This window comes from Triturus cristatus, chromosome 1_1 (genome assembly GCF_964204655.1).
Source record: "Triturus cristatus chromosome 1_1, aTriCri1.1, whole genome shotgun sequence".
Lineage (NCBI taxonomy): Eukaryota > Metazoa > Chordata > Amphibia > Caudata > Salamandridae > Triturus > Triturus cristatus.
This window is the reverse complement of record NC_140579.1, coordinates 225,412,189-225,700,546: the sequence shown is the minus strand read 5'-3', so window position 1 is coordinate 225,700,546 and position 288,358 is coordinate 225,412,189. Positions and strand designations below refer to the sequence as shown.

At 45.5% G+C, this 288,358-nt stretch overlaps 1 protein-coding gene across 1 annotated transcript; it reads left to right on the top strand.

Annotated features, from left to right (window-relative positions):
- The first annotated feature begins 122,550 nt into the window (after positions 1-122,550).
- SLC26A9 (solute carrier family 26 member 9) lies at positions 122,551-284,584 on the top strand. Its single transcript, XM_085625264.1, has 20 exons — positions 122,551-122,696; positions 134,170-134,309; positions 134,570-134,680; positions 135,243-135,418; positions 137,725-137,889; positions 149,582-149,734; positions 175,785-175,867; positions 177,212-177,359; positions 188,298-188,411; positions 203,162-203,239; positions 203,655-203,750; positions 223,349-223,455; positions 227,924-227,993; positions 231,892-231,984; positions 237,004-237,117; positions 237,815-238,093; positions 253,691-253,745; positions 262,648-262,793; positions 278,487-278,561; positions 280,265-284,584. The coding sequence occupies exons 1-20, from the start codon at positions 122,572-122,574 to the stop codon at positions 280,310-280,312; spliced, it is 2,376 nt and encodes a 791-aa protein (XP_085481390.1). The 5' UTR covers positions 122,551-122,571; the 3' UTR covers positions 280,313-284,584.
- Positions 284,585-288,358: the final 3,774 nt, after the last annotated feature.

Sequence of the window (288,358 nt, the reverse complement as noted above, 5' to 3'; positions counted from 1 at the left end):
ACATCCACAAGCATCAGACATTATGCATCAGACATCATGCATCAGACATCAGGTGTCAGACATCATGGATCAGACATCCACAAGCATCAGACATCAGGCATCAGACAGCCACAAGCATCAAATATCCACAAGCATCAGACATCAGGAATCAAACATCCACAAGCATCAGACACCCACAAGCATCAGACATCAGGCAACACACATCCACAAGCATCAGGCATCAGACATCAAACATCGGACATCAGACATCAGGCATCAGACTTCCACCAGCATCAAGCATCAGACATCAGGCATCAGACATCCACAAGCATCAGACATCAGGTATCAGACATCATGCATCAGACATCAGGCAACACACATCCACAAGCATCAGGCATCAGGCATCCACAAGCATCAGGCATCAGACATCAGGCATCAGACATCCACAAGCATCAGGCATCACACATCAGGCATCAGACATCCACAAGCATCAGACATCAGGCATCCACAAGCATCAGACATCAGGCATCAAACATCAGGCATCACACATCCACAAGCATCAGGCAACAGACATCAAACATCGGGCATCAGACATCAGGCATCAGACTTCCACAAGCATCAAGCATCAGACATCAGGCATCAGACATCCACAAGCATCAGACATCAGGCAACACACATCCACAAGCATCAGACATCAAACATCAGGCATCAGACATCAGGCACCAGACATCCACAAGCATCAGACATCCACAAGCACCAGACATCAGGCATCAAACATCGATAAGCATCAGACATCATGCATCAGACATCAGGTGTCAGACATCATGCATCTGACATCCACAAGCATCAGACATCAGGCATCAGACAGTGCCAAGCATCAGACACCCACAAGCATCAGACATCAGGAATCAAACATCCACAAGCATCAGACATCCACAAGCATCAGGCAACAGACTTCAAACATCAGGCATCAGACATCAGGCATCAGACTTCCACAAGCATCAAGCATAAGACATCAGGTATCAGACATCCACAAGCATCAGACATCAGGCAACACACATCCACAAGCATCAGGCATCAGACATCAAACATCGGGCATCAGACATCAGGCACCTGACATCCACAAGCATCAGACATCCAAAAGCACAAGACATCAGGCATCAGACATCCGGCATCAGACATTCACAAACATCAGGTATCAGACATCAGGCATCAGACATCCACAAGCATCAGACATCCACAAGCATCAGACATCATGCATCAGACATCATGCATCAGACATCAGGTGTCAGACATCAGACACCAGACATCCACAAGCATCAGACATCCACGAGCATCAGGCATCAGGCATCAGACATCATGCATCAGACATCAGGCATCAGACATTCACAAATATCAGGCATCAGACATCAGGCATCAGACATCCACAAGCATCAGACATCAGGCATTAGACATCAGGCAACACACATCCACAAGCATCAGGCATCAGACATCAAACATCAGACATCATGCATCAGACATCCACAAGCATCAGACATCAGGCATCAGACAGCCACAAGCATCACACACCCACAAGCATCAGACATCAGGAATCAAACATCCACAAGCATCAGGCAACAGACATCAAACATCGGGCATCAGACATCAGGCATCAGACTTCCATAAGCATCAAGCATAAGATATCAGGCATCAGACATCCACAAGCATCAGGCAACACACATCCACAAGCATCAGGCATCAGACATCAAACATCGAGCATCAGACATCAGGCACCAGACATCCACAAGCATCAGACATCCACAAGCACAATACATCAGGCATCAGACATCATGCATCAGACATCCGGCTTCAGACATTCACAAACATCAGGTATCAGACATCAGGCATCAGACATCCACAAACATCAGACATCCACAAGCATCAGACATTATGCATCAGACATCATGCATCAGACATCAGGTGTCAGACATCATGGATCAGACATCCACAAGCATCAGACATCAGGCATCAGACAGCCACAAGCATCAAATATCCACAAGCATCAGACATCAGGAATCAAACATCCACAAGCATCTGACATCCACAAGCATCAGACATCAGGCAACACACATCCACAAGCATCAGGCATCAGACATCAAACATCGGACATCAGACATCAGGCATCAGACTTCCACCAGCATCAAGCATCAGACATCAGGCATCAGACATCCACAAGCATCAGACATCAGGTATCAGACATCATGCATCAGACATCAGGCAACACACATCCACAAGCATCAGGCATCAGGCATCCACAAGCATCAGGCATCAGGCATCAGGCATCAGACATCCACAAGCATCAGGCATCACACATCAGGCATCAGACATCCACAAGCATCAGACATCAGGCATCCACAAGCATCAGACATCAGGCATCAAACATCAGGCATCACACATCCACAAGCATCAGGCAACAGACATCAAACATCGGGCATCAAGCATCAGACTTCCACAAGCATCAAGCATCAGACATCAGGCATCAGACATCCACAAGCATCAGACATCAGGCAACACACATCCACAAGCATCAGACATCAAACATCAGGCATCAGACATCAGGCACCAGACATCCACAAGCATCAGACATCCACAAGCACCAGACATCAGGCATCAAACATCGATAAGCATCAGACATCATGCATCAGACATCAGGTGTCAGACATCAGGTGTCAGACATCATGCATCTGACATCCACAAGCATCAGACATCAGGCATCAGACAGTGCCAAGCATCAGACACCCACAAGCATCAGACATCAGGAATCAAACATCCACAAGCATCAGACATCCACAAGCATCAGGCAACAGACATCAAACATCAGGCATCAGACATCAGGCATCAGACTTCCACAAGCATCAAGCATAAGACATCAGGTATCAGACATCCACAAGCATCAGACATCAGGCAACACACATCCACAAGCATCAGGCATCAGACATCAAACATCGGGCATCAGACATCAGGCACCTGACATCCACAAGCATCAGACATCCAAAAGCACAAGACATCAGGCATCAGACATCCGGCATCAGACATTCACAAACATCAGGTATCAGACATCAGGCATCAGACATCCACAAGCATCAGACATCCACAAGCATCAGACATCATGCATCAGACATCATGCATCAGACATCAGGTGTCAGACATCAGACACCAGACATCCACAAGCATCAGACATCCACGAGCATCAGGCATCAGGCATCAGACATCATGCATCAGACATCAGGCATTAGACATTCACAAATATCAGGCATCAGACATCAGGCATCAGACATCCACAAGCATCAGACATCAGGCATTAGACATCCACAAGCATCAGACATCATGCATCAGACATCATGCATCAGACATCATGCATCAGACATCAGGTGTCAGACATCAGGCATCAGACATCAGACATCAGGCACCAGACATCAGATATCAGACATCAGGCACCAGACATCCACAAGCATCAGACATCCACAAGCATCAGAACTCCACAAGCATCAAACATCAGGCATCAGACATCCACAAGCATCAGACATCAGGTATCAGACATCAGGCATCAGACATCAGGCAACACACATCCACAAGCATCAGACATCAGGAATCAGACATCAGGAATCAGACATCAGGCATCAGACATCAGACATCAGGCACCAGACATCCACAAGCATCAGACATCCACAAGCATCAGGCATCAGACATCATGCATCAGACATCAGACATTCACAAATATCAGGCATCAGCCATCAGGCATCAGACTTCCACAAGCATCAGACATCATGCATCAGTCATCATGCATCAGACATCAGGTGTCAGACATCATGCATCAGACATCCACAAACATCAGACATCAGGCATCAGACAGCCACAAGCATCAGACATCCACAAGCATCAGACATCAGGAATCAAACATCCACAAGCATCAGACATCCATAAGCATCAGACATCATGCCTCAGGCATCAGGCAACGCACATCCACAAGCATCAGGCATCAGACATCAAACATCGGGCATCAGACTTCCACAAGCATCAAGCATCAGACATCAGGCATCAGACATCCACAGGCATCAGACATCAGGTATCAGACATCATGCATCAGACATCAGGCAACACACATCCACAAGCATCAGGCATCAAACATCCACAAGCATCAGACATCAGGCATCAGACATCCACAAGCATCAGACATCAGGAATCAGACATCAGGAATCAGACATCAGGCATCAGACATCAGGCACCAGACATCCACAAGCATCAGACATCCACGAGCATCAGACATCCACAAGCATCAGGCATCAGACATCAAACATCGGGCATCAGATATCAGGCATCAGACTTCCACAAGCATCAGACATCATGCATGAGACATCAGGCAACACACATCCACAAGCATCAGGCATCAGACATCCACAAGCATCAAGCATCAGACATCAGGCATCAGACATCCACAAGCATCAGACATCAGGAATCAGATATCAGAAATCAGACATCAGGCATCAGACATCAGACATCAGGCACCAGACATCCACAAGCATCAGACATCCACAAGCATCAGGCATCAGACATCAGACATCATGCATCAGACATCAGGCATCAGACATTCACAAATATCAGGCATCAGACATCAGACATCCACAAGCATCAGACATCAGGCATCAGACATCCACAAGCATCAGACATCAGACATCATGCATCAGACAACATTCGTCAGACATCAGGTGTCAGACATCATGCATCAGACATCCACAAGCATTATACATCAGGCATCAGACAGCCACAATGATCAGACATCCACAAGCATCAGACATCAGGAATCAAACATCCACAAGCATCAGACATCCACAAGCATCAGACATCATGCATCAGACATCAGGCAACACACATCCACAAGCATCAGGCATCAGACATCAAACATCAGGCATCAGACATCATGCATCAGACATCCACAAGCATCAGACATCAGGCATCAGACAGCCACAAGCATCACACACCCACAAGCATCAGACATCAGGAATCAAACATCCACAAGCATCAAGCATCAGATATCAGGCATCAGACATCCACAAGCATCAGACATCAGGCAACACACATCCACAAGCATCAGGCATCAGACATCAAACATCGGGCATCAGACATCAGGCACCAGACATCCACAAGCATCAGACATCCACAAGCACAAGACATCAGACATCATGCATCAGACATCCGGCATCAGACATTCACAAACATCAGGTATCAGACATCAGGCATCAGACATCCACAAACATCAGACATCCACAAGCATCAGACATCATGCATCAGACATCAGGTGTCAGACATCATGGATCAGACATCCACAAGCATCAGACATCAGGCATCAGACAGCCACAAGCATCAAACTTCCACAAGCATCAGACATCAGGAATCAAACATCCACAAGCATCAGACATCCACAAGCATCAGACATCAGGCAACACACATCCACAAGCATCAGGCATCAGACATCAAACATCAGACATCAGACATCAGGCATCAGACTTCCACCAGCATCAAGCATCAGACATCAGGCATCAGACATCCACAAGCATCAGACATCAGGTATCAGACATCATGCATCAGACATCAGGCAACACACCTACACAAGCATCAGGCATCAGGCATCCACAAGCATCAGGCATCAGACATCAGGTATCAGACATCCACAAGCATCAGGCATCACACATCAGGCATCAGACATCCACAAGCATCAGACATCAGGCATCCACAAGCATCAGACATCAGGCATCAAACATCAGGCATCACACATCCACAAGCATCAGGCAACAGACATCAAACATCGGGCATCAGACATCAGGCATCAGACTTCCATAAGCATTAAGCATCAGACATCAGGCATCAGACATCCACAAGCATCAGACATCAGGCATCAGACATCCACAAGCATCAGACATCAGACATCATGCATCAGACAACATTCGTCAGACATCAGGTGTCAGACATCATGCATCAGACATCCACAAGCATTATACATCAGGCATCAGACAGCCACAATGATCAGACATCCACAAGCATCAGACATCAGGAATCAAACATCCACAAGCATCAGACATCCACAAGCATCAGACATCATGCATCAGACATCAGGCAACACACATCCACAAGCATCAGGCATCAGACATCAAACATCAGGCATCAGACATCATGCATCAGACATCCACAAGCATCAGACATCAGGCATCAGACAGCCACAAGCATCACACACCCACAAGCATCAGACATCAGGAATCAAACATCCACAAGCATCAAGCATCAGATATCAGGCATCAGACATCCACAAGCATCAGACATCAGGCAACACACATCCACAAGCATCAGGCATCAGACATCAAACATCGGGCATCAGACATCAGGCACCAGACATCCACAAGCATCAGACATCCACAAGCACAAGACATCAGACATCATGCATCAGACATCCGGCATCAGACATTCACAAACATCAGGTATCAGACATCAGGCATCAGACATCCACAAACATCAGACATCCACAAGCATCAGACATCATGCATCAGACATCAGGTGTCAGACATCATGGATCAGACATCCACAAGCATCAGACATCAGGCATCAGACAGCCACAAGCATCAAACTTCCACAAGCATCAGACATCAGGAATCAAACATCCACAAGCATCAGACATCCACAAGCATCAGACATCAGGCAACACACATCCACAAGCATCAGGCATCAGACATCAAACATCGGACATCAGACATCAGGCATCAGACTTCCACCAGCATCAAGCATCAGACATCAGGCATCAGACATCCACAAGCATCAGACATCAGGTATCAGACATCATGCATCAGACATCAGGCAACACACATACACAAGCATCAGGCATCAGGCATCCACAAGCATCAGGCATCAGACATCAGGTATCAGACATCCACAAGCATCAGGCATCACACATCAGGCATCAGACATCCACAAGCATCAGACATCAGGCATCCACAAGCATCAGACATCAGGCATCAAACATCAGGCATCACACATCCACAAGCATCAGGCAACAGACATCAAACATCGGGCATCAGACATCAGGCATCAGACTTCCATAAGCATTAAGCATCAGACATCAGGCATCAGACATCCACAAGCATCAGACATCAGGCAACACACATCCACAAGCATCAGACATCAAACATCGGGCATCAGACATCAGGCACCAGACATCCACAAGCATCAGACATCCACAAGCACCAGACAACAGGCATCAGACATTGATAAGCATCAGACATCATGCATCAGACATCAGGTGTCAGACATCATGCATCCGACATCCACAAGCATCAGACATCAGGCATCAGACAGCCACAAGCATCAGACATCCACAAGCATCAGACATCCAGAATCAAACATCCACAAGCATCAGACATCCATAAGCATCAGACATCATGCCTCAGACATCAGGCAACGCACATCCACAAGCATCAGGCATCAGACATCAAACATCGGGCATCAGACTTCCACAAGCATCAAGCATCAGACATCAGGCATCAGACATCCACAAGCATCAGATATCAGGTATCAGACATCATGCATCAGACATCAGGCAACACACATCCACAAGCATCAGGCATCAATCATCCAAATGCATCAGACATCAGGCATCAGACATCCACAAGCATCAGACATCAGGAATCAGACATCAGGAATCAGACATCAGGAATCAGACATCAGGAATCAGACATCAGGCATCAGACACCAGACATCCACAAGCATCAGACATCTACGAGCATCAGACATCCACAAGCATCAGGCATCAGACATCAAACATCGGGCATCAGATATCAGGAATCAGACTTCCACAAGCATCAGACATCAGGCAACACACATCCACAAGCATCAGGCATCAGACATCCACAAGCATCAAGCATCAGACATCAGGCATCAGACATCCACAAGCATCAGACATCAGGAATCAGATATCAGGAATCAGACATCAGGCATCAGACATCAGACATCAGGCACCAGACATCCACAAGCATCAGACATCCACAAGCATCAGGCATCAGACATCAGACATCATGCATCAAACATCAGGCATGAGACATTCACAAATATCAGGCATTAGACATCAGACATCCACAAGCATCAGACATCAGGCATCAGACATCCACAAGCATCAGACATCATGCATCAGACATCATTCGTCAGACATCAGGTGTCAGACATCATGCATCAGACATCCACAAGCATTATACATCAGGCATCAGACAGCCACAAGCATCAGACATCCACAAGCATCAGACATCAGGAATCAAACATCCACAAGCATCAGACATCCACAAGCATCAGACATCATGCATCAGACATCAGGCAACACACATCCACAAGCATCAGGCATCAGACATCAAACATCAGACATCATGCATCAGACATCCACAAGCATCAGACATCAGGCATCAGACAGCCACAAGCATCACACACCCACAAGCATCAGACATCAGGAATCAAACATCCACAAGCATCAGGCAACAGACATCAAACATCGGGCATCAGACATCAGGCATCAGACTTCCATAAGCATCAAGCATAAGATATCAGGCATCAGACATCCACAAGCATCAGACATCAGGCAACACACATCCACAAGCATCAGGCATCAGACATCAAACATCGGGCATCAGACATCAGGCACCAGACATCCACAAGCATCAGACATCCACAAGCACAATACATCAGGCATCAGACATCATGCATCAGACATCCGGCTTCAGACATTCACAAACATCAGGTATCAGACATCAGGCATCAGACATCCACAAACATCAGACATCCACAAGCATCAGACATTATGCATCAGACATCATGCATCAGACATCAGGTGTCAGACATCATGGATCAGACATCCACAAGCATCAGACATCAGGCATCAGACAGCCACAAGCATCAAATATCCACAAGCATCAGACATCAGGAATCAAACATCCACAAGCATCAGACATCCACAAGCATCAGACATCAGGCAACACACATCCACAAGCATCAGGCATCAGACATCAAACATCGGACATCAGACATCAGGCATCAGACTTCCACCAGCATTAAGCATCAGACATCAGGCATCAGACATCCACAAGCATCAGACATCAGGTATCAGACATCATGCATCAGACATCAGGCAACACACATCCACAAGCATCAGGCATCAGGCATCCACAAGCATCAGGCATCAGACATCAGGCATCAGACATCCACAAGCATCAGGCATCACACATCAGGCATCAGACATCCACAAGCATCAGACATCAGGCATCCACAAGCATCAGACATCAGGCATCAAACATCAGGCATCACACATCCACAAGCATCAGGCAACAGACATCAAACATCGGGCATCAGACATCAGGCATCAGACTTCCACAAGCATCAAGCATCAAGCATCAGACATCAGGCATCAGACATCCACAAGCATCAGACATCAGGCAACACACATCCACAAGCATCAGACATCAAACATCGGGCATCAGACATCAGGCACCAGACATCCACAAGCATCAGACATCCACAAGCACCAGACATCAGGCATCAAACATCGATAAGCATCAGACATCATGCATCAGACATCAGGTGTCAGACATCATGCATCCGACATCCACAAGCATCAGACATCAGGCATCAGACAGTGCCAAGCATCAGACACCCACAAGCATCAGACATCAGGAATCAAACATCCACAAGCATCAGACATCCACAAGCATCAGGCAACAGACATCAAACATCAGGCATCAGACATCAGGCATCAGACTTCCACAAGCATCAAGCATAAGACATCAGGTATCAGACATCCACAAGCATCAGACATCAGGCAACACACATCCACAAGCATCAGGCATCAGACATCAAACATCGGGCATCAGACATCAGGCACCTGACATCCACAAGCATCAGACATCCACAAGCACAAGACATCAGGCATCAGACATCCGGCATCAGACATTCACAAACATCAGGTATCAGACATCAGGCATCAGACATCCACAAGCATCAGACATCCACAAGCATCAGACATCATGCATCAGACATCATGCATCAGACATCAGGTGTCAGACATCAGACACCAGACATCCACAAGCATCAGACATCCACGAGCATCAGGCATCAGACATCAGACATCAGACATCATGCATCAGACATCAGGCATCAGACATTCACAAATATCAGGCATCAGACATCAGGCATCAGACATCCACAAGCATCAGACATCAGGCATTAGACATCCACAAGCATCAGACATCATGCATCAGACATCATGCATCAGACATCATGCATCAGACATCAGGTGTCAGACATCAGGCATCAGACATCAGACATCAGGCACCAGACATCAGATATCAGACATCAGGCACCAGACATCCACAAGCATCAGACATCCACAAGCATCAGAACTCCACAAGCATCAAACATCAGGCATCAGACATCCACAAGCATCAGACATCAGGTATCAGACATCAGGCATCAGACATCAGGCAACACACATCCACAAGCATCAGACATCAGGAATCAGACATCAGGAATCAGACATCAGGCATCAGACATCAGACATCAGGCACCAGACATCCACAAGCATCAGACATCCACAAGCATCAGGCATCAGACATCATGCATCAGACATCAGACATTCACAAATATCAGGCATCAGCCATCAGGCATCAGACTTCCACAAGCATCAGACATCATGCATCAGACATCATGCATCAGACATCAGGTGTCAGACATCATGCATCAGACATCCACAAACATCAGACATCAGGCATTAGACAGCCACAAGCATCAGACATCCACAAGCATCAGACATCAGGAATCAAACATCCACAAGCATCAGACATCCATAAGCATCAGACATCATGCCTCAGGCATCAGGCAACGCACATCCACAAGCATCAGGCATCAGACATCAAACATCGGGCATCAGACTTCCACAAGCATCAAGCATCAGACATCAGGCATCAGACATCCACAGGCATCAGACATCAGGTATCAGACATCATGCATCAGACATCAGGCAACACACATCCACAAGCATCAGGCATCAAACATCCACAAGCATCAGACATCAGGCATCAGACATCCACAAGCATCAGACATCAGGAATCAGACATCAGGAATCAGACATCAGGCATCAGACATCAGACATCAGGCACCAGACATCCACAAGCATCAGACATCCACGAGCATCAGACATCCACAAGCATCAGGCATGAAACATCAAACATCGGGCCTTAGATATCAGGCATCAGACTTCCACAAGCATCAGACATCATGCATCAGACATCAGGCAACACACATCCACAAGCATCAGGCATCAGACATCCACAAGCATCAAGCATCAGACATCAGGCATCAGACATCCACAAGCATCAGACATCAGGAATCAGATATCAGAAATCAGACATTAGGCATCAGACATCAGACATCAGGCACCAGACATCCACAAGCATCAGACATCCACAAGCATCAGGCATCAGACATCAGACATCATGCATCAGACATCAGGCATCAGACATTCACAAATATCAGGCATCAGACATCAGACATCCACAAGCATCAGACATCAGGCATCAGACATCCACAAGCATCAGACATCAGACATCATGCATCAGACAACATTCGTCAGACATCAGGTGTCAGACATCATGCATCAGACATCCACAAGCATTATACATCAGGCATCAGACAGCCACAAGGATCAGACATCCACAAGCATCAGACATCAGGAATCAAACATCGACAAGCATCAGACATCCACAAGCATCAGACATCATGCATCAGACATCAGGCAACACACATCCACAAGCATCAGGCATCAGACATCAAGCATCAGGCATCAGACATCATGCATCAGACATCCACAAGCATCAGACATCAGGCATCAGACAGCCACAAGCATCACACACCCACAAGCATCGGACATCAGGAATCAAACATCCACAAGCATCAAGCATCAGATATCAGGCATCAGACATCCACAAGCATCAGACATCAGGCAACACACATCCACAAGCATCAGGCATCAGACATCAAACATCGGGCATCAGACATCAGGCACCAGACATCCACAAGCATCAGACATCCACAAGCACAAGACATCAGGCATCAGACATCATGCATCAGACATCCGGCATCAGACATTCACAAACATCAGGTATCAGACATCAGGCATCAGACATCCACAAACATCAGACATCCACAAGCATCAGACATCATGCATCAGACATCAGGTGTCAGACATCATGGATCAGACATCCACAAGCATCAGACATCAGGCATCAGACAGCCACAAGCATCAAACATCCACAAGCATCAGACATCAGGAATCAAACATCCACAAGCATCAGACATCCACAAGCATCAGACATCAGGCAACACACATCCACAAGCATCAGGCATCAGACATCAAACATCGGACATCAGACATCAGGCATCAGACTTCCACCAGCATCAAGCATCAGACATCAGGCATCAGACATCCACAAGCATCAGACATCAGGTATCAGACATCATGCATCAGACATCAGGCAACACACATCCACAAGCATCAGGCATCAATCATCCATATGCATCAGACATCAGGCATCAGACATCCACAAGCATCAGACATCAGGAATCAGACATCAGGAATCAGACATCAGGAATCAGACATCAGGAATCAGACATCAGGCATCAGACACCAGACATCCACAAGCATCAGACATCTACGAGCATCAGACATCCACAAGCATCAGGCATCAGACATCAAACATCGGGCATCAGATATCAGGAATCAGACTTCCACAAGCATCAGACATCATGCATCAGACATCAGGCAACACACATCCACAAGCATCAGGCATCAGACATCCACAAGCATCAAGCATCAGACATCAGGCATCAGACATCCACAAGCATCAGACATCAGGAATCAGATATCAGGAATCAGACATCAGGCATCAGACATCAGGCACCAGACATCCACAAGCATCAGACATCCACAAGCATCAGGCATCAGACATCAGACATCATGCATCAAACATCAGGCATGAGACATTCACAAATATCAGGCATTAGACATCAGACATCCACAAGCATCAGACATCAGGCATCAGACATCCACAAGCATCAGACATCATGCATCAGACATCATTCGTCAGACATCAGGTGCCAGACATCATGCATCAGACATCCACAAGCATTATACATCAGGCATCAGACAGCCACAAGCATCAGACATCCACAAGCATCAGACATCAGGAATCAAACATCCACAAGCATCAGCCATCCACAAGCATCAGACATCATGCATCAGACATCAGGCAACACACATCCACAAGCATCATGCATCAGACATCAAACATCAGACATCATGCATCAGACATCCACAAGCATCAGACATCAGGCATCAGACAGCCACAAGCATCACACACCCACAAGCATCAGACATCAGGAATCAAACATCCACAAGCATCAGGCAACAGACATCAAACATCGGGCATCAGACATCAGGCATCAGACTTCCATAAGCATCAAGCATAAGATATCAGGCATCAGACATCCACAAGCATCAGACATCAGGCAACACACATCCACAAGCATCAGGCATCAGACATCAAACATCGGGCATCAGACATCAGGCAACACACATCCACAAGCATCAGACATCAGGAATCAGACATCAGGAATCAGACATCAGGCATCAGACATCAGACATCAGGCACCAGACATCCACAAGCATCAGACATCCACAAGCATCAGGCATCAGACATCATGCATCAGACATCAGACATTCACAAATATCAGGCATCAGCCATCAGGCATCAGACTTCCACAAGCATCAGACATCATGCATCAGACATCATGCATCAGACATCAGGTGTCAGACATCATGCATCAGACATCCACAAACATCAGACATCAGGCATCAGACAGCCACAAGCATCAGACATCCACAAGCATCAGACATCAGGAATCAAACATCCACAAGCATCAGACATCCATAAGCATCAGACATCATGCCTCAGGCATCAGGCAACGCACATCCACAAGCATCAGGCATCAGACATCAAACAGCGGGCATCAGACTTCCACAAGCATCAAGCATCAGACATCAGGCATCAGACATCCACAGGCATCAGACATCAGGTATCAGACATCATGCATCAGACATCAGGCAACACACATCCACAAGCATCAGGCATCAAACATCCACAAGCATCAGACATCAGGCATCAGACATCCACAAGCATCAGACATCAGGAATCAGACATCAGGAATCAGACATCAGGCATCAGACATCAGACATCAGGCACCAGACATCCACAAGCATCAGACATCCACGAGCATCAGACATCCACAAGCATCAGGCATGAAACATCAAACATCGGGCATTAGATATCAGGCATCAGACTTCCACAAGCATCAGACATCATGCATCAGACATCAGGCAACACACATCCACAAGCATCAGGCATCAGACATCCACAAGCATCAAGCATCAGACATCAGGCATCAGACATCCACAAGCATCAGACATCAGGAATCAGATATCAGAAATCAGACATTAGGCATCAGACATCAGACATCAGGCACCAGACATCCACAAGCATCAGACATCCACAAGCATCAGGCATCAGACATCAGACATCATGCATCAGACATCAGGCATCAGACATTCACAAATATCAGGCATCAGACATCAGACATCCACAAGCATCAGACATCAGGCATCAGACATCCACAAGCATCAGACATCAGACATCATGCATCAGACAACATTCGTCAGACATCAGGTGTCAGACATCATGCATCAGACATCCACAAGCATTATACATCAGGCATCAGACAGCCACAAGGATCAGACATCCACAAGCATCAGACATCAGGAATCAAACATCGACAAGCATCAGACATCCACAAGCATCAGACATCATGCATCAGACATCAGGCAACACACATCCACAAGCATCAGGCATCAGACATCAAACATCAGGCATCAGACATCATGCATCAGACATCCACAAGCATCAGACATCAGGCATCAGACAGCCACAAGCATCACACACCCACAAGCATCGGACATCAGGAATCAAACATCCACAAGCATCAAGCATCAGATATCAGGCATCAGACATCCACAAGCATCAGACATCAGGCAACACACATCCACAAGCATCAGGCATCAGACATCAAACATCGGGCATCAGACATCAGGCACCAGACATCCACAAGCATCAGACATCCACAAGCACAAGACATCAGGCATCAGACATCATGCATCAGACATCCGGCATCAGACATTCACAAACATCAGGTATCAGACATCAGGCATCAGACATCCACAAACATCAGACATCCACAAGCATCAGACATCATGCATCAGACATCAGGTGTCAGACATCATGGATCAGACATCCACAAGCATCAGACATCAGGCATCAGACAGCCACAAGCATCAAACATCCACAAGCATCAGACATCAGGAATCAAACATCCACAAGCATCAGACATCCACAAGCATCAGACATCAGGCAACACACATCCACAAGCATCAGGCATCAGACATCAAACATCGGACATCAGACATCAGGCATCAGACTTCCACCAGCATCAAGCATCAGACATCAGGCATCAGACATCCACAAGCATCAGACATCAGGTATCAGACATCATGCATCAGACATCAGGCAACACACATCCACAAGCATCAGGCATCAATCATCCATATGCATCAGACATCAGGCATCAGACATCCACAAGCATCAGACATCAGGAATCAGACATCAGGAATCAGACATCAGGAATCAGACATCAGGAATCAGACATCAGGCATCAGACACCAGACATCCACAAGCATCAGACATCTACGAGCATCAGACATCCACAAGCATCAGGCATCAGACATCAAACATCGGGCATCAGATATCAGGAATCAGACTTCCACAAGCATCAGACATCATGCATCAGACATCAGGCAACACACATCCACAAGCATCAGGCATCAGACATCCACAAGCATCAAGCATCAGACATCAGGCATCAGACATCCACAAGCATCAGACATCAGGAATCAGATATCAGGAATCAGACATCAGGCATCAGACATCAGGCACCAGACATCCACAAGCATCAGACATCCACAAGCATCAGGCATCAGACATCAGACATCATGCATCAAACATCAGGCATGAGACATTCACAAATATCAGGCATTAGACATCAGACATCCACAAGCATCAGACATCAGGCATCAGACATCCACAAGCATCAGACATCATGCATCAGACATCATTCGTCAGACATCAGGTGCCAGACATCATGCATCAGACATCCACAAGCATTATACATCAGGCATCAGACAGCCACAAGCATCAGACATCCACAAGCATCAGACATCAGGAATCAAACATCCACAAGCATCAGCCATCCACAAGCATCAGACATCATGCATCAGACATCAGGCAACACACATCCACAAGCATCATGCATCAGACATCAAACATCAGACATCATGCATCAGACATCCACAAGCATCAGACATCAGGCATCAGACAGCCACAAGCATCACACACCCACAAGCATCAGACATCAGGAATCAAACATCCACAAGCATCAGGCAACAGACATCAAACATCGGGCATCAGACATCAGGCATCAGACTTCCATAAGCATCAAGCATAAGATATCAGGCATCAGACATCAGGCAACACACATCCACAAGCATCAGGCATCAGACATCAAACATCGGGCATCAGACATCAGGCACCAGACATCCACAAGCATCAGACATCCACAAGCACAATACATCAGGCATCAGACATCATGCATCAGACATCCGGCTTCAGACATTCACAAACATCAGGTATCAGACATCAGGTATCAGACATCCACAAACATCAGACATCCACAAGCATCAGACATTATGCATCAGACATTATGCATCAGACATCATGCATCAGACATCAGGTGTCAGACATCATGGATCAGACATCCACAAGCATCAGACATCAGGCATCAGACAGCCACAAGCATCAAATATCCACAAGCATCAGACATCAGGAATCAAACATCCACAAGCATCAAACATCCACAAGCATCAGACATCAGGCAACACACATCCACAAGCATCAGGCATCAGACATCAAACATCGGACATCAGACATCAGGCATCAGACTTCCACCAGCATCAAGCATCAGACATCAGGCATCAGACATCCACAAGCATCAGACATCAGGTATCAGACATCATGCATCAGACATCAGGCAACACACATCCACAAGCATCAGGCATCAGGCATCCACAAGCATCAGGCATCAGACATCAGGCATCAGACATCCACAAGCATCAGGCATCACACATCAGGCATCAGACATCCACAAGCATCAGACATCAGGCATCCACAAGCATCAGACATCAGGCATCAAACATCAGGCATCACACATCCACAAGCATCAGGCAACAGACATCAAACATCGGGCATCAGACATCAGGCATCAGACTTCCACAAGCATCAAGCATCAGACATCAGGCATCAGCCATCCACAAGCATCAGACATCAGGCAACACACATCCACAAGCATCAGACATCAAACATCGGGCATCAGACATCAGGCACCAGACATCCACAAGCATCAGACATCCACAAGCACCAGACATCAGGCATCAAACATCGATAAGCATCAGACATCATGCATCAGACATCAGGTGTCAGACATCATGCATCCGACATCCACAAGCATCAGACATCAGGCATCAGACAGTGCCAAGCATCAGACACCCACAAGCATCAGACATCAGGAATCAAACATCCACAAGCATCAGACATCCACAAGCATCAGGCAACAGACTTCAAACATCAGGCATCAGACATCAGGCATCAGACTTCCACAAGCATCAAGCATAAGACATCAGGTATCAGACATCCACAAGCATCAGACATCAGGCAACACACATCCACAAGCATCAGGCATCAGACATCAAACATCGGGCATCAGACATCAGGCACCTGACATCCACAAGCATCAGACATCCACAAGCACAAGACATCAGGCATCAGACATCCGGCATCAGACATTCACAAACATCAGGTATCAGACATCAGGCATCAGACATCCACAAGCATCAGACATCCACAAGCATCAGACATCATGCATCAGACATCATGCATCAGACATCAGGTGTCAGACATCAGACACCAGACATCCACAAGCATCAGACATCCACGAGCATCAGGCATCAGACATCAGACATCAGACATCATGCATCAGACATCAGGCATCAGACATTCACAAATATCAGGCATCAGACATCAGGCATCAGACATCCACAAGCATCAGACATCAGGCATTAGACATCCACAAGCATCAGACATCATGCATCAGACATCATGCATCAGACATCATGCATCAGACATCATGCATCAGACATCAGGTGTCAGACATCAGGCATCAGACATCAGACATCAGACATCAGGCACCAGACATCAGATATCAGACATCAGGCACCAGACATCCACAAGCATCAGACATCCACAAGCATCAGAACTCCACAAGCATCAAACATCAGGCATCAGACATCCACAAGCATCAGACATCAGGTATCAGACATCAGGCATCAGACATCAGGCAACACACATCCACAAGCATCAGACATCAGGAATCAGACATCAGGAATCAGACATCAGGCATCAGACATCAGACATCAGACACCAGACATCCACAAGCATCAGACATCCACAAGCATCAGGCATCAGACATCATGCATCAGACATCAGACATTCACAAATATCAGGCATCAGCCATCAGGCATCAGACTTCCACAAGCATCAGACATCATGCATCAGACATCATGCATCAGACATCAGGTGTCAGACATCATGCATCAGACATCCACAAACATCAGACATCAGGCATCAGACAGCCACAAGCATCAGACATCCACAAGCATCAGACATCAGGAATCAAACATCCACAAGCATCAGACATCCATAAGCATCAGACATCATGCCTCAGGCATCAGGCAACGCACATCCACAAGCATCAGGCATCAGACATCAAACATCGGGCATCAGACTTCCACAAGCATCAAGCATCAGACATCAGGCATCAGACATCCACAGGCATCAGACATCAGGTATCAGACATCATGCATCAGACATCAGGCAACACACATCCACAAGCATCAGGCATCAGACATCAAACATCAGGCATCAGACATCATGCATCAGACATCCACAAGCATCAGACATCAGGCATCAGACAGCCATAAGCATCACACACCCACAAGCATCGGACATCAGGAATCAAACATCCACAAGAATCAAGCATCAGATATCAGGCATCAGACATCCACAAGCATCAGACATCAGGCAACACACATCCACAAGCATCAGGCATCAGACATCAAACATCGGGCATCAGACATCAGGCACCAGACATCCACAAGCATCAGACATCCACAAGCACAAAACATCAGGCATCAGACATCATGCATCAGACATCCGGCATCAGACATTCACAAACATCAGGTATCAGACATCAGGCATCAGACATCCACAAACATCAGACATCCACAAGCATCAGACATCATGCATCAGACATCAGGTGTCAGACATCATGGATCAGACATCCACAAGCATCAGACATCAGGCATCAGACAGCCACAAGCATCAAACATCCACAAGCATCAGACATCAGGAATCAAACATCCACAAGCATCAGACATCCACAAGCATCAGACATCAGGCAACACACATCTACAAGCATCAGGCATCAGACATCAAACATCGGACATCAGACATCAGGCATCAGACTTCCACCAGCATCAAGCATCAGACATCAGGCATCAGACATCCACAAGCATCAGACATCAGGTATCAGACATCATGCATCAGACATCAGGCAACACACATCCACAAGCATCAGGCATCAAGCATCCACAAGCATCAGGCATCAGACATCAGGTATCAGACATCCACAAGCATCAGGCATCACACATCAGGCATCAGACATCCACAAGCATCAGACATCAGGCATCCACAAGCATCAGACATCAGGCATCAAACATCAGGCATCACACATCCACAAGCATCAGGCATCAAACATCGGGCATCAGACATCAGGCATCAGACTTCCATAAGCATTAAGCATCAGACATCAGGCATCAGACATCCACAAGCATCAGACATCAGGCAACACACATCCACAAGCATCAGACATCAAACATCGGGCATCAGACATCAGGCACCAGACATCCACAAGCATCAGACATCCACAAGCACCAGACATCAGGCATCAGACATTGATAAGCATCAGACATCATGCATCAGACATCAGGTGTCAGACATCATGCATCCGACATCCACAAGCATCAGACATCAGGCATCAGACAGCCACAAGCATCAGACATCCACAAGCATCAGACATCCAGAATCAAACATCCACAAGCATCAGACATCCATAAGCATCAGACATCATGCCTCAGACATCAGGCAACGCACATCCACAAGCATCAGGCATCAGACATCAAACATCGGGCATCAGACTTCCACAAGCATCAAGCATCAGACATCAGGCATCAGACATCCACAAGCATCAGACATCAGGTATCAGACATCATGCATCAGACATCAGGCAACACACATCCACAAGCATCAGGCATCAATCATCCAAATGCATCAGACATCAGGCATCAGACATCCACAAGCATCAGACATCAGGAATCAGACATCAGGAATCAGACATCAGGAATCAGACATCAGGCATCAGACATCAGGCATCAGACACCAGACATCCACAAGCATCAGACATCTACGAGCATCAGACATCCACAAGCATCAGGCATCAGACATCAAACATCGGGCATCAGATATCAGGAATCAGACTTCCACAAGCATCAGACATCATACATCAGACATCAGGCAACACACATCCACAAGCATCAGGCATCAGACATCCACAAGCATCAAGCATCAGACATCAGGCATCAGACATCCACAAGCATCAGACATCAGGAATCAGATATCAGGAATCAGACATCAGGTATCAGACATCATGCATCAGACATCAGGCAACACACATCCACAAGCATCAGGCATCAGGCATCCACAAGCATCAGGCATCAGGCATCAGACATCAGGCATCAGACATCCACAAACATCAGGCATCACACATCAGGCATCAGACATCCACAAGCATCAGACATCAGGCATCCACAAGCATCAGACATCAGGCATCAAACATCAGGCATCACACATCCACAAGCATCAGGCAACAGACATCAAACATCGGGCATCAGACATCAGGCATCAGACTTCCATAAGCATTAAGCATCAGACATCCACAAGCATCAGACATCAGGCAACACACATCCACAAGCATCAGACATCAAACATCGGGCATCAGACATCAGGCACCAGACATCCACAAGCATCAGACATCCACAAGCACCAGACATCAGGCATCAGACATTGATAAGCATCAGACATCATGCATCAGACATCAGGTGTCAGACATCATGCATCCGACATCCACAAGCATCAGACATCAGGCATCAGACAGCCACAAGCATCAGACACCCACAAGCATCAGACATCAGGAATCAAACATCCACAAGCATCAGACATCCACAAGCATCAGGCAACAGACATCAAACATCGGGCATCAGACATCAGGCATCAGACTTCCACAAGCATCAAGCATAAGACATCAGGTATCAGACATCCACAAGCATCAGACATCAGGCAACACACATCCACAAGCATCAGGCATCAGACATCAAACATCGGGCATCAGACATCAGGCACCAGACATCCACAAGCATCAGACATCCACAAGCACAAGACATCAGGCATCAGACATCATGCATCAGACATCTGGCTTCAGACATTCACAAACATCAGGTATCAGACATCAGGCATCAGACATCCACAAGCATCAGACATCCACAAGCATCAGACATCATGCATCAGACATCATGCATCAGACATCAGGTGTGAGACATCATGCATCAGACATCCACAAGCATCAGACATCAGGCATCAGACAGCCACAAGCATCAAACATACACAAGCATCAGACATCAGGAATCAAACATCTACAAGCATAAGACATCCACAAGCATCAGACATCATGCATCAGATATCAGACATCAGGCAACACACATCCACAAGCATCAGGCATCAGACATCAAACATCAGGCATCAGACATCAGGCATCAGACTTCCACCAGCATCAAGCATCAGACATCAGGCATCAGACATCCACAAGCATCAGACATCAGGTATCAGACATCATGCATCAGACATCAGGCAACACACATCCACAAGCATCAGACATCAGGCATCAGACATCCACAAGCATCAGGCATCAGACATCAGGCATCAGACATCCACAAGCATCAGACATCAGGCATCCACAAGCATCAGACATCAGGCATCAAACATCAGGCATCAGACATCCACAAACATCAGGCAACAGACATCAAACATCGGGCATCAGACATCAGGCATCAGACTTCCACAAGCATCAAGCATCAGACATCAGGCAACACACATCCACAAGCATCAGACATCAAACATCGGGCATCAGACATCAGGCACCAAACATCCACAAGCATCAGACATCCACAAGCACCAGACATCAGGCATCAGACATCATGCATCAGACATCAGGCATCTGATATCCGGCATCAGACATTCACAAACATCAGGTATCAGACATCAGGCATCAGACATCCAAAAGCATCAGACATCATGCATCAGATATCATGCATCAGACATCAGGTGTCAGACATCATGCATCAGACATCCACAAGCATCAGACATCTGGCATCAGACAGCCACAAGCATCAAACATCCACAAGCATCAGACATCAGGAATCAAACATCCACAAGCATCAGACATCCACAAGCATCAGGCATCATGCATCATACATCAGGCAACACACATCCACAAGCATCAGGCATCAGACATCAAACATCGGGCATCAGACATCAGGCATCAGACTTCCACCAGCATCAAGCATCAGACATCCGGCATCAGACATCCACAAGCATCAGACATCAGGTATCAGACATCATGCATCAGACATCAGGCAACACACATCCAAAAGCATCAGGCATCAGACATCCACAAGCATCAAGCATCAGACATCAGGCATCAGACATCCACAAGCATCAGACATCAGGCATCAGACATCAGGCACCAGACATCCACAAGCATCAGACATCCACAAGCATCAGACATCCACAAGCATCAGACATCAGGCATCAGACATCAGGCATCACACATCCAGCATCAGACATTCACAAATATCAGGCATCAGACATCAGGCATCAGACATCCACAAGCATCAGACATCATGCATCAGACATCATGCATCGGACATCATGCATCGGACATCATGCATCAGACATCAGGTGTCAGACATCATGCATCAGACATCCACAAGCATCAGGCATCAGGCATCAGACAGCCGCACGCATCAGACACCCACAAACATCAGACATCAGGAATCAAACATCCACAAGCATCAGACATCCACAAGCATCAGACATCATGCATCAGACATCAGGCAACACACATCCACAAGCATCAGGCATCAGACATCAAAAATCGGGCATCAGACATCAGGCAACACATATCCACAAGCATCAGGCATCAGATATCCACAAGCATCAAGCATCAGACATCAGGCATCAGACATCCACAAGCATCAGACATCAGGAATCAGACATCAGGAATCAGACATCAGGCATCAGACATCAGGCATCAGGCACCAGACATCCATAAGCATCAGACATCCACAAGCATCTGACATCAGGAATCAGACATCAGGAATCAGACATCAGGCATCAGACATCAGACATCAGGCACCAGACATCCACAAGCATCAGACATCCACAAGCATCACACATCATGCATCAGACATCAGACATTCACACATATCAGGCATCAGACATCAGGCATCAGACTTCCACAAGCATCAGACATCATGCATCAGACATCAAGCATCAGACATCAGGTGTCAGACATCATGCATCAGACATCCACAAGCATCAGACATCAGGCATCAGACAGCCACAAGCATCAGACATCCACAATCATCAGGCATCAGGAATCAAACATCCACAAGCATCAGACATCCACAAGCATCAGACATGCATCAGACATCAGGTAACACACATCCACAAGCATCAGGCATCAGACATCAAACATCGGGCATCAGACATCAGGCATCAGACTTCCACAAGCATCAGACATCAGGCATCAGACATCCACAAGCATCAGACATTAGGTATCAGACATCATGCATCAGACATCAGGCAACACACATCCACAAGCATCAGGCATCAAATATCCACAAGCATCAGACATCAGGCATCAGACATCCACAAGCATCAGACATCAGGAATCAGACATCAGGAATCAGACATGAGGCATCAGACATCAGACATCAGGCACCAGACATCCGCAAGCATCAGACATCCACATGCATCAGACATCCACATGCATCAGACATCATGCATCAGACATCAGGCATCAGACATCAGGCATCAGACATCCAGCATCAGACATTCACAAACATCAGGCATCAGACAGCAGGCATCAGACATCATGCATCAGACAGCAGGTGTCAGACATTATGCATCAGACATCCACAAACATCAGACATCAGGCATCAGACAACCACAAGCATCAGACACCCACAAACATCAGACATCAGGAATCAAACATCCACAAGCATCAGACATCCACAAGCATCAGACATCAGGCAACACACATCCACAAGCATCAGGCATCAGACATCAAATATCGGGCATCAGATATCAGGCATCAGACTTCCACAAGCATCAAGCATCCGACATCAGGCATCAGACATCCACAAGCATCAGACATCAGGCATCAGACATCCACAAGCATCAGACATCATGCATCAGACATCATGCATCAGACATCAGGCAACATACATCCACACGCATCAGGCATCAGACATCAAACATCAGGCATCAGATATCAGACATCAGGCTTCAGACATCCACAAGCATCAGGCATCAGACATCCACAAGCGTCAGGCATCAGGCATCAGGCATCCACAAGCATCAGGCATCAGGCATTAGACATCAAACATCAGGCATCAGATATCAGACATCAGGCATCAGACATCCACAAGCATCAGGCATCAGACAGCCACAAGCATCAGACACCCACAAGCATCAGACATCAGGAATCAAACATCCACAAGCATCAGACATCCACAAGCATCAGGCAACAGACATCAAACATCGGGCATCAGACATCAGGCATCAGACTTCCACAAGCATAAGACATCAGGCATCAGACACCCACAAACATAAGACATCAGGAATCAAACATCCACAAGCATCAGACATCCACAAGCATCAGACATCATGCATCAGACATCAGGCAACACACATCCACAAGCATCAGGCATCAGACATCAAACATCGGGCATCAGATATCAGGCATCAGACTTCCACAAGCATCATGCATCAGACATCAGGCAACACACATCCACAAGCATCAGGCATCAGACATCAAACATCGGGCATCAGATATCAGGCATCAGACTTCCACAAGCATCAAGCATCAGACATCAGGAATCAGAGATCCACAAGCATCACGCATCAGACATCAGACATCATGCATCAGACATCAGGCATCAGACATTCACAAATATCAGGCATCAGACATCAGACATCCACAAGCATCAGACATCAGGCATCAGACATCCACAAGCATCAGGCATCAGACATCAAAAATCGGGCATCAGACATCAGGCATCAGACTTCTACAAGCATCAAGCATCAGACATCAGGCATCAGACATCCACAAGCATCAGACATCAGGTATCAGACATCATGCATCAGACATCAGGCAACACACATCCACAAGAATCAGGCATCAGACATCCACAAGCATCAAGCATCAGACATCAGGCATCAGACATCCACAAGCATCAGACATCAGGCATCAGACATCAGGCACCAGACATCCACAAGCATCAGACATCCACAAGCATCAGACATCAGGCATCAGGCATCAGGCATCACACATCCAGCATCAGACATTCACAAATATCAGGCATCAGACATTAGGCATCAGACATCCACAAGCATCAGACATCATGCATCAGACATCATGCATCGGACATCATGCATCGGACATCATGCATCAGACATCAGGTGTCAGACATCATGCATCAGACATCCACAAGCATCAGGCATCAGGCATCAGACAGCCGCACGCATCAGACACCCACAAACATCAGACATCAGGAATCAAACATCCACAAGCATCAGACATCCACAAGCATCAGACATCATGCATCAGACATCAGGCAACACACATCCACAAGCATCAGGCATCAGACATCAAAAATCGGGCATCAGACATCAGGCAACACACATCCACAAGCATCAGGCATCAGATATCCACAAGCATCAAGCATCAGACATCAGGCAACACACATCCACAAGCATCAGGCATCAGACATCAAACATCGGGCATCAGATATCAGGCATCAGACTTCCACAAGCATCAAGCATCAGACATCAGGAATCAGAGATCCACAAGCATCAGGCATCAGACATCAGACATCATGCATCAGACATCAGGCATCAGACATTCACAAATATCAGGCATCAGACATCAAAAATTGGGCATCAGACATCAGGCATCAGACATCCACAAGCATCAGACATCAGGAATCGAACATCAGGAATCAGACATCAGGCATCAGACATCAGGCACCAGACATCCACAAGCATCAGACATCCACAAGCATCAGACATCAGGAATCAGACATCAGGAATCAGACATCAGTCATCAGACATCAGACATCAGGCACCAGACATCCACAAGCATCAGACATCAACAAGCATCAGACATCATGCATCAGACATCAGACATTCACAAATATCAGGCATCAGACATCAGGCATCAGACTTCCACAAGCATCAGACATCATGCATCAGACATCAAGCATCAGACATCAGGTGTCAGACATCATGCATCAGACATCCACAAGCATCAGGCATCAGGCATCAGACAGCCACAAGCATCAGACATCCACAATCATCAGGCATCAGGAATCAAACATCCACAAGCATCAGACATCCACAAGCATCAGACATGCATCAGACATCAGGCAACACACATCCACAAGCATCAGGCATCAGACATCAAACATCGGGCATCAGACATCAGGCATCAGGCACCAGACATCAGGCACCAGACATCCGCAAGCATCAGACATCCACATGCATCAGACATCCACATGCATCAGACATCATGCATCAGACATCAGGCATCAGACATCAGGCATCAGACATCCAGCATCAGACATTCACAAACATCAGGCATCAGACAGCAGGCATCAGACATCATGCATCAGACAGCAGGTGTCAGACATTATGCATCAGACATCCACAAACATCAGACATCAGGCATCAGACAACCACAAGCATCAGACACCCACAAACATCAGACATCAGGAATCAAACATCCACAAGCATCAGACAGCCACAAGCATCAGACATCAGGCAACACACATCCACAAGCATCAGGCATCAGACATCAAATATCGGGCATCAGATATCAGGCATCAGACTTCCACAAGCATCAAGCATCCGACATCAGGCATCAGACATCCACAAGCATCAGACATCAGGCATCAGACATCCACAAGCATCAGACATCATGCATCAGACATCATGCATCAGACATCAGGCAACATACATCCACACGCATCAGGCATCAGACATCAAACATCAGGCATCAGATATCAGACATCAGGCTTCAGACATCCACAAGCATCAGGCATCAGACATCCACAAGCGTCAGGCATCAGGCATCAGGCATCCACAAGCATCAGGCATCAGGCATTAGACATCAAACATCAGGCATCAGATATCAGACATCAGGCATCAGACATCCACAAGCATCAGGCATCAGACAGCCACAAGCATCAGACACCCACAAGCATCAGACATCAGGAATCAAACATCCACAAGCATCAGACATCCACAAGCATCAGGCAACAGACATCAAACATCGGGCATCAGACATCAGGCATCAGACTTCCACAAGCATAAGACATCAGGCATCAGACACCCACAAACATAAGACATCAGGAATCAAACATCCACAAGCATCAGACATCCACAAGCATCAGACATCATGCATCAGACATCAGGCAACACACATCCACAAGCATCAGGCATCAGACATCAAACATTGGGCATCAGATATCAGGCATCAGACTTCCACAAGCATCATGCATCAGACATCAGGCAACACACATCCACAAGCATCAGACATCAAACATCGGGCATCAGATATCAGGCATCAGACTTCCACAAGCATCAAGCATCAGACATCAGGCATCAGACATCCACAAGCATCAGGCATCAGACAGCCACAAGCATCAGACACCCACAAGCATCAGACATCAGGAATCAAACATCCACAAGCATCAGACATCCACAAGCATCAGACATCATGCATCAGACATCAGGCAAGACACATCCACAAGCATCAGGCATCAGACATCAAAAATCGGGCATCAGACATCAGGCAACACACATCCACAAGCATCAGGCATCAGATATCCACAATCATCAAGCATCAGACATCAGGCATCAGACATCCACAAGCATCAGACATCAGGAATCAGACATCAGGAATCAGACATCAGGCATCAGACATCAGGCATCAGGCACCAGACATCCACAAGCATCAGACATCCACAAGCATCAGACATCAGGAATCAGACATCAGGAATCAGACATCAGGCATCAGACATCAGGCATCAGGCACCAGACATCCACAAGCATCAGACATCCACAAGCATCAGACATCATGCATCAGACATCAGACATTCACAAATATCAGGCATCAGACATCAGGCATCAGACTTCCACAAGCATCAGACATCATGCATCAGACATCAAGCATCAGACATCAGGTGTCAGACATCATGCATCAGACATCCACAAGCATCAGACATCAGGCATCAGACAGCCACAAGCATCAGACATCCACAATCATCAGGCATCAGGAATCAAACATCCACAAGCATCAGACATCCACAAGCATCAGACATGCATCAGACATCAGGCAACACACATCCACAAGCATCAGGCATCAGACATCAAACATCGGGCATCAGACATCAGGCATCAGACTTCCACAAGCATCAAGCATCAGACATCAGGCATCAGACATCCACAAGCATCAGACATCAGGTATCAGACATCATGCATCAGACATCAGGCAACACACATCCACAAGCATCAGGCATCAAATATCCACAAGCATCAGACATCAGGCATCAGACATCCACAAGCATCAGACATCAGGAATCAGACATCAGGAATCAGACATCAGGCATCAGACATCAGGCATCAGGCACCAGACATCCGCAAGCATCAGACATCCACATGCATCAGACATCCACATGCATCAGACATCATGCATCAGACATCAGGCATCAGACATCAGGCATCAGACATCCAGCATCAGACATTCACAAACATCAGGCATCAGACAGCAGGCATCAGACATCATGCATCAGACAGCAGGTGTCAGACATTATGCATCAGACATCCACAAACATCAGACATCAGGCATCAGACAACCACAAGCATCAGACACCCACAAACATCAGACATCAGGAATCAAACATCCACAAGCATCAGACAGCCACAAGCATCAGACATCAGGCAACACACATCCACAAGCATCAGGCATCAGACATCAAATATCGGGCATCAGATATCAGGCATCAGACTTCCACAAGCATCAAGCATCCGACATCAGGCATCAGACATCCACAAGCATCAGACATCAGGCATCAGACATCCACAAGCATCAGACATCATGCATCAGACATCATGCATCAGACATCAGGCAACATACATCCACATGCATCAGGCATCAGACATCAAACATCAGGCATCAGATATCAGACATCAGGCTTCAGACATCCACAAGCATCAGGCATCAGACATCCACAAGCGTCAGGCATCAGGCATCAGGCATCCACAAGCATCAGGCATCAGGCATTAGACATCAAACATCAGGCATCAGATATCAGACATCAGGCATCAGACATCCACAAGCATCAGGCATCAGACAGCCACAAGCATCAGACACCCACAAGCATCAGACATCAGGAATCAAACATCCACAAGCATCAGACATCCACAAGCATCAGGCAACAGACATCAAACATCGGGCATCAGACATCAGGCATCAGACTTCCACAAGCATAAGACATCAGGCATCAGACACCCACAAACATAAGATATCAGGAATCAAACATCCACAAGCATCAGACATCCACAAGCATCAGACATCATGCATCAGACATCAGGCAACACACATCCACAAGCATCAGGCATCAGACATCAAACATCGGGCATCAGATATCAGGCATCAGACTTCCACAAGCATCATGCATCAGACATCAGGCAACACACATCCACAAGCATCAGGCATCAGACATCAAACATCGGGCATCAGATATCAGGCATCAGACTTCCACAAGCATCAAGCATCAGACATCAGGCATCAGACATCCACAAGCATCAGGCATCAGACAGCCACAAGCATCAGACACCCACAAGCATCAGACATCAGGAATCAAACATCCACAAGCATCAGACATCCACAAGCATCAGACATCATGCATCAGACATCAGGCAAGACACATCCACAAGCATCAGGCATCAGACATCAAAAATCGGGCATCAGACATCAGGCAACACACATCCACAAGCATCAGGCATCAGATATCCACAATCATCAAGCATCAGACATCAGGCATCAGACATCCACAAGCATCAGACATCAGGAATCAGACATCAGGAATCAGACATCAGGCATCAGACATCAGGCATCAGGCACCAGACATCCACAAGCATCAGACATCCACAAGCATCAGACATCAGGAATCAGACATCAGGAATCAGACATCAGGCATCAGACATCAGGCATCAAGCACCAGACATCCACAAGCATCAGACATCCACAAGCATCAGACATCATGCATCAGACATCAGACATTCACAAATATCAGGCATCAGACATCAGGCATCAGACTTCCACAAGCATCAGACATCATGCATCAGACATCAAGCATCAGACATCAGGTGTCAGACATCATGCATCAGACATCCACAAGCATCAGACATCAGGCATCAGACAGCCACAAGCATCAGACATCCACAATCATCAGGCATCAGGAATCAAACATCCACAAGCATCAGACATCCACAAGCATCAGACATGCATCAGACATCAGGCAACACACATCCACAAGCATCAGGCATCAGACATCAAACATCGGGCATCAGACATCAGGCATCAGACTTCCACAAGCATCAAGCATCAGACATCAGGCATCAGACATCCACAAGCATCAGACATCAGGTATCAGACATCATGCATCAGACATCAGGCAACACACATCCACAAGCATCAGGCATCAAATATCCACAAGCATCAGACATCAGGCATCAGACATCCACAAGCATCAGACATCAGGAATCAGACATCAGGAATCAGACATCAGGCATCAGACATCAGACATCAGGCACCAGACATCCGCAAGCATCAGACATCCACATGCATCAGACATCCACATGCATCAGACATCATGCATCAGACATCAGGCATCAGACATCAGGCATCAGACATCCAGCATCAGACATTCACAAACATCAGGCATCAGACAGCAGGCATCAGACATCATGCATCAGACAGCAGGTGTCAGACATTATGCATCAGACATCCACAAACATCAGACATCAGGCATCAGACAACCACAAGCATCAGACACCCACAAACATCAGACATCAGGAATCAAACATCCACAAGCATCAGACAGCCACAAGCATCAGACATCAGGCAACACACATCCACAAGCATCAGGCATCAGACATCAAATATCGGGCATCAGATATCAGGCATCAGACTTCCACAAGCATCAAGCATCCGACATCAGGCATCAGACATCCACAAGCATCAGACATCAGGCATCAGACATCCACAAGCATCAGACATCATGCATCAGACATCATGCATCAGACATCAGGCAACATACATCCACATGCATCAGGCATCAGACATCAAACATCAGGCATCAGATATCAGACATCAGGCTTCAGACATCCACAAGCATCAGGCATCAGACATCCACAAGCGTCAGGCATCAGGCATCAGGCATCCACAAGCATCAGGCATCAGGCATTAGACATCAAACATCAGGCATCAGATATCAGACATCAGGCATCAGACATCCACAAGCATCAGGCATCAGACAGCCACAAGCATCAGACACCCACAAGCATCAGACATCAGGAATCAAACATCCACAAGCATCAGACATCCACAAGCATCAGGCAACAGACATCAAACATCGGGCATCAGACATCAGGCATCAGACTTCCACAAGCATAAGACATCAGGCATCAGACACCCACAAACATAAGATATCAGGAATCAAACATCCACAAGCATCAGACATCCACAAGCATCAGACATCATGCATCAGACATCAGGCAACACACATCCACAAGCATCAGGCATCAGACATCAAACATCGGGCATCAGATATCAGGCATCAGACTTCCACAAGCATCATGCATCAGACATCAGGCAACACACATCCACAAGCATCAGGCATCAGACATCAAACATCGGGCATCAGATATCAGGCATCAGACTTCCACAAGCATCAAGCATCAGACATCAGGAATCAGATCCACAAGCATCAGGCATCAGACATCAGACATCATGCATCAGACATCAGGCATCAGACATTCACAAATATCAGGCATCAGACATCAGACATCCACAAGCATCAGACATCAGGCATCAGACATCCACAAGCATCAGACATCAGACATCATGCATCAGACAACATTCGTCAGACATCAGGTGTCAGACATCATGCATCAGACATCCACAAGCATTATGCATCAGGCATCAGACAGCCACAAGCATCAAACATCCACAAGCATCAGACATCAGCAATCAAACATCCACAAGCATCAGACATCCACAAGCATCAGGCATCATGCATCAGACATCATGCATCAGACATCAGGCATCAGACATTCACAAATATCAGGCATCAGACATCAAAAATTGGGCATCAGACATCAGGCATCAGACATCCACAAGCATCAGACATCAGGAATCAGACATCAGGAATCAGACATCAGGCATCAGACATCAGGCACCAGACATCCACAAGCATCAGACATCCACAAGCATCAGACATCAGGAATCAGACATCAGGAATCAGACATCAGTCATCAGACATCAGACATCAGGCACCAGACATCCACAAGCATCAGACATCAACAAGCATCAGACATCATGCATCAGACATCAGACATTCACAAATATCAGGCATCAGACATCAGGCATCAGACTTCCACAAGCATCAGACATCATGCATCAGACATCAAGCATCAGACATCAGGTGTCAGACATCATGCATCAGACATCCACAAGCATCAGGCATCAGGCATCAGACAGCCACAAGCATCAGACATCCACAATCATCAGGCATCAGGAATCAAACATCCACAAGCATCAGACATCCACAAGCATCAGACATGCATCAGACATCAGGCAACACACATCCACAAGCATCAGGCATCAGACATCAAACATCGGGCATCAGACATCAGGCATCAGACTTCCACAAGCATCAAGCATAACACATCAGGCATCAGACATCCACAAGCATCAGACATCAGGTATCAGACATCATGCATCAGACATCAGGCAACACACATCCACAAGCATCAGGCATCAAATATCCACAAGCATCAGACATCAGGCATCAGACATCCACAAGCATCAGACATCAGGAATCAGACATCAGGAATCAGACATCAGGCATCAGACATCAGACATCAGGCACCAGACATCCGCAAGCATCAGACATCCACATGCATCAGACATCCACATGCATCAGACATCATGCATCAGACATCAGGCATCAGACATCAGGCATCAGACATCCGGCATCAGACATTCACAAACATCAGGCATCAGACAGCAGGCATCAGACATCATGCATCAGACAGCAGGTGTCAGACATTATGCATCAGACATCCACAAACATCAGACATCAGGCATCAGACAACCACAAGCATCAGACACCCACAAACATCAGACATCAGGAATCAAACATCCACAAGCATCAGACAGCCACAAGCATCAGACATCAGGCAACACACATCCACAAGCATCAGGCATCAGACATCAAATATCGGGCATCAGATATCAGGCATCAGACTTCCACAAGCATCAAGCATCCGACATCAGGCATCAGACATCCACAAGCATCAGACATCAGGCATCAGACATCCACAAGCATCAGACATCATGCATCAGACATCATGCATCAGACATCAGGCAACATACATCCACACGCATCAGGCATCAGACATCAAACATCAGGCATCAGATATCAGACATCAGGCTTCAGACATCCACAAGCATCAGGCATCAGACATCCACAAGCGTCAGGCATCAGGCATCAGGCATCCACAAGCATCAGGCATCAGGCATTAGACATCAAACATCAGGCATCAGATATCAGACATCAGGCATCAGACATCCACAAGCATCAGGCATCAGACAGCCACAAGCATCAGACACCCACAAGCATCAGACATCAGGAATCAAACATCCACAAGCATCAGACATCCACAAGCATCAGGCAACAGACATCAAACATCGGGCATCAGACATCAGGCATCAGACTTCCACAAGCATAAGACATCAGGCATCAGACACCCACAAACATAAGATATCAGGAATCAAACATCCACAAGCATCAGACATCCACAAGCATCAGACATCATGCATCAGACATCAGGCAACACACATCCACAAGCATCAGGCATCAGACATCAAACATCGGGCATCAGATATCAGGCATCAGACTTCCACAAGCATCATGCATCAGACATCAGGCAACACACATCCACAAGCATCAGGCATCAGACATCAAACATCGGGCATCAGATATCAGGCATCAGACTTCCACAAGCATCAAGCATCAGACATCAGGAATCAGAGATCCACAAGCATCAGGCATCAGACATCAGACATCATGCATCAGACATCAGGCATCAGACATTCACAAATATCAGGCATCAGACATCAGACATCCACAAGCATCAGACATCAGGCATCAGACATCCACAAGCATCAGACATCAGACATCATGCATCAGACAACATTCGTCAGACATCAGGTGTCAGACATCATGCATCAGACATCCACAAGCATTATACATCAGGCATCAGACAGCCACAAGCATCAAACATCCACAAGCATCAGACATCAGGAATCAAACATCCACAAGCATCAGACATCCACAAGCATCAGGCATCATGCATCAGACATCAGGCAACACACATCCACAAGCATCAGGCATCAGACATCAAACATCGGGCATCAGACATCAGGCATCAGACTTCCACCAGCATCAAGCATCAGACATCCGGCATCAGACATCCACAAGCATCAGACATCAGGTATCAGACATCATGCATCAGACATCAGGCAACACACATCCACAAGAATCAGGCATCAGACATCTACAAGCATCAAGCATCAGACATCAGGCATCAGACATCCACAAGCATCAGACATCAGGCATCAGACATCAGGCACCAGACATCCACAAGCATCAGACATCCACAAGCATCAGACATCCACAAGCATCAGACATCAGGCATCAGACATCAGGCATCACACATCTAGCATCAGACATTCACAAATATCAGGCATCAGACATCAGGCATCAGACATCCACAAGCATCAGACATCATGCATCAGACATCATGCATCGGACATCATGCATCGGACATCATGCATCAGACATCAGGTGTCAGACATCATGCATCAGACATCCACAAGCATCAGGCATCAGGCATCAGACAGCCGCACGCATCAGACACCCACAAACATCAGACATCAGGAATCAAACATCCACAAGCATCAGACATCCACAAGCATCAGACATCATGCATCAGACATCAGGCAACACACATCCACAAGCATCAGGCATCAGACATCAAAAATCGGGCATCAGACATCAGGCAACACACATCCACAAGCATCAGGCATCAGATATCCACAAGCATCAAGCATCAGACATCAGGCATCAGACATCCACAAGCATCAGACATCAGGAATCAGACATCAGGAATCAGACATCAGGCATCAGACATCAGGCACCAGACATCCACAAGCATCAGACATCCACAAGCATCAGACATCAGGAATCAGACATCAGGAATCAGACATCAGTCATCAGACATCAGACACCAGACATCCACAAGCATCAGACATCTACAAGCATCAGACATCATGCATCAGACATCAGACATTCACAAATATCAGGCATCAGACATCAGGCATCAGACTTCCACAAGCATCAGACATCATGCATCAGACATCAAGCATCAGACATCAGGTGTCAGACATCATGCATCAGACATCCACAAGCATCAGGCATCAGGCATCAGACAGCCACAAGCATCAGACATCCACAATCATCAGGCATCAGGAATCAAACATCCACAAGCATCAGACATCCACAAGCATCAGACATGCATCAGACATCAGGCAACACACATCCACAAGCATCAGGCATCAGACATCAAACATCGGGCATCAGACATCAGGCATCAGACTTCCACAAGCATCAAGCATCAGACATCAGGCATCAGACATCCACAAGCATCAGACATCAGGTATCAGACATCATGCATCAGACATCAGGCAACACACATCCACAAGCATCAGGCATCAAATATCCACAAGCATCAGACATCAGGCATTAGACATCCACAAGCATCAGACATCAGGAATCAGACATCAGGAATCAGACATCAGGCATCAGACATCAGACATCAGGCACCAGACATCCGCAAGCATCAGACATCCACATGCATCAGACATCCACATGCATCAGACATCATGCATCAGACATCAGGCATCAGACATCAGGCATCAGACATCCAGCATCAGACATTCACAAACATCAGGCATCAGACAGCAGGCATCAGACATCATGCATCAGACAGCAGGTGTCAGACATTATGCATCAGACATCCACAAACATCAGACATCAGGCATCAGACAACCACAAGCATCAGACACCCACAAACATCAGACATCAGGAATCAAACATCCACAAGCATCAGACATCAGGCAACACACATCCACAAGCATCAGGCATCAGACATCAAATATCGGGCATCAGATATCAGGCATCAGACTTCCACAAGCATCAAGCATCCGACATCAGGCATCAGACATCCACAAGCATCAGACATCAGGCATCAGACATCCACAAGCATCAGACATCATGCATCAGACATCATGCATCAGACATCAGGCAACATACATCCACACGCATCAGGCATCAGACATCAAACATCAGGCATCAGATATCAGACATCAGGCTTCAGACATCCACAAGCATCAGGCATCAGACATCCACAAGCGTCAGGCATCAGGCATCAGGCATCCACAAGCATCAGGCATCAGGCATTAGACATCAAACATCAGGCATCAGATATCAGACATCAGGCATCAGACATCCACAAGCATCAGGCATCAGACAGCCACAAGCATCAGACACCCACAAGCATCAGACATCAGGAATCAAACATCCACAAGCATCAGACATCCACAAGCATCAGGCAACAGACATCAAACATCGGGCATCAGACATCAGGCATCAGACTTCCACAAGCATAAGACATCAGGCATCAGACACCCACAAACATAAGACATCAGGAATCAAACATCCACAAGCATCAGACATCCACAAGCATCAGACATCATGCATCAGACATCAGGCAACACACATCCACAAGCATCAGGCATCAGACATCAAACATTGGGCATCAGATATCAGGCATCAGACTTCCACAAGCATCATGCATCAGACATCAGGCAACACACATCCACAAGCATCAGACATCAAACATCGGGCATCAGATATCAGGCATCAGACTTCCACAAGCATCAAGCATCAGACATCAGGCATCAGAGATCCACAAGCATCAGACATCAGGCATCAGACATCAGGTATCAGACATCAGGCATCAGACATCAGGCAACACACATCCACAAGCATCAGGCATCAGACATCCACAAGTATCAAGCATCAGACATCAGGCATCAGACATCCACAAGCATCAGACATCAGGAATCAGACATCAGGAATCAGACATCAGGCATCAGACATCAGACACCAGACATCCACAAGCATCAGACATCCACAAGCATCAGGCATCAGACATCAGACATCATGCATCAGACATCAGGCATCAGACATTCACAAATATCAGGCATCAGACATCAGGCATCAGACATCCACAAGCATCAGACATCAGGCATCAGACATCCACAAGCATCAGACATCATGCATCAGACATCATGCATCAGACATCAGGTGTCAGACATCAGGCATCAGACATCAGACATCAAGCACCAGACATCAGATATCAGACATCAGGCACCAGACATCCACAAGCATCAGACATCCACAAGCATCAGAACTCCACAAGCATCAAACATCAGGCATCAGACATCCACAAGCATCAGACATCAGGTATCAGACATCAGGCATCAGACATCAGGCACCAGACATCCACAAGCATCAGACATCCACAAGCATCAGACATGCATCAGACATCAGGCAACACACATCCACAAGCATCAGGCATCAGACATCAAACATCGGGCATCAGACATCAGGCATCAGACTTCCACAAGCATCAAGCATAACACATCAGGCATCAGACATCCACAAGCATCAGACATCAGGTATCAGACATCATGCATCAGACATCAGGCAACACACATCCACAAGCATCAGGCATCAAATATCCACAAGCATCAGACATCAGGCATCAGACATCCACAAGCATCAGACATCAGGAATCAGACATCAGGAATCAGACATCAGGCATCAGACATCAGACATCAGGCACCAGACATCCGCAAGCATCAGACATCCACATGCATCAGACATCCACATGCATCAGACATCATGCATCAGACATCAGGCATCAGACATCAGGCATCAGACATCCAGCATCAGACATTCACAAACATCAGGCATCAGACAGCAGGCATCAGACATCATGCATCAGACAGCAGGTGTCAGACATTATGCATCAGACATCCACAAACATCAGACATCAGGCATCAGACAACCACAAGCATCAGACACCCACAAACATCAGACATCAGGAATCAAACATCCACAAGCATCAGACAGCCACAAGCATCAGACATCAGGCAACACACATCCACAAGCATCAGGCATCAGACATCAAATATCGGGCATCAGATATCAGGCATCAGACTTCCACAAGCATCAAGCATCCGACATCAGGCATCAGACATCCACAAGCATCAGACATCAGGCATCAGACATCCACAAGCATCAGACATCATGCATCAGACATCATGCATCAGACATCAGGCAACATACATCCACACGCATCAGGCATCAGACATCAAACATCAGGCATCAGATATCAGACATCAGGCTTCAGACATCCACAAGCATCAGGCATCAGACATCCACAAGCGTCAGGCATCAGGCATCAGGCATCCACAAGCATCAGGCATCAGGCATTAGACATCAAACATCAGGCATCAGATATCAGACATCAGGCATCAGACATCCACAAGCATCAGGCATCAGACAGCCACAAGCATCAGACACCCACAAGCATCAGACATCAGGAATCAAACATCCACAAGCATCAGACATCCACAAGCATCAGGCAACAGACATCAAACATCGGGCATCAGACATCAGGCATCAGACTTCCACAAGCATAAGACATCAGGCATCAGACACCCACAAACATAAGATATCAGGAATCAAACATCCACAAGCATCAGACATCCACAAGCATCAGACATCATGCATCAGACATCAGGCAACACACATCCACAAGCATCAGGCATCAGACATCAAACATCGGGCATCAGATATCAGGCATCAGACTTCCACAAGCATCATGCATCAGACATCAGGCAACACACATCCACAAGCATCAGGCATCAGACATCAAACATCGGGCATCAGATATCAGGCATCAGACTTCCACAAGCATCAAGCATCAGACATCAGGAATCAGAGATCCACAAGCATCAGGCATCAGACATCAGACATCATGCATCAGACATCAGGCATCAGACATTCACAAATATCAGGCATCAGACATCAGACATCCACAAGCATCAGACATCAGGCATCAGACATCCACAAGCATCAGACATCAGACATCATGCATCAGACAACATTCGTCAGACATCAGGTGTCAGACATCATGCATCAGACATCCACAAGCATTATACATCAGGCATCAGACAGCCACAAGCATCAAACATCCACAAGCATCAGACATCAGGAATCAAACATCCACAAGCATCAGACATCCACAAGCATCAGGCATCATGCATCAGACATCAGGCAACACACATCCACAAGCATCAGGCATCAGACATCAAACATCGGGCATCAGACATCAGGCATCAGACTTCCACCAGCATCAAGCATCAGACATCCGGCATCAGACATCCACAAGCATCAGACATCAGGTATCAGACATCATGCATCAGACATCAGGCAACACACATCCACAAGAATCAGGCATCAGACATCTACAAGCATCAAGCATCAGACATCAGGCATCAGACATCCACAAGCATCAGACATCAGGCATCAGACATCAGGCACCAGACATCCACAAGCATCAGACATCCACAAGCATCAGACATCCACAAGCATCAGACATCAGGCATCAGACATCAGGCATCACACATCTAGCATCAGACATTCACAAATATCAGGCATCAGACATCAGGCATCAGACATCCACAAGCATCAGACATCATGCATCAGACATCATGCATCGGACATCATGCATCGGACATCATGCATCAGACATCAGGTGTCAGACATCATGCATCAGACATCCACAAGCATCAGGCATCAGGCATCAGACAGCCGCACGCATCAGACACCCACAAACATCAGACATCAGGAATCAAACATCCACAAGCATCAGACATCCACAAGCATCAGACATCATGCATCAGACATCAGGCAACACACATCCACAAGCATCAGGCATCAGACATCAAAAATCGGGCATCAGACATCAGGCAACACACATCCACAAGCATCAGGCATCAGATATCCACAAGCATCAAGCATCAGACATCAGGCATCAGACATCCACAAGCATCAGACATCAGGAATCAGACATCAGGAATCAGACATCAGGCATCAGACATCAGGCACCAGACATCCACAAGCATCAGACATCCACAAGCATCAGACATCAGGAATCAGACATCAGGAATCAGACATCAGTCATCAGACATCAGACACCAGACATCCACAAGCATCAGACATCTACAAGCATCAGACATCATGCATCAGACATCAGACATTCACAAATATCAGGCATCAGACATCAGGCATCAGACTTCCACAAGCATCAGACATCATGCATCAGACATCAAGCATCAGACATCAGGTGTCAGACATCATGCATCAGACATCCACAAGCATCAGGCATCAGGCATCAGACAGCCACAAGCATCAGACATCCACAATCATCAGGCATCAGGAATCAAACATCCACAAGCATCAGACATCCACAAGCATCAGACATGCATCAGACATCAGGCAACACACATCCACAAGCATCAGGCATCAGACATCAAACATCGGGCATCAGACATCAGGCATCAGACTTCCACAAGCATCAAGCATCAGACATCAGGCATCAGACATCCACAAGCATCAGACATCAGGTATCAGACATCATGCATCAGACATCAGGCAACACACATCCACAAGCATCAGGCATCAAATATCCACAAGCATCAGACATCAGGCATTAGACATCCACAAGCATCAGACATCAGGAATCAGACATCAGGAATCAGACATCAGGCATCAGACATCAGACATCAGGCACCAGACATCCGCAAGCATCAGACATCCACATGCATCAGACATCCACATGCATCAGACATCATGCATCAGACATCAGGCATCAGACATCAGGCATCAGACATCCAGCATCAGACATTCACAAACATCAGGCATCAGACAGCAGGCATCAGACATCATGCATCAGACAGCAGGTGTCAGACATTATGCATCAGACATCCACAAACATCAGACATCAGGCATCAGACAACCACAAGCATCAGACACCCACAAACATCAGACATCAGGAATCAAACATCCACAAGCATCAGACATCAGGCAACACACATCCACAAGCATCAGGCATCAGACATCAAATATCGGGCATCAGATATCAGGCATCAGACTTCCACAAGCATCAAGCATCCGACATCAGGCATCAGACATCCACAAGCATCAGACATCAGGCATCAGACATCCACAAGCATCAGACATCATGCATCAGACATCATGCATCAGACATCAGGCAACATACATCCACACGCATCAGGCATCAGACATCAAACATCAGGCATCAGATATCAGACATCAGGCTTCAGACATCCACAAGCATCAGGCATCAGACATCCACAAGCGTCAGGCATCAGGCATCAGGCATCCACAAGCATCAGGCATCAGGCATTAGACATCAAACATCAGGCATCAGATATCAGACATCAGGCATCAGACATCCACAAGCATCAGGCATCAGACAGCCACAAGCATCAGACACCCACAAGCATCAGACATCAGGAATCAAACATCCACAAGCATCAGACATCCACAAGCATCAGGCAACAGACATCAAACATCGGGCATCAGACATCAGGCATCAGACTTCCACAAGCATAAGACATCAGGCATCAGACACCCACAAACATAAGACATCAGGAATCAAACATCCACAAGCATCAGACATCCACAAGCATCAGACATCATGCATCAGACATCAGGCAACACACATCCACAAGCATCAGGCATCAGACATCAAACATTGGGCATCAGATATCAGGCATCAGACTTCCACAAGCATCATGCATCAGACATCAGGCAACACACATCCACAAGCATCAGACATCAAACATCGGGCATCAGATATCAGGCATCAGACTTCCACAAGCATCAAGCATCAGACATCAGGCATCAGAGATCCACAAGCATCAGACATCAGGCATCAGACATCAGACATCAGGCATCAGACATCAGGCAACACACATCCACAAGCATCAGGCATCAGACATCCACAAGTATCAAGCATCAGACATCAGGCATCAGACATCCACAAGCATCAGACATCAGGAATCAGACATCAGGAATCAGACATCAGGCATCAGACATCAGACACCAGACATCCACAAGCATCAGACATCCACAAGCATCAGGCATCAGACATCAGACATCATGCATCAGACATCAGGCATCAGACATTCACAAATATCAGGCATCAGACATCAGGCATCAGACATCCACAAGCATCAGACATCAGGCATCAGACATCCACAAGCATCAGACATCATGCATCAGACATCATGCATCAGACATCAGGTGTCAGACATCAGGCATCAGACATCAGACATCAAGCACCAGACATCAGATATCAGACATCAGGCACCAGACATCCACAAGCATCAGACATCCACAAGCATCAGAACTCCACAAGCATCAAACATCAGGCATCAGACATCCACAAGCATCAGACATCAGGTATCAGACATCAGGCATCAGACATCAGGCACCAGACATCCACAAGCATCAGACATCCACAAGCATCAGACATCAGGAATCAGACATCAGGAATCAGACATCATGCATCAGACATCATGCATCAGACATCATGCATCAGACACTAGGTGTCAGACATCATGCATCAGACATCCACAAGCATCAGACATCAGGCATCAGACAGCCACAAGCATCAGATATCCACAAGCATCAGACATCAGGAATCAAACATCCACAAGCATCAGACATCCATAAGCATCAGACATCATGCCTCAGACATCAGGCAACGCACATCCACAAGCATCAGGCATCAGACATCAAACATCGGGCATCAGACGTCCACAAGCATCAAGCATCAGACATCAGGCATCAGACATCCACAAGCATCAGACATCAGGTATCAGACATCATGCATCAGACATCAGGCAACACACATCCACAAGCATCAGGCATCAAACATCCACAAGCATCAGACATCAGGCATCAGACATCCACAAGCATCAGACATCAGGAATCAGACATCAGGCATCAGACATCAGGCACCAGACATCCACAAGCATCAGACATCCACGAGCATCAGACATCCACAAGCATCAGGCATCAGACATCAAACATCGGGCATCAGATATCAGGCATCAGACTTCCACAAGCATCAGACATCATGCATCAGACATCAGGCAACACACATCCACAAGCATCAGACATCAAACATCGGGCATCAGACATCAGGCACCAGACATCCACAAGCATCAGACATCCACGAGCATCAGACATCCACAAGCATCAGGCATCAGACATCAAACATCGGGCATCAGATATCAGGCATCAGACTTCCACAAGCATCAGGCATCCACAAGCATCAGACATCAGGAATCAGACATCATGCATCAGACATCAGGCAACACACATCCACAAGCATCAGGCATCAGACATCCACAAGCATCAAGCATCAGACATCAGGCATCAGACATCCACAAGCATCAGACATCAGGAATCAGATATCAGGAATCAGACATCAGGCATCAGACATCAGACATCAGGCACCAGACATCCACAAGCATCAGACATCCACAAGCATCAGGCATCAGACATCATGCATCAGACATCAGGCATCAGACATTCACAAATATCAGGCATCAGACATCAGACATCCACAAGCATCAGACATCAGGCATCAGACATCCACAAGCATCAGACATCAGACATCATGCATCATGCATCAGACATCATTCGTCAGACATCAGGTGTCAGACATCATGCATCAGACATCCACAAGCATTATACATCAGGCATCAGACAGCCACAAGCATCAGACATCCACAAGCATCAGACATCAGGAATCAAACATCAACAAGCATCAGACATCCACAAGCATCAGACATCCACAAGCATCAGACATCAGGCAACACACATCCAGAAGCATCAGGCATCAGACATCAAACATCGGGCATCAGACTTCCACAAGCATCAAGCATCAGACATCAGGCATCAGACATCTACAAGCATCAGACATCAGGTATCAGACATCATGCATCAGACATCAGGAATCAAACATCCACAAGCATCAGACATCCACAAGCATCAGACATCAGGCAACACACATCCACAAGCATCAGGCATCAGACATCAAACATCGGGCATCAGGCATTGGACTTCCACAAGCATCAAGCATCAGACATCAGGCATCAGACATCCACAAGCATCAGACATCAGGAATCAGACATCAGGCATCAGACATCAGGCACCAGACATACACAAGCATCAGACATCCACAAGCATCAGACATCCACAAGCATCAGACATCAGGCATCAGACATCATGCATCAGACATCAGGCATCAGACATCCAGCATCAGACATTCACAAACATCAGGCATCAGACATGTTTGTTGTGTTTTGTTATGCTATGCTATGTTTTGTTGTTTTCTATGCCATGTTTTGTTGTGTTTTGTTCTGCTTATTGTGTTTTGCTATGCTATGTTATGCTTTGTTATGCTATGCTATGTTTTGTTATGCTAGGGTGTGTTTTGTTGTGTTCTGTTATGCTATGCTTTATTTTGTTATGCTATGCTATGCTATGTTTTATTATGCTATGCTTTGTTATGCTATGTTGTGTTTTGTTACGCTATGCTATGTTTTATTACGCTATGTTATGTTTTGTTATGCTATGCTATGTTTTGTTATGCTATGTCATGCATTCTTATGCTGTTTTGTTATGCTACGTTTTGTTATGCTATGCTGTGTTTTCTGTTTTGCTATGCTATGCTTGTTGTGTTATGCTAGGCTATGTTATGCTATGTTTTGTTGTGTTTTGTTATGCTTTGCTGTGCTGTGATTTGTTGTGTTTTATTAGGCAATGCTATGTTTTGTTGTGTTTTGCTATGCTATGTTATGCTATGTTTTGTTGTGTTTTGTTATGCTATGTTTTGTTATGCAGTGCTATGCTATCTTTTGTAGTGTTTTGTTATGCTATGTCTTGTTTTGGTATTCTATGTTTTGTTATGCTATGCTTTGTTTTGCTATGCTATGCTGTTTTGTTATGCTCAGCTATGTTTTGTTGTGTTTTGCTATGCTATGTTTTGTTATGCAGTGCTATGTTTCGTTATGCTATGCTATGTCTTGTGTTTTATTATTCTATGTTTTGTTATGCTATGTTTTGTTTTGCTACGTTTGTTATGACATGCTATGTTTGGTTATGCTATGCTTTGTTTTGCTATGCTTTGTTATGCTATGCTTTGTTTTGTTATGCTTTGTTATGCTAAGTGATGTTTTGTTATGCTATGCTATGTTTTCTTATGCGCTGCTGTTTTGTTTTGCTATGCTATGCTTTGTTATGCTATGTTTTGTTGTGTTTTGTTATGCTATTCTATGTGTTGTTTTTATGCTATGCTTTGTTGTGTTTTGTTATGCTATGCTCTGTTTTGTTGTGTTTTGTTATGCTCAGCTATGTTTTGTTGTGTTTTGCTATGCTATGCTTTGCTATGCTATGTTTTGTTATGCTATGTTTTGCTATGCTATGCTGTGTTTTGCTATGCTGTTTTGTTATGCTATGCTATATTTTGCTGTGTTTTGTTATGCTATGCTATGTTTTGTTATGCTATGCTGTGTTGTGTTTTGTTTTGCTATGCTATGCTGTTATGCTATGCTTTCTTTTGTTATGCTATGTTTTGTTATGCTATGCTGTTTTGTAGTGTTTTGTTATGCTAGGCTATGTTATGCTATGTTTAGTTGTGTTTTGTTATGCTATGCTGTGATTTGTTGTGTTTTAGTATGCAATGCTATGTTTTGTTGTGTTTTGCTATGCTATGCTTTGCTATGCTATGTTTTGATATGCTATGCTATGTTTTGTTATGCATTGCTATGTTTTGTTTAGTTATGCTATGTTTTGTAGTGTTTTGTTATGTTATGTCTTGTTTTGTTATTCTATGTTTTGTTATGCTATGTTTTGTTATGATATGCTGTTTTGTTTTGCTATCCTATGCTCAGTTTTGTTATGCTCAGCTATGTTTTGTTGTGTTTTGCTATGCTATGTTTTGTTTAGTTATGCTATGTTTTGTAGTGTTTTGTTATGCTATGTTATGCTGTCTTGCTGTGTTTTGTTATTCTGTTTTGTTATGCTATGTTTTGTTATGCTACGTTTGGTTATGCTATGTTTGGTTATGCTATGCTTTGTTTTATTATGCTTTGTTATGCTATGCTAAGTGATGATTTTTTATGCTATGCTAAGTGATGTTTTGTTATGCTATGCTATGTTTTGTTTTCTTATGCCATGCTATGTTTTGTTTTGCTATGCTATGCTATTCTATGTGTTGTTATGCTATGCTCTGTTTTGTTGTGTTTTGTTATGCTCAGCTGTTTTGTTGTGTTCCGCTATGCTATGTTTCGCTATGGTATGTTTTGTTATGTTTTGTTGTGTTTTGTTATGCTATGCTTTGTTATGCTATGTTTTGTTATGCTATGCTATGTTTTGTTATGCTATGTTTTGTTGTTTAGTAATGCCATGGTTTGTTATGCTATGCTATGTTTTGCCATGTTTTGTTATGCTATGCTATATTTTATTGTGTTTTATTATGCTATGCATGTTTTGTTATGTTTTGCTATGCTATGCTATGTTTCGTTATGCTATATGTTTTGTTATGCTATGTTTTTTTATCCTATGCTATGTTTTGCTTTGCTATGTTTTGTTATGCTATGCTATACTGTTATGTTTTGTTATGCTATGCTTTTTGTTGTGTTTTCCTATGCTATGCTTTGTTTTGTTATGCTATGCTATGTTTTGTTATGCTATGCTGTGTTTTGTTATACTATGTTATGTTTTGTTATGCTATGCTATGTTTGGTTATGCCTTGCTATGTTTTGTTGTATTTTGTTATGCTATGCTATGCTGTTTTGTTATGCTATGCTATGTTGTGCTTTGTTATGCTATGCTGTTTTTTGTTCTGCTCTACTATGTTTTATTATGCTATGCTGTTTTGTTATGCTATGCCATGCTTTGTTATGCTATGCTATGTTTTGTTATGCTAGGTTTTGTTTTGCTATGTTATGCTGTGTTTTGTTGTGTTTTGCAATGCTGTTTTGTTATGCTATGCTATATTTTGCTGTGTTTTGTTATGCCATGCTTTGTTTTGTAATGTTATGTTTTGTTATGCTATGCTGTGCTGTGTTATGCTATGCTTTGTTATGCTATGCTATGTTTTGTTATGCTACGCTGTGTTTTGTTATATTATGTTATGTTTTGTTGTGTTTTTCTATGCTGTTTTGTTATGCCTTGCTATGTTGTGTTTTGTTATGCCTTGCTAAGTTTTGGGTATGTTTTGCTATGCTATGCTTTATTTTGTTATCCTACACTTTGTTTTGTTATGCTATGTTTGTTGTGTTTTGTTATGCTATGATTTGTTTTGTTATGCTGTTTTATTTTGATATGTTATGCATCAGACATCCACAAGCATCAGGCATCAGGCATCCACAAGCATCAGGTATCAGACATCAGGCATCAGACATCCACAAGCATCAGGCATCAGCCATCAGACATCCACAAGCATCAGACATCAGGCATCCACAAGCATCAGACATCAGGCATCAAACATCAGGCATCAGACATCCACAAGCATCAGGCAACAGACATCAAACATCGGGCATCAGATATCAGGCATCAGACTTCCACAAGCATCAAGCATAAGACATCAGGCATCAGACATCCACAAGCATCAGACATCAGGTAACACACATCCACAAGCATCAGGCATCAGACATCAAACATCGGGCATCAGACATCAGGCACCAGACATCCACAAGCATCAGACATCCACAAGCACCAGACATCAGGCATCAGACATCAGACATCCACAAGCAGCAAGCATCAGACATCAGGCATCAGACATCCACAAGCATCAGACATCAGGAATCAGACATCAGGAATCAGACATCAGGCATCAGACATCAGGCACCAGACATCCACAAGCATCAGACATCCACAAGCATCAGACATCCACAAGCATCAGACATCAGGCATCAGACATCAGGCATCAGACATCCAGCATCAGACATTCACAAACATAAGGCATCAGGCATCAGACATCCACAAGCATCAGACATCAGGCATCATACATCCACATGCATCAGACATCAGACATCATGCATCAGACATCAGGTGTCTGACATCATGCATCAGACATCCACAAGCATCAGGCATCAGGCATCAGACAGCCACAAGCATCAGACACCCACAAACATCAGACATCAGGAATCAAACATCCACAAGCATCAGACATCCACAAGCATCAGACATCATGCATCAGACAGCAGGCAACACACATCCACAAGCATCAGGCATCAGACATCACAAATTGGGCATCAGGCATCAGACATCAGGCATCAGACTTCCACAAGCATCAAGCATCATACATCAGGCATCAGACATCCACAAGCATCAGACATCAGGTATCAGACATCAGGCATCAGACATCAGGCAACACACATCCACAAGCATCAGACATCAGGAATCAGACATCAGGAATCAGAAATCAGGCATCAGACATCAGACATCAGGCACCAGACATCCACAAGCATCAGACATCCACAAGCATCAGACATCATGCATCAGACATCAGACATTCACAAATATCAGGCATCGGCCATCAGGCATCAGACTTCCACAAGCATCAGACATCATGCATCAGACATCATGCATCAGACATCAGGTGCCAGACATCATGCATCAGACATCCACAAGCATCAGACATCAGGCATCAGACAGCCACAAGCATCAGACATCCACAAGCATCAGACATCAGGAATCAAACATCCACAAGCATCAGACATCCATAAGCATCAGACATCATGCATCAGACATCAGGCAACGCACAAGCATCAGGCATCAGACATCAAACATCGGGCATCAGACTTCCACAAGCATCAAGCATCAGACATCAGGCATCAGACATCCACAAGCATCAGACATCAGGTATCAGACATCATGCATCAGACATCAGGCAACACACATCCACAAGCATCAGGCATCAAACATCCACAAGCATCAGACATCAGGCATCAGATATCCACAAGCATCAGACATCAGGAATCAGACATCAGACATCAGGCACCAGACATCCACAAGCATCAGACATCCACGAGCATCAGACATCCACAAGCATCAGACATCAGGCATCATGCATCAGACATCAGGCATCAGACATCCAGCATCAGACATTCACAAACATCAGGCATCAGACATCATGCATCAGACGTCAGACATTATGCATCAGACATCCACAAGCATCAGACATCATACAACCACAAGCATCAGACACCCACAAACATCAGACATCATACATCAGGCAACACACATCCACAAGCATCAAGCATCAGACATCAAACATCGGGCATCAGATATCAGGCATCAGACTTCCACAAGCATCATGCATCAGACCTCAGGCAACACACATCCACAAGCATCAGGCATCAGACATCAAACATCGGGCATCAGATATCAGGCATCAGACTTCCACAAGCATCATGCATCAGACATCAGGCAACACACATCCACAAGCATCAGGCATCAGACATAAAATGTCAGGCATCAGATATCAGGCATCAGACTTCCACAAGCATCAAGCATCAGACATCAGGCATCAGACATCCACAAGCATCAGATATCAGGTATCAGAAATCATGCATCAGACATCAGGCAACACACATCCACAAGCATAAGTCATCAGACATCCACAAGCATCAAGCATCAGACATCAGGCATCAGACATCCACAAGCATCAGACATCAGGCATCAGACATCCACAAGCATCAGACATCAGACATCATGCATCAGACATCATGCATCAGACATCAAGTGTCAGACATCATGCATCGACATCCACAAGCATCAGACATCAGGCATCAGACATCTACAAGCATCAGACATCAGGAATCAAACATCCACAAGCATCAGACATCCACAAGCATCAGACATCCACAAGCATCAGACATCAGGCATCAGACACCAGACATCCACAAGCATCAGACATCCACAAGCATCAGACATCAGGCATCAGACATCAGACATCATGCATCAGACATCCGGCATCAGACATTCACAAACATCATGCATCAGACATCAGGCATCAGACATCCACAAGCATCAGGCATCAGGCATCAGACATCCACAAGCAACAGACATCAAACATCAAACATCGGGCATCAGACATCAGGCATCAGACATCAGGCATCAGACATCCACAAGCATCAGACATCAGGAATCAGACATCAGGTATCAGACATCAGGCATAAGATATCAGGCATCAGACATCAGGCACCAGACATCAGCCATCAGGCATAAGACATCATGCATCAGACATCATGCATCAGACATTCACAAGCATCAGACATTAGGCATCAGACATCAGACATCCACACACATCAGACATCCACAAGCATCAGACATCATGCAACAGACATCATGCATCAGACATCAGGCAACATACATCCACACGCATCAGGCATCAGACATCAAACATCAGGCATCAGATATCAGACATCAGGCATCAGACATCCACAAGCATCAGCCATCAGACATCAGGCATCCACAAGCATCAGGCATCAGACATCAGGCATCCACAAGCATCAGACATCCACAAGCATCAGGCATCTGGCATCCACAAGCATCAGGAATCAGGCATCAGACATCCACAAGCATCGGGCATCAGACATCAGGCATCAGACATCCATAAGCATCAGACATCAGGCATCCACAAGCATCAGACATCAAGCATCAAACATCAGGCATCAGACATCCACAAGCATCAGGCAACAGACATCAAACATCGGGAGTCAGACATCAGGCATCAGACTTCCACAAGCATCAAGCATCAGACATCAGGCATCAGACATCCACAAGCATCAGACATCAGGCAACACACATCCACAAGCATCAGGCATCAGACATCAAACATCGGGCATCAGACATCAGGCATCAGACTTCCACAAGCATCAAGCATCAGACATCAGGCATCAGACATCCACAAGCACCAGACATCAGGTATCAGACATCATGCATCAGACATCAGGCAGCACACATCCACAAGCATCAGGCATCAGACATCCACAAGCATCAGACATCAGGTATCAGACATCCACAAGCATCAGACATCAGGAATCAGACATCAGGAATCAGACATCAGGAATCAGACATCAGGAATCAGATATCAGACATCATGCATCAGACATCAGGCACCAGACATCCACAAGCATCAGACATCCACAAGCATCAGACATCAGGCATCAGGCATCAGACATCAGACATCAGGCATCAGACATCATGCATCAGGCATCAGACATCCGGCATCAGACATCCACAAGCATCAGACATCAGGCAGCAGACATCCACAAGCATCAGATATCAGACATCAAACATCGGGCATCAGACATCAGGCATCAGACATCCACAAGCATCAGACATCAGACATCCACAAGCATCAGACATCGCGAATCAGACATCAGGTATCAGACATCAGGCATCAGACATCAGGCATGAGACATCAGGCACCAGACATCAGGCATAAGACATCATGCATCAGACATCATGCATCAGACATCCACAAGCATCAGACATCAGGCATCAGACATCCACACTCATCAGACATCAACAAGCATCAGACATCAGGCATCAGACATCATGCATCAGACATCATGCATCAGACCTCAGGCAACATACATCCACAAGCATCAGGCATCAGACATCAAACATCAGGCATCAGATATCAGACATCAGGCATCAGACATCCACAAGCATCAGGCATCAGGCATCCACAAGCATCAGACATCCACAAGCATCAGGCATCAGGCATCCACAAGCATCAGGCATCAGACATCAGACATCCACAAGCATCAGGCATCAGACATCAGGCATTAGATATCCACAAGCATCAGGCATCAGACATCAGTCATGAGACATCAGGCATCAGACATCCACAAGCATCAGACATCAGTCATCCGGCATCAGACATCCACAAGCATCAGACATCAGGCATCCACAAGCATCAGACATCAGGCATCAAACATCAGGCATCAGACATCCACAAGCATCAGGCAACAGACATCCACAAGCATCAGACATCAGGCATCAGACATCCACAAGCATCAGGCATCATACATCAGACATTAGATATCCACAAGCATCAGGCATCAGTCATGAGACATCAGGCATCAGTCATCCACAAGCATCAGACATCCACAAGCATCAGGCATCAGACATCCACAAGCATCAGACATCAGGCATCAGACATCAGGCATCCACAAGCATCAGGCATCAGAAATCCACAAGCATTAGACATCAGGAATCAGGAATCAGACATCAGGCATCAGACATCAGGCATCAGGCATCAGGCATCCACAAGCATCAGACATCCACAAGTATCAGACATCCACAAGCATCAGACATCAGGCATCAGACATCATGCATCAGACATCATGCATCAGACATCCGGCATCAGACATTCACAAACATCAGGTATCAGACATCAGGCATCAGACATCCACAAGCATCAGACATCAGGCATCAGACATCCACAAGCATCAGACATCATGCATCAGACATCATGCATCAGACATCCACAAGCATCAGACATCAGGCATCAGACAGCCACAACCATCAGACATCCACAAGCATCAGACATCAGGAATAAAACATCCACAAGCATCAGACATCCACAAGCATCAGACATCATGCATCAGACATCAGGCAACACACATCCACAAGCATCAGGCATCAGACATCAGGCATCAGACATCAGGCACCAGACTTCAGGCATAAGACATCATGCATCAGACATCATGCATCAGACATCGACAAGCATCAGACATCAGGCATCAGACATCCACACTCATCAGACACCAACAAGCATCAGACATCAGGCATCAGACATCATGCATCAGACATCATGCATCAGACCTCAGGCAACATACATCCACAAGCATCAGGCATCAGACATCAAACATCAGGCATCAGATATCAGACATCAGGCATCAGACATCCACAAGCATCAGGCATCAGGCATCTACAAGCATCAGACATCCACAAGCATCAGGCATCAGGCATCCACAAGCATCAGGCATCAGACATCCACAAGCATCAGGCATCAGACATCAGGCATTAGATATCCACAAGCATCAGGCATCAGACATCAGTCATGAGACATCAGGCATCAGACATCCACAAGCATCAGACATCAGTCATCCGGCATCAGACATCCACAAGCATCAGACATCAGGCATCCACAAGCATCAGATATCAGCCATCAAACATCAGGCATCAGACATCCACAAGCATCAGGCAACAGACATCCACAAGCATCAGACATCAGGCATCAGACATCCACAAGCATCAGGCATCATACATCAGACATTAGATATCCACAAGCATCAGGCATCAGTCATGAGACATCAGGCATCAGTCATCCACAAGCATCAGACATCCACAAGCATCAGGCATCAGACATCCACAAGCATCAGGCATCAGACATCAGGCATCCACAAGCATCAGGCATCAGAAATCCACAAGCATTAGACATCAGGAATCAGGAATCAGACATCAGACATCAGGCATCAGACATCAGGAATCAGGCATCAGGCATCCACAAGCATCAGACATCCACAAGTATCAGACATCCACAAGCATCAGACATCAGGCATCAGACATCATGCATCAGACATCATGCATCAGACATCCGGCATCAGACATTCACAAACATCAGGTATCAGACATCAGGCATCAGACATCCACAAGCATCAGACATCAGGCATCAGACATCCACAAGCATCAGACATCATGCATCAGACATCATGCATCAGACATCAGACATCATGCATCAGACATCCACAAGCATCAGACATCAGGCATCAGACAGCCACAACCATCAGACATCCACAAGCATCAGACATCAGGAATAAAACATCCACAAGCATCAGACATCCACAAGCATCAGACATCATGCATCAGACATCAGGCAACACACATCCACAAGCATCAGGCATCAGACATCAAACATCGGGCATCAAACATCAGGCATCAGACATCCACAAGCATCAGACATCAGGTATCAGACATCAGGCAACACACGTCCACAAGCATCAGACATCCTAAAGCATCAGACATCAGGCATCAGACATCCACAAGCTTCAGACATCAGGAATCAGACATCAGGAATCAGACATCAGGCATCAGACATCAGGCATCAGACATCAGGCACCAGGCATCCACAAGCATCAGACATCCACAAGCATCAGACATCAGGCATCAGACATCATGCATCAGACATCAGGCATCAGACATCTGGCATCAGAAATTCACAAACATCAGGCATCAGACATCATGCATCAGACATCCACAAGCATCAGACATCAGGTATCAGACATCCATAAGCATCAGATATCATGCATCAGACATCAGGTGTCAGACATCATGCATCTGACATCCACAAGCATCAGACATCAGGCATCAGACAGCCACAAGCATCAGACACCCACAAGCAGCAGACATCAGGAATCAAACATCCACAAGCATCAGACATCCACAAGCATCAGACATCATGCATCAGACTTCAGGCAACACACATCCGCAAGCATCAGGCATCAGACATCAAACATCAGGCATCAGACATCAGGCATCAGACTTCCACAAGCATCAAGCATCAGACATCAGGCATCAGACATCCATAAGCATCAGACATCAGGTATCAGACATCATGCATCAGGCATCAGGCAACACACATCCACAAGCATCAGGCGTCAGACATCCACAAGCATCAGACATCAGGCATCAGACATCCACAAGCATCAGGCATCAGACATCAGGCACCAGACATCCACAAGCATCAGACATCCACAAGCATCAGACATCAGGCATCAGGCATCAGACATCCGGCATCAGACATTCACAAACATCAGGCATCAGACATCCACAAGCATCAGACATCAGGTATCAGACATCATGCATCAGACATCAGGCAACACACATCCACAAGCATCAGGCATCAGACATCCACAAGCATCAAGCATCAGACATCAGGCATCAGACATCCACAAGCATCAGACATCAGAAATCAGACATCAGGCATCAGACATCAGGCATCAGACATCAGGCACCAGACATCCACAAGCATCAGACATCCACAAGCATCAGACATCCACAAGCATCAGACATCAGCTATCAGACATCATGCATCAGACATCAGGCAACACACATCCACAAGCATCAGGCATCAGACATCAGGAATCAGACATCAGGAATCAGACATCAGGAATCAGACATCAGGCATCAGGCATCAGACATCCACAAGCATCAGACATCCACAATCATCAGGCATCAGACAACAGGCATCAGACATCATGCATCAGGCATCAGACATCCGGCATCAGACATTCACAAACATCAGACATCAGGCATCAGACATCCACAGACATCAGGCATCAGACATCCACAGACATCAGGCATCAGACATCCACAAGCATCAGACATCAGACATCATGCATCAGACATCATGCATCAGACATCAGGCGTCAGACATCATGCATCAGACATCCACAAGCATCAGACATCAGGCATCAGACATCCACAAGCATCAGGCATAAGACATCCACAAGCATCAGGCATCAGACATCTGCAAGCATCAGGCATCAGACATCCACAAGCATCAGGCATCAGACATCAGGCACCAGACATCCACAAGCATCAGACATCCACAAGCATCAGACATCAGGCATCAGGCATCAGACATCCGGCATCAGACATTCACAAACATCAGGCATCAGACATCCACAAGCATCAGACATCAGGTATCAGACATCATGCATCAGACATCAGGCAACACACATCCACAAGCATCAGGCATCAGACATCCACAAGCATCAAGCATCAGACATCAGGCATCAGACATCCACAAGCATCAGACATCCACAATCATCAGGCATCAGACAACAGGCATCAGACATCATGCATCAGGCATCAGACATCCGGCATCAGACATTCACAAACATCAGACATCAGGCATCAGACATCCACAGACATCAGGCATCAGACATCCATAGACATCAGGCATCAGACATCCACAAGCATCAGACATCAGACATCATGCATCAGACATCATGCATCAGACATCAGGCGTCAGACATCATGCATCAGACATCCACAAGCATCAGACATCAGGCATCAGACATCCACAAGCATCAGACATCAGGCATAAGACATCCACAAGCATCAGGCATCAGACATCTGCAAGCATCAGGCATCAGACATCAGACAGTGTGCTCAGTTGTAATATGTCCGCTAGAATAATAGCAAAGTAAACAAAGCAAAGTACTAACTTGTGCTACAAAAAGTGTGCTGCTATTAATATAAAGCTTAGCGTGCAGCGCAGTTATGTGCTCATTCCAACCTAAAAACAAAAATGTAAAAAGACCGCGCTCTGTTGGCATTAAATAATGTTCAAGACGTACATCGTAAAGCCCTTCGCTCTGAAAATAAAGAAACCCATTTCGAACATGCAGGCTTTTGTAAGCACATGATAACGTGAATGTTTAAAAAGACGAACAAGACAAGCCCGGCGGAGCGTGGCTCGCGCGCCTGGCGGGGGCGGGGAAGCGCATTCCAGGCGGGTGAGCGGACCCTTTGATGTAGGATGCCAAACGGATTGCATGGCGGCACGATGCACGTGATTGTGCGCGTGCTCGCCATGCAATCCGCTTTTGGGAGCACTTTTGGGAGCCCCTTACTAGAGTCTCGCTGTGCGATCGCTTACGCGATAGCCAGGCAAGACCTAAACAAGCATTGGCATAGCCAATAGGTCTCGCCTTTTGGACCTTATAAGTGTTTAGCCATGCAACAGTTGCATAACTAAATACTTATAAGGTCCCAAAAGCGAGACCTATTGGCTATGCCAAGTGGCCCTGCGGCCGCGAAAGTGAAAGCAATTGCGATCAAACACCAAAGCGGCCGCGAAAGTGAAAGTAAGCTCGGTCAAGCGCGCGCCCGCGCACATGCACTGTAGCTCTAGGCTGGCCTGGTAGCACTTTTTGGAGCCCTCACAAAATGTCTCCCCAGACCAGCGCATGCGCTGGGTCAGGCGAGACCTAAAAAGGGTAGGCAGGCCCCCCTTTTTAGGTCTCGCTGAGCCAAAGGCTCGAAGAGACATTTTATATGTGGGATTTTCGAAGTGCTACCCACAGTCTTTTGGCTGGCCTAAACCTTGAGTGCACGATCACATGCACGTGCACAGCTGCTCCCACTCCCCCCTCCCTTCTCTATAACTTTGGCTCCTTTGTTTTTTATTACACCCTCCCTTCTGTCCCCGCTGTTTTCACACTACCCCCTCCCTTCTAATCAGTTTCCTTTCTGCTCGCTTGATCGCGTCTCTGATCACTTTAACTACTTCAAAAGTTGGAAGACAGTAGATTTAAGGGTAGATTTTCTTGTTAAAGTTATGTCTCCTTCCTAGTTCAGAGCGAACACATCTCGAGTTGAAACACGTGATCTTCATTAAACTACGATCCCACTCCCCACAGGTTTTGACTTATGATGCCCATTAATTTTGGGGGAGCCCCTGTCTTCATTATGTCCGCACAGACAGCAATTAGTTCAGGCAGCGCCGCTCCTCGCCAGGTGCAGCGTTTGAAGTGCGCCGGGCTCTCAGTTAATTGTGCCCTGGACGGCTGTGCGGCGGTGGTCATCCTCCAGGAATCCGCGGAATTCCAGGACAGCGCAACCTTCGCGTCCAGCCGCCGATCTGCAGCCTTAATGGTATTCCGGGTGGTCATTAGACTTATTTATGGTTGTCAAATCACTGAAGTGGAAGATGACATGATTAAAACCGGGAGATAAAAAACACACTACTTCAGCTCACGGAAATCTGCAAGCTTCACATTGTTTTTTTATGGCAATTATAGCAGACGAGTCCTGTGAGCACGTCCGGAAATTGCAAATGAGGCCGCGTCCACTTCCAAAGTGGAAAACCGTGATGAAATATAGAAGGAGAAAGAGTGAGAGAACGAGAACAGCAAATTTAACGTGTCCTGCATGTCTCTCAGGAGCTGTGCTTTCCTGCACAGCATCTTGTTGGAGTGCTGTCTGTGTTTTTATTTTTTATTTTCCCCTTTTGAGTGCAATACTCACGTCAGCTCACCGAAGGCCTCGCTGTTAACAGAGACGCGATAACAACGGATAATAATGTCAGACCGGCCACACACTGCACGAAAGAGGCGAGCGAGCCCCAACCCCTGCAAGGAGGCTTTCCACCTCCTAAGTAATTTTTAAAAAACGATGAAAATTCGACATTTTACAACATATTTCAAATTATAGATTTAAATAGTATACGTTTTAAAACACTGTGAACGATTCTCGAAGTGCTGTCCAGTATAATTAAGGTATGAGTAACAAGAGGCAAAGATCTTCTGGCTGGCACAATGTAGGATCTGTGTAACATTGTAAAGGGCAGCATGAATACAGTTTCCATAGTCCATGTGTTATGTGAGAATAATTTACCAAAAAAGCTCTCACTTCTCTTTTAGCATTACATTTATTTGGTGAATATAGTTAACGTTTAGGAAACGTTTTGTACAGCACTTAGAAAGAGTAAAATAAGCAGTCGTGTTACAGCACCTAATAAAAATAATGCTATTCGTATCATAATTATATGTACATTGACTATTTCCTACTTTGACTTTATAATTTGTCTCAGCACGTTATTCCCAGGTGTCCCCCCATTCTTTCCACATTTTAAGACTAGGATGTATTTGTGACTTCTGAATTGCCGATTCCTCTCTCGAATTAAATTATAACACTCCAGAATCAATAGGTTTAACATTCTGGCTTCCATTACTATATTCTTTAATAAAATGATACTCTGCTTCAGTGAGCCAAATTAAAATGATCCATTACTGCAGACATACATATCTCTGGAAAATAAATTTTCTTCACATTAGCACTTTTTAGGTCTCGCCTGACCCAGCGCATGCGCTGGTCTGGCGAGACTTATTGAGAGGGCTCCAAAAAGTAATACCAGGCCAGCCTAGAGCTGGAGTGCATGTGCGCAGGCGCACGCGCCGCGCTTTACCGCTATTACTTTCACTTTCACGGCCACTTTGATGTTTGATCGTGATCACTTTCACTTTCAAGGCCACACGGCTGCTTTCCATAGCCAATAAGTCTCGCTTTTGGGACCTTATAAGTATTTAGTTATGCAACTGTTGCATGGCTAAACACTTATAAGGTCCCAAATGCGAGACCTATTGGCTATGCCAATGCTTGTGGTTATATGAAGTCCCATCGCCTCGGAAGTACATCGCAGCAAAGGACGGAGGATCATCACCTCAGGAAAGACACCACTGTGGTGAACAGAGGACGGACCCAGGATTAGGCGCTCACCTGAGACATCGAGTTATCAGGCAGCATGGTCCCACCGCCAAGTGGAACCGGTAAGACCTGGTCCTCTTGTCTTGCCGCTCGGTTTTAAGCCTCCTGCTGGCTTGGCCCATGCTGCCGCCGAGCAGCCAGTGAACCAGGAGAGCAAATCGACCCAGGGACACGAGCGGAGCCTGGGCCTCGGAGCGAGGCGCTTTGGCCGTGTGACTGCTGCAGGAAGAGCAGCTGCCGCCAAGTTGCCTGCAGAGGGCATTGAGAGAACAACAACGTAGGTTGTTTTCCCTGCCTGTCGGATCGAGGGCAAGTGCCAATTCTGCAGAGCCCTGGTTTTGATACAGGCTGAGGGAGGAGAGTCAACCAGGAGGCAGGACCGTAGATCACCGAGGAGCAGCGGCCCCGCCCACACAGAGATCGAGGACTTGAAAGTAGGTAATGGTGACGCGTATAAGGGAAACACCAGGTACTGCAAGGAAGTTGTGCCACAACCCAAGAAACAAAGAAAGGAAGTGGGCGTATTTTGGGCCCGAGCTCAAGGGCTACTTGCAGCTGTTGCTTGAGAAGGCTAGGGAATTGATTGCACTCAAAGGAAAAGACTGGATGGATCGTCAAATTGAGGAGAGGCCTGCTAAAGGGAAGCAGAAACCCACAAAGGGCATAGCAGGGAAGACAGCCCAGTAGGAGGGGGCATGTGGCCAGAACAGCAGCCCCCACCAGGCTGGGCAAAGGGGGGCCAGGGAAAACAATGCAATGTGCTCCCGCAGTGCGGAGGCAAGGGCCTGGAAGCCCCAGACCAAGAAGTCAGTTAGGAAGGGGCAGGAACACGGCGCCCACACCGCTGGAAGTGGTCGAGGGCACCGACACAGGATACAGCAGCAGTGAGGAGAGGCCTGTGGCCAGGACGGCGGCCCCCAGGAAGGCACTCAGCATGCCAAGCTCCAATTCAGCGACTGGTCATGGTGAGCAACAAGTGCTGAGTGAAAGGGGCAGGCAGCGTGTAGGGGATCATGGGCAGGCCATGGGCCCTGCAGGGGCACCTGGCACATCGTGAACTAAGACACGCAACTCGGGGTAAAGAACTATACAGCGCAGGGGCTAAGGGCCCCCAGACCCCATGGCCAACAAAACAGAGGGGAGGTCAGAGGAAATTCCAGGGAGATAGATACAGCCACACCCAACATCATGGATGCCTTGGTGGCAATGACCTGGGCTGGGCATGCAATAGGGCGGGTGGCCACAGTTAGGAGCAGGATACACTGGGGAGGGCGGTGGGCCCAGTCACAAAGTAATCCAGAAGGAGGGGCCGGTGGAGCAGGCAGGGTCAGCAATGAAAACCCGAAGGATCCCAGGAGCAGGGAGGACGTCAGAGGGGGGTAGCCAACCCAAAAAATCAAGGTGGCGCAGTGGTGTCTGGGGAGCCCAGTCAGGCAAGCCTGAGCAGGGGAAGGGCAAGGCCCGGCTGGCAAACCCGCCAGTGAATACATACGCCCTTCACCAGGGGACCCGCCCACCACCACCCGGCTAACGGGGCTAGCCAATCTCTTACCACTAGCAGTGAAGGAGCGAATCTGGGGAAAAGAATACATCGATATATTTTCAATACTGGAAGTGTGCCAAGCAGGTTTAGATTGGATAGTGCAAGATAAGAAGGATGAGGACAGGAGAGACAGGCGTAAAACCAGAATAAAAAAATCAATACAGAATTGGCTGCGTGCATTTAGGACCTTGGAATACGTCTTCATAGAAAAATTTCCACAAAGTGCGGCAGCCTTGTTCCTGCACGAACAAAAAGTGCACGAGGAACACCAGAAGTGCCAGGGGGAAGCTTGGTAACGGTATGACGAGGGTTTCAGGGAGAAAATGCCGACCTGGCCAGTGATAGAATGGGAACACCAGGACATAGAAGGCTTTCCAAATCACATGGTGGCAGCCAGGGAGGAGGTAGGTGCGCAGGAGTACAATTTTCGTCCCTCAGCGTTCAAAGGAAAGTACGAGAGTCAAGGACAGTGGCCCAAAGGCAGAGACCAGCCAGAAAGGAAGGCCAGGAAAGGACGTATGGCAACGTGCTGGGAGTACCTCAAGGATGAATGCAAATGGGGGCACGCCTGCACATTTAAGCGCAGCTGTGGGAACTGCAGCGGCAACCACCCCGCTGCACGCTGCAAACAGTCATAAGGGTCAGGAGACAACAGAGAGAAGGGCAACAACAAAAAATAGTGGAGAATGTGAGCAAGCGAGGGGGAAACAGGGGCAGGGAAAGAGGATATCACTGCCCACCCCCATCAACATAAGGAGATTGGTGGCACTGCTGAATAACTACCTAAAAGAAACAGACAGGAAACAATTAGCGGAAGGGTTCACATACCTGTTCCCTATTCCTTACAACGGCCCGGTGGGCCCCACAGCTTAGCCGCAACCTAAAATCCATATGGGATAACCCAGAGGCAGCAAGACAGAAGGTGGGGAAGGAGGTTCAACTGGGAAGGGTGGCTGGCCCCTTTGCCTACCCCTGCTAAAAAATCTTATGGTCTCACCACCAGGGGTGGTACCAAAGAAGGAGGCAGGTAAATACCAGCTCATACACAACCTATCAAACCCGCAAGGGGATTCCATAAACAATTGGTTGGAGCAGGGCAGCTGCTCAGTAACATATGCCTCCCTGGACGATGCAGTTGAGCTGATTAAACAGTTAGGGAAGGGGGCCCTTTTAGCCAAAACAGATATTGAATCGGCTTTCCGCCTACTGCCAGTGCATCCAGACAGCTATCACCTCCTAGTCTTCCAACTGGACAGGGGCTACTATTAGGACAAATGTTTACACATGGGTTGCTCCATATCCTGTGCCTACTTTGAATCATTTAGCTGCTTCCTGGAATGGGTGCTGGGAACATGTCACCCGGAAGCTGGATGGGTCCACTACTTGGACGACTTACTCTTCACAGGTAGGGCAGGAACGGGGGAGTGCGTGAACTTCCTCCGCCACTTTGAATGGGCTGGCAAAGGAACTAGGAGTCCCACTAGCGCCAGTCAAAACAGAGGGCCCGGCCACGAGGCTATCTTTCCTGGGGTTTGGGCTGGACTCAGTGGGGGGAGACATGCAAACTACCACCAGGAAAGGTTACCAAGCTGCGCCAAATCATACAGCAATTACAACAGCGTAAAAAGGCGACACTCGCGGAAATACAGCAGCTGCTGGGGAAACAGAATTTTGCTAACAGAGTAATCCCTGCAGGACAACCCTTTGCCAGGCAACTGGCCTGGTTAACCAAAGGGATGTCGAAAAAACACCACAGGGTGTGCCTTACGCAAGGAGTGAAAGAAGACCTGGGACAATGGGACACTTTCTTGGCCAACTTCAATGGTACCCTCATGTGGCGTGAACCGTGGGCCCACGCAGAACAATTGGCTCTCTACACAGATGTGGCAGGCAGCCATGGCTATGTGGCTATCCTGGGGACATCATGGGCAGCAGTACAGTGGGCAGACAGCTGGCACAACAAGGGGATCACTGGCAACATCACGCTGTTAGAACTCTTCCCTATTGTAGTGGCCTTTACCCTATGGGGACACAAGCAAGCCAATAGGCAAATCACGCTCTGGTCGGTACAGCCACGCAGTGGTCCAAGCGGTCAACTTGGGAACAGCAAAGTACCCGGCGGTGGTAAGGCTATTGCGGCAGCTATCCGGTAGCCAGCTAGGGGTAAACATAACCATTAGGGGTAAGCATAACCATTAGGGCAAGACACATTGCAGGTCTGGATAAACTCAATAGCTGACGCAATTTCTCGTTTTCAGCGGGGCAGGTTCAGGGAGCTTACACTGCACTGCACTGTGACCTGAACATGACACCAGTGCCAGAAGACATGTGGGAACTGGTGGAAATGGTATAATGAAATTGGTGGACAACGCCATTGCCCCCTAAACAGAGAAGAGATATTGTAAGTGCTGGGCAATCTTCAGTAGCATAACAGGCTCGGGCGTCAGTCCGGGTGACGTGACAGCATTTATCTACTGGGCATTCATGAGCAGAAAAAGCAAATCATGGGCACAGACACACCTGAGTGCTGTTGCCTATTACGCCAAGCTAGCTACAGGGGGGATCCTACAGGGACTTTCTTCTGCAGGATAGCAATGAAGGGTTCGGTATGTTACAGCCCACAGCAAGGGACAGGAGGAGGCCAATCGATTTCGAGGTCCTAAAAAAGACACTCGGCTCATTAGCAGACGTATGTACAGGGCAGCACGAGTTGGCATTATTCAGGGCAACATTTATGCTAGCTTTCTTTGGGGTTTACAGGATCAGTGAGCTAGTGGCTCCAGTGAAGGGGGACCTGGGGACTGCCTGCCTTTGCAAGAAAGACCTCCACATGGGGATGGCACACATGGTGGTCCACTTGTGCTGGTCAAAAGCAGACCAGGCAGGCAAAGGTAAACACACAAGAATTGAATGCATTGAGTACAGGACTTACTGTCCGGTGTGCCTCATGTGCCTCATGTGGGAATATATGTTGCAGGGTGGGCCAACTCATGGGCTGTTATTTACGCACAGTGACAGGTCCGGCCTCAGTCATTTTCAGTTCATAGCAGTGATGCGGAGGGACCTGGAGAGGGAGGGTTTCCCACCTGGGGAGTGCAGTTCACACTCAGGTGGATTTCAATGTGGAGCAAATCAAGGCTGTGGGATAATGGGCGTTGAGTGCCTTTAAAAGGTACATGCGCCCCATGGGGCACTGGGATCTGGTTTCTTTTTCGCAAAATATGGTTAGTTCATTGGTAGATAACTCGGGCACAACAGTAGGCGGTGGTGCGTCAAGAATTAAAGGGCATCTGGCTCCGGAACACGGAGGTTACCTGGTAGGGTCAGTCAGTCATGGAATGGGACCAGCTGCTCCCCGCGGTGCAAGGGGCACTGCGAAGGGGCGACTAGCCAGATGTCGTTAGAGGTAATAGTGTGCAATTTATGGAGGGGGCTATCGACCAAGGGGCAGTTGAGAAGTCTAGGCGCAAACTGAACATCACCATGGCCAAGATGTGTAGGGCAAACGGCTGGGGTTTTGTGCAGCACGGATTGATCAACCTTAGGTCTCCGAGCTACCACTTGACCAGGGTAAGCATGGATATGTTCATACTCAACATAGTAGGAGTTCTGGAGTTGAAGGCTTTCACATGAGCAGGAGGATGGGAGGAGCAATGGGGGGAGCTGCCTCCGATCGATAAACCGTCAGCAGAATGGCGGAGGCAACGCAGAGAAATACTTGAAGGGAGAGTAACATAGGTAGAAGAGTTGCTCACACAGTGTCCTTGGGATGCCACATGGCAGGGGCACTGGGGAGCAGGTGAGTGGCCAGTAAGGGTCCAGGGCAAGCCGGACGGCACTTGCAGCTCGGGCCGGACCTAATGGACGCCCACAGAGTGGGTAGCAAGGGAAGCCTAGACCCCAAAACACTGAGGCACTTGCATAAAGGGGGTCCTTGAGCAGGGTAGTGCTGTCATCAAAGAACAGAGTCAGTCATTGCGAGGACAATGTGTGATGTAAAGAACATGGGTTGCAAATGACCAACCAGTAAGTTGCGAGATGAAATAAACTGCAGCCTTTTCTATACACCATAGTCTGTTGTCCCTGGAATGATTTGTGGGGGGGTAAGCGATACAGGATAACAAGGTGCCAAAGAAGGGGGTGAACTCGCCGCCTGGGAGGGGTTGGCACATGCAAACATCTGCAACAGCTAAGTTGGGAAACGGAGAGAGTGGTGTGGGAAAAATTGGTATAAAAAATGTCTAATGTGAAATTAACTAATGACTGATCAAAGTAAAACTGTGAAAAGGACATTGTGGGAGATTTCGCAGTTTGGGCGGTAACCTCAGTGTGCACAAATTGTGCACTGAGGGCCTGATTCAGAGTTTGGATTCCAGACTTTCTGTCCGCCAATGTAATACATTTTTAATATCCCCCAAGAATTTCACAAGCGCAGAGCAGATTTCTACAGCATACAAGCTGTGTCTGCCACTGAAGGAGGCACTGAGGTAAGATCCTCTGGGGCACAAATCACCCAATCTCTGTTACTGCTAATGGAATGTGACATGTGACAGAAAGAATGTTCCTGCTAAGTGGGGATGTGTTGTGAGCGTCCATGCATTTATTCTCTTTAACACCCGGAGATTTTTTTCCCAGCTCCTTCCAACCCTAAACACTGTTCAGTCCCCCGCGGTCACTCCTTTAGATTACGTGGCTGATCTGACATTAGAGAGTTAACTCAATGCTGTGATTAAGTCACCGACAGGGCCACTGGAATTATGCACCAGGGGAGGGTGAAAGTATGCTGCAGGGGTGAGTAAATTATGCGGCAAGGAAAGGCAAATTATGCGGCACTTTTTGGGATAGTATTACTTCATTATTTTGTCATTTTATAGCTTGTTAACACTGTCTTGGCATTAGTTGTACCTCATTAGTACCAGTTTAACACCCAAATATAGCAATAAGCCACAGAAAGGTGACCAGTCAACCTTTGCAAAGGGCCTTCCGATGCATGGTAACACATATCACTGCGCTTTTACTAACTTTTGAATCGTTTGCACTAGAAACAAAATTAATTTTTTTGCTAAACTCTGCAGATTTTACAGCAGATTACAAAATATGTGACAAATGCAGCAAATCTACAGTTATGTCAAAATCGTTGTGGCCGCACAATTGAATAATTCCAGTGGCCCTGTCAACCGGCAAGCTGAATGAGCCTCTCCGCTGTTCACTAATATGGGGAACTTTTAAACAAGCAGTCATGCCACTGGAGATGTCAATTGTGAACATGTCATAATAAACAGAATTTCCATAAGCCTCTTCCCTTAAATTCAACCCTCGGTCTCCATGGGAGACTCTTGGTCTCCAGAATATTCAATAATAATAATGAGCAACATTATAAATACTTCTGCCTATTAGCTGTAGGTAGCACTTAATTTGAACCGGTACGGGCCACCGGTACTTCTTTTTGAGGACCAGCACATATATTTTAGCTATTGAGCGAAAGAGAGGGCAAAACGCACAGATGGACACGATGAAGGAAGAGAAAGACAGCAAAACTGTCACAGAGGAAAAAAGCAAGAACCTGCAGGACTGAGATAAAACTTAAAGTGTACTGTGAGAACTGAACTCAGCTCTTCCCAAGCCAAGCTTCCAATGAATGCCATGGTCGTCAATACGTCTAACAGTACGACTAATAAAACATGAAAGTATTAGAAAAAAGTGATGGATGGAATGCTTGAATTAATCTCAGTCAGTGATAATTACTCTGGCCTCATCCCAGTCCATTGTTCTTTTACATACCATGCCACCTCAGTTTGGACCCAGTCATATGCAAATCAGTCTTGACCCTGCTGTAATGAGAGCAGTCCAGCCCAACTGCAAGGTCAGTTCCTCCATGAACAGACACACAAGCAACCCAGGACTGGTTTCACCCCAGTTAGGACTCGTCAGCCAGGTACAGCTTGGTTCCAATGACACAGTGTGCAGAGCACGCACATCTGGGTCCAGGAAGGACATGGCAGGTACTCAGGCAGTGCCTGTGGACCTGATTTAATTAGGTGACGCTTAAGTTCCATCATTTCTAGCACATAGTATTTATAGAATCCAATGCTGGAGAACAAAGTGACAAACCGGCAACTACAGTTCTCCAGCAGAGTTATGTACATGCAGTCCTTCCTCATGCTCAGGGAGACTTTTAATGCGCTCCTTCTACACTTCTCCTATGAAAATCTGATGGAAATCGCCTGCCTACCCAACTAAAAGAGTTAAACCAGATTCCTTTCACAAAAGGCCACTGTTAAATGTACTCAGCAACAGCTGAAATATGCAATGTGAGTTTACTGTTGGAGCTCCACAGATATCGCTAAATCAACACCTGGAGATAAGGTGATAGTAACTAAACAAAACTCAAGCGTTCCCTTTCTTTCTGCTAGCAACACTTTTTTTTGCATTATGGCTAACTACTGGTAAAAGGTACAGTACAGATCTCTATGGTTACAGTATGTGCTAGGCCCAGAGCATGGAGTATGCATCAATGCTGATGGGATGGTGTATGTTGATGGACTATGCATCAGTGCCCAGGGCGTAGAGTATGTGCAGGCAGCATATGTCATTGTCCAAGTCATGGAGTATCTAGTGTAAAGTGTGTCAGTGTCCTTGGTGTGAAATATCTACCATAAAGTATGTGTCAATTTCCAGGGCATGGAGTATCGAGTATAAAGTATGCTTTAGTGTCCACGGCATGATGCAGGCTTGCTAAGGGCCAGTCCGGTGGCGGTTCGGGAAAAGAAGGAGGGTGAAATCACAGGGTAACACAGATCAGTAGTTTCAGAGCAAGGTGAAAAGAGCAAGAACATTCGGGAGGAGCCAAAACATTCTGGAAAAGCCGGAACATTCTAGAAGGAGCCAGAAGGTTCTGCACACTGCTAGGTCAGTAAGAGGTAGGAAGATTTAAGCACCAGTTTCATTGTTACTGGAAACTCCGGTTGATAGGTTTTGTAGTCCAGTCGAAAAGTTTGGATCGTTTCTGTTCCCTGTACCTTTGATTTCTTCCCTTCATGTCCCTTGGACGGTTACAGCAGCTCAGGTTAACCCTTTCCTCCTCAGATACTGAACTCAGCTTGCTATCTTTCTGGTACTCTTGCTCTAACTTAAAACACTCTAAATCATCCTGGCTTCTAGCGGCTCTACTATTGGAGGTGGACCTCCATATTTGGTTCCTGGTCTGTATCCTGGTCGCTTTCATCCCTTGGTAAACCATTTTTTATTGCTCACATTACAATGTATCCTGTTGTACACCAGTATATTTAGATTGATGGTACCTTGTTTTATAGGATTAAAGGGTTTACCAGTTAGTCTATCGCAGACTAAGCTCCTTGCCCCACCCCTTCCAGCAGCCCATGCCCCCGAAGTCAGTTGGTTGAGACGCTTATATGAGATGCTTATACCGTTTTTCTTATCTGTCTACCTCACTTCCCCCTTTTTCCCTCTGTACAGTCACTTCAGATTCTGCAATTCATTACAGATCTGATTCAACTGAAAGGGGAAGGAGTGGGGTTATCATTGAGTCCCTGGCCTGAATTCCATTGAAATCCTGACAAGTATCTTGTGTAAAGTATGTGTCAGTGTTGTCCAGGGCATGCAGGTTTTAGTAAAAAGTTTGAGTCAGTATCCTTGGCCTGAAGTATCGAGTAAAAAGTATGCGTGAGTAAATGGGCATGGAGTATCTAGTATAAATTTGTTGCCAGTGTCCTTGTAATGGAGCACCTAGTATAAAGTATGTGTCAGTCTCCAGGTAATGCAGTACCTAGTATAAAGTATGTGTCCGAATCCAGGGCATGACGCATCTAGTATAAGGTACGTGTGAGTGTAAAGGCATGGTGTATCTAGTATCAATTATGCCACTGGCAGTGGCATGGAGTATCAAGTATATGGTATGTGTCAGTGTAAAGGTCATGCACTACCTGTATAAAGTATATGTCAATGTCCAAGGCATGGAGTACCTAGCATAACTTATGTGCCTGTGTTAAAGGTATGGCGTGTGTGAGAAGTTGGCCTGGTATATGCTGTCCACTAATTATTGCGAGCACCTTCTACCAGTCCAAACAAACCTTAATGATGATTAGTTTAAAGACAACCTTTATTGAAAACTATCCTAGTGGTAGTTATGGAGAGCAGCCTTCAGGCTAAGTCTCGAAGAAATGTAAAGCAGCTTGGTTTACCAGATAATAACCTCTTGAATGACCAAATGAAAGGAGAACCACACAAGGTATATATATAAAATATATATATTTATTACTAAACACTCTCTACTAACCTCTTTATGAGATTAGAGAACAAGATACTCAATATTAAAGCACTAGAAGAACAGTAAATAGCACAATACACAGTGGGCCCCAGGGGGAGCCCAAACCATATATTAAGAAAGTGGTCTAACAACCACGACTTGACTAGACACAGTGCATAGAGCACGTAGAATCGCTGGGAGCCCAAGGAACCACCGAAGGTAATGACACAGGGGACCCACGGGGGACGCGTCCAGTGTGAGAACACAGCCGCGAGCTCCGTACAATCCTATGGGAAAGTTGCGGTTGGAATTTTAAAGCTTAAGGACACTTAGGAGAGGACTTGGAGAAAACCCTCTCAAACTTAGAAGGTTCTAATGCCAGCACCCATGTGAGCACCAGAGTACTCTTGTTACCTAACCCAGGGAAGCCGGGTGCATAGGTGTCAAATGGTATCGGGAATCTTCGTCGTTTTCAATGGCGTGATGCTGAAAAGTGCTGCTGCCGTGAAGAGGAAAAGTGTCCAGCGTGATCTAAGCTTGGATTGGAGCTGAGAAGAACCTGAAAGTAGAGGGGACAGAGCCTGGGTCACTTGCCAGTGACCAGGGGCACGATAGACGAATGCCCACCGATGTCGGGTGTTTCAGGTGCGAAGAGGTGAAGCTTGACTCTGCAGCCACGGGGACCAGGAGATGTCAACGACAACCAAAGTCTGCAGGCGAGCTGTCCCATGAAGGATGTCGAGCGCTGGGGAGTCAGTGTCCGGATTGGAGACCAACAAGCCTTGGCAACTGTAACCCACATGGTCAGAGAAAAGATGCTTCTGTGTGGACCAACAAGGTCCTGTGGACTCCCCAAGTGATGGAGAGTCAGGGCACATCTGAAGCAATCCGGAAAGCCCACTGAAAGTTAAAGTACCCTTCTCAGGGACCCACAGGTCGACGGACCATGGATCGCGAAGGGACCTCGAGAGGAATCACTAAATACCAGCCCACAGAACACTCGTGGAGTGTAGGCCCGTAATCTTCGGTGGAATCACTGCTTGGGGTCTGGACTACAATCAGCCTAAAGCACAGCCTCAGGGATTGCCAATAAGCATATGCTGCTGCAAATGTGCATGGTGTCCAGGGGTTTGGGTTGCACAGTCCCCACAAGGGCTGCAGGTCTCAGGTTTGCTGAGAGCTCTGGTCGGTCACCGGGAAGCTTTGGAACCCATCTCTTGCGTTGCAAAATCTTCAGAGTCTGTCTGGAGCTGTGTAGAAGTAAACCGGTCAAATACGTCTTTGATGCCTGCCCTGCAGGGGATTAACTCCTTTACTTCAAGGGAGATTCTTCGGTCATCCAACGTAGTGTAGATAGTTGAAGTACTTCGTTTCTGTAGCAGAGTTTTATCCAGGTAAATCTAAAGTCCTGTAGCCAGGGGTTCCTACTTTATACCTAAGGAAGGGGTGGGACAAACTCTGGGGACCCACCTATCGGAGGGTCAGGACAGAGGGGTGGCTACACCCATGTCCTTTGTCCAGTTTCGCACCAGAGCAGGGGCTGATAGCCCCTGCAACCGGTTTGAGCTGGACTATGCACAGGGACACCAAATGTGCACCAAGTGCAGACATCAATGGACTCTCAGAGTGCACTCACCCAGCCTCAATACACTAAAGCCTGTCTGGGAGGTGGTCACACCTCGTTGTGACAGGAAACCTATTGTCCAGCCATCCCCTGCCGGAGTTTCGTCCAGCAGCAGGAGGGCAGACTTGTGTCTGTGACTGGCAGCATCCATTTTGTGATGCCAGGGCTTGCAAAGCAAGTGAACCTATATCTAAGTAAGGGATGCATACATCACCTTACTTAGGCTGCTGTAGCAGACCTGTTGTGTCATTTTGAATGGTCTCCCAGGGGTGGCATAATACATGCTGCAGTTGGTCTCAACTTCCTCAGATCATTGGCCTCCATGGAGGCCTTTCTTTCCATGACTGAGTTGTATCTGGCCCTAAGGGTCAACCTCTGGCTGCCTACAACTGGGGGTTGGGTCCCTTTGGTTGGAACACTGGAGGGACATGGTAGGTTTGGAACCACTTGGTCCCAGGTTTGCCTTTGCCCCGCAGAGTCCATCTGGGGGTGATCCCTATTGAATGTTAAGAGGGATCCCTCAGTGGGTTAAGGAATTTTCACCTGGCTAGGGCTACTAGACTGGGTGCCCCTAATCTGTGGATGAGGGGGTTCCTCTGGACAGTGGGCCCTTGGGGGTCCACTGGCCTCCCTGACCTCTGCAGCCCTGGGCTGATTTAGGTAGGGTAGAGAGGGGCAGAGTACCACCTTGGAAGGGTCCCCTGCCATCAGGGGTGTTGCCAGGACAGGCCTGACCACCTCTGGGGCAGTTCCCCCACTAGGGGTAGGATCAGTTCCCTGAGGAGGCTGACCCTTACCTATAGTCTGGGGGAAGAAAACTTTTCTTCAACCCTTGTGCTCTCTTGTGAAGTAGAGTAGGCCATTCTTTCAGGCTCCATCATTCCAAAACTTCCCTGGGGGTGGGCTGAGGCCCTCAGAACCCCACCAACTCTCTCAGGGAGACCGAGCATTCTCAAATGGGCCTGGTATTCAACTTCAGCCCAGGCTGAAATTTCCAGATCATTACCCAAAAGGCAATCTACAGGCACGTTTGGGGACACTGCCACTTTCTTTGGGCCAGTGACCCCTCCCCAGCTGAGCTTGACTATGGCCATGGGATGATCTGTCCTGATACCATCAATGTTGGTCACTTGGTATTTGAACTCATGTAAAAGCTATTGAGGGGGGACTAGCTTCCCTGTCACCATGGTGACTTTAGCCCCTGTGTCCCTGAATGCCAACACCTTCTGACCATTAATTAGTGGCTCCTGTCTGTACTTGCCCAAGGAATTGGGTCTGACAGTAAAAGTGGCAAATCCCATGCCACCATCACAGACTGAGGAGACCTGTGAGGGGGACCTTTCTAAATTATGGTCCACCTCAGTTCCCCATGAGAACCCACCTAACTTTTTGGGTGCACTACTACCAACTGGGGGATTACTACTTGTAGTACCAGTAGGAGTGGTAGCATTGCTGGGACGAACATTTTCCTTATTGCTGACCTTAGGGCAAATGGGGTCATTTTTCCAGTGGCCAGGTTTCTTACAAACATGACAATAAGGTTTCTTTTCAGGGGAGGAAGGAGTTTGGGGCCCACCCCCAGAAGAGGACTTTTGGGGCCTTGTAGTGGACTTATCTTTTGACTTATCCCCACCTTTCTCTTGGGTCTTGGAAGAATCTTTCTTCTGGTCACCACCCTGATTCTTTGGCTTTACTCTGGTTCTGACCCATTTGTCTGCCTTCTTTCCCAATTCTTGGGGAGTGGTCAGATCAGAGTCCACCAGGTACTGGTGTAAAAGCTGGTTTAGACAATTATTAAGGATCTGCTCCCTCATAATCAAATTGTACAATCCTAAAAAGTCATGCACCTTGCTGCGATGTAACCAACCTTCCATAGCCTTAGTAGCACAATCTACAAAGTCAACCCAGTCTTGAGTCTGTGCCTTTTGGGTGTCTCTGAACTTTAACCTGTATTGGTCAGTGGTTAAGCCAAACCCATCAATCAGAGCACTCTTCAAGACTTTGTAATTATCAGCACCCTCTTCTCTAACAGTGAGGAGCTTGTCTCTACCTTTGTCTGCAAAGGATAGCCACAAGATTGCTGCCCACTGCTCCTGAGGGACCCTCTGTACCTTACAGGCCCTCTCCAGTTCAGTTAACGATTTGTGGATGTCATCCCCACTCTGGTAGGGAGGGGCAATCTTGTTTAGGTTCCTATGGTCATGAGTATGTTCTCTACCTCTAGGGACACTGTTGCTGCCACCATGGGGCTCTAGCCCCAACCTTTTAGAAGCTTTCTGAAGCTCCAGTATTCCCTATCTAAGGCCAATTGCTCTCTCTTGATTCTGAAATTAGCTCTCTCAAAGTCAAGCAGTTGGCACTTCCTCTCATAAGAGGACTCCTTTTTATGAGAAACAGAGATCCATACAGAAGTACCAGAATGATTAGATTCCTGAGAAGGAGATCTGGATCTTCTTGGTAAACTTCCAGGTGGGGTAAAGAGAGGGCCACTGAGGTCTTCTCCCTCACCTTCAGGAAGAATTGGATTGTCCAGGTTAGAACCTTCCTGATCGTCTTGGTCAGGATCAGAGTTTAGGTCCTGGATGTTTTCACTTCCTGGCCTTTCTTCTTCTGCTGCCCCACCCAACCTGCCTGCCTCATCAGACCCTGGGGTCTTTCTGAGGTCATCTAAAAGCAGAGCCTCGATGAGGCGTTGAGTTCTAGGGTTTTTCCCTGTCTTCAATTTCCTAGCAGTACACATACTCCTCAATTCTTGGAATGGGATATGGTCATACTTAGTTGCCAGAGGCCCAGTTGCTTCTGCTCTTGAAGACATACTAGTGTTGTGTGGTGTTGCACCTACCTAACCTAGTGGGAACTACTAAACTCTCTTGAGTTGGAGAAAGGGTGTGCTAGACCCTTGGCTTACCCAACTCTTAAGTTCAGTAGAACTTACTTTATTCTGGTCTTTATTATATGTACCTATGTACCTATAGTGGTTTTCAGTTAGTCACTCAATGAGATTATCTGGTAAAGCAATAGCAAGCTTGAATCCCAACCGCTGCACACCAATGTGAGAAGTTGGCCTGGTATATGCTGTCCTCTAATGAAAGTGGGCTCCTTGTACCTGTCCAAACAACCCTTATTGATGATTAGGTTAAAGACAACCTTTATTGAAAGCTATCCTAGTGGTAGCTATGGAGAGCAGCCTTCAGGCTAAGTCTCGAAGTAATGCAAAGCAGCTTCCTTTACCAGATGAATGACCAAATGAAAGGAGAACCACACAAGGTATATATATAAAATATATGTGTTTATTACTAAACACTCTCTACTAACCTCTTTATGAGATTAGAGAACAAGATACACAATAGCACTAGAACAGCAGTAAATAGCACAATACACAGTGGGCCCCAGGGGGAGACCAATCCATATATTAAGAAAGTGGTATAACAACCACGACTTGACTAGAATCGCTGGGACCCCAAGGAACCACCCAAGGGAGTGACACAGGGGACCCACAGGGGACGCGTGCAGTGTGAGAACACAAACGCAAGCTCCGTACAATCCTTTGGGAAAGTCACAGTTGGAATTTTAAAGCTTAAGGACACTTAGGAGAGGACTTGGAGCAAACCCTTTCAAACTTAGAAGGTTCTAACGCCAGCACCCATGTGAGCACCGGAGTACTCGTGTTACCTAACCCAGGGAAGCCGGGTGCATACGTGTCAAATGGTGTCGGGAATCTTCGTCGTTTTCAATGGCGTGACGCTGCAAAGTGCTGCTGCCGTGAAGAGGAAAAGTGTCCAGTGTGATCCAAGTCTGGATAGGAGCTGAAAAGAATCTGGAAGCAGAGGGGATGCAAACCGGTCAGATGCGTCTTTGGTGCCTGCCTTGCAGGGGAGTAACTCCTTTACTCCAAGGAAGATTCATCGGTCATCCAACGTAGTGTAGATAGTTGAAGTACTTGGTTTCTGTAGCAGAGTTTTGTCCAGGTAAATCTAAAGTCCTGTAGCCAGGGGTTCCTACTTTATACTCAAGGAAGGGATGGGACAAACTCTGGGGACCCACCTATGGGAGGGTCAGGACAGAGGGGGGGCTACACCCATGTCCTTTGTCCAGTTTCACACCAGAGCAGGGGCTGATAGCCCCCGCAACCGGTTTGAGCTGGACTATGCACAGGGATACCAAATGTGCACCCAGTGCAGACATCAATGCACTCTCAGAGTGCACCCACCCAGCCCCAATACACTAAAGCCTGTCTGGGAGGTGGTCACCCCTCCCTGTGATAGGAATCCTATTGTCCAGCCGCCCCCTGCCGGAGTGTCGCCCAGCAGCAGGAGGGCAGACTCGTGTCTGTCGCTGGCAGCATCCATTTTGTGATGCCAGGGCTTGCAAAGCTGGTACCGGGTGTACCGGTGCTGTCATATTTCTCCCTCTAGTAGGGTGGAATCATACCTCTCACACCAGTTACTGGTGTGGAGGTATGATTCCAAGGTGTTTGACACCAAACACGACAGGTTTCCATGCAGCCGTTTTAAAGTTAGCATTTACCGCAAGGTTATAATGCACCTAAGAGTATATGGTTGGCTGCATCACAAACAAGCCCGGAATAGAGGTTCCGAAAGCTGCAGAGGGGCTCTTCTCATGCATGGGCACACTCTCACATAAAACCCAGCACCCTGCCTTTAGGATTGATAAGGCCTGCCATAGGGGTGAGTGATAGGTTTATATGTGCAGTGATATGGACATATATAATGAACCTATATCTAAGTAAGGGGTGCATACACCACCTTACACATGCTGCTGTAGCACACCTGTTGTGTCATTTTGAATGGTCTCCCAGGGGTGGCACAATACATGCCTGAGAGGCCTCTGGGGTACCTATGCCCTGGGTATATAGTATACCATATACTAGGGACTTATAAGGGTACCCCAGAATCCAATCTGAAGTGTACCTAAAGTACACGAACAACCAATTTAAGGAGAAAGCAGATAGACTGGGGTCCTGATTAACAGGATCCTAGTCAAACTAAGTCGAAAACCAGCAAAATACCAAGCAAAAAGAGGGGTAACCATGCAGTCAGATTCCACCTTCCTACAGAGTGTTTAGAATGAATTATGTGTTCATAGTAAGATGTTTCTAGTATAAAGCCTGTCTCAGTGTAAAAACCGTGGAGTTTCTAATATAAAGTATGTGTCAGGGTCCTCGACAGGGAGCATTTACCAGTATTTATTAAAGCATGTTTCAGTGTCAATAGCAGGAGTATCTGGTATAAAGTGTGTGCCATTGCAGGGGTGGCCAGTATAAAGGATGTGTCGGTGTCAAGGCTATGGAAGGGCTAGTATAAGCATGGAGTATCTAGTATCTGTCAGAATCCAAAGTACAGTGTTTCTAGTATAACGCATGTGTAAGTATTCAAGACATGGGGCAGGTAGTATAAAGGATATGCCATGGCATGAAGTTTCTAGTATAAAGTATGTGTAAGTATTCATGACATAAATATTTAGTATAAAGTGTGTGTCATGGCGTGAAGTTACTAGTGTAAAATATATGTGTGCGTTCATGGCATGGAGTATCTAGCATAGACAATTTGTCAAGTGTCTAAGGCATGGGGTATGACTCACGGCTCAAGACGTAGGCTTTATTTACCACATTAAACTATGTATAACCGTGGGTGATTCCATGAACAACAGTAATATTCCCAAATAAACAACCACCACAATGGGAAAGGAGTTGCCCCCAAAACTGTTTTAGAGTGACCACAGGTGAGGGGTTGCTCATTTCCCTGGCCACACCCTCTGGTGTGGGCACAGGAACTCTACACAGGGAAAGAAAGGTTATGCAATATTAGGCTTGGGCATTGAGGGACACTATGAGATTGTTTACAGTTAAGCATACAGGAAGTGCTGCAAACGTTGGTGGGTTCATCCCTAGGAACTTTTACCCCATTGGTTAAAAAGTGGCCAGGAGTTTCCACCATCCACAAGCTGGCACTGGGCATAAATATGGTATCCCCAGCACCCTCCTCAGAACACTGCTGAACCCGAAGACGATTCGGAAGAGAAATGCTATGCTGTCTGACGTCCTGAGAAGACTGGACTTGCTTCCCTTCTACCCAGAACCCCAGAAGTGACTCCAAGGGTCACAAGGATGGCCTCCTGTCTGCACCACTGGGCCACATTAAGCTTCAAGAGGCCCTTTTCCTGCAGTCCCAGCTGATCAGTCACAACATAACCTGACATGGACCCTGCTGCTGGCCTATGTTGGAGGGAGTCATGACCCCCACCCTCCCAGGGCTGTCGCAAAAGTCTTAGACCCTTCGCTGGTGTCAAAGTGTACTCCTCCTGCCTAACTCTAAAACCTAGGACAAAAACTGTTTTCCAACTTTTACCTGGAGAACCGTTGTCAAACCAGGAATAACCAGCCAAGCCGATCTGATGAAGGTCAGCTGGGCCTGAGTTCAGCCACTGCTTTCTTCTCCACAGAAGCAAATAGTTTCCAGAAGAACCTCTCGACGCCAGAATCCGCCAACACTGAGTCCTCTTTGGCTACAGACTGTAGCCTTGCCCCACTGAGGAATCCGAATTCTGGTGCCGCCACGGAAGTGGAACCGATCTTGAGGACTTCTTGGGAGAGCAACATGAATTCTCCCAGCTCTGACCTTTTCCCATCTTCATTGATAGCTTCACCGAGACCTCATCCTCCAGCGACCCGTCATCGATGAGCTCCTCTTCAGCTACATCCTGCTGCTTGGCACTACTGAAGACTTTCCAATTCCATAAAAGTTTCTATGTGTGAAAGTAACTTTCACACACCTGGTCCCTGTATCCAACACGTACTTCATTGTGGTTGACCTTAACTTTCACCCTCGTACCATTCAAACCCAAACAGATGACCATAGTTGGTACCTAGCACTTTTTGGAACAATTTGTTTATCCAAACTTTAAAAATTCATATCTCTGTTTCCTTTTATGTGATTTTTGTCATTTTGGTCTCATTTTATTTATGGCAATTTGCTCTACTTTCTACATTGGCCTGTCTACTCTGTGCCATACCTACAAAGGGATTGAGCTCAGGTTAATTTCGTGATTTTAGTGATTCACCCTGACAAGGATTGTGGTTAATATTTGAGGTGGGTGCTTACTCCACCACCCCCAGATAAAGCCTCCAGTTTCTTACTATTATGTTATATATGATGTTATATGTGATATTTTATATGACGTGATGATTTATGTGATATTGTGTGTCAAGTGTGATGTTTTGTGCGATAAGAGATGGACGTATGGCGGAACTCCACATGATTTCCCACGCATGCCTTTACTCTGCAGTCCATACCCCGACTGCGACGTTACCACCTGTTCCTTTACCACACAAGTCTTTACAACGAGTTGCCTTGGGGGGGTGCTGGACTTTGGAATAGTATAGATTACTATTCCAACTCCAGTCAGTGTATTAGTAGGGAAGGTGTTCGACTTAAATCCAACACAGGTCCAACAACACGCCCCTGAAAGCAAGTCGCTGTAACCACTTGCGTGGTAAAGGGACACGTGATTAACATTACAGTCGGGGTAGTGACTGCAGAGTAAAGGCAGGTCGTGGTTCGTGGGATGTCTGATATGTGATGTTGTATGTAAAGTTGTATGTGATAGGTGATGTTTTGTGTGATATGTTATGTTTTGCCGGATAAGTTATTTTATGGTATGTAATGTTACTTTATGTTATGTTTTGTTATGTTATGTTGGTAGTGTTTACGTATTACACAGTTTGCTATTAGTGTGGCGTTGTGCCTCTATCAGTTTTAGAGTTTCACTTCCCAACATCCATTAGCTTTCCCTCATTAAAGGAGGGCTCAGCCACCCTTTGATCATCTGTTTGGTTGTTGCGTTCTACTCTTCATTTCGGAAGGGTAGCAATATCTAATTTATTGAATTGTGGGTGTATAAGGATACATTATTTAACAACCAAGAAACTCCTTGTGATTAACTGATATCCAAGAAACCCATGCCTACTCTTTGGTACATTGCATTAATGATTGGGGAGGGTGGAGATCATACATTTAAACTTTATATGACTGTATGGACAAAGTAAAATAGAAAGTGCCACATATGCCTCATCAAAGTGGTCATTTTGAATGCTGTGATAATTCAGATTCAGGCATAAAAAGAAGTTTGAACTTGAATAATGACTACAAGATGTGAGCAAATTGAGCATCTGCAATTATTTCCCTGATATTTTCTAGTTAATGCTTGAAGAAATTTGTGCTGGGGGAGTTTTGCAGCTTGCAAAGTGGAAAATGTGTGTTATCTCTGAGTAATCCCCAATCAACCTGTGGAACTCGTAATAGTTAGCAGTCTCAGCCGGCATGACTCGCGTGGGGCGGGGGGAATCGCGTGGGTGGTCGCACAGGTTCGCAGGGGATGGAGGCGGGACGGCTGGGTTTAATGTAAATTTAAAAAAAACTTACCTTCCCAGGTCCCGCGCCGCCTCAGCTTCTGGCCTGCTCCGCAGTTTTCCAGCTGCTCTCCTGAACAGGAAGGAGCCACAGCAGCCTCCCTCCACTTCCCTAATCTAATCACAAAGCTGCAATGGCAGTGTTGTGATTGGTGGGGACGGTGCCCAGCCGCGCGCCTATTGGGAAACCAAACAGTCAGGGCCCACAGCATTGGGCAAGTCACTCCTCTCCGATCCGCCCACCCACCTGCCCCTAACCAGGCATACCCTTCTTCTTGCCCGCAGTGCGAGAAGCAGAAACATAAAATGGTATTTAAAATACCATTTTATGTTTCTGCCACTCGCACTGCGAGAAAGCAATGGGGCAACACTCTTCCGCCCTGATGGAGCAACCGCCCCTGATTTTTAGGTAATAATGCACCCAGGTAACATCACACCCTTTGTATTAGTATTTACTGAGTGCAGAATTACTAGAATTCAGGGACATAGATTTACTTTCAGTTCAGTTGTCATATTTGAGTTGGGGAAAAAATCTGTGGAACTCTGCTCCGCTCCGCCACCCACCTCCACCCCGCCTTTTCAAAAATTAATAAAACTTTATTAAAAACCCCAAAAATAAACACTTACCTGTACTGCCGGCATCCCCGGGCTGCGCTCTTCCTCGCTGTCTCCTACTTGGGTCAATCATTCATTCATTCATTCATTCATTTCAACTTTATTTCGACTAATTAGTCATTAAAGCACATTAAAAAAACGACAAAAATAAATAAAGTGCAGTAGAACGATAACAGTAAAACACAAACATAAGATTTCACTTCTCCAACCTAACAGAATAAAAATAATCTAGAACTGATGGATTATAAAGAGGACCATCATCATAATAGATCAAAAACTGGAAACATCAAAGTTCAAGTTAAGGACACACATTTAGTCTTCTTTTCCTCCAGAATGAAGCAAGAAATGAAGAAACTGCAAATACTATTTGCCTAGATAGAGCTGATTTAAGGACCCTATAAGCTTCCCTACAGTGTATGAACCCTAGGTTCCTACATATAGGTACAATCCAATATTTCCTGCTCTTTTTATAAGCGGGGCAAAAAAATAGTATGTGTATATCTGACTCAGATTCTGCATCACAGCTGGGACAATTTTCCGGAGTAGAATGAGACCACTTGGCTGTAAATGCTCTTACAGGGAGTGTGTAAAACTTCAATAATGGGGGTGGGATGCACACCATTTCTTTCCTTCTTCTCAAATTTAATCCTTGTTCTCCTGATGTTGCGTGCAGACTGGTAAGGTGCCAGCCCATAAGACACCGTGCAAGAACAGTTACATGGGAAGGGGCCTAACTTAAGCCCCAAACCAGACGCACTGCTGCATAGCGCCACTTTGGCATTCATTACTCTTATTCTTTTTCCAATATATACGTTGTAATCCAACTCCTTCTAAACCATTCAACTAGATATTATGTGATCCTCCACACGTGGAATCTTTGCAATTTTCCAAGCTTCTGATGTCCAAAATGTGCCCATCCGGACCTCTTTAAGTGAACACGACTGAGGCAATGGTTCATAAAAAGCAGTGTTTTATTCAGAAAATACCCAATGCATTTCGGGCTTCAAGCGCCCTTCGTTGGGGGTCACTATAAATAACAATGAAACAGCAATCAGTTTTGGTTTTTTGTTTAAACATATTACACAAAATTGGTATATAATTTGTCAAAATTACACCATGCATGACATGTAGCTAATATATCCCTTCATTAAAACATAACGTGAATAATACTGTGAATAATCACCCTCCTTCCACCGAACAGACCTATATTACCCTTGACGTTGCCTATTATTGCCCTCCCCCTATCGCCATACCATGCTCTCCTCTCCCCTATTAATCACCATCTTATCTCTATTCCAACAACGTCCTTCCCACAAATAGTTAAACAAAACAGATGTCACATTAACCCTCGCTCACAACAATGTACTCGCCTGGCCTGTTTATAGCATTCCTAACACCTTTTAGTACAATCGCCAACCGAGTGCTGTTCCTACTCCCTCCTCCCTCTGTTCTATCTAAGTTCAAAACTGTTCAATTGTGAACTCTGTTTCGCCCACCCGTAAAAGCCACAGAAGTACCTACTAATGTGCAACAAAGACTTCCCATAGTTATGTTCGCTCGAACATAGTGCCATATCGCCACTGTATAAACAATTTCCTGTTGAAATGAGGTCTGAACTCACTTAGGGCCTCTTCAAAATAATATTGATCTTTGATTGTTAAAAAGATTTGGGTTAGAGTGGAGGATTAGGATTTCGAAATGATGTCTAAAAATTTGAACTCATGATAAATATTGGTGAGTTTTTTACGGGAAATAGTAAAACAAGCTGTCACTGGGGCTGTCCAAAGGTCCAAAAGTCCGAGTTCACCAAGTTGCCTCCTTACATACTGAAGCCAGGGGAATTTACCTACACTCGGAAGACTCATTATTTCCTCTAATTCGTTCCTGTAAACCTCCAACTCAGGCGTTGTCCATATCCTCCTCCAAAAGATCAAAGGTTTCAGACCAAGGGCTTCATCTATAGGTCGCAGGCCCATGTCGAGTCTTAGTGGGAGTAAGGGAGTACTTTGGGGAAGAGCTAGCAAGTGCCTTATAAACTTAGATTCAGCACGTAGAACTTCAGTGGAACATTTCGATCCCCAGAGTTCTGCACCGTAGAGTATCCGACCACGAGCCTGAAGTTTATAAATTTCAATAGGTGGCGCTAACGGTTTTGCAGAAGAAGAGTTATAAAACTTCATAATCCCACCGATCGACTGAGCTAATTTTAAATGGGCCTTAATTTGGTGCGAGGCCCAGGTCAGTCCTTCATTTAAAGTAAGGCCCAGATAATCAAAAGTATGGACTCTCTCCAGGGTAGTCCCAGCTATGGATGGGTTTGGGCGCGTTTTAGGTGGGGGGTTAAAGATCATGAATTTAGTTTCCAGAGTGTTCATTTCCAAACCGTGATCCAAACAAAAAAGCTCAAACCCATCCAGTACCCTCTGTAAGCCTAAAGGGAATTTAGAAAGCAATAGAGTATCATCAGCGAACATTATCGCCGGTATCCTATTGCGATCTAACTTGGGGTCATCGCTGTTTATAACCTTGTCTAGGTACGTGAAGACTCCATTTACGTAGAGACAAAAGAGGGTAGGGGCCAGGACACAGCCTTGCCTGACTCCCTTCTCTACAGCAAATCTTGGAGTAAGTGATCCATACTTCCCGTACCTTACTTGTGCAAAATTCCCCATGTGTAGGCGAGTTATGATGTTCAACAAGGGTGCGGGAACTCCCAGGTTAGCTAGGACAGTCCATAATTTTGTTCTGGGGACCAAGTCAAAGGCCGCGCGAAGGTCAACAAACACGGTATAGAGTGAACCAGCCTCAACATGAACGGTCTTCCAGTGTATAAGCATCAGCCGGAAAATTTGATCTATCGTAGAGACCTTTTTCCTAAACCCAGCTTGATAGGGGCTAAGGATGGAGTGCTCCTCCATCCAATCTTTTAGTCGATTTAGAATCAAGCGGGCAAAGATTTTTTGGGAAACGTCGATAAGACTGATCGGCCTGTAATTACCGGGGAGTAGGGGGGAGCCTTTTTTGAAAATTGGAACTATCTCTGCTCCAAACCAGGTGTTAGGAATTGCCATACCCTTTAAAATGGCATTAAATAGTACAGTTAAGTATGGAGCCCATATTAGCGGCTCATTTTTGAATAGGTCACCTGGTAGTTTGTCTAAACCCGGGGCTTTCCCAATAGGAAGGGTATTTAAAATATCTGCAACTTCATGAGCCCCAAATTCATCTACCAATTGGTGTGCAACAAGCAGCTCCGAGTTGACCTCTTCCCTCGAACCATCAAGAGGGGGGGCAGTTTCGCATGCATAGAGAGCTGAGAAATGGGCCTCCCAGACACTAGCCGCTATGTTAGGAACGACTGCTGAAGTGGGAGCTGGCGAACCCATGTTGACAATTTGCCAAAACATACGCGGGTCGTTATTTTTGAGTGCCTGTGTTAGTTTGTCCCAATTATTGGCATCCCACTCTGCTTTCGCTTGGGCAATTAATGATTTGTATTCCCAGCGTTTCTGTTTTATTAGTGTTTTATTATTGGAGGATTTAACTGCTCTCAAGAGTTGTGTTTTAGCTTCCCTACAAAGTGCATTATACCACTTTGGTACGGTATGGCTCTTCCTTTCCTTGAGAATTATGGGATTAAACACACTAGCCAGTATAGTGTTTAACTCAAGATTCAATTCCTCAAATTTCTTAAATGTACCCTTGGTAGGATTTCGCAGCGGTAAATGTCCTACTGCTTCCAATAACGGGATTGTCTTAAGGTACAGATCAGGAATTGCACCTGGCGAGTTAGCCAATTTGTCCCACCTCACCCTTCTTCTGTTACTTGATAGAAGAAGGCCTGCATCAGAGCTCCTCATATCATTTTCACTATCCGGAGTTATACAAACTCCCTGGAGAAAAAAACCATAGCAATAATGGATTATGGTCACTGTCAGCCCTAGGCTGGACCATAAAATCAAGTACTTTATCCCAGGAGCGGGTCTCCACAAATATATAATCCAGGTTGGACTCTTGGCCAAGTTTGTTAAAAGTGCATTTGGCGGGAGCATCAGATTTAGTGCGCCCGTTACAAGCCCTAATCGAAAATTGTAGAGTTAAGGCCGTAATCTGGACTACCAAGGGAGACCAAGCCCTGGGAGAATTGCCCAAAGGTGATGGTATTTTCCAATAGTCATCCTCCTCCTGGATGTCGCCATCTATCATACCAGGCAGAGGCTCAAAGTGGCAATTAAAGTCACCACCTATTACCATGGTAGAGCACCGAGAAAAGGTGTTAAGGAATGACGAGAGCTGTGCAATAGTTATCGACTCCGCGGTCGGGTTCACTGGTCTTGAATAAACATTAACCAGGGTGAGGCGGACGTCATTCGGCCAGGCGAGGATCACACAGTGGATATCTGGGGATTCTGCGTTCACCTCAGTCGCCTTACAGCCTAGGTGGGTACAGACCCACATAGTCAATCCCCCTGATGGTCTGCCCCGGCCCTGCCACTGAGCTGGAATTGAGAAAGAGGCAAAACCGGTGCGCAAGTGGGGAACCCTTGCCCACGTTTCTTGAAAAAGGCAGATGTCCATGGTATCTATAAAGTTGCCCCGATCAGGGCAACCTAATTTGTTAGCCAGGCCAGCTATATTCCAGGATAGTATTTTCAATTTGGCGAGTGAAGATGGTGCATCTGGAATTTCTGTTAGAGTATCCCCATTACTTTTATGGTTAGTAATACCTGGGCCAATCATATTTTCCCCGGTATAATAAACTGGGAGGGGATTCACATTGAGGAAATTATGTGACAAAATTTGAGATGCCTCCACCACTGGCGACTTGTTAGTCGGTATTAATGGAATTAAATGCGAATTAGTACTTGGGGGCATTAGTGGTGTAGATTTAACTATTCCCGGTCCGAGTACACATTGGGTAGATGGCTTAATATAGTTTGTTTTGATGCGCAAAGTTCCATCGCAATCCCCTAACGGATCAGTCTGGGAGACCATTGTAGTTAAAATGGGGTTTAGTCAATCGTTCTCACTTAAACACCTAAACCGGTTGTAGTCCCTAAGGTATAATGAAGAACCCAGAAGGTCATGACTAGTCGTATGCCCAACAGGAAAGCCTCTACGTCCCACCCGTGTCCACCCTAGTTCATGATTTTGTTCTAAATTTCTACTAGGGGGGATAGAAAAAAGCTAGTGGGAGGGTCTTGATGGTAGACTCTACCCCCATATGGGAAGAATTTAAGATAGAAAAAACTGCCCCCGTGTCCCTCATGTTTATAATCACACAATCCCCGTTGAGACCCTTCCCAGTGCACCCTTCGGACCATGAGAATTTCACCCGAAAATTTTGGGGGAAGTGGTCTGTGTGTTGAAAGCCAACTTACCACTTTATTCTTAAGTGAGGCGAAGGGTTCGTTTGTTCCCTCGGTTAATTTAGGAACTCCCGCCAGGACGACAACCAAAGGAGCTGCCTCTGGTGGGAGGTTTAAGGTCTGGTATTCTCCCAAGGTGGAAGCTCCTATGGTAGTGGCCCTGGACGGTTCTTTCTCTGCCCTAGACGCTAGGTTTTCACTTACCCCGGGAAGGGGAGGAAAAGAAGAACTACTATTGGGGGCAATAGGATCCTGGTAAGGCTGTAGAGGATCTTCCGGAACGTGTGGAGATAATTGAGGGGTAGGGATATTTTGTCTCTCATTTGTGGCGGTATTGTCCAGCCCCCTACCTGCTAGTGGTGGAATAGGACGGGGGTCAGACTGCAACTCAAGGACCTTTTCCAAATTTACTAGTCTAGCTTCTATTTGGTCCATTTTGACAGAGAGGGGTTTCAGTAGAGATTTTAGGAGGGCCTCAAGAACTTGATTTTGGGGATCAGTCATTGTACCCATATTTCCAGTGATAGCTACGGGAGGGGGATGTTGCACAGGAGATGCCTGAACAAGATGAGAAGTCAATGCAGGTACTGGCTCATTTACTTCAACTGGAGTCAAATTTAAATTTGCAAAATTCCTAGAAAAGGTAACTCGATTAGAAGAAGGGGCAGATAACTTGTGCGTCTTGTTTGTCTTCGATGGTGGGCCCCTTTTCTTCTTCTGGACTACCCCCTCCCCAACAGCTCTAGGGCGCTTGCGGCCAACGTCAGAAAATTGGCTTGATGGAGCGATGGAGCTAGAGCCTTTAGGGGAAAGTGACAAAACGCTATTATTTCCAGGGGGGCACTCACTAGCTGGAGGGGAGTTAGCCTCAGAGATGGCGAAAGGGGAAGCATGCTTACGGGGCATTAGTTCTTTATCAGGCGTTTTAGCATTCGCTATATGACCCAGAGACGATCTTTTGGCATTTTCAATGCCTGCTGATAAACGCCTCTCCAAAACAGTTATCTCGTTCGAGAGTAAGGAGTTCGCTCTAATTAGGAAGGAATCTAGCGTACCTGAAATAGATGCACTAGACGAAAGACATTTACTGCGAGTTTCCCTAGCTGACATTCTAGCAGTAAACCACAGTGCATACAGATACAAGGTGCTTCCGTAGGAGTCACAGACAACTCAATGTCTTCCAGCAAATGAACGAGGAGTGGCCCGGTCCGGTCTTAGCCGGTCTGTAACGGGCTAGAACGGGCCCGCCCTTGGCCCGGGCTTCGCCCACGCTACGCCCCGCTCGCGTCCCGCTTACGCGTAAGTAAGCCCACAGATATAATAACCGGGGGAGGGACTGGGAAGAGGCACCAGCTGCCGTGAATGATCCAGGAGACGCAGGGTCCGCTGGTCCTCGCAGTCCCGCGAGTGGATTAGGAGCCAAAATGGACACTCTCCCTCAGTCTCCCCTCAGTGAAGTCCTCCGGTCAGTTCAGGACACTGGGAGCACAATCTTGACAATGTTCAGCCTCCGAGCGGCACCCCGGTCAATCATCTTGCAAAAACTGCGTATGCGTGCACGCACGAGAACTGTGCATGCGTGCGCGCGCGAGAACTGTGCATGCGTGCGCGCGAGAGAACTGCGCATGCGTGCGCTTGCGCGCAAGCCAATTTTTCACAAGCTGATCGACCCAAGTAGGAGACGGCAAGGAAGAGGAGGAGGGCTGCCCGGGGACGCCAGCAGTACAGGTAAGTGTTTATTTTTGGGGTTTTAATAAAGTATTATACATTTTTTAATAGGTGGGGTGGAGGCGGGGGCAGGCCACCTCCGCTCCGCTGCGGAGTAAAAATTTGCCCTATACGACGCGTTATACGCGGAACGCGGAGTATGCACATCTCCGCACACTCCGCTGGCGGAGCGGAGTTGTGGCCCGGGGTTACTTACGTCATATCATGTGTCAAATATGTATGAACATTGAACCTAAAAGAAGGTGCAATCCCTTTAAACTTCACTGATAACATAAGGCCTGCTTCTTAAAATGTCCTTCTTCAGTTTCGGAATGTGTGACGGTAAAAGCTTTACGCCTGTACTGCAGTTTTCACCCCTCCTGCAAAAGCGGGCAGCTGCAGTTAGTGCTGCTCCTGTGGTCTCATAAGATGTCGTTACATTTTGGAGGGAACTATAAATCATAAGGGTGACTGGGCTAGAGAGAAGTGGGTGAGACTGAAGAGAGTGATTGAGAAGACGAGTGGAGCTGCGGTGGATCTAGCACATATTTTAGTATTACTTAAAAATGTGGCTACTTAGATTAAGAAAGGTACTAAGATATTTTGAGGCATGGCTGTTTTGTGGTACTCTGCACATGTCTTGTACTCAACTCAGTCTAACTTTCTTTTTAATATACATTCGTCATGAGTCTGTATCCACCACTTCTCAATTTTTCGGGTGAAAGTGGGTGGGCCTGATACTCTCTACCCACAATCCTTGTTCCTTGCAACTCTTCTTTCAGTCTTCTGTGCTTGGCCGTGTTCTATCCATCCTTGAAACTACACCTGGGATTAGAAACTGACTTATTAACTCCCCTAATGTTGTCTCTACCGTAGTATGGGGTTATTACAGGTGCTCAGGCCTCTGATTCGCACGACACTACCACAGTGTTGCTTGTCTACTCTTTTCCAGATCCACCGGCTGTTTACTTTTCATCCATTGGTTCTACTCCTTGGGCATCTTTTTCTCCCATCTGTGTGTGGTAGATGGTGAGGCACTGTCACACTTCTTTACATGTCTATTCTCTCCCTCTGAGTACACATTTTGAACAGTTTAAATGGATCTCTAATTGTCCTTTAAAGCAGCAGCTTTTGTAACCTGCAACTAATTTATGCTAAACACATTGTGTACCAGATCTTATTGCCATCGGACCTCCAGGACACCCGCTGCCTGCCCCATCTCCTGTGCGGCAGCCATCTTACCTCGGTCCTTGCCACCAACAGCCACCCCAGGCATTGCCCATGATCAGATATGGTGTTGCTCCATGCAGCACTGCAGCTGTAAGGGGCAGCCTTATCTGCTTAAGCCAGCCGAAATCAGAAGATTCCAATGCAGTGCATTCTCTCGCCTCTCTTCTGGAAAGGCTCTCACCCAATAAGGGGTATTTAGCGTGAATCTGAATCTGTCTTTGTCTCTTTAACTCAGGGGATTACAATTTCCAATAAAAAGAGAGCGCGTGGGAGGTATGCTGTGGTCGGGCTCCAAAACAAGACCCTCAACCACGGTTCATATCATATTCATCCTTGGTTATGACTGGATACCCTTCAAGCAGGTTGCATGCACATGAACCAGGCTTCGGTATGAACTGGAGCAAAAACAGAATCGCTGTCACCCAGGGGAAGAGCTCCCTTTCTGTGTGGCTCTCTTCTTCTCGTGCTGGCCAACTGAGCACTTTAAAGTTGAATAGGAGACCTATTTTAACCCAAATGATGCTCATTGTGGGGCTTGATTAGTGTGGATGTCATGGGGTGTATCAAGCTAGTTGTGGGATCTATATCTCTCTCTCTCTCTTAATGATACAAGCCTAAATCCTAGAAAATTGGGAGCTATGTATGGGGTGTTCAATATGTATGATTAATAATCATTCATCCTTGCGAAAGAGGACATATCTATAACCTGGAAGATAAACATCCCACTCTGTAGGGAAGACTCTATGCTGGGAATGAAACAATTTCATCTACAAATGAACGTGTTATTGTCAATAGGAGGCCCATTTGAAATTGATGGGCTCTTGGAAAATCAGTCAGCCGTGTAGACATGGCCAGTGCAGGTAAGGGTCCTACCTGACATTAGTAGAGTAAAAAGATTAGTACCACGAAACCCTCTGATGCTCTGAAGTATGTCTTTTAAAATCCTATGCTTGCTCTATCATATGTTGCTGGTAGTACTGTTTTATAAAAACAGTATATTTTATAATATCTAAAATAAAAATATAACATTACACACTAACTGCAAGCAGTGGTAAAGCCAGTAGGTCTTGCCTTTGGAATCTGTAGGCTTTGCCAATGGTTTTAGCACTGGTGTACAGCACCCAAAAAAAGAGAAAAGAAATCCTATGACCGGGTTAGCTGCATCATTTTGAAGGCGCAGGTACCATGCATACAGGTGTCTATAAAATGACACAATTGTTTTTTTGGTATTTTGTTTACAGGTCCGTGTTGGTTTGTTAAACAATAGGAAAAAAGTAGTGCAGGTGGGGGAGGAGCAACACGGAAGGTGTGTGGAATCACAGGGGTGGGGCATGGGGAAGCAACATTAGAGCAAGAGAAGTGGTGGAACCATCACAGGGGCGCGGGTGGGAGGATGGAACATGGAGGGCGCAGGGAGGGACACAAATGAAGATAGGAGTGGGGAAGCAAAAAGACGACAGTGAGCACAACATGGAGATGGGGGTGAGAAACACACAGGCAAGAAAGCAACACAGTTTAGAAGTACGCAAGGGAAAGCACATCACAGAGGGGGCTGAGGAGATTTACATAATCAGAGAAAGAGTGAAACAAGTGCTATGGAAGGGGATGAACACAAATGAGACACCTAGATACACACGCACTCTCATGTAAATCTTAAACAAAATAAAAAAGTAACACATGAAAAGTGAGCAGTGAAGGACACAAGTAACGTATCCATGCTCCAGGGGAGGGACAAACACACAAAGAGAAAGTATGGGTCTTTGAAGCTATTCTTCAAACTGATCAGGGCTAGACTCGGTCCGGTTGTCGTCACCCAACCATCCTATTTGGTTTGATTAGATATTTGACATACCCCATTACATCCTGAATATCCGATATACTTTACAATGAAGAGTATCTTTAATGAAAGTAAACTAATCAGCATTGTCATGTGCTCCATGAACAGCGCAGAAGTAGTTCCTCAAACACTAATTGTATGCACAGTCTACATTTTCCTATTAGATTTGGCTGGAGTATCTTCAGCGCTGTTGGTTGCCGGAAAACATCATGTTGAATAGCACTTTCAAGAGATAATGTGGTGGCATTCCTCAGTTTGACCAATCAGCACAGATGCTAACCTAGAAAGGAAAGGAAAATGCAAGACAATGCAGAGAAGGCAGAAGCAACCTTAACATTAAACGACTTGAGCAGAGGCAGCAACAGGTTTTTCTCAAGCAAATCACTCACTCCAGGTTAAGCCTAGCGAAATTTGTTTTGGGAAAAGTAATGTGTATGAGCGAACTGGAAACGCTGTTTACCCACTATGTTGGTGTGAATGTGGCTTTTTTCCACTGCTACGTTTTTCCCGGGATGTTTTTACAGTGGTATAAAACAACCTGTACTGTTTCAAAGTACCAGCTTTGGGATTGTCTTCGGTTGCGTGGCGACGGAGGTCCTATGTCAGTGTCGAGACCGTTAGTATATTTGCTTTCTTACTAGCCAAACAGGCCGCACTTCACATGGGACACTTCGAGTGCGCTTTGTTTTTGTGAATAGAGTTTAGGAAGTGTGCTAGAAGCAACACAAACGCTGCGATTTCCTACTTGAGCAAGATCTGAGACTTTTCATGAAAGAAACATGAAAGCTTTTTTTCCTATCCGATCAGCCACAATTAAAGTGTTTACACACTGCGAGCTCTTGGCAGGGAGCTGGGTAATCGGAGGTGGGCGGGTTTCACGGTTTACTTTTTAGGTCTCGGCCTGACGTAAGCAGCGCATGCGCTGCTCTCGTCATACGAGGGTTCGATACGATTCCAGAAGCCTCGTACCAGCTACGCCTTCAGCTTTCATTCGTGCGCGTCGTTTGGCGTCACGAATTACGCCAAAGGCAGTGCAATGATTGCACTGAAGGCATGTCAATCCCTCCTTGTTGCCACCCTTTCTCCTTTTATGCACGCCCACCGGGTTTGGATCTTTTGCCCGCGGCGTTACACTATTGCCTTTAATTACTGGGGAAGCACTATTTGTTTCCCCTTCCGTCTGTCTCTCTCAAAGACACAGACTTTACTCTTCTCCGCGCGAACAGTCGAGAAATTATTTTGTCCTACATTTTCTCAGCCTCCCTTGTCATCATAGCTTTATTTTTATTTTTTTCTTACTTCTTCTCGCTGTGTTCTGGGAAAAGAGGTTAAATAGGAAGCTGGTGGGCTCCGCTGATGCGTTTTGGCAGATGGCAGTTTATTGTCCCGGCCGCCGAGCAGCTGCACATTCCCCTGCTCTCCACTCCATTCCACGCAATTATAAATAAGACGGGTTTCCTCGCGCCGCATAATCAGCTGTGCACATGGCCCTCACGCCATGCTTGCTAAGTGCTCTTTGGGAAGATAATATCTGTCAGAAAGTGGGAGCATGTATTTAACAGTGAATCCTCCTCATGCCCCTGCTTGGACATTGCATGCCATATTAATCAGGCGTTTTAGCTCATAAGCCTTCCCTAAGAAGAACTAAATCTCAGCCTCTGTAAACAATTACTTTCCAGGCAGTTTATTATCCCAGCCGCTGAGCAGCCTTTATCTCTGCGTGGCTATTGCCCATCCCCTATTCGCCCCTCTCCCGTACCCAGCAGCGGTCCTCTCTCGCTCCTCTTTCATCTCTACAATGACCCTGCCCACTTTTGCTCTTCTGTCTCATTTGCAGGGGCAACAGGGCTCTTCCACATGGCCCATCTCATCTCTACATCTGTACTCTCATGTAGCCCCCCCGCTAAAAATGGGCTCTGCCCCCTTCTTTGCACTTTGTACTCTGCCGTAGCCTCTCCCTCTGTTCCCGCGCGATTGTGGGAACACATGAAGGAAGTGTAATGTTCGATAGGTTACAGGGCAGTGGGGTTCGTGTCATAAGACGTTTTAGTCGAAACAATAACAGGGGGTTGAACTAAACCTAACCCCACTTAAGGGGAATTCAGTGTTGGGCCCTTCCTACACACCCTGAGGATCGTGTCCTTTGAGCCCCTCCATTTGGTGCTCACTGTGGTGACATCACCAGGAAGCAGTGATGTCTGAAAAATAATAAGTGAAAGGTCCATCTGGTTCCTCCAAGCGAGCTAAAACTACTGCTCCCAAAATGCATAGGTTCGGGTGTCAAATGAAAGTTCAGGATTGAAGAAGACATAAGAGTCTGCCGACATAGAGTGGAAGGAATTTTAACCAGGTCAATTAACCAGATAGGTGGATGGGGGACAACCTATATGTAGCCTTTAACGTGGTAAACAAATCAGGAAGGGTTTAGAGCTGTAATAGCATTATGGGCCCTACTTACGGGCTGGTGTATTGTGAGTCTTCAACCAAGATCTACGCCAGAGCCACTGGAATTATGTGGCAATGGAAGACCGAAGTATGCAGCTAGATTGATAGAATTATAGGATAAGAAGAAAAATGCTAATTATGAGGCATAACTGGACACTCTGAAGCAGTATTATATTGTTGTTTTATCATTTCAACAGCTCTGGGTCCTGTTTGGGCAAAGTTTAACACACTAGCTCCAGTTTACCACGTGCAATTAGTGACCCACAACTGGAAGGTATCCCATTTTCTTCAGTGACTTTTGGTATGCTTCAGCTAGAAACTTTGTGATTTTTGTGTGAAATCTGCTGTTTATGCAGCAGATGCAGCTGGAAAACGCGGCATCAACAGAGGCACTTAATTCCTCTTTTTTTGCCTCCATGACTTGTAGTTATGATTTTGCTTTAAAAAACAACAAAAATGTAACTAATAATAACTTCTTTTTATTTGATGGAGCCACATGTGTCTTTTCCAAATACCTGTCAATACCATGTGTTTTTGCTACCCAATTTAAGAGAGCCTAGTTACTCTCACATCACCGCACGTTTCAGCGACGAACGTTCAACTCACTGAACCAACATTCCGGCTTAAAAAAAAAAAAGAGTACAATTATACAGTGAACACAACAACTGGGCCTACTACTCACACGTGTGATGGGCAATTTGAGAGCTATGAAAAGCTAAAACTGAATTATTTTTTCCACATTTACTGTGGGTGGTATACTTCTTCCTAACTCAGGACTGTATTTAAGAAGGCTCTTCTGCTCTTCAGCAGTTAAAACTGTTAAAAAGCTTCCTGCAGCAGCCACTGAACCCTTTGAGCTAGTTTAAATCCACCCCAAGTACAGTTGCTTCGCTGTGACGTGTTTCTGACTGCAGTTCCTTTTGACCTACTCCATGAGTTCAACTCAACCCCCCCTCCCCCCACTCGGGAAACTCCTTTTTCTGGTATTGTGGAAACTTCTGCAATTGGCCTATTTAATATCGGGTTGACCTGGTGTTTTGCAACTAGCTGATGTGAAGTACTACAGGGGACTGAAAATAACGTGTTTTATAAAGTGTTTTCTGCCACGGCCTTCCGGCTTCACAGCGCAGTGATTCGTGTTACAGTTAGCGCTCTAGCGTTTCCGCTAGAGCGCTGCCGAAGGCGCGCAGGTTGCGCTCACATCAAGGACGTGAGCGCGGGCATATAAATAATAAATGGGCGGACGAACGGCAGTTCGCGCCCAACTAGTAAACTGTGTGTGTGGTCCCTTATTACACTGGAAACTAAGGAACATATTGCAGCTCCAATACCGGCAGCACAGCCATTTCCATGAGTCCAATCAATTAAGTACTAATATTCTTCTTATTCTTAAACTCTTCCATTAATCTTATACTTTTTACTCCGTTATTTCGAATAATCTTCAATTCATTATACTCATTGCATTTGCATGGAGGTTTGCTCATTCAAACACAGGAGGCCAGATGGTATCCAAATGCCACGATTTTTATTGAAAAAACCCAATGCATTTCGGGATTAAATCCCTTCTTCAGGGGTATCTACAATACAAAACATTAATGAAAATTAACATCATTGTAGGACTTCAACTTCCCTTTCAAAAACACACCTCTTATACTCTTTATAAAAGATGTCAATAATACATGCTGCATTCATCACCCCACTCGTTTAAGCCACACCCAATGTTATGGAAGAAGCGTAAAAACACACCAGTTATTCCCTCCCAAATACGACATGAGACTTTAGCCTGCCTGCTGAATCCTTCCCAACTCATGACCTACACCTTCCTTTCGCTGCCCCTCCTTCCGTTTAACTGGCCTGTTGACCTGCTTAAACAGAAGATATTAAAGCTGCCCCAAACAATGCTGCCTTGCTCCGCTTACCGTGGCAAACAAAGTGATCCATGAAGGACAGAAAACTGCATAACTGCTCTCGCTGCCAACTTAATTCAACAGCAGCGTGTTCCACATCATTAGATTTTAAAACCGTGCACGAAGCACCTCTTTTCTCCTTGCAGCAAAGAACACACTTGCTTCCCGGCTGGTTTTTATACTCTCTATAGCACAGCATTAGCTACAGGTGCTCAAACTAATTGCTAACATCACGAAGGTTCCCAGCTGATCCACATCGCACCTATCACCATTGGATACCTCCCACTTACTCCAGCAACTACATTACCCACAACCCAGCACGATACTTCCATGACGTAAATCGCTTGTGTCCCATATTTACAGTGCTAAACCTGAAACATAAAAACAAACATCACATCGGCATAGAAATGACATTCACATACGAACTGTCAACCTCAGACAAATGGAGGAAACTTGTTGTAAAAGAAAGATTGAAGTCCATCGGGGTAGTTCGAAACTGCTTAGTTGTCATTGACTAAACGTGACAAAGAAACCCTCCTGTGTCTATGGTCTCTGTTTCAATCCGTTGTTTTTAAATCGAAGAATCTTCCACTTAATTATGATTCTCAAAATTCTTTCGTGGGTGCAAACTCGCAAGAGGACGGTAATTTAGTACAACAAAACAACAAGTAGCGAGATGCACACCATAATTTGTATCCGTGAAAATTCATCTAAAGTTCAGCAATTATATCCAGTGTAGGCGTGCAATGCCAGGAAGACGCTCCGTCCAAATGCGCCGCATATGAACAGGAAACTAAGGAACATATTGCAGCTCCAATACCGGCAGCACAGCCATTTCCATGAGTCCAATCAATTAAGTACTAATATTCTTCTTATTCTTAAACTCTTCCATTAATCTTATACTTTTTACTCCGTTATTTCGAATAATCTTCAATTCATTATACTCATTGCATTTGCATGGAGGATTGCTCATTCAAACACAGGAGGCCAGATGGTATCCAAATGCCACGATTTTTATTGAAAAAACCCAATGCATTTCGGGATTAAATCCCTTCTTCAGGGGTATCTACAATACAAAACATTAATGAAAATTAACATCATTGTAGGACTTCAACTTCCCTTTCAAAAACACACCTCTTATACTCTTTATAAAAGATGTCCCTTACATGGGCGTCCGCAGAAATTTTTCCAGGGGGGGGCGAACCTGGCAAATGAAGGGGCGTGGCTAATGTTAATGGGGGCGGGGCTAAAATGGCAGACAATCCGGATCGGGTAATGTTCAGGCCAACCTGAGCAAAACAAGCATTGGCATAGCCAATAGGTCTCGCCTTTGGGACCTTATGACTGACTCACTGACTGAAGAACTTATATAGCGCACTTCTGCCAAGGCGTCTTGGCGCTGGGTAAGTATGATGCCGGCAGTATAAGTATTTAGTTCTGCAGCAGGTCCCAAAGGCGAGACCAATTGGCTATGCCAATGCTTGTTGTTATATCTGGGCATGTTGAGAGGCTAGGGGACTGGGTCTCGATGTCAGGTTGGGAGCACAGCAATGGCCTACTCAATTTGAATGTGTAGATAATACAACCGGAGGGGTGAAATGAAAGGTTCACTACCAGGAATAACAGGAAAGTAGAAAGTTAGGCTGGTTAGAAAGGTAAGGAGGGGTAGAGGCAGGCATGGTGGTGAGGAGAAAAACAGATGCATGCTAGGAGAGCGCTGTGAGGGAGTGAGGCGAAATGGGAAGAGGCACTGAAGGTGGGTCGGGTAAAGACCGTAGTGAGGCAAACAGAAGGGTAGCGAGGGGTGAAGGGTAGACAAAGAAGTGAGGTGTAGAAGAAAAAGATTCAGGAGCAGAGACAGGTAAATCAAAGCTGTAGAGGGGAGAATAACGCAGTCGTAGAACCAGAGAGGGCCAGGTAGAGAGAGGGAGAGGTGTGTCAGAGACAGGTAGAGACAGCTGAGGAAGAGGGAATAATAACGACTGAGGTAGACAGGCGAGGTAGAGGGGTGCGTTGATATAATGGAAGTGCAGAGATGTGTCACAGATGTTACTGAAGAGGAAAAGAAGTAGAGATATTGAGAAAGAAGTAAGGCACAAAAAGAAGTAAGGGGTGAACAGAGGTAGAACGAGTGGAAGGGGGGAGAACACGTAGAAGATGAATGGCAGGGTAAAATTAGCGATCAGGCAGTGAGTGTGAGGAGTGGGATACAGAGGCATATGTGGCAGTGAGCGCGAAGTGCGGGGTACAGAGGGATATGTTGTGGCAGTTAGCGCAAGGTGTGGGGTACAGAGGGATATGTCGTGGCAGTTGGCGCGAGGTGTGGGGTACAGAGGGATATAAGGCAGAGAGCATGGGCAGGGCCGACTTTAGCGCTCGTGGGGCCCAGTGCGATAATGCTTTTTGGCACCCCCAATGACCACCTCCACTACAGGTTCTTCATAACCATCCTTTCACAGCGCCCCTCAAGCCTCCGTAATCATTCAGTCTCAGGTGCATTTAATTCATTTTATAGCGCCGCTCCTATCAGTGTAAGGTGTCACAACACTTTACATCACACAGATTACATACAGACAATCAATCATAGGTGTGTAAATCAGTGCATAGGAAATGTTACATAAGAGAGAGGCCAAGAAGGTGTAGGAGTCACATGTCATCCGTACAGGTAGGCAGGATAGTTTAAGAGTGCTTGGTTAGGAGAATCAGAAACCTAGAATTTAAAACCTAGCACCATGGATGGGGGGGTTCTCTTTATTAATAAGAATTGATTTCTACCCAAATTAACCCATTTTGCCACATTAGGATAATGAAAAACTGGGGGGAAATCATAACGCTCTAGCCCAGTTTGCATGCATCTTTGCTAACAGTTACTTGCTCACTGTTCCACATTAGGATTTTAACTCATAAAGAGTTATCAACAATATGGTCTCTCTGACAAAAGTGTGACCCACTGACCTATTTACATTACATTATACGCACTTTGTGAGCTGCACGTTCTTTGCAGCAAGCATAGTAACCCTCTGCGCTACCTTAGGATGAGTAGAAACTTCCACTACACAAAACTTTGATCTCTCCCTCTCTCTAAGGAAGTGCATTAATCACTGCAGTCATTTAGACATTTTTATAGGTGGCTGAAAGTTTCTAGGAGTCCAGGAAAGAAGCAGGTGCTTTTAAAATCATCATATTAGGGCCCCCTACACGAAGTCAGCAGCCGGTGCGGTGGCACCGGTCGCACCGCCCTAGAGCCGGCCCTGAGCACAGGGAGTGGGGTACAGGGGGATATGAGGCAGTGAGCGTGGGGAGTGGGGTGCAGGGGGATATGAGGTAGTGAAACACAGGGTCGGGACGTCCTGCCAGACATGATAGGGTGCATACTGGCAGATAGATATGTTATTGACACGAGTCTGTGTACCTTTTAGTGGGATCTGAAATCCGGGCTATGCTGCAACCTCAGTTTTTGACTTGGGAGAATAATGCATTCACCCCCCCCCCCCCCCCCCCCCCCTGCGAACTTCATTCAGAAGACCCCTTGCTCTCAGGCTACAGAGTGTTCAGGGCCGGCTTTAGCGCTGGTGGCGCCCTGTGCGACAGAGTTTGTTGGCGCTCCCCACAGACTCCCACACTACTACCTTTTAACAGTACAGTACCCCCTCAAGTCTCCATAATCACTCTCTCTCAGATGTATTTAATAGTGCCACCTGTACCAGTTTAGGGTGTCAGAGCACTTTACATCGCAAACACTACTCAGATGCAATCAATCATAGGTGTGTAAATCAGTGTATAGGAAATGTTACATAATACAGAGGACTACAAGGTGTAGGAGTTGCATGTCATCCATACTGGTAGGCAGTATACTTTAAGAGTGCTTGGTCCGGAGAAGCACAGACTCAGAAAGTAAATCAGAACCCGATGGTTGGAGGTTACATTTCATAATGATGATTTTTTTTTACCGAAAGGATCTCTCTGACAAAAGCACTGACCTATTTAAACTATATGCATTTTGTGATCTGCATGGTACACATTCTTTGCAGCACACACATTAACCCTCTGTGATACATAAAATGAGTTAAAACTTCCACTTGACAAAACTCCTTTTCTCTCCAGGAAGAACATTAATCACCAAGTTATCTTGACATTTTTATTTTTGTATGACAATTTCGGAGGCCGGCAATGCAGCAGGTGCTTTTAAAACCATAAAATACTTCCAAATAGGCGCCCCCTCGAAGAGTCAGCACCCAGTGCGGTGGCACCGGTTGCACCGCCCTAAAGCCGGCCCTGAGAGTGTTAAAAGGAGGTCTTTGTGTCCAGACCTAACCGCTCGTGCTTGTGGCGCGCAGCTCAAACCGGCCATTGTCATTCTGTTTGTGGCAATCAGCCGCAGACAGAATGACAATGGGCGGGAGGGGCTGCGAGGAGGCGTGCAAGGAGCCCCATCAGGGAGTTGAGGCCTCTGGCAGGGAACACCTCTGCTCCCTGCAGGGCCCGTAATCCCGGACAAAAGGCGTCCGTGAAAGCATAAGTGGCCACAGGGGGGGCAAGTAGGAGCAGTCCAGGGGGGGGCAAGCGCCCCTCCTTGCCCCCCCCTGCGGACGCCCATGGTCCCTTATTACACTGCCAGCGCGCGAGGCCTCCCCTGGGCTCCCCAGGCTACGCGAGTGCTAATCCAGGGCACTACCCCTCCTAGACAGAGGTCAGGGGTTAAAACACAACACTGGCGACGAGGGGTGACCTCTGAACCCCCTGAAACTCCTGCTGCTAGGCAGAACAGCGACAGAGGTCTCGCCTGACGGCGCAGCGCGCTGCACCTGCCCACGTGCAACGACCGACCCACCAAGTGAGTGAACGACGACTCCTGGTCACATACCAGGGATTTTGACGCCACGACGGGTGATGATGAGACGCCCGGCCCTGCAGGGACACTGCCCCATCACCCCGCGTTCGGCGTGTTACCTCCATTTAGCGAAGTCGCAGACCCCACGACCGCCGCGCCGAGGTGGCAGACATGGCTGGGGAGGCTGGAAAACTACTTCATTGGGTCCAGGGAGACGGATGGAACGGTGAAACGCTCTCTACTACTCCACTACGCGGGGGAAGAGATCTACCTCCTGTTCAAGCACCTGCCTGACACGGGTCCCCCGACGGACTACGCAGCAGCGGTTGCGGCCTTGAACGCACAATTTGACCCCCAGGTCAACCCTGATTACGAACACTTCAAGCTTCGCCAAGCGAAACAGCGCGAGGGGGAGTCGGTTGACGCGTTCCACGCAAGGCTGAGGGTCCTTGCGGACACGCACCTGGTCGGCGACCGGGCCAAAGAGGAAATCAGAGCGCAGCTGATCTTGGGGATCAGTAGTAAGACGCTACGAGGCATGATACTTCGCAAACCGAACATCACGATGAACAACATCCTCGTCCTGGCCCGGACTCACGACCTGCCAGCAGCACGTGCAGAGGAAATGGATCTAGCCCTAGTGAAAGGAGCGGCCAGCAAGGTGGAGGTCAAACTGGAGAAAGCGGACGCAGTCCGGAAGAAAGAACGACCACCTAAGCCCCACGACCGGCTGGCCCCCGATCCAGCCAGGTCATGTGGATACTGCGGATACGACGAACACCCCCTCAAGGCGTGCCCAGCCCGTGGGAAAACGTGCACCAACTGTGGCATCGACAACCACTTCGCGTCCGTCTGCCACAGGAAGATGCAACGGAGCAGCCGCAAGCGGAACAAGCTGATGAGGAAGCTAGTACGGCAACTATCACACACATCCTTGTCGTCGCAGCCACGGCCCAAGATAGAACCAGTGAGGGAGTACCCAGAATCAGACACTGAGTCCGACGATGAGGGAGAAACGTACCTCGTATCGTTTACAAGAGCCCTCAAAAGCACCCGGCGACCTCAGCCGCGCTGCGACATATTGATTGCCGGATCGGAGGTGAACGGTGTGATAGATACCGGAGCGTCAGTGACAGTTATGGGGGTGCAACAATACAATCGCCTCAGACCACGGCCGGAGCTCTGCCCGTCGAAGGCCAAGATCTTCGCTTACGGAAGCGACACGCCGCTTCCGCTGAAGGGCAAGATGAGGGTCGCACTGCAGTCAGAGAAGGCGGAAATTGTCATCGACATTCATGTCATCAACCAGGAAGTAGACACACTTCTCAGCGGCCTCGCGGCCGAAGATCTAGGACTGATCTCATTCTCAGAGTGGTCCAGGACCGACAAGTCGACGACTTGCTGGGAGAATTTCAGGGCCTATTCTCAGGCCTAGGAAAGATCAAGAGGCCACCAGTACGACTTCATATAGGCACCGCTGTGCAACCAACAGCCCTCCGGCACAGACGCATCCCGTTTCACCTACGCCCATTAGTAGAGGAGGAACTCCGACGGCTGGAGGAACAAGGCGTTATAGAAAAGGTTACGGGGCCCACACCCTGGGTGTCACCAATGGTCATAGCCGAGAAACCACGACAACCTGGGAAGATCCGGCTATGCATTGACATGCGCCTCCCGAACAAGGCCATCACAAGGGAGAGGCACATCACGCCGACCATGGATGACATTGTCTCCGACCTGAACGGTGCCCTATGGTTCTCGAAACTGGACTTAAATGCGGGGTACCACCAACTCACCCTAGCCAAGGAGAGCCGGTACATTACCACCTTCAGCATGCATTTGGGACTACGGCGATACAAGCGCCTTAATTTCGGGATTTCGACGGCGGCCGAAATCTTTCAGAACACAATTAGAGACATCCTGGTCGGACTACCTGGTGTCCTGAACGTGAGTGATGACATCCTCATCTACTCCAAGACAGTCGAGGAGAACTACCGACACGTCCGGGCCACCCTCACGCACCTCCAAGAGCACGGAGTCACCCTACACCGGGAGTAGTGCCAGCTGTTCCAGCAGAAGATCGAGTTCTTCGGCTACGTTTTTACCAAGGAGGGCATCCAAGTAGACCCTCGAAAGTCGCTAGCCATCAAAACAGCCGCGGCCCCCGCGTCAGTGGCGGAGGTACGCAGCTTCCTAGGGATGGCCACATACTGCGGAAGGTTCGTCCCAAATCTGGCCACCCTAGCTGAGCCCCTGAGACGCCTCACCAAGACAGACATGGCGTGGCAGTGGACGGACGCCGAAGAGCGAGACTTCGAAGCGATCAAAGAAGCGCTTCTAGACCAGACAACACTGGTCTACTTTGACCCGACCAAGAAAACCGAAATCCTAGTGGATGCCAGCCCCGTAGGGCTAGGGGCAGTCCTAACACAAGAACAGGAACCCGGACAGTGGGCAACTCTGGCGTACGCTAGCAAGGCCCTCACCGACACGGAGAAGCGATACTCCCAGATCGAGCGGGAAGCACTGGCGATCCGGTGGGGCTGCCGCCATTTCCATCTTTATGTGTGCGGGCACCCATTCACGGTGGTGACGGACCATCAGCCGCTGGTGCCGTTGTTCCGGGGAACAACTCAACAACCGCCCCCACGCATAGAGCGGTGGGCCATCGGTCTGCAACAATATCACATGAATGTAGTGTACCGGCCAGGGGCCAAAAACCCGGCAGATTTCCTGTCCCGCCACCCAGACACTGAGGACGACGCCGAGGAACACCTCGATATGGTGGCGGCATTGACGGGCCCCAGGGCCATTACGCTTGGAGAACTCCGAGAAGTAGCCGACCAAGACCCCGTGATATTCAAGGTCAAGAATACCATCCTCGAGGGAAACTGGCAATCGTTTCTACAAACGGCGAACTCGTGGGCCAGTGGAGACCGAGAGGATCTTCAACACATGTGGAGGGTACGACACGAGCTGAGCGTGATCAGAGGGGGACTCCTTCTAAGAGGTTCCCGAATCGTCATTCCAGGAGCACTCCGGACAAGAGCGACCCAGTTAGCACACAAAGGGCACCAAGGTACAGAGAAGATGAAGGCCCGGATGAGGGAGAAAGTCTGGTTCCCGGGTATGGACGACTATGTCACCGACACCGTCCGCAGCTGCCAGTCATGCCAGCTAACAGGGGAAGCCCAACCACCGGTGCCCATCATAACTGAAGAGCACGGGCACGCCCCCTGGGAGAAGATCAGCGTGGACTTCGGGAGCCTACCCGATGGGCGAGTCACCCTCGTCATCATGGACAGCTATTCGAAGTACCCCATTGCAGAAGCCCTACCGTCCACCGCGTTTGTCCATGTGAAACCTGCCCTGGAGAAGGTATTTGGGATGTTCGGGTACCCCGAGGAACTGCGGAGTGACAATGGACCCCCGTTCCAAGGGCACGAGTTCGAAGAACTCTTGAAGACACACGGCGTCAGACACAGGCGCATCACCCCGCAATGGCCCCAAGCCAACGGGGAGGTGGAGCGTTTTATGTGCACCATCAATAAGGTACTACGCATCGCTGTATCCGAACAACTAGACCCAGAGCAAGAACTACAGCGATTCCGAGGGGAATACCGCAGTACTCCCCACTGCTCCACCCGACAAGCCCCCTGGGCGTTGATGTTCCAAGGAGCTCGCAGGGATGGGCTACCACTAGCCCCAGGCTGGGTAGCACCACCCTTCAGCGAGGAAGAAGCGTTCCGAAGGCGCCAAAGGCGAAACGACAGAGTCAGTGAGGCTCGGAGGGCCATAACTCGAGAAGTTCAGCAGGTGACACAGTGGTCCTCAAAGAGCGCCGGCCAGGAGGAAAGTTTAAAACTCGATATGAAAAAGGATACTGGAGAGTGGTCGACCGCCGAGGGACCATGGTGACAGCGCGTCGAGGGAGAGACATGGTCACCCGGAACATATTGTGGTTCAAGGTGGTGAGGAGGCCCGCAGATAACCCCGAGACAGCAGATCTGGACGTGGACCACGACGTGGGAGACGACTTAGGGGACACATCCCGCTCCGACCCACGGAGCAACACAGACTCTGAGCCAGGTGGCGCCAATGGCACCGGAGGCGGACCAAGGCGAGAAGTACCACCGGAAACCTCGGCCCCAGGCGCCCGAAGGGCCACCAGGTATGAGCTGAGGGAGAACCCCAGGCCCAGTAGTCGGCTGAGAGACTTTGCGTGCCAAGTAAGTGACGCAGCGAAGTAATAAAAGAACTGTTGTCAAGGACTGAGTTGAGAAGGGATGTTACAGTTAGCGCTCTAGCGTTTCCGCTAGAGCGCTGCCGAAGGCGCGCAGGTTGCGCTCACGTCGAGGACGTGAGCGCGGGCATATAAATAATAAATGGGCGGACGAACGGCAGTTCGCGCCCATCTAGTAAACTGTGTGTGTGGTCCCTTATTACGCTGCCAGCGCGCGAGGCCTCCCCTGGGCTCCCCAGGCTACGCGAGTGCTAATCCAGGGCACTACCCCTCCTAGACAGAGGTCAGGGGTTAAAACACAACAATTCGCAGGCGCTATTGAACTACACCACAGCGATGCACATTTTATCGACTTTGGAAGGATGAGTGTCTTTGTTGCCCTGCTCCGGTTTCACACATGCGGGCTGCACAAGGATATCAGCAACAGATGGGCTATTTCATTGCTTTAAAGTTAGCTTTCTAAGCCCAAAAGTCTGTTTTGTAGGGAATACCCGCCCCTACTGCGGCTTTCTTCTACCTTAATGATGCTTCTGTTGAGGGGAGTGTGTGTGAGGCGAATGGTGGAGTCAAGAGTCTCGAAGTCAAGTCAGGCCTGCTCAGACACATGCACTTCATGTCACTCTGTTTGTAAAAACAGGATCCATAAGGGACCAGAGGATAACGTCCTGGGGATACAAGCATGGAAAGAAAAAATATGTTCAGTTTATTCTAGCTGCAGGAATCTCATTTCAAACCGAGCGTTTACGAGTATGAATGACGCCATTTACAGCAGAACTCCTTCCAAATTGTTCCCGCATCTTGACTTTGCCTTAAGGGGGGAGGAAATGCCTCTGCAAACACATGTAAATGAAGATCGCCTGGAAGTACAGTGTGTATTTGCTGCATTTCCATGCTGTCTTCATTTACTCAGTGCATTAATGCTGTATGTGGGTATTAAACTGGTACTTATAAAGGGAAATATGCCAGAACAGTGTTAACAAGTGTAGCAAGCATTGAAAATGCAATAGATATCGCCTTAGATTAAGTTAAAGCCATTTGCTTTGCTAATGGTATTGTATAGCAAAGCAAATGGTTTTAACTTAATAAAAGGTGAGACCTATTGCATTTTCAATGCTTGTTTTTTAATATGTTACCGGTGTGTTTCCGGTGTGGTATATCTAAGCACCAGGGGTTGCGCGGATCTCCTTAGCAGGCCACTTGTACTGTTTGCTGAGGGATTAATTAATCCAGTTCCTTCCAGCTGTGTCACGTTACGGTGCGTCGAGCAGTCTCCTCCGTTGTCTGTCAAGTGTCCCCGTCAGGCAGGCAAACTACTATTCCAGCCCAGGGCGCCCGCCACACGCCGCCTGCATTTGTTTGGAGCATACCACTTGAATGATAGGAGTGCTTTGATTTGTTGTTGGCAGCGCTGACACCTCTCATCATATACACAGGAAGTGCCAAGGCCTCCTCACGCCCTTCTTTCTCTTCTGGTTGAGCTGCAGAACTTGGCCTTAATGAGGGTCTTATTTAGAAGCCCATTGCGCCCACGGTGCATCACTATTTTTGACTCACTAGCAACGCAATGGGCTTGCCCATGTGTACAAGGCCACGTAAAGTCAGACTGCATGACTTTTCATGGCCTTGTAAATATGGGCCCCTTTCACGCATTATACTGTGTGAAAGGGGCGTTTCATGGGTGTTACTGTAGGTGTTCCCATGCAACATCCATGGAACTGAACACATTCCCAGATTTACAACATTTTGTAAAAATGGGCAAGCAGCCTGCAGCACGCATAGAAAGAGGAAAATGCCAGTAATGATTGTTTTGTGCAGGAAGGTGTCAACCCTGCAGCACAGGCTCCCTTGCAAACTGACGTAAGGGTGCACCGGCACTGAGGAAACCACAGGGATGCGTCATATTGTTTTAATACGACGCATCCCTATGCTCTGAAAATGAAACAGCATGGCTCAGCTAAATTGCTTGTGGTGCCGCACTGCGTCATTTTCTCGTAGATGAGGCCCAAAGCTTGTTAGCAATTGTACATCAGGCTTTATGGATTATGCGTTGCAGCCACATGCCATTTGAGGTGTGATGTGTTACGTGGTGTGGTGTGATATGATGTGATAATAAAACCAGTTGCTTGGCATCACTAAAATAGAAGGTCAGCAAAAAGTAGCCTAACTACTGTGACCACTAGTATGAGCTAAGTGTAGAGGGGGTGACTTCCCTGAAAAGCAAAACCGTTGCGCTTGAGTGAATATGAAGAGAGAGAGGATTTCATTTCCAAAGAAGGGATACTGCAGACTAGTGCTACCTTAAGTGGGTTTTGGAGATGTGACAGCAGCAAAAGATTCTTGCAGGAAATTATTGCATACATTTGTGTTGCAAAAAACACGGGCCCAACCTCAAACTCAAGCGTAGGGGCTTCACTTCCAGATGTATGGACACTTGAAGGCTTCAAAGGGACTACAAAGCTTGGGATCTATAACCACAGGCGCACAGATTCAGTGGCAGCTCATCTAATGGGTGCTGAGCATGCTGAAAATGGTGAGGAAGGTGGCTAAGCAGATCCAAGTGAGTACCGATCACGCAGGCAGAAGATTAGGGTAGTGGTAAGCTAGGCAACGTTCACTATGCCTGGTTTGGGAAGTTTATTTTAAAAGTTCGCCAAAGTTATAAAGTTAAAATAATTTACGTGAACAAATCACCAAAAACAAGTTTTTTGCGGGAGAAAAAAAAACATGCAAGCCTTCTTCATGCAGCAACATTTTCACACCCAAAAACATTTTGCAAGGAAACTCTTTGAAAAAAAAAAATTTGTAGGCAACTTTGTCCCCAGAAAAAGGTGTGCTTAATCCACAGCCCTTGCAAATTCACCTAGTTAGTACTTCACACAACTCTGCTGGCAGAATGAAACTGTTGGACTGCACTTGCGAACTTGATCTATCGGCTTTGTCAATGTTTATTGAGTCATGTTGCACGACTCAAAGTAAAAAAAAGAAAGTGCTATGATACGGTCACCGGTGGCAGCGTCATAGAGCTCTTTTTTTCCTTTCAGCCATGTGCTGCTGTGCAACATGTCTTAACAAATCCAATAGTCTTGCATAGGCAGACCTGTTGGCTTTGCCAATGATTGTTTCAAAACGTATGCCACCTTCTTCGGAAGGGATGCAGAGAGGTTAATGTACATGGGTACTAACAAGTATCTTTAAACCTGCATTGGGTTGAATCAAAGTTATTATAGGGTAGCCCCCCTCTGACTACCTTTGTTCTTACTCTCCATTTTATGTGACTTCTACGTTAAATGGGTGCACAACAGCCACAGACCCTCAGCATTACACATTTTCAGAATCTTAGCATTTGATCCCCTAGTAGTCTATTGTTTCTGAGATGATGTATTCGGTAAAAGAAGTGGAGATTTAAAGGGTGTGTTTGTTAATATCCATAATAGGCAGGTAGATGGCTGCAGACGATCGTACCTGGAATATGAGATTTGTAAGCAAGGTCGGGTAGTTTTATTAATTATTATTTTTCGAGGTATAATATTTGTGTTCTAATTGTTTCCATCCTCTGGGTGCAAGGGCAGTGTTCAGGACAGGCTGCCCAGATCTACTGATACTTGTCTAGGACTTTTAGGATGCTGTAGAAAGGCACAAGAATGTGATTATAATTATCTGGCAGAATTACAAGGGTCAAGAACATAGAATACAGGTAAAGCAGTTCCCAGTTGACCTCACAGGAAGTTTGAAAAAGACTCTGATAAGCAGCTGCTGATTGAGAAAAAGACAGCAAAGGTGATTTGAGTTTAAATTGCTGACTTCTCTACTGTGGCTTGATCTTGTTATACTCTTGAATGTTAAACTCATTTCAGAATATATTCAGTAGCTAAACAGCACATGCTTATGTTACTTTTCTAAAGAAGCTGAACGCAATGCATTTATTTTAAAAGGCAGTTGTGACGTACACTATTACATGTTCAAAAATGAAATACATTTACTTGTAGCCTAATCTTCACGAGCTTTGACCTAAACTCAAAAATATATGAAAAAAGGGGGTTCCCAAAATGCAATCTCTTTAATGCAGTTTCCCTTTGGAACTTTAGAAACCGCTAAAGCCCAAACCACTAAACAGAATTACACCGATTTATGCAGAAAGCTAGATCTTTACCCAGAAATCATGCGTTTTGTGATTTGGTGTACATCTCTTCAGTAGTTTTAGAGAAATTAGGGTTCAAACTTATAGATATCTGGATGGTTGGGTGCGTGTCCCACGGGCACACACAATTTAAAACAATGGAGCAATCTGATTGGTTCAGAGGGTCTTTTTTCCCAGTGCCTGTCATGCTTTCATACTTTCACTTCGATTGGCTGGCCAAAACATGAAGAGAAATGTTGCGACCATCATCACAGGACCTGGGGACTCTATTACTGTGTCTTGAAAATGAAAGAAAAGTATAAAGTAGCAGCGTAGGGGGTATCCTGACCCCGTGGACCTTGTGAGGCAGTCCATTGGAGCCAAATAGAAATTAAACACATTTTGGCCAGGCCTCAATCCGCAGGACTCTTAAGGTAGCCAGCATGACCACCTTACTCCTGCAAGAATGCATGGGCGTATGGGGGCCTACACTGGTTCCTGCAAGAGTCCCATATGATCAGAAAAGCATTTAAAAAACAAAGAGGGGTGGCGTAAGTGTCTGTGGTGGGTTGGCGATGTACGGGCAGGTGACTCTGTGGCTAATTCACGCCGTCCATGGTCAAAGGCTATGCAGGCTGGGGGCAGGGGGGAGGTTGCACCTCTGGATAGTTGGGTGCAGGACCTTGCCTCGTCCCATTCCCTCCTGCGGGCAACCAACCCCCTTCACTAACTGCCTATGACATCACATATTACATCACTCATAACATATTCCATTACATTGTTGATAACATCTGAAATGACACCATTGACGACAACACAGTGTGGATGGTGAGGGAGTGAGTTATAGTTACTTCTGTTAATTTCAGAGTTTTTTTAGCTTAAAATGTTAAGTTAAAACTGAAATTTTACCTTACTATAATACTACCTTAACCTTTGGCTTTTTCAGTATATATATATACAATGTGGTCTCATGGCTTTCCGCTGTGCGCATGGGGTGCAGAGCCTGGCCTCCATCCATTTCCTGCACTTACCAACTGCAGCCAACCTACTCCTGTGGTGCATGGGACTTTGGCTGTGCAAAACTCGATTTGGGTGAAAGTATGGCTTGCCGCCAAGCCCTCTGCCATCAGTGTAACCCTGCTGTGCACGGCTCCCTGTGCCATGTTTGCTATCCACAATTAACCCCAACTGCACCTGGCCTCCAGCCTTGTACTGCAGTGAGTGGGTGTGCTGCCTTTTCAATGGCCAGGCCCTGCACCCCCTCCCTGCCTGTACCCTACCCCCATAGTGCACAGCCCTCAGGAATATATGCATGGACTAGGTTTTTGTTTGTGGTAAGATGGTCAGACAGCCGTTAAAATATTTGCCTTTGTCTTTGTTTTCTTTCATCATCATGAAACTCCTTAGTTAGAAGTGATTAGAAAGTTATGAAAGTCTTTTATTCTAGAGTCAACCACAAAATGGCAGTCAATTACAGCACCTAAAATGGCAACTTGCATGACTCTCGAACCTTTTGTAACTCAAGAGTCATATCGTGATTTGGCTGTTTTTTCTTGTGTGGGTTTTGAGTTTTCCATGCCTGTGAAGGATACCCTTAGATTTCCCTGGTTCAGGTACCTCGGATGGTTCTCCTTCCACTCCATTGCTGTGCAATTGTTTTTCCAGAGTGCAAAACTCTTGAGTCACATCCAACTCAAAAGTTTGAAGATGACTGAAAAGAAACATTTTACATTTTCAGAGCCCTTATCCAGCAAATCACTTTTTAAAATCAAAAATCAAAATATGATTAAATACGAAGTCTTGACTCTCATCTTAATCCTTTAAGCCCATTCGCCAATACATTTGCATGCTAATATCTCAAAAGTTACTAAACTGATTTATATCAAGCCAAGAAAAGCACACTTTCCGATTATAGTTCTACTTTCATGACAAGTTTGGTGTAAATCCGTTCTGTGGTTAGGGCTGTAGGTGTGAACAAAGTTCTGATGGAAGCTCAAATGGGAAATCACTTCATTTTTGACCCACCACCCCTTTAACTTTTTTTCCCTATATGCACTTGCACGACAGTTGGCATGCTGGCCGTAGTTGACTAACCTTGTGATTATCCAAGTTTCATCCAAATCCATCCACACAGTTACAAGCAAGTGGTAAATCTAAAAATGCCTTTTCAATGGAAATTGCGTCTGAACCGTAAGTACACAGAGTAGTTACATAGAGAAAGGGAGGGGGGAAGAGGGACAGAGGATACATATAGGATAACTGCGTAATGTGGTCTTATTTTGCCATCAAGGGCAAAGGCACATGTATTTCTGGCCCTATACTGCTTGGGTATCTATAAAATAAACAAGATCAATAATTGCACAGTTAAAAATGTAATGTTTTGATGTTTTTGAGGGGCATGGCCTGCAGCATGGCCGAGTAGCTGTGTTTCTCGGCGGCTTCGGCAGCCTGATAAAAATCCTGTACTTAATCCTGGCCTAGGACACCCATCGAAAGCTTTAAGGGAACTGAATAGCTCCCTGCATTCATTACCCCAGCAAAGAGACCTGCAAGAGCTGACGGCAGGTGACATAGAGCCCTTAGAGCCTGATGCAGAAAAAAACAGCGAGACCCGTGGACGCAAGATGGCGGCGATCTGCCTGGAAACACTCGGAAGCCAGAGGTGGAGAGGAGCGAAGGTCAGACAAGATTTCCCCCCTCCCCCTTTGCCTATGAACGTAGAGGCTGAACGGGAGAGAGATGCGGAGGACGAGAGAGGGACCTGCCTCCAGAGCCACAAGAGTGACGGGGATGGTGGACGGAACAGAGGTGGAGAGGATAATGAAATACCCCGAGAGAGGAGGCCACTGAGGGACAAGAGACGAAGGGCTGAGCTGTGGAAACGCTGCTCTCCCGTGCGGCGGAGACAGAAAAAAAGACCACGGCGAAGCTCTTCACAGGGCGAGAGAGTTGAGCGCTGGATGATGGGAGGTGCCGGGGCCTGGAGGCAGAGGTTTGATCCTCGGCAAGCCGCAGAGGAGGGGAACGCCTGCTAGACCGCATTCGGGGATCATTTCCCCCTTCTCTCCTGACTCTCCTCCTCCCCACCTCGCCCATCAGAAGAAACCAGGGAAAGGGCTAAGGCAGCTGGGGACGGATGGAGGTGGTGAGGCGGTGGACCGAGGGGCCCGACGGGCCTAGCTGCCGTGACCCTGGGGGGAGAACTAGAAATCCCGGCGTTGGTGAAGACCAGAAGATAGGCAATCTGCTGCAGGCCGGTGCGAGGCATTGGAGGACTGAGACATAACACACGGATGATATGGTGCATGATACAGTGACAGAGACGCAGTGATTGGGATTCAGAGAGGCCCGGGAGGGAGAGCAACGAGTACAAAGGACCTGGAGTGCTCCTCCTGCTGAAAGCTATAACAGGTTTGGGGACAGCTACCCATCCCCCCGCAGTAGCCAGTAGAAGCCCACCCACCTTGAGAACACCAGAAACCAGACTTACCTCCCTCGCCAGGCCTGGAGTGATGAAGTAGGGCCTGTACGTGCTGAAGAAGCTACCAGTGTCTGATCTATGTGCGTTGTCATGAATAAACCGACGTGGTGTCTTTTCCCCACAGCCCGGAAGAACTCATCATAAATGCTGAGGGGGTTTCTCCCTCCCCACTCCGGACCTCCTCCCCTCCTCAGTGGGAGAATAGCAACCTGAACCTTGCCAAGAATACTCAAACATACTTGCTATAGAGACAGACATGACACGAGACAAAGACTCGAAGTCAACGAGGCACGGCAAGCTGGATAAATATACTAAAGTGGTCCATCAACCGCAGGGAGCGGAGGGCGAGGTTGCAGCCACGCCAGACAACGCAGCCATATTGCAGGCCATACATGCCTCAAGAGAAGCTCTGGAGGGGAAAATGGCGGAGGTATGTACAGAGGTGTCCCTGTTGCGTCAGGACCTGTGTAAAGTCTCAGAAAGAGTAACTCAAGCGGAAGCATGCAGATCCGAAGTGGAAGACATCTTGCACACCATGAGAAAGGAAGTCACGGGGATGGCTGCATCATTGAAAGAAGTCGCCTGCAGAGTGGATGATGCAGAAAACAGGGCCAAAAGAAATAACTTACGGTTTGTCGGATTCCCAGAGGGATCGGAAGGAAAAGACGCAGGACATTTTCTCATGACATGGCTCAAAGACTCCCAAACACACAATTCTCAACCTGCTTCATAATTGAGAGAGCACATAGGATGCCGAGCTTCCTGCCACCCCCGGGAGCCCCACCGAGACCACTGATTGCACGTTTCCTTAACTTTCAGGATCGAGACCTTATTCTGTGAGAAATACGGCAAACGGGTGATATTAAATACACGAATGCGCAGATAATGGTGTTTCCAGATTACTTCCGGGAAGTACAGAAACAGCGCAGAACCTTTAATTTGGTCAAGGCCAAATTAAGGAGTCTCTAGATGCAATACATGCTGTTATTTCCGGCAAAGCCCAAGGTTATATTCCAGGGTGCATCACACTTCTTCCATACTCCAGAGGAGGCATGGACCTGGCTGGAGGAGTGGCCACCAGCAAGGTAAAGTCAGGAACCAACAGAAACCCTGATTTCAGGTCACCCAAAAACACGGGCTCAGGGACACGGAGGGAGAAGAAGCCACGCAGACTGACTACTTCACGCAGGACGTACCCTAAAACATCATCTTGAGTCAGAAGACTCGTACACAGAAAGACCCAGATATCTGACTCAGATGGAGAACAGACACGAGATAAAGTCAGTCAACAGCACGACAGGTCTCGAGACCAGACCACCTCTGGCCCGTTTTACCAAGAGTACTCCTCAGATCCAGATAGCAAACACCCAATTCTGAAGAAAATCCACCAACTTGAAGATAACGGTCAGCAAACCGCCACCCCAGAAACCCAACAGCAGCAACCATCTAAAAGTGGTGAAGAAGGCTGAAATACTGGGGCTGGGCCAAGAGACAGTAAGACACTAGCTAAGTACACGTAGATATTCTACGTTACGCCCAAAAAGGCACAAACTCTGATTCAAACTTACGAGTTTTGTTTAGACTTTGAATAGGGGCTGAGGGAGGGGGGAGGCGACAGACCTCTCAAAGTTCGCCTGATCTACAGTTGTCATGTTGACCAGTTGGGGAATGGCCAGGGTGGAGGGAGAGTGTAGGGAGGGAGCGGGGGAAGTACAACTGCAGAGAGGTCTGCGAGTAGAGTTTGGGTTTGTTTTATTAAGGTATACAAAATGCACAGACCTATATGCACAGCTTACAGAGGACAAAAAAATAAAAAATCAGACACCAGAAGAGGCACAACATAAAATTCGGGAGGGGCTTAGATACAAGCAAAGGGCGAGGGAACTTATTCGATATTGACGTGGAATGTCAATGGATTAGGCAATAAAATCAGAGAGGGCTAGTCAGTAAATATATTTAACGACTCAAGCCAGACATTGTCTTCCTGCAAGGAAGACAATGTCTGCAAGGCTCCCACTACTCCTTTCTGTGGAGGGGTACTTACTCTACATTGGTGCATTCGGGATTCTGATCTGGATCGAGGGGAGTAGTCATATTAATTAAAACGTCGCCCCCCTTCAATACATTCAGAAAGTGGACAGACCCTAATGGAACGTTCGTGACGGTGCAAGGAACGTGGGGCCGGAGGGAACTTACATTGATCAATGTGTATGCTCCCCCAAGACTGCAGCAACACACACTAGACAACATAGCACGGATACTCATAGACTCGGGCCCCTGCACACATATCACTGGTGGTGATTTTAACAACGTGATAAATCCACAATTAGACCGTACACAGGCGAGAGTTGATACACGTTCCCCCACGCACCTCGAACGGTTTCAGAACACACCGGGCCTGACTGAACTTTGGAGATGCCAACATCCGACAGACCGTACGTACTGATACTTCTCGGGCGCCCACAGGGTCTACTCCAGACTAGATTACCTATTCTCCCCTTCGGGAGAAGTGGAGGGGATAGAGAAGGTGGAATATCTGGCAAGGGGCATATCGGACCACTCACCTTTATGGTTGACGATGGGGGGGGGGGAGGGGTGGGGAGCCATGGGGAGTAGAGGTTACAAGCTTGGGCCCTACATGATAAAAAAAGTTGCCCATGAGATCCAAATAAATTCGGAATTATATTTCCGAGAAAACAAAGGCACAGTGTCCTCGGTGGTGACTCTATGGGAGGCCCATAAAACGGTGATAGGAGATAGAGCACAAAATATTATAGCCCATAAAAAAAAGAAACAGTCTCAGGAAATAGTGACTCAGGAACAGAGACTCCTAGAACTAGAAAAACATATAGGTACAAATTTAGACCACCACACTGTGCGGCAGATAGGGGTAACCCAGAGAGAATATAAAAGCCTAATCACCCAGGAAGCAAAAGCCCAACTTTTGGCCACACAACACCGGCTATATGAGACAGGAGACAGAGCGGGAAAGCTATTGGCCTGGCTGGAGTACGAGAGAGAGAGCGCCGAGGTGGGTGACCTCTATACAAGAACAAGACGGGATACACACCACATCCCCACGTATAGCAAACGCTTTTGCCCGTTCTTATACAGAGCCAGACCAAGGCCAGATGCTACCCAAATAGACTCTTATTTACAAACAGTAGAAACCCCCACCTTAACCGGAGAAGATAGGGTTTTTGGAGGGAGACTTGACCATAGAGGAAGCAAGGGATGCAATTAGCAGGCAAATACCAGGGAAGATCCCAAGCCCGAAAGGGCTCCCCGCATAATTTTTTAAGCACAACGCCAACCTATTGACTCCGCTCCTCCTAAACATGTTCCAGACATCCCTAGGAGAAAAAACACTCCCGCTAGACCTGCGAAGGGCCACAGTGGTGGTGATCCATAAACCAGGTAAACCCCCAATAAAATGTGGGTCCTATAGACCCATATCCTTACTGAATGTGGAAACAAAGACACTTGCCACTATGTTAGCGAAACGCCTCATGACAGTAATAGCACCCCTCATTCACTGGGACCAATCCGGCTTTATGCCACAACATGCCACAAGACTTAATATTTGCTGACTAGCTAATTGGACAGATACTGTAAAGAATAGATCCACAACACACGTGTTGCTCTTATTAGATGAGGAGAAGGCCTTCAACATAGTGCATTGGCCATTGCTGAGGCAAACCCTGTTGAAGTTCGGATTTGGCCTGACTTTTATAGCCTGGGTGGAACTACTCTACACTAACACAGTGGTCAGCGTTAATGGAATAACATCGGAGACCTTCCAGGTCCAGAGAGGCACCCGGCAGGGCTGACCCCTGTTCCCGCTGCTATTTGCACTGGTCCTGGAACCGTTGGCCTGCATAATTAGAAAGCACTCAGAAATCACTGGTTTTAAAGATAGCGAGGGCACCATTTCAGACGAGTGTATATCGCTCTATGCAGATGACATCCTCCTATATATTACGAACCCAGACAGGACACTCCCGATAGTGCTAAACACCTTTCAGGAATATGGTCAACACGCGGGATACAGTTTAAACTGGGACAAGTCCAGTTTGTACTCAGTAGGAGAACCTATAGACAAGAGACGGATCCTGGGAAGTTTTCAGTTGGCTCAAGAGGGATTTAGGTACCTGGGTCTGTATATTACCACCAGTGACATGACCAATCTCAATCAGAATATTAGGAGGGTGCTTGCAGAATTTTACAGGGATTTCGAGAGGTGATGGCGACTCCCGCTAATGATAATGGGAAGAGCTGCAGTACACAAAATGATTACACTTCAGAATTTGTTATATGCGCTTCAAAACACATATAGCAGAATACCTGAAGACATATTTAACACGATAAATGCAGATTTGCGCATGTTACTGTGGGACGGAAGACACCCGAGAGTCTCATTGCAAACACTGCAACGAAATCAGGACAACGGTGAACTCGCTCTGCCAAATATACGAGCATACTACAAGGCCGCCCATCTTATAGTGGTTAATGAATGGAGGCACGCGGTGGGAAACCATCCCACCTACACCCTTGAACAATTACAGTTTAGAAACCATACATATCTCCATTACATACATGGAGGCAAGGGCGTCCGTCAACTTCTGCCAGCCATTCAAAGAGCAATTGAGGCCTGGAAAGGGGTGGAAAGACAGATGGGATGGGACAAATGGATTACAAGAGAGACCCCCCTCTGGGAGGGTGCAAGACTGCCAGAGAATGGTAAACTCCAAGAGCTTAGAAAGTGGGACTTAATTGGGATCACTAAAATAGGTGACATCATGGTGGGAGGTACTCTAGCTCCCTTTGAAAAGCTAAAAAACACATATCAAATGTGTGACACCCAGAGGTACTCCTATCTCAGGCTACAACATGCATGGAAGGCAGAGGAAATAGATGCTGCGGATGTACGAGAATTTGCCCCTCTAGAAGGTAGACTGCTACAGGAAGAGCTCTCTCTTAAAGCTATCTCTTAGACCTATAAAACATTAATGAACAATATGCCAGATAAACTGGGGCCGCTCAGGGCCAAATGGGAAGCTACCACCGATCCACTGGAAGATATTGACTGGGAGGCCGCTCAGATGCACCCGAGAGAAGTACCGATCAGACAGCGATTACGCCTAATACAATTTAAGATCCTCCATAGAGTTTACTTTGATAGAGTACGTCTCCATAACATGGGTAGAGCACAGACACTTCAGTGCCTGCGGTGCAAAACAGACCAGGGTACATACATGCACACGTTTTGGGAGTGTAGGAAAATCCAAAGGTACTGGAGCCACATAATAGGGGAGCTAAATAAAGTGTTAGGGGCGCAGCTAGAAGTGGAGCTGAAATATGCCCTACTGGGCATTCCCACCAAAATAGACCTGCCACGCCACAAACTCCTTCTATGCAACTTAGGGCTCGTAGTGGCCAAGAGAAATATTGCTTGTCAATGGGGAGACCCAAACCTGCCCCCACTTACTGAGTGGAGGACCCATAGGGATCTCTACATGATAGCTGAAAAAGTGACTTACCAGACGAGAGGATGCCCCCGAAAGTTTCGCAAGATCTGGACTCCTTGGATAAAATTCTATGGGCTAAGTGTAGAGGGGGTAGACGACAGAAACGCCATAATGAGGCAAAGCCCGAGAATCGAGGAGAGATGAGGAGGGCCACCTCTTTCCCACTCTCTTTCCCCCATCCTCCTAGTCCTCATGTGTCGCTGTGCTCTTTGTACTTTTCCCAGGTTTGAGTTGTTAATGCTGACTGTAAATGCAGGTAACCCGGAGAGACACAAGCTCATTGCAGCCGAGCTGGTGTTAATACTGTATAGTACCATGCTACCTTCAGTACTGCAACGCCTGATTTGTATCTATGCATTGCTGATTCTTGATTATCCATGTATTGCATATAATTATGTTAATAAAAACAGGTTAAAAAAATGTAATGTTTTATAAAACACAATATTTGCTTTGTCAAAAAGAAATATCTTATTTGGGGAAAAGGGGGACTTGTGAAGATATTCCTCTGCTTGGTCCAGTTACCAACGGGGCTGACTGGAATTAAAATGTTAAAGCTTTATTTTCCTTTTCTGAAGAGAATGTTGATTAGATAGTGGATAGCAATTAAGCTGGATTGAGTGATTTGTGGTGGTCATCATGGTAATGAAACCTGTATTTTATAGAGACCCAAGACATAATTTCAATATTTTCTCAGGTAATATTTACATATTAAATTGTTATATTTGGAGCTGACTAGTTATTTACACTATTATAATGATATTATAATGATGCCTTTGATTAAATGTTGCGTTAACTTATTTCATTTTGTTCAATTATTTAATAAGGTCAACTAATATAAGAGTATGGCATTAGATATTTATAGAGAGTAGTAATGATTATAGATACTCAATGCCATAGTATTTATATTAGCATTTACTAAGGTCATTACATATTTATATTCATTTATTTATGCATTATTTACTTATTTATTTGACAGTTTTGTATAGCAAGGACAAGATCTGAGTTTCAGACAGTGTTTTAAACAGGAGTGCTATCTGAACGGACCTTTCGGATTTCCTACATTTACATTAGAGCACTTACAAAAGATCATCCAAGAACAGCAGCAGTTACAACATAGAGCAGTAACAAAATATCACACAAGAACAGTAACAAGTACAGAGTAGATCCTTAAGGAGTGTCTGCATAGAATACTTATAAAAGCTATTTAGGTTATCAATAATTTACCTGATGTGTGTGATAGCTGTGTGTGGATGTGGCATTAGAATAACAGTTGTTTCAGTCACTTTTAAATGTTTCATAAGATAGAACTATCCTCATGTTCACCAAAAATGAATTGCAAATTTTGCATCTATCCCGAAAGAAGGACTGCTTCAGTGTTGTTGATTTCTCCATAACTAACGTTTTCAGTCAAGGGTGTCAGGCGGCAGCCTTCTCAGGTGGTCCAGACCAACTGAGCGTCACCGCTTCTGATTGAAGTAGTTCAGCGTGGATCCATGTATTGCTCTATGGGTGAAGTATGCAAGTTTAAGAATATTCTTTGCTTCTGCTGGAAGGCAATTGAAATATATCATGATTGAGGAGACATGGTCCAATATTTTTCAACATGTATCAAGGGTTTGAAAGAAGTAAGGGGAACTTTGGAAATTTCCACTACTAGGGAATTCTCATAGTCAATCGACAGATCTATAGTTCAATATAAAAAAGTGAAAGGGTTGCCCATTTAACCCCACGTCAGCTGGACAACTAATATTAGAAACAAAAAAAATGTATACAGTAGGGATAAATTCAACCTAAAGTACTTATGCCACACTGAAATAATTAATTTCCATCACAAATTTGATTTTATCAATCATAGGTTTCTTAGGTCAATTTATTACATAAAGTCCATCTGTACATCTGTCTACATTACAGAATATAACAGATTTGTAGGTCTCAGGAAAGAAAATAAAGAAAGGGCAATTACAAATGTTATATATATGAAAACACGACAAACGTCTTTCCATATATTACAAAGACCTGCAAACAACAGGCTAGCTCATCGTCCAGTTGTTTCTTGTTGCTTCCTTATTATTAGGGACATAATGAGGCCGATTACGATGTCATGTGGAAAGCCTCCGACTGACATTCGGATTCTCCTAAACCGTGTCGGTACCCATCTGCCCGACTCAGTCGGAAACAATTCCAACCGACCGATTACGATGCTCGCGATCAGAAGGGAAACCGTTTGGTCATTCCGAATCGGTTCCAGCCTGTGTTGTCGGTGAGAACGCAGGCTCCCATTAAAGTCACTGGGAGTCCTTCCGAACGGTGTTCGGAAGCATCGTAATATACCGTGTGGAACCGCCAGTCATGAGTCGGTCGCAACCGAATCCGACAAGGAGCCGGGCGGAGAGTTTCCGCTCAACATCGTAATCGGCTCCAATGTCTTTATATAATTAGTCCAACTTTCAATCCACTAGGAGATAGTCACTGTTGGCCTAACTAACTTGTCTTTAAATCAGATTCTGATAATAACTCTTTGATACCTCAGAGCAGTCGAATTTGGAATTGTGCTTTTAGATTATTAATATATTGGTGTAAGTTCAGGTGCGATCCAGTGTGAAGTCCAGGTATTTAGCAGAGTCCACATGGTTTGGGTTGCCATAAAGTATTGTCCTCCTTTGATATAATTTTGTGTTGGTGTGTGACCGCAGGAAGGTGGGATGAGCAGAAACCTTGTCTTTATTTGGTTTAGCTTCAAGTGGTTGTAACTTGTCCAGGAAGAACCTTGTTTAGAACACTAGGTACTACTACATATGTTGGGGATGAGATTTTCAAATAGCGTTGCATGTCATCAGCACAGAAATAATTCATGATATTTGATTATTTTAGAATGGACACAATGGGCTCCTTGTATATATTATATAGAACCAGCTACAGCACTGAGTTTGGGGTACATTTTGCTGCTGTTGCAGCTGTGTAGGAGATAGAGTTGGCTATTTCACTTCATTGATCTTGGTTTTCAAAGAATGATGTGAACCAGCTAATGCCATTTAGTCCTACACATTCTTTGAGTATTCTTAGGAGTGAAGGATGATTCAACATGTCCAAGGCAGCTGATAAATCCAGGAGGGCGAGGAGGTATGGTCATGGTTCTTCTTTGCCAGAATGTGAAGGGCATCACTGGCTATTTTGAAGGCGTGTTTTCAGTGCTGCATGAGGATATTCCTACTTATTTCCCAAGAATTACAACTCTTAGAAGCAAATTGGCAAGGTGGAGGCACCTGGTTAGCGATAGTGAAATAAACAATATAGATCACTGTTGTATTATAAGTGTGTAAAAAAATTTTTACATCATACTATGGACTAACAATATGTTCATAAGAATTCAATTTGACTAAGATCTGGAAACCAAGAAAGTGAAGTCACCGCTACTGTTGCTTGCCTTACAGTGCTCCATAATTGAACAAAGGGAAAGGTCCATGGATGAATTAAAGAGATAAGTGATGTCCTTTGAAAGGCTGCATGTCACCGCACAGAAGTCACACCTTGCTAGTTAGTGAGCATACAGCACCAGAAAATAGGAAGAAGGTGAACAGCACTTGACATGAACATTTAGTGGAAATGTTTGCGTAGATGATACCCTGGCCTGTTTTTCTAAAATGTATTCATGTTCTGATCTGTAGCACTCCTTATTGGATATGTACTACCCAACCATGACTGTATTTATTTGTCACAAATAATGATACATCAGTCTGCCTCAGTAAGAAAGCACAAACGCACAGATGCCAAGGTGACACTGGCAACCAGTGAGCCATTTCAAAGCCACATTAAAATCTAGCAGTGTCCAAAGGTTCCATTTTATGTGTGAAAAGACTTCACAGATCAAATAAGTTTGGGACCCATGTTTGAAGAAGATACACGGGCTCTAGGCTATAAAAATCAACAAGTTTAAAGATAGTCTGGTATCTGTGAAAATCAGATATGTGTTGTTTGTCACTATACTGAGATCGAAAATAGTGACCTCCATTAATATTGCATCCACTATATCGCCTACCACTACATCACAAAGTACATTTATAAATACTGTTCTTAAATCCACCTGTACTTACCCTGGGAAGTAAGTATATTTGGAGATAGTAAGAGTATTGATATACGTACCGGGCAATGTAGTGTTAGATAGATGTAGCGGATGCAATGTTATTGTTATGAGATATATCACATGCAAAATAGTCACCCCCACCTTGGCAGGTAAGGGAAAGACCTTTGAATGAGAGGCATAACACAAAATGACAAGGACACCTTACATAATGTTGCAAGTGCCCCCCAGCAAACCCTACAAAGCTCACAGATATTAATAGGACTTGGGTTGAATGGGGGTCCCCACACAGGCCTTTGCTACCTCCGTGTTTGAAGGAAGTTATCTTTCTGGTAGATAACTCCACCCCGTACTGTGAGTATTTCATCCTCTGTGGAATCCATACTGGTCCCTGTAGGCCAGCAGGCCTTAAAGACATTTCTTAGTTTTCTGACTATTTTGGGGATGTCTTACTTTACTTTTCTTGTATTGTGCTATGCCTGTTGTTTTGCTACTCTTGCATGTTCGTGTTAATTCCTCAATGACAAAGAACATTTATTAGAAGACCAGCAATGTCTAACAAAATTGATTTTTTGCGTTGATTTCTGAAGTCACAGGTGAAGAGAAGATGAAACAGACCAGACCACGGTATATCATAAACCGCGCAGCATACTCCCTGGGGCTCTTTGATGAAGAATATGAGAAGAAATCTCGCAGCTACCCTATTGGAGGCAAAGCTAAGAAACTCTTTAGGTAACCAAATCATTTTTTTACAGTGACAAATGCACATAACTTGTTAGATCTCCATGGTTCTCAGAGATTACATTAATTAGAGCCACAATAAGGAGATTACGTACACTGTAGAAGCTTGGGCTCAATACTCAAGTCATTGCCAACGTGTGACTTGAGATAGAGAGTCTCATCTTGTCTACCTATGAATTATCTGACCAAGTTGCTGGGCTAACCATTACAAAGGATCTAAGCCTTGCTTGTTTTCTGAGCAGACTCAATTATACATTTTGGGATCATTTAGAGCCTTCTGTGTGTCCCGCCAGGTGAGTGGAGGCTATGGCCTGTGCTTTCCCAGCTGAGGACTGCCCTCCCTGCATATTGGTCTCCTATCTGGTGGAAATCTCTAAATTGTTCAATGCAATAGCCACCGCGGTGGTTGCATTGAAATCTGTGACATTTACCAAACAAGCACTGTGTTTGTAGAACCCATCCAGGAAAGCTTTTTGCTTACCTGAAACAACCCCAGACATGGATGTTTGATGCAAAAAAAAAAAAAAAAGAGTTGCCCTTAGACAGGGAGATTTCTCCCTGCGCATGGGAGCCAATGAGTTACCCAGTGGCAGAAGGGATGCCATGTAAAAGGTTTCTACATTTGGAGCTGGCTGAGGCTCCGTCAATTGAAACACAGCAGTTTTCTCACCTTTAAATGGGGTGGGAGAACTTCAAGTTTGGCGGGAGCATGACTGCCAAATTCTAAACGCCCCCCCTGGTGTGGACAATAAACAACCACTTTATTACCAATGCAATGCAACTAACTCTTCTCTTATTTTTGGACTTCATTTAGAGGAGAATTACACAGTGATGCACAATGTTTCTAATCAAATTGTTTTGCACTTCATCCTAACTGAGAAGTAAATTCCAATGTGGATGCAAACTCATCTTTGCACCCAAACTGAGATTACAATACATCCACTAATTATATACCCAAAGGTTTGTCCCTGCATGATTTACAACAGGAAAAGCTGGGTGCAAATTACATTAAAACCAACTGAAAAACATAAAAAATACAATCTATGAAAAACCATGTAATCTGGATTTTCACAAGATTACACTTTCATATTTTTTTATTGGCCCATACCTAGAATTATGCTACGACTAGGCTGCATCCAACATACTGTGTCATACAGATAGAAGGGGTTCTACTGCAGCGTAAATAACAGTTAAGTTAGAGCCTTACAAAAGTTGTCTAATCCAGGCCTACTGACTACTCAAGCACAAATTAGGAACTGTTTCAGGGCAGCAAATTCCTCTATGCCAAAGGCATCCAATTCTACCTGAAGTGCCAAGTTATGTATAGATTAAGGAGAGTATAAAAGTAAGTATTAAAGGTGTATTAAACTAAAACCCACTTGCCACAGATTTAATTATATGGCTGCCAGCGAGTACTCACAGAACTATTTGATGAAGCGTTGCATAGAATCTGCTTTGCTTATTGCTAATTGTGCGGATCTTGCTCTAAACTCCTGAAAGTTAATTCCCTGGTACTTGAAGTTGCCTGTGTTTCGGATCCCCATGCATAGTACCATATCCCATGTTTAATGTTTTTTTTTAAACTTGTAAAATAAGAAGAGTATACAGATTAAACTCTTTTATCATCATTACCAACCAGTCGTCCATGTACAGGTCAAAAAACACCAGTGCATCCCAGTACAGGGACATTAGCTCCCTTGTGACACAAGGAGATTAACGCAAAAAGAACACATGATGGACGGAATGCTGAACAAATTGAACATTCACCCCCAGTCACAGGTCTGGGTTCAATCCATACGTTTTTATGCTCACCACTCACCCAGTTTGGACCCAGCCATATTCAAAAAGCAGTATTGACCCTGCTCCCCATGGGACACTCTAGCCCGAACTGCCAGTGGACCGGAAACGAGCATCCTGTGTTTCGGGATCTGGGGGTATCACCCCTCATCAGCCAGCCTTGTTTGAATCCAATGGCACAGTGAACATGGGACCCACGTCTGGGCATACCCTTCCCACTTAGGGTGACAAATGCCAAAATAACAGATGAGGGATAGAATGCTGAACAAATCAAACATTCACCCCCAGTCACAGATCTGGGTTTAATCCATCATTTCATTGCCTACCACGGCACCCCAGTTTGGAGCTAGTCATATCCTGGTCAGGCTAGGCCCTGCTCCCCATGGAAACAGTCCAGCCTGAACTGCCAGACCAGGTCCTCCCTAAACCCAAAACGAGCATCCTGGGACCGGTTTCACCCCTCATCAGCCAGACTATCTTGATTCCAGCGGCACAATGAACCCAGGCCCCACATCTGGGCATACCCTTCCCGCTTAGGGCGGCAAAAGTAAAAAGAACCATGCCACTGGAGTCAAACTAGCTTGGCTGATGAGGGGTGATACCCCGAAACTGGTCCCAGGATGATTGTTTCCTGTCTAGGGGGATCTGGCCTGTGAGTTCGGACTGAATTGTTCCCATTGGGAGCAGGGTCAAGACTGATTGGCATATGGCTGGGTCAAACTGGTATTGCATGGTGAGCAAAATAACGATGGATTTAGGCCCAGATCTCTGTACTGGGGGTAAATGTTTTACATTGTTCAGCATTCCATTTACAAGTTGATAAACTTTATTTATAATAGTATGAAATAATATGGGGCCAGCAGAAAGGCAGAGTTTACTCCCTTGATGACGTAAAAAGCCTAAGGCGGCTCTTTCTTGCTCCTGTCCTACCTTGGGGTTGACTTCAACAACACAGCAGACTCAAGGGCCAGATCCAGTCCAGCCTATTTCAGAGAGGAATAGAGGTCCTTATTATAAGAAAGTGCTGCAATGCGGCACCACAAGCCCTTTGGCTACGTCATGCTGAGGCACTTTCAAAGCACAGGGATGGTTCATATTTACAACAATATGACGCATCCCTTTTCGTTCCCCTGCGCTGGCGCGCAAATGGCTGCCATGCACCACGCAGGAACCCTTGCGTCATAGTGCACGTGTTCCTGCATTGCGGGGAGATTGTTTTCGTGCAGGAGGGATAGCTTCCTGCACATAAACAATCTTAAATGCAGCACACATAGAATTTGAAAAACGTCATTTTTTCAAATGATTGTTTATGTGCAGGAAGGGACACCAACAATCACAAGAGGTGATTCTCTTGTTCTTTGTGTGCTGCAGTATGCAGCATGTATAGAAGGAGGAAAAAACAAGGGGAAATGTAAACATTTCTACTCGTTGCGCCTCGCTGTGCCTCCCCTGGGGTGGCGTATCATTCTGACACATTTCCAGGTTTAGGAATTCTCGTAAACCTGGAAATGTGTTAGAATACATGGGTGTTGCGTGGGAACACCCACAGAAACACCCGTGCCACGCCCCTTGCATGCAAAGTGTTGCGCGAGAAGGGGCTATTACAAGGACACAAAAAACCACGCAGGGTGGCTATACGTGTCCTTGTAAATATGGGGCAGCAGGTTGCGCCCTCCTGCTCAGACCTACAGACAATTGAGTTTGTTTTGCGCCGCCGGTGCGTCACATAAAGTGACGCACCGGTGGCACAAGGGGCTTGTGAATAAGCCCCTTAATTTATTGCAATCTACTTTGTCATAAGAGGATTTCCTGTCCAAAAACGCAAAGTAAGGTTGTCCTTGGCGAGGTTGAAATACTTCACAATGACTGCACACAGATTGATGCCCTTTTCTATTGTACTGAAAGCTGCTTTATAAGGCAAGTTCTATGCAAAGGCACAGGAACGAAGAGTTGATTTCCAGTGCTCAAGGCTAAATAGCATATTTCTAATAGAGCTCTTCCCTTTCCCCTAATAACAAGCATTGGCAAATCCAATAGATCTTACCTGTAACACGCCGAGCTATTGGCTCAGCCAGTGCTTGTTTACTTGATAGTGAAAAAGTCCTTCAAGTAAAAAGTGAAAGGATACAATTCAAACAGTTAGAACACTCTGAGGCTTAAATGCTTGCGAGACAAACACGGTAGCTGCTGCTACCGGATAGGAGTGGTGCGGTGGGGGTGGGGGGAGGGTATGACGTAGAAAATAAAGAAGAAAAATAGAATTACCTGGGTCTGTTAGCTGCCGTCTCCTTCTCCGTCCTCCATTCTCTTCTTCCTGTCTCCGCCTGCAACAGGAAGCACCCAGGCTCCTAGGCTCACCATAGCCAATCACAACGCTGCAATGCAGTGCTGTGAATGGTCTGAGTGCCGTGGATCGGCGCTCAGGCGGGGAATGGGAGGCTTTGCATGTTCCTCACCAGGCTGATTGAAGCAAGCCTGGTGGGGAAGATGCTAAGTGCGGCCAAGCAGTCATGCGCACTTAAGGAGTGTAAATCACTCCTTTCCCTGATTTTGCCAGCCCCTCCCTGCCCCGAGAGCCACTGACTCAATAGGAAAAATAGAAATGATAATAACTATGCTTTATTATCATTTTATTTTTCCTTCTGAGCAGTGGGGCGACGTTCCTCTGCCTTAGCGGAGGAGCCGCCACTGGACAAACACAAAAATAGGGAAGAAATCCTTTGAATCAAGAGTAGAGACCTGAGAAAGAAAACAAAGCCATCCAATAATTTCATTAATGAAATGCCATATTCACTAATATACTTACAATTTAGTGAGGTCTCGTAGTAACAATGCAATGAAGCAATTTTACCTTGTGTTATGGGAGCATTGGCTCTGTTTAGGCCATACAGGTGCTCCCCTACTAGAGGATATAGATGGCACCACCAACATGTTGTCCTGCAGTGTTCTTTATACATGTATAAGAAATAAAATTGTGTGGTAGCACAAAAAACACAAACCTTGCCTAGGGCACTAAAGTACCTTGAGCCTTGCTACCTTAAGGCCCACCAGGGCAGTTGTAAGGAAAGCACGCTCTTCAAGTCAGGCTGTGATCTGCATCAAAAACATTTACAACAAAAGCCTTTTCGCACATCTCCCGTGGCCGTGCTTTCTGACAGGTTGCACACTCATACTTGGAGGGCATCGCCGGCTCGTCAGGAGGATATAGGGGGCGAACAGGGTTTGTGACTGCCATCTTCCTCTGGCGTGAGAGGGGTTGGGGATTGGGGAGCTAAGGGAAGGGGCAGGCTTCGGGAGACCCTAACATTTGGGATCCAGAGGTCGAGGAGCGATGATCCGCTTGTGCTTGATGCAGGGATTGGAAAGCCACCTGGCTGCACCTTTATCTGCAGTCCCGGACCTTACCAGTCTTCTCGTGCAGGGTTTACTGGCTAGAGATTTGGTGACAATAAAACTTTGACGTTTCCGATCCCAGAATTACTAAGGATTTGATAATTCCCATTCTGGCAGAGTGGAGATACTTCTCCTCCTGACTCCTAATCAGAGCATGATGATTCAATCTGATCGTCTGCTTACAGATGAGAGCTCATACTTTCAGAATGCACATTCAAGTCACACATGGAGATGATGAATATTAGAATTTGGGTTTCTGGTTGACAGAGGTATGCATCCTGTCCAAGCAGGAACCACAATCTTAGTCAGGGTAAGTCACAACACACCCTAAATTGTCCTGTGCTCACCCTCTGGTAGCTTGGCATAAAGCAGTCAGGCTTAACTTAAGAGGCAATGTGCAAAGTATTTGTGCAACGCTTCAAACAGGAACACAGTGAAAATACCACAAAATGACAACACACCAGGTTAGAAAAATAGAGAAGAATTTTGTAAATAAAACAATCTCAAAATGACAAAAATCCAACACTTAGAAGCCGAGATACGAATTTTCAAAGAATAAATGTAAAATAGCGCTTAGAAGCAATAGGCGCATACATGGGATATCTGGAGGCACTGGACCAGGGCAAAGTCAAAACTTCATGCGATGGAGCACAGGCCATTACTGGGACCCATTTTGGCCCTCTGAACCAAAGGACCATGAGCAGGTATTCGCCATGGTCGACGAAGATGCGAGCAGCAGCTGAAGCAATGCATCTGTGTCGAGCCATGCAGTGGACAAGATGCAGTGATTTTCTCCACACAATTGCAGCGATTGCTTCGATTTCAAGTGCGAGGCACTCGTTCCAAATGTGATGCGTTGCTGCTGCTCCCCCAGTAGATAATGTGTTGAATCCGAATGTGATGCACCGGGTCCACTCCACACAACGACGAGGATGCGCTAGTTCTGACTCACACAAAGGCGGAGATGCGCTGGCTCCAATGAGGATGCCTGGGTTCTGGTTGTAGCATCACTGTATACCCACTTCCAAGGACCCAGGGCTGGGTTGGCACCACTTGGCAGGGCAATACTTGCAGCAAGCAAAGTCCAGGTGCTGTAGCAGGATGAGTTGAAGTCTTTAATGTTCGTGAAACTTAGAACAGGAGGCAATCAAGCCCTGAGAATCACACTGGGTTCAGGTGATGCAGGTCCAATCTTTCTCACCCAGACAAGAAAGCCGCAGGCAGCAGGGCAGCTCAGCAAGGCAAGAGCACAGCAAGGCAAGGGTCCAGCAAAGCAGCAGTCCAGCAGAGTGACAGTCTTTTCAGCAGCAAAGCAGTTCTTCTTCCTGGCAGAGTGGCCACAGGTCCAGAAGTGTACTAAAGTCATGGAATCAGGTGTCCAGTTTTTCACTACCAAGACACTGAAAAGTACATGTCCTGCCTTTTAAATACACTGTGCCCTGCCCTGTGGGTTAGACAGGGCCTACCTTAGGTGTGACTTATATGTATAAAAATTGAAGGTTTAGGCCAGGCAAGCGGTTAAGATTGCCACAACGAAGTGGCAGTGTAAACTGCACATACAGGCTCTGCAATAGCAGGCCTGAGCCATGGTTAGAGGGCTACTCAATTGGATGGCACAATGAGTGTAACAGGCACATTAGTAGCATTTAATTTACAGGCCCTGGCCACATGTAGTGCACTTTGCTAGGGACTTATAAGTACATTAAATAGGCCAACTCTGTATGAGCCAATGTTATTATGTTTAGAGTAGAGAGCACATGCACTTTAGCACTGGTTAGCAGTGGTACAGTACTCTGAGCCCTAAATCCAACAAAAACGAGGTCTAAAAAAGAGGAGGAAGGCAAAATGTTTGGGGTGACAATTCAGAGAGGGTCATTTTCCAACAATGAACATATACAGAACACATGAGGAGAGCTTGTTTGAAGCCTAAGGGTGGGTTCCTAACACCATCTCGCGCTGCTCCCATCAAAACAGAAGTGGATTGTAGGAATTTCGGTGCACAAGCAAGGTTTATTTATCTGGAACGCTCCACTTCCACACATAGACATCAATTCAGCAAAATGCTAGGTGTAGCAGTAGTGACATCACATACCTTCCCTCTGACCCAATGACATCACAGGAAGTGACAACATATGATTTGACAGTGAATTCTCCCAAGAAGTGATTTTGCATTACTTTGATCCTGATGACATCACAACAACTGATAATGCTGATATTAAGGGACTCTTCTGTGCACAATTATATAATGACACAAGTTACTAACATAGATAAATGTCCATTTATATGCCACCTACATGGTAAGTAGGGTACTAACATGATAGGAACTTTACAGATTTCTATTTTTTAGTTGTATGATGCAATATGTTTTTGTTGGAATAGGAAAATATAATGCCACTAAAACACAAAATATCACTGGCAGGGCAAAATATTTAAACCTCAAACTCATGTTTAATAGCTTCCCTAGTTTATATCTTAAGCACTAAATGTATTGGAAAATTACAAAAAGACACAAATAGATTTAAAAAACATTATTGGCTTTGTCCACCTGAGTTTTTTTATGTAGACCAATGTGAATAAAGGTATTGACACCCTCGGAAGTCTTTAATTGCCTTATTGGACATTTTGACAGTGTTTGGGAGATACTCCGAATTCCGAATTAACTGGGCTAAATCTCATTTGTACCCCCTTTGTGGGGGAATACCTGCCTTGCCCTCCAACTGCCCAATCCAAATCAGTACATCGGGGTTTAAATACTTAGGGATATTCGTATCCTTGAATCCTACACTCTGATATCTCCTTCCCCCTCTCCATCGTCTGCAGCGAGACATCGCCAGTTGGAGAACTCTCCCATTGTCCCACCTCGGGAGGGCTGCTCTTTTCAAAATGATGTCCCTCCCTCGCTTCCTCTACGCCCTAAAAAATTCGTTAGACGCAGTCCCCCTCGCATATATTAGGGAAATTGAATGACTTCAGAGGGACCTACTGTGGAACGGACCGCCGCACATAGCTCTCAGTAAATTGACCCTAAAAAAGGTATGACGGAGGTATTGCCCTCCCTGACATCAGGAAATATTATTGGGCCTCCCACTTGGCCGCCATCAACCATGGCACCTATGGAACCCCTGACGACCCTGGACAACGAATGGACAGATGGCTACTCCCGGGTGGGAACTACAATAGAACACTATATTCCAAACAAGCTCGACCTGCACTAACTGGCCCCACCGGGCACTTGATAGCCGTCTGGCACACCGCCACCAGATCTCTGGGATCGGAGGGTAAATTCACATTGGTCACCCCCTTATGGGAGTCCGAGAAGCTGGGACACCTATGGCAGACAAAGGGATTTGATAAGTGGGATATATTAGGCATCTCCTGCGTCCAGGACATGTGGGAAAAGGGCGACATAAAAACGTTCGCCTCCCTACAAGAGCAGCATGACCTGGCCGATTCAGAATACTTTCGCTACAGACAAATACGACATGCCCTGCATTCAGCCTTCCCCACTGGTTCCTCTCCCCCCCTCACCCCCCCTGAGTCCTCCCCACTGGAAAGTAGGATATTGGATGGACACCTCCCTGAGAAGTCCATCTCTTTGATTTACAATAAATTAATACATTACATGAAAGACCCCCTCACACAGCTCTGACAAAAGTGGATGACGGACGGTATTGAACTGGACGACGAGGACTGGCAGGAGGCCGTGTCATCTCCCAGAGTGGTGGCTATCCCTGCAAGACTGCGACTGGTCCAACTTAAAATCCTGCATAGAGTATACATGACGGGGCCTAGACTAGTACTGATGGGAAGTGCGCCCACGGGAGACTGTCGTAGGCGATGTGGCCAGCTGGGTACTTTCCTACATATCATCTGGGAATGCTCACTTGTCCAGTCCTACTGGAGGGAGATTCATGAAGTGTTGGGGACGGTCTTGGGAATCCCCCTGCTCCCAGAGGCGCGTAGATGTTTGCTCAACATATGGGAGCCCACTGACCTGAACGCACACCAAACACAATGGTCCACACTTGGTTTTATGGTAGCTAAAAGGAACATAGCTCAGGCTTGGGGGGCAGCAGCCCCTCCAACGCTGAAAGACTGGAAGATCAACATGGACTGGTGCATGTTCCGTGAAAAGACTGTTTATGTGGCTCGAGGCTGCCCCGGGAAGTGGTCCCGGATTTGGGGACCTTGGAATCACTATAGAGGTAACATTTGCACCCCACCATTGCAACTAGCCCTTGAGGACATGCATTCTCCTTGATTATTTGCCCCTTACTGTACATGGTGCTTTGTCGTGATCAACTTTGTATGTGCCTGCTGAATTATATACATTACTGTAATGTATCCTATTTTTTATTTGAAGTCGATGACCGTTAATAAAAAGAATTTAAAAAATAAAAAAAAGGTATTGACATAAATTGTTACTTTGCATTGTTAATGCATTTTGATTACCATCACTTGTTTATCAAACACATCATTTTCTATATATTTACAATAATAAAAATCTGTGACTTCTTATTTAAATATGTGTATTTTTAATTTCATTTTACAATTTCACTCAGCAAAGTATACATTGCACTGCTATATACTTATTTGTGTTTCACAGCCAGAGCTGCAGAAAGTAAGCAATACACTTCACAGAACTGTTTACCTTCTGCTTTGCTCTTGCCATATTGCCTTTGCCACCTCTGAGGCCATGGGTCGCAAAGAACAAGCCAGGGGTCGCAGCTGTGACCCCCTAAATGGCGTCTATGCTTCCACATCTGCCATTCAGTTTGACCCTAGATGAACCTGGAAACCGCTGAAGACCCATCTCTTCCTCCAAGAGTTCGCCTCTGGCTGATCTTTCTCCCTGTGCTGTCTTCCCCTCTCCCCCATGATGTGCGTGACATTCTGCAGCTCCCTTCCCTCGGTCCATTGAATTATAAAAACTGCATAAATAACATAAAAAATATCAAATCAAATAAAGTCACGCAGTTGGTGAAAATCTGTCTAGCCAGAGGAAAAAGAGAGTTGGGTTGTGGACAGGCTATTAATTCCACACATTGATCAAACATCTTTGGGGGTTAAGCAAAACTGCTGTAGGTGACCAGCCTTTTGTAAGCCACATGTTGAGTAAAGAGTACTGAGAAGTTTCCACCTTTCGGTCTCAACAAAGGGAAGATGGTCTCTTTTGGAAGGACTCAGTTCATTCATGCCAACCTTGTTTGTCATGTAGATAGGAAAAGTGTTCTCTGGACTGGCATTTACTACACAATAAACAACAGCTGTGGACACTTCTATCACACCAGTGGGAGATTTATTAAGAAAGGTCTTTCTACCTAAAGCAAAAAGGTCACTGAAATGGGAATCAGACTTTTCTTTGATTACGATTGGGTATGGTCATCATGGTAATGAAAATACTTATGGTAATAAACAGCATGCGACTCTTATCTTCAGGACAGTTTTAGTGGGTACTTCTTGCAATAAAAGTGTGCTCTTTTATTCTGGGGACCCAAACTATATTATAAAACCTAACTGAATTGCAATTTCAATGTTTTTCTAAGCTGACATTTTGGGACCTCTGGGAGCACCTCTTTTCAAACATAAAACAAGCTTGTCGAATATTGTTCATTACACACTAATTACGTATGCTTCTCTCGGGTAGGCGTTTTAAGTTTCAACACAGCAGGCCTTCTAAAGAGAGGCACAATGTTTGGAATTTTTCTAAACCCAATCTTCTAGAGGTAATTGGTTCATGAATAGTAAAGCAAAACAAATAATTACAAAGAATGGTTCGTTATCCCCACCTCCTTTTCAATTACAGTAAACATGCAAAATGTGTGTTCTTATGCTATAGAGGCCGGAATTTTCTTAGTCCATCGTTTACAGATATTAACACTATCCGTACAAAATTATCTCAATGCCTGAATACACTAATAACAGGTACCTGTTGACTTTTGAAAAGCGTTGGAAAGCGTGTTGTATTTTATGTTCAAATCTTTAGTAATTATGTGGGGAGATGGTACGTCATGTTTTACACCATTGGGTACAGATATGTATCTATGTGAATAAGGTTTAATCGGGAGCCCTGCTGTGAGGGTTTACGGGAATAAGCAGGTTATCAGTACATACACAAAGGTATACTTCTTGCCATCACTTTCCCTAGACCTCCACTCACTACAAAGCTAACAGGGACACAGAGGGAGGCCTCATCACTGTACTCCTGATGCAAGATCTGCTATTCTCCTGCCAAAGGCCTGTTGCTCAAGTGACTTTTACTTTTTATTTGTAGCTGTTCGGCCTCTAAGCTAAAAGGGTTTATCTTCTCCATATTCCCTATCCTCACCTGGCTGCCAAAATACAAGATCAAGGAATATGCCCTCCCTGACGTGCTTGGCGGACTCAGCGCGGGCACCATCCAGGTGCCACAAGGTGAGACACCTGTGGGAGTGAGCGCCATGCTTTGGGCATTTCATGAGAGGGCTGGTGGGGGTGCAGCCTGTATTACTGTGTTGTGCGAGAGCAGACAACTGTTCTCTTTTTCTGGATCTTATGTCATTGCTGTTTGCAGATGTTGGGCACCCTTGAAGTATTAGCCGTCATAAAATGAATGTTGCTCGTTGAGTTAGTCCTGAAGTCTAAGTGAGATCAGTGGATGGAAAAGGGACACTGACCATGCTTCTCTTTTACAGGGATGGCCTTTGCTTTACTCGCCAACCTCCCCCCGGTGAACGGGCTCTATTCCTCTTTCTTTCCCCTCGTCGTATACTTCTTCATGGGGGGCATTCCCCAGATGGTGCCAGGTGAGATCCTAGGATTAAAAACTTACACTTGGTTCGAGGTTATCTTTTCTTCCTAAATTCCGCATGCCAGTTTTACTGCTGAAACTCCTTCTTTAAGGCTACCAGCCAAACGTACAGTTTTTGAGATACACATATCCTTGTACCAAAGGCTGACATGAAAAACAAAGATTTTGATTAAAAGTTAAATAAAGATATTTTGAAGATAAAATGATGGGGGTTTAAATAAAAATCCTAAAGAAAATAATGTAATGGATAAATAATACATTGAGTAGAGATACATTTGATTCACTATGTAGAAAGTAATAAAGCATACACAGGGTACAATGGATTTAAAGTATTTAAAAATGTGAGCACTATTTTACGGCATTAGTTGTAGATGAAATTCACACTTCCCTGGAGAGATATTTGGGCTTCCATGCAGGAGTCCTTGCAAAAGATAATTTACTTTCCCGTCCACCATTATCTAACAATCCTCAGGGGACCCCTTTAGCCAGAATGGATTTCTATGGATCTATATGTTATTACTGAGGAAGCTTCTAACCCACCAACTTTCTGTTCCAAGGTACATTTGCTGTGATCAGTATTATTGTCGGCACTGTGTGCCTCGACTTAGCGCCGGAATCTGATTTTCAGACATTCAACTCAACAGTGAATGCAACAATTACAGACACAGCAGCCATGAACACAGCAAGGCTCAAGATCTCCGCCACACTGGCCTGCTTGACGGCGATCATACAAGTAAGGTCCTCACCCATGTTCTGCAATCCCAAGAGAACTGTGAATTCAAGGTGCAATGGTAGAGGAGGTCATCCTGTCTAGCTCAGTATCCCGCATGACCCTTCGTGGAGGGAACTGTATCAAATACTTAGCTTCAAGAAGATGTCCAAGATCAGCTGGGAGGTTTCAACAGTGCAAGAAATCAGGCGTTTTCACTCATTGCCAACCTCCAGGAAACCTTCAATGTGCCTCTTCATGCTTTCAGTCCATAGTCCTGTGATTTCCCACAGGACTCTTCATCCCATTAAGTCCACCTGCCCTGCTTAGTTTGCTAATAGATTTCTCGAAATTCTTGCAAGAGCCCTTGGAGTCTCAGGTTTCCATCGCTTGAAACTCCGAAGTATTTTATTGGCTGCATAATATTTATGCAGAAGACTGTTTTCTAAAAAGGATGTGTTGGAGTCCCTCCTCAGTCTGTTCTTGCATGAGATCAATGCCCTGACCTGTTTTCTAATTCAAAGGTCGTGTTGTATCACGTCATATTGTACTATGTTATGTCATATTGTGTCATATAACGTTATGTCATGACGTTACATTACATTCTGACATGTCATCTTCTGTAAAGTTATGTTACAATAACCCATTCAGCCCCTGCTGCCTCTGTCTCACTGATGACTTTCGTCTGCGACAGACATTGTGCTGCTGGAAGAATCCAGCCCTCCTGTCCCCACATCAGCTCGACAAAGACAGAGAGACTGAGCATACTGCACACTCTGTGCCACCCCATATGTGAAATAGTACCTCTTTATTCAAGACCTAATACGTTCATTCAGAGGGTGAGGTTAAGGAAACTTCATTCTTTCATTTTAAACAAATATAGTTAGGGATAGTTTAAGCCGCACAGATAAGCAGTACACATAAAAGTTTCAAAATACCATTTAAAGATTGTTTATGTGCAGGAAGGGGCACCTCCCTACACTTTCCTGCAAATAAGCAATCTTCTCCTCAACTCAGACACCCTTGAACTATGTGCATGGGTGCCTGTGTTGACACTAGGCAGCTAAGTTTAGCGCCAGCGCAGGGGGAAACGCAGGGCTGCACCATATTGCTGTAAATATGGTGCAGCCATGCGTTTCAGAAATGGTGGAGTGTGGCGTTAAGCCAAGGAGGCTAACGCCACGCTCTGCCACATCTCTAGTAAATGTGACCCCCAGCGTCATTTTCGTCAAGGCTACAGGTTGGCAAGCTAGATTCTTATCTACTTAGTTAAACATTTGTGAATCTCACCCAGACACCCAGAACACTAAGCTATAGAGATGAGGTTGGAGCTGGGTAGCATCTGACATGTTGTGGGAAAGGACAGCTGCTTGGGAAGACTAACAACTACTCTTTGTGGGGAAAACCACTACCTTGGACCTACAATTAAAAGTGCACAGAAAGTGTACCCCGTTACCTAAGGTACAAAATAAAGCACCCAACATTCAGTTAGCATTTGGGGGCAGCAGAGTGAGGTCATGAGTTCCAGTTATCACAGACAGAACGGCTCTCTACAGGCTCACCAGAGTGATGGTAGTCTCACCTCCTAATGGTGAGGTGCATTTAAATTGCATCCCATTTTCAGCAGATCCTGATTCTCAGCTGGGGAGAAATAGATCTCATTGCCTGTGGAGCACTAGCAATTGGACTTCCAAGCAGGCCTGGGCGTAGTTCGCGAAGTTTTGCTATGCGTAACTCAGCGAAGTTACCCAAAAAAAACTCCGCGAAGTTCAGCGAGTGGCGGAGTGCAGTACGAACTGGAGTTTGTGCTGGTATTCCTGCAGCTTGGGTAGAAATTCTACCCAAGTGGCAGCTCGCAAACTTACCATTTGAAGATGAGTTTTCTGCACTCAACGAGCTCCGCGGAGTGCAGAAAACTCCACAAACTCCCTGAACGGAGCGAAGTTCACCGCCCATGCCTGCTTGCAATACAGTTTTCTGTGAACCGTAAAACGCATGAGGTTAGGCAGAATGCTGAAATCAGGAAGACAGTGACAAGAATGTAGTGGACAAGAGACTTCCAACATTAGAGGGACCACCGAGCTTCTTAGTAATTTGTGGACAAAAAGATGGCCTACCAGTATTATCTAGGAAAACAAAAAAGCAAGACAGCACTTGCATGAGCAAACACAGAGTCCCCGGCAACTTCCTAACCAATAGGAAGCGCAATAATCCAGAAGCACGGGGGTGCCTGACGAAGCTAGCAGTAGTAAAATGTTGTTATTGTTTCATCTCTAGTTTCTTTCTATACTTTTTTTTTCCCCAAGTTCATTTTGTGCCCTCCATTTCAGATCTCTCTGGCTTTTGTGCAGTTTGGCTTTGTTGCCATTTACTTGTCCGAGTCCTTTATACGTGGCTTTATGACAGCAGCAGGGTTGCAGATTCTCATCTCCGTGCTGAAGTACATCTTTGGTGTGACCATCCCGCCATACAGCGGCCCCTTGGCTATTGTTTATGTGAGTATAATGCAATAAGACTAATGTCATCACATAGAAATCATGGAAACCTGTATCAGCACTGCTAGAACTTCCTGACTGTTGACATTATGGGCTATAATGGGCTCAAGTGTAGTAAGAATTGTCTTTGAATAGCAAGGATTTGTTTTACTATAAAGAAAGAACGCAGGAAATTGAGTGAGGTCCTGGAATATTTACAAATTGTTTTTAAACGCACAGGCAGAGTTTACATTGGGAAATAGATGTTTTGTCCTCATAAGGCTATCAGCCATGGCGCACTCACAATGCCCTGCACTCGGCGTCCAGATCCCCACCTCTGTGATGTTGGGCTGTGATATACAGTTTGATATCACTGTTGTTGGCAGAAATGTACCTTGAGTTCAAAGTACCAGAGCTAGCGGAATGTTCAGCAACCCATAACAAAACCTGTACACAGTGTAAGTGCGGTACTACCTGCCTAAAGAAGAGAAGTACTACATGATACTACACACTGATGATGAAGATCCCATGATGGTGAAGGAAATACTACTAAACTGTAACACTAGTTATCCCATTATAGCCGGACTCGACCTGTTGTTGAATAAAGGCTGGTATCCTTCACTGAGCTCTGAATAGAGTAATCAGTATTTGCCAATGCGCCATCTATCTGCTTAATTAATTAACTAAACGATTTTATTGTTCGGTCACTTAAAACTATTACAATAATAAATACACATTACATCTAAAAGGCAAAACATAAAAAACAGATGGATAATATGTCAAAAGCAGCAACGAATCTCGATATATACTGTGATTGCCTCATAATCTAAAAACATTCTGATGTATCAGTTTTTATCAAACTTCTTTTAGCAAAACCTGACTGTATGCAAGAATAAAGTGCGCCAATGTTCACCTTAAATTGATGATGATTAACTCTAATCCTAGACTGGAGTTTGTGATATACAAGATGCATTAATATTCACCCTCAAACTGTGAATATATAAATCCAATACAAAACTCTTCATAATTTGTTAATTTAATTATCAAAGCTATGTTTTAAAAGTGGGTTATTATTCTAGGAAAGTATTTTAGGGGTTAAGAATGTGATAAAGATACTTCTGCTGGAGAATTATTATTAAGTTAGTAAGTTTTCTTTATTTTTTTAATTATGAGAGACATTTCCCAATTTTTTAGAAGAGCGGAGATGTGCAGAATGTCGATAACCAAAACAATATTAAAAGTTGTTCTGATAATGGTTGTCACCCCTAAATCTGCAGACTAGCATACTCTGAGGCACACCCGATGTAGTCATGCATAGGTAAAAGTCCTACTGTGGCGATTCTTAACCTGGGGTATGCAGACCCCCTGCGGATTGTGATGCCTAATCAAGGGGTTCTTAACTGTTTAGACATTTTTTCAATATATATATAAGAGCATTAATAAAGTACATAAACATATAAAATCGAAATTAAAAAATGTGAAACCCTCTGTAAATTCGTGGTCTCAACTGAAGCACTGATATGGGCCAATAAAAAGTGAACATGTGTTAGGAACAAGAAAAGCAAAGTGATAGGCTAGAGTCTACAATATTGCTTTGTCTGAAACTCTATCCGTTCTAACTTTCCAGGCAAGAAGTCGGCCGCATTTTTCCCCATAGGAGAAATTCTGAAGCTTACTTGAATCCCACCTATCTTTTAAGATTTTATCTAGACTTGCCTAGTATTCTGCCCGGAGACCATCTAATTCACTTTGGATAAGGAGTATATTATTTTGAGGATCTACGGAGGCCTGCTGAAGCTGCTCTTCTTTTTGTTTGATCTTAACAATGCTCTCTTTTTCAATCCGCCTTCTAGCCTTATTTCTCCTGATCATCCATACACTTATGGTCCCTCTAATATACGCCTTAAATGCTTCCCATATGGTCTGATCGTTTGCTGTTCCAGAGTTGAACCTGAAATATTCCTCTATTCCCGATTTTAAGTTACCTATGACCTCCTCTTGCGATAGTATGGACCTATCTAATGTCCACCTTCTCTGCTGATTTTCTTTCTTCAGGTGTATGGTCAATTCCACCATGGTGTGATCGGAGAGTATAGCTGGAATATATGCTATGGAATCCACATCAGGATAGAGGACTTGGTCCAACAGGAAGTAATCTATCCTCGAGTGGTGCCTATACTTACGGCTATAGAAGGAAAAATCCCTCCTATTACCGTTTTTTACCCTCCAGATGTCTATTAGGTTGAAATCTTTAATAATGTTTTTTAGCTCTATTAACGACTTGCGGGGAGGGGTATATTTAACCCTAGATGTACGATCAAGATTCTCATTCAAAACCAGATTAAAGTCTCCTCCCAACACAACTGGTATTGTCAAGGCAGAGAGACTGGTTTTTAAACATGACAGAGCTCCGGGTGTATCCTGATTGGGCCCATAATATACTGCACATGCTAATGGAGAGCTTTCAACTAGTAGAGATGCAACTAACCATCTCCCTGAATGGTCCGTCTCAAATTTTTCAACTCTAATCCCCTTATTAGATCGAATTATAATTACCACTCCCCTTGTGTTTCCTATCTGTTTGGAACAGCAAAGCTCTTGAATCCACCTATGCTTACCAAACGCTGCCTCACATTCGTGTGCCTCCAGGTAGGTCTCTTCCAGTAGACAAATATGGGCCTCTGATTTATTAAAAAATTCACAGACTCTAGCCATTTTCCTATTATCTCTCAATCCATTGACATTCCAGCTAATAATTTTAATTCTATTGGACATACTATTCATCTGGGGCTTTTTTTTTCTTTCTAAGCTTCTCCTAAGGTGGACCATTTTTCCTTCTGAGTCTATTCTCGCCCCAATTTCAGTCCCTACTTTCATTTCCAACATTATATGAGGAACAAATTTTTCTTTTTTACTCCCTCTACTCCCTCTCCCCCCTGCATCCCCCCTCCCCCCTTGAGGAACCCCCCCCTTGAGATCTTTGGCGATCTTATCGCCTGTCGGGAGTCACTGAACCCACCCGGGATAGAGCCTCCCATGGATAGTAAAATCGTGATAGAGTGCCGTTTTCCTTTACTCTTTATTCTTTTCCCCCTTTTTTTCTCTTTTCACTCGATTCTCTCTTTTACACTACACCCATCTCTTTTTTCTTTTTTTTTTTTCCCCCTTCTTCTTTCTCCTTCCTTCCCTCTCCCCTTCCCTCCTTTTGGCAAATATTATAGTGGGACCTCGAAATTCGAATAGATCGAATAGGTCAAAATAAAAAATAAAAATAAAAGAAAAAAAAAAGCAAAGGAGAAGAAAGGATGGAGAAGAGGAAGCAATCACATCTCTTACTGCTCTCACTCCTCCTCTTCCTCTTCCCCCCTCATTCCATTTCTTATCCTCTTTTCTTTTCCTTTTTTATAAGTGTGGAGTTTTCCTGAAATCAGACAAAAATGTGTCTACTTCCTGCGGAGATGTAAAATTATATATTTTGTTACACCAGACGACCCGTAAGGCTGCTGGGAACTTCATTGGTACCTGAGCCCCCATACTTCTCAGATCTGGCATTCTAGAGCCTAGCTCCCACTGCCTCTGTGCCGTTGCCCGGCCCACATCTGAGCGGATATGGTACTTAGTAGTATCTATCTGTAGGGTTTTATTGGTTAACGCTCGGCCTAATATCAGCTCCTTAACTGCATATGTTTGAAAGTTGACCAGGATTTTCCTTGGGGCTTTCCTATTGGGATGCTGCCTAAAAGGATCCCTATGCGCCCTCTGGATTTCCTTTTCGAGGTCAATCTCGGGTTTGTCTCTTAATATTCCATCTCTAAGGAGCTTGCAGATCAGAGTCTTAACATCGCCATTTTCCGCCCCTTCAGGTACATTCAGGAATTTAAGGTTGTTTCTTCTGGCATGTAACTCTAATCTCTCAATATCCATTTGCAGCAGTCTATTCTGAGCCTTTAAATCAACTATATCTTTAGAATGGTCTTGAGTAACTTGAGATAAGGTAGCGACCTCAGTCTCTAGCACCTTTGTTCGATTACTGATATCGTCCAGCTTCTGCTCCAGACTTGTACACTTCTCATTTATCTCCTTCTGATTAGACTCTGAAATTTCAAATTTAGACAATATATCTCCTTGGAGAGATTGGAAAAGTTGCGAAAGCTGGCTTCCTCCGCCATCCGAACCCCCTGAGCAGCACCTCTCAGTATCCACCATATCTGTCTCAATGACTTCATTTTGTGTGCTTGATAATATCAAACAGGCTGATTTTAGGGGGGTTTGAGGTTCAGAGATGTTTTCCGCAGGAGAGGTTGTTTGGACTGTCACATCAGGTTCAGACATTAAGGGAGAAAATCTGTTCTCAATCCGTATTTGGGGATGCACTATATCAGGATTTATCTGATTATCGGCCTCTTTGCTAGAGGTGCTGGATGCGTTAGAAGCATCCAAGGTGCTGGAAGATATAACATGCGGGGTTACTTTATTCTTGGAAGTAGCTACCTGCTCCATAATATTAAAAAAAGATTTTAAGGAGGGAGTTGACTTAAATAAGGGAACACGACCTTCAACAGCTTGACGTTTTTTTTCCTCTCCCGTCTTGCTAACCTTTTCCCTCTTTTTTTCTCTGCCGTGGTGTAATCGGAATTACTATGTTGGCCTCACTAACAAAGGCAGGCTGCAGCTCACTTTCTATCTGTGAGCGTAACTGATATCTGTTTTTTTGTGCAACTGAGATAGATTTGGTCAATCTATCAGGTAGTTCGGTGGTCGATGGGCCGGCCCAATTTTCTGGTACCCCCCCTCTTGCTCCCCCCTCCGCTCCTGCTTGGATCTCCTTCAGCCTTTGGTCCCTCTCACCACAGACCAAGCCTTCACCACAGGGTACATTTGATCCCTCTTCTGGCAGAGTGTCCATGCCTACATGGGTCGACAGCATAGACAGAGAGCATTCCACAGGGGTCTCAGAATCAGAAAACCCGCAGCTCTCCCAACCTTTAAGTACAGCGATGCACCGCAGGCAAAAAGAGTTCGGTGGCCCACAAGTCACATATGCCCCTTCAACCTCTCCAGTCACTGACCGTATAGCACTGCTGCTTCGAAGTGGCCGAAAATCGATCCTGGCAACAGCTGCTCTGATCCGCCGCCACAAACCTGCCCGGTGTCCGCCGCCGGCTTCCCTCGCACAGCGCGGTCCGACGCTCGTCTCTGCAAACTTCCGCCCCCATCCACAGCCGAGTCTCCTGGGTCCTACTGCCTGCCACTCAGGAACACACCAGGAACACGGGTCCGGAGGAGACAAACAGGGGAGTTTAGTGCCAGCAATACAAGCAAAAAAATCATATTATCATTTCTCGTACCTTCAAACTAAAAAACGGCATCTTGGGGTTAATCGTCCATGTTTTTTTTTCCTCCCGATGGCCCGGAGCTCCCGCGACCAGCGTTAGCCAGCCGCCATGTTCCTCGTGCAGCCCTTTTCTCAGATTAGACGTTATCAAGTTAGAACGGATAGAGTTCGAAACCAGATTGGGTGTATTCTGCTTCAAGATACAGGAGTCATCACGCATGATGACGTCCTTATTCGAGAGGAGGCCAGATCGTTTATGCAAAACTTATATAAAGAAGATATATGTCCTTCTGCCTGGAATATAGAAGATTGGTTAAACCAGATAGAGATCCCTCGGTTAACGGAAACAGATTGCATCTTCTTGGCTTCGAGTATCAGGGAAGAGGAAGTCTCTGCCCAGATTAAAAAAATGGCCAGGGGTAAGGCAGCTGGCCCAGACGGGCTCCCAATTGAATTATATCAGATAGAGTCTGGGGAAGTTGTCACTGCCTTGACGGTTTTGTTCAATAAAATATACTTATCGGGCGATATTATTCCGGATACTTGGTCTGAAGCCACAGTCACTCTGATCCTGAAGCCTAATAAAGATTCCCTGAAAATTGAGTCTTACAGACCAATCTCGTTGTTGAACACCGACTATAAAATCTTTGCAGGGGTCTTAGCAGCAAGGTTGGCTAAAGTCATTAAAACAATTGTGCATCAGGATCAGAGAGGTTTTATTCCAGACAGACAGTTAAATGAGTTAACCTTTCAAGCTATTGCAGCAGTAGATGTTGCAGAGGCTAAGAAGCTCCCGCTGACCCTTACGGCCATAGACGCCGCTAAGGCTTTCGATCAAGTAAACTGGTCCTATTTATGGTCGGCTTTGTCTAGGTTTGGACTTCCTTTTAATTTTATCTCAGCTGTTCGGTCTCTATATAAGAGCCCTCGAGCAAAAGTCTTGGTAAACGGAGTGCTCTCAGACTTGTTCATAATCTCTCGCGGAACTAGACAGGGGTGTCCTTTATCACCTCTGTTATTTAATCTATATATCGAACCTTTTGTCTGTCAGCTTAGGGCTGATTCTGTGATCCATCCTTTTAGAATTGCAGACCTAGAATTAAAATTTGCTTTATACGCTGATGATCTCCTTATGTTTACCTCCAATCCAGCTGAGGCTATCCCAAGATTGTTTGAGCAAGCAGAATTGTTCGGAGCAATCTCGGGGTATAAAGTAAATAAGGAAAAAACTGAGACTATGCACTGGAACCAAGTAGGAGGGGCAGTTGGAGCTAAGACACACATGAGGTATTTGGGTATAATTTTGGCCCAAAATATTTCGGAAATAGCTCAAATAAATCTGATGAGAGTCTATAAGGACGTTTGTGGTCTATTGCAGCGATGGTCTGGCCTCTCCCTGAGTATTTTTGGCAGAGTAAATCTAATTAAAATGATTATTCTGCCGAAGATTACTTTTCTGTATGGCTCTATTCCAATGACATTTCCAGCATCAGACATTGCCAAAATACAGGGGAAAATAGGCTCCTTTATCTGGAACGCTAAGACATCAAGGATCTCCTGGAAAAAACTAAGGAGAAGCCTCAAAACGGGAGGGTTGACTCTACCGGACTTACTTGTTTACTGTCACTCATTCCACTTTAAAAACTTCAGAATGTTAGCTGGAAAGACAGACGCCTCCTCTCTGGGTTTATTGTTTCAAGCCCTATTATATGGTATACCTCAGGGGCAAGAATACTTTTTATTCAAATATGGCGATCCAAGGTTTTTTAAGAGTTTCAGACTAAAGATTCTGGATACTGCTCTTAGGAACTGGATGTACGTTAGAAAGATTCTAAAAATCCCATATTATGCACCTCAGGCCCCGATTTGGGATTCCCCAGGTACACCAGACGGCCTGAATGATCAACTATCTCGTCCTCTTAAAGTGGCAGGCTTATTTTACTGGCAGGATCTGCAGAAAGACTCGCAGCTTCTGAATTGGGAGTCCCTATCCCGCCTGACAGGTGGAACCTTATCAAGGTATAAGTATTATCAGCTGTCAGGATGGTGGGCAACTAAATCCTGGGAATCTGATTCATTGAACCCTAAGTTTGATTATGTATCAAGAAGTGGTAGATGGAAGCAAGAGTTATCTTTTTGGTACTGGGCCATCCTAGAGGTGGAAACTATAACAGAATCCGAACTTTATAAACTTTGGGGCAATGGTATTGTAGGAAGGTGGATATCTGACTATGGTTACCCCCAACTTTTTGCCTAGTGTCTAGCTGGTTTTTCGACTTAGTTGGCCTGTGATCCTGCCATTCAGGGTCTCAGGTTGTCTGCTCTCTCTTTAAAATGGACTCCATGTACCCTAGGTACATTCCCAATTGGTAAGGATCACCTTATTGGACCCTGTACTGTGTACCCTAGGTACCCAGGGCATAGGTGTACCCTAGGCCTCCCAGGGGCTGCAGCATGTATTATGCCACCCCTGGGCTGGCCTTCCAATCAGACACAACTGGCTGATCACTCAGCTGGGGCAAGGTTGTGTAATCACCCCTTGCTTAGATATAGTATGCCTATATCTACCCTTATATATAGACACATGTGTACCTATCAGTCACTCCTATGGCAGGCCTTAACAATCCTGGAGGCAGAGTGCTTGGTAACATGTGAGATGGTGCTCTAGCATGAGCTGAGCCTGTCTGCAGCTTTCGGAATCATGTCCTTATAGCTGTTCTATGATATAGCCTACCATATACTCTTAAAGTGCCTTATAATCTTAAACGGTCATGGTAACTATGGTTGGGCTTTATCAAAACATGTCGTGTAAGGTGTCTAACACTTTGGAATAATACCCCCATACCATTTCTGGTGATGAGGATATTATTCCTCCCTTCTAGAGGGAGAGACATGTTAAAATCCTACTTTGCTGTTTAACTCTAACCAAAGCCTCAGCATCACAAAATGGAGGCTGCTGCCACAGACACGAGTCTGACCTTCTGTTGCTGGGAGTGATCCCGGCAAGGGAGGCTTGGACAATAGGTTTCCTGCTTGGGGAGGTGCTAGCGCCTCCCCCGACAGACTTTAGTGTATTGGGGCAGGGAGGGCTGAAAGGAATGAGACATGCCTGGGGCACACAAGGTGTCCCATGCATAGTCCATTTCAAACCGGTGCTGGGGCACACCAGCCCCAGTCCTGGCGCGAAACTGGACAAAGGGAAGGGGGTGTAACCACCCCGCTCCCAGGTCCCACCCATATGGCGTGACCTAGCAGGTAACCCAGCCCCCCAGATTAGTATAAGAGTGGTAGCTGGGCCCCAGGAGATTAGATTATCCCGAACCTGCAACTTGAACAGAAACTCTGGACCTTCGACATTCGATGAAAGAAGAAGACTGAAGAATCTCCCTTGTGGCCAAGGAGTGGCTACCCTGTGCAAACAGGCACCATCAAGAGACTACCCTTTGCTTTGCTAAAGTTCTACGAGGGACCGACTGCAGAGCCCAACCACAGCCTTGACTTCCAGACTTCTCCGACCCTGATCCACATCCACAGCCGAGCTGAGATCCGTGGAGGCGACGAGAGACGTGGGACCGGCTACCTGGGAAAAGTGGCTAGTATCTTCCAGCGCAGCTTCTGAGGCACCCTCGAAGTTGTGCACCGGGGATTTAGAAGCCCCAACCCCAAGCACCATCTGCACCGAAGATCAGCCCCCCACACTCCACGAGTCCTGCGTGGGGCCCTTCTGCATTTTCCTGCTTGCCGCGTCTGTCCGGCTGCTTGCCCGTTGGCTAGTGGCCTTTGTGACGACGCATCCAGAAATCTTCACCACTGGTTTGGCTCCTCCAGACTGGCTCCCGCTTCCTTGCAAAAGAGAAGCACCCCAGACCTTCCTGGTCTGCACCAGAAGCAAGTCCTCCGTTCTTCGTGGGTTCCGCTTGCCAAGGCTTGGTGAGACCTAGTCCAACTTTGACGCCGCCGACAGCAAGAGCCTTCGTGGGACAGCTCGCCTCCTGGTCCTGGTCGTCCTCGACGTTCCCTGGTCCTCGTGGCTGCAGCGACAAGCTTCACCTTCACCTGCAATCTTCACGACATCGCCTGGTTCCTTCCTGGTTCCACGTGGTCACTGGCTAGTGACCTTGACTCTGTGCCTTCTGCTTGCAGGTCTCCTCTCTTCTTGATCTCAGCCTTGGGATCCATCGGACACTCTTCACTGACTGCCTGTCAGCATCCATAGAAGTCCACGACGAAACCCGACGCAAGTTCACACCTATGCACCCGCAGCCTGTGGGCTAGGTAACTTGGGTACTTCGGTGCTCACAAGGGTAGTGACTATCCTAGGGTCTAGTTTCCGAGTCTCGACTCTCTAGCTGCTTCAGAAGTGTCCTTAAACTGTTAATTGCTAACAACTACTAATCTATCGACTTTTACGCATTACGCGTGAGTGTTTCCACTCTGCACCTGAATCCCGTGGGCCTCCCACTTCCTAACTGTTGCTAGTGTAGTGTAGCCCCAGCGATTCCCTAGGCCTAGGCCTATCCTATTTCCGTGACAGTGGTCCTTATACCATTTACTTAGTATATGGTTTGCGTGGCCCCTAGGGCCTAACTGTATTACTTACCTGTGTGACTTAATGTATGCTTAAATAAGACTGTTTTGTACTTACCTCTAATCTCATAAAGAGTGCTGAGGGTTTGACTAGAATAAATACACTTTATTTTATATATATATCTGTTGTGGTGTCCTTTCATTTGGTATTCAAGGGATTATATATGGTATCACAGCTGGCTTCACATGCCATTCAGAGTTTAGCCTACTGCTCTTGTCCATGCTACTACTAGGATAGCTGGTCTATAAGGTTGACTTTACAACCAATCACCATAAGGGTATTTGGACTGATATAAGGTGTACACTAGAACTAGTGACATCATACATCAGGCCAACTTCTCACAGTTATAAACTCAGATTCTAATCTCATGGAATTATGGGGGGATTCTTTTACAATGCTACATGCAGTGGTTAAATCAGCTCCACTTAAAAGAAACCATCTATATACCGCATATAGAGTCTATATATCCCCCAAAAAACTAACAAAGATAACAGGTTTATGTCATCATTGCCCAAGATGTAAACTGCCTGCAGCTGATGATTGCCATATGTTTATAGATTGTCCTGAGATAGTAAACTACTGGGCCACGGTGCGAGATTTTTTAGTCGAGGTATTACATAAACATATCGAAGTCACCCCAGAAATGATTATGTTCGGACTGCATACAGACTATCATCTTAATGATTCGACATCCAAATTTATTTTTTATGTGATTATCCTGGCAAGACGAGAGATATGTAGAGCCTGGAAAAACATAAATGCTCCAATCTTTATAGAGTGCCTGAAACATATAATATATATTAGTGAATCCGATATGGCATGTGACAGGAACAGTTACGGAAAAATCTGGGCAGCCCTTGTTGCATGGCGGAATAGATAAAGAATATTCCAATGATTTCACCTGGGCACTGTTCATTTGGTCCCTCCAAAATAGCGCTGGGTTATCTGATAGCGCGAAAAGGAGTGGACATTGAAAACAGTGGTTGCTTGAGGGTCTGAGCCGTTCTCTCTCAGCACCGGTCTCCAATATCAGGGCTGGGTTACGTTGATTGGTGGGGAGAGGTTGTGGCCTCCCATCAGGAATGCCCATCTTGGTATATGAGGAATGAAAAAAAAATTAAATAAAAAAACAATATTGCTTTGTCTTTTTAGAAATAAAACTAATTTTTGAAACGCTCCAACCTTTCCAACGTAATTCAAAAATTCGATTTTTGCATTTTTCTGTTTGGGAATTAAATATTTTATAATGTGTGCATTTGTTTGATGTAGACTTGCTTATGTATGCTTGTGTACTTGCAGTTCAAGTCATATAAACTTTAGGCAGGGATCCCCGGCTTCCAACAGTGAATGGGAGTCCACAGAGGTCAAAAGGTCAAGAACCTCTGTCGTACTGTTCATAAAAAAAACAAGCAGGAAAAGCCTGTTTGCTGCCTTAATGAGCCTAGTTTATTGTATTATGTGATAAAAATAACAGACATTTATCATCATCTACAGAGAAGTGCTGTACATTGATCTCTCTGCGATCACAAAAAAGAGCACCGGTAAAGCAGGGAGTCAGATTCAGATCCCTAGGTCAGATCTTTAACCACAGATCAGTCAAAGCATCTGACTAGAACACAATATATCCCTGCTTGAATATTGATTTGTACAATCATGGTAAAGTGTTAGAATAATTGCCTTCAGAACATCATAGTGTTTATTTTATTGTATAATGCCTCCTTTTTTACCATGTTTTTCAGATGAATACTAGTAAGAGGAGCAAAATAAAAATCATTTTTTTTTGTATCTAGACATTTATAGATATCTGTAAGAATCTCCCCCATACCAATGTGGCATCTCTGATCTTTGCCATAGTCAGTATGGTCATCCTGATTGTCGTGAAAGAGCTGAATTTGAGATACATGCACAAGATACGCTTTCCCATCCCAATGGAGATCATTGTGGTAAGTCAGGAATCAGCAACTATGGTGTAGTATCTACTTCTGTCTTCTTCTACCCTGTTTTGTTCTGTCCCTATTAATGCTGTCTGGCAACGCCATTTGAATAGCAGTATCAATAACTATGGGCATATTAGCTTGGATGTCAGCCACAAAGATACAAAATTGGTTAATGTTATTCGATAAATTCATATCTTTTTCTCTTCTGAAGAGGATATACTTTAGTTTGTCTGTTGCCCAAATGTTTTACCTGTCTAGTAATTGTAGGATATTTCCTCAGACAGCTCAACCAGCCTCTACAAACAAGAGGACATCCTTTGCTTCAACAGAGCAACAAAACATAGGATTTTCTTCTGGATCGACCTCTTTTACATTTCATGGCTTTCTGCATTTTTTGAACCACAGTCTCAGAATAAGATACTAGTGTAGAACCCTGGCTATCCTATGTTGAAGGGCCTTTGAGACTGGTTCTTTGTGTGTAAGTGTTGGATTTTACAGACTTGACTTTCTATCATCAAAAATTCTTTATTTCGGCCGGTTTGGCCATAAAAGAGTACAGAGTAAAACAGAAAAGGGAAGAAGGGGGAAGGGAAGGCAAGTAGCATCTAAAATGTATTTGTATACACATGGCAATATTTTCGTACAGGCAAAAATACCCTCTCATCTGTAAAATATTTAAAAATGCATCAGATTCCAAACACTCATTTCAAAAACATTAGGGCTAGCAGTCGATATCGATTAATTTACGCCTCTTGCACCACATAGCTAGCAAAAATTTAGAAAGTGCAAAAACAATAGGGCTCGATGTACTGGTTTTAAAAATTCTAAAAGCATTCAAGCAATGTTTAAAACCCAAATTTCTGCACAGTGGCAACAACCAATATTTTCTTGGTTTGGTATATGCTGGGCAAAAGAAGAGAACATGAAGCTCATCTTCTAAATTGCCGCTGCAGCCCGGGCAAGACTTATTAGAGGAGGCCGTCCACTTGCTTGTGACGGCCTTGCGGGGTAAAGTGCCATGTCGCCATTGGATTAAAAATGTACGCGCTGAAATCGGGAAGACAACATCCATGAAGTCCTTAAAATATTAAAAAAGTTTGAATTCTAAAAAAGAGTTAGTGAGGGGACCTGCATTAGGGGCTGTAATTAAAAGTTCCAGCTTTTGCCCTTTGTAGGAAGATTTTAGTAAACATCTTTCGTGATATCCGGCCACATGCCCTATCTGGATCTTCCCACATAGACTGTAGTCCTAGACTTAGAAGTTCACGCTTAATGAAGGGGATTTTGCTTACACAATTAAAACTAAGGATCTGTTTAAGTTCGTCCCTATAGTTTGAAAGATCTGGAGTGGTCCATAGTCTATGCCAGAACCTTAGGGGTTTTACTGCTAGCTCGTTTGCAATAGGCGTCAGTCCCAGATCTAACCTCAACGGTGTTAATGGAATACCCTGAGGAAGCGATAGTAATCGCCTTGCAAATTTAGACTCAACTTTAGTGATTTCAGGGGCAGCACAGTGACCCCAAAGTTCACCCCCATAGAGAGCAGCTGCCCTTGCTTACGTCTTATAGACCTCCAGGGCAGGACTCACTGGTCTAAAGCTTGATGAGTCAGAAACCCTTAAGATAGCACCCGACAGCATGTGGGATTTGGCTTTTTGCGGACCCCATGACAAATTTTTATGAATTGTAACACCCAGGTACTGGAAGGTCGTAACCCTTTCCAGACATACATCGCCCAGTGATGGATTTGCGCGAGTATACACTGGCGGGTTAAAGATCATGAATTTTGTCTTGTCAGCGTTGATCTCAAGGCCTCTAATCCGACAGAAGTCCCCAAAGCCATTCAATATCCTCTCAATCCCCATGGGAGATTTGGAGAGTAGGAGGGTGTCGTCCGCAAACATGATCGCCGGCACCCTCCTACCAGCCAGTCTTGGTGCGTCATTATCAGGGACACTGTCCAGATGAGAGATTACCCCATTGACATAAAGGCAGAACAGGGTCGGTGCTAAGACACAACCCTGTCTCACCCCCCTGCCAACGGGGAACCTTGGTGATAGCGTCCCATTCTTGCCACAGCGAACCTGGGCAAAGTTCCCCTCATGCAATCTTATGAGTAGCACTAAAGTCTGGTGCGGGAGACCCAGATCCTGAAGGACAGCCCACAGTTTACCCCTAGGAACTAGGTCAAACGCGGACCGGTCCACGAAGACCATATAGAGGCTGCCACCCTCTACCTTTACCGTCTTCCAGTACAAAAGGGTCAGTCGGAAGATTTGGTCCATAGTGGACGTATTCCTTCTGAATCCCGCCTGGAAGGGGCTCAGTACGTCATGATCCTCCATCCACGTCAACAAATGGTCCAGGACCAATCTTGCAAATATTTTTTGTTGAACGTCAATTAAGCTGATTGGCCTGTAGTTGACTGGGAGCAGAGGTGACCCCTTCTTAAATATCGGAACTATCTCTGCCCCCAGCCAAGTACTGGGAATTTCCATGCCCCTCGAGATAGCGTTAAATACGACAAGGAGATAGGGGCCCCGGACCTCAGGTTGATGTCTAAAAAGATCCCCCGGTAATTTATCCAGTCCCGGGGCCTTTCCCACTGGTAGTCTGCCTAATACACTTATTACCTCCCCCAGGGTAAACTCCAGGGGCTCCTGCTTGTCTACTGGGACTCGTGAGTCGGGCAAACTACACAATGCGGCTTCCCCCCCATATAAGCCTTTAAAATGGGCCTCCCATGCTGATGCCGCAATATTCGGTTCTATGGCAGACTTTAGGTCACCCGAGCCATGGTTAACAAGTGACCAAAATCTGCGCACATCTTTTGTGTCCAGGGATAGCTTTAGGTTCATCCACCTTTCCGTGTCCCATTCTTTTCTTGCATGCCCCATGACCTCCTTATACTGCAATCTGCAATTTCGAATCGCCATTTTGCTATGCCCTGCCTTAATTGCTATAACAAGATTGCTCTTTGCTCTCCTACATGCTGAATTATACCAGGAAGAGACAGGTTGTCTGGGCCTTCTCGTGGGTGCCTGGGGGTAGAAAACTTCAGCCAGGCTATTGGCCAAATCTGAATGGATTACACTAAGTTCTCCATTGAAGTCACTGGGAACATCTTGGGAGCTTAGAGTTTCGACCTCCAGGAGTCGTAATAGAACTATGTTGTAGACTTTAGCTAAGTTCTCTTCCGAACCTATTATTCTCCCCCACTTTACCCTCCGCCTGTTACTTGATAAGATCAGACCCAAACCCTCATCGTCCCCTCCTACATTAAGTGAGTCTGTTTCTTGTTGCCCTGGATTCACCAACTCCAGGCGTAACGCGTTATGGTCACTATCAGCCCTCTCAACTACCCTAAAAATCAATGAGCATCGACCACATCCGGGTTTCCACCATGATGTAATCGATTCGGAACTCTTGTCCTTCTTGTTATAGGTGCATACTGACGGGCTATCGGACGCTGAACGGCCATTACAAGCCCTAAGGGAATTATTTAATACAAGGGCTGTGATCTGAGTAGCCAATGGGGACCACACCTTAGGGCGTGGGGACTGACATTGGGGGATCGCCCAGTAGTCATCCTCTCCCATAAGCGCGCCTTCGCTACTTCCAAAAAAAGGTTCATATTGGCAATTCACATCACCTGCCACCAAAAGCCTAGAATCCCCTGGCAATAGACTCAAGAATTGGGATAGATCATCGATTGTGGGTGACTCAAGCCCTATCCGAACTGGCCGCGAGTAAACATTCACAACCGCCAATCCATACCCATTGGGCCATTTTAGCACTAAACACTGCACATCCTCTGAATGAGTGGGCATATTTTCCACCACGCAAACCAAATGAAGAGCAACCCATATAGCCAATCCTCCAGAAGGTCTTCCTTTCCCTCCCCACCTTGCGGGTACATGATAAGTGGCAAATCCCACTCTTGAGTGTTCCTCCCTGGCCCAAGTCTCCTGGAACAAACATAAATCCATCTGGTCTACCAGGGCACCCCACTCTGGGCAATGTAGCTTGTTTGTTATACTCGCCACGTTCCAAGACAGTATTTTAATTGAGGTCTGTGCCGTGGCTGCTTTGGTAACTGCAACACTTCCTAGTGTCTCACCTACACTCTGTGTCCCACAATCAGGTTGAGCTTGGTGCTGTAGCACCACACTTTGAGTCACAAGCCCCTCTACCGTTTTAGGAACCCGGGTCTGGATAATTGGAAACGCACTTTCTGAACCACCCTCAAATTCCTCTGCACTTTCAGTAATCTTTTAGGGACCATGGACTGGGAATTGCCCACCCTTAGCTCCCTATCCACATGAAGTCAGTCCACCATTTCAAGGGAACTAAACCTATTATGGGTCACAGGGTAGTTTTGGGTGATTAGGTCTCTGTGATCGCCCCTGTTTACCCTTAGACCCCGCTTTTGAATCGCCAGTGACCAATCCGATGCGCAAACTGGCATTGCAGGACGAGGGTAAAAGAAGGACAGGGGATAGGGTTTGATCCTTGTGCCTACACTATTGTTAGTCCAATTGCAAAAATGTTCTACTGTGCGTGGGTCCCTGAAATTAACCAGAACACAATCGCCTGGGATGGTTTTTCTACTGCGTCCCACCCAAGCTATCCTGCGTACCATCAGTACTTCACTTTTAACATTATGCGGTAGGGGCCGATTGTGATTGAGCCACTGGGTCACTTTATTTTTTAAAGACATAAATGATTCCTGGCCTGGGTTGCTAATTTCCGGAGTGCCTGTCAAAACCACCACATACGGACTGGTTTCAGGTGGTAAATCAATTCTTGTCGCAACCTGAGGTGTAAAATTAGGTAGAGACTCTCCCTCCTCTGGTGCTATCGCGTCTAAAGTGTGCGTGCTCAGATTGACTGCCAATACTGCCCCTGCACCAGCTCCTGCAGCCGCAGCTGACTTATTTGCAGCTGTGATAGAAGGCGCGGCAGTAGGAGAATGAACAAGACTCGCAACCCCAGTAGGCACAGAACTGATTTGGGCTGTATCCGCCATCTGCATTTTTCCTTTCTTTTTACCCCATTCCCAAGCCATAGCCTGTTGTAGCTGGGAGAGCTGGGTTTCCATGCGAGCTAATCTCTGATCTAACGGATCAAACGCTATCTTTAGTAAGGACCCCAGACTCTCTATAAGGATATCGTACTCGCCCTTGGCCCCACCCATGCACTGAACCTCCGGGGTCATGGGTCCTTTTGCAGCTGGAGGCGACAGGGATAAGTCAGTGTCCGCGCCAATCAAGTTATTCAAGGTAGGACCTCCCTTGTGTTTTAAAGATGTGACACTGCTAGTCCGGCCCTTCGCTGTTCTGGCCTTCCTGTGACAATCCACTTTAGTGGCAGCCCGCTTCCTTTTGCATTTTGCCGCTCCTTGATTCCCCCTCGATGGATTTGCCGGTGATTTCACAGGCGAGGTAGGGAAAGGTGAAACCTCTGGTACCACAGTTGTCACAGTTGCCTCTGGAATTGGGGAGCCTATAGTTGCAAAGATGTGACCGTCGTCCTGAGGAGCATGTACCAGGGTTGGGACGCAGGTAGTATTAATATGATTGTCATGCACAGGCGTCCGAGCATTGGCAAGGTGGCCCAAGGAAGATCGTTTAGCCATTGCAAGGTCCTGAGACACTCTGCGCTCCATAAGGATAATACCCTGGTCAATCACTGAGTTTGCTCTAACGATAAAATTGTCTAAAGTACCAGTAACCAACCCTCTGCTGGCCATTGTATTGCTCCTTGTCTCTCGGGCAGCCATATTAATGACATCCCCAGCAGTACTTACTGTGGCAGATGTAATACAGTCCTAGAGCCACAGGCGAAAGAGGAATGGCCCAGCCCGGCCTCTCCGGCCCCGGACGGCCACAGACGGACCCCGCCCTAGCCCTGGGCTGTTCCCGTGCACTCCTGCAACGGAAGTGCTAGTGGAGTGAGTAGCGTCAATAGGGGAGGCGTTGCTCTATCCCAGGAGCAGGTGTGTGCAGCAAAAAGGATTCCTGGGACTTCGAGTCCTCAATTGAGTAATGCGACCCTTTGTCTTTCGTGCAGTAGACCCCCCTTGATCTCCACTGACCTCCGTGTCAGGCAGTCACCTCGACTCGTCCTCGCTGGGCTCCTTGCAAGCGTAGCGGGCACACGCTCAGACACGCTCAGACACCAAGCCCACGAGGAGCCGCCCCAGACAGCAGGCGGGGACCCGGAACCCGGCACCCCCCACCCACAACCCGAACTGCGGCGAACTGCGGCGGCAACCGCAGCGACACTCCTCCACGCAGCGACACTCCTCCACGCAGGCACCTGCCTGTTCTTCTTGGCAACGGCGTGCCTGTCTGTATGTTACAGGGACTTCTTGCAGAAGTGTAACTTTCGGGGTACAGGGGCTCCTTGGTGCCCAGATGCGTAGGTCTATTTCTTGGGGTGTAGTTAGTGCTCACAGCTGCGGGTCAGGCACTCACAGAGCTCCTGTCTGCTCCACGGAGCCTAACAGAAGGATAGGCGCTGCATTCCACCAAATCGGATTCAGGGGGGTCCGATCACCTCTACTTCCTCACTGTAGAGTAGCCCTGGTCAGCCCCCCGGAGCTTGTCAGTCCAGTGGTATCACTGCTCCGAGGGTGTCCACCCACGCACGTCACCCGGTGGGCCTCGCCTTGGCCGCTGCTATTTTGCGGTCTGGCAGCGCCGCCCTCTCTGAGTCTCCTTTATGCTCCTGGTGCAACTTAATAAGGATGCATTAGAATGCGTTTTGTAATGGGAACAAGACAGTGATCCAGCAGCAAACTCCTTATTTAATTACCCCTATTTTCTCTGTCAACTGTCCGTTTGCCCGCACACCTCCCTATCTGCAAATCCAGCGTATACTGGCTGCAACGACTCGCCGGCCGGTGTTAAGCCAAGAATCGTCAAGAATCGTCGATCTTCCAACGGGCGGCGCCCGGTTCCTCCGGCTGGGTCTGCCGACAACTGCATTCACCTGAAACACTTCCGGGTGCAGGGGGTCACCAGTACGAATTCCTTCCGGAAAAATATCGATAGCTTGACTTTGTCTCTTGTACGCCCATCAGTGGAGGTGGAGCAATGGTGATAAAACATCTTCTCCCCTGAGGGTGCTGGATATAATCATTGCTAGATTATCTGCAAACAGCATGACCATGTATTAAGGATGCTTGGTAAAAGTGATTTGTAATTATCAACCTTGGATGTAATAAAGTATTCTGGTATCAACGTGGTTTTTGTGAAATTAATATTGAGAGAATCTCAGAAGATATTTAGAAAATAAAGTTCCTTTGCAGATCTGTTACTAATGTGAAATCCAATTCGACTTTTCCGAGAGTGGGCAGAACAAGCCAGATGTGGCCAGAGAGACTAACAAGAGTGTTCTTAGTAGTAATGGAGCGAAAACCATTCTACACACTTCGCCTTCAAAACGAAAGTAACCACCTAAAATGAACATGGCAAGAGCTGGTTGATTTCTTTCCAGACCTTCTAACATCATACATGATTAAACCACATGCATACGTATCAGGGAGCGAAGGCAGGAACGGGTAAACCAGGAGGCAATGCTAAGAACAATAAAAAAACAAGCATTTGCAATGCAATAGGTCTCGCATTTGCGAGAGTTTGAGCTATTGGCATTGTAAATGATATTGTTTTTTACTTATGTTTTTTGTTTGGAGTGGAGTGGATGTATGTTGTTTGTAGTGGAATTATGTGGTTTGGATTGGAATTGCTAGTTGTGAAAGAGTGTGGGGTTGAATTGTGTGGTGTGTAGTGTATTTATGTGTTATGGTGAATAGATAGGGGTGAGAGCTGTATAAAATAGATAGAGGAATAGGTAGTTTGTGTATGAAGTGGCGAATGAAGACTAGATAGAGTAGTAGAAAGAGTGTGTTAGAGAGAATGAATGGGAGAGAAGGTTATAGACACATAAAGAGGCTGTGTTTGTGTACACACCAAAAGAAGTGGAGGAGAGTGTGTGTTTGTGGTGTGGATTTTTTGAAAAGTTACGGTACAGAAACTGCTATAAGACCTGAAGTGAACCAATATGAGAAATGTTGGTTGAGGGTATGCTTGTGCAATGGAATTATGTGGATAGTAATTATGTGGTATTAACTGGAGTGGACTGATGTGGTATTGTGCGTTGTGAAGTGTCATGTATTGAGTGGAATTATGTGAGGTGGTATTGAATTATGTGGCATGATGTGGAATTCTGTGGTGTGGATTACATGTATGCGGTGTGTAGTGGAATTATGTGTTGTGGAGTGAAATTGTGTGCTGTGGAATTGAATTGTGTGGAGTTGAATTGTGTTGCATGAAATTGTGTGGGACTGAGTTGAGTAGAATTATGTGGCACGTGTGGAGTGTGTTTATGTGGAGTGTTGCTGTGTGCCATGGAGTAGATTTATGTGTGGTGTGATTGTTTGCTATGGAATGGAGTGTAATTCTGTTGTGTTGTATGGAATTGTGTGGCATTAAATTGTGTGGTGTGGCATTGTGTGGATGGAACTGTGTGGCATGGTGTAGAATTATGTGGAGTGTAAATATGGTGCGTGTTGCTGAGTTGAATTTTGTTGAGTGTAGTTATGTGTTTTGGAGCCAAGTGGATATATGTGGAGTGTAATTATGTATTAATGTCTAATGAGCAGTGTAAATATGTATGTGCCTTGGCTCCTTGAGGACAAATGGGTTCTGCATCACCACCTTGCGCAGCAGCATATTGCTGTGTTGTGTTAAAAAGCACACATTTTCTTTTTTTGGGTGGAGCCGGGGTGCAGTATCCCTCTACTGCTGCGCACACACACACACACAGAAAGTGCAGCGGTCAATTAGTATATCATTAACAATGACGCTACACAACACAAAGTAAAGTAGGTTTTGTTGCTTTAAATAACATCAGCTTAGTAACGTGGTGTAGAATGTTTGTACAAAATAAAGTGTTCAACATTTTGGACACGAGTACATCATATGTATTTTTATAGCATTTATGTCTAATACTGCAAGGCAGATGGCGATACATGAGGTGTCTCAATGTAACCCTTGAGAGGCAGATCGATAAATATATTTGTGGTACCATTAATCCATATACCTATTTGTAGGCAAAGGCATATTCCCAAATTGAAATTATTAAATATTCCCATATAGTACTGTGGAAATGTGGATTTTCCTGGTCAGTTATGTCCCCTATCTTGGACCCCAACGATTCTATATGCATGTTACAAGTACATGTATGTTCCCTCCAGTTCCAGTTTCCAAGACGCAAACATATGTGCGTCCACCATCAACATGTTCTCTGTCAGATCCGCCATCAATGGGCTGGATATTCGAGTATGAAGTATGAAAGGCCACCGACTTTATATGGCTAAGTTACTCTATTTTTACAGTTCAGGCAGAATAGGCCCGATTCTGTCCTCAAAGCCTTTCCCTGCTCTCTGTCTCTGACAGCTTCAGCTTGAGCTCGCATCTGTATCCATGAACTTTGTCCTACTCCCTGTGCGGCTAACGGTGCCTGCCTCGGCCAGTTTTGCCTGCCTGCCAAGAAACCGTATTTCACCTTCGAATTATCTACTTTGCTCCTCAGCCGATGCATTCCTGTCTAGTAGTTTAAGTAAACATTCTTCCAGCTACCGAGCAAAAGGGCCTGGCCTCGCTGTCTTCATGCAAGTAATTCATAGCCCTGTTACCATGGAAAGTTTCTGCCCCTTGCATCTCATATAGACACTTAGACGCTTGTACATGCACGCACAGTCAGTATAGAATAGATTCTGTCCGAGAGTCCTTCCTTGTGGATAACATAGTTCTCTAAACATAGGATGTTAGATATGATTTGGGATTAGGTTGACTTGACCCCCCAGACTTTTCGTCTCCACATGTAGAGCTAAATGTCAAGTCCCCTTCACCCCCTAGTTGCACGTCAATTACACGTCATGCTGCTGCGCGCGCATCTATGTTGAGTATTATCTTATAGATCCACCTATGTGTGATAATCAGAGCCAATCATGTTTCTTCTTGCTCATTATTACGCCTAGTTTCGATTACGTATTTACTATGTCATTTCTCTTATCAATTGTTACACCCTCTACATTCGTTTCATTGTAATGTATGACCTATAAAAGTTACTTCTTGTCAATAAAGTATTGTACTTCACTTCCTGAACCCTCGTGGTGACGGAACCTGAAGGCCGCCACTCGAGTCGGCCATTTTGGAATAAAGCTCATTCAGAAAACCTCTTATACCACGGATTCTGCCTCTTATTATTCTGAGCTATTTTACTTTATTTTAGATTCCGTATGAAATTCAGTCTAGGTAAAAGAATATTTACCACATAATGGCGCCCGAACAGGGACACTTTCTCATCTCACGCGCCGGCGGTGCGTTGCAGGCCCGGTCTCCTGCCACAGCTGGACGGACCATAACGCGTACCAACAGGATTTCCTGTAGCTCCCTCCGGTCAAGCGGGGGCGACTGAGGCTGCGATCAACCCAGACGAGGCGGTGAGAAGTGCGAAGTATCCCGACCAGAGCCTAGTTGAGAGAGCAAGATCCGAGGTATACAGAGGCCCACCAGGTTTTCGAAGTCCCGATGTCCAGAGGGTCCGCTGTCCGCAGTCATCGAGTCCCGTCCATTCTCTGAGGCCTTCCGTTTCAAGGAGCTACTCGGTGAGTACCATCGCCGGGGAGGCGTGTTGACGCGCACATAGGTTGTGCCGGTCAAGACGGATTTGGGTACACAAATCCGGTCTGCACTGTTTAGCAGTGTATATGTACTGTTTAAGCAGTATATCAAGTATTCCGAAGTATCTAGTTATTGTCAAGAATTCTGCTTGGTGATTAGTTATGCAGACTGTCATCATTGTTGGTCATTTTTAAAGGTTAAAATGTTTAATGTTTAATGTTTAAAGTGTTTAAATGTCTTGCATATTGTGGTATGAATGATTGTTCATTGTTCACTGTTCATTATTGTGTTTTTTTCGTATTAAGTGGGTTCAAGAGTAAGTATCAGATCAGTTGTCAATATGCCGCTCTTCTCGAAGTTAAGACAGATTACTACTAGAAAAGGGGTGCTTGAAGAAGCAGTTCCTATTCCTCCTAGGGACACTCCAGGGCATTTTATGTATCACAAGCATGGCTTAGATGCCATATTATTTCTTGATTTATGGGTAGATTATACCAAGGGATTGCCAGAAAGTCAAAGGTGGCCCGCAGCGGGAACCTGGGATGCAGAGTGCATCATGAAAGTGGAGGAAGAGTTATGGAAAAGAAAGGTCAGACAGTCACAGAAAGACGCTGTTGAGTTATGGCGTAAAGAATCTCATAGACGTACAGAAAAAGCACGTAGACAAGAAGAGAGGAGTAAAGAAAGTTCAAAGGAAGTTCAAGAAAATCTATTAATTGAGGAGGGTATCCGAATGAAATCAGAACAAGTAGATAGACAAAGAAATGCTCTTATGAATGGTATGTATCCCCTTCTAGCCGAAGGACTACCTAAGGCTGTTCCAGAAATGCCAAAAGACTTGCCACCCCCATTATTTCCAATTAAGGTACATCCTAAAGGGCATCCCAGAACCGCAGAAGATGTTTTTCTTTCCTCATATCTAGACGACGCAGCTCCCGAGTATGCCAACCCCGCACCACATAGACCGTCTGGCGGAGGGGTTCAACGTCAGGATCAGGTATCTGTTCCTGTGCAAGTCCCGACACAAGCTCCGGCAAGCACATCTGTTTCCGCATCTGTTTCCGCAATCGATTCTACAGTGGTATCGACACCTATAGTTGCTGTGTCACGTTCGACGAATCCATTCACACCCGACGCCCCAGATGGGGCCACGGGAGGTGCTAGCAATACTTTTACGCCACCTAGAATAAATAAACTTGTTTTTCAAGAGTCAGCGCATTCACGTACACCCAAATTCGTAAGTGAACGTACGCTTAAGGAGCTCCTTATAGATTGTAGATATGACCCGGTGGTCGGTAAAGAGGACGAAATGGTCCTGGCATCATTACGTATCAGACGAGCCGCAGAGTATTTAGCGAGGTTACCAGGAATGACTGCGCATCTAGATAAAATATATCATTTTGTTCAAACAGGGCGAGATCCAGAATGTATTAACAGAGCTATGGAATTCCAGAAAGTAGAGATACAGGGGGAACTGTTACGTTTCCTCATAAACTGTATGATCAGAAATCAAGACCGACCAGGGGTAGACCCGAATGTAATGCTTATTCTTACAAGATGGAGCCAGAATATATCAGAAGGGAGACACGATAAGCAAAACTGTATAATAGCCATGTGCCGAAAAATCCGTAAAGAAATAGAACGTATTCACGAAGAAAGATTGGAAACAGACGAGTTGGAGCAAGATGAAGTGTCCGAATCAGGGAATTCCGCAAGACAGTCAGAGACCATAGCCTACGTAGGCAGAGGAAGATCCTGTAATAATACTAGATGTTTTTCTGATCCCATACACTCTGTATGTCCAAATAATAGCAGAACGTATCCGACGCCTGTAATAAATCTGAAGTCTCCTGAACATTTGTTTCAAGCCGCAGATAAAATACTACGAGAACGAAGGGGTTACCACCTCCTCGATTCCATGGATGAGAAAGAATTAGCCAGATCAGCCGTTCACTGGATTGACAGTCCTGAAAAATACGGTGATGAGACCGTAGCACACACGTTTTTTAACCTCAGTGCAGATGAACAACGTTTAGCTGGAATCTATATGATTCAGCAACTCCTTATATTATATAAGAGCCAACATGCTGACCCTGGTCCTTTACCTAATATATTAACGGAACTACTCGCGAACAGATGGAGAGGTTCTAGTAACAAGTTAATTAAAGAAATACTAGTGTCACGTAAACAGTATGTCCTTTTTGTAAGTCCGGATTCATTCTCGCTGTCCCGCAAAGAAAGAATGCCGTATTATATGGATAGACAAAATCCCTTACGAGAAGTGCACCCAATAAAAGGCGAAGACAATCAGTTTCACCGTGTATTTGTATACACACCCATAACAAAAATTGAATTGTTAGAAATGAAGAAAGTAGTACCCAGTCATGACAAAGACCCAGCGGGTTTCCACCGAGAAATTAAGGACATGTTACTGATGGGAGAGTATACCTATCCTGATATTATGACGATATTAAAGGTGCTCTTGCCTGCTGGCATTTATGAAAAACTGAAAGAAAAAGAGTGGGAAGTGGGCGACCAAAAGATAGATTGGACAGCATTAGAAACGGAAGAAAAGGCCCGAACTGCAGGTTCAGGGCTCGGGGATAAAGTTAAAGCATTACCAGGTTTACTAGTACAAGTACTGCCACGTTTATTAACTACGAAAAAGGAAGATTGGGGTGCAATCTCAGCCTGTAAACAAAAGCATGATGAAGACACAAGTGATTATTATGCCCGATTTGAAAAATGTTTTGGAATAAATAGTGGTATAAAAACAAGTAGCGAGTCGTATCCACATTTATTTGTGACAAAATTAGTAGAAAATGCATTCCCTCCAGTAAAGAATAGAATATTGAAATTCGAGAGTACCTGGCAAAGTAACACTCCGTCACAAATGCTACAAATGTTACAGTATCATCACAATAGAATTAGAGATGAACAAGAGCACGAACAAAGACGTATGAAAGATACAAAAATGAAAATGCTAGTGTCTCAGACAGTACCAGCGGAAGGACATAAAAAGGGTATGATACATTCCGATTCAGCAGGACCGGTAAAAGGGACATGCAATTATTGCAAAAAGCCAGGTCATTACGTACACGATTGTCCAGTTTTAAAACATAATATCGCCATAGGTAAAACACAAGAAAGACAACGGCCACTCAGACAGGATCAGAATGAACAAGGAGCTATGCAGCACGCCCAGGCCATGCCAGCCGCACAACAGCCAATACAGTTTGTGCCAGCTGCACCACCGTTGCCTGCTACTGCCACACAAACCACAACACGACAAATGTATCAGACCGCACAGTATGAATACCCTGAGTATCAGCGTTATGCATGAGCCAGCCTAGAGAGGGAAGTTGACTTACCCCTTATCGAGATTCCTGTAGATCAAGAAGGACCTTATGTACATAGTGAATTGTTAGGTCAAGATAGAAAATTCTTACTCGATACAGGGGCAAGTCGAACAACTATAAAACGTAGTGAAGTTCCAGGGGCACCCCTCTCAGGCTCTCAGAATATCTCCCTTGGTTTTTCAGGAAAACCTATTGTTAATGAAGTATCACAGCCTCTTCCACTTACGATAGGACCTTTGACACGAACTACAGATTTATTGCTTACTAAATCATGCCCAGAAAATCTGTTAGGAATTAAAACTCTGAAAGCCCTAGGAGCCATAATATGTTGTTCTCCGGAAGGAGTAAGGTTGTTTTTACGCGATTTTAAAGGTCACTATGTGTCTAGAGACATGGATCCCCGACTACAGACTTTACCTACACATCTATGGGCACAAGGCCCTACTGATGTTGGTTGCATGAATATTACACCATATCGAGTCACACTCAAGGCAGGAGTGGTACTACCACGAATGCGACAATACAAGTTACCGCAAGATGCTGTAGTGGCTTTGCTGAAAATCATTGATGAGCTAATTGCCCAAGGAGTAGTTGTAGAAACAAACTCCAATGTATGTAATTCACCGATAATTCCGATTCTTAAACGAACTGATCCTACTGCTCCGCCAGTATACCGATTGGTTATTGATTTGCGTGAACTAAACAAGTGCATTGTGCCACAATTTCCTGTGGTCCCCGATATATCATCATTATTGACAGCAATTGATTCCGAAGCAACATTCTTTACTGTAATTGATCTCAAGAATGCCTTTTTCAGCGTCCCCATAGATCCGGAAAGCCAATATTTGTTCGGATTCAGTTTAAATGGGCGCAGTTTTAAATTCTCACGCGCTCCCCAAGGATTCACAGAAAGTCCCAGCATCTACAGCCAAGCACTGAAACGAGAACTTGACAGTATCCACATGCCAGTCAATACTGCACTACTTCAATATGTCGATGATCTACTGATCACCGCGAGAAGCGAATCAGAATGTGAAAAGGCTTCTCTGACAGTTTTACATTTTCTAGCCGACAAGGGGCACAAGGTGTCTCCTTCTAAGCTGCAATTCTGTGTCCAGCGAGTTATTTATCTTGGTCACTCGCTGTCCAAGGAGGGAAGGCAGCTTACACCAGATCGCATCCAGTTAATTGCTAACATGTCAATACCCCAGACACAAAAGGAGGTGCGGGCTTTCATAGGCCTCACTTCATATTGTAGGCAGTGGATCCCTCAATATGCATTCCTAGCAAAACCACTCATTCAGTTAACCACACAGGAGGCAGCCACATCGACTGTTCTCCCTTGGACTCAGGAACATACACAAGCTTTTGAAAACTTAAAGAAAGCTTTATGTCAAGCACCTGTTTTAGCAACACCATGTTATAGCAAACATTTTACACTCTTTGTTACAGAACGCGAAGGTACTGCCTTGTCAGTACTCACTCAGGAACAAGCAGGATCACGCAAGCCATGCGCTTATTTTTCCAGTACATTAGATCCCGTAGCTCAGGCTTTGCCTGCGTGCCTGAAATCAGTGGCAGCAACAGCTTTAGCAATCAGACAGAGCGATGCCATAGTGTTAGGACATCCATTGACAGTACAAGTACCACATGCAGTAGAGGTTCTTGTGAACCGAACGCAAACACAACACTTGACCATAGCAAGACTTACCGGTTATGAACTGACATTGTTTCAGCCACACATAGAGATCCGACGTTGTAATACATTGAATCCTGCTACACTGTTACCTGTAATTGGAACAGACCCACTAGCTCATGATTGTGTTGAGATTATTGAAATAAAGACGAAACCTAGACAAGACTTGACAGACGTTCCATTGTTAGATCCAGACCTGACGTTGTATGTAGACGGATCGTGCATGAGAACAAGTACAGGAGATTTAGTGGCCGCGTATGCAGTCACAACAGACACTGAAGTTATTGAGACAAACTGTATAGATACTTTGTCAGCCCAAGCAGCAGAACTTATTGCTCTAACACAAGCCTGTATTCAAGTCACAAATAAGAAAGTTAATGTATACACTGACTCACGTTATGCATTCGGAGTTGTACACGACTTCGGCGTGCTGTGGCGAGAGAGAGGTTATTTAACTTCCCATGGTGCCCACATTCAGCACGGTCCCCTCATTCATGCCTTGTTAGATGCAATACATCTACCCACTGCTATATCGATTATGAAATGTAAAGCACACACGAAGGTTACTGATATCATTTCTCAAGGCAATGATTTAGCTGACAGAACAGCTAAACAGACTGCTCAGACTCGCACATTCGACATGACAAAGCCAATAGTTCAGACACCAACACAGTGTATGACAATTAAGGATCCCGCACTTGACGTAATTGACATACAGACACATGCTACTGCAGAAGAATTAAAGAAATGGACTGAACTAGGAGGGATCCAGACAGATCAAGGATGGATGACGAAGGAGAAATCTGTATGGTTTCTTCCTGACTCTATGGTCCAAGCCATTATAGCTACAATTCACAGTCCGGCGCATTTAGGGGAGAAAGCTATGCTAGATAGCATTCAACACATTTGGTTCAATAAACATTTACGAGCAGCAGCTAAACAAAAAGTCCGTACCTGTATGATATGTTGTCAGTTCAACCCAGGAAAAAGTGTTCCCGTAGAACAGGGTGGATTTCAGACTCCTGATCATCCTTTTGAAGTACTCCAAATGGATTATATCCAGATGGAACGATGTCGAGGATTTAAATATGTTCTTGTAGTTGTCTGCGCTCTCTCCCGATGGACTGAGGCGTACCCAGTATCAGATTACACGGCCCCGACTACTGCCAAACAGTTAGTTCGAGAATTCTTCCCACGGTACGGTTTACCACGTGTTATATATTCAGATAACGGCCAGCCTTTCTCATCCGAATTAATGAAACATGTCTCACTTTTGTTGGGATATCAGTGGAAATTCCACTGTGTCCGACACCCCGAGGCAGCAGGTCTCGTGGAACGACATAATCAAATTTTGAAAATCAGATTGTCTAAAATATGTAAGGAGAAAGGTGTTGACTGGATAGTAGCCTTACCAGTTGCACTGTTTTACATAAGAATGGTAGCACACTCTCGAACAGGGCTATCCCCGTATGAGGTGATCTTCGGAAGACCACCAAATATGTGGGGGACGCCTATACCACGTAAAATAACTGATGTTAATTGTGATATGCTAACAGATTACTTGGCTTCCTTGATGTCTGCACTACAATCTTGTCGTTCACAGGTGGCTGCAGCCTTTCCTGACAACACTGAGGTGAAACCCCATGACGTTGTTCCGGGTGATCTGGTGTTTGTGAGGAATTTCGACCGCAAGACCCAGTTGGAGCCCAGGTGGAAGGCACCCAAGCTAGTCCTGTTGACCACAAGAACAGCCGTGAAAGTTGAGGGCCGCAAGGGCTGGATACATTCCAGCCACATCAAGAAATTTCATGGACTATCCTCGGATATAGACACTGTGCCCTGCACTCCCTCACAGACTGATTCAAAACTTCCCTTTGTTGAACAGAATGACTCTCAGAACTATAAATTAAAGCTTAGGCCCAAACAGTCGAGCAATTTGATTGTTTAAGTCCTCTCCAAGGTGAAGCGGTTGAATTGTCTCTGACATGTATCCCTTGGACCTGAGTAGAGAAAATACCCGAGAAATGCTGAAACGACAGGCGTATTGTAAATCACTGCGTAGCTACTGTATGAGGACATTATTAATTCTGTTTTTATTGAGTCTTTTAATAATAATTACGAGTGTGATTTTGCACATATATCATCCTATTTCTAGACATGTTTATAATGTTGCTGCTGAACATTCTTTTAGTGACCTACCACCACATGAATTATCTTATAGACTTGCGCTGCGCAATAACACTTTCATTAGTATGTTGCATCATTCCCATCAGACTAGTAATGCCACCAATTGTTGGGTGTGTGGCCGACTCCCTCCCTATCAGAATAACAAAGGAGTTCTGCCTTTCTTTCCACATCCGTTCACACATAATGGCTCCTGTGGAGCATGGTTTAGCTTACTAAATTCCATAGACCCAGACACAGCAGTTTATCAACAACATTGGATATGGGGAAATCTGAATCTAGTTTTATTCAACGTCTGTCACCCTAATAAGGAGGGTCACCCCAGTAGAACAGGAACTGATCTAGAAAATGAAGTGTATAAATTAGGTAATTTTACACCTAATCTTATGATTCTGAATGTCAAATCCGAAGTTGAAATAATTCTGCCCACTATGTCAGTATTTCCAGTTCAGGGTGAATTATGTGTAAGAAAAGTTGGTTCCATATATATGGGCCATAGCCAATGCGTTACTACAGTAGAATATAGTGATCGAGGTAAATCTTCATTTAGAGCTTCTCGCCATTCTTACTTTATATGTGGTCAGACGGCATATATGCGTCTGCCTCTAGATTGGGATGGTACCTGTTACATAGCATTCCTTTTGCCACCTGTTTTCCTAGCTCCTCCTGATTATTATCGAAATGTTCATTTAGTACACAATAGAAAGCGAAGAGATCTCCCAGTTGTCGATTATACTGAGACGGCATGGGACAAGTATGTAGATTTCAATAAAGGTATCTTTCCCTATATAGGTACAATATCAAATAGTAAGCTGATACGTAGACTAACCAAGACTCTTGAAGCTGTAGTAAACGAGACTATAGCCGCCCTAGGCAATCTGACAGAGGAACAATCAGCGATGAGAATTGTTGTTCTTCAGAATCGTCTTGTTCTTGACGTCATCCTGGCCGATAGGGGCGGAGCTTGCAGGGTCATCGGATCCAGCTGCTGCATATTCATACCAGAAAATTCGCCATCTGTATATAAAGCTATAACACGCCTTCATAAGATTGTGAGCCAGATACACGAGAATCCAGGCACTTGGACGTGGTCCGGGTGGTTTTGGAGTGTGATATCAGCCTGGGGATGGAGAGTTCTATCCTTCCTAGGAATTGGCCTTCTTATGCTCTTCAGTTGCTGTTTATGCCTGCAATGTGGACCAGCGATTTGTGGTCTGTGTGCCACATCGTGCATTCCATATCAAGGTTCTCGTTCAAAATGCCGGAAGAAGAAGGAAGAAGAAATGATGCTCCATGAGCAAATCGATGGAATAATGAAGATTGATATCTCTTGAAGGGCAAGTAGGGGACAAGGAGGGAATGTGGAAATGTGGATTTTCCTGGTCAGTTATGTCCCCTATCTTGGACCCCAACGATTCTATATGCATGTTACAAGTACATGTATGTTCCCTCCAGTTCCAGTTTCCAAGACGCAAACATATGTGCGTCCACCATCAACATGTTCTCTGTCAGATCCGCCATCAATGGGCTGGATATTCGAGTATGAAGTATGAAAGGCCACCGACTTTATATGGCTAAGTTACTCTATTTTTACAGTTCAGGCAGAATAGGCCCGATTCTGTCCTCAAAGCCTTTCCCTGCTCTCTGTCTCTGACAGCTTCAGCTTGAGCTCGCATCTGTATCCATGAACTTTGTCCTACTCCCTGTGCGGCTAACGGTGCCTGCCTCGGCCAGTTTTGCCTGCCTGCCAAGAAACCGTATTTCACCTTCGAATTATCTACTTTGCTCCTCAGCCGATGCATTCCTGTCTAGTAGTTTAAGTAAACATTCTTCCAGCTACCGAGCAAAAGGGCCTGGCCTCGCTGTCTTCATGCAAGTAATTCATAGCCCTGTTACCATGGAAAGTTTCTGCCCCTTGCATCTCATATAGACACTTAGACGCTTGTACATGCACGCACAGTCAGTATAGAATAGATTCTGTCCGAGAGTCCTTCCTTGTGGATAACATAGTTCTCTAAACATAGGATGTTAGATATGATTTGGGATTAGGTTGACTTGACCCCCCAGACTTTTCGTCTCCACATGTAGAGCTAAATGTCAAGTCCCCTTCACCCCCTAGTTGCACGTCAATTACACGTCATGCTGCTGCGCGCGCATCTATGTTGAGTATTATCTTATAGATCCACCTATGTGTGATAATCAGAGCCAATCATGTTTCTTCTTGCTCATTATTACGCCTAGTTTCGATTACGTATTTACTATGTCATTTCTCTTATCAATTGTTACACCCTCTACATTCGTTTCATTGTAATGTATGACCTATAAAAGTTACTTCTTGTCAATAAAGTATTGTACTTCACTTCCTGAACCCTCGTGGTGACGGAACCTGAAGGCCGCCACTCGAGTCGGCCATTTTGGAATAAAGCTCATTCAGAAAACCTCTTATACCACGGATTCTGCCTCTTATTATTCTGAGCTATTTTACTTTATTTTAGATTCCGTATGAAATTCAGTCTAGGTAAAAGAATATTTACCACAGTACAGCTAGCCAATGAAAGCCATGAGGGCTAGAAATAAGTAGCATGTAAGTAGTTGATGGGTTTGGGAAAGGATCAATTTTAAAAAACGGCAGGTATGGTGCATGGACAGCCAGCTATTAGAAAGGTGCAATATCGATGACGGTAGGGCTGGTGCCCGAGCGGTCACGTCTGGCCTCTGGCATTGAAAGGCAAATTGCACGGGGGAAGAGTTAGGCTCATTGCACCGTCCCTTTGAAATGCGGGTGCCTGCCAAGCGTCAGTCCGAGCTACTGAACGGCATTTGAGGGGGGAGTCAATCTTGTAACTGGCGTATGGCAGTAAAAGACAGCTGGGGCCTGGGGGAGAGCCTGTGTGAGCAGGCAGTGCAGAGAAGAGCAAGCAGAGCTACGACCAGGGCCATCAAGGTGAGAGAAGATCATCAGTAAAGCCACGATCAGAGAATACAATGCGCCATCCATGCATGAGGCGCCTGTACACTGTAAGCCTACTAGGGACCTATTGAATTGCAAATGCTAACGGCTGTCCTGCAGTTCCCCCGGGGCACAAGCAGGCATCCACTTCTGTGTGGACAGCTGATCTCAGCAAAAAGACAGAAGTGGATGCCTGCTTGTGCCCCGGGGGACTGACATAAAAAAAAACACTCGAATGTCGCGTCTTGAAGAACCCTGAAGCTGTAAGCACGTACGCTGGTTCCGCTACGGACTTGGAGTAACAAGCAGTCTTGCACAACAGTTCTACGTTTGAAAGCTTGGCTGAATTGAATGCACTACAGTGAAAATTAACTTGCTGAGAGGAAAACATTGTTTCAGGTAATGTAAAATGGGAAACTGCAAATTTCATGAATGCGCGTGCGTCATCGCGATCGCTCTGAAAGCGAAAGTGATCGCGATCGCGATGACACACGAGTTTTCAAAGTGCTGCTGGCGGCCGGCTGCGCGCGTGCACGATCGCGTGAACGCAAGTGTTAGGCCAGCCAGCAGCACTTTGAAATGCCCACATACAAAATGTCTCTTCGAGCCAGCGCATGCGCTGGGCTCAGCGAGACCTAACGAGGAACATACAAAGCTATTCATAAGAGGAAATTGTGGTCATAGACCTGTAGAGGAAAAGAGATGGTTGTATTCAGAGACATGGATAAGGACAGGAAAGAAGCAAAAGTACCATGGAACAAGGTCTGATCAGATTAAGCACTTTAGTTGTATATCACATAGGGAAAACTTGGAAGCTTAGGAAAATGTTGTTGGAATGATCAAGAATAAGCACTTGGGCAAGTAATGCCCTGTTTGTGCAAAGAAACATGAGCTAGACTTCAGAAAAAGGAACTCCAGGATGTACCCAATATGCCGTAGGACACGTAATGCTTTGCTGCTTCTTGGAAGTGTCACAGGATCAAGGTTACAGACAAGGCTAACGAACACAAGGAAGACAACCCAACAAAAAAGAAAGAAATACAAAATAACAAAGTAGAAATATATTGCTTAAAGAAGGTGGGACTGTGAGGCAAGGAATACACAAATTAAAACAGAATGCTTCACAAGGCATCCACAGGAAGTGAGGCAGGAACAATGCAAAACCAGTGGTAGGAATCAAGATTCTTCTCAATGTCTCAAAGACATGATCACTAATGCAGGCAACTGGAGAAGAAAGCAGGAGCTCCCGCTAAATATAGTTGACAGCACCAATTTTGAAGAATGAAAGAAACCAGTCTTAAAGAACAAGTTATTTTCCTTCAATATCTCTCTTTATGGTGGATATTCTATGTAACCCCAGATTCCTTACGACTCTGCAAAACTCAAAAGCAGTGCTCCTGAGTGCGGGTATGTGGTACTGTGACACCGCTCGTTGACGCCTTTCCTCTACCAAAGTGACAAATGGAGCCGCACATAAGTGAAGTGCCACCCATGTGCTGATATCCGTTTGTTTCATGGTTCATTTGCACCTTCTGACGAGGAGCCCATCAACAAATTGGAAGAACCAGTGTGCAGATTCCTAAACTGGGACCTTTTTAGTAGACCATTCCTAGAATGGGGAGGTTGGGGGGTAGTGAGTAGTCTGCGGTTAGATAGAGTATCCACCAGGGAGAGCATTACCAAAGGTAAGTAACTTATTCTTCTGATGGATACTTCTAACCACAGATTCCTCACCTTGTGAATAGATACCAAAGCAGTATACCCCAAGGTGGTGTGTCTTTAGAATAGCTCAGACTAAAAAGTCCTGCAGGACAAATGGGCAAAATATCCATTGCAACAGACGTGACTGTCAAGGTAGTTGTGCTTCATGAACGTGTGCACTGAAGCTCACATAGCTGCCTGACAGATTTTCAGGACTGGCACTCTGCATGCAAAGCAGTTGTACCAGCCTTGGCCCTGGTGGAATGAGCCCTCAGACCTTCTGGAGGCTGCTTCTTAGCTAATGTACAGCAGATCTTAATGCAGACGGCTCTCTACTGAGAGATGATCTGTTTCTGCACAGTCTTGCACTTCTTTGCCATAGAGAATTCCATAAAGGGCTTATTATCCACCCGATGTTCCTTGGTGCAATTGATGTAAAAGCTGAGCGCTCTCTTGGAATCCAAACGATGATGTCTCCCTTCCTCTTTTAAGGGATGAGTTTGGAAGAGTCCGACATGAAAAGGCATTACCACCTACGTTAGGAATGAAGCTCCGAGTCCTTAACACCAGTTTTTCTTGAAAGAAGCTGTATAGGGAGGTTGAACTGAGAGGGCCTAAAGCCCACTCACCCGATGTGTGGATATTATCACAACCAGAGTAACTGGTTTTAAAGTGAGAAGGTGCAATAAACAAGCTTGCATTGGTTCAAAAGGAGTACACATGAGAAAAGTGAGGATCATATTTAAGTCCCAGTGGCATAACAAAGGACTTAGTTGGAAAAATATGCTGCAAACCTTTAATTAAGCGCATCACAACAGGTGATTTAAACACGTGTGCTGGTTTGACAAACGTAAAAAGGCTGAAAGGGTCAAAAATAACCTTTAACAGTGCTCACAGCAGTCTGGCACCTGGTGATATTCACAAGGTCAGGTATTTGCGGTTAGAAGTATCCATCAGAATCCCCCCTTCCAGTTCACACCAACACAGAACAGAAGTGAGCTAGCTGCAGCATAGTGCAAGTGAGAGTTGCTATTCTCCCTCCTCTAGCTATCTGCCTGATGGAGTACATGGAGAAACCAGGAAGTGACAAGCAGACAGAGGTAAACTCTGATGTGGAATGTGGAATTGGTCTGGTTTCAGACAGAACAGGACGGGGAAGAATGAAAAGGCACAGGGGCATGCTTGAGGTGATAACACAAATATCTAGTTGCTGTTGGAAGATGTTAAAAAAGGAAATGTTTCAGATATGTTGGTTATTCATCATTTGTTCACTAGATGATATGCTTGTTTCATCCTGGGTAGGTGGGGTTTAGGTGACTGATAAGTAAGAAGTCAAAACAGGTACCCACACAACGGGATACAGTATTTGAAGCCTTTGTTTGAGCATGCATGACGAGATGGGGGCAAGATGGAAGCAGATGGTCAGTCTGAAGAGTCATTCACTAGTTTGTAAATAAGGACTACAGTGTTATTGTAAGGGTTTAGATGCTCCTAAAACTCCTTCTCCTGCCTTGGCCTGCTCAGGAACAGTGTCCGACAACCAATGTTATATGCATTGTGAGCACAAAACACCCATTTTAAGTCACACACATAGTGCAATTCCTTTTCTTCAAAACACACCACCTTCTAACAATAAATTTAGATTTCCTCTTCTCTCTTTTTTACTTCCCTACATTCCGTTTTTCATGCAACAAAGTATTGGAGCACTGTACAGGGGCTAATTCAACCATCCAGTCAATGAGTGATGTGAGAGGTTGCAGGTTTGTGGATTGTTAGCGAATTGCGATAAAGTGTTTTTTAGAGAGATGCTCCTTCAACTTTGCCCCAAATTGGAACAGTGTATGGGCGGTCCTGATGGATAGGTGGATGTTGTTCCAGATACTGGGTGCATAAATGGAAATGGACTGCTGCCTTGCGTTTTTTCCTTTGTATACATCATAGACTCCAATAAGATGTGTCCTGGCTACAGGTGTGAAATGAGCCAACAGATGGTGAGCAAGATAAGAAGGGGTGCTGGTCATGATTGCTTCAAAAATGATGCAGCTGGTTTTGAAGATGGTGCAGGCTGGCCAGAGGAGGCAATAGCGCTCGATCACGATAGTGGTGATAATATCTCCTCAGGCCCTGGATGTGATGTATTGCAGAGTGAAGGATTTCCTTATGAGAGTTAGTGGTTGTCAGTGTGGAGTCTGGAACGCCATGGGAGAGTACAAGAGTTTGAACAGCAGTTCGGAAGTCATTTTCTGGAAGAAACGATTTCTTTAGAAGCAATAGCTGGTACCAGACTGACATTTGTTTTTGCAGTGTATTCCTTGACGTTGAGACTGATATCGAGGCTGTATCCAAGAGAGTTGGCATTCAGTAACAGGTGGGGTTTGACGCAGCCAAGGTTCATATCAATGAGGTAGGTTGGTGATATTTCTTGCTTGTTGTTTATGGCAAATAAAAGGAATTCTCTCTTGGTTGAGTTGAACTTCAGGTAGGCGCTGGACATCCTTGGTTTGGATGATATGCTAGCAATGTTTAAGGTGCTGGGTGTCTGAAGCACAGGAGACTAAAGTTGTGTATCGCCAGCATATTGCTGAATCTTGATGCTGTTATCTGTGAGTAGAGCCCCAATGGGCTCTATGTAGAGGTTAAGGATGACAGAAGCCGGAGGCCTTCACCTGCAATAAGGATCTTTTTAGAGCTGGACAGTGGCGGCCGCCACATACACAAAGTGGAGGGCAGGGGCGTGGGACGAAGCACAGGAGGAAGCGCTGGTGGGGCACAGGGAGGCTGGGTGGAACATAATAGGAATAAGAATAATAAAGCATCTTTAAAAAGTTAAACTTACCTGCTGCCGGCCGCCTCCCACATCGTGCTTTGGTGCTGGGACTTTCTTGTCCAAGCAGACACTGTAGGCTAGTCACAAACTCCCTGTCCAATCCCTCGCTGCAGAGCAGTGTGGGGATTGGCCTGAGCAGGCTAGAAAGACGCCATGCTCAGACCAGGAAGTCTGTGGGCTTTCTCCAACTCAGCTGTTCAATACAGCCGGGTTGGAGAAACCTAAGTGCGCATGTGAGTTTTGGTTGACCTGAGACTGCCAGCCAAACACACATGAGCACTTAGGGAGTGCACTAGCTCTCCTCCCCTCTGCCATGCCTCTGCCCCGCCCCTCCCTGCACATGCTGGCTGAGCCAGTGGCTTAAAAACAAAACAATACTGAAATATGGTTTATTTTTTTGCTGCTGGCTCTGAGCTAGTGAGGTGAAGCTCCTCCGCCATTTCGGAGGAGCCGCCGCTGGCGCTGGAGGTGTCCATATAAACAAACTTATCAGTCCTGTATTTAATGGCATGCTAATTTCACACTGTATCATTCTATACTTCTTTTTATTGTTCACACCAATGTTGTTGTCACCCAACACAAATTTATTTTTCCATTTTAATTTTTTTATTTCTAGAATCTTCATATTCTCTTTGTGTTTTTCAGGTTATTGTTTCCACTGCAATTTCCGGAAGTCTAGGCCTGCCTAAAAAATATGATATTAATATTGTTGGTGAAATTCCCCTTGGGTAAGTAGTCAATCAGTAAGGGTTTAGCAAGTTACTGATCAAGCCCACATCTAACAACTGTTGCTGACTTCAAGAGCTTAGACATGTACATTTAAGTTGTATATGGCTTCTTTAAGTGTTGAAGTCACGCAAACCATTAAGGGACAGTGTCATCCAGCTCAAAACATTATGAAACCCAACAAAATAGGTTTCAAACCTTCTCGGACTATGATTTTATTTGTTGCAGCTGGAGCAGTGACATTTGAATCGGTAGCCCCAGAAACAAGTTTTGGTCATTGATCCATACTGCCACTGAGGCCACCATAACGCATCAAAAGGTTGTCAATTTTTGTGCACTTGAAAGATAGATCACATCTCTTCATTGTATCCAGTGAATTTCATAAGGGAGGTGCAAGCAACCGCTCCACTTTTATTTGCAAAATTGGAAGAGATCTTTAATTGTTCACAAGGCCTTTCAATACAAAGTTATAAAAGATCCCTTCAATGATCCTAGTTCATCATTGATGGCCCAAGATGCATTTCGAATTACATTTTTAGGCGGACCCACATTGACCCAATCTGAGGATGAAGAAGCAGATATTGAGACTAATGCGTTGCTATTGGTAGTTGAAACAGTTCTGGCTTCAGTGCTTAATTTATGCTAGTGGTGTAGTTTGTGAGCACTTGTGCTCGTTTTTGCCAAGCAGCACTTATTTGTCACCATCAGACTTTGACCAAGAGATAGAAAGGCAGAAAAGGGAGAAATAAGGAGAACAATGGTAAAACAGTGACAAATGGAGAAAGAAAGGCTCAAAAATTTGATTGTGAGCTTCAAACAGGACATGCAGGACAGTAGAAGAAAGAGGCAGGAGGCTCAATCAAGACCAAAGCCTGGGCACCTACCCTTTTAAATTATTTATTTATTTCGAATTCTACATGTTATAAGCAGGGCCGAACTGAAAACACCAATCAGCCGTGGCAGTTTTATCGGACCACCCGCATGGGATGGGGGAAGGCGGAAGCCGGTGGCCGAAGGTGCAAGTGTGAAGCACTGTTACTTAACTAAAGAGGGCCCCAGCACTGCTGATTTTGTTACTGGGGGCCGATATTGCAGCACAGCTGCCAAAATGGCCACCTCCACTCCAAAACCAGCCCCCACCCTTCCAGCCTTCCAGGAAAATGCCCGATGCCCGCAATGGTTAGTCCGGCCCTGGTTACAGGCTCACCATGCACCTAATCTAGTATGTTGAAGATGGTAAATGTTGGTTGCCATGTTAATATCCTACAAAGATGCAATCTACTGGTGTCTTTTGAGGCTTCTGCTGCCGACGATACCACTTGTAATTTTTTGATTCTTTGTTGCAGCTTCCCAACGCCTGTGATTCCAGAGGTTAGCAGGTGGGGACACATGGTTGGCACAGCATTCTCTCTTGCTGTTGTTGGCTACGTGATAAACCTAGCCATGGGCCGAACCCTAGGAGCTAAACATGGCTATGACGTGGATCCAAATCAGGTAAAAAAAACATATCAGTTGCTGCTCTTTTAAACCATTTATACAACCACTATTTGGGTCCCCCGGGAAAGTAACCTTTCTGTCTAGTTCACTTTGGTGGATTTTTGCATCTTAACTTTTAATTCAATATTGTTACCTAACACAGGGCTAGAATTTTGGAAAACATCCTATAATTCAAAGCTGTTCCAAACAGGGGCACCCAAAATATTTCTTGCTTAGGGCACAAAAATCCTCAAGATGACACTGGGGGGAAGCCACTTAAGCCAAACTCCATAACAAGTCATTCATTTTACATTGTGCCAATCTCCCAGTGCTGGACATCCAAGCTACCTGCCATCTTTTAAACCTAGAAAGCAAGAAACAAGTTTTTAAAAGGTGAAAGCCCAATTAGCATATACAACTTAGTCACCCCATAATAGAAAAGGGCGATCCCACAGAGAAGTGTGAAATGAACATTTAGAAGTGAGTGTATCTTTTATTAGTCCCAGAGCATCTTTTCCATATACTAATGGGAATCAAGCCTACAAATAAATCTAAGTGTTAACATTTCCAAACAAAGTAGGGCTTAGTTAGTACATGTATGAAGAAACATTCAATAATGTTCTTCTAATAGTGAAAGATGGTTTGCAGTTGGAGCCATCTGTGTGCCTTCTGTTCCCCCAACAGCTGTTAATCACTATAATAAACACATTTGAGGAGTCTTTAGTAAGTCCTATAAGCTCATACAACATCAGCCCATACAACCTCGCTCCTATATCTACGTGTATGGATGAAGCTCCTCTCTATATAGAGTGCTTGAGCACTGTGAACTGAGGACTTACACAGCAGCAGTAAAATTGACACGCTAGTCCTAAAAAGCACCGTAAGCAGAGAAGTCAGAATTTGAAGGTGCCCCTGTGTTCCATTACCTTCAATCCCTTGCTCAACCATCAAACAACACTGGAGCAGGAGTACAGATCAGTGCATCCTTTCAGTTTATATAATCACAGAGTGCAGTATAACAAGCCTCTGGTGGCTTTTGAATTGCCGAATCAGATGGCAGCTGAGATGGATGGACCTGTGCAGGGAGTGTAGTGAAAAAGGAAAATAGCGGCAGGAGGTTTTAGCATCCATTATGCACCTTGAGATTGTGTTTCTAACATGATGCGATCTGAAGCATCCCTGAGTTATGTCTCACACCATATCACCTTGTCATCTGCAGAATACGGATTAAGAGTTTCAATGGATGATCTCCTTCGGATCATGGCCAATCGTATTCCTACTGACCAAAAAGACATGAAAGACGTATCGATAAAACTCATCAACGTGCATCACTGGGTCTTAGTTAAGGACAGGATTGTGATTCAACATTTGGAGAGTGACAGAATGAGCATAATCCCTTCCTCTCTTCACTAAAAAGAAACATATTGCTACCTGCTGCACACATTCATTGTCATCCTAGGATACCACCATTCTATGATCAGCCTGCTTAAGGGTACTGCAGAACCTGATAGATCACAAACAAGTTAGGAGTCCTCTTTGAGCAATGCTCATCGCAAGTAGCCTGTCTAGCACTCTACTGTCCAAAGCTGGGCAAAGCCCCAGGAATAGATAAAATCTCAATTCAGATTTCCAAAACTAGTTTTTACTAATAAACAATGTGATGAAAAGCAGCCAAGTCCGGCGCCCACCCCTACACATATGAAGGGTTCGCTCACTTGAAAATTACAGGTGATTGTGAAGTTAAAACGGGGCTAAAGAAAAGGTGTGTCTTGGTCCGGACACGGATTCTCTGATGGCTCACATTTCGGCGCCAAAAGCCATCACCCTTCTTTTTGCTGAAAATACAGCTTTATTTCGAGAAACCTTCTTGTAGGATTCTCAGATTTGTGTAAGGGCTATTATCTTTTGTTTATACTTTGCCCACATAAAACCATATGCGGAGTCATCTACCTGGCAGGGTAGCTGTGTGGAATAGCAACTAATTTCGATTATTTATTAGTTGGCCTCAGTGACAATGCCATGTCAGACGCACAAATAAACAAAAAAGTTACTTTATTCGTTCTGAATAAGTCCATAAAAGTACATAAAACATTAATACATACATCAATTAATTAAAAGAAGATATACATTATATCCCGATCCATTAATGGGACTAAATTGTCTTAACAATTATCAATTTACTGCACTAAAAACCTAAAAAGAACCTAAAGTACATATAAAAAAGATAAATTAGTCGTTAAAATCTAAATTCTATATTACCTAAGATAAATCCACAATTGGAAGCCCCGCAAGAAAGTTATACAAACAATATGTTTGAACCACCGTAATTAAGCCTGACTGTTAGTGCCTCGGATAACCATATTACACATACTTTTAACAAATAAATATTCACATAAAACATTTAAGAAATATGATTATAATCAGGAGAGTGAAGCTTGATAAAATGCATTGTATGAGAGATCAACTTCTCCCAAGGGTGCATAAAACGCTCAAAAAGGATTACACCAATCGTCAAACGACTTTCTCAGCCTCAAGGATGAAGCAAGAAAGCAAGCAACAGCATAAGTTGAATGTACATCCGGAAGTAACTATAAATACATTAAAGCGGACTTAACCTGAACAAAGTGCAAAGGTTTTAACAGGGGAAATAGAAACATTTTTCGAGGGATCTCATAAAATCCACAGTAAAAAACTAAATGCAGGAGATCCTGCGGAGAAAAATTATCACAGGGACCTAGTTTTGTACTCCACACACTCGGTTTAGGGAATGTCAACATCATGTGGAACTGGTTAAACCTAAATCTAGTAAGCACAAATCGATGATGGACATTAAAAGTACTCAGCAGCAAACGTTCAGTGGTGGGACTTGTTACAATCAGTCCATGGCCACAAACCACGGGTTTCTCCAACTCAATAGCCTCCATCTGAATTGCCCTCCACAATAAAATATTGTCCCGAGTCCAGGCAATATCGACTTTTGAGATAGAAGAAGGCAGTTCAAACAGGGCAGGCCTACCTAATTTGACAAAAGAATCACGTATATACGTCAGCCATTTAACTGACCTCCACCATCAACCTCCAGGCAGTCATTGACTATCTCTCTGCCTATGTGGTTTTCTGGTCGCACCAAGATATTGATCCACCTATTCAAAGGGTGGAGGGCAATGAGGTCCGACAAATTGGGAAGCCCTAATTCCTCATGTACCATGAAAGCAGAAGTAGAAGCAGGAACCACAAATAAACGCCTAAAAAAGCCATGTTCAACCACTTGAAGCTCCCTTAGATTTATATAGCCCCATACATCACTTCCAAAGGTTGTTACTGAGACATATTTGGCCTGATATATCTTAATCAAGGCACTCAGTGATTTCTTGCCAATTCTGGTGGAAAAAGAAGAGAGTGCTGCAATAGTTCTTGACAGAACTAATCTCTTGGATTTTATCAAGGAAGTCCACATAGACCAATCATCAAAAAACACCCCTAGATAGGTATAAGTCTGAACCTTAGACAGTCTATTGCCCTGAACATGAATGATCTCAGCTTCGTATTTTTGGGTCCCAGCACCATTACCTGTGATTTGCTGTAGTTAGTAGAGAGATCTTAACTATTCATATATAACATGAAACCGTCAAGCAATAGCAGTTCTTGCCAGCAAAATAGTATCATTTGCATATAGCAATGCAGGGATCTGGTAAGAACCTATTCAAGGGCAATTCACCTGCTTATCAAGTAACCTGTTCCCCAAGTCATTCATACACAAAGAGGCCATTATGCACCCTTGTCTAACCCCACTCCTAAAGTGAAAAGAGATTGTACATGACTCCATATTGTATCGGACCAACGCCCACATGTCCTTGTGCAATTCTCTTAAGAAAATAAACAATGGCTCTATCCAACCCATATCCACAAAATCTGCCACAGTTTAGATCTATTCATCTTATCAAAGGCAGAAGTTAGGTCTATGTATGTAATAAACAATGATCCTGGTTTTGCCACAGCGTACTTGTTTTTTTTTTTTCTTGTTTTTTTTTTCTTGCCTCTTAAAGTAAGAGAAAACACCAGTCCACTTGCACCAGTAAAATGGAGAATATCTTGCCCTTTTGTACAATTATGCTGGAAGGAGGGGGAGGAGGAGACGCCTGCTTCACAATAGTTTCCACCCTGGATTAAGAAGAAAAGCCATCCTCCTTCCATTACTCCTTCGTTATCTCTCCTCTGTCACCCCCATATGCCGAAGCACCGATTGAGCAGCTAGGAAGAAAGAGAGAGAACACCCAAGCCAGCCGTACCGGCAGATAGGCATAATCATTGGATAAAAACATTCGTTTGTTGTTCCCACCACTCAAAAACAGGAGTCCAAAATTTATGTTTTTTAAACACCTTCATATCTAGGCTGGCCACATATTTAACTGAAGTTAGCCAATCGAAAAACCTGGGGGGGGGGGGGGGGGGGGGGGGACAGAAACCCAGTTCTTACATATTTCTCTGCGTGCTAGTAGCATGGAATGAAAAAACAACCTTGACTTACCCCCTGAGGCTCCATCCAGAGCAGTTTCACAGCCAAATATAATCGACAGAACGCTTACCTTGATGTCAAAGCCGATCATAGTAGATAGAGCCTTACTCACGTCAGTCCAGAATCTCTGAATCTCTGGACAGTCCACAAACATATGCACGTCGTCTCCTTTCAGGCTTCCACACTTTGGGCAGGCAACAACACCTCCTCTCCCAAATTTTGACAGCCTCTGTGGCGACCAATAAGCTCTGTGGATGGAGAAGATATGATTTCTCCTTAGGTGTGCGGGTTTCACAACTTTAAAAAGCATAGACATAGATACTTGCCACTTTTTCTCCAACGAAGATTCCTGCAAGCATCCTCCCCAAAGCTCCGTGGGTAATGTAAAGACACCATCCTCCATCTCAACCAGCAGCCAATAAATCATCGACACTTCTTTTTTAGTAATTGACTCGTCCAAAAGTCTGTCCTCAAGTTCATTGGTGTTTCCTATCCCCGTGCTTACATCTTGGAACCAGCTCTGTATTTGTATATATTTAAATCTAGAAACTTGTTGGTTCGACAAAAGGTTGCACATTTCCCAGCTTATCAGTTGCGAATCCAGTATAATATGATTCCAGCTTGTTAAGCCTGCCTCTCTCAACCGCCTCGCCAAAGCATCTTTTGTCCATACCAGTGAGCCTGGTGAGTCCCAGATAGGAGCCCTAGAACTGTAATATGGGATCTTTAGAGTTCTTCTGACCCTATACCAGGTCTCAGCCAGGCCTCTAAGGATCTTCAACCTAACCTTCTTGAAGTACTTAGGGTCTGCATACTTGAACATAAACCCTTGGCTGCCTCCTAGCTCTTGTCTTGACATAGCTCCCAGCAATCTCCCTATTTCTGATTGTGTAGGTGTATTTAATAACATTATCCCATTTTTTAATAAGAAAGCCCAGGAATAAAAAAGCAGGACCGGCAAAGTTAGGCCCCCTTTCTCTATCCTCCTTCTTAATTTCTTCCCGGCTATTCTTGGGCCTTTACTTGCCCATATAAAACTGCGTACTTGTTGATCAGCATGTAGAAATGTAAACACTGATCATAAGTACCCAGGCCCGGTCTGAAACCATACTGCAAATTTGATAGAACAGACCCATCCTTGGCCCATGACATGGCCCTTTCTAAATTCACCATGCCCATTACTTTGACGTCCAAGTCTATCAAAGAAAAGGGGCTACAACAGCAGGGAATGTCTCTAAAACTCTTTTTATATACAGGGACAATAGTGTACTGGGACCATGAATGCAGTAAACCAGTATGTACAACCATATTAAATAGTCAAGTTAAAATCGGTGCCCACAAACTAGGCGACATCTTAAACAGATCGGCAGGGATCCAATCAAGGCCAGGGTCCTTGTGGACTGTCATGCATTCTATTGCTAACACTTTCTCCTCCACATCAAATGGTAGGTTACCCTGTTGTGTTACTGAAATTGAGGTCTCATATGGGGAAGCGCTATCCTCAGAACCCTAAATACATTCAAAGTGCTCAATCCATTTTTCAGGGGAGATAGGGGAGGAAATGGCATGAGCTCCATTACCGCTGAATAGAGGGCAATTAACTAACTCCTAAAATTCACTACTGTCAGCCTTAGTTGAGGCCTCCATCAAATCAGACCAAGCATCATCTCCGATCTCCCTTTTCCTCTTCTTTATCACCTTTATGTATAAAACACGTCTAGAAGGTATTAAAAACTGGTCTTTAGGCTGGGCTTTGAGTGCAGACAATACCAATTTATAGGCATCAGAACAATCTTTGCTGAACCACCTAGGTTTGGTACTGAGCAAATCTTTGGGAGGAAGAGACAATTTAGCTTTAGCATCCGCCTTGATCTCATAATAAGCACTCAATAAACATCATCATCAAACTAGTCACCCAAGCACCGATCAAATTCCTTGCCCTTTGCAACCACAAGACCCTTCAGGAAGTCCTCAGCGATAATTTTGGACCACTTTATTCTTCTACCCTAGTCGATCACTCTATCGTCCAGCTGAGTTATGGTGCTTTGTATGGAGGCTCGTACAAACAGATTAATAATGCAGACGAAAATGCAATAGTGGTCACTAAAACCGTAAACACTTATATCAAAGGGGCCTAACAGATTCCACAGAGATGCACATACAAAAATGAAATCTAGTGTGGAATTCCCACCACGGCCAACTAAAGTGGGAGGGAGAAACTACCATCTGGGTTTCAAAATGCGTTGGGCATGACACATTCCAAATCGTACTCCGCCAGAGTATTATTCAAACATCCTCCTGCATGACTATGCTCAATGTGTAAAACATCTTCACTGTACATTTGGTCACAAAGAGTATATGTTAAAATCTCCCACTAAAATAAAACCAGCTCTTGCGACACCTTGGGAATCCATGTCCGATAAATGAGCTTTAAGGACAAAAAGCATGTTGCAGAAATTGGGACCATTGATTGAATTATAAAAATTCGACACCACGCAACCACCAATCACTGGTGCAGAAAACGAATGGCTTGGACCTTAGAGGAAGTAGTGGCCAAATTCTCAGACCTGCAATCTAGGGAAAGAGAGACCAGGGTTAACAAGCCACCTTTAGGACATCCCTTTAAAGGGGCCACGGCAGGATTAAAGAAACATTTATAACCATCTAAAAAGAAAGATCTCTCGCTCTCCTATGTCTCCTGGAAACGATGGCAAAAGTTTTGAGTTATACCAACCAATCCGGGCAAAATCTTTTGCTGTTTACTCCTGCCACATTACAAGAGGCCAATCTGGGGACAATAGCAGTAGTACTATGATTCAATAATGTTAGGTACCATGCAATGCCAGCAGGATTAAATTCCTCGATCACACCAAAGGCAGCCAACCCAGGGGGATTTATATTTGAAATATTATTGATAGTATTATGCCCTGTTGTCCTCATAAGACTACGAACCTCATGTGTCATTGTACTAGGAAAACCATCCTTCGGTAGCCCCCCATCAAACAGAGGCAGTTTTGTTTCACCCAAGGTGAGTATATCACACCGATCCACATCCCAAAATGTCCTAACTGGCATATCGCACAAACTTTCCCTTGTATTAAAACAACCTCCATTAACATCTTACATCAAAGGATGTGTCTTCCCAAATTCAGAAACACCATGAATCCCAGACAACAAAGCCCCAGAAAGACCCCGAATATGAGGACTTAGTTAGTGTTCTGCAAAACCTTGTCCCTTGGCGTTCTGCGCTTAAACTGGACTTATTTTGGGGGCAGGAGAGTCAATCCTTGAACCTATTTGATGTTTTTTAAAAACATTTGTTAACCTCAGGCAATCTCATATTCCTATTATAATAACGTTTGATACTCCCACTGGATCAAGATGGAGCTGGGACAAAGGTCGGTCGATAGCAATAGCCCAAGAGCAGGGCTTGGATGGTAGATGAACAAGCCATCAAACTGTCAAGATTCCGAACTGTGGGGACAACACCCAGGCAATCAAAATTGATGACAACACAATCCCCATCATGTGTTTTGAGAGAGGGTCCCACCCGGTAGACCCTTCTAACCATATTTAACACACCGCCTTCATAACCCCTGGGTGATAAGCTGCGCTTTACAAATTCTGAGTGATTAATTGATTGAACTAACCTATTTGCCAGTTTGTAGCCTTCACTTCCCAGGAGGGACAGCCAATGGCTCACTCTGTTCCTTAAAGTGTTATAATATTCTCTAGATTTCTGTTTTAAAGCAGGGACCCAGGTAAGTACCACAACTAAGGTGCTAAGACAAGTGGGAGGTTTAAAGAAACATACGGAGGAAGTGGGCCCTCTTTGCTTTTTAGAGCACCCACCCCTCCCGACCTGTACCTGACAACATTTGCGAGGGATGTACTGGCTCTCTTGATTGGGACAACCATGATATTTCTGCACTGGTGGGGTGGCAGTGAGGGCGTGCACAGTCAAATAATTGTTTTTTTCCCTTGCATGATTATCAGTAGACTTGACACCACTTGGAGTTCCAGACAAGATTACATGGGTTGTTGATCTATTGCTTACGTTAAGCCCATCCTTGGGTGTGACAATTAAACATTCCACCCCACCCATGCTACTTTTGCCCAAAACATCCACAATCTCAGTAAGATGATCATACAGTGGATGGAGTTTGAGATCAAGTAGCTCGCTCAATGGCCCACTCATGTTGTTCTAAATAGACCTATCAGGGCTCAAGGGGCTAACAGCCCCAGGATGCTGGTTTGTACATGCGACACGAGATTCAGTAGTTTCCACCTTTAATTTAGAAGCCCCCTTTTCTAGCCGCTGGACCAGATTCAGGTGAGGGTAAGTTCTGGATGACACTGGTTTGTACACTCTTTCTACTTGGTCTATCATCTTTACACAACCACCTCACTCCCCACAATAGCCCTAGTTTGAACAGGGTTAACATCGACAAGACTGCCACGTCGATGACCCACTGAGGTAGGTGAAAGTGGGAGAGAGGGTGGTGGGACTAGGCGGGCCACATCTTGAGCTGTGAGAGAAACTCTTTTTTCCACCAACTGAATCGTTTTGAAGATGACATCAACCGCCCATACCAGGAAACTATCAATGGTAGTGCGAGTATGAATTTGAAGGGGCTTGAGACCACTGGTAAAGCTTTCCCCTTACCCACTGTCTTGATAAAGTCTGGGTAAAACTGCTATAGGGGAGAGTCATCATAATAATCACGAACACACTACCTTTATGCAACACGATTATACCAGGGTTGAACAGCGTCGTTGAGGGCAACAGGAACCAAGAGGGGTGGCCCAGACTCTTCCAGATGATGATGGGCGAAGACAGTCCTGGTCTTGTCCCGGTCTTGGCCCAGGCACTTCCTGCATGCATCCCGCGCTTCGGGAGGACAGGCTGGCTAAGAGCGCGAAGATGTTCAGGCCCCATTTCCTCTACACAAGTTGCAGCGCCTCTGGGCGCTTTGAGTTATGCAGTGGTGGTTTAAGGAATGCCAAACAGGGTCTCAGCCCCCTACTCTGCTGTCACAATATTAACAGGAGTTGAATTAAAAAAAAGCTGCCAATTGCTATCACACAGAATGAGCTTACAGAAAAGATTTAGGTGATTATTCAAAGATTGGTGGTCTGCCCACTGTCCCAACAGGGTGGCGAGGATACAACCTTCGCCTCCTTGGCAGATAACTTCCTCCCTATTTAGAGAATTCACTTGCCTAGTTGAGATCTCTCCACCTTCAAATGAACCAACACCATGGCAGCTCCTTTGAAAGAACTAAGTTTGCTGAGGGGTCATGATGTTCCACGCTGCTGCTCAGCAAGTTTTTTGGTTTTTCAAAAATAAAATCCCCAAGCATGTCTGGTAAATGCTGAATAACCCACTATATCTCATTTATGGTGGCAGAACAATCTTACAAACTATCAGTAGAGACTTACAGGCCAAGGTGTAACCCTCAGCCCTTTATGGCGCAGAATTGTGGAACTAAGTTGACAATGTCATTTTTGGAAACTTGGTCTTGAGATGGCTGAGATGTGTAAGGTGCCCCCTATGTCTCTCCGATTCATCCCTGGCTGTGTAGATGAAGCCCACAAAGGGTGTGTTTTCCAAAGAAGGGACATCTGGAAAAAATAACTACGTTTAAACGTCCCAGCGGCACATTATCACACTTATTTTCTGTGTTTAAACATTCAAGGAACTTCAAAATTAATTTAGGTCACACTGAACACTTACAAGCCCAGAACTTGTTTCTGAATTTCTGATTTAGTACCTAGCAAAGGCTTTACAGTTAAGTGGGCAAAAATAATTGATTCCATATGCGTATATTTTACAATATTATCGAGGAAGCATAAATGCATTTTGCTTTCTTTTGTGCTGCTAAAACTTCTTTTTGAAAACTCGGGGTTTTATTTTTCATACAGGGGTTAAAATTGAAACGACTGAAAGCTGTAATTTTAGCATGCAATATTTGACCTATGCTCCCTTAATTGCTGCTATATTTATGTTTTGCCATTTTCTTTGGAACAAGTAAAGGAAATTTGCAAACTTAGACACTTTTTAGCAAACTTTTTAAACAGAGGTGTAATATTGTATCTCTAAAACAAGACCCTGCCTGCCTTTTCACTCCAAAAATCATGCTTCAGCTTCTAATTTGCAAAACGAATTTCTTAAAAAGGATGGTATTAGTATGTTTCGATAATGGCTATATCAATTGATTGCGACATTTCGGAGTTATTATTCCCACCTGCCAATATTTGTTATCCTCGGCACTCATGTGAGTGGTCTACACTTTTCATATTTTCTTTGCAATGCTGAGTCTTGTGATTACTATTTCGTCAATGCCTATTAGACCACCAGCCTCCAGTCTTTTGTCTTGAACTCCACCTCTCCTTGGGCCTTCTCTGTTTCTGATCATCAATCTCCCTCTTCCCTGTAGGAGATGCTGGCCCTTGGCTGTGGCAACTTCTTTGGATCCTTCTTTTTGATCCATGTGATCTCATGTGCCTTATCTGTCACGCTAGCCGTGGATGGTGCAGGAGGGAAATCTCAGGTAAGCAATCGCAGGGCACCTAATTGGTACACCAATTGTCAATTAAATAAGCATTTGTATTGCGTTCAACGTGGCTAAATCTGAGTCCTTATAATCAATTTCATTCTCACCAGCTTTTATAGGGTAGAGGTAGAGACATTCTCCATTGAAAATGTCAAGGCAACTAAAGAGGGACTGTGCATAACTCAAATGAAACAGAAGAGGCCGGGGTGTAGGATTGAGAAAGGATTAATTGCTATTTCTAAGGGCTCTACTTTGGGAGTACATGAGACACAATCAAAATGTGTGAGCTCTGTGTTGTGGGGATTTATGAAACTACGCTGAAGTGTAAAGGCCAGCGTTGGAGTAGATGAATCACCATTAACGTTTAAGATGCCAGTGGAGTGTGAGTGATCGTGTCTCAGCTAAAATGGATGAGATCTGTACAGTGAGAATGAGAAAGTCTCTTCTGAAGTGGATATCATGTATGGTGAAGGAGTGAGTATAATTCACATAAGTACAGGATACTTGAGAAGGTCAAAAGGAGCAAGACTAAGGACATCATGTCTCAATTGCTAGGAGATTGGGAAGCTTCCTTTCTTGTATAAGAGGCCCTTAAGGTTGGAACAAGTATGATTCAATGTATTCCATTCTATGATCTTTGTGATGCACAGCGTAGAAGCATAGCTAGTCATCACACTTTTTGAATGGGTCTGGCAGTGTAGAGAAAAACACTTTTCTTTACCCAGTCATGCCTCACTAACACTCACCAACATTAAGCACTCCAGAATGTTTCTTTATTTGATGACATCTGCTTGTGTTTTGTGATCTATTTTGAGATCATTCACTGGATGGCCCCTCTAAGGGATGTGTCTTTTTTTGTCTGTGAGGAATGAATATCTGCTCTGAATCTGCTTTATTAACAAAGCAGTGCTAACCTTTTTGGGGAGCTAGATCATCATCATAGCACCAACACACTTCGGTAGCTCCGGGCAATATTCTAATAAAGTCATCTTTTGAGAGCTTCAAAATGGCTATATGTTAAGATGGAAAAGTCCCCTGAATGGTATATGGTTGTGTCCCTGCCCTGAGTGTCCAGCTGCATGTGAATCTAGTATCCTGACTTTTATTTTAACCTTGGTAGCATGGTAACCTAGTATGTGCATAGAGGCTTAGGCCTGTCCCTGACAATGTGAAGTCCAGGTCCTGCCCTGCGACCTGGGGGGCTGCCCAAGCGTGCCCTCCTATTAAGCAGAGGAATACTGTGCCTGGCCTGGGTGTAGCACATCAAATGGTGGTGTTCATGTACCATATATTTGATTTACAGTGGAAGAGATGTTTTATCTGTGTCAGTGAAATTGTGGCTTACTGGGCCCTCTGGTGCAAAGTTCCACTACTATATGAAAAGCAGAACCTTGTGCTGACATCCTGTGTGTATGTCAGGTGTGCGTGTGCATGTACAATGAGCCTTTGATGCATGTGTGTGAGTAAGTCAGAGAACTGAAGCCATTGGGATCTATTTTGGATGCCTCACACAAGATGGAGAATGAGGACAGCTTTCCCCAGACATTCCTGTGGCTGGAGGATGAAGAGCTAGACAGTGAAGTGATTGGGGGCCACCTTTAAACATTCATTGAGGACCTTGTTAACAGAGGGTTGCTTATTATTTCTCCAGGAACACTGCAATTTGGTAAATGGTATGGGTGAAAAGTTTGGATGTAGTTGCTGTTATTCAAGTTTGGGAGGTTTCTATGCCAGACATGTCCTTTTGTCTGTCCCCGATTACTGCCTCACAAATGCTGACAACAGCTATGTGCAGAAACCTCACTATTTATTGGGCCCATGTGATGTTATGTTATGTTATATGTTATGTTATAAAGGGTTTTATAGCGCGCTCAATTACTCAAGAGTGTCCTGGCGCGAGCAGTTATCAGAAAACCTAAGAGGGAGGGATGCATGGGTCAGCTAATTAAATAGAAAAGTCTTAAGTCGTTTCTTGAAAGGTCCAAGCTCCTGAATACTCCGAATTTCTAAGGGAAGAGAATTCCAGGCTAGCGCAGTTTTGACAGAGATGGACTGACCTCCCAGCCGAGACCTTTGAAAGCGGGGGGTGGTCATCCAGTGTTGGGTGGCTGAACGTAATGCTCTGTTAGGGACATAAAAGCTGAACCGCCTCCTTATGTATAGAGGGCCCATACCATGCAGAGCTCTGTGAGCCACCGTAAGAACTTTAAATTGCACTCTTTGGGCCACTGGAAGCCAGTGCAAGTCACGCAGATGCTGTCTCACGCTAGATCTTCTAGAGATGTTAAATAGAAATCTGGTTGTGGCGTTTTGAATCGTTTGTAGTTTACTCAGCAAATAGCCGGGGATGCCACAATAGAGGGCATTGGCATAGTCCAGGCGGGAGAGAATAAGTGCCCGAGCGACCGTTTCCTTGGCATGGCTAGGAAGAAGGGTAAAAAAACCTTCTAAGAGATTTAAGCGTGCCAAAGCAGACACCTGTGAGTTTCTTAACCTGCACCGCAAAGCGAAGGTCATCACCGAACCATATTCCTAGGTTCTTGGCAGGCGCACCCACTGATTTAGGGTGAGAGAAGTCATGCGGCCACATATTTTCATGGAAGGCAGGTGGAAAAGAGCCATATAGCAGCATCTCTGACTTATCCTCATTGCACTTCAGTTGGGCACGTGCCAGCCGCCGAAACACAGAGGAAAGGCAGTTCTGCGCTCGAGAAGTCGACAGGCCGCCATCTTTCCAGGTAAATAGGAGCTGGGTGTCATCGGCGTAGGCAATTATTTTTGCCCCCAGCTCCTCTGCCAAGTAAATAAGGGGTGTCAGATAGATGTTAAAGAGTAATGGGCTCAAGGTAGATCCTTGAGGAACTCCCGTAGACACTTTCCTAGCAATTGACGAAAAAGGAGGAGACCAGACCTGCTGGGAGCGATCTTCCAAAAAAGATTTCAACCAATCCAGGACAGAGCCTGCGATGCCGATGTTAGCCAGGCAAGTGAGTAGAAGATGGTGGGGTACCCTATCGAAGGCAGCAGAGAGATCCAGTGAAACCAGAGCCACCCTGCCGCCTGAGTCCTGGCACTCCCTGATTGATTCTGCCATTTCCACTAGAGCCGTCTCAGTACTATAACATTTCCTGAATCCGGATTGAGCCGGATGAAGGGCGCACCGGAGTTTTCAACAAAAGCATCCAGCTGACGGAAGACGACTTTTTCACAGGGCTGGAAGAAGAGAGATGGGATGATAGTTAGCCGCTTGTAGCGGATCCAGTGAGGGCTTCTTTAGGAGTGGCAGTAGTTTAGCCTGCTTCCAGTGCAGAGGAACCCGCACCGTGCACAGAGACAGATTAATAATTGATGTCACTGTGATGGGTGCTGCTGCTTGGAGACAGCCCCAGTACTGCCTCCTTTGAGAAGAATTAATGTATACAAAAGCTGTGTGGGGAGATCAGCCTTGAAAGAAGAACTAACCCAAACTGGTTCTGAAATTTGAGACAGTGGATCCACATCCCCTGTCTGGAAAATGTGTATAAAAGTAGCTGAGGGTCTGCCTAGTGCCAAGAAGCCTAGTTCCCTGTTGAGAGATAGACGGAGTGTGTCTGGCACTGCAGGAAAACAGACTTCCCAGGAGTAAAAGTCCATCATGTTCCCAGCATGAGTAACAGTCAAAGACAGCGCACTGCAATGAAAAGCAAAACTAAGTGCAACACTTAATGAGAGTGGGTCTCCCGGTCTCTTTTCATGGTTAATTCTAAGAACTGCTCCAGAGGTACCACCAAATTGAGTGTCACACTGTCCGCTAAGAGCAGTTATGGGATGTGAGCTGCAAGATGCAAACTGGTGCTGCTGCTGGCACCGTCAGACGGAAAACACTTCACAGCTGAGTGGAGCCTAGTCAGTCTTGGAGGCTACCTCTATGTGTCACCTGAGAGGCCACAACTGCTCGAAAAAGCAATTTCTTGACCCCCAGACCTTCTGTACTGTGATTGTCCAACAATGCTGGTGTGTCAAAACTCAGTGGAACCAGATGGCCTGTAAGGCCATGTTAGACCTGGCATCTTTGGCGTGGTTACCCCTGACTTTTTGCCTCTACCTCCCGTATTTTTGATGCTATGCTGGATTTCGATTTTGCTGGTTTAGATGCTTTGGGCACTTTGCCACTGCTGATCAGTGTCAAAGTGCAAGTGCTCCCTTGGTAAATTGTTGTATTGATTGGTTATCCATGATTGGTATATTTGTTTCACCTGTTAGCCCCTAGTAAAGTGCACTGTGTGTGCCAGGGCTGGTGATTCAAATGCTACTAGTGGGCTGCAGCACTGATTGTGCCACCCACAGGAGTAGCGCTAAAATGATGTCTTAGGCCTGCTTGCAGTGCCTATGTGCAGTCCAGGACTGCCATGTCGACCTGGCCAGTGCACCCACTGACCAGGCCTTATCCTTCCCTTTCTGTACATGTCAGGCATCCCTATGGTGGCCCTAGGTACCCCCCTGGGCTGGGTGCAGTGTATCTGAAAGGTAGGGCATGTACTGAGGTGTGTAACATGCCCTGGTAGTGAATTACAGCCATTTTCGTTTTTCACTGCTGAGAGGCTATCTTGCCCATAGGATAGAATGGGGAAGGCTGTTTACATGCCTATCTTCCCATAGGGGCAAGATAGAAAATCCAAGTTTGGTATCTCTGTGTTCAGAATTTAATTATACATCTTTTTAGCAAGATGGTTTTTAAATTCACTGTGTGAGAATAGCACTTTTTAGAAAGTAGCTATTCTCCTGTTTAACCTTCCTGTGTGCCTGTGTGCTGGTTGGCTGACTGGTGTCAGGTGATGTGCTAGGTGGCTCCAGGAGCCTGGATGAGTCAGCAGCAGGGTGAATAGGGAGATCTGCTTTAGATGGGTGGGAGGAGTAGTCCCTGGGTCTGAATAGGGCTGCCCCTGACAAACACAAAGCTGGCTCCACCCCCTGCTGGCCAGGCTGAGGACTCTGCCTCTGCTGGCACAAAGAAGGCTCCACCTCCTGCTGAGCGTCTAACGACCCTGCCCCTCACTCTGAAAGGAACCAGGTGCTCCAGAGCAGAGCACACCCAGGAACCGGTTTGAGCAGGGGAATCCCCCCACTGAAACACAAGAGACAAAGACTTGGAGGGGTATAAGAAGAGGACCCCAGACACCTAAAACTTTAGATCACTTTGGAACTAAGAAGAAACCTCTGCCAAGGAGAAAGCTGGAAGAAACTGAAGAGGAGAAGACTGCCTGCTTGCTGTTTTGCTTTGCTGCCAAGGAGAGGGGAAGGACTTTGCTGTGTCCCCTTCTTTTGATTCTGATCTCCAAGGGCCTGAGAAGAGCTGGCTCCCTGTTAAGAAGTCCCAGGAACAAAAGGACTTCACCACCAGCTCCCCTGGAACTCTGCTGAGAGAGTTCTGACCTGCCTTGGAGTGCTTGCCCAGTCTTGGGGCTTCAGGAGGTCGTTTTGCTGTGTTGAGGGAGCTGGGAAGCAGAAGCGTGAACAAGAGTGACTGGTACCCAACGCATCATCCGATTGCGTGTCGCAAGACGAGAGTGCGTGGAAGATTTCATCGCGGCACCATCGCAACACGCAGGGTCTCCGCATCGCCGAGTGCGTCGAGCATCGTCCCGAAGCGTGAAGCTTCCTGCCATTGCGAGGGTTGTCGCAGAACCAGTTTGCGGGCCGCACCACTGCCGGTGCGTGAAAAGTCTCCAATCGCTGCGTGCGTCGACGCAGAGTCCCGTTCCGTGGCGCATCGAGAGTTGCGGCGCCGGAAGGCAACGCTGCGCCACGCATCGCACCACATCGAAGAGTGTCGCATCGAACCTGTGCGTGAAGCTTCCCCCTAAGAAACCTACGCAACGAAAGCCAAAGGTATCGCATCCTCCCCCTACAGATCGGAGCCGGCGCATCCACCTCTGCTGCGTGAAGCAGGGCTGCTGCAAAGCCTCCCCAGGATCTCAGGAGCATCGCATCGCCTTTGCCATCTTCCTTGTTATAGCTTTTGGGAACCTTATCGCAACTACAGGTACTGTTGGGCACGAAAGTGTCGCATTTTGGGCATTGAGAGCCGCATTGTGCAGGACACTGACTTTGACATCCTGGAGTACTTTCTGCAAACTCTTGAACTATCCTTAAAGTAACCTTTTTGAATTATATGTTGGTTTGTCTGTAATATTTGGTCTTGTGAAGTTTTTAGTAAAGATTCCTTATTTTTCTAAAACTGGTGTGGAGTAAATCTGTGGTGTTTTCACTGTGTTACTGTGAGTGTTGGTACAAATACTTTACACATTGCCTTTGATAGCCTAGACTGCTCAGGCCAAGCTACCTAGAGGGTGAGCAGGGGTTATCTTAACAGTGTATCCCCCTTTCCCTGACTAGAAGCAAGGGTCCCTACTTGGACAGTGGTACCTACCCTGCCAACTAGAGACCCCCAGATCTAACATTGGTGGTCAGCGGTGAGGATTGAACTTGTATTTGTACTTGACCCACAGTAATTGGTGTACATCACTAGTTTAAGTGCAGACCAATAGACAACCACATACTATATTTTTTTGATTCTATTTTTGAGTAACTCTTCAAGAGCATCATGTCTCAGGTGGCAACAAGCGAGAAGGCAGAATTGGAGTTTTCCATTGCGGATTTATATTCATACAAAGTTGAAGATCTCAAGCAATTCTGCAAAGACCGTGGTTGCTCTTTTAAAAGCGGAGCTAGAAAAGATGTGCTACAAAGAGTCCTGAAGGCCTGGTGGGAGGCCCAAGAGGAAAGTGATGCAAATGAAGAGGATGGTTTTGTTCCCCAAGATCTGCCTGTGAGCAGACCAGTCTCAAGGGCTAGCAGCTCCCATTCCAGTAGGGGGCTCACTCCAGAGGAGCTGGAGGAGAATCAAAGGGTGAGAAACCATGAAATGGAAATGATGAAAATGAAAATGAAGCAATTGGAAGTAGAGAAGGACAAGGCGGCGGAGGAGAGCAAGAATGCCCGTGCCTTGGAAGAGAAGAAATTGCTTCTGGCTCATGAAGTGAGCATGAGAGAACTGGACATCAAGGCCAAGCAGGTGGAGTCCGGTTCAAATGGTGGCAGCGCACAGCCAGTGCAGGGGGGTAAAGTATATATCCCCAAAGATTTAGTACAGAATTACAATAGGAGTGAGGATATCTATGCCTGGTTCACATCGTATGAAATTGCATTGAGGATGAATGGGGTGCCTGAACAGCATTGGGGGGCGGGCCTGTGGAAACATTTTGAGGCTTCTGGGAGGAGTGCTCTAGAGCCCTTAGAATTAGCAGGTGCCATGACCTATCCCAATATGAAGGAGGCCCTATGTCTCAGGTATGGACTTACTCCAGAGCAGTATAGACTGCAGTTTAGAAATTCCAAGAAGAAAGAGTCTGAGACTTGGATGGAGTGTGTGAATCTGTACTCGCGGGCACTGGAAGGTTGGATGAAGGGCAGCAAGGTAACTGATTATAAGGGGTTGTTACATTTAATTAGTTGGGAGCACTTGAGTAGTCTATGTGTTCCAGAGCTGCGCCAGCATCTTTTAGATAGCAAGTTGACGGACCCCATTGAGCTTGCTAAGGAGGCGGACCGCTGGACCAGTACCAGGGTCCACAGAGGAATTGTGGGTACCATTGCCAAAGGTGGGCAGGGTCCCCAGCAGAAGAGTGGGGGGGACAAGGGTAACCAAAAGGAGTTCTCACAAGGGCCCCAAAATAGTTCCCAGGGTAACCAGTCCCAGCCCCCCAAGTCCAAACCCAAACCAACCTGGCCCCCTAAGGGCAGGTCGGATAACAAGGGTCCCATTAAGTGTTATCACTGTCAGGAATTGGGTCACAAGTCTCCTGTGTGTCCCAAGAAATCCCAGGCACCCACTGGTGCTCCAACACCGGGTATAGCTAGTGTAGCTTTTGGGGGGGATTTAATTTCTAGTGATTTGGAGGGTTTAGCAGTTATGTCCCTTGTCTCTTTAGGAGACACAGAGATGGTCCAGGAAACCCCTGTCCCTGATAACACTAAGAAGTACAGGCAGTGGGTGACCATCAATGGGAGGAGGGTGGAGGCTCTCAGGGACACTGGAGCCAGTGTGACTACGGTCAGGTGTCAGTGGGTCCCTGAGGAGCTGATCATTCCAGACGTACTTCACCCAGTAGTGTCAGCTGACAACTCTGTGCGCCTTTGCAAGGTAGCACATGTTCCCTTTGAGTGGGGGGGGGTCTCAGGTCCTCTCAAAGTTGTTGTGAGTCCATCCATGCCAGTAGACTGTCTGCTAGGTAATGACCTGGAGAGTTCCCCGTGGAAGGAGGTGGAACGCCAGGCTCATTTGGAGATGTTGGGTTTGCCTGAGTGGGTCTGTGTGACCACCCGGTCCATGGCAGCCAGACAGGGTTGTGAAGCAGACCTGGAGCCTGAAACAGTGGCCCAGGTCCCTGCCAGAAAGAGGAAGGGCAAGGGGCGTGGTGCGTCCACCCCCGCTGTTCCCACGGTCCAGGAAGGAGCAGAACCTACGGGGGATGCCCTGGAGCCTACAGGGGAACAGGTCGCTGAGCTGGGAGACATACCTGAGCTGACCCATTGGCAGCAAGAGGGTGGTCCCTCCAGAGAGGAGTTCTGCCGTGCGCAGAAGACATGCCCTACTCTTGAAGGTCTGCGGCACCAGGCTGCAGACCAGGCAGCAGGTGCTGATCCGAAGAACTTTTTTCTCTACTGGGAGAATGACTTGTTGTACAGCGAGCCTAGGTTTGCTGAGCCCAGTGGATCACGTACCCTGGTGGTACCCGCAGGGTTCAGAGACTTCCTACTGGGTCTGGCTCACGACGTGCCGCTTGCAGGACATCTCGGGCAGGACAAGACCCGACAAAGGCTTGACACCCACTTTTACTGGCCCGGGATGAAGACGGACGTCGCTTCCTTTTGTAAATCATGCCAGACTTGCCAGGCAAGTGGCAAGGCTGGAGGAAAATGCAAAGGCCCTCTCCAGCCTTTTCCGGTAGTGAGCACCCCTTTCGAGCGGGTGGGAATAGATATTGTGGGGCCACTGGACCCCAGGACCGCCTTAGGCAACAGGTTCATCCTGGTCCTGGTGGATCATGCCACCCGGTACCCGGAGGCTATCCCTCTCAGGACAACCACAGCCCCGGTGGTGGGCCGTGCGTTGATGGGGATCTTTTCCCGTGTGGGTTTCCCCAAAGAGGTGGTATCTGACCGGGGTACCAACTTCATCTCCAGGTATATGAAGTCTCTGTGGGAGGAGTGTGGGGTAACTTATAAGTTCACCACTCCTTACCACCCTCAAGGAAATGGGTTGGTTGAAAGGTTCAACCGGACCCTGAAAGGCATGATCATGGGGCTGACAGAGCCCATGAGACGGAAGTGGGACGTCTTTTTGCCATGCCTATTATTTGCCTACAGGGAGGTACCACAAAAGTCTCTAGGGTTCAGTCCCTTTGAGCTTTTGTACGGACACCCTGTTAGAGGACCTCTCAGTCTGGTGAAGGAGGGTTGGGAGAAATCCCCGGGGAAAACCCCTCAGGATGTGTTCAGCTATGTGCTGGCCATCCGCAACCAGACACAGCGCTTCCGGGCCCTCGCTCAGGCGAACCTGGAAGCCAGCCAGGATGAGATGAAGAGGTGGTATGACCAGCATACCACTCTGATGGAATTTCAACCTGGGCAGATGGTGTGGGTGATGGCGCCAGTGGAGCCTTGCGCGCTCCAGGACTAGTGGACTGGGCCATATGAGGTGGTGGGGCGCAAGAGTGAGATGACCTACCTGGTCAACTTGCGATCTCCAAGGAACCCCATGAGGGTCCTACACGTGAACCGCCTCAAACCCCATTTTGAGAGGTCTGAAATAACAATGCTACTGGCTACAGATGCAGGGATGGAGGAGGATAGCGATCCTCTTCCTGACCTCCTGGCAGCTAAGGAGCAAGATGGGTCAGTGGATGGAGTGGTCCTCTTGCCCACCCTGACCCCAGAACAGCAGAGGGACTGTCGCCATGTGTTGGGTCAGTTTGCATCTCTGTTCTCCCTGACCCCCGGTATCACCAACTGGTGTGTCCATGACGTGGACACGGGAGATAGCATGCCTGTGAAACAGAAGTTTTACCGGGTGGCTGACAAGGTCAGGGCCAGCATCAAGAAGGAGGTTTCTAAGATGTTGGAGCTAGGGGTGATTGAGCCCTCCAGCAGCCCCTGGGCTAGCCCAGTGGTACTTGTACCGAAAGCTGCTGCGCCAGGTGCCACTCCAGAACTTAGGTTTTGTGTGGACTACCGTGGGCTCAATGCTGTCACGAAGACTGACGCACACCCCATCCCCAGAGCTGATGAGCTCGTGGATCGGTTGGGAGCTGCCAACTAACTCAGTACGTTTGATTTAACTTCTGGGTACTGGCAGATTGCCTTAACTGATGGGGCCAAGGAGAGGTCTGCGTTTTCAACGCCAGAGGGGCACTTCCAGTTCCGTGTCATGCCCTTTGGGTTGAAGAACGCCCCTGCCACATTCCAGAGACTGGTCAACCAGGTACTGTCCGGGCTGGAGCAATTCAGCGCCGCATATCTGGATGACATCGCTGTGTTCAGCTCCACTTGGGAAGAACACTTGCAACACCTCTGCGCAGTGTTGAAGGCTCTGCATAGTGCAGGCCTCACTATCAAGGCCAGTAAGTGCCAGATAGGGCAGGGTTCGGTGGTGTATTTGGGACACCAGGTAGGAAGCGGCCAGGTGGCGCCCCTACAAGCCAAGATAGATACCATCCGGGCTTGGGAACCCCCCAAAACCCAGACAGCGGTGAGAGCCTTCTTAGGACTCACCGGGTACTATCGCCGTTTTGTCAAGGGGTATGGCACCATTGTGGCTCCCTTGACAGAACTAACTTCCAAGAAGTTACCGAAGAAAGTGATTTGGACCAGTGCCTGCCAAGAAGCTTTTGATGCCCTGAAGGAGGCCATGTGTACAGCACCTGTACTCAAGGCGCCTGACTTCTCCAAGGAGTTCATAGTGCAGACAGACGCTTCTGAGCATGGAGTGGGAGCGGTGCTCTCACAACTAAATGATGAGGACTTGGACCAACCTGTAGCTTTCCTTAGTAGGAGGCTACTTCCCAGGGAACAGAGGTGGAGTGCGATTGAAAGGGAAGCTTTTGCTGTGGTCTGGGCGCTGAAGAAGCTGAGGCCTTACTTGTTTGGGACTCACTTCCGGGTTCAGACGGACCACAGGCCCCTCAGATGGTTGATGCAGATGAGGGGTGAGAATCCTAAGCTGTTGAGGTGGTCCATTTCCCTACAGGGGATGGACTTTACGGTGGAACACCGCCCCGGTACAGAACACGCCAACGCTGATGGTCTGTCCAGGTTTTTCCGCCTTAGCGATGAGAACTCCCAAGAGGGTGGGTAGTTCTCCCCACTTTCAGCTGGAGGGGACACGTGTTAGACCTGGCATCTTTGGCGTGGTTACCCCTGACTTTTTGCCTCTACCTCCTGTATTTTTGATGCTATGCTGGATTTCGATTTTGCTGGTTTAGATGCTTTGGGCACTTTGCCACTGCTGATCAGTGTCAAAGTGCAAGTGCTCCCTTGGTAAATTGTTGTATTGATTGGTTATCCATGATTGGTATATTTGTTTCACCTGTTAGCCCCTAGTAAAGTGCACTGTGTGTGCCAGGGCTGGTGATTCAAATGCTACTAGTGGGCTGCAGCACTGATTGTGCCACCCACAGGAGTAGCGCTAAAATGATGTCTTAGGCCTGCTTGCAGTGCCTATGTGCAGTCCAGGACTGCCATGTCGACCTGGCCAGTGCACCCACTGACCAGGCCTTATCCTTCCCTTTCTGTACATGTCAGGCATCCCTATGGTGGCCCTAGGTACCCCCCTGGGCTGGGTGCAGTGTATCTGAAAGGTAGGGCATGTACTGAGGTGTGTAACATGCCCTGGTAGTGAATTACAGCCATTTTCGTTTTTCACTGCTGAGAGGCTATCTTGCCCATAGGATAGAATGGGGAAGGCTGTTTACATCCCTATCTTCCCATAGGGGCAAGATAGAAAATCCAAGTTTGGTATCTCTGTGTTCAGAATTTAATTATACATCTTTTTAGCAAGATGGTTTTTAAATTCACTGTGTGAGAATAGCACTTTTTAGAAAGTAGCTATTCTCCTGTTTAACCTTCCTGTGTGCCTGTGTGCTGGTTGGCTGACTGGTGTCAGGTGATGTGCTAGGTGGCTCCAGGAGCCTGGATGAGTCAGCAGCAGGGTGAATAGGGAGATCTGCTTTAGATGGGTGGGAGGAGTAGTCCCTGGGTCTGAATAGGGCTGCCCCTGACAAACACAAAGCTGGCTCCACCCCCTGCTGGCCAGGCTGAGGACTCTGCCTCTGCTGGCACAAAGAAGGCTCCACCTCCTGCTGAGCGTCTAACGACCCTGCCCCTCACTCTGAAAGGAACCAGGTGCTCCAGAGCAGAGCACACCCAGGAACCGGTTTGAGCAGGGGAATCCCCCCACTGAAACACAAGAGACAAAGACTTGGAGGGGTATAAGAAGAGGACCCCAGACACCTAAAACTTTAGATCACTTTGGAACTAAGAAGAAACCTCTGCCAAGGAGAAAGCTGGAAGAAACTGAAGAGGAGAAGACTGCCTGCTTGCTGTTTTGCTTTGCTGCCAAGGAGAGGGGAAGGACTTTGCTGTGTCCCCTTCTTTTGATTCTGATCTCCAAGGGCCTGAGAAGAGCTGGCTCCCTGTTAAGAAGTCCCAGGAACAAAAGGACTTCACCACCAGCTCCCCTGGAACTCTGCTGAGAGAGTTCTGACCTGCCTTGGAGTGCTTGCCCAGTCTTGGGGCTTCAGGAGGTCGTTTTGCTGTGTTGAGGGAGCTGGGAAGCAGAAGCGTGAACAAGAGTGACTGGTACCCAACGCATCATCCGATTGCGTGTCGCAAGACGAGAGTGCGTGGAAGATTTCATCGCGGCACCATCGCAACACGCAGGGTCTCCGCATCGCCGAGTGCGTCGAGCATCGTCCCGAAGCGTGAAGCTTCCTGCCATTGCGAGGGTTGTCGCAGAACCAGTTTGCGGGCCGCACCACTGCCGGTGCGTGAAAAGTCTCCAATCGCTGCGTGCGTCGACGCAGAGTCCCGTTCCGTGGCGCATCGAGAGTTGCGGCGCCGGAAGGCAACGCTGCGCCACGCATCGCACCACATCGAAGAGTGTCGCATCGAACCTGTGCGTGAAGCTTCCCCCTAAGAAACCTACGCAACGAAAGCCAAAGGTATCGCATCCTCCCCCTACAGATCGGAGCCGGCGCATCCACCTCTGCTGCGTGAAGCAGGGCTGCTGCAAAGCCTCCCCAGGATCTCAGGAGCATCGCATCGCCTTTGCCATCTTCCTTGTTATAGCTTTTGGGAACCTTATCGCAACTACAGGTACTGTTGGGCACGAAAGTGTCGCAATTTGGGCATTGAGAGCCGCATTGTGCAGGACACTGACTTTGACATCCTGGAGTACTTTCTGCAAACTCTTGAACTATCCTTAAAGTAACCTTTTTGAATTATATGTTGGTTTGTCTGTAATATTTGGTCTTGTGAAGTTTTTAGTAAAGATTCCTTATTTTTCTAAAACTGGTGTGGAGTAAATCTGTGGTGTTTTCACTGTGTTACTGTGAGTGTTGGTACAAATACTTTACACATTGCCTTTGATAGCCTAGACTGCTCAGGCCAAGCTACCTAGAGGGTGAGCAGGGGTTATCTTAACAGTGTATCCCCCTTTCCCTGACTAGAAGCAAGGGTCCCTACTTGGACAGTGGTACCTACCCTGCCAACTAGAGACCCCCAGATCTAACAGGCCACAACTACTAGAAAAGGTGACCGCTGGATCTGCTGCGAGGCAATCATCCATTAACATGACCCTCATATCAAACAACCTGCACGATTAACATGCAGATACAGCGAGGAATCAACCGCAATCAGGGCAAAGAACTGAGTTGTGTTCCAAAGAAGTCAGAGATGGGGTTGAGACTTTATGCCCAACATAACCCAGGGGTAAGAACTATTGAGTGAATTGTGCATCTCATCTCTGCCTAATTCCTGCTTCTTCTGACACAGAATATGGGGGAGCTGTAATTACTACGGCCACCCAGGTTGGAAGAGAGTATTGAAGCCGGAAGGTGTAGCACATGGAGAAGGCCACCAGCAATAAAAACCTGTATTGGCTACCCTAATTGTAATGTGTAATATTTCGTTTTGCAGTCATTAAACTACTTGCATTTACATATAGACAAGCACTGGCCTGAACATTACATTATTGTGTCTGTTGGTTGATTGTGGAATTCGGATCTGTTGGCCCACACACTAGCTCTATGAGAAGCGTTGGACTGTTCACCCTTGTTACTCTGAGAGTCAAGAGTGGAAAGGGTTGTAATTCGATCATTATGCAGAGTCATAGTGAGATGGACTCCAGGGTACCAGTAGCAACCCCCAAATTTGAGGCTCAGTAGCCCCTGTCTCCTCTGTGGACCCCCGAACGGGATCTGACACTACACCTCCAGCTTCACATGGCAACCATTTTATGGATAATCCATAGTGCATACTTTGATTAGGAGTAATTTTCATATTTTACATGTGTCCATGTGTCCTTTTTTATGATACAGAACATGACCATATCCCAGTTGAGATGGGCTGTGATGTAAGTTGTAATCTAATGCTTGTCTGTACACAGTATCTCAATCTGTCTCTGAACCATCAGTGTCTGTGTGTTTCAGATCTCTAGTTTCTTGGTAATGATGGTTGTGATGATCACGATGCTGACGTTAGGAACTTACCTGCATCCTTTGCCCAAGGTAAGGAGATAATATGATAGAACTGTTTGGAAAAAAGGGGGATGGGCTTTTACATACTATACAGAAGGGAAACATCATTTACAACGCATGTGATACATCGCATGCCATTACAACGCAAGTCGTTACAACGACTTGCTGTAGGGGGAAGAAAGTGTTGGATTTGTTGGATTTTCAATCCAACACCTTCCCTACTGTTGCACACACTGGAGTTGGAATAGTAAATTATACTATTACAAACTCCAGCACCCCCATTTACAACAAGTTGTTGTAATGACTTGCGTTGTAATGGCATGCGTAGAAAACGCATGCGTTGCAACGAGTGCTATTCACATTGAATTGTCAGAATTTTCATGTCTACTGAATATATCTCCTGGCTACACATCAAGCTTCTTTTCATTGTGTGTGTTTTTGATAGTCTGTGTTGGGAGCCCTGATTGCTGTGAACTTGAAAAACTCCCTCAAGCAGCTGGCAGACCCATTCTATCTGTGGAAGAAAAGCCGAATGGACTGCGTGAGTATCTCCTTGTGTCATCTGCGGATGACTCCGGTGAAAAGAGTGGAGAACATTATTGAAAGGGTGAGGGGGTGTTGGAGAGTAAGGGGCAGGCGTACTTCTAACTCTATGAAAGGACGTAGGAGATCTAGAGCCAGCCCTGCATTAACATCCATCATTTCCAAGGGAACATGAATCAGATGATCCTAAAATGCGCCTTGTAAGCATTATTAGTTACAGGTCACCTGGACCCACTGGCACCTGCACTTACCTGCTCCCACTGGCACCTCACTGAATGCTACCCATGGAACTGGAAGAGAAGCACAAAGGAAATCAAAAGTTGGGTCCACTATCAAGATTTTGAAATTAACCGGTAGAAGTGCATGCAAAACCCTTTAATTTAGTGAGTCTCTTGGGAAAAGAATTGTCTTTCAATCTAAAGAAAGAATTGCACATGGCAAAATGATGTCTATTTGCAACAAAAACAAGGAAGCATAATTGCGAGTCAGCAAGAAATAGCATCCATTTTTACCACTGCTTTGAGAAGCAATGGGGCCAGTTCACAAACGCAGTAAGGAATTCGTAGAGGCAGGGAGACACCGCCAAGAACAGTGGGACAGGGAGACAGACACGAGAGAAGGGCAGTGTGGCAAGGAGAGGGCTAGATGGACATTGTGACAAGGGGCAGGTGATACTGACACGGGCCAGAGGTGCACCAACATGGGAAAATGGGAGCCAGAGACATGTCAACAGGAAGACCCACTGTCTGGAAAGGGAGGCATGGGGACAGGAAGTCACAGGGAGAGGAACGGGGAGACACATATACTGGGACAGTAAGACACTACATCAGAGAACACCGGAACAGATGAACACTGGAACAAGAAAATACTAGAATATGGAGTCTGTGGGACAGTGAGACACAGACATGCAAAGACACAGGGACATGCACACATAAGGTCCGGGGAGCACAAACGCGGTGACATGGAGATGGATACAGGGAGACACAGGTACAAGGGGACATGGAAACAATCAAAGGAACTGGAAAACAGAGACAGTGGCACTGTGAAAGGGAGACAAAGAAGCAGAGGCACTTGAGGCTGGGATACACAGAGATACCGGCAGTGATACAGGGAGATAGAGACACAGTGGCAGAGTACACAGAAACTCGGACAGGGCTACACAGACATTGTGACAGGGCTACACAGACACTGGGAGATACTGTAAAAGGAGAGGGCCGGGGAGACCATGACAGGGAAGCACTAGATCGGGAAGAAACAGGCAATAGGACAGAGATATAAAAACCGTGCAATAGGGAAAGGCGCCCCATCAGCCAGGGTAACATAAAGTTTGGAACAAGAAAACATGGATATTGGGGATGGTGATGCAAAGACAGGGGACATAGAAGCACAGACGTGGAAAAAGGGGAAGTAAAGAAAATATTGGGATAGGGAAGCACCTACACTGTGACGTCGGCACAAAGAATATGGAACAGAGAAACACTGACAGGAATGGAGACTTACATACACTGGAGAGGGTAACAACAATCCTCAAATTAGAATTTGATCTGAACAGGTGGGTACCCTCCAGACAGTATTACAAGGCTATGCAATGAAGTGTTCTATTCAAATACACAGAAACATAACAGAACATGGACCTCAAGCACAAATTACTTTCAATTCACAAAGCCAGTGCAGATAACTTTGTAAAGGCAATTCACAATGCACAAAAGTGCATTGCGATTCCTCATATGCATTATGAATCACAAGGCACGCTTGCAAACCCTTGCGAGTCACAAGAGAAAGAGGGCAGCCAAGGGGTGTTTCTAATCCCTTGCAGTTCACAATGGTAGGCACAAATACTTGGTAACCATGTTTGTGGTCAAAGAGCAAATGGTTAGTGCTTGCCTTACCTCGTTACCAAAACAAAGTGGAAGCTGTCAAAATTTGATATTTTCACTCCGCTCCTCCATGCTGTAGAAATTGAGAGGTGTAGAGTGTGGTCTGAAGGACCACTGCATGCACTCCCAGATGTCTAAATAACAGCGCTACTGACATTGTGTGATCCCTGTCCCTTCAAGGGGACAAGAATAGTGAATGTGAATGGTGCGATGGAGATCAGATATGCCTTTCAGGCTTCCATCACAGCCTTTGCCATTTTTTACAAGTAATAACAATTCAATGTATTCCTCTTTAATATTTATCGTCTCATGCAACAATGTCTCAATGGGTGTTAATAGAAGGGCACGATTTAAGAATAAATAAATTTTTCAAGAAACAACATGTAGTCCCAAATTTTTGGTAAATGCGATTATATTTTCAAAAGAGGCACATAAATATGCTTCAAGGATTATAATGCAGCATCAGCCAGGCAGCCTTTAGAATTGTGTACTAAGTGCAAGGTGAACACATTCTCCTTGTGAAAAAATATTTAACGGCACAAGTGAAACATGTGAGAGTAAACCTAAAAACATCGTATTGGAATTACTTTGGAAGTTATTATACATGAATCATTGGAATACAATATTGTTTATACGAGATCATGTCATAATTAGATATTCAAAATTTGCTGGTACATTTCGGCAGTGTTTCGACCTTCATGACTAGAGGTCATCATCAGGACAATATTGACACAAAGGATGATTGCTGCCTAAGGGAAAAGCGGAGAGAAGGTTTAATCCTGGAACAGAATGAAGTTGGACCAAAGTGTAATAGCGTATGGGCCGTGTTGTAGGTACCTGAGAAGAGTCCATGGCACCTAAAGGGAGGAATAAGGGAAGAGAGGCTAGTATTAGCCACAAATAGCATTACTCAGTCAGAGTAGCCCTAGATAGTTATTTAAGGAACCGCTAATACACTCACAGAGAGAAAATCCCACTGGTGTGTGTACATGCGTTTGACCTGGGAGAGCACTACTGGTCACCTGGAAGGTAAGAATGAATCCACAATAGATGGTATGGTTAGAAAGAATCACAGCACTCTATGTCAGTGAAGGGTTAATTGAAGGAATCACATATGGTATGGTAGCCAAAACGGATTTGTCAGATAGAGAGGACTAGAATTCCTTGCGGTCAGTACACTGTATACTGTGTGTGTCAATGCAATAGTGCACTGTCAAGCAAACCACTCACCGGCATTGTGAGTATGTCCCGGGGAGTTGAGGAAGGATTGGGCCTACTTATAATTGTAAGCCACTGTGAGGCATACAAATTTGCCTTGTAGAAGTTGCCAGTTGTAATCACGAATCAACCTAAATAAAAAAATCAGTAATTAATGCTCATGGCACAAGGCACTGGCTGCTCACGAACTGGAAAGGTATCAAGGCTGGCAAAGACCTGAATATCAACAAGCGGTGTGCTTGTTTCTGCGGAGGGTTACAAACTAATCAGGTACGGCGTGTCGCGGGGAAAAAGCCAATTTAAAGCAGAGTGCAGTCCATGGTAACAAAACTAGATTACTGGCTCTGAGTGAGACAGTTGTGCTCATGGTGCCCTGGGGGGGACTGATTGTGAGCCGGGACAGCTCAGGAGGCTTGGGATACTAGACCCAAAGTCACACGCATACCCACTGACTTAATTATGGAACTCTTACAGATAGCTCTGCTACATAACTACTTCCTATACAAAGATACCTTCTATCTTCAGAAGAAGGGCGTTTCGATGGGCGCTTGCTTTACCCCTTATTTTGCAATTTTGTGTGTCAAAAATCTGGAGAAAAAACAATACTCTCAAATGACAACCCGTTCCATAACCAGATCACATTCTGGCGTTGCTATATAGCCGACATCCTGCTCATTTGAAATGGCAAAGAAGACTCCCTCAGGCTTTTGTCAACTGGCCAAGTACTACCCAATCCCATCTCAAATTTGCCTTTAAAGCAAAACGCAATGACCTCCCCTCCTTGGACCTCTCACTACAAGTCCAGGAAAGTAAAATAGGTGCTTCCCTACTTTGAAAAAATACACATTGTTACTGTACACCAGCAACCATCCCAGGGGCCTAAGAGATGGGTTTCCCTATGGTCAATTCCTGTGCATCTGCAGGAATTGCAAATGGAAAAAGGGAGGCAGCAGTACTTAAAGAAAAGTTGGTTTCACAAGGCTATCTGAGATCCTTGGTGTCCAGCTTACTCAAACGTGCTTGGTACTGCCCAAGAGAAAACCTCCTTACGCCGAAGACAAGAACTTTGAACAAGCAGATACCTTTTGTGTCCACTTTTTGCCTGGCCAACAATAAGATCAGCAAAATAATGAAGAAGAGTTGGAGTATTTTACACACCCAGCCCATTTTTTCTGAACCTCCAATCTTTTCCTATATTAGAGGGAGTAACCTAGGTGACCATTTATCCCATGCCATTACGTTGACACCTAAATCCAAAATCAACCAGTCCATCACCACAGCATGGGGACTATCCCAGGTGATTGGCCATTTTAAGTACCAAAATTGCACGGTGTGTGCGCAAACTCTAAACACAAAAAACTTTGGAAGTGGTACCAACACCTATCCTTTGAGACAATTTAGCAATTGTCGCTCAACCAATCTAATCTATGTCATTCAGTGCCCCTGCAACCTGACATACATCGGGCAGACAACCCAGATGGTCAATGCCCACATCATACAGCATTAAAGCAGAATCAAGCGCAAAGTGGAAAACACCCAGTTGGTTTCCCATTTCAAAGACCTTTATTCACACTGAGAATGATTTTACATCCATCAACCTTCTCTTTCTGTATGCGGTGGCGATCTTTTGCAACTACTCTTAAGATGTGAGTGTCGCTGCTTTTCTCATTGCAATTCCATTCAGAATGGTCTAAACACTCTGGACAAATGGAATAGCATGGTCTCCACTTGAACTCCTCTAGTTCCCTGATGCATCACGATGAATACATTGGGTTCCCTTTTAGTCAGGACCTACATCCCTGCACAGTCCTAACCACACTCTGCCTGCACATACTGTCTTCTCCCCTTTAAAAAATATGAAAAGTATACATTCCATCTGTCAATGAAATGTTTTCATTTCTGTAATTACATTTTGCTTCCTACTGTCTAAATGTTTTCATCTCTGTAATTGCAAATTGCTTTCTGCTTTCTTTCTTTTTGTATATACCAAATCATTATTTTAACATGCACATGATGTGCTAATTTCACAATGTTACGATAATCATGAATTGTAAATGTACAACAAATCACCAATTACACATTTATAAAGTGTAGTAAACCACCCATGTCTTGAGGCGCTGGAACTCTTTACTGCTGCCTGGAGGTTTGATCATTCAAGCATCCAGGTCTTTAGTTCTCTTCTGAATTGCTGGAGCAACAGTGCGGTTCTGAAGTGCAGGGGGAGGTTGTTCCATACCTTGGTTGCCAGGTGCGAGAGGGAGTTAAGGAGGCTAACACAGCACTCCACCACTTCCTTGTAAATAGGCCCCTATGTGTCTAGGGCGTGTGTGTGTTCTGCCAAGAATCCCCGTACTGGATGATCCAACCCCCGTTACCTGAAGGGAAAAAATGTTGGTCCCCATCATGTTCATGAGCTGGATACCCCTCATTGAGTTATAAGCGGGCTGCTGGGCTGAAGCATCAGCATGTAGAGACCTCGCCAATGACAGCAAATCGCTCCTCTGCCAACACCCAGAAATGGATATTTATTTTTAAATAAAGGCATCCTTGCCTTGGGCCAAAATGATCTTGATCAGGCTGCCATTGTTTGTTTGTTATAGATAGCTATGTCGCCATATGTACAAAAACAACAAATCTGCACAACGTATGTATAAGCCTTGTGCATGGCGTTAAGGTAGCATAATAGTGTTCTTGCCAAGTTGATTCTGTAAGCAAGTATAATTCCACAAAACTAATCCAGACTGTCACGGATGCAAACGTGTGTCAGAAGGCATCATGTAAAAGTGAAGGCAAATTTAGGAAAGACCCGTGTATATGTAAATTGGCTGTGCTTCCCTCCCGGCCTAACTAGAAAATTTGACAGCTTTAAATTGGCTTTTTCCCCGTCAGCGCGCCGTACCTGATTCGTTTGGGACCCACCGCAGCACCGTGCATGCCGCTTGTTGATTTCCAGGTCAGTGCCCGCATTGATAACTTCCAAGTTCTTGAGCAGCCAGCGCCTGGTGCTATGAGCATTAATTACTCATTTTATAATTTAGATTGATTTGTGATTACAAACGGTGACTTCCATGAGGCTAAATTGCTTGCCTTACACCGGCTTACAATAATAAGCGGCCCAATTGTTCCTCCACTCTTGGGGACATACAGCACCGGTGAGTGGTTTGCTTGACAGTGCACTATTACAGGGACACATACAGTACACTGTGTACAGAAAGGCAGGAATTCTGCTGTTCTCTCTCTGAAGAATCAGTTTTAGCTACCATACGCGATTCCTTCACTAAATCCTTTGCTGACAGGGAGTGCTGTGATTCTTTCCACCCAAGCCATCTATAGTTGATTCATTCTTACCTTCCTGGTGACCAGCAAATCTTTCCCAGGTCAAACGCATCCCACCAGTTGGATTTTCTTTACGTGAGTGTATTAGAGGTTCCTTAAAAAATTATCAAGGGCTTCTCTGACTGAGTAATGGTAGTTGTGGCTAACACTAGCCCCTCTTCTCTTATTCCTCCTTTAGGTGCCCTGGATTCTTTTTGGGTATTTACAACATGGCCCTTACGCTATTACGTATGGTCCAGTTTCATTCTGTACAAGGGTGAAACCTTCTCTCCACTTTTCCCTTAGGCAGCAATCATCCTTTGTGTCAATTTTGTCCAGATGATGACTAATAGTCATGAAGGTTAAAACACCATTGACATGCACCAGCAAATTGTAGATCTCGGATTATGACATGATCTCAGAATAAACAATATTGTATTCAAATGATTCATGCATAATAACTTTCAAAGTATTTCCAATACACTGTTCTACGTTTTCTCTCACACGTTTCACTTTTGCCATTTAAATATGTTTTCACGAGCACAATCACCTTGTACTTACTACACAATTCTATAAGCATGGCTGATGCTGCATTATAATCCTTGAGGCATACTTCTGTACCTCTTTTGAAAATATAACCGCTATTACCAAAAAGTTGGGACTGCATGTTGTTTCTTGTTTAAGTGATTTATTCTTAAATTGTACCCTTCTGTTGATACCCATTAAGACATTGCTGCATGATACTATATTTACTCAGGTCTCAACTGTGTCTATGGGTTTATACTATGGTTTGTAATAGCATTACTATTTATCATCAGGGGCGTTGTGAACCATTGTTTTGCAACTGGGCAGGCAAAATCTTATCATTAACCCTGGAATACAGTTCAAAAGAAGAGCAAGCAGGGTCAAGGAAAAACGGCAGCTGGGTATATACTATAGAACAGGGAAAGAAAGCAGGAATATCGGAAGAAAGGGTGAAAAGAAGGAAGTATGAATTAATTAGTAGGTGGATGAATGTGTGTGTGGATAAATGAGTGGGTGAAAGGATGGCAAAGTAAATGGATGGGTGGATGGATGGGTGAGTGAATGGATAGGTGGATGGGCAGATGAAAGAATGGCAATGTAAAGGGATGGTTAATTATTGAAACAAAATCTGGAATTGGAACTGAAAGTGGGACAGCTCGAGAAAGAGCGAGAGCATATAGCTCTGTGAATACATGTATAGGGGAGAAACCTAACAAGGGTAGACAAAAGATATTAAGACAACCATCATCGAAGCCAAGGCAGCTGATTTCACGGATAATACTATTTCCACTGATAGTAGTCCCGGGTATGTCCGATCTCATGAATTCAGGGAAAGGAAAAGACCAATCCGGCAAATGACATATTGGCTAAGGAATCTACCCAAGAAAAAGCTATACTAGACACACAGGTCCCCTCGAATCTACAACCCCCCCAAGACACAAGTCATGCGCCACAACTCATATATACTCAAAAACTTACTCAGTCTGAGGACACGGAGACACAAGAAAGCTTGGAGAAGCAGTGGGAAAAGTCGGCGAAAGTAGAGAGGACAGAGAGCCAGGGAATTATTAAAGGTGCGAGAAACCTACTATGCCCACAGATGGCGAGAGACTCACAAAGACGACCAGAAACTAGGGGATCTAGGACAAAGGAAAACAATGAGGGGAAACATGATGGCAACGTAAAAGCTAAAAAGCAAGACATAAAAATCAAAAACGGTGATGCAGAAAAGAATGCAAATAACGATCAGGGGAAAAGAAAAGGGAAGGAGAAAGCGCTCGGAAATAAAACAGAAGATGTGGAAAACCTGGCGCTACTAGTGAAAAAGGCAAAAAGGCTGCAAACTATTAAAAACTTGAAGGCTGCGGCCAAATCATCTGGTCAATCAATAGATTCACAGCCCAGGATAGACAATCTATTTAGCCCTCGCATCAAGGATGGGTTATGTATTGGCTCGAATAATGAGAAATCACAGCAATCAAAGCCTCATCAAGACAAGCAAGAAGGTACCTATGACGATACAGACTCGACAGCGTACATGGAACAGGGAGCTGTAGGGGATAAATTCACTATGGGTCCCAGTCAAAATTCAAAAATGGACACATGCCCTGATACTGATGGATATGGAGCTATCACAAGTAAATTGGATCAAAGCGAGAGTCGCCTTAAACGCAAGGCAGATATGGAGAACCACGCTCATGCTTTTTCAGAGATGCAAATACAACCTTTGGGGGAAACCCCCCAATCAGCAAACGACGTAAGCTCCGAAGAATCAGACTCGGATTTATATGAAACAGGTGTCTCCATTTCTATTGAGTCAAGCGACGAGAGTGAAGTAAGCGAAGATCCTGAATCCGAAAGACCAATTCCGGAGGCATTGGTCTTTATGGATCTAAAAAGTATGAATGAATCAGGACAAGACTTTACACCGCATAAAAAGAATGAAAAGAAAAGAACTAGAAACAAGAGGCAGTCTAAACTAATTTACGAGGAAACAACAGATCCAGGAAGCAATACGGAGCAAACCTCAAGTTGAGTTAAATCGACTCGCAAGAGCTCCCACTTAAAATCAAAAACTGAATCTGTATGGAGGCAGAACATCATGGTCGAACCTGAAGAAGAAGGAGGGCAAATGCGTAAGAACTATGATGACGGAATGGGACCACCTATAGAGCCCTCGTTGAGGGAAGTCCTCAACTCAATCAAGATCTTTCACAAAGATGTTAAAAAAGATAGTCATCGGAACCATGTGGCTTTTCAAAAACTTGAGGGGGCTATTAATAAAGTGGGGAATACTTGTCTGGAGATTTCTGATAGAATGAGTTGTGCTGAAGCACGTACAGAACATTTAGAAATTGATGTGGGCAAGCTTAAATCCCAGGTAAAGGAACAAGATGATAGATTAAAAGACTTAATGGCCAAGGTTGAAGACCGAGAAAACCGAGCCAGGAGAAACAATCTACGCTTTCTAGGGATTCCCGAGGGTGTAGAAGGAAGTGATTCAAGGGGCTTCGTGGCCAACCTTCTTAAGTCTGTCTTTCCGGAACTCAGCTCTTGGGATATGGATAGAGAAATTCAACGGGCCCATAGATTTCCTCTCACTTTATCAAAACGCTCGAACAATCCGCCTCAATATCCGAGGGCCATGCTAGTAAATTTCGGGAATTTTACATTACGTGAAGCTATATACAATCTGGCTAGACCTACTAGTAAAAGAGAATATAAGGGTTTTATGTTTTTTGTTAGACCAGATTTTGCACATGCAACTGTCGAACGCAGATGGCGAATGAGACAACTTTTTACCCCCTTTGAACAAATCGGAGCTTCAGTCTTTTTGCAAAATCCAGCACGTTTAAAAATTACCTTCAGGGGATCAACCCGAAGTTTCTCAAGTGAAATCCAGGCGGAGGCGTACCTAAGGGAAATATCGGAGAGAGTGAAACAAAATAAGGACAAATAAGGGGGACTTAATTGCCAGAAAAAAAAAAGAACTCTAAGACTCTCCACGTAGATCTTGTTAATGTTTGGGGTCACACCTGGGAAAAGGGTTGAGGATGGGATATGAACAACTTGGGAATCAAATATGATATTAATATTTGGTATATTTGGATTGTTCTTTAATATGTAATGCAATGGATGAACGGATCAACAATCATATACCGTTTTCCAGTCGATATGTCCAGGGTTTATATAACCAGGCAACGGGGCAAGCGTAGGCGCACTGATTATACTGACGCCCATACCTGGGTACTCCAGGACCCAGGAAGCCTCATCGGGTGGTAAGGGGGGGGTGGAGGGGCAGGCAAGCAGGTGGTAGGGAGGGAAGGGAGGGAAGGGCAGGGATGGGGGGAAGACCAAGGGAAGACAATCAATGAAGAAAGTACCTTTAGTATTTCAAAAGAAGTAAACATGTTAGTAGGACTTAAAGAAATAATCATGGGCAAGGGAGGAAGAGTATGGTGGATAAACACAACAATGATTGTTTTTACACGAGGTAAGATCTATAACATAGATGGCTAGATTACGAATCGCATCCTTTAATATTTGTGGACTCAACGATGTAAAAAAGAGACAAACCGTAACAGAAGGTCTCCATGCTATGGAAACCAATATAGTTTGTTTACAAGAGAACCCATATAGAAAGAGGCCAACAACATCTGTTGAAATCTCTGGGGTTTCAACTAATAGTTGCATCCACTCAGGGCACTCGCACGAAGGGAGTGGCCACTCTTGCTAAAGGTGGGGGCTTACAATTTAGTCGATCACTTGCAGACAAGCTTGGGAGATGGGCCATTACTGAGTGCCGATACAATAATGGGCAGAATACGGTGACCTTATGTACAATTTATGGGAATCTGGGGGATGACCCTGATACCCTTCTAAATATTTCTAATGAATTAGTGCATTGGCCTTTGCCTCTTATTGTGTGTGGTGACCTAAACCTTCACCTACCTGGAGATTTAACTATCAAGGGAGAAAACCTAAAGTCTTTAGAGCATTTCAAGACTTGTGTGAACGACATGGCCTGCTGGATGGATGGCAGTTGGGGCACCCCGGGGACCAAGGATTTACTTTTTTTTCCTATCCCCATTCTCGACATGCCCGTCTAGACTATATCCTTCTATCGAAATCCATTAGGGATAGCTGTACTATAAGAAAGCTCCCAAGGGTATTATCCGATCACAACCCTCTAGAACTGAATATTACATGCAGCAGCACTATACGTACTAGAAACCTTTGGACATTTGAAAGAGCCTTCTTAAGAAATGTGGAGTATCGTATTCATATGAGAGAGTGGCTGCCATCTTTCTTAGAAATAAATATGGGCAGTGCTCCTGTTGAGGTAGTTTGGGATGCAATGAAGGCTGGCATCAGAGGGGAGACATTGCAATTTTCTGTACGCACTAACAGGAAAGGTAAAGAACAACTAGCCTCTTTATATCAGATTTTGAATAAAGCTGAAACAGATTTGATTATAGCTTTGCAAACAGGTCAGGGTACTGAAGGACTAACGCAAGTTGCAATCGCGAGAAATAAGATTTCTGAGATCTTTATGGAAAAAGCGATCACTAAAGCTATGACTTATAAAGAAAAAACTTATGAACTCAGCGAGAAAGTAGGGCACCAGTTGGCTGTTCGTACAAGGGAGGAGACGACGGGAAATATGATAAAAGCTATAAATGACAGGAATGGTGAATTGAGACTAGAAGAACACGATATTAGAACTGCCTTTCAAATGTTTTATCAGGAACTATACGAGGAACCGTTAGGCGGGCAAGAGGATGCGAGAGAATATTTGGATAAAGAGCTGGTTGAGCCCCTAGGACAAGAAGATAAGGATTCATTGGACTCTCCCGTTAGTTGGGAAGAAATATTATTATCCATGAGATCTCTGACCGCTGGTAAAGCAGCCGGCGCAGATGGAATCCCTACAGAGTTTTTTCTTGAATTTGCAGAACAAATGAAAACAATTATGCTACAACTTTTTAAGTCCATACTTCAGGGAGGAAACCCACCACCGTCTTGGTCACTAGCAAAAATTATGATCTTCCTGAAGAAAAACAAAAATCCGCTGGAAATGGGCTCGTATCGCCCAATAACCTTGATTAATGGAGACTCAAAAATTTACTCCAAACTCCTTGCAGGGCGATTAGCACCTGTAATTCATAAAATTGTTTCAGTCCGACAACACGGATTTATTCCCGGCAGATCAACAAGTGACCATATACAAAGAGTTATCTCTTTATTTGACTATTCAGAAACTACAGGAGACCCTATGGCCCTTATCCTTCTGGATGCAGAAAAGGCGTTCGATAGGGTCTCCTGGAAATTTCTATGGGCGGCAATGTCAGACCGGGGACTAACGAATGGATTTATTAAAGCTATCCAAGGACTATATGTCAATCCTAAAGCTAATGTCGTGATAAACGGGAGTATGTCCGAGAATTTCATGACCACGAGGGGAACTAGACAGGGGTGTCCCTGCTCGCCTCTTTTATTTGCGATATACATTGACCAATTTATACGCAAACTCGATAGCCATCCTTGCGTACCATCTATTATGATCAACAATTATGAAACTAAAGTCTTAGCTTACGCAGACGATAAAGCTTTAGTTACCACCAACCCCAAGGAGGCAATCAAGATGGTTGAGGAGGAAGCAGCACGATTCGGTAAAACTTCTGGTTATAAACTGAATGCGGGGAAAACTCAAATAGTTATAAATGACAAAGTGGTGATGGAGGACGATAGAGTTGTGGAACACGCTACTTATCTAGGTGTCAATAGAAGCGCCAAGGTAGACAAAATTGTACAGATAAACCTTGATCAACTAATAGGGTGCACCAGAAAAGACTTAATTAGACTGGATAATCTACACTTAACTATTGGTGGCAGGTGCAATCTGATTAAAATGCTGATCCTACCTAAATTCTTATACCTTTTCAGAACAATTTGTCTTGAGTTTTCCCCGTATTACTTTAAAAACATCGAATCTCTGTTATCTAGATTTATTTGGGGGTTCCAGAAACCGCGAAGGGCACTAAAATGGATTATGCTACCAACTGAAAGAGGAGGGTTAGCGCTGCCCAACTTTAGGATCTACTATTGGGCAACAGTGACCAAATACTGTACACACTTGTTGGATATCGAGCAGAGTAATTGTGCGATCCCGACCCCACAGGAAATGGTTTTAGGGGATAGAAGCAAAGGGTGCTTATGGCGACATATTAATGACAACTTTTTCAAGAAAACTAAACTTAAGACCATTTCGGGAATTTGGAAAGTTTGGAGCAATATCCGTAAACTCCTAGGGTTGGGACGCTTCCATGCTATACTCCAATTAGTGGCAACTCTGATCTCTCTGAGATCTTTCATGATGGTTATATGTCCAGGTGGGTTAGGGCAGGAATTACCCAACTTGGTTGCTTCTATATCGAAAACCGACTGAAAAGCTTCTCAGAGCTACGTAATGACTATAATGTTAGCAACAGGGACTTTTTCAAGTACTTACAGGTTAGGGATTACCTGTTAAAGAAAATGGGGGGGCGCTGTAAGTTCCAAAATATCGTAGTAATAGATAAACTATGTTCGGAAACCACCCTTAGAATCGGGGAAATAAATAAGGATCTCATTAGTACCCTCCCGGATGATCTAGATAAACATATTACTAGATGGCAGATCAACCTATCCGTACAGCAAACAACACCTGAGCGAGCATTAGAGTACGCACAAATTCTGCTTATGTCAATAAAACTACAAGCTCAATTCTACAAAACATTTTTTGCCCTTTATTACACACCGTATAAACTGGGCAAATGGGCCAGCGGCTCGGGAACTGCTTGTCCTCGTTGTTCATTGGCGGCTGCTAATGATATACACATGTTTGCCACGTGCTCTTCACTCAGTAACCTTAGGATAGAAGTATCTAATTTCATTTCAGATTTATTTCAGGCAGAAATTACTATTTCTAGCGAAGAAATGATTTTAGGAGTGGCTGCAATTGAGCGCCCAATACACCAACAGGGGCTGATTTTCGTAGCTATGGCAACTCTTAGACTGTGTTTAGCCACCGCATGGCTTGATCCTCAACCGCCATCTTTCGCACAATGGAGGGCTAGAATACTTGCCATTTGTAGCGTGGAGGTGGCCATATATAAGAACAAGAGATCTAAGAAAAAACAAAGAGGGATGACGATTTGGGAACCACTGTTACTCTGGATAGAAGAGCATAGTCAAGGATAAATAATATATTTAAGGGAATAACTCGTAGGAGAAAGTGGATGTATGAATCCCTTTCTCTTTTTCCTTCTTTTCTTTTATTATCTTTCTTCTTTTTTTTGGCTATTAAATATACACGCTATGAGACATGAATTCTTCAATGTTTATACTAAAGGGGGCTCAACAGAAAGTGTTTCTTGACCTTGGTCTCCTAGGGGGGAGGGGGGATGTGTATTGTATTAAATTGTCAAAACGTGAATAAAAACTATTAAAAAAAAAAAAAAAAGTAAAGGGATGGGTGGATGGATGAGTGAGTACATTGATAGGTGGATGTTCAAGTGAAAGGATGACAGAGCAAAGGGATGAATGGATGAGTGAATGGATAGGTGGATGGAGGGGGAAAGGATGGCAGAGTAATGGGATGGATTGAGAGGTGGAGGGACAGATGAAAGGGATGAATGAATGTGTGGATGAAAAGATGAGTGGATGGATAGATGGATGGATGGATGGCAAGGTGAATGGATGGATGGCAGAGGGAATGGATGAATTGGAAAATGAATGAATGGTTGATTGGATACCAGAATGTATAGACTGATGAATGGCAGGATGGAGTGATTTATGGATGGTTGGCAAAGTAGATGGATGATGGTTGTATGGATGGACAAGTGGATGGCAGAGTGGATTGATGGATGGCAATGTAGATTATTTCATGGCAGAGTGGATGAATGCACCGTTGGATAGCAGAGTGGATGGATTGCTGGATGAATGGCAGAGTGGATAGATGGTAGAATGGATGGATGGAAGAGTTGATGAATGGATGGATAGCAGAGTGGATGGATGATAGATGGATGGCAGAGTGGATGGTTGGATGGCAAAGTGGATAGATGGATGGATGGATGGCTGGCAGGCAGAGTGGATGAATTGATGAATAAACGGCAGGATGGATGGCTGGCAGAATGGATGGGTGAATGGGTAGATGGATGGGTGGGTGGATGGATGGACAGATGGATGGACGGATGGATGGATGGATGGACGGATGGAAGAGGGGATAGATGGATGGCAGAATGGATGTATGGATGTCAAAGTGAATTGATGTATGGCAGAGTGGATGGATTGCTGGATGAATGGCATAGCGAATGGATGATAGAATGGATGGATGGCAGAGTGGCTGGATGATGTATGGATGGTAGAGTAGATGGATGGATGGCAGAGTGGATGGATGGATAGCAGATGGATGGGTGGATGGCAGAGAGGATGGATGGAAGGTAGAGTGGATTGATGGATGATGGAGTGGATGACTGGATGGATGGCAGAGTTGATGGATTGATGGGCGCCAGTGGATGGATGGTAGACTGGATGAATGACAGAGTAGATGAATGGATGGATGACAGAGTGGATGGATGAGGGCAGAGTGGATGGATGAATAGGAGTGTGGGGATTGATGGCAAAGTGGATGATTGATGGGTGGCAGAGTGGATGGATCGATGGGTGGCAAGAGTAGATGGATGGCACAGTGTATAAATGAGTGGATGATGGATTGAATTTTGGATGGAAGAATGATGGATGCTAGACTGTAAAGGTGAAGTGTTGGTATCAGTAGGTGGATGGAAGGTTGAAAGAATGAATAGATAGATGCATGGCTGTAAGAGACAAGGAAGCTGTTCTAGGGAGGGTTCAACACACTTACTTTGCTTGCTTGGAGGGATCAGCACTTTTGTTCAAATTGGGTGCTACTTTAATTTTCTGGCTTGTTCATCAGGTGGGTGGATTAAGACTTCTCGTGAAACAATCTTTGCTGTGTGAGGGTTATGAACCTTCCTTGCAGCACAAATGGAGACCCTGGTGGCAAAACAGGGCAAAAACTGTGCTAAGACCGGCCCCTTAATGGAGTCACGTGCTGGTAGCAGACTCAGACATAGGGGTTTCCAAAAGAAACCAACCTGTGTTGATTTCAGTTTCCTTCGTCTCCCAGTGTCATCTTCTTACAACTTGACCGGAGAGTTTTGTGATGTAACAAACATTTGTATACTGCAAAGGGAGAGAGACATGCAGTGGGGGTTACTAGGGCACAGAACACACGTGCAGGATACATTGGGTATCTTCATGCCTTAAATGGTTCTCCAGGCCTTTAAGTGTGCTGGTTCCTGCTGGGTCTAAGACCCGACAGTAACTAAAACAGACTTTGAAATGGGTCCCATTCAGGCTGTACGTTGAAGTGCTTAATTGTACTGCAGTCTGTTTGACTTCTTATTAATAACTGTAAATACCTTAAGTATTGCATCTCAGTGATGCAATTCCTGTTTAAGTTCTTTTTTTTGTCTTGCATTCTATTTTTTTAAGATGTTATGTTTCTGTAGTTTTTTTTGTAACAAAAAATGCTGTGTAGTGCATATTTTGAGCCGCGCAACCTCCAGATGTCGGAGTGAATTCAGATTGTAGGAAGCGTTTTATGATGGGGAACGATTGAGAGCTCTGTAGTTGAGGCTGAAGGCAGTGCGAGTTCCTCACAATGCCTGTCAGTGGCTCTTAGAGGAGTGTAAGCTACATGCACATACAATCCTGGGCCTCTCTGTAAAGTGCACAGAGCGATATCTGTCTATGTGCCAGTGGTAATTGTGGGAAAGAGTGACCTAGACAGATAGAGGATTTAGAAAAGAAGAAGGGCGAAAAAAGGGCATAAGTGTCTAACAGAGAGTCTGTAGAAGAAAGTGGTAAAAAAAGAGAGCGCGAGTGTCTGCGACACCTGAAGGCCACTATCCCTTTCACAGACCTTGGTAATGTTTAAGTTGTTATTTATTTATCTCATACAGCTAACAAACAGTCACAAAGCCAATAGGGCTGGCTTGTTTTAGCCATATGTGTTTGTTGTGTGACAGGCCTGGGTGCAATTACAAAAAACTTAACAGAGAGGCACCAAAATACTGGTCAGCGTGCTCGCTGTGTGATGCACAGGATTTGAGTTTACATGTTTTATGCCATGCCCCTAGTTACAGCATTAGAGATTTTGGTGAGCCCTGTGAGTATTATTGAAAGGCCAAATTTCCTATTTTTAATTAGCTAACTAATCATGGTATCCCGTTTCCAAAGACTCCAATTTTAACTGACAAGGGATCTGATGCAGAGAATTATGAAATTGTTTGCCCAGAACCACATAACTGAAATAAGGAAGATGGAGCTAAAGCTTAGTATTCCTTGTTGTTCCACAGTTTATGACTCAATTACAAATCCATATCTCATTGTTTTTACACAACTAAATCCTTGTTTTGCCCACAGTAATGCAACGAGGGAAATTCATTAGTCCAGTCATTTGGGATCATGTGTGTAACAACAGAAACAGAAAGAGGAGTGTAAGAAATTGGATTATTAATTGAAGTGGGTGACTATCCACCTCAAGGAATAAGCATGACCCTTGCAAAGGTGAACCCTCAGCATCACTAAATTAACCTGAGGTCAATCCCCTGATAGCTATGGCACAAAGCAGACAGACTTAATTTAGGCAATTTTAAAGTATATATATAAAGTATTAAACAGTAATAAAGTCGGAATGCAAAACAATAAAATCTCAAACCAAGTGCGAATGACTCCTGGGCATGCCCTAACCAATGGGATAAACATTCCCGGGCCAGTCTTACCTACTTTGACCATTTCCAAGATGGCAGAAGTCTTCGGCCACATTAATCTTGGTCTCTGAAGACTGGGGTGTGTATGGGGAGTGCATTATGGTAATCCGAGTGTTCTCCCATGTGTAACACTGAAATCCAGTTTGGGGCTATCACTCTACCCCCAATAGATCAGTGTTTTGCAGCAACCAGGCTGTACACAGGCAGTAGATACACAACAATTGTGTTGGCACTCTGCTTCCTGCCCGCTGGCGTGTGCAACAAGTGTTATACATAAAACCCTAGCAAATCTGTCAAGCAGGATTTAACACTCCAACATCATTTGACACTATAATGTCAAAAAAGGCCACGTGTGATTGAAGCCTGCCTGGCTTTGGAACAAAGGAAGGCTCCTACTCAGGTGTCAACTAAAATTTGCTTGCGCAGGGGAGGCCTTTTTGAAGTGTGCTTCAAGTGTAATATTTAAAATCCATGCAGACTTGTCAAGCAGGGTTTTAAACTATAATGTCAAAAAAGATGCTCACATCCCCACCCTGCCCCATATTTTGTCAGGTTCAGAACGGTCATCTCTGCCCATTCAGGTCAGCCTATTGTCTTCTCATTTCCCACCCATTCCCAAATGCAAATGAACTTCCAGTGGTTTAGGCAGGGAAAATGGTACTTTCTAAAAGTACCCTTTCCTTAATATTTATCAAACATCTAACTTCACTGAATTGGATTTTTAATAATTTAAAAAAATTGTTGTTTGAATATGTAGGTATTTCCTAACCCGAAATTATCATTATTAAATGAAATAGTGTAACCACCATGTTTTCCTATAGAACAGCCAGCCTTGCTTAAGTGAACATAACTTTTGGGGGGCTTTTTAACTGTAAGGACATTTTTAACATTTAATCCCGCATGTCCCACTTTTAAATACCATGCATCCTGCTTTATGGGCAATAAGGCCTACACAGGGGTGAATAATAAATATTTAAAAGGAAGGTTTTGACCAGTCAAAAGGTGTTATTTTGACAGGTTGAATTTGCAGTTTAAAACAGTAAGAGACAGGCTACAAATGGTAGGCCTGCAGTCATGTTTCACTGTCTCTATAGTTGGTGGCTTAATGGATGCTCCAGTCCACTAGTGACGTTTATCTTACAGGCCCTCCATACACATTGTGGGCACCTGCATGTACATTAAACATACCAATCAGGGGTATGCCAATTTCACCATGTTAAAAGCGGAGCTTAGACACGTTATCACTGGTTGGCAGGTGCACAGAGTCCTAGAGCCGTCAAAAATATAGGATCCAGCAAAAGATGCACAATATAGGTTGGCCCTCCAGAATGGGCAAATTTCCTACAAAAGGGTGTTTGCAACACACAGCAATAAAAGTTTTGATTCTGTTGGATGAATGAGGTAATATCTTGGCATGTCTTTTGAGCACACAGAAAAGCGAATAGCAGCATCTTCTTTAATTTGGCAGGCAAACTTTACAAATTGGGTGGCAGCTTGAACTATGTCATTAAAATATTTAAAAGTTAAACAACTATCACACCTATTCTAGTATCATGCAGGTATGATTTTGTTGCTAAATGATCAATTGTGAAACCAGAAGACCTAAATTTAAAATTACAGATTTTGCACTTTACACAAATGATGTGATTCTGGATAAATTGCTTTGCCTCCCTAGAGCTCAGTGCCTATATATGCCAAAATTAGAATAGTTTGGAATGCTTAAAAAAACAGAAACATCCACAATTAAACACTGTACATAAAGAAGAGGTTTATGGGTATGTCTTCCAAATTTAACACTTATACAGTTGTTCTCTTCTCCTTAGTGTGTCTGGGTGGTGAGCTTCCTCTCCACCTTTTTCCTGGGTCTTCCCTATGGAGTGGCTGTTGGTGTTGGATTCTCAATCCTGGTTGTCATCTTCAACACACAGTTGTAAGTATTTAATATCCACCAAGTTCCAGTCATCCACCCAGTCGAAATCCATGTGTCATCTCCGACTTATATCCTCATAATTGAGCCCGGGACACACATATACACTTATAAAGATTGAGTTAGGCCACTTAGGCTAGACCTGGGCTCAGCCCATGTCCTCTTAGGCAGGTTTACTTTATAGCATAACACCCATTGTCTTAAAGTTTATTTGGCGACCCTACAAAGCAGCCTGCCGTTTGCAACCAGCAAGAGGAAAATATGTTTGGAGTGTGTGCTTTAAACTAGCAGTGCATGAATGTAATTTTCTTTACACTGGCATAATCGCACATAATTTTCGCAATTTCACATTACGCTTATTACGCAAATTTACCGAAATTAACCCACTATGCCTGGCCCCTTAATTAAAGACCATTCACACAAAATCCTATTGAGGAATCTCAGGAACAATACGCACGACCAGAACGCATCTGCTGTTGTTTGCAGCACTTGTGATTTTTTCCCTTTTACTTTTCTCTCAAAATGCATTATTGCAGGAACGCAGTTTGCACTAAAAAAAATAGTGCAAATGCAAAATTTGCATTTTGTGTCATTTTGCGTAATATTTCAAATTTTTATGCAAAGAATATCAAACAATTTTCACTCACCCATAGGATAATCCCTTTGGCCAACTTTTGTAAAGGTGACAAATGTGCAACTTCACAAAATGGAGGAGTTGCTTGTGGGTGCAGCAGTTTAAAAAACTTTGATGGAGAATTTTCCAGCAAAAACAATTTTGCAGAAGCATTTTCCTGCAAAAGAATTTGCTCTTCTGTAGTTTTTTCGACACAACTTACACTTTGTGGGATTTTCAACCCACTTGGTTTTTATAAAATCTTGCCCACTTTGCGAGCTTGGAAAAGTTTTTGTTCCTTTATTCCCCAAAGCTTTTGAAGTCCAACATCGCATGCCCCTACTTTAAAATGTATCCTACCCACTTACTTTTTCAGTCACTGATTGAAATGATTTAGGGTGTGCCCGGGTGTTGCAGGTTTCTATGTTGGTGTGCCACGTTCCTCAAGTTGTGTCACTCGAGCACTACTAGAGAGAGCTATCCTTCTACTTCAACGTTTTCGAATATAGTGTTTCATAGCATCCTTTAATGCCACTTTCCACGTCACATATGTCCATATGCATGACATTGGAGGGTTTAAGAACTTGTAGACATGGGTTCGCACAACAGTGACTAAAATTCGCTGAAACTCTGTATGACGTATACCAGAAATTAAATCATCTGTTGTCATTGATAATACTGTGATTGCGGTCAGCCTCAAAAGGTACTGATATTGTCAACCTCGGAGGGATGAAATTCTGAGTCAAAATCAGGGTTCTAACGCGGTTTTCATGTTAGGCACACATTTGGTGAGAACATTTATAAAATCCACAAACTAGATAAGACAGGTGTGTCTACATGTCCCAAGAACATACATACATATGCAAATGAACTCTAACATGTTGAGTTTAACACTCAGAGCGTCTAGCTGAATCTAGTTGTAATTACAGATGTGTGAACTTCATTTGGAAAATGTACAAATATTACCACCAGGCAGGGGCTTGATTATCGGCTATAACAGCACTAAAAAGTAAGAATCAAAAGGCTGGAGATACTGTTAGCGGACTACTCTTTTAAACCCACATCAGTGTGGTTGTGCTGCTTTATTTTCTGTCACACTGACTCTCGAGCAGAATGAGGCATTGGTAGCTAAAACTGATCTTCATTCAATAGTCCTGATCATTATTTCAGATAAAAAAGGTCCCTGAATCCAAGGATGCCCTTCTGATGTTGGCTGGTGTTGATAAAAGTGACCACAAACGTCTACCCGTCAGAATTATGCACTTGTTGCTAGTTGAGTGAAATACCATTGCGCTAAATTATTTACCACAAGAAAAAAATCATGTGCATTGCAAAGAAAGATAAAGAGCTACAATTATTAAAGGAGTTCCCCCATTCCATAGGCAAGAACCTCTAATGAGAACTAAGGGTCTGATTTCCTATTGTTCGAGATATTATGATTTAAAGTATGGCAGACAGGTTACTCCATCTGAAACTTGACGGATATCCCGTTCACCGTATTACAGGTGCATTATATCCAATAGCATTTTTAATACGCTGAAAGGGTTATCCATTGCGGTTCTCACAGAGTAACTTGTCCTTTGAACTCTAAATTAGGCCCTACAGTCTGTAGGCAACAGACTCAGCTGATTGGCTACCCTGCAATATGGACCATCTTCCACACACGCAGAAGATTTGTCTGTCGTTTATCAATACAGCTATAAAATTGCCATTTGGGGATTGCAGATTGTGGGATATTACTCATGAAAATTAGGGTATGTGAGCAGACAGAAGTAAAGGAGGCTAAAGGATCATATCAAAATCTTGATATAATTAATTAATTAGATATGGACATGCTCATTACATAATGCACAATTCTGTGTGTTCTACCTTTGCCAATGATAGCCATGCAGCAGGTGCATTAGGCTCATCCTCCACAACTGATTACTTTGGTTGTGTTAACAGCCCATAGGAACTTTTTCAGGAATGCCAGATACATCAGAAGTTGCTGGGCTCAAAATGTAACAACGAAAGCCCTTTACCACCAGTTTCCGGGTGCGTTTTCTTACTGTTGAACCTAAAACTCTGCACCAAGTACCCGCTTTAGGACTCGACCCTCATGATAGCATCGCAGAGTGATCCAAGGCTTGCTCAATGAGGAAGTGTGGGGTAGAAACTCAGAACTCAATCAGACACTTAATAACTCATTGTCTGCCTAGTGCTTTTACATAAGGGAAAACATTTACTTGGCTTCTACACACAATGCAATATCATGCACAAAAGTCAGGGGGCAAAAATATAGGGCCTAATTCAGAAAAGTAAGCTGAGAAGAAAGTATAACTTTACGACTTTTGGTATTCGCAGAGGGCATTTACTACTCGTAAATGTCCTTTGTGAATACCAAAAGTTGAACTTTATGACTTTTGGTATTCACAAAGTGCATTTACGAGTAGTAAATGCTCTTTGTGAATACCAAAAGTCGTAAAGTTAGATGTTCGCCTCATTTTACCTTTGTTAATCGGGCCCATAGTATATTGTTAATAAAGTAGCCATTGCTCTGTGGAGGAACCAGCTAATGTTTTTGGGCGCTGTTCCTAGCAATAAGGTGATGTGAAATACTGTAAATGCCAGCAAGAGTTCATTGCCCGTCTTAGGAACACTGCTGAGTACTTCTGCTTGCCTCCAAATTGTCATGTGTGTTAAGGCCTAAGAAAATTGAACATCAACAGAAATGTGCCCAAAGGAACTCAAGGTGGAGGCACATGCTTGACAGAACTATGCAAAGGACATTTTCTCCACCCTACAATTCTGTGTACCCCTACCTCCTCTCTTCTTTCTATGTCACAGCTCTCTTTTTTTGCCTCATTGCTCACTTTCATGTCCCTTCCTCCCCATTTATTGTCCAGCCCTCTTTCCTTCTCTACCAGATACCTCCATATTTATTGCGTTCTTGTCTCCACATTTTATCTCCACTCCTTTTCTAGGGTCCTATGTCAGTTTCTTGGTTGCACTATCCCTTCCATGTCTCATCCACTTTCTTTTTTGTCTGGTCACTCTCCTCCTTGTCTCCTCACTATTTCTGTCATCCATTTTACTTCTCAGCCCTACCTGACTGTGTGTTGTAATGAAGGGCCCCATGTCTACTTCTAACTCTTCCACTCCCCTAGCAACCATTGTGGAGCTGCAGGACCCGTGTGTGACACTTCGAAAAGGCTCTGCACCCCTCCCAAAAAGGAAGTAGGAGGGAAGACCATGAAAGGAAGGAAAAGAGGGTGCAAGTATTAATGTAAATCTAAAACAGACCCAGATTGGTCAGTCTGTTCTAAAATATCTACTCGGGTCAAAGCTCAATACCCAGGAACCTGCTCTAATTGCACAATAGCTGGTTGGCCCTCTATTCCAAGTCTGTGACTCTATTAAGGCTATTACACGGGTTGGGCCAAAGTTGTGTACCTACAATAATTGTACAGGTTGGTGTTTTTCTGTACATTCATGTGCATTAGACACAACCTCATGTTTTGAAATTAGAATGCAACTACCCCCTTTCAGCTATAAAGAGGAACTAAAACTGTTCCAGGAGGCAACATCTATATAAGTGTTTTAGCCTCACTTAGCTCCTTAAGCAGACGATGAAAGAGAAAACACGTTTCGCCAAGAGAGCTAAGAAAAGCATTATTAAGTGATATGGCAGGTGATATATGGGTTTCTATTGGTGTTTGGACTGTTTGTCTTAAACTGCATTCAATGCACTTCTTGATGCACTGCGTTAAAATTACGGAATGCGGAAAGCGTCAGCCGTAGGTTTATTATTGTTAACCATCGGGACTGTGTGTATCGAGTCTTCTAAATCAGTTTTTCCTCTTCTTTCTCTTTCCCAAGTCGGAATGGCTCTGCCCTAGGACAGATAGCTTCAACAGACATCTACAAAAATCCCAAAGTCTATAACAAGGTGAGTCTGTCTCCTACATGTTTTGTTCGGTGCTTTACTCTTCTCTCTCTCACTGTCCCCAAGTTATACACTTGTGCGTTATTATGTTGAGTTGATAACCGGACGGCATGGCCTTGAAGTGTCATGCAGGTAGGGTAGAGTTAGTCACTATTACAGGGGTGATGTGATAAACTAGTGCAAAGACTTAGGTACTGTCCCTTTCTTAGCACATCAAACTAGCCACTTGTCTGCTTCTTTTCCCTATGTTGATGGATCTGCAACTGAGCACATCCATTAGACCCCCAACCCCTGTGTACCTGCCCCACGATGGTTGTACCCGCGCTGTTTTACTTGCCGCTAGAGCGGACCATATTTTATCGTTTGTCTGTGCTTTTCCATGAAATGTGTGCTATTGAACTAGGCCCCGGAGTATGCTATATCTAAATGAGCATGAGGTCCCTCTATACATATTTTCTCTTGGGTGCATAACTGCACAGTGGATCTTGGGCATGTAATTTCTCGGCGAATCCTGGTTTAAAAAAGATTAGATTTAGGGGTGGGTGGTAACAGGACACGGGTCAGAAATAGCCTAATGTCCCGTCAGGCCAGCTCTCAGGTCCTACCACCTTTTCCAGAGCTGGAGAAAGCAGTGCGTTTCAGACAGCAGAACTATTCGCAGGCTGCATGTTAGACCTGGCACCATTGGCGTGAGTCTCCCTTCCATTTTTCGCTGTGTCTCCTCTGTTTTTGCTGGTTATAGATGCTCTGGGCGCTGTGCCACTGCCATTCAGTGCCACAGTACGAATGCTCCCTTTGTAAAGATGACATTGGTACATCCATGATTGGCTTATTTGGTTTACCTGTTAGTCCCTAGTAGCGTGGACTGTGTGTGCCCAGGGCTGGTAAACCGAATGCTGCTGGTGGGCCTGCAGCACTGGTTTGTGCCACCCACAGAAGCAGCTTGTAAAGTGTGTCTCAGACCTGCCACTGCAGCGTCTGTGTGCAGTCCAGAACTGCCATCTTGGCTGTGAAGTGCACCCACTTCCCAGCCCCTGAACCTTCCCTTGGCATCCTGTAAGCCACCCTTATGATAAAGTGCATTGTATGTGTAAGGTAGGACATGCTCTGATGTGTGTAGCATGTCCTAGTAGTGAATTACACCCAATTTCGTTTTTCACTACTGTAAGGCTACCTGTTCTCCATAGGCCAGAATGGGAGGTCTGGGCTATTACATCCTATAGTCCTAACTGACCCACAGAACATGGTAGAAAAACGAATTTAGTATGTCTGAGCTCAGAATATTAAAATACATCTTTTAGTGAAGGTTATTTTTATATTCTGTGTTTGAAACTACCACTTTTAGAGTATAGGTACTTTCTTGCCTAAGCCTTCCAGTGTGCTCTGCTATTATGTGTATTGGCTGTCTGGTTTTGGAGGGACAGGGCAGGCTGAGTCAGACCTGGGTTGAATAGAGAGATCTGCCTTGGAGTGAGGGGAGGGGTAGCTCCTGCACTTGAATAGGGCTGTGCCTGGCAAGGTGAATGCTGGCTCCACCTCCCACTGTGCGTCTGAAGGCAGACCCCCTCTTTTTGAAAGGAAGGATGCAGCCTGGTAAACAAAGTGCTCCAGGGCTGGGCAGAACTGGTTCTGGCTGGGTTCAGAGACATGTGACTCCTAAGAACAAAGACTTTGGGGGTATAAATATTTGTGCCCCAACCCCTACAATTTGTATTGCTCCTGGACAACAAGAAGAACCTCTGTCCGTGTGACTACAGGAATCTTCAGGAGAAGGACTGTCCTTGTGCTTGTGTGCTGTTTCTTGGAGTGGCCTGCAGTGGTTACTACTGGACTTGGAAGAAGAGGAAAAGGACTTTGAAGGAAGTTTTATTTTGTGGCTACAGCAATCACCCAAGGGCTAGAAGAGAGCTAGCCTCCTGCAGGAGTCTCAGGCACACCAGGCTCCACCACCAGCCTCCTGTGTCCTCCCAGCAAGGATTCATATCTGCAGGTGAGGCTCCTGTGAGTTCCAGGGCCTCTAGTTCTACTGCTGAGAAAAGAGTGCTGAAAATCGTCGCTAACCCCCGTTAGCGGGCCGCTGCACCTGGTGAGCGTGAGAAAATTCGGCGCTCTGCTGCCGCCGAGCGCTCGCTAACCCCGAAGATTATCGCATCACCCATCAGCGGGCCTGAAAACGCCCGCTATCCCGAAGATTATCGCATCACCCATCAGCGGGCCTGAAAACGCCCGCTATCCCGAAGATTATCGCATCACCCGTCAGCGGGCCTGAAAACGCCCGCTATCCCGAAGATCGTCGCAGAGCCTGTCTGCGGGTCTGAAAACGCTCGCTAACCCAAGTTATTGAATCGCCTATCAGCGGGTCTGAAAGCGCTCGCTAACCCAAGGATTGTCGCATTACCTGTTAGCGTGCCCCAAAGTGCTCGCTAACCCCAAATCATTGCATCAAGCTCATCGCAGCGCGGACGCCGAGCGTTCGCCATTTTCCCTGCATCGCATCAGGATCGTCTCTCCCTCGCGGAGCGCCATTTTCTTTCATCGCAGCAAGATCGCACACGCAACAGGCTCGGTGCATCATCCTCCCTTAGCGGCAAGGATTTCATCGCATCACCGGCTTAGCGTGAAGAAGTTTGTCGCTTTATCCTGCCTGCAACCCAGCGCATCATCCTCCCTGGCGGTAAGGATTCAACGCATCGCTGGTTAGCGTGAGGAAATTTATCGCTACAACCCCTTAGCGACATTTTTGTTGCTTTGCTACAGAATCCAGATACCTTGTGAGTAAAAGGGTCGCAGAGACCACTGCATTGAACTGAACATCATTTTGTGCACCTTGAACTATTTTTGCAGTATTTTTAAAGTAACCCTATTTTTCTGGTATTGTGGATTTTTTACTGTTATTGGTCTTGTGATTAAGTCTATATAAATACACCTATTTTTTTTAACTACTTGAGTGGTGTCCCTTTATAGTGTTCTTCACTGTGTTACTGTGTATGGTCATAAATGCTTCACACACTGCCTCTGAGATAGGCCTAGCTGCTCGTGCTACGTTACCACAGGGTTGAGCAGGGGTTATCAAAGGGTGTAGGCTGCTTACTCTGACTTAAGAAGAAGGGTCCCTACTTGGACAGTGGCCAGCCATTGCCAACTAGAGACCCCCATTTCTAACACTGCACCAACAAACGTACCCTCCTGCAGAACATCTCTCTGCTGAGCGGGAACCGGAAGGCTCGCCTTCTCATGCCATATCAGCTGTGTTGTTTCCTGTCAGCAACTGCCATGCAGACAGCAAGGGCATTTTTATGTTTGTTTTCCAACAATAAAGTCTCACTTTTGAGCTTTATCTTTGGAAGCGAAAAGAAAATGCCAACTGGCCTGCAGTGTCGCCATGGCACGGCGCTGTTTGTTTTCACGGAAGCTGTCAGAGAAAACTTTTAGATATGGCGGGTCGATACTGCGGAGTCTGGGGAAGAAGTAGCTTCTCCAACTTTAGGTGAGGCCCTAATGCCTCTCGCCCCTACTTCTGCTTTCTTTGAGTGGAAGTTGAGGAAACTGCACCACCTGCTGTGCGATGTAGAGTTCCCTTAATGAAAGGGGTCCTGTTTTTTGCACCTCCTCATATGTTGGACTGCATTACTTTTTGCAGACCTGGGTTTGGCAACTCTCTACTAAAATGGTAAATTTTCACCAACCATGTCCCGTTACCACCTACTTTTCTTTTTTATAGTTCTTTCTACAGCTCCCATACAAGATAAAAGTCCTCTGGGGTCTTACTGTGTTTGTGGAGCTACAACATCCCAGCGTGCATCTTCCCCCGATTCCAACCGTGCCCCACCCCTGCCCCGCGTCGTACCTGCTTGCTTGATAATCCTCTGTGCATGACGATGACCTCTGACCTCTCTTACAGGTGAAGCCGGTCGAGGGGATTAAGATTGTGACGTACTGCTCCCCGCTCTACTTTGCCAATTCGGAGATTTTCCGTCAGAAAGTCATTAAAAAGGTAAAAAGCTGCAGTTTGTCTCCTGTCTGAGCGGCGCGGTGGTAACCCCTCAATCGTTCCCCATGAAAGGATGGCTTTATAGCCCAGGGAGAATCGCATTACAATAAAAAGAGGATTTGACGGAGGGCATATTAAAAACGTTCATCTGAAACCTGGCCATTTTGTGAACTAGATAACTTAATAACAATCCGAACATGTTGCTGCCTAAGTTGCATGCTAGAACTGAAATATAGAGTTACAGTGGAACATGATGTCGGTGCCAAGTTGTTGGACTTTAAGAATCCAGTCTAAACCAGGGAAAGGCACCAATGTCTCAACATCAAAGTCTAATGACAGACGTTCAAGCAGAAGCCGGGTCTTCCTATGCCCAGTCTAGAAGACATACCTGAACCCACAGCAGAAATAATGGCCTTTCCAACGAAAAACGCAATTTTTTGTGCACATTCCGCTATAATGTGCCCGAGATTGCAGTACACAGCAGTATGTAATGCGAAATTCCATATTCTTCAGTATAGCACACCACTTACAAATGGCCTTCCTTTTCACCAGTGCATACATTACCTGTGCAAGCCTTTTATCCTAACCGGAGATGTAGTGCAGTCTACCAAAACAGGCGTCCACGCATATTAAATATTGTGAAGAAAGCAAAAGTCCTTCTCTTCTAGCACTGTGGCTCTCACTTGAGCATGCTCACGTATTACCACAGTGTATGATAATGCATATGGTCTACCAATGTAGGCATCTCTTTTGCATATAAGCTGTACTCCGATTATAACAAGACGCCCTCTCTTCTCCTTGCGTAGACATCATTTGAGCATTCCCATAAACCCTTAGACACTATGAGATGGTTTCAGGGGCGTATGAGATTCAGGGAGAGGGGTATGAGGGGTGAATCTCAAATTTCAAGTGTGAATCTCACATGTCCCTACTAAACAAGCATTTACAATGCAATGGTCTCTGCATTGTTAAAGTTAGAGCTATTGGCATTGCTCATGACATTATTTTTGTTTATGTTTTTGTTTTTAAAACATTTAAAGAAACAGCATTGTTATTTACAATGTCAATAGCTTAATCTCTCTCAAATACGAGACCTATTGCATTTGCACCCACACACAGAGCCACCCACACAGAGCTATTCACATAGCAACCCACACACAAATAGAGCCACCCACACAGAGCCACCTACACAGTTACCCACACACAGACAGAGCCACCCACGCATAGAGCCACGTACAAAAAAAGCCACCCACACAGAGGCACACACATACACACATAGAGCCTCCCCCACACACCCACAGAGCCACCCACAGAGCCGCAATGTGTGGGGCAAGCTGCAGGGGCCTCCTAAGGAGGGCCCTGGCACTTATATGTTTTTTACTTCCATATATATATTTTTTTCATAAATTAAGCACTGTAGTAACCACGAACTGTTCTGAGCATCAGTATGACGGTTCTTCTTAAATTCCTGAGTCCGGCCACAGATAAAAGGATCGTGACTTCAAAGGGAAGTGCTCAGAGTTCAACCCCGCAGCTAGGAAGAGTGGACAGCAACTGGTAATTAGCTGGATACTTTCTCAGACATTTGTTTGCACAGTCATGCCACGTGCTATTTATTGTGCCCTTGGGTCTTATCCTAAATACAGTTTACATCTATTTATGAACTGCCTGTTTCAGCCATGAAGTCTTCTATGTCTCTTTTTGCATGCTGTCAATACAGCTGGGTATTTCGTTATATAACTGTTTGCATTTACCATATCACCCCCCATTTCCGGCGTAAATCCGTTTATGAATTGTACCACCTATGGAGTTTCTATGCCTTTTTATTCATTGTATTAGTTTTAATTACAGTTGCACTACGCTGTTCTCGCGTTGATGAATTGGATTGTTTAAATAATGTATGATTAAACTTGAAGCCTAATTCAATACATTAATGTGATGTGGGAGACGGGCAAAACATAAGAACACCAAAATGTGTAAACGAATAGGTAGACAGGAAACCTGGTACCTCAGTTGACAGACACAATGCCACCGCTCTTGTGAGATATCAGTCTTCACTTGCCGAACAACAACTGTGAGTAAAGACGTGACCCCAGTGCTCTCATCGACGGCACTTAGAAAGTTTCTATTATCCTCCGAGGATTGGTGATAGCAAGAAGGTTGGAATGGGTCGCGACTCTGCAGTATCCCGGACGAGGCCTGTTAGTACATGTCTCAGCGCAGCAGCGTTAGCTGTATAGATCAGGTGCAGGTAAGCTGCCCACTTACTCTCCCCCATGTCCACGACACCGGCTACAGCCTCACTATGCTTACCTGAAAGTGGTCAGAGAAAGGCTGTAACCGCGCTCCGCCGCCATCTTCTCATCAGTAGTGAATGTGAAACACCAGAGAACCCAGCTCCTACCGCGTGGAAATAGATAGAGGACAACAAGGAAGTATCAACTCGAGAAGAAGCAGCCTCCATATTGGAAAAGCATTTACGTTCATGCCCGTTACTAAATCCTCAGCATGTCCGTTTTGATTTTTCAATAATATTAATAAGAATCTTCGAATTACTATATTATACTACTTTATTAATTAAAAAAACAAAACATACATTTGGGTTATAGTTTCCAACCCCACTACATGCATATATTCCCTCGAAGACAAATACAAAGACATGGCTCACCTCATCGACTCCTGTGGGTTGGCCTCGTAGCACACAGCACAGACATGTTTTGGCAACACGACCTCAGGGGCTGGAGAGCCTGATACGCCATCACCGCCTTTCTCCGAGGTCAAGCAGAAATGCCTCGGAGAAACGCAGTGTCGTTTTCGGAATCGGGGGCGTGTTTTTCTTTCTCTCCTCTTGCCATTGGCTGGAATGTTAACATTCCAGAGGAGAGAAAGAATCGAAAAAACACGCCCCGAATCCGAAAAGGACGGGGCTTGTTTGGAGAGACAAACCTCTTCTCCAATGGCTGACCAGCATTTAAGAGGCCAGCCAATGGAGAAGAGGTAAAAAAAAGGGGCGGGTTAAAGCCCCACTCCGAAACATTAAATCTCGGAGCGAGACTGCGCAAGCGCAGCCTTCGAGCCGAGACCTAAAAAGCAGTGGGCTGCAGGGTGAAGGGTGAGATGACCAAGGTCCGGGATAGACTGCTTTAATGAGGAAAAAGGTCAATAGTGATTTGCATTAGGTGGGCCTCTGTCCAGAGTGGCAGAGTGGGTGAAAAACTGTGGATTGGAATGTTATCCCAAGCAATTGCCACTGGGGAGACTATTTACAAACATTCACTCCATCACCTTTTGAGTGTTTGATTGCGAATAGGAAGCCTGGAAACCTGAGACTGGTGCAGTTTTCACAGCCTACTATTGCCAAGGCTTGTAAATTCCTAAAAGTAGTGAATTTGCACCAATTCCAGGAGTACTTCAATGGGTGTAGATTTACTACTTTCTGATAAACCAGTCACTATACATGTTAAAGTTTACGATCCAAGAAAATAAACAAGCTCTTTGTAAAATGAGAATCACGAGACAAAATGAAGCGGAAAAGCAGATCTGACTCAGGGCCCCCTGATCTCAATACTGAGCCAAGAATGCACTTTTTTTCTTCTTTTTCTTTCACAGTGTTTTATCTAGCGCGAACTTGACCCGAATCAGGTATCAGAGAGCACCAGTTGCATTACATGACGTCACATTCATTTTTGTTAGGCACGGGGAGATTAAGTGATTTGCCCAGAATCACAAGATGTTCAGCGTCATAGCTGAGAACGTTGTGACACTTGGGGAGTGTCATGCTCCAAACACCTCCTTGAAGCTACACCACAGTCCTTCCCACGGGGGCCTGATAGTTTCCCTGCTAATTCATTACTATGGTCAAGTAAAACACAACAGCCTGAAGTCCCTGCCCTGGGATCGCTTTTTTTAAAATGTATTTTCACTGCACACATACTTCTTTGTCTCTACTGTGAGAAGCTTTGATGGTTGAGTTGTCAAATTAGTACATGTAGGCAGGGATCCATGTTTCCAGTCGTCGCCTTTTAGAAATCATTTGATCAAGTGACTGGCTGTCCCATGTACTAAACCAGAGTCGCAAATAGAGTTGGGCCTGCCAGCAAATTAATAGGGCAAGGTGAGGCGGAACTGAGACAAGAGTTTGGTGTGGCTCTAAGAGTCCTTGCACAAGCCAAGCCATCAAAACATTTGGCATTGATATTGTGCAATAAAAAAAATGTAAAAATATGACACAATTTCTTCGAAATTTAAACAAGTGTATATTTTTAGTATATGGAAGCATTTCACATTAGAACATCGGATTATATCTCTGCGTAGACAGGCATTTATTGAAAGTGATAGTTTTTAAGAAACATTATTGGCTCAACCCCCAACGACAACACCATTAGTGAACTAAGTGGCAAGTTAGTAGTCATGTAAACCCTGAACAAGGGCTAGATTCTTATTATAGATGGGGCAACATTATAGTCTATTAAATCAAACATAAGAGGTGTTTTCACAGTGCACATCCCGAACTCAAGTATTTAAAAGTGCGCTCATATGTGATAATAAAGAAAGGAGACTGTGAAATATGTTAGCCTAGGATGACACAGTTTGGACAAGCAGGGAAGCTGCTATTGATTCCAGGTTATCTGGCTTCATATTTAAAAATTCAACCACCAGATGTAAATCTGTCTCTCTTCTCTCCTGTTTTACATCAAAGGTCACCGTTTTGTCTTTTATTTTTGGCTCACAATGAGAAAACTGGTACAGACAGAGCATACCTGACACAGGGCTCCCAGACCCAACTACAAAGCCAATAATGCATTTAATTTTTAGGCGGTGTGTAACACCCCTACAACACCACCACGAAGCTATGTCCCTGAATGATTTATATTCTTCCAGTAATGACTTCACATGGGCATGCTTATCTGGCACCAGGGCAAGCCACCGACTTAAAATTCTAAAGGCAGCTGACAGATTGCTGCGGTTGGTTGCTGAAGGGCATTTTCCTTGCTAGAAAGGCAGTCTGTCTTCTCTTCCCAGACAGGAGTGGATCCTGGAAAAGTGTATTTAGCCAAGAAGAAGTATCTGAAGAGCCAGGAAAACGACATTCCTCCACCACCAAAGCAGCGAGGCTCACTCTTCATGATGGCTAAGGTGAGATATGGGACCTAATTTCACCATCTGTTACTGAGTTACTAGTGCTTATATTCTGGCTGTCAAGACACCTACCTGCTCCTGGCAATAGGTAAACTCTACTTAGTCACCATCTAGCACAAAGTAACACTGCACATGTACCCATCTGGCACAGAGTACACATTGCACTTGTAATTTGTCCTGTCATAGAGTAACAGTACCATTGACACATTTGTTATCTCAAATCCAACACCAGGTAATATTGGGCTTATTAGAGGATGTCACCCTCAGAAGTTCAAGGCCCTGGACTTTCCATAGGAGTTGCCGTTAGGCCAAAAAGAATTGTTATCTGTCAAGAATTTGGTCAATATTAACTAGAAGGTGTGCTGTACAGTAGCCTTGTTTTGGATGTATCAAAATGTGTGCATGGTTTTTGCATAGGACAGCGTAGATTACTAAGGCAAGGGTTAGAACGCACTGACCACATTTTGATGAATCCCAACATCAGAGTGTTTCATAGTAAGGAATAGCTGCAGTGTTAGGGAGCGTGTGGGATCCCTCAGCAGAACTCGCGTGAAGCATATGGGTTTGGAGAGGCGTTTATTGTGTATGGAAATGGAGTGCAGGTTGTGGGCGGTACATGAAGTGCCTACTAGAAAAGTATGCAGATATACATTGCCCTTTCCTGAACATCAGTCACTACTCTCCCTCCTGGCAGACTATCTCCCTACAGGAGCTGCAGCAGGACTTTGAGAGGCCAACACCGACTGACTCGAACAACAATGCGACGGCAGCCAATGGACCTAATGTGTGTTACGTCAACTTCAACCAGGCAGCAGGGGTACACGCACCAGGCAGCAGCCCGTATGATTCTTCTGCTGGCACCAGAGTAGACCCCATCTTCGATGCCCCACCCCACATCAACTTCCACACTGTCATTGTTGACATGAGTGGTGTGTGCTTTGCTGATCTGATGGGCGTCAAAGTCCTAGGAAAGGTAATAATTGTTTTATCACATTGCTATAATGCAAACCTCTGATACGGAATAATAACTTGTTTTGATAAAGAGAGTGCTACTGCAGATCTACTGTTTCACAGTGTAATAGGTGGATGTTCCTATCTTTAAGACCTAAGGTGTGAACTTGTGATTCCAGCTCACCATCTTCTGTGGGTGAGACTGCAATAGTAAGGGTTTGGTGCCCAAAGACAGCCATTAAGGAAAGGCGTGGAGTACAAGTGACTCGGGGGTAATTTGTACAGTGCATTTGAAGTGGGAATTAAATAATTGAATAATTATTGTCAATAAAACCCAACTTGGGGTTAAGAGGTACTAGAGTGGGAAATCAAGCGTAGAGGGATCGGGAAGAGCGTCTTTAGTAAAACAAGCTCAAACAAAACCTGTCATTTGCACTATACTATCTGCATGAACACATAGTATGTGCCAATAACAATATAATAACTCAAAGAAATAGGTTAAGGAATATGCACCTATACATAGTGCAACTAGAGGTCCCAAATGTAAAGCCAATGGTCTCTTTGTCATCTTTACCCCAGGAGTGCGCATCTATCCTCAGAACAGGGACTGAGGGTTGAAAACAGTGCTGTTCATGGAGGGTGAGCTCGAGTATGATAAAGGCAGTAGGCTGGGCTGTGGAGTATGGGTATGGGACTTTGAATCAGCAGAATGCTCATAGGAAGGCACGCTGGTTGCCGAGAGGTAAGGCAGCCACGTCTCAACTTTTGACGAACTTATGGCATTGGGCTAGGAGTTGATGGTGTTGTCGGTGTACGGCTGGGCTCTGGATGGTGTCATGGAGCCACACTGTAAGCAGAGGCAATGCAACCAGGACAAACTGGGATGATAGTCTCTCATAAAGGATTACAGCTCTAGGCAACTGTTGTGCAAAGTTTTTATGCTCTGATATCCTGCTCTCTGCCAGGTCCAACATAAGCAAGAGGAGTGGAGTATCTCACAGTCTGGGTGGCACGTCCCCATCATGTGCTTTTCTCAAGAAACTCCAAAGCACAGATAGGGGAAAATCTTCTTTAAATCCCTCACAGACAAGACTGTAGAGGAGACTGGAGGTGGGGGAGCATGCTTTGGTGTACCAGGCTGGGTGTGGAGAGAGGTCCAGAATCAGCTTTAATATTCAGTCAGTATTTTGCTTTAGAGAAACATAGGATCTAATTGCAGGCAGATAAAATATTCTACATTAAATATTAGAACACAGGTTAAAAATCAGAATACCTAGCTAATTATTGGACCAGGGACTAACCCCAGAAGCTTTTATAGCTCATACATGCTACAAATCTCTTGGACATTAGGCTGATTAACTGCAGAAAGACTCAGGTTAGTTTGGAAGCGTCCACGTTGAAATGTGAGTTAAATGACCAGAGGCCCAGAAACCAGCCCCAGAAATGTTTATAGCTCATACTCATCAGGAGCTAGGATTCCCATTTACACTGAACGGAGAAATTTCAGAGGGACTCAGATCAGTTGGAAACGTTCAGGTTGTATTGTGAGTGGACCGGCTAAAGTTGCCAGAATTAAGGGCACCCGGTTATAAACTTTGCAACTGATATTTCTGGTTCTCTGAGTTAACAGCAGGAATGGCGGCTAAAATATCACTGAGGTTATGAAGAACACACACACCTTTCTAGCCCACAACTCACCACACAGCCAAACCGACAAGATCCCACTCTTGTAGATATGGTTTTCCTAAGATGCTTCCAGGGGATGCTTAAGGTGGTCCATGGTCACCGGTGTCTGAATGGGGGAACAGTTGAGCCTAAGCTACTTTAGTCCAGTTGCACAAGGTAAAGTGTGAACCAAGGCTTACTAATGTGCCAATCCATATGAGGTGTTACTTTAGCGGTGAGGGACTGCATCTTGTAAATCACTGATAGTGAGCAAGATTTTCCAAAGGTGGAGGTACTAAAAGTTAAGGGGGGTTACAAACAGTGGACACTCTAGAGTCCAGTGGCTAAATTCCTGGCCTAAGGAGATGTTGACCAGAGCTTCAATGGGTTTGTGGTGGATTCACCTCCATCGCTGAGTATTCCGACCGTTCCAACATGGCGGCCGATAATACCCTGACTGGAAGTGGGGTATGCGGTCTAGCCATTCAGAAAGCCAAAGAGGTGAAGCGGAGAGAGGGGCTTTTATGCCGGAGATGAAGGGAAGATTGCGGGCAGAAGCAGGGAAGAGAAACGGAGGACAACGGGACGCCGAGGATGAGACCACCATCCCGTGTGAAGGAGCCAGTAACCTGCTGTCGTCCAGAAGCCTACGCCAGGAAGAAGAGGACCACGCTGAGACCAACAGCTTGAGGAGCAACGCCCATGAGTCTGGTACTTTAGCAAGGGAAGCGGAGCCCGTGACACCCCTCCCCGTGACCCAGTAGGGTCATGGGTACAGGCAAGTGCCAGGATTCTTTTCTTTTAGGGGTTGATGGGCGGGAATGCGGGGCACCTCACCGTGAGCACCTTGACCCTCCCACTTAGATACGAGCACGAGAGCAGCACTGGTGACGGTGGCACTTTCCTTTCTCCCCCCATACCGCGAGGACAGCGGTTTCTGATGCTTTTGTTCTCTTTCCTTTTTGCTCGTACCACTCGAGGAAGAGAAGAACCGAGCCTCACCAAGAGGGAGCCGGACCTGGGGGATTCAGGACCCGAGGAGCCCTATCACTGGCTCATGCTTGAGCCTTTTCCTTTTTAGGTCTCGTGACGTAAGCAGTGCATGCGCTGCTCTCATCTTATTAGGTCTCGTGACTTAAGCAGCGCATGCGCTGCTCTCGTCTTACGAGGCTTCTTGGACGTAAGCAGCGCATGCGCTGCTCTTGTCTTACGAGGCTTCTTGGCATCGATACGATCCCAGAAGTCGTCTCGCGGTTCCGCCTCCAATTTTCAATGGTACGGTTTGTTTTGCGTCATCCTGCCTGCAAAACGCATTGGTGCACTTCGTTTTGCGTCATCCTGCATGCAAAACGCAGGAACACCATTGAAAAGGAGGCTTCTTAGTCCCTCCTTGTAGCCGCCTTGTCTCCTTTTAGCCCCTCCCACCAGGATTGGATGTCGCACTCGCGGCATCACACACTCGCCTTAATTAGCTGGAACGCACTATGTTTTCCACACAACGCCGCCAGCTTGTTGGTGAAGGGCAGTTAAACCGATCATCCCAAGTAATATGCTCCATGTCGGCATGCTTTCTCTTACTTCGTAATTATACAAAATAGGCAGGTGAGTTCTATAAGTTCCTGGAGCAATAATGAATTTGTTTATAAAATGCTCCGCATTAACTTTACATAGGAGCAGAGCTGAGTGCCATGCTCTGCACGGCGCACTGTAACTCCTTCCCTTTTGATGCTCTACGTAGTCGTGTTACTTGGTAGTACATATAGACAGTTTTTGCTCTGATTGGCAGTGCAATGTTCGGGTTTCTTTCACCATTCTCGGAGAGGGTGCTGCTTCACAAAGGACTGTGGCTGCGCGGTGGGGGAGGGAGGAGAGTGTCGCGTGGCTCCCTCCGTGACTGTATTCCGTGAGTTAGAAGTGGCGTGGTGGAGGAGGGCAGCGGGCGGCGCAAGGCTCCCCCTCAGCTGCTCTTTGCCTCGGGCCGTGCCGTGTAAAGAAGGGATGAAGGAATTAATTTGCACTGTTTGCCAATGCAATTTTCCGCGTCCATTTTGTGACACTTTTCAAGATTTTGAGTATGTTTACGGAGTGTACTGTGCACTGGAATCGCCCTGCTCAGTCTGTGAAGCGTGTTGCGTTTGATGTTTCGAAGGCTGTGCATCAGCGTGGGGAGAACTCCTGCGCCCGTGGGATTTATGAAATATGCATTATGGACTTTCGACCGTGTAGGAAGCACCTAGGTGCGCTGGTACCAAGATGTCTGGCTCATTGTGCGCACTAAAGTCATAACCCGCAAGAAAGTGTTCATGCGCTTTTTCCAGGCACTGTTGCGAGTTTTGGAATTGGGTCACAATGCACCGTCCAGTGGGGTGACAGCAAAAACCTGCTGCCTTCCTTCTTACGAACCGAACTGTACAAACAGAAGAGCACTGTTTGTGTGAACATGCGCAAGCTTTCCAAGTGAGAGCAGTGATATTAACAAGCATTGGCATAGCCAATAGGTCTCGCCTTTGGGACCTTATAAGTGTTTAGACATGCAGCAGTTGCATAACTAAATACTTATAAGGTCCCAAAAGCGAGACCTATTGGCTATGCAAAGCGGCCGTACAGCCGCGAAAGTGATCGCGATCACGATCAAACATCAAAACGTGCGGCAGCAAAAGTGAAAGTAATTGCGGTAAAGCGCGTGGCACGCGCCCGCGCTCATGCACTGTAGCTCTAGGCTGGCCTGGTAGCACTTTTTGGAGCCCTCAATAAGTCTCGCCAGACCAGCGCATGCGCTGGGTCAGACGAGACCTAAAAAGCATCATACTTTGATGCACAAAGGTATTCCTGGCCTCGGAGTGCCTCACATTGCTGTTTAATTGAGTAAACGAGTCTCAGATGGAGGGTGACTCTCTGATAGTGCCCTGGGTGGTGTGTGAGAGACGCCTGCATATCTTTGGCACGTTTAAGTGGAGAGCCTCGTTGGATTGTAGCTGCCTTTGGGGGTCTGTGAAGCATCTGTGCCCATGTGCGTCCCCGGCTGCACTCCTGGCTTCACAGAAGCCTACAACACATCCTCTCTGCCGTTCTTATTTCAGTGAAGTATTTTAGTTGAAGTGCCTGTTTGGAAGGAGCACACGTACAGCCTTTATTGGAGGTCCTGCCTGGGAAGTAAATGGCCTGTGTAAGTCTCCTCTGTATGTAGCACTCACTTACCTGAGAATGTACAATTACGGAAGCTCTTTACGTTACAGGAGTGTTGGGAAGAGATAAGATCGTGTACACAACGTATGAATTCACATCTTTGAATTACACAATTGCATTTCACATGTTTATATTTTAGGCATGAAGAAGAGGTTACCTGATTTGCTAACAGTTGAACCATTTCACTTGGGTGCAGAGGCCAGGATTCTAACCCTGGTCCCTACGTTCCAAAGTCTCTAGTTTCACTGCTAGACAATATATCCTCCTCCTCTGAAGCTAGTCAATGTGATATGGTACTTTGGTAAACATCACCGCGTAGCGTGCTGAGTGCTAAATAATGAGTCTGCTTGCAGGATACAGCATTCAGAACTCTGTGGGACCTTAATGCTCCTCCTGGGCAAGACAAGAATAGAGGCGGAAGCCATTGAGACACGAGCAGACAGCTGTAACACATCCATCTCTAGTCATGAGCAAGGAGTACCCAAAGTCTGTTGTGTATGGGAAACAGTAGGGCTGCCTGCAGACATCTAAACCTGCTCGTAGCAAAGACCTTTCTGTATTACATAGCAAAACCCCAAACCGCACCAGTGGGCTGTCAGGGACCAGGGTCCCCACTAAGGTGACCGTGCTACTGCGCATTGGGTTTGCTGTTAAAACTAGAAACAAGGTCATTATTTTTCCCTCCTATGTTTTGGGAAAGACTAGATAGTGCCCCAAACCCAGACATTATAACACTTTCAGTGAGGTGTAGTTTTGTTCGTCTGTTTGCAAAGATATCCTATACGAGGAGAGGGGGTGGGGGAATGAAAAGTGGTTAAATTATCATATTTCGGTGCTGTGCAGTGAAATTAAGTAACTTGCCTAAATATTGCTGCCATGGGATTTTATTGTATTTCTAATGGTAGAATCGCATTAGACCAGGCCTATACCTTGTTGCGGAAGCTGAATGCCACGGAACAGCAAATAGGTGCAGAAGTGTTTTCTTCTCGGTCTGTGCGGTTTTACAGTCGTGGTTTTTGCTCATTGCATGTTAAACTTTTATCTTTGACATCAATTTAGTTTTGTTTATTAAATCTGATAACCGGCATTCTCCTGCATTGCAAAAGCGGCCCTGCGACAAATGAAATGCTACATGCCTTGCTTTGCCTAAAGCAGAATAGGTCCTGTAGATTTTTCAAACCACGTGTAAGATAAATTGGCATGTATGCAATGGAACTGTGCTTCCAGTCTTGCTGTTGAAGACCAGCGTTATTGAGAAATGCAAAATAACGCTGGGTCGTATCATGAAAAACTATATGTAGAGGTTTTAGGTTACATTCCTTTTATATTGTTGGTTAGCTTTCGTTCCACAGGAAATGTTTGCAGTATGTATGTAGGAAGAGATACATTTAACATTTTTTAGAAGATTAGCGAGAAAAAGATGTTTTATTTATCGAAGCTATTGTAAAGTTTTTAAGCGCTTTTCCTTTTTTCAGCATATAGCTTGTTTTCTGTAAACCTTGCAAACCGAAAAGAAAAATACTTAAATGTTAAAGAAAAAAGTGAAGTAAATCATTAATGAGATTTAAAAAACTAAGCTATTGATTGTATGCCTAGTGCTCTATACCATTTTTACATAAACCTTAATATCGAAGTTTCTACTGTTTTTAACCTTTATAAGTAACTGTCTCTGATCAAGCAATTAACTGTACTCAACCTTAGGATAAAAAACAACAAGCATTGGCATAGCCAATAGGTCTCACCTTTGGGACCTTTTAAGTGTTTAGCCATGCAACAGTTGTTGCACCAAGAATATTGTGCTGCATAACTAAATACTTAGAAGGTCCTAAAAGCAAGACCTATTGGCTATGCCAACGCTTGTTTATAAATAGGTACAAGGACTGCAGACTGCCATGATTGGGGGACATTATTACTGGCTATGGAAGCATTAAATATCTTAGTAAGTGCCGTAGCCTACAGGTGCTGATCTTCTTAGAAGATTTATGTAGGCATCAGATTCGGACCAGGGGCTTTACATTTTTTCATACTGCCAATACTCTTTCCACTTCTGGTACTAAGATACCCATCAAGGGATACATTGAGCACTGTTTCTTAAACAATATAGATTCAAAGCTACTTTAATCAGAGTTGTCGCATCTATAAAGTTCACTAAAGTAGTTAACCCACTCCCTCGGGCCTATATGGCATTCTTGCTTATTTGTCTTTACCCTCTCTATCCTTGAAACAAACTCCCAAAATCCCTTGGTACTCTTTGTTCAGCCAACAGAGTATTTTGTGCTGCTTGCTTATTAACAAATATTTATATTCTCCCTTATAGACTTGAAAAAGCCCTTCACTGGCCTCATCGTGATGACGTAACTCAAGAGCCTGCAAGACCTTAAGTTTCATGGTATAGCACTAGCTATTGTACTAGCTGAGGCAGTTGTGGGCACTCAAAGTTTTATTTGCGCAGAAGTTTCAATTTGTGGACCATTAAATCATATGTATACACTATACAAGAACTGGCATCATCTGAGGCATTAAGAATACTTGGCTATAATAGCATTACATAGGGGGGATTTCCTTAAGATGTTTCCCTCTATCCTATCGTATACACTTTAAATAATTATGGGGGAGAATCTCAGGCCTGTACTCCTGTCTATGTTCTTGCTCATATTATGCCCACATTCCAGTTCATTGCGAATAGTGATCTTTGTTATCATTAAGAGGGAATCCTGGTTAATCATACCAACCACATTTCGCCATTCTAGATTAACTAAAATATAATTTTTACCATTACTATAGCCCGTGATTGCTGGACTGTCGGAAAGGGTGCATCCAATCAGAAAACGCAACGGATAATTTGAAAAAAATAATTTTGTTAAGTGCTCCCCTTTCTAGGATACTTTCCCTAGTTGAATATCCGAATAGGGAACACTTCGCCAATAATCATCAGCCAGTACTGCTTCGTTAAGAATTTCATCAGTCGGTTGAGGGTTAAAATCCCCACAAATAAGTACCGCATGTGTACCCAACTTGGCTCTCTCTTTCTCTTATGCTTTCTACATATTCAACAAAATCTCCCCAAAATCGCTGGGACTTCAGGTGGCCAACCAGAGGGAATATATACATTTAGAATATCGACAAAAACGTCTTTAGCAGGCATTATTAGCCTCATATGCAGTACATCAGGCTTAAGAGAATTCCTTCCCAGATGCTCTACCTCACAATTTCAATCAATCAATCAATTCATCAGTAGATCTGTAAGAGCTGGCAGGGTCCAGTTCAATTTAACTTAGATGACACCCAAGCTGCGAGCCCCAAACTGGTCGCCCTCTATCCAACTACTTAGCTGGTTCCACGTACTCCAAAAACCCACTAACAGGATTTTCTGACAAAGACCAGGTTTCCTGAAAACAACATACTGCATATTTGTTGATGAATTCTAGCCAATACCTGTACTCCACTCTACTAGCCAAACCTGCCACGTTCCATGACAAAATGTCTACATAATCATCTTTCAGACATTGTTGTCCTACCACCATAGTCTTCTGGAATACGTCCTTTGTACTATTTGATTGAAATGGAACCACATAACTTCTATCAGACTGATCAGTGTTATTCTTGCCCTTACTTGCCAGAGCTGAAGCGAGCCAGGACCAGTCCTGGCTTCCGTCCTTGTCAGCAACTCTTCCTGTAGTTAGTAGTTTTATTAACCTCTTCGATGCCGATGACGGAACGGTTCCGTCATGCACGCCGGTTGGGCTGTGCTTATGACGGAACCGTTCCGTCATGGCCCCGCCCGCGCTCAGATCTTTCAGCACTGCGCAGGAATCCGCGCAGCGCTGAAGAGGTTAACAGTGCATAATAGTTTGCTGTAATACATAAATTAACTCCTGTTAAGTAGGTTGGCAGATCCTCTCTTTATTTCCTGAGATGCTACTACCCTCAGTTCCAGTATTGCATAAAGAAGAGTCAGCAGCCTGAACCTGTTTAAGGGGGTTGTAGCACTAACATCGGGGAACAGATCAACGAATTTATGATAGCGTGTTAAAACGCTCATTTCTCTTAAGTCCACTTTCTTGGCATTAGACTCTGCATTCACTCCAGAAGGCTCAGTATTTGTAATTAAAGGCCCAGGTTTTACTTGCATCATAGAAAAGGGGGCGGCAAATGGATTTAATAAGCACCATTTCCCAGCCATCCCTGCTGATATAGCTGTATAATGTTCCAAGTTAACTGCATCTTCTGCAGACCTCGCATTCATAACCTTAATTTTGGCCGGAGGCTCTCTAGGTGGCATCTTACTTTTCACCCTTTTGTAGAGCCAATTCTTACTCTGTGTTCTTTTCCCAATTTTTCTTCAACTTTAAGTCTTTCCCATATCTTTTTCACTGTTTTGCTTAACAGTGTCTCTGTTCTTCACTGCTCACCGCAATAACCAAGTATAAAATTAAATCTCATGTGGTGGTGGTGGTGGGGGGGGGGGGGGGGGGGAGGAGAGATATTGGAAAGGCAAATTAACTTCAGTCACTTCTACGGTGTACTACTAATTGCTTCTTTTTACTAGAAAAGTATATTATGACAACCCCCGGATTTCTGTAATATTATCGTCTGAAAACCTCCCCTTACTGCAACATGCTTAGTTGCATTACCTACATCTCGTCCTATTATTCATTCCTCTTTGATCTTTACATTACACTAAAACTTGGTACTCTGGAAGACAACTGTTTTGGAAACTAAACATGAATACCCATGCCAATCAGCAGCATCTCCCTGGACTCCTGTCATTCAAATTACGATAGCCTAATTAGTAATCTAATCAAACTGTGTCTAGAAACCAAAGTGATAACTGCACCACCTTCTCATACACCAAATGTTGTCTTACTGTTTTACGGAAATCAACAACCAGCTGCAACAAATCCTTATTTTAAACTCTGCAATATGCATTTCCTGAAAGGGAAATGTAGAAACTGTTAATCTCAAAGAGAATGGTTATCTCACCAGATACCTAACAGTCGCATAAGCTATAAAAACCAGTCTCAAAGACAGCGCAGCAGTTGTGCAGCCCAGATGTGCAAACTGGAACCGCTGTTCCCTTAGAAACACATTATGCACATGGCCTGCAGTAGTGTTGTCAGAAAGCACCTCTAAAGCACAGAGAAGCAGTGCTTGTATTATATTTGAAAATCCATGGCATCGGGGCAACACCTTTAGAAATGCGCTGCATCGAAACAGACGCTTTATAAATGTCAAACACAGCACATATTGTAGGCGAGGCTGTCAGCTAATAAGGTGGGCTTAGCAGGTGGGGCATGATAGCATCACTGTAAACAACAGGACAAAACCAATATGGACAGTGATGCTGTCAGATGAGAATTGGGGCAAATGCTCTACACTCCTGTCCTGGACTTGATTTCGCACAGGGACCATGCAGATCCTTTTACCGTACGTCTCGGACATGATCTCTCCGAGCCAGTTCAACACAACGGATTCTCTCTTCACCCAGACCAATTCGGCCGCAGGGAGTGAAGGCAATCCAACATGGCGGTCCCGGCCTTCCCACCGCAGCTTCCTGCGCATATACGTCAGCGCGCTGCGGAGTAATGCAGGACACGACTTCCAGAAAACTATCTAGTGTGTTTGGGGGAGGGTAAAAGAGAAAGAAAGAGAGAGAGAGCGCTTTCAAGGATTGTTACTGACATGTTCTCCGTATTATTTCTACTTCCCAAGGCTCACGCTTTGAGTTTACGAGATATGGGGCAGTCCAACATGGCCACCGCACTATCGCAATCACAATTGCATTCCAAATGATTTATGGCTCGCTCTGTAAGCAAACGAGCATCCACATCGCAACAGAACAAGTTCACCTACTGTAAATTGATTAACGGGTTGTAAACTATTTTCGTCTTTACCAGTTATACTCTATTTGACAGAAAATTGATAAGTTTAACCAGTCATTAGTTCGCATCCTGCACAGCTGAAATTGGATAGCACTTCAAAATGATCAAACTCTTTACAGTATCTTCAAGTTTTATGTTTCCTTCGTTAGGGAAAGCTTTAAATCATGAATGTGCACAGTGACAGTCGCGTCTCTTGTGCGATGTGACGCATGTCTTCAGGGTTAAAGTTCCAACAAAGAACTAGAATACTCTCATAACAAGCGCTCGTCATGACATTTTCGTTTGGCTTTTTCTGCCGTCCCACTTTGACGGCCTCGCCTGCTGAAAGGTTTCTTATCTTTATGGGGCCATGTGTTTGGCCCCATAAAGATAAGAAACCTTTTACTTCAGAAGGAAAGCAGACGAGGCCGTCCAAGTGGGACGGCAGAAAAAGCCAAACGAAAACGTCACAACCAGCTCTTTTCCAATGGCTGGCCACCGTTTAGCATAAACGGTGACACCAGCCAATGGAAAAGAGGGGCGGGGCTTAATGCCCTTTACACAAAATACCCCAAATCATTAAATCTCGCCAGTGAGACTGCGCAGCCTACGCCAGGCGAGACCTAAAAAAGGATCCGTGCAGGCAAAAGAAAGCATCAGAAGCAAGTCGTTTTTAACTCACGGAGCCATCTTGTCCACATATTGTTTCATATTACCACAGCTAGCACACTTTCTTCTTCCTAATGCGTATAATTACAGTTTTGTTGGTGCTATATTTATGGGCTTGTGCAGTGCATTCACGTATAATCGAGAGTATGTGCATACGATGGACACATCCATGTAAAGGTAGTTTGACAGAAACAAACAAATAGGTATCTATATATGTGTGGTTAAAACCTTCCCAAATTCTCATTTGTGCTTCACTTTGCAAACTACCCACCAGATGATAAATCTGCCACTCCCCATGGTTTAGTGTGGTACAAAACGGAGGGAGGGGGTGGCGGAGCAAGGATTCTGTAGTATTTTGAGGTAGCAAATAGATATGTTGTCATTTATTCCTAAAGCAAATCCACGTATTTTTAAGACACATTAATTTTGTTACGTTGCAGAGATGTAGAGCTAGCGATATATAGATAAATCCAGTGATTTTCGGAAGGATGAGAACTAATTTGTATCCTTCCAGGGCCTGAAAATAGTTTGGATTTTCTGAAGCAAAAGGTCACTTCCCATTTGAGTTCCCTGATGGTAAAAAATGCTGAGATTCCATCACCAAAGGATTTTAGGTCTCATTTCACAAGAGGTGTTACTGTGACATTGGCATATTTGGGAGGTCTACATGCACTGGGAATTTGCAATTCTCCTACTTCGTCTTTAGTCAATTCATTCACGCACTTTTTTTAAATATAATTTTTTTATTGGCGTTTGAAATAAACAAGAACACAACATATTACATTAATATATATGTCACATTAAACCACCCCTGCCACTCTCCCACTGTGCTGTTCCTCAACAAGCGTATAGGACAAAGCATTTGAATATTCACTGTAATCATCAAAGGGAGCCGACGAGAACCCAGGCACATGCTTGACGAATCACCGGCGCAGAGCTGTCCAAATATCTCTTTCCTAGTTTGAACTCCTACCTTTACCCACACATTCCCAGTCTGAGAACCCCTCTTCCTTGCAGCCTCTATGCTCGATCCACACTTGTTCCTCATGGGGGCCTAGCATCCAGAGGCTCCAGTAGCTCAGCAAGCATTGCTGCCCAACCCTGTAAATTGTCCGACTAATTTATAGTGTCTCCAGGATTTCCACATGTGGCTCTTCTGCCACCACCCACTCAGCCATATCACTCATCCAATCATTCACCCCCAGAGGGCTAGGGGACATCCAACGAATAGCCACCCTACGCTTGGCGAGCACCAACTCTAACAAGCATTAAAAATGCAATAGGTCTCGCCTTTCATTAAGTTAAAGCCATTTGCTTTGCTATACAATACCATTAGCAAAGCAAATCGCTTTAACTTAATCAAAGGCGAGACCTATTGCATTTGCAATGCTTGTTTGTTGTTGTTGTGACTGAATCATACATGGACATTACAGGGACTGGTCTGAGGAAAAGACACACCCTGAAAAGATTAAGGGCACTCTCTGGACTTATAAAGATAAACAATAAAAAAAAAAACATTACCCTCATACGCCTTTACTGGATTCAGACATTTATTTCGGTATTAGGGGGGGCGAAGGTACCATCCCAAGTAGGTGTGACCAGCACAGGGTTATATCTCAGGAACCAGAACAGGTGGAAAGTTGATTCTGGAGGTTCTGGATTCTGGGCAACCCCCTCCAGCCAGAGTGATGGGGGAGGGGGTCAAAGCCCAGCTTCAGCAGAAGTCAATGTTTGGCAGATGAGGTAAGTATAGGCATCCCACTGATTTGGGAAGGGTCAGGGATAAAGCACACTTCACCTTCTCGATGCTTGAAGGTGAGGGAGCAGCTCCCCAAACCAGATGCCATCTGACATTTGCTGAGCTGCTAGGTGGCACTAACGTGTGGCTGCAAGTCACCTTTTCTGCGGATCAAGTCATTCTTCCTGGCAGGTGCAGTCCAGTTTCATGTTTTTGGCAGAAACAGCAGGAATCATCAAGGGGCTTTCACAGGGCTCTAATATTTAGGCCCAGTTTGGAAGGGGAAAGGAAAAAACAGCGGTTCCATTCCTGGCTCCTTTAAAGTATTGCAGAGATGCTAGTACACAGGACCTCATCAGTGTCAAATCAAATCTTTGAACAAGCTACTGGCTTGAGGGTGGCACTAAATATTCTCCCCTGGTGAACAAATCTGGTCAATCAGGGAGGTGGCACATTTTGGAAGTCATGGAGCCACGCAGACATAGTGCAAGAGGTAAAGGGGGTAGCATGCACCAGTGCATGGGACTATTGTTTGCTCTCCTAATGTCCACGGCTATCATTCACGAAGGCAAAATTATCACATGTGGAGAGGTTTCGCTGTGTTAATGGTGCCAACTGATCAGGGTCAATTTGTGACCAACTTAACTAATAGCTAAGCAGTGACATACTTCCTTGTGAAGCCAAAGGGCAGTGGTACAATTATTGGCCCCTTTTACTTACCTTTCTCGAAGAATCGCCATTTTGAAATTGTCTACTGCAAAGAAATCCAAAAATACGAAATGGAAAATAGGAAAGTTGAGATGCAGGGAATGTGCAAGGTAGACCGTAAAAGCAAGACACTGTTAAGATCTAGGAATTTGTTAGAAAGTTAGGAAACCAAAGCAGAGATGAAGAAAAAGCAACACTACTAGGAAGCCAAAGTGGTATAATCATAAGGCAAGTAGTGAAGAAACATCCCCTAAAGAAGAAAGCCGCAGAAGCCCCGTCCCTCGATGGCATGTATCCAGCCCCAGCCATTGTTGGAAAGAAGGGCGAGACATAGCAGAAAGGCGGACTGCAAGCACATAAAACATACTGACCTGCAGTTATTTTCTGCAATGCTATCTCTGGGAGAAAGTGAAGAGTCACAGGGAACAGCACCACCGCTCCAGTAAGGTAGGCAATGTTCAGGGAGCATGGCGTGCACCCGAAGAGCGATAGGTGCATTTGCTTCCTCGGGGGTAATAGCCAATGATCATAATGGATCTGAATTTTCTATCTTGTTGTCTAATACATACTTCATTTGAACTCATAGCTTCCTGTGACATGAAAGTGTTTCTGTGGAAACGACTTTTTGATATCATAGACAGCCGTCAGATTTATGAGGTGCAAACGCTCAGCCCTCATGAGCCTCAGAACCACGAACCCTCTTTTTAGACACAAACCGATAATTTGAATCAATCCTCTCTTTCTAACCTAACATAATTTCTTTGAAATTAGACGTTTATGCCATCAAACCTCCACAGCCTAAAAGGTGCTTCATAACAAATATTAGACCCAAGAGTCAGTTCTGTCGGGACAGAACAGAGATCCGTGCTTCTCTGGGCACCTGCTCATCAGATACATTGGCTTGATGCAAGTGATGCCCACTCCAAAACCACATTACAACATGAATCACCTCTTAAATCTTGCAATGCTTCTCGTTAAATATAATATATTTCCATCAAATTTCCATACGTATTCCACAAGATGGAATGACATGTTTTTCTTTGCTTTATGCATTTTGCAACATCTATGCCCTGGTTGCTTCTTCACTAGTGATGAGCAATTTAGGGAAATTGACATAAGAAATAGATTACTTCAGCAATTGCCATCTAAATTTGCCTTTCACCACCTCCTTGGTTTCACTATCTTTCTGGAGTTGGAGAATGTATCCAATGGATAGGAATAGCAGAGAATGGCAGAAGAAGTCATAGGAATAAGAGAAAACAAACCCCTGTGTCGCCTCCATTAGTCTGCCATCAGTCCAACCAATCACAACCATTGTATTACACTGTAACTAGTGAGGGTGTGCACCAGCCAAAGGAAGGGGAGGCAGAGGAGCACATTATACACTACAGCCCCTACAAATCTTTGGTTGTGCCTCTTTTGAGCCACAGTTACTGATCCCACCACTACTTAGTGGGATGGCAACAACCAGGTTGAAAATAGTAGAGAAGAGACAGACTTAGGAATAATATAGACAACACAAAGATAATTTGGTATGATTCTTCCAAGATCCTTTATTGACAGTGGAGAACATTTACGCATGGGAATGTGTAGGAGATAACTGAGGCTAGAGGGCTATTGTTACTAGTAATCGAATTCCTTTCTAACAGAACATCTGTACATACATAAATAACGGTGTAATGCGGAACATTGTGTGGAAGATGCAGAGACAAGTCTAAAATATCAACAAGCCAAAATGTCTATGCAGTAATGTTTGCACACACTTATGTGATTTCTGTCTCTTTCCTGATAGCTTGGTTCCAGTTATCAAAAGATTGGTGTTAATTTCTTCCTCGCTAATGTGCAAGGTAAGCGTAAACAGTGCTTAATTATTTGTGAAATATACATAATGAATCACAGGGCATTTAAGGGACTGGCTTGGCTGGCCAGATAGACACTTGCATTGTATCATTGGCCACTGAGTACTTCTTCATTGACAAAGATGTCAGGCACCATCTGACAAGACTAGTGCGCCTGTTGCCTCCATCAGACGACGTATGGTTGGTTGGAATTTTAATAGGATCCTCGTTAGACTAATGCATCAAACCCTCTGGAGCCAGGTGTCTCTTAACATGGCTCTCCTCTCTTGGAAGATTTATTTTCAGTTGCTAAAAGATCTTCAAACTACATTGGAAAACTATTCCCTATGCATCTCCGAATTGTTCAACATGATTTATTTGGACAGTTTAGACATAAGGACTCATTTCATCTTCGTGTCCAGGTTTTGGACTAAATACCACCTATAAAAGGTTTAACTTCCTGCCTTTTTTCTGCACCCACATGGGCTTACCTTGAGCTGAGCTGGGTTCTGCATTAAGAAGACCAACTGTTTGTTACTTTGGGAAGCAAGCCGAGCTGTGGCTGTGGCCACTATTGATACATACACTGCCATACTCTGCATCTGACACTCTGTGTTTATTGTCCGAGCACTCTTCGCCAGAGTCAGAAACATATTTATTGTAGTTTTGTGAAATTCATCACATGCATTCTATGGACATTATGCTTTTGAAGCTTCATTCAAAACAATGTGCAATTTTGGGCAGCAGCTTCTGCTGAACTATTTCCCCTGGGTCCAAACTCTTCGTTGTTGTCCTCTCCTCCTTCTTTTATTCTCTTTGTTGTGAAGCCTACCCACAGTTTTACAATGATGGTGAGACATGACACAGAAGTGAGGTAAAATAACCATTTAAGTTGAGGCCACTGCTCCTGGGGGCATATTCTCAAGGATCTATCACTGAGTTAACGGCACTTTATCGCAGCCAAAGTCGCGATAAATTTATCGCCCCATTCACAAGCTGGTGTTACCAGCCCATACCACCAGTTTACCTGTGATGGCATCCGCAGAAAACATCGCCACATACGACCCCGCCAACTATCGCTAATGAGATGCAGAGTACGCGTTACTGAGCAAAAATCTGTGACAACACCACACCTCAACATTCTCCAAGACCAGCCACATCGGCGATAAGACCACAAAACAGGCGATAAGGCATGTTAGCATCAGGAAATTAACACCTGCCGACAACCCGCACCATCAAAGGGAGCCCAGCCCAGAGCCACACATGAAGAACAACAGATGCCATGGCGCCACTGATCATGTATCCCGGAGCCCCAATAGGGCAACAATACCCACCGCCACCACCCCCAGCCCCCCCCGCCCAGGACCACCACAGAGGCAGCGCAGACAAAGACAGCGGACCTTCTGGAAATGCACCAGCATCACAGACCCAACACCAGACAATGTCAATGCCCACTACAGGCTCAAAAGGACAACCATCCTCCACATCCGGACCATCATTGCCCACAGGCTGATGGTACCAACACAGCAGACAACCAACATCCCACCTCAGACAAAGCTGCTGGCTGTGCTGCACCTGTTGGCCTCTGGTACCTCTCAACCAACATCCGCCAGAGTCAGAGGAGTCTCACAGCCAGCCTCATCCAAGTTCCTCACACCTGCCCTGGATGCCATCATCAGCTTGATACCCCAGTACCTATACGTCCCCCACAAAGCGCAGGAACAGCTGGAGACCAAGCATGAACTATACACCATAGCTGGATTCCCGCACATGTTGTGGGCAATCGACTGCACACATGTCCTACTTGTGCCCCCTGCCGACACTGCACACAATTACCACAACAGAAAGCACATGCATACCATCAATGTGCAGGCATTAGTGGACCACCGGTGAGCCTTCACGAATGTCGTATCCAACTACCCAGGCAGTGTGCATGATTCCCTCATCTTCCGACAGTCCAACATCACCCAGCGCTTCCAGGATGGCAACTATGGGAATGCACTGCTCATTGGCAAGTACCAAATGAACACACCACACACCTCATCTACACAATCATGCAACTGGCAATCTAATCTGGCAATGCACATGTCTCAAAATCACATACAACATGAAAAACAACATACCTACCAGACACAACAGCACAACTTACTGTGTTAACCTTGGTTAGCCTTGGACATGAGCCATCAATGGCATGGCACCTCAGCCCCACAATAGCGGAATGTGTGAAGAGGTGGGAACCAGGCATGTGCAAAGGAGACAAGTGACCCATGAATGAGAATGTACACAATGCCAAGTGTAGCAGAGATGTGCTGGAAAGACTGCAGTATGCAGACCACAGACATATCCATGTCTACATGCACTGCTGGTGTTTGGGGTGTAGTGGACAGTGGACGCAACCATGTCACCCCAGCCAATGGGTAAGATCGCTGAAATGTAGCTTATGACGCCCCCCCCCCCGTAAGCGTGTGCGGGGTGGGCTGGCCCGGCGTATGCCAGGCCAGCATAGGGGTGTGAATAAAAAGCACGTAGTTCTGGGCGTGGTTCTCTTCCAGAATGCCCAACGTGTCTGCCTGGGCGGCGCCTCCCACCCCGCCACAAGGCCGTTGCCGTGAGCGTTGTGGCCTGCGATACTGTGCGCCTGCTGCACCCGGGCCGCTGGTCCCCGAACCCGTCATGCCCGCCCCTGCGCAACCAGGCCTCACTGCTCACCTGCCGACACCGGCGTGTGTCAAAGGTGGGCCCACCATGTGCCGACACAAGTTCCAAACCCGAGGGCCGCGACCTTGGCAGCCTCCTCAGACCATCACGGCCTCCGCGACACAGGCCCGCTTTACTCCTTTCTCGTTGACGTACTCTACCGCTGCCTCCAGCCTACACTACAGTCAAGTAGGTCACACATTTGGAACTGAGTCTGGATTATGCAATGGTAGGGTACACACTTCATGGCTGATTTTATGTCACTATGCTCCCTTCGATGTGGTGACACCAAGTCTGTGCATGGCATCCCAACCACAAGTGTCTGTGGGCCCTTGATGACCCCGCCTTCGGCCTACACTGCGGTCCAGCAGGCCTCACACCAATCCAATCCAGTCCGTACCAGGCAGGACACGGCATCGTCCCTGGCTAAACACCCGCTCAGCTCTGTTGCTTCTACCTCCGTCAGCCCCAAGTCATCCCCACATGCCATTTCAACATCGTGTGTCAGAGTTCCAGGAGGAGCTTGCCGAACAGCGATTGGCCCGCGCTGACCGCTGCCTCTGGACTACACAGCGATCAAGTAGGTCACACAGCTGGAACTGATTCTTGATTTGTGTATGGCAGAGTTCATATCATTGTACGCAAGGAGAGGAGTAAGAGAAAGATGTGGTGCAGTCCAGAGGAAAAAAGGATCCTCGTTACGGAAGTGATCGAACACTACCAACACCTGCTCTGGTGCCATTAATTCTGTGCATCGCAAGCCAATGACACGTGGCTGTGGGCCTCTGCTGACCACTGCCTCCGGCCTACACTGTGGTCCAGTAGGTCAAACATTTGGATCTGAGCCTTGATTTATTTAGGGCAGTGGTTGTATCATTGTACTGGCCTCATCGCAGACTGTATCCCCTTTCAGCTCTGGTGCTACTAAGTCTGTTCCACGACATCCATGTCACTTTCTGATTGAACTTTGGTGGCGACTGAGTGTATGGACTGGGGGTTGTCTTCATCATCATGTCAGTCATACTGACTTTGTGGCAAAAACGGGGCTGTAGCATTCCATGCCCTGGAGGACACCTTCCACTGTCCCCCGCAAACCTCCGCTACATTCACCTTGGACATCGACGAGGACCCTCTCAGCTCGCGTGGCCCTATGTCACTGCCCTGCAAGTCATCATCCCGTGGCAGTGTGCCTGTGCCGGCTGCAGTGCATCCGGGGCCACTAACTCTGTGCCGCTCAAGTCATTGAACCTTTCTAAATGATTATTGGATGGCCTCTGTGTCGATGGCCTGGGGCACATCAAGGCCATGTGTCTGTAGCCCTGCGCTGTCCGCTGCCTCCGGCCTCAACTGCAGTCCACCTGGGCTCACACATTAAACCGGGTCCTGACCTGCCCGGATGTCGCATCACCGCAGGATGCACACGCCACCACCGCCAGGACCAACTCCAAACAACAGGTGCCAGAGTTGGAGGTGTCTTACTACCAGACTATCAGAGTTGCTCACACCTGTCGTGGGTGCCATCATCAGCTTGATACCCTGCTCAGCTCTTCAGGTGCCACTGACACAGTGCACCACACCTCATGGACCATTGTGGTTGCATATTGGGGGAACACTGTACTTTCTCCGGCTACCACCATGATGCTTCACCGTTGTTTTCGTTATGCTGGTGTTTTCTGTTTCCGCTTTAATTGTGATCACTGTTCAAGCACCAACGACTCCATGAGGGCTGGCTTACACTCACCCCACACACATCCAGCACAGGCGTCAATGTACATGTGACCCTGGCAATAAAAGGTGTTGGGCGCATGTGCCCGTAGCCAGTTCAACTAACTGTCTTACTGTATCCGTGTGCTCATGATGTATGCATTAGGGCCCTACAACATTACATTGTGCCGTGTACAGCGGACGCAGCCATGTCACCGCAGGCTGCGGGTGAGACCTTGCATATGTAGCTTTGCCGTTCCCCACTCAATAAGTAAGAGGAGTGGACTGGGCCAGCGTGCGCCAGTCCAACGTGGGGGTGTGGATTATTATCCCGTGGCTCTGGGTGTGGTTCAGTGCTGGAAATGTGCAAAGGCATGTGTCTCTGTCGCAGTGTGTGTCTCCGTTGGGGAGTGTAGGTGGTCCCTGATGGGACTTAGACACCCACATATGTGATCTTGTTCGGCTTCCATGAGGTAGAACCCCACCCGCACCTGTTCGGCCACCCCCTTCTGGCAGTCTGACACCTGGGCTTGGGATGCAATGTGTGCTTCGGTGGGATGCTGGGTGCCAGCCGTGGTGCTGGGTGCGTCCAGCTGTGTGGTCTGTGCTGGGCCTGGAGTATCCAGCTGGGCTGCTCTGCTACTGGAGGTCGTTGCCTAAGATGTCCATGTACTGTTGTAGGGCGTCTGTGTCGGAAGTGTGGAGGTCCTCTTGAGCATCACTGTAGAATTGTCTGGTCTGCTCTGCTGAAGGTGTCGCTTGTCCCTCTGCAATGTGAAGGGGAGACGCTTGTTGACATTATGTTGGCATGTATTTTGACGCATTGTTCAAGTTTACATACAGACTGCATGGCAATGTACATTGTGACTGTTTGGGAGGAGCAGACAATTTGATGCGGGACAGTGGACATTTGGACTACATGACGTAGGTGAGGTTGCACACATACATTTTTATCTCACAGTTTCCTGCTATGTCAGATGTGATTGGCCCTTTTCTACGCACAAGCAGACCCAGGTGTGTCCTCTGTTCTGCAGTGTAAGTGTTGCACTGTGTACCACATTATCGTCCATGTGGGTGTGCTGTTATTGCTATGTGTGTGTGCTGCATTGTGGGAGAGTCGCCCCTGCGATTTTGCTGCCCCTTTTCCCTTGGAGGCGGTGTGCCTTTGAATTTTGTGCTTTTAAGCTGATGTGACGTTTGCGACTTGGGTCATTTGTGCTCTTGGACGTTTTTTGCACTCTTGTGCATTGTTTGTCTGCATATGTGTTTTTGACGGCATGGGTTGTAGGTGCACGTGGATGTGTCAGAGTGTCACCTGCTCCTTTCCAGATGTGGTCCAAACTCAGCCACCTCAGTGTCGTGGCATGCACAATGTCATGGTGTTTGTACTCCAGCCATGCTGCTCATCGTGTAGTGTCACTTTCATTGTCGGTGTGGCTCACAAATACGCATCTTTGCTGTGTTTCGCACAGGTGTCTGTGTGTGTTGTGGAATTGGTGATGTGTGGGGGGACCCCTTTGGGCACATGGTGGACGGGGGCCTACTTAAGGTTTGTATGTGTGCTGTAGTGTACCACAGAGATCAGGGACATGAGCAAGGGTCATTGTGGGTGTGCGGTGTGCTACACGTCGTTCTGCATGTGTGCCATTGTGCCCGTCTACCCTCGTCCCCCAGTCCCTGTTTGTTACTCACCCTGTTGATGTTGTGCCAGGTCATGTCGAGCTGTGTCCGGACTCCCGACTCCTTGCACCGTCTTCACACTGATGACTGTGGCCGCCATTTGCTCCAGCTCCTCCTGTGGGGCTGGACTCCCACCTCCATTCACCGTTGCTGCCTTCCTGTTGGCAGCGGGTTTCTGCTTGGTTTGGCTTTTCACATCATGCCAGCGCATCTTGGCCTCCTCGACACTCCGACTGCATTCACGATGGGATGCCATTTTTCCGTCTGTGTTGCCAATGACACGGCGGAGGTGATGTACAGTCGTCTTTAGTGTTCTGTCACCTCTGTGACGATGAGCCGGTTGTCATGCGGACTGTACCTAGTCTTCCTCTTCTTCTTGGCCTTCCCAGAGGTTCCTTGAAGGTGGGGTGTGGGGCTTGTGGGTTTTGCGCTAACCTGGGCACTCGGTCCGGGTGCATCCATGTTGCTACGTAGTTTATCTTGTTTTTGGTGTGTTTTTCTTGTTCGGCTTTTAGAGTGCATTTTCACGCATGAGAATTGCAGGCCTGTGGCTTGTTTTCGCTGGTTTTTGGATCGTGATTGGCGTCATCGCTACTATTTTTGCGTTTGTGTTTTGCGGCATCGCGTTGATTTTGGCGCGTTCATTTGACGCGTTATCGTGGGTCTATCGCATGGTACCGCCGTGTTGAGAATACCACGTTAACAAAGAATTATTTTCCCGCGATTAGACTGCAATGTGAAGAGTTGTGTTAAGCTAATTTTGCAATGGTTATCACACGTTCTTGAGAATATCCCCCCTGGTCTTTCAGTCTCTTTGATTACCAGACCACTTATCAACTCATCAGCCATGGGTGAAAACAAAACACTATTTGTTTTCTAAGAAAAACGGACCCATGCACACACCTGTATGTGGACAGGGAGTGTATGCATGTGATATAGGCAGTGCTCTAAGCGGAAATTCAGCCAGGACTCTACATGGCCCTGTATTTCAGTCATTCAACCAATGAAGAAAAAGAAATCCCTACCTTGCAGCCTGTCACTTGCTAGCGCTGAAATGCAATATTACCAAAAGTCCCTTTTGAGGCATAGGGGCTAAGTGGAAGGTGGCTACTGTTGTTTATTATTGGTGTGCCAGAGCCGCCCTAAAGCGTTATTTCATTTCACACACCCACCCAGGATATCGCGATTTTGCGTTTTGCAAAAAGATTGCAAAATCGGTACCATGATTGTTTACAAAAGTGCCCCAAAATTGTTTTTAAAAAAGCTGATACTCTATTTAACTGATCTGTGCTGCTGCTGAACTGGTAAAAGGAGGGTGAGCAACAAGCTGCCGAGGTGTTTACTTCATCTGTCGCCCTTCTGTGCAATTAGTCTGCACAACTCTGCAGGCGTTTGAACCTCTCTTCCTCCCGCAAGCCCTCCACTACACTCTGTCACTCCTTTATCTTGACCCCCTCTCTTCTCTGCCCTCTGTCTCCTGTTCACCCCTCCCTTCCCCCATTGTTTCCTTTTTTTGTTGTTGCTTTTTTTGTATAACACAGCCTTAGCTGAAGGACAGTATGCCACCCTACCTTCCCTCTGCTACCTCCACTCCCCGTCTGGACTGTGACTCCTCTCTTGCCACCCTCCTCCCACGGTTCATCAGGCCCCCACAACCCACTCCCCAGAGATATGTCCCCCACACTGCAAATAACACAGGTTGGCTGATGCCAGAAACAGCAGGTTTCATATTACAATATGCACTCTGTGGCATCAGACATTCTCCGATTCAAGGCGCTGTGCTGCTGGAGACTCTGCGAGGTTCTAGATTGTGACATAGCACAGTCTCCAGCAGTGACAGAGCACAGGTAATGCAGTAATTTTTGTAGCAGGCACATTTTATGCATACCGCGAATGTTGAGCTTTCGGGCTGCAAATGTTGCTTTTTTTACTGCAAAATTTGCCACCAACGCCGCAAATTCCTAGGGGGCCTCATGTCAGCGAAATAACTAAGGTATTGTCACTTACAGTTAAACTTACCTTGATGCATTTGTTATCGTTTTTAGCACTGGATAAAGAGCTTTGTAACCTTTAAAATAAAATGTGCTGCTGATTTTGATTATGGTATTAATATTATGTGATTTTGCTGTGTTCAATGAGGCCCCATATGAATGAATTTCACGATCACAGGATGCTATTTCACATCTATTAATTACATAGGGCATGATTTGTGCGAAGGCTTCGCAAACAACACCCGTTTAGTGCTCAGCCACCTTTTCCATCCCACTTAAAGCTCTAGCTATATATCTGCATATCAACGGATGGGCAAATGTCTACAATATAGCTATTGCTGCAATTTCTGGTCCAGCCACTAGGTAACATGTTTCTCACAGGTTTGACAGTGCTTAGTTTGTAAAAAAAAAAAAAAAATACCAGGGCCTACGTCAGGAGACCTATGCAGTGTGCACCACCCATTGCCCCTGCCAGCGCTGCCAATAATAGTACAAACACAACTACTAACCATGAAAGTCCTAGAAGTGTGACAATTCAGACTATCCCAGGCCCCCAAAGCTATGAGTGGCTTAGGCAGCAGGTAATAGTCATTTTCAATCTATATTGAATTAATAAACAACTGTTTTTGTGCTCATGTCTAAATTAGAGAGACAGCGCCAGCACGTGGCAGACTGTCACAAGCGCTGGTGTTGACAATTAAGTGCCGGTGTGGGACATCGGAAACCACCAGCTCAAATTAAGCATTGGAAAGGAACAGACCCTATGACTTACAGTAACATCACACAAGTAGCTTTATCCTTCTCCCTCACTTGCCCTCTCCGTTCTTTGCCTTTTCTAGCTCAGGTCTACCATGATATCGAGACCGGGGGAGTTTTCGCTGAGAGCGGACTGGACCGGAATCATTTGTTTATCACCGTCCACGACGCAGTTCTGTATGCAATGGAAACCGTCAGAAGCGTGTCCCAAGCCCCGAGGGCGGAAAAGGTAACTTACTGAGGGGGAGGAGGGAGCTGAACTTCTATTGGCCTTTTTGTTTTTATATATCTTTACTTATATAATATAATAAGTGTTAATGTAGTCAACATCGAACACTACAGTTACACATCCAAACAGTTCAGACATGTATCTTTACGTTCTGTGGAGGGGTTCCAAGATAGTGTTTGAACAGTATAGTCATTGTACATTCTTATTATATTCGTGGTTACAAACCACCATCTGAGCAATAATAATCACATATAATAAAACATAATGCGAAACAACTTGAACTACTATTGGCCTCGCCGACTTGAGTCAGAGAGAACCCGTGTAAAGGTTGCCTTCAAAATATTGTGGAAATGAAGCCTGAATGGAGCCTGCCCTGAAGCCCACTGCCGTCACTAGGAGACCACTCCTGCAACCTGTGACCCCCTCCTTCCCAGAGCCCTGTCCCCCCCTACAAGGGTCTCAGGTCCATCCACTCCCCCACATGGATCCAAAGAACGAACGAATGAACACACATGAACACACACATACACGAACACACACGCGCACACACACACGAACACACACACTTTATGTCTTATTGGATGCAGCACTTATGTGCAGATACACAGGACCAAGGCAGTAACTGTATAAAATACACACTTAAGAGTTCACTTCGAATGCAAAACCCAAAAATGCTTGGTGCCACAATCTGAATCATCTCTAGGTACTTTCTACCTGAGGGCCCTTATCTAACTCTCTTGTCAGGATGTCTGCTCATTACAAGTGAGCTGCTTCAAGCCGTGGAAGAAACAATCAGAGCGGTACAAGCGCAAGGCATTTACCATTTCATTCCTGTGGCTTTAAAATCTCACGCTTGGCTTCACAGTTCCCTTGACACCGCTATATAAGTCCCCAAAAATGAGTGTTAATGTGGCAGGTTTGCACCGTTCATTAACTTGCTGTATGTAGAGCGGGTTATGTTTGAGAAGCTTTCATGTTGGACATGTGGATCGGATGAATGGTGCAATGTTGCGCAAGTAATCCTGATGGACATCCCAGCCCTTGCTCGCTGTAGGATGCCCGTCAAAAAGCCCCAGTCAGGAGAAACATCACGCAAAACTGTATTCCAATCAAATGGAGGCGATCCTGACGCCCATCAGTCCATGGAAATAAAGCAATGACCGAGGAGACTTGTAGAGCCTGGCACCACAAACGGAATCACTTCTAGACACTACCAGGCCAGGAGTGTCTTCTAAACCTCTTCTAATAAGGTTTAGGACGGGATCGGGTTCTTTCTCAAAAGTAAGTGGTGTAACTCCTGACGTAGAGGTGGGCAGTGTCTGGGTCCATGAACTGCATAGCTGGTGCCTGTTTGGGGAATGTAGCTTCCATTTAAGCTGGTGTCGTGGAGGGCACACACAGAGGATTAAGTTCTTATTTTACTGCCCATTTACTAATTTTAAGCCACTGCATTCGTTGGCGTTATAGCGAGTCTTGCCGGTGAGCTAAACGAAGACACACGGTGCAAGTGATTGGTTCCCAGGTTCCTCTAGGTCCAGAGTTGTAAGTAAATATGTCACAGGACGCCGTCCGAGGTGAAGCAACTTAGTCTCTTCTCTAGGTGGTTTAATTCAGATAGTAGAGAATGCAATCAACTTGGAAGCAGAAGGCATTCTGCGCTTGCTCCAACTCGCTAAATCCATGTTGGCAAGGCTTCACCACAAATCACAAGGTTAATTCAACAGGAAACTACAAGCGTCCCTGGAGGAAGGACTCTAGGAAACAAGCATTGGCATAGCCAATAGGTCTCGCCTTTGGGACCTTATAAGTGTTTAGCCATGCAACAGTTAATGTTGTTGCAGTAAGGATATTGTGCTGCATAACTAAATACTTATAAGGTCCCAAAGGCGAGATCTATTGGCTATGCCAATGCTTGTTTTCTGGGTGTGGCCTGGGGACTCCAGATGTGCATAGGGGGTATCTGGGATGTCTGGCGTGCATAGGGGGTATCTGGGATGTCTGGCTTGCAGGGTGCCCAGCATGGTGGTAAGTGAGTGCATTGACTGGGGCTAGTGGGTGGTGTAAGTGTCCTTCCTGCACTGCATTGCATCGATGTGAAAAGTCTGTGTAACATGTCCTCTTGTTGCTGGGTGTGGGTGCATGACATCACATGAGACAGTGTAGGACGTGAAGTGTGTGAAGAAACATGATGTGACTGTGGAGGGGGGAGAGGCAGCAAACAGTGGAAGAGGCAGAGTAATTCAAGGGAGCGAGGGATGGGGAAAAGAAACAACAAGGGGGAAAGGATATGAAAAGGTGGCATGGGGTGGCAAGAGAGTGGAGGGGCTGAGCGGGCAGCTCAAGAGACAGTCAAGCGAAAAGAAAGACCGATCGAAAGATGGACAGAGAGGAGTGAAGGGAAGTAGTACCCGAGAGAGGGAAGAGAAGGAAGAACATGAAATGAAGCACTGCCCGAGAGAGAGAAAAGGAGCTCAGGGAGAAACTAGGCAACAATCAGAGAGCACGACAGAAGTGAGGAGAGAACCTACTCAACAGAGACAAGTTGAACACACCCGTTGTGATCGTGCACACTCACTGCACGCTGAAGGGCTCACGGCAGTGGGTGTTGCACACTTACCTCAGTTGTAGAAAGCACTGTGTCTTCGTCGAGGCTTAGGACTGCGTCCGTGACTATGTTGTCATAGAGCAGGAAACGACTGCTCATGAAAGGTAGGCAGATGTTAATATTTTTGTTAAAAGGTCAGTGCATACACGGGTACAGCAGAGCTAATCTTAGTACGGGTTAAAGGTCAAGGGAGGCGAGAAGAGGGGGCTGCACAGCAGACCTTTGTGAAATTAGAAGCCAGAAGCAGCAGTACTAGTTTGCGTCCTAGAATTACTGTCGTCCCACAGCTACAGGCATTGCTGCGGGGAGGGCAGGGCGGGGGCGGGCGGGACTCACCACGCTGCCAGTTTGTGGCTTAGGCCGCTTGGGATCCTCCACGGCAAAGATAGAGTACTCAGAGAGGAAAGCGGGCTCTGCTATCATCCCGGCCAGCAGCTGTGGCATTCGAGGCAGTAGCGGGGAGACGGAAATAAAACAGTAATGAGGGGAGACACACACAGCACTGTTAATATAGAACTACCCAAGTCCAGCAGAAAGCAGTACACAGCAGACAGACCCGAAACAACGCGTACGTGTCATGTTCTAAATGTGCTAGAGGGAAAAAAGCAGGCAAGAAACATGAACGCGTAAAATCATTTAAAACATATTTTTAAGATCCTCCGATCACTATGCAAGACACGGGAATTCTGTGAGTGATGAAAAAAAAAATAACGGCATCATTATGCATTTGACATGTAATTTAGGTATAGGTCTAGCAGATACAGCCGAACAGGCCTGTCAAGCATGTGTTTAAAGCGACTGTTTATACTTGCGTTGGCGTGTGACTAGCAGCAATTGAGTGGAGGGCGGAGGGGCTGGGCCAAGGAGAGTGGCCGCGGAAGTTAATTGTGAGAGAGGGGGGAGCAGGAGGTGAGCCTGCGAGTGGTGCGCGCGTGCTGGGGAGAGCAGTCTGCTCTTTTTCGAAGCACATACTCGTGCTTGTGGCGCGCCCCTGCACACTCACGCAAGGTTTATGCTGCCACAAGCATGAGTATGTGATTCGAAAAAGAGCAGAACGACGGCTAAAGGTCCTCCTATGCAGCACATGCGCGCTGCGTAGGCGAGACCTAAAAAGGAGAGACTGGATGAATCCACTGTTTGCATCTGTCAGTCGTATACTGCTGGTTTAAAAAATGGTGAAACTCCAAACCGTGAGGGTACAAAAAATGAGCTGATTTTTCACCAGTTCCAAGGTATTTATTAGAAAATAATTTGAGCAGACCCAAGGTTCATCTTTCAGTTTGTCTCTCGCGTGAAGACACTGGTGAACTGAGCTGTCTCAGTTGGTACTCAGGCTACTTAAAAAAATATATGCAGCATTACAGATAAACCACTAAAAGTTTAAAAAAAAATGTTTTAAAAAAGTGATCTGATGGGGCATATGTAACATTAAATGTAACTGTATCTACGTGGGTTGTGCACAGGTTGAGACCGAAAACTCTGCACCGAGAAATGATTCCTGCAGAGTAACCGCCCTTGGAGAAGGCGGGAAGGACTTCCTGCATTCTCACACAAGGAATCTGCAGGAGACATGCAATACATACATAAATAATCACTATTTCATGACATTCTCAGGGGGAACAGCATGTGTTGTGCAAGAAAACAGACTTCAAAGCATATTTGTGCAGTACACTTTGCCCATCGTCACACTGTCAGAGCGGGATCCCTTGTTTGACTGTGAGACACAGTGGGATATTTCACTGTATAGGCTAGGGTTTAGTGTCCTTGTCCGGGATACCCACGCTGTGATAAAACTCACCGAGGGCTGTAAACTAAAATAATGGCGGGTAAGAGGAAAGCGTACAACCCCAACTCGGAATATTCAGTTGAGACACTGAATTCACAAAGCATTTTCAAGCTTCGCGTGCATGTTGCAAATGAGTTGTCAAGAAAGAGTATGTTAATTAAATAAAAAATAAAGAAAGCGTATGAAATGAGCTCACATGGATGGCCTCGTTCTCCTGGCGGAATGACTACAGTATTGATTAAGCCATTATCCCTTTTTCAATTCACAATATGGATACTGGCCATCTCGCGAGTCGCATCAATGTTTCCAAAGACTAATTAATTAAGCCTATTTTTCTTAACAAAAACAGCAAGTCGGGTCTCTAGGTTAGAAATCCATTGCCTTGGCTATGAGGCCATATTTTCGGTGAAAGAACACTTGAATCTTCGGTTTGCAATCTAAATTTTCGTCTGCAATAATAATGTCAATATTCTTTCAAGAGTACATGGCACATATGAAACAAAACGTGAAGAAGGGAAGAGACTTACGCAGAGGAACAGCCACACTATTTGGAGATCCTTAGCTCCCTGGTGGAGATCTCTGTGGTGTGAAGGGAGCTGCAGTGGTGGCGGCCCCCTTCATATTGCTGAAAGTTTGCAGCCGCCATGTTTAAAGCACCAATTTGCCTGGCATGCATCACACAGTGGACACTGACTGGGAAAATGAGTGACAGTCAAAACACCCTTCAAAGGGTGTGATTTAGACCGTCGCAATGACCTGACACACCAGGTCTGAGATTTAATACCCGCGCAACACAGGCTCTACCCGTTCAAACCTGATGCTCACCCATGCTGTAAGTAGAGCAAGAGACCGAGGCTCACTGATTGATGGCAGTGCTTCTGCTCTGCCATGCTTTAGTTAGGCCCCTCTGCATGGCATTTTGCATCGGGCACTTGCACGCATAAACATGTATACATTCGGAAATACAGGAATTTGAAGTGGCAAGCATCACTGCATTTGCAATAGCTAACCTTCTTATTCACTAAAAGGAAAAAATGGCTAAGAAAAGAAGCAGCATGGGAAATGGCTACGGTGAATCCAACCTTTGTAAATAATTGAAGCAAGGAAGAAAACAGGCAAGACCACGCGTTATGGACACTTAAACAGGAGTGGACAAAAAGTGGACGCGAGTGTTGCACGCGCGCGATGGGAAAAGTGAAAGTAGGCTGCGTGCGCGAAAGTGAAAGGGATCGCGGCTGTACATATTGCATAGCTGCCGGCTGCGCACGTGCACGCTCGTGTGAACGCAAGCTTGTCACCAGCCAGCAGCACTTTGAAAACTTACCTACTAAATGTCTCTCCAAGCAGCGCATGCACGTTGACTCAGCGAGACCTAAAAAAGCAAAACAAAGTGTCACTCAGCACCAGAGTCAATAGGAAATGTGTCAGAAAACACAAATGTTTGATCCCCAATTCAGCATTTCAAAGCTCAGGTAACCTTGTCGACATCTGGCTTTGTCCGGGTATCTCTTCTGTTAGTGTCTAATCCAGTGTTTCCCAAACTGTGGTCCGAGGACCCCCAGGGGTCCGTGACACATTCCCAGGGGGTCCGCAAGCAACAGTTTTAAAAGCACTTCAAAGTTCCTTGAATAATCTGTAGTTTTCGGGCAACAATAAAAGTGTCAAGATAACATCTAGTGATTAATATACCTGCGGGAGAGAGAAGCATGTTTTGTTCAGTAGCAGGTTTGACTCATCTAAGGTAGCGCAGAGGGTTAATATGCCTGCTGCAAAGAATGTGTACCATGCATTTAAAAAAACAGTAGTTTATGTGCATAGCTCAGTGGGTTACTGCTTTTGTCACAGAGATTCTTTTGTTATTGTGCAGTTTATGAGTTACAATCACCTTAAGCTATGCCCTGCCATCAAACAGCTGAATGCAAACTGAATGGTACAAGTTAGTATGCTATCAGTTTTTCCCAGTCTATCATAATCCTCATTCTGACAAAAAAGTTTGTTTGGGTAGAATTAAACCGTTATAATTAAAGTCAAAGCTAACCCCTATGTTACATTCTGTATCAAGATGTTGTGCTTCTCCAGACCAAGCACCAAAATGCTCACCAGTATGGATGACATGTGAATCCTACACCTTTAAGTCCCCTTTGCCTTATATAACATTACATTTTCTATACACCGATTTACACACGTACGATTCATTGTCTCCGTCTGTGTGTGATGTAAAGTGCTCTGACACCCTACACTTGTATGAGAGATGCTATAAAACAAATGAAATACATGTGACAGAGGGGCTATTGAGAGAAGAGAGGCACTCTTGGAGAGTGATAGTGAGGGATTCATAAAAGAGCCCCCAAAAGATTGTTGTATTGGTGCATAGTAAGGTCATCATTTACTGTGCTTTAAAAGCAAATTCAATTCAATATATAAATGACAAATGTGTTGCAGAATGCACCACTTTTCCCCAAATTTCCTTGGTGGGAGAGCCCCCCAAAGTTTGCTTTGCAGTGGCCAGGCTCACTCACTGCACTTAGTACTGGGACTGGTCTGACAACATTTGCCAGGGCTGCTTTGGGTTTCCAGTCTGGCCCTGGCAGGAGCCTCATACTGCGAAATAGAACCAAATATTGTAAAGTTAGTTGCCGAGATACAGCACTAACCATCCCATTAAAGGTTTTCGATTTTGCTAATTCTTTCTATATAAAATATTAAAATCATTAGTGATTCGAGTATTTGGTGTGCACAAGTGTGTGTTTACTTTTTTCAAACTACTGTTTTAATGTTTGAAATTTAAATCGTACAAATTGTTTAGGGGTTCTTGGCTTCCAATAGTGACTCAATAGGGGTCCTCAGGAGTCAAAGGTTTGGGAACCACTGGTCTAATCTGTTACTTCTTAGAAAGCTGTCACAAGCTGGCTGCTGATAACCCGCCTTCTGAATTTGTAGCCAATATCTCCCTTATCTCTAAAGGTAAAGTGGCTGTTTTGCGTGTGAGTGGAGGCTCTGCTGCACTGTTCTTAAAGTTTGTGTTCACCTGCAAAGGAGATGTGGCCCAGCAAGTCAGCTGAGCCGCTGCTTCCTTTATGAGCAGAGACAAGACCGAATCGCATAGGATTGGTCCCTTTTATAAAGCAGTAAATGAGCTACAAATCAATGCAATGGAGTGTGTCCTAGAGGAACTCACATTGCTTAAAAAACGTTGGCTCAAACATTTGCATCCTTCACATTTTTGTTGTCTAGAAAGGTAAAGATTCCAGGACTTCAAGACCTGCTATTGAACTAAATATGCGGTGTGGATGAATGCCATACTTCTTCGAAGCCAGGAGAACCCACTTTAAACACATTTTGTAATCTTGCAGCAGGTTTAATAGCTGCTTGCCTTCCACCGTGGCCTTGGTACTAAACCACAGGAGTTAAGTCTAGGCCAACCAGTGGAGTGCAGTCCACTCTACTAACCAGAGCCACACATCACCCCAACATGCACCCCTATTTTTATGTGCCTCAACCTTGCCTTTCAGCAGTGTGGTGATACTAGTGATAGGGTTCTTTGCGAGGTACCTCAGACCTTCTCTGTAGAAGGCCCTATTATCCCATTCTAGTATGCCCTGGCGCCCCACAGGCACCCCTGTCCTTAAAGAAGGCATTCCCTATAGTGGTATGGCAACGGGATGTCATGACCTATAAATACATCTAACAAAAATATGGTGCCATAAATACTCTTTACAAACAATTTTGCTTATTTGGAGTTAATAGACCACACTCAATGGAGTGATTCTTTTAAATGATAGGCTACGATATTTATTGATCCAGAGTCAAATCTGCGACAATAACATTATTATTAAAATCAAGCTTCAGAAGGGCGATGCTACCAGACATTGCATGGAGGTAAGAGCATCTCAGGACGTCACATCAGAGGACTGGGCCGGATCTCAGCGGCACTGCATACCAACGGGAGAGCAAATCCCTAGCAGAAGAAATCATTCAATCTTGCCCGGACTCCAACAAAACAGCATACCAGGGAAGGCTCAAACCAACAATCTTAGAGGCACACAAGAGGCGATAAAAAGAACCAAGATCAGACTAATAAGTTGGAACGTGGCAGGGCTCAAATCGACCTTAGCCAACAAAGAAGCCATGGATTTTCCCAAAATAGGAGATATTTTATGCTTGCAGGAAACATGGACGGTAACACCAAATTCCATCAAAGGCTACTTGGTGATCCACACATTGGCCAACAAGAAAAACATCTTTGGAAGACTGATCAGTGGGGTTTCAATCTTTGTAAAACTAAACCTACAAGTACGAATCGAGGAATGAAATGTCCAGATCAACAGTATAAAAGGAATTGGATTAGAGGGTATCCCGACCGCAATCACAGTAATTAACCTCTATGTTAATCCAAACAAAAAGGCAAAAAATTCAAACATCAGGATGATTACTGAACTGATTAGAGAATATCTCTATGAGTACCCACGGCACAAATGTATTATTATGAGGGACTTCAACATGAGAGATTTGTGCCACCCGGAACAAAGCCAAGGGGATAGCGGACGGAATATCATGGAAGCCTATATCAAAGAATTTAACCTGGAGTCCGTGAACCAAGTAGGGCAGCCAAAAAGGAAACAACAACCTACGTTTAAAAACATCTCCACGCTAGATTACATCTTTCTGAGCAAGAACGTACTGAAGAGGTGTGAAGAATTTAAGGTGTCACACACTACTTACTGCAAGCGATCACCATCCAATATCCATCCTCGTCAATATAAGCACCATGATGCATGGGGAACACCTAACTGCTGGTAAAATGCTCAATTCAAATAATGAAACAGCACCGATAAAACAAATTAAATGGGGACCCATAAGCCATAAGATTTTTTTTCGGTCTAGGGAAGACATGGCTTAGCAGTTCGGACTGGACTGTTCCCATGAGACACAGGGTCAAGACTGATTTGCATATAGCTGTGTCTCAACTGGGGTGGCGGAGTGAGCTAAAGAACGATGATGGATTCAACCCAGATCTGTGTTTGGGGGTTAGTGTCTGAAAAGTTTCAGCACTCCGTCCATCATCTCCTTGTGTTTGCTTTGTTCGCCCTAAGTTGGCAGGGTATGCCCAGAAGTAGGTCCCTTGCTCACTTTGCCACTGGAATCAAGCTAGCCTGGCTGATGAGGGCTGTTAGCCAGAAACCGGTCCCAGGATGCTTTTTTCCGGTCCAGGGAAGACATTGCTTAGCAGTTCAGTCTGGACTGTTCCCATGAGGCACAGGGTCAAGACTGATTTGCATATAGCTGTGTCTGAACTGGGGTGGCGGAGGGAGCTAAAGAACGATGATGGATTCAACCCAGATCTGTGACTGGGGGTGAGTGTCTGAAAAGTTTCAGCATCTCCTTGTGTTTGCTTTGTTGACCCATAAGCCAGGCCGTACACAAGTGGAAACAGGTTATATGCACAACTGGCCCTCAGAAAAGTTGGCCAGGAATTATATCCTCGCTATCTAATGCTCTGATTGCAGGAAGGCAACCCACATATAAAGGAAAACGCACCGGAAATGGGCCAGTCAACCTCATCGACATCAAAGCATTCAGAGAGAGTAAAAAGCGGTGCCGTCTGGCAGAGTCACAGTATAGGGGAGAAAAGTACCCACGGAAGGAAACACTTTTGAAAACATCTAGAAAACTGCATAAAAAAACTGTTTGGCAGTTGAAATAAACCATCATAGAAGAAAAATGGAAACACATCTATGCTCTGCTAGCACACAATAAGAACAGGGAGTTTTGGAGCTATGTTAATGGTCTAAATGGTGGAAGTCACATCCATAACGCTGTACCTGCCGAAAAATGGGCAGCCCCGGCGACAAGGTTATATGTCGACCAAGACAAACCCATGGCAAAAACCATGGAGGTAGAAGGGAATTACCCCGATGAGAATGAGGCTGAGGACCTTGCCCCAACCAAAAAAAAAAAATTCTAACCACCCTCAAGTGAATTATGAAGGATGGGGCTCCCGGGCCTAATGGGCTACCAGGCAGCATCTTCAATGAAGATCAAGATTTTTGGGCCCCCCATATGCATAGCCTATTTAACCACTGCTATAATACCTCAGCAGTACCGGACTCGTGGAAAGGTTCCATCTTGCAACCTATTTATAGCAAGCATTTGCAATGCATTAGGTCTCGCATTTACGTGAGTTTGAGCTATTGACATTGCAAATAACAATTCCTATTGGCATTGTCATTTACAATGGCAATAGCTTTAACTCGTGTAACTGCGAGACCTATTGCATTGCAAATGCTTGTTCTAAATATCACTTTTACTGGCCGTGCCGTATTGCTTTTAGAACGGTTGTGAAAATCCTGCCCTATTGCAGCTTTCCCCAGCTCGTCTTCCTGGTGTGTGAACGGACAGTGACATCACAGGGCTGGGTTTTGCAAGCACAACGTTTCTCTCAGAGGCGGTTTTCCACTCCCCGCTTGGCAGAAGGTTTAAAACAAAGAATGTGCAGTTGCCAGAGGCACAACTAGAGCCAAATTTCGGGGGGGAGGGGGGAGGTGAATCTTTTAAGCCATAATGCAGAGTGGAACTGCAGGGTCTCTTAGAAAGGGTGAAACAGCGAGGCCTCAGTAACATGCAAATGGTATTTTAAAGACCTGTGAAGTGCTCGGGAGCGGCTGTGTGTGGCCCGGGAAGCTGTCTCATCCCGGGCTGCCACACACGAGGGGGGGGGGGGGGGATTGGGCTGAAGCCCTTTGAGTCCAATGAGTGTTGCGCGCCTGGCAGTTGCCGTGTGTTTACAGGCAGAAATTACCCCTTGAAACGATTGGATTTAAGCAAGCAAAGTCGGACGCCCCCGCAATCCCAGAATCCTGCCTGCATTAATTTCTTCCAGACCCGCGTGGAGCAGCCATGGGTATCCTGTATTCAGAGGTACGTTCTCATTCTACGTTTGGTGTTTGACTGAAACCTAAAAGCCACCTCGTGAGTGAACCCACACGTTCAGTTAATGAATGCATAAACATGTATAATGAATGCATAAACATGTACATTTTAAATGCGAGCAGTTACCTCTTTGGTTCCTTAAAAAATAATATTTAGAGCCAAGCTGCTTTTATTTTTCCTCCCACATGTATATTTTGCAAAGGCACGCTGAGGGTGATAACGAGTCTTTCTTGCACCAACGGAAAAACAGTCACTGTCTCTAATGCTCAGAAATGTTGCTGACTTTTTTTCCCCTGAGGTACTGAATTCTAAGCATGAAACTTTTGAGAGTTAGTCGGTCCGTGTTGCATAGTACATTTACCCGGCGTTGTGCAAAGTCAGGGAATAAGCCGATATGCAAACATGCCGGCCACTGGCGCAGTTTTGAAAAATAAGTTGCCTCTTTCGAGCGATCAAAGCGTGCCTCACTCGCTCAACCTATAACGTAGAGACCAAAGTGAACACAATACCTCAAGTTTGCTTACGATGGGTGGGGGCGTGTGGTTTTCACAGTGAAAGCACTATTTATACTGTCTTGTACTCATTTTGCAGGTGAAAGATTGTTAGTGTCTACAAAATGCTGTTTTCACGTAGTCCGAAAGATACTGTGAGAATGTGTGCGCGGCATTGGAGTGTGAGCAGTGGCCTGTTTATTCGTTCTTTTAAGATATGTGAGGGTGTAAGGAACTGGGAAAGGCGAGGTTCATTCCACTCTGCAAAGGTGGGGAGTAGGGGCAGACAACAGAATGAAGAAAAGCGGATCTCATGTCAGGTGAAGAGGAGTGCGTAAAACTCACGATATGCCTGAATGTGTAATGTAAATACGGTGCTATGTAAAGCGCTCCAATACCTTCGGGTCGAGTTCGCGCTATATAAATATGCAAAAAAAACAAGACAAGCCCGGCGGAGCGTGGCACGCGCGCTTGGCGGGGGCGGGGGAGCGGTCATTATCACAGCATGCCGACAGGCGCCCCACGCTGCAGACCTATAATTAACTCAGCAGGTCTTCCGGAGAGGAGCACTCAACGTGCAAATGCTGTTCATGTGAAGCGCGTTCACAGACAGCAATAACAATCTGTGCGTGCCCCAGTCTGTCTCCCTTGAGAGGCATCTCGGCGACAATAGGTCTCGAGAGCGAGACCTAAAAAAAGGGGACGCTTCACAGCCGGGGAACTATAGACTGATCGCATTATTGGACATGGATGGGAAGGCATTTGCAAAAGTGCTCTTGAAAGAGTTACAGGTATGGATAACAAAAAATCAAATCATACCGCAATACCAGACAGGATTTCAGCCGAACACATCGACACTGGACAATGCCATCGCACTATCATATCTGGCAACAAAGGCCACAGAGGTCGCCACCCCTCCACTATATGCATGTTTTGTCGACTAAAGTGGCACTTTCTATGGCATTGACCACAACATACTGTGCGCAAAACTTGCAAAGTGGGGTATTCCGAGGAAACTTATGGCGGCCATCATGTCACTCCATGCCTGTACTTGGGTCTGCACCAAGCTCACACAGACATGTGCAACAGCCAAGATCTACACAAACAAGGGGCTAAAACACGGTTGTGTGATCGCACCCACACTGTTTAACTTATATACTGCGGATCTGGGAGAGGCACTTCTAAAAACCAACATCTTTCCGCCCAAACTAGGCCATCTTAGACCACCAATCATGCAGTATGCGGATGATCTTGTCCTATTGGATCAAACTAGAGTAGACATGAAAAGGGCACTGGAGTCATTACATCTCTACAATATGGAAAACCAATTCCAAGCCAATGCAACTAAAACTAAGGTGCTGGTCTTTGGCCACAAACCAAACAAATCACTACTAGGTTGGCATATCGGCCCGTTAAGAATTGCTACTGCCAATAAGTATACTTATCTGGGAGTACAAGTCTCAGACACTGGCAGAACAACACTGCAGGCCAAAGCACTTGAGGCAAAAGTGACCAAGGTTACACATGCCCTTTGTAAATTAAATCATAAGCTTCTAAGCCAATCAACAGAGGGCATTCGACGAGTAATGCAAGTCGAACGAATTCCAGCACTGAGCTATGGCCATCTTGCTTTCCCTGGCCTGTTGACCGACAAATTGGAGTGCCTGCACATCATGGCTTTTAGAAAGGCTTTTAAGCTTCCACATTCGACAAGGCGCACACTGATTCACCTAGAATTCAATATTCTAGCAATGGACATAGAATGTAAAAATGACATTGTAAAATATTATCATAATGTGATTAAGGCAGGTCCTGGTACAATCAGGGAAGCACTACAAATAGTCTTCACCGACAACACTAGTCACTGGGCAAGGTACCTCTTTATGGCCAATAAGACATTGGGTCTGCCAGCTGATCTTCTAACAGACACACAATTAACAATGGCCAGCCTAAAAAACCTGCTCAAGAAGCAGGGAAAGATCACTTCAAGACAACAGGATCTCGAACGGATCAGATCTATTTGTGGCTCAGAGGACCTTGTCTACTCACACAAAGCTATCCCATGTCAACCATGCCTGAAAGCAGGATTGGGAAGGCAAGTCCTACAGAATGTACTGAGGACTAGGCTCCTAACATTACCAATACAGGATTATAGGGTTCACTGGAAAAATACACCATCAAGAAGCAGTGGATATCGTTTGTGCCAATATCATATAGAATCTGCAGAGCACGTCATCTGCTGCTGTCCAGTTCTGTTAAGCCCGAGGCGCCTATATCGAAGAACTATGTTCATTAAAAATGGCGTATGATCATGCAAGGAGGCCCTAATGTTCATCTACACCACTACAGTGCCGATGGAGCTCGCACGAATTGGAAAGTTCTATGCGGTAGCTGGAATGACTCTTCGATCACCGCAAGAACAGAAGAGGACAGTAAAATAATATACGAGCCACAGATTACCAACTGTGGCAGCAACCTTGGCATCACAACTCTGTACTTCGCCCATTTGCACTATCAATCATTATTTAATACTGCATATTTCACTTTGGGAGGTGCACTGTCCCTCAACTTATCCCACATGCCTATGTACTTAAAAATCACATGCATGCTTCTATGATACTCTTCCGCATGCTCACGCACTCATGCATCTCAGTCCTATTCGGTGACGTCGCTCCATCTTCTTTTTATGTCCTTCCATTGTTCTCTTACGGCTCACATATGGTCCATTCCATCAGTCTGCCTGGGCACAAAATAATCACACCTATGCCTGCATGACTTCGTATTGCACGTTTGCACATCTACGCTCCCATGCATTTCAGGCTCGCTCCTTTTTCTGCTGCACTTCTTTTTCCTTTTTAGATGGACTTATGTTTTAGACCTCTTAACCAACCAAATGCACTTATTTGTGATGTAACGTGTTGTATTTGTAAATGATTTTAGGTAATCATACAATAAAGAATTACTTATGTTATATTTATGCAAGAAGATAGTGTTATCCATATTCTGACATACAACCCCCGAAAGCATTCTATAATATTTCAATGCTTTCACACTCTGCTTTTGCCGCTTGATACCCCATTATAGCGCTATTAATTCTCCCCAGTCCTCATTGAAGGACCATATACCAACAACTGACTTCCACTGTCTTCAGTCCTGGTCTGGATGAGCTATCATTCGATCCACTGACGTGTGAAATGGGAAGGAGGCTTAAAAGAAGTTTCAAGTCTTGCCAATGACTACAACTGGGGTCATTAAACTGGAGCAAACCCTGGGGCTGATCCTTGACTGACACCACAGTCATCACAGTCATCACACTGGACACTGACACTCCTGGTCCACTGACTGAGGATGTCATTGCGAAGGGCATCTCACGATTCAAAACCTCAAAGCCTCCGATGAGTGAGAGAATGATCATGGAAGGGGAACTACAAACAAACTACCTCAAATCTCCCCAGCAGCACACACTACCGGGACTTCTACGCAGAGGACTAAGATATACTGCAATTTGGTAATTCACACAAATGTAATGCTCTTGTAGTAGGCCACAAACTCTTCAGAAAGGAGGGAAACACAGGCTGTATGGCAGAGGTAAATTCATCACCAGTCCATATAAAAAAAATAGAGTGAACGTCAAAGGTCCTTTTAGACTGATATTAGCACTCACCTTACTTGCAGATTTATTCACAGAAAAAGGCCTCCAAAACTGAGCATGACCATGTCTTGTAGCCATCCCTGCCATGAAGCAAGCCTTTCCATGGTCAGCGCAGGGATCCCTCAGTCAGTACACCACTCGCCTTAGACTAGTAACATCTAGTTACAGGGGTGAGTTAACTTCGGTCACACATTCTTCTGAATCTTTCTCTCTCCTCCTCTGTGTTTAGAAGCCAGTTGATGCAGAATTCTACATAAGTGACTCGCTGGAGGGGAGCAGCGGCGACTACCAGAATTTGGAAGAGGTTAGTAATATTGTGGTGCCTCTGGTGATCATTCTGTCAACAGCATTTTGCCACAATCGTTGTTAATAGAGGCCAGTGCTTAATTTAGGCCGGTGGTTGCAGGTGGGGCCACCAATATTAGTTTTTGGAGACCTTAACCTATTTTTCCTCAGCAGATTTTGATCCAGAGCAAGAGAGAGAAAAACACAAAAGAGGAAAAGGAGGGGGAATATAAAGACAGGAGACAGTGACAAAGGCAGAAAGCAGGGATGAAAAAGAGCCTGCAAGAGTTAGATGAAGGGGCAGAGAGTGTCAGTGGTGGATTAGAGGTCTGAGGTGGAATAAAGACTTTGGGCCCTGGCACTTATTTATTTACAAAATAAGCACAGGCAGATACCGCCTAGAGAAAGGGGGACGGGAGACAGGTGAAGACACAAGCAGCAGCAATGTAATTTATAAGTAGGGCCACTAGAACGACAATTCAACAGCTGCTCTGCTTTACAAATAAATGCTGATCTTTCCCATTTTCAACATATTCAGCTGTTTACTGCATTGTTTGCATATTATAAAAAATCTTCTTGCTTAAACGAATAATTTATTAAGAACTCTGTGCATAGAATGAAGCATAGCTGCCAACACTTTGCAAACTCAGCGCCTTTCAGCTGTTGATCGCTGTATTGAGGCACTACACAGATAAGAATTTAGTCCAGGTAGTGTTAATATACCCAAATTGATGGGAACAAAGAAAATAAGAAGACAACAGCTGACCAAGGTCAAGCACCTCAATTCCAGTAATATTGTGTATCAAAAGTTAAGTGCAACAACTCCCCGCATCCGCTGTTGAGAGATGCCAATCAATAGAACAGTCCAAAACAAAAAATGGAAGGTGCACTATAATAGAAGTCAAGAATAGAAAATACACTGGAAATCCAAAACGATTCTTCTTTTATTCATAGTTGTTTTACTAAAAAAGGGCACACAGCCAAAGCGTTTCGTCCCCTAGTGCCACGGGAACTTCGTCAGGGCTCACTAAAGGTAACCGAACACTTTCAGAATACGCATAAAGATTCAATTTCAGTGCTTGTGGCGTATGAAAGCACTAATACAGAAAATCCGATATAACCAATCAAGTGAGGTACCTGGAAAATAAACCAGTGGAAGGAAATAGGAACGCGTTTTTGACTTGAGTTGGCTAACAATCAAAGAAAGGCAGAGGCGTCTATGTCATACGAGACTCCCTTAATAAAGGGTGAATACGGTACCGAGTAAGTTGCCAATACAGGAGCTATACTGATTTGCGTCGCCTACGGTTATCATGCTGTTCGCATGCTCCTTACTGATAAGAAACTTGATAGTGGGGATCTACTGGTCTTTCATCATTATTACCTGAGCGATTATTACCACTCCTGTATTGGCAACTTACTCAGTACCGTATTCACCCTTTATTAAGGGAGTCTCGTATGACATAGATGCCTCTGCCTTTCTTTGATAGTGAAAGTAATCGCGGTAAAGCGCAGCGCGCGCGTCCGCGCACTTGCACTGTAGCTCTAGGCTGGCCTAGTAGCACTTTTTGGAGCCCCCTCAATAAGTCTCGCCAGACCACGCATGCACTGGGTCAGGCGAGACCTAAAAAGACATGTCACAGGACATGGTCAGTAAATGCACAGAAAAATGTAGCTACTGTTTTGCTTTCCTTTCCTGACCATACCTTTGTCTTTCTCCAGGTCATGTTCGGGAGCATGTTCCAGTCCGAAATGCAGACAGCACTATGATGCCCAAGCTTGACAATGCTAGGGGGGTCAGTCTCTAGGAGCCACAGGTGATTTAACTTCTCCTGCAGAGTGGTGCCCTGGGCAGACGGACAGAGCAAGAGTATCCCGGATTACCTGGATTTCCTCGATTACCGGAGAATAGCACCGCCATGTTGCGCTCAACCTTCTGCAAAAGGCTGGTTATAATTGGAGGCGACTGCCTGCTCATACCTCCTAGTCCTAACACTTCACCTCAGCCCCTCGGCTGCCATGGATGCTTAAAGACTTGTTATTCTATACAATGCCTTATCTATTTCCATAGCACTGCTTCATACACATTAACCTCCTAAAAAATACCGGTTCTCTCTCCTGGCACACTTCAATGGCGCTTCAGTTATCCCCATCACTGGCCTCAAACAGATCATTGGAGCCTCAGACATCCCCCACCACCAGCCTCATGCACTCCAATTGAGTCGCATTAATTTGTCATTACTTTGTTCATACGTGAAAATTGATTTTTGTAAATTATGCATAACACTGGTCCCTGGCATTTAAGTAGAATCTCACTTGCCCCCATCAGTGCCTTAATGCATGTTGTCAAATGTCGCTAATTCCACATCAGTAAACTAACAAACCTCAGTGGAGGTTCACTCTGGAAGAATGCCACTAGACACACTTCCAAAGATTTAGTAGCTAGGTTTATTCAACATAGTACCAGCCTGATGCTAACCAGACAACAATTTACATCAGAACTCAACATACTTCAGACAGATACATTAAGAACCTATCTTATTGACCCAGCCCATGATATCAAACACTCAACGTGAACACTATACACCCCCCATGTCTCACAAACATGCATGTACAGCACACTGTTCTCACACTAACTGAACTAAACAAACAAGATTTGATTTTTAATATTCCAATTTGGATTTATTCCATGCTCCGCTTTACAGATTATATCACCCATCACATCCATGACTTTCTCTTAGCAGACCCACACGGGACCACTTCCTCATGCAACTCCCACATGGCACTGAACCTCTCGAGTGTCAACATTCAGATCATCCGTCTGAAAAGCCACCTGTAACTTCATTACCTGAGATCTTACTACAACTTCATCCTTCTCCTAGCACAATTCAGCCGAAGAATTGCTTCCTCCAGACTCGCCAATGCTTCCTGACCAGGCACTTTGTAAGAAGTCAACCAAACTGCTGTGGCAAAACTTGCTATCGTTCAACCTGGTTAAAAGGCAAGTCACAGATCTGGTCTCACCTATAGAAACAACAGAAACACTACTTAAATCTTCCCACTAATCTACAAATGTATCCTTACCTACGTAGTCATAATGGGTATTTTACTTTTCTTGCACAAATCTAACTTAGACCTCACTACCTTCATATTCCATGCTACTTGTGTCAACCTTCAAATCTGGCTTGACAAAATACTTGGGTTGAATACACTTTTTCTTCGTGAGATCAAAAGAGGAATTCTTTATCACAATGCTTATTGTTGTGTAAAAACGGTCCACATTTCAGTTATTTTGGAAGTTTCAATTACCTCTTTGACCACTTAATTAAAGTACCCAAGAAGCCTGTGAGTACATGTGTAATAGAGGGGTCAGTTACGCACATATTGTTGCTTGTGCTACCCATATGTTCCACATGACATGGACCACCCACCTCCCGCTGCAGCCCTCATTGGGAATAATTGTGCTCCTACGCAAGACATACACTTCAAACAAAGGCAGCACAATCAATTTTATTGATATGTCTCCTCTTCCTCTACCAATGTAGCTTTAGTTGAACAATCCTTTATGACATAACCAACAATTTACTTTAACATTGCACAGAAATTAAACTACTCCGCCCACTGATCTCTAGGCATGGTAGACCTACTCTCATGAGCCACCAGAGTGATTGTGCTGCCCATATACTCATACTGAGACTTCCTAAGACACCGCAAACAATCCACAATTCCATCCTCATACCCTAACAAATACTCATACCCGTAAATTTTACAACTAATTTATGAGTGAATAATCGTAGATGACTCCCTCAAGATGTCCTTTGCTGTTAACTAAGCTAGTAAAGGATCGTGCTCACTCCTTAACATGAATTCAGTGCTACGCACAAACTGCCAAAGGGTCACCCCCGACCACAGCACAGAATCTAACCCTCAATCATAGATTATCTTTCTTCTGCCTCCTGTAACAATCTGGAAGCAAATGCAACCGCTCCCTTCTTCGCTCTGTGGGATAGTAACACCTAAATCAATAGCACTAGCAGGAAGGGGTGTTCACACACTCTGATTTTGAATCAAGCCGGTTACTGGCCTAACCGTGTTCTCATGCTCCACTAACATCATAGGCTGTCTTGCGTGTACAAAACAGGGGCATCCAAAAGCGATCTTAGAGCCCTCTTCTCAGTCTGAGCTGGTGCCACTCTTGTAATTGTTACAAGTTTCTGTTTTGTTTAAACTCCATCCCTAGACACTGCCAGGGCCAAAGACTTTGCTAACAGTTGTAGTAATGTGCATTTAGGCAAGTCTATCACTAGACACGCATCTTCAAAAACGGAAGTACTTGCCCCGCTGTTTTTGTGACTTTCGCCTCATCCTTGCCCGTCACTAAAATGTTGCCCGGAACATACAGGTTTCCCTTGACTTCAGCATGCTGTGCTTGAGCCACTGGAAAACTGCTGCCTTGAAGCCCAAGAATACACACTCCTTTCAAGCTGATGGCCCCCACAGCGGCACTGAAAGCTGTGTCTGGGCTAGACTGAACACCTTTGAATCTTAGTTCTAGAAAAGTCTTTTGTCAACCCATACATTGTGGTTTAGATCTCTCAAGTCCACACAGAGGCCCATTTTTCCACTTGCCTGTCAGGAAGTGACCTGTGGCACCACAAATAGAGAAAAATTAATATGTCACCTCGCCTCTAGCCTCTCTGGCTATTGTAATTCTTTTAAAACGTCTGGTCTGACAGTGAATGGAATATTCCTCACTGTGCACACAAGGTGGGGGCTACTCATACCTTCCAAATTAAAGTAGTTGCTGCCCATCACTGGAGTATGGTCTCTATATCAGCTAACCTTATTGCTTCCTGCTGTGACGCACACACGTTTACTTCACAGTTGTGATCGAGTACATCAGATTTGTCCACAACATCTGTGACTTCGTCAACAAAACTATGCACGACAGGCCAGCCTAGCCCTCATCAGGTCTGGTGCATTTCAGCAGTAACTTTGCGATTGACCATCCCTGTTCATGTCGGTAGTCTAGGCCTGCGTCACCTGTTAGCCAGCTGCAGCCTTGATACTCGCAGCAACAAGTGATGTGTGAATCCGGTGGAAATGGTTTCTGGCACAATCCTTTTACTGGAAATATGATTTATCATCTTAAAATAATGGATTTTAATTTGATAAATGCCAGAAGTCCCCCCAAAAGTTCTAAATTCAGAAGACACCAATTTGTAATCGATCAGATCGATTTGATGAGAATGCCCCCCAAAAAAGTTGAGATTTGAAACCTGTGTGCCTTCCTAACGTATGCCTACAATATTCTCAGATCACCCCACAGACACTGTGGTTCCTTCCACTGCAGCAGAGTTAACGACGCACAACATAATACGTGCTTCCTATGTACCTGGCTATGTACCCTCATGAAAGAAATGCAAACGTCGTCTAGTCGATTATGTCTACTCCAAATGTGTTACTGGACTAGAAAGTGGATTGATCTATAAGAAAATTCGAAGCTTCCCTGACGGAACAGTGACCCGGAGAGGTTATTTGATCTCAGGACGAGTAAATCACATGGAAGGTGAGAAGCTGGCGTCAGTGACGGGCTCTTCCACAACCCTACTGGCCTTTCACATTCATTGGCCTGTTGAGAAACCCCTTCGCCCAAAATGTATCTACGGACCAGTCTGCCTGGTTGGTACTTGCCATGTGAAACTTTACCCCAAATTGTCAGGAGGGGCTGCTGACAGCAACTCCTCTCATTCACTGCTGGCAGCCATCTTATTTACAGTTCACCGCAAGGCATTCGTTATGAAGAGGTGGCTGCTTATTCTGATGTACCTTCTCCTTCCCAAATACTTCTCCTACAACCTTGCAATTCTGTTTTGGCTTTCCTTAAGATGTACGTGATTATAATGACATGTATTTTTTCCCTATTGTGTAGGGTGTTTTCAATTCAAGATTAATTCTATTGTACAGGTTTTTTCAAGTCATCTTAATTGAGGGGGGAAAGTACTTTACGTGTTATAAATAAATAAATACATTATGTACTTGAACCTCAACAGACCAATGTCATTCATTTTTCACATAATCACAGGTCTCATGATCTCCCTATCCCACTACAATGGCGTCTCGCTAATTACCAGATTCGTCCTCCTATATTTCAATAAAGCCTCACTAGTTCCTAGATTTTCTTTCTAGTCTCTTTTTTTGGAGGTGTTTGGGCCATGAAGCTGTGCAAACGTCCTAAACAAGTAAGCATAGCAATACATAAGTGTTGAAGAGGATGACTGGTGACAGCTGACACTGCAGGGATCTCGCAGCAAACCTTGGTAACCCGAGACCATTAAGGCAGGCTTCACTTGCTGCATGCACCCCAAAAGGAAAAGAAAGGAAAGGAGAACCACTATACGGTCATTCAGAGCAGTGATGGACAGTAGGCTATCGCACTGTATTCCCTTTCTGGCAGATAATTCTAGGCTCGATCAGGGATCCGGCCGACCAAGGGAGATATGTTGAATTTGTCGCGGTGTTATTTTCTGACACAGGGACACAATGCATCAGCACCCGCAAGTTGTCGGCATCCATTCGGTGCAGCAAACTGCAAGCAGCGAAGCAGCTTTCGTATTTTCACTTCCAGCCAGGTACAAAGAAAGGATTAATTTAAAGGGCCATCAGCCCTTCTTTTGTTCAAATTTCATCCTGGCTGAGAGCCATGTGAAGCCCAACACCTAGATACAAATGCAATGGAAGGAAAACCGGTAAATAGCTAATCACTTCACAGGTACTTTCGAGAAATTATGACTTGGCGGCAGGTTTCCCCCCCCCCCCCCCCCATCCCCAATAAAAGGTGTGCCTTCACTATTAAAATGCAAAATGTATCTGTGTGCATGGGTAGTCAAGCTAATAATGATTTAAGTGGCACCTACTAATTTATTTTCAATTTAGTTCATTTATAGCGCTACTCATCCCTTGTAGGGTACCAGAGAGCTTTATATTAAAACAGAGAGAAAATACATTTTACAAGTGTGTACATCAATGTACAGGAAATGTTAGTCAAGACAATGAGGGTTATAAGGTGTAGGAATCACATATTGTCCATAGTTATAGACATTGTATGTTAAGAGTGAACGGTCGGGGGAAACACAACGTCCGGATATAAAATGTAATGCAGTGAACGGGGTTGTCTGCACTAACAAGACTTCATTAATTGTAAGAGGAACTCTGCTTGGCAATGTTAGAATAACAAAAGATTGAGGTAAAAACCAATAAGGATCTAAACCCATGACTTACAGTTTGCATGCACTCTTTGATGCCGGTTAAGAGGTCACTGTGTAATATTAGAAGAACAGCAATTTATGAACTGGAAGTAACAAAAAGATTTCAGTGTCAAAAACAGCAGCCTACTTACCAATCTACATACAATACAAATCTGCAAGTTAACAATGTGCTTTGCAGCAGGTACATTAACCCTCTATGCTACTTTAGGAGTCAAAACTGTGACTGGCCAAAGCACAACAGTAGCACAGCAGTTTCCCAGAACTGCATTATCTACCAGAGGCATCTTATAATCCCCTCATAACTGCTGAGCACACAGATATATGTAGCAGGTGTCTCCACCCTGTAAGATATTTTAAACTGCAGCATCTTTGTGACCCATTAGGTAACCTATACCAGATTTACTGCCACATTTGTCCTTGTTGCCAATTTCTTTGCAGCTGATTTTTTTTTTAAATTCATGTGTAAGTTGTTTTGAAAGTTTTATATAGCGCGAACAAGACTCTTGCGAGTAACAGAGCGCTTTACAGGTCATAAGTGCAGATCTGAAAGTCAAAAAGATTAAGCTAAACATAGGGACAACTGAAGAGAGTGAAAACAGAATGCGTTAAACACAAAATACAGAAAAACGTTACAGAGTTCATGTGAATTTAGCCATGAGGATCGCTTTCACTTCTTTTTTGAATGCGGCAGAGGAAGGGTTCAGTCTCGTTTCACTGGGTAAGGCATTCCAGATCCTAGGAGCCATACCAGAAAAGGTTCGGTTATAGGTTTTTTTTTTTTGGCAAATCTTTGTGGTTTCAGAAGAAGAGTCTTGGCACTCCTGGAGGCTCTGCTACCCGGTGAGAGCACCAGTTTCTGGGCTAGGTAGAGGGGGGCATTGTGGTGGATGGACTGGTGTGTCATACAAGCGATTTTCAGATGTATTCTGGCCTCAAACGGAAGCCAGTTGAGTGCTCTCAGGTCTGGTGAAATGTGGGAGTTTCTCTTTGAGCCAGTGATGAGTCTCGCAGCAGAGTTGATTGTGGCTCTTAGCGGGGCTGTCGATGCCCTCGGGAGGCCGCAAAGGGTAACCGCCCCATATTCCACACGAGGGAAAACTAGGGCTTGGATCGCTAGTTTGAAATCTTGGGCCAGTAGAAAGGGTTTTCGAAGAGTCTTCAGATGGAAGTTAGCTCCTTTTGTGGCGGCGCTGATAGGTTTCTGCATCTTTAGGTTACTGTCAAGCGTGACCCCCAGCGATTTCGATGAGTCCACGACTAGCGGATGACCATTAAGAGCTGTTAGGTGTTTCATCCATTCCAGTATAATTGGAGTTTTGTTGGGGGGAGCGATTAAGAGGAATTCAGTTTTGAGGGAGTTTAGTTTCAAGTGGTTTTCGGCCAGCCAGGTTTGGGTTTTTTGTAGTGTGGAGTTGAGTGATTTGATGTCATCAAGACAATGAATCTTGATGTAGATTTGGGTATCGTCAGCGTACATGTGGAAGTGAATTTTGGCGAGGCTGAGAAGATCGGTGAGTGGTTCCATAAAGAGGTTGAAAAGGGTGGGAGAGAGAGAAGAGCCTTGAGGAACTCCTAACGTGACTGGCATGGGGTTGGACAGGGTTTGGTTGACCTTGAAGCTTTGGGATCTATTTTGTAGGAAGGAAGTGAACCAGTTAAGAACAGAACCAGAAATTCCCATTCTGTTTTCCAGGAGAATGAGCAGGTTGTCGTGTTTGACGGTGTCGAAGGCTGAGGATAGATCGAGTAAAATTAGTAAACAGGCTTCGTTTTGGTCTAGGATTTTTAGAGCGTTGTTTAGAATATGTGTCATAGCAGATTCAGTGCTATGATCAGCTCGGAAGCCTGATTGAAACTCGTTAAGTAGGTTGAATTGAACAATGTAGCTGATCAGCTGTGAGTTAACGCATTTTTCCAGGAGTTTGGCAAGCACTGGAATGTTGGAAATCGGGCGATAGTTTTTTGGGTCCGAAGAGTCAGCTGTAGGTTTCTTAAGGATCGGTGAGACCTGACCTATTTTCAGGCTGTCTGGGATGGATCCTTGAAGAAGGGATGAATTAATGATCTTAGTCCAGAGGGGTAGAACTAGGGGAATGAAGTCTTTTAGGTAATTAGCTGGGAGCGGGTCGATAAAATGATTGGAGGGTTTCAGAGAGGTTAACGTCTTTAATATGTGATCTTCACTGTAAGTGTTAAAGTGGGACCAAGTTGCGTTGTTTTTTAGTTTAAATTTAGGGAAGTCATTTTCTTGAGCCTCTGCCAGGGGCAGAGATGGGTTCTTTTTCCAGTCTGAGATGTCTAAGAGGTCTTTTCGTAGGTCTGATTTAATGGATTCAGTCTTGGTCGCGAAGAAGGCGGCAAATTCGGCACAATTGGGAAGAGCAGGTGGGATCGTGTTAGGGAGACTGGGATGGTTATTGGTCTGAGCTTTGATAAGATCGCTTTTTGGGGCGGTTCCAGGCCCGATCTAGTTGTGATCTGAAGAAGACGGTTTTAGTTTTTCTGATCTTCCTAAAGTAAGCGTTTATGGAGAATCTGAGAAGCTTGA

Bases quoted from the DNA above. Each gene is read 5' to 3' on its own strand.
- SLC26A9 (XM_085625264.1), top strand. From the start codon at position 122,572: ATGAAACAGACCAGACCACGGTATATCATAAACCGCGCAGCATACTCC. The intron at 203,751-223,348 runs GTGAGTATCTCC...TCTTCTCCTTAG, and splicing joins AGAAAAGCCGAATGGACTGC to TGTGTCTGGGTGGTGAGCTT. The intron at 237,118-237,814 runs GTGAGATATGGG...CCCTCCTGGCAG, and splicing joins CACTCTTCATGATGGCTAAG to ACTATCTCCCTACAGGAGCT.